This window comes from Notolepis coatsorum, assembly GCF_963971535.1.
Source record: "Notolepis coatsorum genome assembly, chromosome: 16".
NCBI lineage: Eukaryota > Metazoa > Chordata > Actinopteri > Aulopiformes > Paralepididae > Notolepis > Notolepis coatsorum.
The window spans coordinates 66,494,832-66,753,653 of record NC_140180.1 but is presented as its reverse complement, the minus strand read 5'-3'; the positions used below and the strand labels follow the sequence as shown (position 1 = coordinate 66,753,653).

Sequence of the window (258,822 nt, the reverse complement as noted above, 5' to 3'; positions counted from 1 at the left end):
ATACTAGATAGTGCAAGGCAGAAATGGGATGAGGTGCAATTTAGGTACAATTTACAGTAGGTGTACGAGTTGTAGTGCAAATCCTTTATCAATAAATATAAAGTGTGTTTGTGTGATCTAAAGTGTGGAGAGTGGGTGCTGCAGTGTGTTGTTTGTTTAAGTGAGTGTGTGCGTGTGGGTGTGTGTGCTGTGTGCATTTGATGGTTGTTGCATAGTGTTCGTTTAGCAGCCTGATGGCCTGGGGATAGAAGCTTCTTCTGAGTCTTTCTGTGCTCGCCTTAAGACTCCGGTATCGCTTGCCTGACCGCAGCAGTTCAAAGAGGCAGTTCTTCGGGTGGATCGAGTCCTTAATAATTCTCTTAGCCTTCCCCCTGCACCGCTTGTTGTAAATGTTCTGGAGGGTGGGAAGCCCCCCTCCAATTGTGCGTTCGGCTGAACGTGTCACTCTTTGTAGTCTGCTACGGTCTTGTGCAGTGCTATTCCCAAACCAGGAGGTGATGTTGCCAGTCAGGATGCTCTCTATTGTACATGAGTAGAAGTTCCTAAGGATCTTCTGACTGACTTGGAACTTCCTTAGGCGCCTGAGGAAGTAGAGGCGTTGTCGTGCCTTCTTCACAACAATGTCAATGTGTGTGGTCCATGTCAAGTCCTCGGATATGTGGGCTCCGAGGTACTTGAAACTGTTCACTCTCTCAACCGGTGCCCCGTCGATGCTGAGGGGGCTGTAGTCCTTGACCCCCGACCTCCTGAAGTCCACAATCATCTCTTTTGTTTTGCTGACGTTCAGGGAGAGGCAGTTCTCCTGATACCACTGTGACAGATTTCCTACCTCTTCCAGGTAGGCCCTCTCGTCGTTGGCAGAGATCAGGCCCACCACTACTGTGTCATCAGCAAATTTGACATGCTTCTATTAGAGAGATCTAACATGCTTCTATTCGAGAGATCTAACATGCTTCTATTAGAGAGATCTAGCATGCTTCTATTAGAGAGATCTAATCTAGAGATTAGAGTGTCAAGTCATGTTGCTTCGATTTCTGATATGTTATACATGGTTCTTGGTATCAGATTTTAGTATCTGGAAAATCCTCCCAAAATACCTGATACAGTCAGCACCCTAGTTGTGCCATGATGTTGCAGTTATGGGTACTGATCTACAGAACTCTACAGATGTATCCCTATGACCACAACACATCAGTGCCAGTCAGCACAACATACCAGTCCCTCTGGTAAGCTCTTGTTTAACCATGTTCCAGTCAGCACAACATGTCAATTTGTCAATGATTTTTCAATAAACCCAGTCAACAATGACATAATTGGAGATATCTGGGTTTGTTGTCCTGCCTTCAGACCATTCACTCATGTGCATGAATGAAAAACGACTTCCAGACTTCCCAGTTTTATCCTTACATTATTGTTCCTGAGTTGAGCCTTTTCATATCAGTGTGCGCATTCATCAGACAGTCAACACCCATGCTACAGTCAACCTGTGAATTCAACCATCCGTTATGAATATTTAGTAGACGTGGAGTCAACTTTGCTCATGTCCCTCATGTCCTAGTGTCCCTTAAATTTTAAATCTCACTATCTTGACCCTTAGTACTATGTACAGTACACTGGGTACAGGGTATACTGTATATTACGATAAATGTGGGAAAACATTTAGCAAATTTCCTGGAAAATGTGTACATTCACCAACTCCACCTGTATGTGCACATTAACCGGTTAATGTTCACATTCCCTGTTGGAATGTTTGTGGCCAATAATCTGTTAACAAGGCTTTAATACAATGAAGACTTTGTGGTTTATATCTTAATCTGACGTTTGTTCCTAAGCCTAACCCTGACTATAACCCGGTCCCTAATCATAACCTCATTGGAGACAGGTCGCACCTAACCCTGACTATAACCCGGTCCCTAACCATAACCTCACTGGAGACAGGTTGCACCTAACCCTGACTATAACCCGGTCCCTAACCATAACCTCACTGGAGACAGGTCGCACCTAACCCTGACTATAACCCGGTCCCTAACCATAACCTCACTGAAGACAGGTCACACCTAACCCTGACTATAACCCGGTCCATAACCATAACCTCACTGGAGACAGGTCACACCTAACCCTGACTATAACCCGGTCCCTAACCATAATTTCACTGGAGACAGGTCGCACCTAATCCTAACCTAAAATAGAGATTGCTCGCTGAAATCCAGGGAATATTTGGTGGTTGATATAGTATATCTGTTTTAATTATTCATCAAAGACTGAACGAGGACTCACCATGCCATAGATATGCCCATCATTGTCCAAAACATACAGATGGGGTTGGTGAACGTACACATTTCCCGGAAAATCTATGTAACAATACAACAATGACTTTGTCGATTAGTAGCATTGTGTATTTTTTATTATTATTATATTTTGTACATGTTTTGTATGTTCTTTGATTCTACTGCATGTTATCTGTTTTTATCAATGTAATATATGTGGGAGAAACCAAAGGTTGACAATAAGTAAAGTCTCCCACTCTCTCACACACACACACACACGCACACGCACACGCACGCGCGCACACACACACACACACACACACACACGCAATTGGTTAGCTGTTTACCTGGAGCAGGAGGTGGAGTCTGCGGCAGCTGCCCTCCTCTTGCGGTTTTTCTTGGCTGGGTTGTCCACTCTGTCACTGGGCAGCAGGGTGAGGATGAGATGGGGTGTCTTAGTGCTAAATTCACCCTGACCTTTAACCTGACCTGGCTTCTTATTTACCAGTCGAATCTGCTCACCATCAACACCTGGGAGAGGTAGAGAGAGAGGGGAAGAGACAGAGGGGCGGAGAGAGAGAGAGAGAGAGAGAGAGAGAGAGAGAGAGAGAGAGAGAGAGAGAGAGAGAGAGAGAGAGAGAGAGAGAGAGAGAGAGAGAGAGAGAGAGAGAGAGAGAGAGAGATTTATTTCAAATACGAATTCATATTATGTTATTGCTCTGCCCCAGGACAGTTATATAGAATATTTGTGAATGGATCAGAAATCAGAGAGAGAGAACCCTCAAATGTGTGATGTAGAATCTGGGGCTGCTCCATAGACAATGAATGGTACACTGACTCTGCGGTTTCTCACACCTAAATGAGTGTTATGGTATTGCCAATTAGTATGAACCAGAATTTAAACTTTTAGGTTTAAGAGCTCACACAAACATTTCATGGTCACACAAAGTCGGTACACTCGCTGTGGCCCCCAGCCCCCAGGTTTTACATTTAGGTGACATCGCAATTTTGAGGATCCTGCATCCTCAGAGTTACTGTTATATATCAGAGGCGATGTCAGGTTCTATTTTTGACCTTGTGTGATCACGTGACGTGAACACAGCACACATGGAGTTGTGAAAAATAGGGTTTTAGGCTTTTGTGGGATAAAAAGATAGAACAAACATTTGGCAGCCCTTCCTGAAAGTGTTTAGGACAGTGGTCACCAACCCGTCGATCTTGATCGACTGGTCGATCTTTGAGACTGTCCCTGTAGATCTTTCCATGAAAATTAAAAAAAGAAAAAAAAATAGATCTTACCCTGAGAGTCCACATTACAGTTCTACTTTTGTTTTGATGTGAAAAGTGATGCTGCACTTAGCACTGACTGAGAAAGTACACATTACAGTTCTACTTTATAAAATGCTAATTGTAAATATGTTTGTCAATGTTAATAATATGAGAAAGTCCACATTACAGTTCTACTTTTGTTCTGATGTGAAAAGTGATGCTGCACTTAGCACTGACTGAGAAAGTACACATTACAGTTCTACTTTATAAAATGCTAATTGTAAATATGTTTGTCAATGTTAATAATATGAGAAAGTCCACATTACAGTTCTACTTTTGTTTTGATGTGAAAAGTGATGCTGCATAAGATGACTGCACTTAGCACTGACTGAGAAAGTACATAATAGTTCTACTTTGACGTTTTAATGTTGGACCAAAGCATTGCATGTAATTAGAATACAGGCAAATAAAAGTAATTTAGTTTAAAGTACAATCTTGGCTGTCTTTTTCTCTCAACGCTTCAATAGGTAGATCTTGCCTTCACCAAAAAAAAAGTGATCTTGGGCTTAAAAAGGTTGGTGACCACTGGTTTAGGATATAAATGACATTAATATATTAACTGATATAATGATATATTAAGGCCAGTAGTAACTGATATATTAATATATTATGGTCAGTATTAACTGATATATTCATATATTATGGTCAGTATTAACTGATATATTCATATATTATGGTCAGTATAGATTTATATTGATATCAAAACTCACCTGGCCCTTGTCTCTTTACATATTAACCCATCATTGTCCAAAACATACAGATAACACACCCATAATCATGTTCCTGGGCCCATATTTATCACACGTCCAAGAATAGGAGTACTGATCTAGGAGCCTACTTTAAGAGGCCCAGGTGTCCAGAATGTCTGAAATCAATATCAAAAGGCATCGTTCCAACATTTTCAATTGTTGATCATTATAAAGAATAATGCTGTGCTGTATTAGAACTATCTAAGAGCTACAACACAGGATGTAATTTCCACTATGAACTGAATATCCATTTATCAAATGATTAGGCTAGTCTTTTTGTGGCAGAATGATGAGCCAATGCTCTCTTACTGTAGGATAATCTTTGCTAAGGCTCAAATAGAATCAAAGGTCCTCATTCTCGAACAGACATACGTAAAACTTACCAAGGATTCCCTTCGTAACTCGATTTACGTAATCGGCATTCTCGAACGGCTTCGTATTGTAAATTCTTTGTAGGATTTACGTACTCGAAAAGGCCGTCGGACAGACCGGTGTGCGCTCATGGTTTCAACAGCTTTCTCTGGGGCAAGTCATTGGGGATTGCCGATACTACAGACATCCGTGGAATTAAATCATTGAAAATTATCATTAATACCACAATATTTGTGTAATTAATTATTACATTTTGCTGACTCAATGAGGCATCGTGAGCATTACATACACACACTGCAAACTAAAGAATTAAGAACTAAACCAATTGCCGCGGATATAGCTACTGTACTGTATAGTGGAATATACTGTATTCATTCATTTATTTTTTATTTATTATTTATTGTTGGTTTGATATTCCTTCCATTGCTAAACAACAGTCACTGGCTGCTAAATGAACACGTGGTGCCACCGTGCGACACACACCCAGGCCTGATCAGCCTGTGGTGGGCCAACCTCGGCAGAGGGTGTATTGTGATGAATGGCCCAAACACCCAATGAGATCGGGGAACACAACTGAAGATGTGTCGTACTGGTGGCACCACGTGATCATTGCCAAATTCCACCCCACCCCACACACGTACTGTATATATATGTGAAACGTTCCAGCAGTAGGCCTCTATTATTCTAATGACATGTCTTATTAGGTATTATAGTAGTATGTCCTACTGTAGAACATGACATATTAGCATGACATCGCATTGTAATGTCAATACTGAAAGACTGCACGATTGGCTCTTGACAAGGTGTGTGTGTGTGGGGGGGGGGGGGGGGGGCTCTCGCGCTGTATGGTACTTGTGCTGTATGGTGACAATACATTTGAATATAATCTATTCTAATTTTGGGAGATTATATCAAATATTATTATTATCATCTGGAGTCGCAAATCGCTGTCGCGCTACGGAGCGCACGCACGTGTGTATGAGTGTGTGTGCAGGATACTGTATCAGCTACTGCATCGTTAATGAACTATAGATTTATATGGAATTCGTTAATCTATTCTTAGTCTATTTCACTATATCGCGCAATTTGGTTATGCGGCAGGTGAGCCAGACGGCTTAGTGAAGTATACTGTACATACGAGCGTGCGTGCACACGTGTGTGTATGCGTGTGTGTGTAATGCTCAGATTCCTCATTGAGTCATGACTATAAAATGCAAAACATAATTGTCGTATTTATTATCATTATAATTATTTAATTCCGATGATAGAAACAGTCGGTCTGTAGAATCGACTTGAAGCGATCAACCAACTATTTATCCCAAATTAAGCCTTTTATCACCTGTGCATTGTATGTTACTATTGATTCAAGATTCAAGATTGATCATTGTCATGTGCACAGTTAAACAGACAATTTGCCGTACTTAACTAAATACTTAACTAAATAAAGAACAATTTAAGTGCAATTTACTATTACATTTGCACTCTGGTTGGATGTTGTATTGTACTTGTGCTGTATGATGACAATACATTTTAATCAAATTGTGATCAGTCGCAAATCGGTTCTGCACTACCTAATACAAGGATCAACACAGCAGAGGTGCAATGCAGACCCTCTCACCTCCTTATAATGAGCTGGCAGGGCGTGTTTGTATGCAAATGAGGACAAATGTGAACGCGCCTGGAGTTGTGAATGAGTGACGTCAGTTCATTCAGCGGAGCACAGCTGCGAACGTGTTCCCCCACTTACAAAGACCGTTTCACGCGTTCGGATTTCTGTAAATCTATTGGTATGAAATTTTTACCAAGACACTTACCAAGGCATTTACGAACACGTTCGAGAATGAGGACCAATGACTCCAAACTGAAGTAGGACCATGTAGCCTAAATGTACAGGTATATAATGAGGAGACAGGACTTTAACCAGAGACAGTTTATATCAGGGGTCGCCAATTAGGTTTTGCCGCGGGCCAGATTTTCCCCAAGCCGTTGCTTGGCGGGCCAGGATCAAAAACAATGGCTAATTTAATATACTGATATTGAAAAAAGACAAACGTTTTTCTCTGGTCTGCATCCCCCCAACAACCGTGTGCACTGCGCCGCACTGCACTGCACCCACTCTGCAATCCGCCAAACAAAGTTCTCACTCATCCATTCATTCATGAACAGCTCTCAGCTGTTGCAGATCAGCTTAACAATTGTGTGTATTGCGCCGTACTGTATTGTACCCATTCTGCAATCTGTTAAATAAAGTTTTCATTCATTCATTCATGAACAGCAGATCAGCTGTTGCAGATCACCGCGGCGGGTGATGAACAGATCAGAAGACAGAATGCATGAAAACACGACTCACCATACCTTGTTTGTTGTTCAGTCCTCCAAAATCCCTGCTAATGTTTGAAACATGTCACATATCCACTCGCCGCCCTCCAATTCCAGATTGGCGTTGAATGCAGCTACTTTATCTGCCAACTTGAACACAGTTGTAATAACAACCATTTCCTCGTTGTTGTTGTCGCCACATATTATGCAGAGAGGACGTCGGCTCGGCACGCAAGAATCACCGACCTGTTGCAATAAACCCGTATTTTAAGTATGGCTCCTGTTTATTAAAAGAAGCGTTATATTTCCCTGTTGCATTTCCCTATCCAAAGATGTTTGTTTTGTTTTTTAACACATTTTGTTACTCGCTCCATCTCGAACGCGGAAGTGAAAGTTTGTTAGGGACTATTCCATTGGTTCTCCCAGTCCACGTGACCATTTCTAGCATTTCAATTGGCTATAGTGCTATTGATGACTACCGGTAGATAGATACAGCTTCACAATAAAAGACACCCTGGCGTCCCGAGTGAATATTTCCTGCGCGTAAAATAAATATCATATTCTCAAAATAATCTGACGGGCCAGAAATTATTGCTGGCGGGCCAATGTCGGCCCGCGGGCCGCCTATTGCCGATCCCTGCAGTCTATATAATGAGGAAGCACCGCTCTATCTATCCGATCTCATCTCTTGATACTCGCCCGCTCGTGCTCTGCGCTCACAAAATGCGGGGCTTCTATCGATTCCTAGGGTTAAAAAGAAATCCGCCGGCCACAGAGCCTTTGTCTACCGCGCTCCCTACCTGTGGAACAAATTACCTGCCGTCATCAGGGGCGCCTGCTCTGTCGAAGTTTTTAAATCCCTGCTTAAGACCCATCTTTTCTCTCTCTCCTTCAACCTACCCTGATCTCACATGGTCGGAGACTGACCCTTAGATTAATCTGTCTAGTTTAGTTAGGATGTCTATTTGCAGAAAAGCAGACATGGGACAACCTTTTGGCCTTTGTCTCTGTCTCAACCGGTCCCATGGAACAGCTTCATACCGCCTTCTGTCTGCCCTGCAGTGCTGAACCTTCTGAGCGGCTTCTCCTGCCCCCCGGGGCATACGGCCCTGAGCTATTGTCTTGTATCTTATCCTGTATCCATACGCTTGCAGTAGTTCTATCTATTACTCAATTTCACAATTTTCTTATATACTATGATTTCACTGTCACCATGTAGGCATATGCTCACTACATGTATTTATTGCTCCATCTCCGCCCGCTACAAACATGGGAACTCTCTAACCCTTGTCCCAACCCCCCCCCCCCCCCCCCCCCCCTCTCTGAGTCATTGTCTCGTAGTGCTGACCAAGGTGGTGGATGTCTCGGGGTGTTGCCCAAGATTGCAGTGACTGTTCTATGTGCACCATCGTTGCACATCGTTGCGGGCAAGACCACCCGCATTTCATTGTATACTTGTATGCCGTGACAAATAAAACTCTTGACTTGACTTGTCTTGACCACGAGGCCATGGATCAGCTTCTTACCGTCTTCTGTCCGTGGTCTGTCAACGTGGTTCAGACGTTCATTGCTGGGTTAAGTACTTCTATTCTATTCACATAATATGCTTACTACATATATCTATTCTATTCACATATATGCTTACCACTTGTATCTATTGCTATGTCCGCCCATCACAATCACGCAAACTGTCTAACGCCTGTCCCGTCTCCCTGTCTCCCTGTGAGTGGCTGTCTCGGAGTGATGACCGGAGTGTTGGATGTCCCGTGATGAAGACCGGGAGGATGCGACCCTATCTGCACCGCCCCTTCGCCTCAAATAGATCCGCTATCAGCGCTATCTTTAATCTTTCAAAAAAAATCAGTTGCTATCGCTATCAGCTCTATCTTTAATCTTAATCTTTCAAAATGTTCAGTTGCTATCGCTATCAGCTCTATCTTTAATCCTTCAAAATGTTCAGTTGGTATCACATGCACTTATCTGTGTTTCACTACACACATGAGTGCATGCCTACCAACTGTTCACCTGTTTTATTGCAACACTACTATCACCGACAACATCTAAGAAGTTAAAAAAACATTTGGACTTTATGGTGTTCTTGTTTTGTTCTTGACTTATTGTGATGTTTCTTCTTGACTAAGACGTGTCCGGCCCATGGGGACATTAACATGTGTTGTCGGGCCTTACAAATAAATTTGATTTGATTTTGATTTGAGACAGGGCACTGTGGTAGTTTAACCAGAGACAGTCTATATAATGAGACAGAGCACTGTGGTAGTTTAACCAGAGACAGTCTATATAATGAGGTGACAGAGCACTGTGGTAGTTTAACCAGAGACAGTCAATATAATGAGGAGACAGAGCACTGTGGTAGTTTAACCAGAGATAGTCTATATAATGAGACAGAGCACTGTGGTAGTTTAACCAGAGACAGTCTATATATAATGAGGAGACAGAGCACTGTAACCAGAGACATGCTATATAATGAGACACAGCACTGCAACAGTTTGAATGGAGAAATCCATAACACTAAAGATGGCAACAATGAAACTACTTGCTACAAAACAAACCTATTCAGATCAAATAATTAAATGTTATGTGATTTTATGTTGAGTAAAATTGTTATTTACTCCATTTTGAGGTGAAATATTAGTTTTAAAAAGGTTTTAAATGAATCACGATTTCTGCTAAAAGGCTGGTAATCGTGAGTGGTTGCCATGGTAACTAAGGACACTGCAGCAGAAACCACTGGACGGTGCATGTGTAGGAGTTGGTATAAGTGGAAAAAGGGCATTTTTCTATCACAAGATTTTCCTTTCTATTGATTTTTCTTTTTTTCCCCTCCATTTTTCCTCCGATTTTCTCCCAACCCAATGTTAGTCGTATGCCAATTCCCAATCCCCTTCCTGGTCGCTGCGCACTTACCCCCCACAGTCAGATCATCTGGGAGAGTGGAGGCTATCACGTGCTTCCTCCGACACACGTCCAGCCAATCAACCGCTTCTTTTCACCTGGCAGCGCGGATCCTCCCTGAGAGGGCATAGCGTGTGGAAGGATCACACTATCCCACTCAGGTCCTATCCGCGCTTAGCAGGCGCCCCGACCGAACTGTAGGAGTCGCTGTTTACAATGACCCGGACCCACCCCGCCAGCTTCTCCCACCCTCTAATACAGCCAATTGTATTAGTGTGAACGGCCAGCCAAGCTGGTGACAACCCCGGAGCTGTGAGCTGGATTCGAACAGGCGAATCCAGCTCACAGCTCCGGGGTTGGTGACGAACGCACAAGATTTTCCTTTCTGAACAAATTAACTATTTGTTTTTTTTATTTGAAGTAATTTACCAGTCATTTAAAAGTCAAGAGGAGGGAGGTTGTAACTCGAGATGTTTAATATATATATGGACTTGTCTTGTATTCGTTTGTTTAGTTTATATTGATTGTATATTAACTTGATTGACTGACTGATCGTTAAGTGATTTTGTTTCCAGATGATTTAGTAGGAAGACATTTGAACACTGTGTTTGAAGGTGTACTTGGTTATGTAACTAATGATGAAGTGATTGATATATCGAAAGATGAAAAGAAATTAAATGTGTTTTGACCTGTCTTTTGGACCTGATAAGCATCTTGCTTATCTGTTTTGTTAATTATTTTATCTTACTTTATTATTTTTCTTTCTTTTTCATTGTTACTTCTATAATTGTATTATACAGGACAGATTCTTAAATATGGATGACTCCCCATTCAAAGGGCTAGGGGTCAGGTCTTGTTAGTTATCAAGATGGAAACGACTTCTCTTCAGAGCAACTTTTCTTGTAGCACCCATACATTAACTCCTTCCTTCGGAAAATTATTGTATATTCATTCACTCTATATATAGGCCTACATATACACACATGCCTATAGTATGGCAAAGACGGAATGAAAGCAAAGCCAGTGGTGTAGTTGAGGAGGATGGAATATGGGTGTATTACTCAGTCCCAGTGTGACTCAATCCTCCTACAGGCACATATTTCAGTGGGAATTAGCCTGGTTAGCTGAGTACATAGTATACCCTCAAATGTCCAGAGAAGGCTGTGGGTGTAATCTGTGTGTCTATATTTTCTTAAAATGAAGGGAGTAATTTGGTTGCCCAACCCTAGCCTCCAGGTAAAAAAGAAAATACTAGAAAAGCATAAATTACTCCATAGCACACATAACCACTTGCGGTTTATTGACCACAGGTCAATTATTCAATTTAATCTGAAAACGAGCCATTAGTTGGTCAGGGTGAAAATTAGAACTATTATTTTTGGACCTAAATGGTCTGTAATCACCCTCATCAGGGCCTCTGACGTCCGTCCATTTACAAGTTGCTAGCGTATAGCAGCAAGAGAAGTATTGAGATGGTGCTGCGTTACACCTTTGTTTCTAAGCTAGCTTAAAGACGTAAACAAGATTTAAACTAGCTTAGAAACAAAGGTGTTTATAAGATAGTTTAAAGCTGGCTTATATCTTTGTTTCTAAGCTAGTTTAAAGCTTGCTTACATCTTAGTTTCTACTACTACTACTTATTGTTATTGTTATTGGACACATACACACCCTGCACCTTATCATGGACATACACTGCACGCAAGACACTTTCTGTAAATAATTTACTATTTTATATTGTATTTGATGTTACTACTACTACCTATTGTTACCATTCTTGTATTAATTGATGTTTCTTAATTGTGCACTGTTGAGTTTGAGCTCGAAACACAATAATTGAATTACCTGCAATGCCCCCTGTATTGTTGTGTATTTGACAAATAAAGAACTTGAACTTGAATTAAGCTAGTTTAAAGCTTGCTTAGCTTACACCTTTGTTTTTAAGCTAGTAGCTTACTTACAGCTTTGTGTCTAAGCTAGTTTAAAGCATACTTACACCTTTTTTTTCACTTTTTCTCCTCCTGTTTTTCTGTGTTTTTCTCCCATCCCAATTTTGGCCGTTATGCCAATTCCCCCCTCCCCTTCCTGGTCGTTGCTCGCATGTGCCCCCCACTGGTCGGTCTAGGGAGCCCTGAAGTCTATCAGATGCTTCCTCCGAGACATAGGAGACAGCCAGCAGCATCTTTTCACCTGCCAGCGCGGACTCTCATTGGTGAGATGTAACGTGTGGGAGGTCACACTACCCTCACCATCTCCCTCCCTCGCTGTGCAGGCGCCCTGACCGACCTGTAGGAGTCGCTGTTTACAACAACCAGAATACCACCCCACCGGCTTCCCTCCCGCTGACTCTGCCAATTGAGCAGTATGACAGCCGGCCAAGCCGGAGGCAACGCTGACAGCCGGATTCGATACCAGTGTCCCTCGCGTTGGTGACGAGTGCTTAGTCCACTGTGCCACCCAGCCGCACTTACACCTTTGTTTTTAAGCTTGTAGCTTGCTTACACCTTTGTGTTTAAGCTAGTTTAAAGCTTGCTTACACCTTTGTTTTAAGCTAGTTTAAAGCTTGCTTACACATTTGTTTCTAAGGTAATTTAAAGCTTGTGTACACCTTTGTATTTAAGTTAGTTTAAAACTTTGTCAACATCCCAGACATGTGAACCTTGATTTATAGAGGGAGAGTCCTCCCTGTCTATTTTTGTTTTGGACTGACTGAGGTGGTGCAGTATGTGAGCTGAACAAAAGTGTTTTTAAATTATAGGTTAAGGGATGCTCGATATTGGCCTTTTTACCGATACCGATATACCGATATTGTCCAACTCTTAATTTCCGATACCGATATCAACCGATACCGATATATGCAGGGTTTCCCCCGCAAAGAAACTGAATAATTTCAGGTAATTAACATTACATATCTCTTGTTGTGGAATTAACACAACATTATGCATACTTTTGACAATAAATAAAATCAGAATTTGTTCTTACTTGCTTGCCTGGGTAAATAAAGGTTATAGAAATGTAAAAAATAAAAATAAAAAAATATATATATATTTTTTTTTGAAAACCGATAACGATATTTTCCGATATCACATTTTAATGCCAATATCGGCCGATAATATCGGTAGGCCGATAATATCGGACATCCTTTTTCTCCCTCTTCTCTGTAGTGCAGATGTAATGAGGCGGAAACCACATAGTCATAGCCCCTCGGTGTAAACTCATTCCTAAAATGAAATAAGCCCAGCTTCGCTATCTGGAGTGCCCCTGCCCTCAACTATACTATCAATGAAAAATTTAAATAAATTCTCTACGACAACAAACCTGCGAAGAGCGCCTCCAGCTCCTCACTCTTGTTGGGAACAATGTTGTTGGTGGAGGGAACGAACGTGCAGCAGGGACAGTGCACCCCCAACTTGATACCTAGATTCTTCTCTGGTGAGGGAGGAGGGAGTGGGAAGGATGGATGAAAGAAAGAAAGAAAGAAAGAAAGAGAGAGAGAGAGAGAGAGAGAGAGAGAGAGAGAGAGAGAGAGAGAGAGAGAGAGAGAGAGAGAGAGAGAGAGAGAGAGAGAGAGAGAGAGAGAGGGGTGAATGTGCAAGAAGTGGCAATGGGTTACTTTGTTTGGCTGCCCAAAGCTAAATACTGGTAGAGGGCATATGGCAGGGCTATTCAACTGGCGGCCCGCGGGCCGGATGACCGGCCCGCAAAAGATTACATGATAATTAAAAAAAAGAAAAAAAAAATCTTTTCATGTCAACGTTCACACGCACAATTGAGCCAAAAGTCACTCAACTAATGACAGATTTCATTGATAAATTGAGGGAAAACTTTGCAAGTCGATTTGATGAATTTGACATGCCCAGAGAATTGATGCATTTTGTGAGCAACCCATTTGCCAATGTAGCTGCTATTTCCACAAAAGGACAAGAGTTGCTTGCATCACTTCACATTGATGAAGGTCTCCTGCAACTTGAAATAATTGACATGCAAGCATCATCTGCTCTGAGGCAGGCACTTGAGAATGAATCCACCATGAACATTTTGGATAAAGTGTATTCATGTCAACACATTCCCCAAAATAAAAACGCTGGCAATATCTGTGCTAACAATGTTTGGCTCAACATACACCTGTGAATCCAGTTTCTCTCACATGAATGCCATTAAAACAAGCAACGTGCCTCCTTGACAAATGAGCATTTGCATCACTGTTTGCGGGTAGCCCTCACTTCCTATGAACCCTCTTTCTCTGCCATTGCCCAGTCAAAGAAGTGCAATCTCTCTCATTAGATGTGTGTATGTAGGCTAGGCCTGTCTGCCCCCCACCCCCCCTGATGTTTGAGAGTTAAGAGTGGACAATAAGTGCTAATAAGATGCTGTGATTTGCTGTTGTTGCACAGACATGAAGCACTTTTTCATAAGCTCAGCTGCACTATAAATGTGTTTTTTTGTTCAAGTGTTGATGTTAGAATGTTCAGATGCACATCATGCACTTGTTTGTTTTTTATTTTATTTTTATATTGAAATGTTGAAGAGGAGATGTTGCAGTTGTTGCACAGTCATAAATGAAGCACTTTTTGGAGGAGATGTTGCAGATGTGGCACATAAATGAAGCACTTTTTTTGAAAAGTATACTACTTTTGCAATGTAGTTAAATAAAAGTTGTGAAAATGTGGTTGCGTGTTGTGTCAAGTGTACATATATTCATAGCACGGGGAGGCGCCGTGGCAGTCCGGCCCCTGGCCCCTTGGGTTTCTGACAATGTGGGCCCCCTGAACAATTTAGTTGAATAGCCCTGGCATATGGTTATCAGGAGACATGCGTAACATGTCACACACGCAACTTGATCTGAGATGGCAAATAAATGTGCTCTAGCACAATCATTATGTCCAATGATCTCAAAACCAATAGCCTACATCTATACAGTAAAAGCAACGGAATGGAACTATAATCTGTCTTGTTCAATACTTAATAATGTATGGACTCAGAATCTGTATCGGGAGTGAAACAGTGGTGCCAGTTATCACTACTAAAACAGGCGGCACATTAGTTACTTAGCAACCGGACTAGGGCAGGTCAGTGGAGCTAACATGGCTCCCAGTGAAAACTTCAACCAAACTCGGTCTGTTTATGGCTCTGGGGTTAGATTCACAAACCCCCCCCTAAACTACACCGCTAGCTAAATTGATCTGAACATGTGACACTGGCAGTCGTGCTGAAGTCATTTAAGCCGTGCCTGGTGCCTAGTAAACTAGAAGGTACAGGTGTCACCAGGACGACCACCATCTCTATTCATCCCCTGCGAAATACTGACTAAAACACACTGCTTATGTTATGTTTCAAGTCTAGTCTCAGGGTCAGGATAAACACCCCTTCCCCTCCTCCCGCAACGAAGAAGATTTTAAAGGTATCCAATGGAGTCTTTGACCACTAGTTGCCGAAATTGGCGCTGTAGTGCACAGTAGGAGGAAAAGGGCCCCTGAAAAAAAAACGTTTTTCCAGCATGTGCACGCCACAGGCACAGGGGTGCTTCAATTTGATTGGTGTATACGATCTCCCTAAAAATGTAACTGCCTGTCAATCAAAGGAGGTTGGACTCATTACAACTTCACCAAAAACCGAAAGTGAAACTTTCACAGATGGTATGTAAACATTACGAGAGCAAAGAAAGCGGCGGAAATGGACTTTGCAACGGTTATATGACGTAGGAAATGTGTTCAGCTTGTAGACTATAGAAAAACAACAGAAAACTCTGTCGGGGGGCGGTCAGGTGGTGTAGCGGAGATTGTGCTCGTCACCAATGCAAGAGGCTGCGGTCTCGACTCCCGGAGAGTCAGCATTGCCTTGGCTTGGGCTGATCGCTATACTAACTCGTTTGGCTGAGTTAGGGGGAGGGAAGCCGTGGGTGGGTCCTGGGCGTTGTGGACAGCGACCCCTACAGTTCGGTCGGGGCGCCTGCACAGCGAGGGTAGGATCTGGAGAGATGTAGTGCGACCTTCCACACGTTACACTCTCCCAGTGAGAATCTGCACTGCCAGGCTGGCTGCCGGCTGGCTGCACATGCGTCGGAGGAAAGCATGTGACAGTCTCCGGCCTCTCGGACCAACAGTAGGGGGGGGGGGTGCGCAACAACCAGGAAGGGGGTTGGGAATTGGCATAACGACCGAACCGTTAAGCAGTATCGATAAGAGTAGTAGTATCGATAAAATCCTAACGATACCCATCCCTATGTGCGCCCATGTTTTTAACAGCTTCATTTGGGAGAAATCCTTGGGGATTGTTTTCACTTTGATTCTACAGACATCCTCGGAATTAAATAATTATAATGATAATAAATACGACTATATCTGGATGTATTGGTGTGCGCCCAAGTTTTTAATGGCTTCATTTGGGAGAAATCCTTGGGGATTGTGTTCACTCACGGTATCGGTTGATATCGGTATCGGAAATTAAGAGTTGGACAATATCGGTATATCGGATATCGGTAAAAAAGCCAATATCGAACATCCCTAATTAATAGTCTATTCCACTATAGCTATCCGCGCGATTGGGTTTAGTTCTTATTTATCTATTTATTTATTTATTTTCTCAGAAATTAAGCCCAATACCGGGTTGAGATTTATTTCACGTCATAAATAGATCAATACAGTCTGTATTAATTAATGTTGCGTTTCTTTTTCAAATGTAGCCAAGAGTAAAGACCAAGATCAAAACAGCAGTCAAAGTGTATATTTTCAGCACTACGTTTGTTTACCAATTATTTTAAGTGTTATTAGCTAAATATGAGCTTATAAATATCTCTGTGCATTGCATCGGAAACTGGATGATTTAGACGTGAAGAAATTACGCCGTCATTGTAGTCCTAAGAAAGAGGAGAGCCTTGGCTTTCGATGGACGTCGAAATTGCATAAAACCTGCTTTCGCGCTAAGCTTGTAAGTCTTAAACTTTCTTCTATGATTTTTCCAAAGAAAGGAAAAGTAATAATAAATGTGATTCTTGAAAGCTCTCAAACCTCTCCTGGACAGTAAGTTGTATGACACTGATCTCTGTATTGAATAAGAAGGTTTGAACAGAGTCGAGCTGACTCATCACCTGACCTGCCTCTGTATTGAATAAGAAGGTTTGAACAGAGTCGAGCTGACTCATCACCTCACCTGCCTCTGTATTGAATAAGGTTTGAACAGCGTCAAGCTGACTCATCACCTCACCTGCCTCTGTATTGAATAAGGTTTGAACAGAGTCAAGCTGACTCATCACCTGACCTGCCTCTGTATTGAATAAGAAGGTTTGAACAGGGTCAAGCTGACTCATCACGTGACCTGCCTCTGTATTGAATAAGGTTTTAACAGAGTCGAGCTGACTCATCACCTGACCTGCCTCTGTATTGAATAAGAAGGTTTGAACAGGGTCAAGCTGACTCATCACGTGACCTGCCTCTGTATTGAATAAGAAGGTTTGAACAGGGTCAAGCTGACTCATCACGTGACCTGCCTCTGTATTGAATAAGAAGGTTTGAACAGGGTCAAGCTGACTCATCACGTGACTGCCTCTGTATTGAATAAGAAGGTTTGAACAGGGTCAAGCTGACTCATCACCTGACCTGCCTCTGTATTGAATAAGAAGGTTTGAACAGGGTCGAGCTGACTCATCACCTGACCTGCCTCTGTATTGAATAAGAAGGTTTGAACAGGGTCAAGCTGACTCATCACCTCACCTGTCTCGGACAACCAGTCCTTGACGGTGTCTGTGACCTCCACAGAGAGCCAGGCGCCCTTAGCGCGGGGTCGCACAGTCCGGGAATCAATGTAGCGCTGGGTGGAACTGCTGTCATCATCTGGCTTCAGCAACTGACAAGGTACACACACACACACATTAGAATGCTGTATTTAGATCCACCAATTAAATGATAGGCTATGTACATAACATTCAAATTAAAATAAGCTATTTAAGATGTTCACCATGATCTCAAAGACATTTTAGGCACAATGCCCAACACGCATGCATACGCTGACACACACACAGACAGGCACACACACACACACAACACACACAGGCATATGCACACACACAGACAGACAGACAGACAGACAGGCATATGCACACACGCACACACACATGCCTGCTCGAATCCCACATGTGATTACAGATAACACAGGCATGGATGGCACAGATCTCAGCATAGTGGCATCTTAAACAATGATGACATCCCGTAATAGTCATCCAGAGGATGGAAATATGATTGGCCTCTGAGGCTGCCAGAAATTACTCTTCAATCAAGGCTTTTGAAATTGAACCCTTCAGAGACACAGAACAATAGAGGTCTGTTTTGATTATTATTATTATTACATTTGTATATGATAAATCACCCAAAAGCACTCCGCCTCTTCCGTCTTTAATTATGAATGTACATAACACACTCCATCTCTCCATCTTTAGATAATTAGCTTTGAAATCACTCTCCATCTGAAAATGTAAAAACAGACGTTTATGGTTCTGCGTCTCAATGGCCAGTATTTTGATGGCTGGCTAATGGTATTGGCATCTACATCTCATGGGCTAGTGGCCAACAAATACATCAAAGGAAAGAAAAACTCCATAAAACAGAATCCACATGTTTGTTACTCTTGTGATCTTAGGACAGTCCAGTTTTGACCTGTGGATGTAAATAAAAGTCTCTCCTAAGCAAATACACGAGAGCCAACACTCGTTTGTGATGTCATTAAAGATGCACTACATAGTTTTTGGAAATAGATTTGAACCTTTTGACATGAAATAGAATCATTCTAAGAATTACTTGCATAGTAAATATTTTGTAAACTCTGTAGTCTGTAGGCACCTTTAAAGGGGAGCGCCGCCCAATAATTTAAATGTTATTTCTGTGGAACAAGGAAATATTTGTGAACATGAGCTATTCTCTCCCAAAACCAGAGAAGTCAGACTCAAGACTTGTGATGTCATCAGGTATCAAATCTGGAGCTGCTCCATAGACAATGAATGAGAGACTGATGTTGTGGACCCACAAAATGTTGGGGTTTTTAACTTTTTACCAAATGATCTTATATAATAGTATTCTACAGTATCCTCGGTTCTCATACAGAAAATAGACCTGTATTCACAGACCATTATAGCACTATAACATTATTATAGACTTTATACCTGAGGACATCACAAGATTAACTTTTAGTAGGCCTACTCTAGTTTTTGGATTTGCAAGAGTTCATCATGTTCACTAACATTTTGGACTGTCTTACCTGTATGAATTATTAAATTGGGTGATATTCCCCTTTAAAGGAACATGTCAACATTATGGGAAATGCGCTTACCATCTTCTCCAGTGTCAGACAAGAAGATACCAGTTTCCTCTCTGTGTGTTCAGTAGAAAGCTGGCTTAGCTGTTGGCCAAAAACACCTCTCCTGGAGTTTTAAGATAATCTAGTGGTCCGTATCCACTAGCTTGCAGCCAGACAGATTTCTACTGAACGCACAGAAATTCTACTGAAATAGGTATCTATCTTATTGTCGGACTCTGGAGAAGACGTGAGCGCATTTCCCATAATGTTGGTGTGTTCCCTTAAGAGACAAATCCTAGACCTGCTCCGTTGACAGTGAACTGAAGATCAACTTAGTGGACACAGCAACAACGACAAAGCTCTTTGGACGTTAAAATTCAAGAGAAATCCCATGAGTGCATAGTATGCCTCTTCAATTCATTGTCAGTGGAGCAGCTCTTGATGATATCACAACAGTGTTGGCGCTCTGATGTCTAGCTTTGGGAGGGAGTTTTGCTCATACTGATTGTACAGAGTAGGTTTATATTAGTAACATGTGATTATTTTTTTTACTATCCAGCTGTATTTTCACTTCAAAGGGTAAAGTGTATTTGGGAAAGATTGTCTTGGTGACAGCGAGAGCAGGGGGACTTCCTGGGTGATGAGGATCAGAACCGACACAAACACATAGTCTGTCTGACATCCAGAGCAGCTCCAGATGACATCACGTGTTACACAAAACTGCTTCTCCCATTTCTAGCTGAGGGAAAACGTTTTGCAGAACGATAAGTCTGAGATCATGGACCATATGGAGATTTTGGATAAATTTTACCGCCAAGGGAAAAAGCCACATCTCAAAGTGAACAAGATATCTCAAAAAGTAATGGCCGGTTTGCCATGAAACTGCTGTGCACATTCATGGCGCCAAATGCCCAAGAATTATAAACTTGTTAACTTTGGTGCCCCCATTAGGCCATAAAATGCTTGTGTGAGCTTTTACACACAAATTCATTTTTAATTATGGGTCTATCAATGCTAAAATATAAACTCATTTAGGTGTAAGAGCTCACAGAAACATGTTATGGCCTCATTTGGGTGTAAGAGCTCACACAAACACGTTATGGTCTCATTTGGGTGTAGAGCTCACAGAAAGACGTTATGGTCTCATTTGCGTGTAAGAGCTCACACAAACATGTTATGGTCTCATTTGGGTGTAAGAGCTCAAAGAAACACGTTATGGTCTCATTTGGGTGTAAGAGCTCATGGTCTCATTTGGGTGTAAGAGCTCACAGAAACACGTCCTCATAAAGTTAGAGCCCCATTCATTGTTTATGAAACAGCCCCAGATTTTACATCTCAGTGACATCACTGATTGGAGATTTCTCTCTCTCATTTCTAGCTTTAGGAGAGAAGGTGTGTGTTCACAAATGAATTGTCCTGGGGCACATGTGAATTCTTAAAGTCCCCTTTAACTTAACTTAATGGGATACTTGGACATTTTGCATTTGACATTATGTAGATAATTCGTCTTACTTGTCAATTGTCATGTTGTGGGCAAAAAGCTTCAGATACATTTTCATTCAGTTTTTGTTACATTGCATTCCACCTTGAAACCATGGGGGAACAGCTATAGCTCTGAACGCAACACTGACAATGCTGTTTTAGATCAACTGATGGACAAACACAGAAACCCTCTTCTCCAATGTGTACAAATAAATAAATAAAATAACTAAATAAGTGTCACAGAATGCTCCGCCACCTGAAACATCTCCACTCTCTGTTCTGTGGCCTTGGCTTGTGGGTTTGGGGCCCTGAAGATTCTGAACTCAGCTTTGACCAGCGTGCTGTTAGTCAGGTCCACTCCGCTGACATCAAAGTGGACCATTCTGTAGTAGGGGCTGAGGACCGCGGGACTCACTGCGTCTGGAGGAGAGAGTGTGGAGTAGGGATGAGTGTCTATAGTAACTCGATCTAAAATATACAGCGTGACACGGGTGGGTCGGGGAAGAGAAACAGAGAGGTGGGGCTATCCAACAATTACGATGTGTGTATGTATGATCAAAGTCATAACAGCATGATCCTAACGACACACTGACTGACGGGGAGAGGGTTACAGGGTAACATGTGTCATAGAAGTTTAAATGTTAGCTTAGTTGTAGGCCTAGTCTATACAGTCTTTGGCGAGATAGGCAAAGATATATCAGTATTGTTAAAAAACAAAAAAAAGGATGGGGAAGGTGCCTGGAGAGCTTTTACGCACGCGGCGAAGGTGGTTGGAGAGCTTTTACGCACGCGTAATAGGGCTCCAAGTATCACAGATTATATAACGTCGGCCATTAAATGTGTCATCACGACCAATCGCTGCCACCTCATAAATCGACAACAGATAGGGACTCACTGGTGTCCGTGCGCGGTGGGAGCATGTCAATGCGCTGCACCTCCTTTGCGTAATAATCCTCCTCGCTACTCTCCCGTTCGCATGCGGACTCTGCCTGGCGCGCGCGCTCCTTCAGCAGCTCCCGCGTGCTGTTGTAGAGCAGCATGACCTCGGGCGGCACCGGGTCACTCGGCTGGGTGTCGGTGGCGTACGGCGGGCTGCGAATGCGGAGCTTGCTGAGGATTTGGCCGCGGACAGCCTCGATGCGCTTCGATTTCTGCTCGTCCAGGTTCAAGTTATGGCACGTGTTGAGTCCCCCGACCGTCCCCACCAACCTGAGCAGCAGTAGAGCGAGGTGGGTGAGCCACATTGTCCGGTGAAGGAACTCGAGGAAGGCGATATTCCTTGGCCGTAGCTGAAGCTCCATACGAAGTCAGGAGAGCTCAGTTTGATGCTGGTGCGCTCGGAGCCGCGTGCTGTCCGTCCGTCACAACGTCGGTTCCAAATGTAAGGTTAGGCTACTTGACCGCAGGCTGTCCACTCATTCACACTTCTACCAATCACTATAGTTATCGTCGGTTATCTTCAGCTAATTCACAACATTCCGGCCAAAAAAAGTCAACAGAAGCGACTGAAGCGGGGAGTTCAGCCCATTTCGTGAGCCCTCTTCGAATAAAACCTGATCAAATTATCTGAAAACTGTATTTCAGTCCACTTGCTTCCAAAAGACCCATCACGAAGCCAGTTGGATAAAAGAAAACCTCTACATACCCGTTCCCAAACGGTTGTCCAAATTCGAGTCTATTGAGATCATGTCCCAAAATGAAATCTATTATAAGTCAATAAAAAAAGTGCTTTTAATGTAGAACTATGTTGATCTATGTCAGGGAAACCATAGTGGTTTTCTCAAATTCCCTCAACACCAAATACATGTACACGTTAAGCAACTTAAGCTACATACAAAAGCAGGTTAGGACGCAAAAATAAAATGGCTCCATGAAAGAAGTCCTTGTGCTCTTAGAATCCCTTGAGCAAAATCTTTCAATAAATCACATACAGATCCCAGGTTTTAATGTGCTCCGACCAAGTCCCATCTCTCTCGAGCCAGACGCGTCCCATGGGATCATCGAAGAAAACACTTTCTGGACGAAAAGACCTGACGCACCGTCATTCTACCGGTCATGAAGAAACTTACACAGCTCCAATAAAATGAGACAAGAGTGCAAAAGGGGAGAGAGACAGTGTGTGAGAGTGAGATAGAGACCGAATGTGTGAGAGGTGACGGGTGGGGTGCCACCGAAGTGATGGGAGTGTATGATTATGTGGAGGCTATAGGCATCTCCCTCATCAGAGCGCGCGCGCGCACATACCACACACGCATACCCGGCGCGCACTTACCGTTTCTTCTCCCCACAGAAATGTTTGCACCGCCCTCTCCCCCGCCCGCGCACAGCACAGGTACATATTTCATGAAGATGATGAATCAACCCTAACGCCGTATAATTGCACGAGAACGGAGGCGATGGGGAGGGGGTGTTGGTAGTCACCAACAAATAACCCCCATTAAGCTACAAAACGGACCATTGCCGATAACAATCATGTGAAAACAGCCCTGACCTAAGCATTTTCAACGTCTAAAGGAGTGTCCTCGATTAATTAAAACGACTCCACGCGTTGTCTCTCTTTTTCTTTCTTAATCTGTCTAACCTTAAAATATTTTCCGTTTTATTTTATTTCTGTTCTTCTTGGTCTCATTGTTAATTACAGTTCAGGGGTTTGGAGGACTGTTAATCTGTCACGGGAGATTTTTATTGCTGCTCCACTGCCATCCCATTATTATAGTCTAGGCTGCAGGCCTGTAATTGCCATACAGTAAGTAGAAGGGAAAGGTAGGAGAGAGACACACAGATATACAGAAAGACAGACAGAGAGAGAGAGAGACAGACAGACAGACGTCTACACAGAGAGAAAGGCTGCCTCCAGGCTTGTGGTCAGGGCATGTTTTTTTCCTCAGTCTCTACTGGCAAGGTTTCTAAAAATGATAACACCGCCTGGGAACACAGTATCCTGTTCCAACTTGACTCCTTATGGTACCACCTTAGACTTACAGACTGAACACAATCGAGATGTGAGCATACTCCTCTTTGCAACTGTCCCTTTCATAACTAACACAAATCAAACAGACAGACAGAGAGTGACGGCCGCCGGGCCAATTTGGATCAATGGGACTAAAATCCCAGTGGTTAGTTGCGGGTATTGCAATGTGAAGAAAAAAAACGTCCTCAAAAACAACTTTTCCCTCGTCTGGCTTTCCCCCCCCCCTGCCTCTTTCCTCAAAGCCAAATATAGTCAGACCACTGCCACGTCATCTGATCCTCACGCACTTCTCTCTGTTCCACACGGAGGGATAGGGCTCAAAGATCTCAGTCATAATAACCTGCTTTCATTCATGGAAACATTCACTCTCTCTCTTTCTCTCTCACATACACACCAGCTCACTTATACTGCGTACATTTCACATTTCTATAGTTACAGGATTTTTTTCCCATGAAAAGATTTTAAAGAAACTGCTTGGGTTATCTGACAAACAAGGATATGTATTTTTATTAAAAAGAAAAAAAAAAAAAACACACCCAAAACCTTTTACAAAAATAAATAAAAAATAAAAAATAAAATGTCTTTCTTCCCAGGGGTAACATTAGCTGCTGAAAATCCTCCAACTTCATCTTAACTACAAAAGAATAAAGAGTGTGGCACACATCTTCGCACGGTATGCTGTCAAACCAGAGCCCAGTGCAGAGGAATCCCACACACGATTCAGCTGTACGTCTGTACATCTAGACCTCGTCTTCGTTCAGAAGCATGTTGGGGACCCCCCTGGAGATTGGGAATTCACGCCCAGACTCGGGACACTGCAGACACCCCTCCATCACCTCCACCTACAACACACACACAGGAGAGTTGGACACAAGTTTTAAGTAGGGATGTACCAATATCGATCCTGTATCCAGCATCTGTATTAACCTCTTAAGCCCTAGCCACATATTCAGAAAATTTGCCTAAAAGTAGATACTAGGGCTGACCTTCGAATATTTTTTTGGAATTCGAAGGTTCGGGGCCGAGATTCGATTTTAATTTTAAAATGTATTACATTTTGCGTGAAATCACTGACTGCGCCCAGAGAGGAGTGGTTCGGCAAAAAATAGTTCAGAGTATATTTGCTTAGAAAACGTAATTGTCGAATTCAATTATTTTTTATTTCTCCACGTGGTAAATACACAGGTCACAACATGTTTACAGGAACGTTTGAGTTGTATTTGGAGTGTATTTCGTGACTGTAGGGAACTTCAGGGTAAAGGACTGCCCCACTTCCAGTGATGAAGCTAAGCTATGCTAACGGCACAGCTGTTCCCTAAGCCTACTGCACGCACAGAGAAGAAAAGGGTATGTATCTTCTTGTCTAACTCCAGGGAAGATGGCAAATAAGCTAATTTCCCAAAATGTTGGCGTTTTCCTTTAACAAAGAGAGGCAGAGTTGATTTTGCACAAAACAAAATAAAAAAATATCATATATATATATATATTTTTTTTAATAATCAAATTTTATTTTCATATTCGAATCCCATGCCCATTGCCCATCGAACGAAGCTTCGAAGTATTTAAGACAGCCCTAGTAGATACCCAAATAAATGGAAGATTGCTCCACTTCTACAAGGTCCATTTGCATGTTCTAGGGATATCCATGGACCTCATGGAATGTATTCCCAGTGTCAGAAATATTGTGTCTGTTACTATGCTTAAATTGTAATGAACCAAAGGAGAATATAAATTATTATTATTATATATATATTTTCCCCCATCTTTGATGGTAAATAACATTGACCAGACATGAAATGACTGATCTCATTCACCTTCTTGAGATCAAGTGTACAAAAAATCTAAGCAAATGAATAAAGGGCAGATGATTTACAGATTTTTTTGTAGAATGTAGAATTTTGCCATCCGGACACATGTAATTTAAAATATGAATATAAAATATAGAATATCAGGCCTATAAATTACCTTATTATGGCCAAGTCATACATCTATGATCGGGCTAAATCTCCTCTTTCCAATGGCAGAGTTAAATCTGGATTTAGTAGCACCAGTGCCCGTTACAGGGCAGAAAAGACAGTGAATGAAATCTACTGTAAGTAGTGATGCACGATATATCGACCGATATGGCCGTTTTTTTTACACATCGGTATCGGTCCAATATCAAGATTGGGCCGATACAATTTTTTTTTTAAATCTTTTTTTTGCTTTCTTTTTACATGTTTTGGCCTTAAATAGTTTCAAAATATCAGTCATTTCTGAAAATAAGTTACAAAAGTAAAAAAGATTATGCGTTTTGGAAAATAGCTCTTTATTTGATTATCATAAAAAAGTGTTTTCTATACAGAGATATCGACATCGGTAAATATCGGTATCGGCCAGAACAGCAATATTAATATCGGTTATCGGTATCGGCCACAAAAAAATTTCACGTTAGCCCCTCCAGCGTACAGGGGCTGGTGTGAGCTGGGTAGTGTAGTTCTATGGGTTTCGTCTTTCTTAGGACTACAAACATGAATGACGGTGTCTAATTCCTATATCATCCGGTTTCCGATGCAATGCACGGAGAATTCTATAAACTCATATTTAGCTAATAACACTTAAAATCATTGGTAAACAAACGTAGTGTTGAAAATATACACATTGACTGCTGTTTTGATAAGGTTAGGGTCTTTACTCTTGGCTACATTTGAAAAAGAAATGCAACATTAATTAATACGGACTGTATTGATCGATTTATGACGTGATATTAACACTTTAACTGCCGGGAAACGCTTTACAGCGTCATTCCCGGCCATGCTCAAGTTGCCGAAGGACGCTTTACAGCGTCTTTAATATCAATATTTCAAAAATCTGTGATCGGATTCATATTTCCCCTCCGCTGGCCTGAGATCCACCAGGAGGACCCACTGAGCTCTCTGGCGGTTCAGGAGCGCGATCTGGTGGCCGATCGGCGCAATCGCCAAACAGGAAGTGCTGTGGAGGTTGTGCTGGTCGGCCATATTACTTCCGGGCACTCGGTTTGGCTGCCGGCACTCTGGCTCGTCACAATATATAGCGATCCATTGCCAATAACTCGATAATCAACATGATTTGGACGTATATAGTATTATACAAGCTGGAAATGGTTCATCAGGATAAACATCCCATAATCGAAAACTGTCTACACCACGCTGATCGTCCAACGGCACGAGGAAGATCCGGTAAGATTCAGCGTTATTCTTGAACGTGTTCCATATAAACTGTTATGATGAACATATGACCCACACTAGATGAATGATATAACGCTGCCCACGGAATTATAAACGATCCCCCGCCCATCCGGTCATCATCAGATCATACGTAGATCATTCTAGAAGTACGTCCAATTGAAATTTTTTATATCGCCCCGATTGCCATCAAACTGTATTTCATCATCAATATAATGCATTTGGGGCTATAGATCACGTTCTGGAGAAAGCTGCAGAAAGAGATGAAAACATACTTATACATTAGACCATACTTTACTATGAATATGTGAATGAAAAAGTTTAACGTTGCTACACAATGAACAATACATATAGGACTTTGAATGGGCCCTAATAATGGCAATGTAGCAATAGAATTTAAAAAGTTATAGCCATGCAAAGAAGGGGTACTTATCCATAGACAAATAGAGCTGGCAACCCATGGTATATCATGAATTTAACCTCCGGCACCCATAGTGTTCTCGGCCCAGTACAGGGCCCGTCAGGCTTAAGCATTATTAACCCATTAAGCATTATTAACACATTCCATCTGTATTAAGCATTATTAAGACACTGTATTAGGCATTATTAACACACATTATTAACACACTGTATTAAGTATTAACACACTCCATCTGTACCAAGCATTAACACACTGTATTAGGCATTCACACTCCATCTGTATTAAGCATTATTAACACACATTATTAACACACTGTATTAAGTATTAACACACTCCATCTGTATTAAGCATTATTAACACACATTATTAACACACTGTATTAAGTATTAACACACTCCATCTGTATTAAGCATTATTAACACACATTATTAACACACTGTATTAAGTATTAACACACTCCATCTGTATCAAGCATTATTAAACACACTCCAAGTTGAAAGGACAAAAATAGTCTGCAAAAATATTGCACCAATTCCGATTGTGTTTTTAAAAGCCAAAATTGGATCCGCCATGCATCCCTTGTTATAAACAACCATCTTCCCTAACAGTGTCTGATCTCACCACTAGAGGTCCTCGTAAAGCAAGAAACTATTTTAAAAGGGCCATTTCAAGAATTGGCATTACCCAGTGAAACAGATAACTATGAAAAAGAAAGTCATGTCATTCTTGCCGTTTTGAATAACCCCCCTTTACAGCCTACAGACAGCCTACCAACAGCATGCGTCAGTCTTCGCCTCTACAGGAGACGTACCTCTAGCAGCACTCGATGGACTTTCTTCAGGAAGTCGTCATTGTTCTCATATTCTGGCGCCAGCTCAGCAGGTAGGTCCTGGAGATGACCCAGCTAGATGAGAGATTAATCAAATAAATAATCACAATAAGACAGTTAGTTCAGACAGTGAGACGCAGCAAGAGAGAAATTACTGATATCCTCAGTAAGATCAGAAAGGCAGAGACTAGAATAGAGGCCTTGCATGGAGTGCTTGTGTAGCAGGACTTGACGCTTACTTTTGACCCAAGGAACACATGCGCTCCTAAACGAAAAAGATGTAGGAGGAGCACACAATAAGTAATTTAGGAGCACAATGAAACATTTTCATACCGATACTTTTCTTTCAGTAGGGTTGGGTATCGTTTGGATCTAATCAATTCCAGTTCTGCTTATCGAATCCGGTTCTTATCAAATCTCTGTTCCAATTCTAATATTCCTGATGGGGGAGAAAATTAAATAACAAGAACCAGAACTATCTACCTTTATTACATGGCGTTTTCACATTCGCCGAAATGCTTGCTTGTGATTGGTCAATAGCCCCCCGACAGCGGTCATTATCAGACAATAATGACCGCTGTGGGACAATAATGACCGCTGTGCGCAATCAAGCCGACTGACAAACACTGTTTCAGTGCAGCCAATCAGACACACCTGCCGGGCTGCCCGCGATAATAATAATCACTTTATTTGGGCTGACAGAGCCACAGAACTGCGATTTGTCAAATGAATTAGGTATATTGTTAGTAAGTTAGCCATGTAATAAGCGGGATAATGTATAGCTTTACTCGGTCATCATCGCAAAATAATTGACCTTCACTGACGTTTAAAACACCTCGCCGAGGCGGCTCGGTATTTTAAACGACGTGTCGGTCAATTATTTTGCGACAATGACCTTGTAGCTATACATTATCCCTTACTTCATTCTTGGCAGATTTAGGCTCAGTCTAGTCAGTAGTGTGAACCATGACATGAAGGTGTCTTTTTCTCTTAACCTGCTGTAACTTAGCCTTTAGTCTTTGTCATCCGTTTCTGATGCATTATGACAGATTATACTGTATATCAAAGGAGGCTTATTAAATAAATTAATATTGCCGTGTGATAATGTATTTTGCTCATCTATTACTTAAGGAATGAGACAACTGTTGCCAAGGAATGTGAAAGTAATTTTCTTTAATAGGGGTGTCTGGGGGTGAACTGGACATGGTAGGGTGCTCTGTGAACTTGCATCTAGGACTACCTCCAATATAAAAAAGACAAATGTCAGCAGTCAATATATTTCTACACTAGAGTGTCTTGCACAGCAAGACCTCTCTCCACGTTCATGCTATTGTAACCGAGAGATTTGAACTTGTGTGCTCGTGCTCCGTAACAGCCGCGTCCACCAGTTGAGCTAAAGGGTCCGATACATTTGACAGTGTGATGTGATTTTTTTCTTTCTTGTTAGCAGCACCGCAACTCAACACAATCATCAAACTGACAAGAGAGGAACTACCGGCCTGGAACTAGCCTGGTCACCCGGGGGGACCGGGCCTTTGCGGCCCGGGCACCCATGCTCTAGAACACCTTGCCCTTGGATCTTAGGCTAGCAGTCAGTGTCCTCTTTTAAGTCGCTTTTAAAAACACATCTATATATTAAATGTTTTTCCTACAGTTATGTGTTTAGGTCAGCTCTGATTGCTTAAACTGTTTTATAAATCTGCCTACAAATCCTGTTTGAAATGTTTTTTTTTCTCTTTTTATCTTGTTTTATTTTCTATTTAATTTGTTCGCCTTTGCTGATGTTTGCTGTTTGCTGTTTTTAACATGTCTGTAAAGCACTTTGTAACTTTGTTTGGAAAAGCGCTATACAAATAAAATGCATCCATTCATTCATACCAGTATCAGTAACATTATATTATGAGCCTGTTGAATATTCCTACAAACTGACACACACCCCTTCAGCAGCCTGGACCAGAGCGCTCCATTCCAGCTTGGGGATCATGCGGCTCACAAACTGAGGGTTGAACTCCACCTCATTCACCTTCACCTCTGTGGCCTGCAGACAGCAATACAGAGAGAGTGACACAACAGATTTACTTCAAGCAGGGTCCAAACATTGTGTGCTGTCCCTGGAGACAATGTCGGGGGACAGTAAACTCAGTTTAGACACAGGCTGTGGATTGGACCAGTGTGCCTTGGACAAATTCTATCTTCTAGCACCATCATCATCTTCTGTTGTGGACACACAACGTAATAACCCGTTTAAACATGCTGTTATATACACTTGCTTTGTGGTGAGTACCGTTAGAATACAACGAAACATATTAGCCGTGGGCTCCTGGAACGAGTTAACGACTTAACGTTAGTGTTAACAGATGTTGACGTTAGCGTTAGCAGTTTACCTTGATGAGGAGTGGGTAGCCTTTGACTACTCCCTTCACGTGAGATGTCAACATGTTGTGCGTTAGTAGTTTCATTTTAAAGACGTTGAATATATATCTTAAGACCTGGAAGCTAACAGTAAATGTCCACTGGGCGAACAACTAACAATATTGGCAACTGTTTTGAGAATTACATGTGGACCGGAAGTGTTGCTGGTGCATCGCTATCATGTTCCCCGAAACATGTGCCACGCTGGGCGCGTTACAATCTGTACTGGGGACGGGTAGAAAAAAATATTTCCTCTTGAAAATGAAAATAATAAAATAAAGAATCAAGACAAAACAAACAATATTACTTTCCTCATGCTCAGATATATATTGTTGGAAGATGTACTGAAATACTGACCGCTATGAAAACCAGAGAAAAAAAATGCTGATTGATTGATTGATTGAAAACTTTATTATTGCAGAATGGGCACAGTACAGTACAGCTCAATACAATGATACAATTGTTAAGGGGATGCAGACCAGAGAAAGACTTTCGTCTTGTTTACATCAGGGTCCCCCATTTTCAATTCATCATGAATGAATGAATGAATGAAAACTTTATTTAACAGATTGCAGAATGGGTACAATACAGTACGGCTCAATACATACAATTGTTAAGGGGATGCAGACCTGAGAAAGACGTTAGTCTTGTTTCCATCAGGGTCCCCCATTTTCAATTCATATAGACATTTATGACATACACAACATACATGACATTTATGGCATAGGGACATATAGGTATTTAGTACTGATACATTTGTGACATAAACAGTATTCAAATATACAGTACTGTTACCCCTAGATCCTGACAGAGTATATACATATGATGGGGAGGGGACTGTACATTAGGAGGGGGTGGGTGGGTGGGAGAGAAATTGCAGCTTCGAATTGCAGCCTCCCGTAGGTGCTCTTTAAGAGCGGTTTTGAATGTGGGCAGGGATTCACATTCCTTTACAGCTTTGGGTAGGGCGTTCCACATTGTTGTGGCATAATTGCGAAACGTGTTTAGTCCCTTGTTTGAGCCGAATCTGGGTTTAACATGATTTGTTGAGCTTCCTCTGGTGTAGTGGTTGTGGTATTCACTGACCTTTGGGAAGTATTTTGACATGTACATGGGCACCCCGGTCGTATAGTGTATCTTGTAGACCAGGCCCATTGCAAGTTGCTGTACTCTGTCGTCTACTCTAAGCCATCCTAGGTTGTCAAAGTGGGCAGGGGTGAGGTGGGTTCTGGGGTTCAGGTCAAGTAGTAGTCTGACCAGTTTGTTTTGTGATGTTTCTAATTTTGTTTTAAGCGCCTTTGAGGTGCTTTGGTACCATGAGGTGCACGCATAGTCATAGTACCCTTGAATGAGTGCTCCTGCCAGAGTCTTCAGGGTATTCTTGTTTACCAGAGAGGAGATCCGGTACAAGAATCTAGTTCGTTGGTTGACTTTTTTTATTACATTGGATGCCATTTTGTCACAGGAAAGATTTGCCTCTAGGATGGAACCCAGGTAGGTAATTTCGTCTTTCCTTGTGACAATATTGTCACCCACTGTAACTGAGAAGCCGTCGGTCTTTGTTATTTGTTATTTGAACCGAAGAGAATGGACTCTGTTTTGCCCATGTGTAATGATAGTTTGTTATCAGCGAGCCATATGCAGATTTTGCCTAGTTCCGAGCTGAGGGTTTTTTCAACCTGCAACTTGTTCTTGTCAGAGACCAGCAGGGCTGAGTCGTCCGCAAACAGGAACAAGTTGCAGTCACAGGCTGACGACATGTAATTTGCATAAATTAGGAAGAGTAGAGGTCCTAGTATGCTTCCTTGTGGAACACCACAGCTCACTGTGAGGGGGGGGATAGAGTACCGTTTACCTCTACCATCTGTTCTCTCCCCTCCAGGTAGGATTGCATCCAGCTCACTGGGTGGGGTGGGGACTGTACATTGGAGGTGGGTGGGTGGGGGTCACTGTACAACTGTACAAGCAAAACTGTACATTGGAATATTGACGAAACCATACTTGGTCATTTACTGTACATTGGAGGGGGTTGGGTTAGGACATTTACAGGGGCCATTTTTCGAATTGCAGTCTCCCATAGCCATAGGTGTTCTTCGAGAGTGGTTTTGAAAGTGGGTAGTGATTCACATTCCTTTACAGCTTTGGGTAGGGCGTTCCACATTGATGTGGCATAATTGCAAAACGTGTTTAGTCCCTTGTTTGAGCCGAATCTGGGTTTAACATGATTTGTGGAGCTCCCTCTGGTGTTGTGATTGTGGTATTCACTGACCTTTGGGAAGTATTTTGACATGTACATGGGTAACTTGGTAGTGTATCTTGTAGACCAGGCCCATTGCAAGTTGCTGTACTCTGTCGTCTACTCTAAGCCATCCTAGGTTGTCAAAGTGGGCAGGGGTGAGGTGGGTACTAGGAGTAAGGGGTCCCCCATTTTCAATTCATCATAACATATATGACATACACAGCATACAGATAGACAGTACTGCTACATCTATACATTTATGACATACCAGATTTGCAAATACAGTACTGTTTGTGATACAAAAAGAGTCTAGAAAAGAGAGTATATACATTTGACGTAGAAACTGTACATTGGAGGAGGTTGGGTAGGTGGGGTGGGGGTTGGGTGGGGGGGGGCTGTACATTGGAGGTGGTTGGGTGGGTGGGGGGGGAAACTGTAAAACTGTACATAGCAAAACTGTACATTGGAATATTGACGAAACCATACTTGGTTCCAAGAGGAGGGTCTCGTGTATTCTTGGGTTAGGTCATTTACTGTACATTGGAGGGGGTTGGGTTAGGACCCCCTGTTTGAGCTTACCAAAAGCTCAAACAGTGAACTCCAAGCCCACGTGGTTGAGCTAAAAATTCAAAGAAACAGACTAAGAAATGACGTAAACACCCTGATCAAAACCGCAAAAAAAAGTCATCGACAAAACTGAGGAAAACAAAAACAAACCCTGCAAACTTTGGAAATTACTCAACAACCAACAGCTGCAGCAAAAAACAAAAAAAAACAGATTTACAAACATAAACAAAGATAAAGACAGAAAACACGCTCATCACAGACAAACTGGATGTGGCCAAATACCTAAACATATTCTTTACAAACATAGCCACAACACTGGTTAATAAACTACCCTCCCACTCAGGGCATTATGGGGTAGAACACATTTCATTGTATACTTGTATGCCGTGACAAATAAAACTCTTGACTTGACACATAGTAGCATACTATAAAAACCTAGGGGTCCGCAAAGACGACTTCAAACTGGAAATGGTAACAACAGATGAGGTACTCAAAAAAACTGAGCGCCCTCCAACCTAACAAGGCCACTGGCCATGACAACATCCCCTCCAAATTCCTCAGACTCAGCAGCCGCCATCACCCCAGTCATCACACACATAATAAACCTCTCCATAAAACAGGGACACGTCCCCAAGGACTTCAAAATTGCGAGAGTGACCCCCCTGCACAAAAAGGGCAGCAAATTAGACCCAGGCAACTACCGCCCTGTTTCTATTCTTACCTCCATCTCGAAAGTCATGGAAAAAATAGTCTACGAACAGGTCGAAAAGTACCTAGCGGAAAAAAAAGTCAACCAACGAACTAGATTCTTGTACCGGATCTCCTCTCTGGTAAATAAGAATACCCTGAAGACTCTGGCAGGAGCACTCATTCAAGGGTACTACGACTATGCTTGCACCTCATGGTACCAAAGCACCTCAAAGGCACTAAAAACAAGATTACAAACATCACAAAACAAACTGGTCAGACTACTACTTGACCTTACTCCTAGAACCCACCTCACCCCTGCCCACTTTGACTACCTAGGATGGCTTAGAGTAGAATAATAAATAGAGTAGACGACAGAGTACAGCAACTTGCAATGGGCCTGGTCTACAAGATACACTACACGACTAAGGTACCCATGTACATGTCAAAATATTTCCCAAAGGTCAGTGAATACCACGACCACAACACCAGAAGGAGCTCCACAAATCATGTTAAACGCATTCGGCTCAAACAAGGGACTAAACACGTTTCGCAATTATGCCACATCAATGTGGAACGCCCTACCCAAAGCTGTAAAGGAATGTGAATCACTACCCACTTTCAAAACCACTCTCAAAGAGCACTTACGGGAGACTGCAATTCGAAACTGGCCCCTATAAATGTCCTAACCCAACCCCCTCCAATGTACAGTAAATGTCCTAACCCAATAATACACGAGACCCTCTTCTTGGAACCAAGTAAGTAAGTAAGTAAGTAAGTATTTATAAAGCACCTTTCATACATGTCATGTAGCTCAAAGTGCTGTACACAATTATAGGCATATATAACGATAAAAGCAATAAAGTCATAGTGATCAGTTAAGATCAATGTTTAAAAAAAAAAAAAATAATAATAATAGTAACGTAAAAATGAAAATAACGTAAAAACAGTCATTTGCTTACCAGTTTGGGAGAACAGGTCCGCACAAACATTTCCGCTCAGTGGCAACCGGAAGTGCACTAAACCAATGCACTTGTATGGTAGGTAGCAATGTTTAGGTCTTATAATGCTAGTGTAGTTACGTTTTTATCAGTGGTCAAGTATGGTTTCGTCGATATTCCAATGTACAGTTTTGCTTGTACAGTTGTACAGTTTCCCCCACCCCGCCTAGCCAACCCACCCCCCTCCAATGTACAGCCCCCCCCCCCCCCCCCCCCCAAACTAAAGTTTTCAATTAATCAATCAATCAATGTAGGTAACATTATTGTAAATGTTGTACCTGTGCCGATTTGAGTAGTGCCAGAGACATTCAATCTAAGATAAGATGAGATAGGACAAGATATTCCTTTATTGATTCGGGCATAATAGCATCATGGGGGAGAGGAGGTACAGGGATGGGCAGGGTAATAGTAAAAAAAAAAAAAAAAACATAAATACAGACAATAAAATATATATATATATAGATCCGAATATAAAAACGAGAAAAAATAAAGTGTAAACAATATAATTACAGTAACTGCCTGGGTCACCACCCTCCTTTCCTCTTTTCAGTCCTCTGAATAAAATGAATAGCATATGTGTGGCAACTGGCAAGGGGATGGGTTTCTTCATTGAGTATCTTATGTACTCATGTTTTATGAGAAAATATGAGAAAAATAAATAGTATAAACAAGGTGAAGATTACAATAAATATAGGAAATAAAGAATTTGAATCTGAATATATAAAATGAGTAAAAGTAAACAGTAACGTTATACCCAAGGTGCAGTATACACAAGGTGCCCTAACTGGCAGGATATACGTAATATGTTGTAGTTCATGCAGTTTTTGGTGGGTAAGAGTCAGATACACTTAGTGGTCACACATTCCTAATAGTTCTCGGGTTCTGCAGCCCTTAGTTCTCCAGGTGCTGGCAGCAGTCCATGCCCGGAGCCTGATGGCTGCTGGCACGAAGGACTGGCTGAGGCGGTTAGTAGAGTGTCGGAGGGGCTGAGTCTGGCTGAATGTGCTCCTCATCTTGGCTAGCTCCTCATAGAGGGGGTGGGAGGGGTTCTCTAGGATAGCAGCCAGTTTTCACTAGGAATAGGCCTCTCTTATCTTTGGTAAGAGAAATGTGCCAGCCTAAGTATAGCATGCAGGGGCCTGCAGATCTGGAATGAGCTCGACGAGAGTCTGAAACAGTCAAAATCAATCTCCACCTTAAAAAAAGATCACTGAAAGAAATGTCTCAAATCATATCTCTAAAATAGTAACAAAACTTGGGAATATTATTTGTCTGTATTTATGTAAGTAGGTAGGTGTGTAAGCCTATGCATGTTGTATGTTTTGTTTGCCTCAGTTTGTGATCAGGCTCCCTCCAAAAGCTTTAAATAGCTTCTTGGGAGACCTAGCACACCGCACACGCACACAATTTTGATGATGTTATCACCATGATGATATGTATTGTATTGTGTGTGTGAGAATAAATTCAAATTCAATTCATAGCAGCCAGCTTTCCTCCTCTCTGCCACCACCTCTAGTTTGACCAGCTTGACTCCCACCACGCAGCTAGCCTTCCTCACCAACTTGTTCAGTTTGTTGGTGTCCCTTGAGTTGATGTTACAGTCCCCCCCAGCATACAACAGCAAAAAAGAGGACACTGGCTACTAGACTGGTAAAACGACTGCAGCAGTGGATTGCACACATTGAAGGATGAGTCTCCTCAGGAAGAACAGCCTGCTCCGTGTTGTCCGACCAGTCTACCCCTTAGGTAGTAGGGTAGTAAACAATTAGGGCGTAAATGGATCATACTCTGATGATTGTGATAAATGATAGACAAAACACTGTTAATTTTTTATATTCAAAATTTTATTCTTTTTTTTGTATTAAGTTATGTTTTGTTTTTTACACATTGTCTTTGTATTATACAGATCATTCGTACAGCTCATGATATAGTAAATTGTAATTACACACAAGCGGTGTAACAAATGTTACCAACCTGTCACCCTCACAAACATGCACCATGTGCATGTCTACACACACACACACACACACACACACACACACAAAGATGCACTCTCTCTCTCTCTCTCTCTCTCACACACACACTGGGATGAACATCCCTTAGACTTTTTCAACAAAAAGATAAAAATGTAAAACGTTTTTTATATATATATTTTTTTCAACCACAAAGTCCCCCGTTTCTTTTCCTCAATCACCAGAAATTCACATCCCGACGGCTATATTACTTTTGAAAATGAATATGAATGACAATTAACACTTTGAGTGCCACGGACGCGTTTTGTCGTTAGTTCATGCCGCCAGTTGAATGCCAGCAACGCTATATAGCGTTTGTTTGTCGTATTTTTTTTATTAGCGATTTTAATTCATATTTCATCGATCGAGCCTCACGCTAGTGTTGCAGACTCTCTGAGCTCCATTGGGAAAATACCGCCCCCTATAGTCTCTCCCTGTGTAACTGCACCCCATTAGATTAGACTGATGAGGGGGGGGGGGGGGGGGGCCAGTTTCCTCATTTTACTTTTCCGTCAAGCCAACTGAAGGATCCAAGTGATCGCCGAGCCGCAAAACAACGTGGAATACATATTTACAGTACCCAACGCTGAATCAATAAACGCGATTGATATTTGGAATGGCGATCAGGAATTGGAATCATCTTTTTGGAGAACATCTGATCTGAGGTAAGCAATTTATTTGACCAGTCTTGGGGTAATCGGATCTGTTTTGACCTATATATCAGCGTGTGCCCTATGTGTGTGTGCGTGCTGATCAGGAAATGAGAATATATTTTTCAGATTGCTTATATAGCGTGCATAAGTACACATATACTATCGATAATCTAGCGTTTATTTGAAAACTATTCATAAATAGGCAGAAAAATTACAATGTTTTTTGTGTATGCCAGAATATTCCAGTAAATGCCGTTTATCACGGAATCTATATATTTTCCTGAAAACTAGGGCTTTTCAAAATGCTATAAAACGGAAATGAACCGATTAAAAAACAATCCGTTTCGACAATGTTGACTGCGAACAAGTCATTGATAAACGACGGGCAGATTAGACACATAGCCATAATTTAAGACAGAGATTATGCGTTCACAACGGCATCATTGAAGTGGGTGCTGGCATCCAACCACGTTTTACCATGTTAACAAGTGGCAACCAAAGTGTTAATACTAATATTTGTTAAACATAAAAAATTTCAAATAAAATAAAAGATTGACGCAAGGCAACTAAAGAGGCAGATTAAGCAACGTAAGAGACACAGCAGATAATATGGATCATCCTGTTCCAACTCTGCACAGAAACAGGGTAGCGAGACAGAACATAATGAGCTGTGGAGCGTCGATGCCAAGCAGCAGACAGAGATTAACCGGTTACAGATAGTGTTCCTCTACATGCAGTTAGTATCCAACTTGGACAAGACCATAGTTTTTGATTTCATTATGTACCATATCAGTGTATACATTTGGTGGCCATTTTGCACAGATACATTGCTCACATAGGCTTCCAGTCTATCTGAAAATGTACTTTAGACACATTGAAGATGCTTAAAACTCACAACGTCTGATGAAAATAGCATGCTATGCTGTGGGTTGAGTCTGTAGACCTTTAAAGCTGCTTCATAGTTCCATAAAATGGTCTCTCAAGGAGAGACGCTTCTTCCTTATGTGGCACAATGGACCAATTTTAAAGCTGGAGATACAACCCAGCTACGAGATCTGGCAAGTTTTGAGCATCTACAAAGTGTTCCAGGGAACAAAACCACTACCAAATATCTTCATAATATCTTCATAATGGAAAAGCAACAACGAACAATGAACTCCTATCGAGGTGAAAATGACATAGAAACCCACATGTCAAAATGGTGGATAATATTTAGTTTTTGAGGCAATGGAGACGGGCAAGCTTGCCTTGAGCACAGGTAGGAGACTGACCAGGCAACATCAGTGTGGTATGCACCAAGGAACAGTATGGTATAAAAAAGAAATACTGTCAACCAAATCTACATGACATCAATATATCATCAATATGTCACCGGTATATCACAGCCTTTACAATGGCCACGACAGAATCCAACATGCAATAGTATTCAGAGATTCTTCATTTGATCCATTGTTACTTTTCATTCTGGGCAATACTTGTTACCAGTAAAAAGTCTATGAAAGTGACCAGATATGTACTGTAAGGAAGGCAGCGAAAACTAGTAAAAATAATTAAATAAAAAAATAAACGAACAAAAGGGGCTCCCAGCTTTATGGCACAAATAATAACATAAGGGAGGGAAGCGTTGGCAGGGCAGGATTGAACCAATTACAGAGTGTGGTAATTGTGCGGAGGACCGAACCAATCACAAAGTGTGTTATTGTTTTGGTCGGGGCGAGAAACAACTTGTCATCCCAAACCACTGGAGGGAGCTGGGCAAAAAAAGACACACAATGACATAAATTAGGACACGAAAAAGGCCCTTGTTTTAGTAAGGGATGTAAGTACAAACAAGTCGGAGGGGTCACAGATCAAGTGGGAGGGGTCACAGATCAAGTGGGATGAGTCACAGAACAGCCTGTTGACCCTGTCAAGTGAGTGAGTGAGTGGGGGCGACGGTGGATCAGGAGGTAGAGTGTCGTCTGGTAATAGGAAGATTCCCGGTTCGATTCCCGCTCCTCCCGGGCAGCAAGACACTTAACCCCTAATTGCTCCCGATGAGCAGGTTAGCACCTTGCATGGTTGCCTCCGCTGTCGGTGTGTGAATGTGTGAATGTGAGGAACAAAATTGTGAAGTGTTTTGGATAAAAGCGGTTATATAAATGCACCATTTACCATTTATACCCATATGCTCTCGTTTCTTTTTTTTTAACTATGAAACAAAGTTGGCCGAGTGGGGGGGTGATATGGTTGCACTGCTGCAAAGGTACTAAGGTAGTGATGAGAATCTGCATACTAGTGTGAACTGCGCAGGGAAGGGAGCGAGCGGAGCTCATGTTGGTTGCATCAGAAGGGAAAACCGAAAATAATAACAGGTCATCAGTAACTGCAGTAGTAGTTAGTCTCTTTCTTTTTTTCATTAAAACACACTCTCACGAATACACACACACATTCACATGATGCACTCCCAAGTCACTGTCAACACACACAAGCATATTCACTACCCCCCATTGCACCCCTCCGACCAACCCCTAAAGTGATCTGTCACTCTCCGTCCTCCGTGCGCCATTTTAAGAAGTCCTCCTTGCGGGCGTCTGGCTTGATCTGGTTGCGCATGCCGCCCAGCAGGTTGGAGGTGGCCTCGGACGCCACAATCAGTGGTCGGACCACGGTGGGCGGGATCTGTCGCAGGACGCCGCCCACGGCCCCCGTGATGCCCTTCTGTTCGTGCCCGCGGGACGCCACATCGCATAGGGTCTGGGCCGTGTCAATCACTCCCTGTGATGAGGGGGAGAGAGAAAACAGAGGGTATGAGAGAGGTTTGTGGGGGGGCATCTGACTCGACACCATTTCAGTCACATGATCTTCTACAACATCACCCATGACTCTATCAACTAGGTGGCAGTAATGCAGAAAATGCAGTGTTCCAATCACCACTGGATCTCACGTGAGGAAATAGCAGTGTCGTCAGTGTAGAAAACAGGTGGTAGCAGTGGAACGCTTTGGCCGTTTTGTGTAGATAGAAAGTACACACTCTAGCTTTAATCCGTCAGTATTGTAGGAGTTTCAACACCAGCGTATACTTGTACTGCTGCTACGGCTGTAAACATGAAGAATTAAAGAGATCCATGAGATGGAAAAAATTACTTCCCCACTGAGACAGAAAAATGTACTTTCCCACTGAGACAGAACAAATATTTTAATATCGCAATATGGACAAAATGGATAATATACTGGTTGGAGAAATACGAGGTGTGCCTGGTGGATTCCACCCTCATCCTCACTGATTCACCTGCCCTCCCTCCAATGTGCGAGTCGCCAATCACTCAAAGAAACCTACCTACAAACTAGAATGCTATATAAAGAACCCCTAAAGCCTTAATATATATTACTTTATTTCTTTACTTTTGTATCCAGATGTGGTGGATACCAGGATGTCTGGCAACAATGTTATTGTACTGTGATGTTGTTTATGGTCAAAAAGTGTTAAAAAAACAATAGTAACAGCCATTGGAACACATTCACGGCCATTGTAATGTGACTGGAATGTGGCTGGAATGCCAGCTTTCCATTACACACTTTCACTGTGCGTCACGTTGTTTGTAGAGCTAAATCTATATTTTATATTATAGCTATGGAATTATGGATACAATATCATGGTCATTTGACAGTAAGAACCTTCCGTTCAAGATGCAAAAAATAAATTTTTTCCCCATCCATACGTTCCCGCTTTATACCGTGGTGAATATGAGTGTTATTTCGGAATGATCTGGGCTAATTCCTGTGAGGCTATTTATAAGCCGCGACGTGTATTATAACAAATCCATTGGCGTTTTGTCCCTACACATGCTACAGTTAAAAAATCAAATGCATATGAATGATAGGTATTATGTTTCATCATGAATGCATGAAAGTGGGGGGGGGGGGGGGGGGGTCGTTTCTGATTAATTGATTGCCAATAACGGCATTCATTATTACCACAACATACGCTGATCAGGGGGATGGCTATGAAATCCTTGCACGATCAAGCTGAAATTGACGTTAAATTGTCCTTACCTGTGGCCAGTGGGATTCCAAAAAGAATATTCCAATTATTTGATTGCCATCTGGTAGATCATATGTCCATTTGGCCCACGATATAACCCACCACAGCATAATGAATCGGGGGTCCAGAAAACTATTGAATGCGATCGGGTGAAGCCATAGGTTCACGTTAGTAGAAAAGTCAGCCCGGAGCGTTTTCAGTGTGGCACCCGGTCTGGAACGCGTTTTTTTTTCTCCGTAGCCTCTGTGAGCGAAGACGCTCTTTGATTGCAGCGAAGAAGAAAAAGACGCTCTCCGATTGGCTATCCCTAACTCTAAGCATAACCACGTCGAAAGAGGGCCTAAGCATAACCACTTCAAAAGAATGCCTAAGCATAACCACTTCGAAAGAATGCCTAAGCATAACCACTTCGAAAGAATGCCTAAGCATAACCACTTCGAAGCAGAGAATATTATGTACAAGGCGGAAGAGACCCTTCGGAGCTAAACCAGTCAGAGAGGGTCTTTTCTTCTTCGCTGTATACGGCCTAGCCAATCAGAGAGCGTCTTCGCAAACAGAGGCTACGGAAAAAAAAATTGCGTCTGGAACAGGGGTTACTGCATTCTCGATACAGCGCCACTAGCAGGATCTGGCCGGTACTGCACCTTCGGAGTCCTAATATGCCTTTTCCAGGCAAAATACAGCTCCCTGACATTGAATAGGGTATTAAAATCGAATAAAAGAAAAAACGAGTCAGAAACGTATATATATGTTTTTGGCCGTCAACCGCTGGCTCCCAATAACGTATATATACGTGGTTGGCCAGGAATGTGTTAGATAGACTGCTAGCCTTGCTAGCTTTCCTATACTAGTACTTGCTGTGAGTCAAGTATGATTGTATTGACATTTGAACAATACTGAAGAGCTAATAGAAATACTAAACGATTGTTTAGTTTATATAGATTAATGGAAAAAATGCCTTACCTTGGCCTCAATTCGCTAGTTATCTACAAGCGGTGGACAAGAGTGTACCTGAATGTAGTGTGTTCTCCCCAAATTTTTTGTTTATATTGATGTATATGACTACTGAATTTAAATAAATATATACACTGTATATACTGCGTAGCTCCTTTATCTAAACAGTTAAGCCATCCATGGGGTTCTTGGGGTTGTGTGTGACGCACCTCTCGGACGGTGTCATAGGCCTTGGCGACACCCTCTCTCAGGTCCGCTGGCTGGGGGGCTCTGCGGGGCCGGTGGGGAGGGGCCCGTCCCTCTGTGATGGCGAAGCGTGTCAGAGGAGGGGTGGGAGACAGGATGTCATAAACCGTCTCTGCCGTGGCCTGCATGACCGAGAGAGACACACAGACTGTTGGAAGGGGCTTGTACACAGGCAGCAGTTAGCTCTACGCTCTGTGCCCTCCGCTTGATTCAGCACAAATCTGACTAGTCACAAGTCACAGAAGGGAGAGATAAGGTTTTCAAGAGAAGAGGTGAAGGATAGATAGTACCGTATTTGGTCAGAATATAAGACCACCCTGATTATAAGATGATCCCTCTTTTTCAAGAAAAATGGAAAAACACTTTTTTGAAGACTTTTTATTTGAAAATAATGATAATAAAACATTGTTTTCATAATTTCTATTCGTGTAAAATTTCACCAGTCTATTCCAACATGTAGGTCCCCTTTTTCAGATTTCTTTCTAGGGAAAAAAACACTGTCTTATATTCAGCACAATACGGTAAGCACTCATGTTTAAACACGCCTGGTATGCCCACTTGGTTGGAAATGGGGGATTCAGGGAATTCTGAAAAGTAGTTTCAAATGTATAAACTACAGTTTTAGAGTCATTTTCAGTTAGATATGTGGTCATGTAGTCATGCCTGTAGAGATCCATTACCTGTATGGCCTGGACCAGTCTGTTACTGAGCTCCAGAGCAGCGGAAGCTGTGGACATGCCGAACGACGCCGCCCCCCTCTGGAGGCCGCGGATAATGCGCCCATCCTTCCTGTACTGTTCTATAGGCATCCAGAACAGATCCCTCACTCCGTGGACTAGAGACACAGGGAGGGGAAAGGGGAGAGGCAAATTGAGAGATGAGACATTCATTGTGTTCTTGTTTGACACTTCTACCTGAAACAACATTTAAAGAGTCAGAACCTGCCTGGAAGAGTTCAGATATAAGACATAAGAAAGAAAGAACAAAATAACCCAATCTAGAAATATATTAATTCAGCCAGTGGTCTCAGTGAGTCACGGGTAGGATTTTCAGCTAAGACCGGACCCATGACTATATTGCACTTGTAGGTGATCCTGATAAAACGACCACGGAGGCAGAAGCTGCATCTAGTCCTGAGGTTACCTGCACGCTAGGTGGTAACATGGTGTGTGCAGGGTGTCCTGAGGTTACCTGCATGCTAGGTGGTAACAGGGTGTGTAAAAAGCGTGAACTCACACAGCTGGACTACAGAGTGCATGGGGCCTACACCTCCCAGAATGCCCGGCAGCTGATTCTTCCTGATGTCAGTCAGCCATTCGGTGACCGCGTACTGGATGACCTTGTCTACACCGAGAAGACTGGGTGAGCGAGAGGACAGGACAGGGTACAATTATTAGAGAGCAATTATCCTTTAGTGTTTCAATAGACGTCAGAGTGTGTCAGTATCAGAGGGTGTCAGTACCCGTGTCTACAGCACAGTCTCTTCAGCTTGAGCTCGGAGCAGTTCAACTGAGCCAGGCCAATCAGAATCCCCGCAAATGTTCCCTAGGAAACCACAAAAGGTCAGAAAGTTAAGGGGGTGTGGTGAAACAGGAAGTGGCTAGTGACATACAGGATGTTTTGCTCTCTGATCTTTTACCTGTTCAATGACCACATGTTTTCCTTGATAGTCCAACCAGATGGGCACTTCTGAGGTGAACCGAAACTCCCTGGGGAGAGATAGAGAGAGAGAGAGAGAGAGAATATGACCATTTTGTGAACATACTGTAGAATCAAACTCCCATAAAATGCTCACTTGGACAGATCAAAGTTTATGTACCGGAAGTAGATTGGCTGGTCAGTGGAAGAGGTGGAGCCAGCGGAGGAGGAGCTCTGCTCGCTATAGGTGGTTTCCACGGAAGCAGTGAGGTCAGGCCCAAGGCCACCGCCTGACTCCGCCTCCTCAGAGGCCATCTGGGAAGGATCTGCTTTCACTGAGAGGAAGGATGGATGAAACAAGAACATTATATATTAGATGTAGATGAATATATACTATACACGTGGAAACTTAAAACATGAAGAAACAAAGTGATATTTTACTGCTACCAAAAACAGTAATGTTCTCGTAAAAAGGTATTGTTGAAGAAGTAGCTAACAGCCTGGCTACTGCAGGTTTCCTACACTGACATGATGGAAAACTAGTGTCTACTAGTGTAACTGAGGGGTACAATTCCCTGACTGTATTGAGAGTATGGTATCATTAAACCACTACTTAGTTATGTACTTTAATTACTGGCCATACAGTACACGGTATATATGGTGAACACCCACACAATAATACGGCTTAACAAAGAAAGTCATATTTAGAAGTATTTATTAGCAGAGCAGCAATAGCAGGTTACAATATTGAGAATTATGAATTGCGCTTATATGGCGAAGAACACTTAAGTAGGTCAAGAGCGTAAGTCCATGAGCATATTAAGATGGGTATAATTAATACCACCTGTAGCATAAGAATTATATAAGGCACACTCGTAGTCAGCTGGAGATACTAAGGGGGTTCCCTCCGGTTGTAAGCCAGCAGGGGAGAGGAATTGTCGGGAGCAAAAGTCTGGATCAACGAGGAATAAAGAGACTCCAGATACAGGAGACGGTGCAATAATCCTTTGGTCCGTAGACAAAGCAACAGCTATACTCCGGTATGCATGGCAGCATGGATGAAAGCTAGCCAGCCTCTGTGGGTCCTAGAGGCGGGCTCGACGGTGCTCCTCACAGGGTAGATCCCACACAGCAGTGGGGTAGACGGTTCTCTGCTCCAGCAGCCACAGTACCAAAGCAATATAATCCAGCCGGAAAAGGCTCTGCATTCGTCGGTGTAGGTTCTCCGGTGTACATATCCACACGGTTCTCGTCTAGGACTCCTCGGATGGCGGCACGAGGTTAGGCCGCCCAGCCTGGATAAGTGCACTAGCTCGGTACGACGAACCGGTGGTAATGCTGGTCACTGTAGAACGGTAGCCGCACGATACACTATACATAATAGACTATTACTTTACAATAGAATAAGTCGGAGGCGGTTAGGTGGTCGAGCGGAGATTGCGTTCGTCACCAGCCCCGGAGCTGTGAGCTTGATTCGCCTGTTCGAATCCAGCTCACAGCTCCGGGGTTGTCACCAGCTTGGCTGGCCGTCTGCACTGATACAATTGGCTGTATCAGAGGGTGGGAGAAGCTGGCGGGGTGGGTCCGGGTCGTTGTAAACAGCGACTCCTACAGTTCGGTCGGGGCGCCTGCTAAGCGCGGATTGGACGTGAGGGGGATAGTGTGGTCCTCCCACACGCTACGCCCTCTCAATGAGAATCCGCGCTGCCAGGTGAAAAGAAGCGGTGATTGGCTGGACGTGTGTCGGAGGAAGCACGTGGTAGCCTCCACTCTCCCAAATGATCTGACTGTGGGGGGTAAAGCGCAGCGACCAGGAAGGGACTGGGAATTGGCATACGACTAACATTGGGATGGGAGAAAATCTGAGGAAAAATGGAGGGGGAAAAAGACCAATAAAAAAAAAAACAATAGAATAAGTCGAACTCGACGATACAGCGTTAAACTCTGACACTTTAGCTATCAATTCGCACGCGGTTCTCAAGGCTCTATTTAGGGGCAAAGGGGGCCCACTTCACGGCACGTTGTATCGTGGTGAAGGCTTCAACGTTTTGGTCTAAGTCACTTTTAGGCTAAGCGCTTCTGTATCCACCTGCGACGTATTTATACGTAGGGTGAATAATCTAGTGCCAACCTCAGTTCTGTCTCGTATTACTGCGCAAACCTGGGCATGTTGAGACATGTCTTAGCGGTAGCTTTGAACTCGACATTGGTGGTATGGTCGTTGGCGCCTAGGGGTCGCTGTCCAATAGGAGAACGAATATTATGGTCTGGCCTGTACCTAGGTAAAGGGATATTCCGTGTATATGTACAAAGAATATACAAGGGATATCAGACGATATACAAATATTATACAATATATCTCAAGTAATAAATATATATATTCGGTTTAATCTGACCCTTTGTAACAACTAGCATGTAAGACAGCAGTTAAGTACCCAAAAAACAAACTTCAATGTCAAATGTATCCCACACAAGTAACTTCAATGTAAAATGTATCCCACACAAGTAACTTCAATGTCAAATGTATCCCACACAAGTAACTTCAATGTAAAATGTATCCCACACAAGTAACTTCAATGTCAAATGTATCCCACACAAGTAACTTCAATGTCAAATGTATCCCACACAAGTAACTTCAATGTCTTAATGTATCCCACACAAGTAACTTCAATGTCTTAATGTATCCCACACAAGTAACTTCAATGTCTTAATGTATCCCACACAAGTAACTTCAATGTCAAATGTATCCCACACAAGTAACTTCAATGTCAAATGTATCCCACACACTTACCCTCAGCTGCAGGGTCCAAAGGCAGATACGGGTTAACCCCGGAAGCCAGATTACTGAAGAAATCCTTCAGAAAGAACATAGCGTCCTGGGGGGTGTATTACAAGTGTTGGTTTCAATGCAAGGAAAAGGCAAAAGCTGATCCATACTTTCAATTAATACAATATATAACAATAGCCATACAGCTCCTGAAAAATTATGTATGTAATTCACATTCTTGTAAGCCTTTTTTAATGAAATAATGAAGGATTAAGGGTAAAGGATGATGCCACCTACCTGGTCAATGTTGAGTCTCAGAGGCAGCAGGCTGATTCTTAGGCAACACTCCGGACCGCCAAGGCCTGAGTCAGGACACACCTGCAGGGCCTTCACTGTCAACTGAGACATGTCAAACACACAGGTTCAATACCTCCTAGGCCTGGGTCAAACACACCTGCAGGGCCTTCACTGTCAACTGAGACATGTCAAACACACAGGTTCAATACCTCCTAGGCCTGGGTCAAACACACCTGCAGGGCCTTCACTGTCAACTGAGACATGTCAAACACACAGGTTCAATACCTCCTAGGCCTGGGTCAAACACACCTGCAGGGCCTTCACTGTCAACTGAGACATGTCAAACACACAGGTTCAATACCTCCTAGGCCTGAGTCAGGACACACCTGCTGGGCCTTCACTGTCAACTGAGACAAGTCAAACACACAGGTTCAATACCTCCTAGGCCTGAGTCAGGACACACCTGCAGGGCCTTCACTGTCAACTGAGACATGTCAAACACACAGGTTCAATACCTCCTAGGCCTGAGTCAGGACACACCTGCTGGGCCTTCACTGTCAACTGAGACATGTCAAACACACAGGTTCAATACCTCCTAGGCCTGAGTCAGGACACACCTGCAGGGCCTTCACTATCAACTGAGACAAGTCAAACACACAGGTTCAATACCTCCTAGGCCTGGGTCAAACACACCTGCTGGGCCTTCACTGTCAAAGTCAAACACACAGGTTCAACACCACTGACCATATCCCGTCCATATTACATGCATTCAGAAAATGCTACCTCTTTTGATTTCTATTATGCTTTCTATCATTATCTTTATTTTATTAGATGTGTGTCTTGATTGTTGTTTTTAAATACTGTGTGTACAAATAATGGCAATATGATATTTTGTTGTCCATATGATTCAGGCCTATTCTCAACCTGACTCTTTTCATCTCAGTGTTTCTCAAACCAGTGTTGCTCTGAGGGTGGTAGTATTATTATCTCACCATGTTGGAGTGAGCTCTGAGGGTGGTAGTATTATTATCTCACCATGTTGGAGTGAGCTCTGAGGGTGGTAGTATTATTATCTCACCATGTTGGAGTGAGCTCTGAGGGTGGTAGTATTATTATCTCACCATGTTGGAGTGAGCTCTGAGGGTTGTAGTATTATTATCTCACCATGTTGGAGTGAGCTCTGCGGGGCATGCTCTCGCTGGTGTAGAGGTAGAGGAACTTGTTGATCTGGGAGGAAGCCAGCCGGTCCCGTATCTCCAGCTCCTGGACAATGAAGACCTGCCTGGAGAGAGGCTGCTCCCCCGCCGGGCCCCCCCCGACACCCACACCTACACCGGCAGCCAACCCCTCACCCTCCTGCCCCGGCGCGGCAACAGGGTAAGACTCGTGCTGGAAGGACACCTGCAGAGGACGTTTTATTTTTATTCTCTTTACTTCTCTTTCTTTTACACAAACTGTGGGATAATTTCAGTCAAATCTGTTAACGTACCTCAACCAGTGTTATGGTTTTGGAGACGTTGGAAAACACAATTATTAGCCTTTGTTAGCAATGCTGGTGGAAGTCAATGGGATATATATCTGCTTCTAGCAATCATGGCCTTTGTACATATTTATTCATTTAATAATTTTTGGCTAAAAGATGTTCCAATTTAAAAGATATTGAATATTGGCACAAAATATCAGCTATCAGCGACTTCAGTCCATAAATATCAGTATTGGACTTCAAAAACCAATATTGCTCTATCATCAGCTAATTATGTGACATTTTAAAAGTCCACTGATCCCAGCCCTGTAAAGACAATGTATGTCACTCCTTCTGGCTTACATGGTAAATGGTTGGTATATTGGGGGTATTGGTACTGTTCTAACTACAGCGACATTGGTATAGTTGTGTAGTTTAAACTTAAGCTTGATGTGTCATCACACACACACACACACCTTGGTGAGCTGGATCTCCATCAGCAGGCTGTGCTGTCGTCCACTGCCTCCGGCCCAGCGCCACGAGTTCTGGGGTCGGGAGGGGGCCACAGAGCGGGACGGGGAACCACGCACACCGGCCGAGGCACAGCGACCCCTGGGGGGGGGGGGGGGGGGGGGGGGGTGGTGGAGAGAGAGGAGGAGAGGGAGAGAATGAAAATAACACTGAGGAAAGAGCAGGGGTGCAGTCGTGCACACACGCGGTTACACGCCGTGTTATTAGATCACTGAGGCAGAACTAAGTACGCACGATCGCGCACGGATGTGTACTCGCGTGTACGCGCACACAAAAATGCGCTGTATCCATTCGTTGTGACTAAGTACCCGGCCGGCCGCCACCGTTTTACATAACAAAAAGCGCAGGTAGACTAGGTGTCTGGGTGTTGGCTATCTGAATGCATCTCCTCCTTCATTCTGTGTGACGGCAGTGGAGGTGAATACTAATGTGGCTCGGAATTCGTGATGGGGGTCTACCTGCTTATGATTGAATCAAGCGTCTGCCGTGCTGCGCGCCAGCTTTCCAATTGCTCTCGCGCGCGCACATTCACACAAATAGAGAGCAAGAGCGTGTATGATAGAAAGATTGCACTTGCGTATATGCGCTTGTGTGTGTGTGCGTGCGTGCGTGTGTGTGTATAACTGCGCGCGCGAGTGGGTGTGAGCGCACCACGAGGTTCATCACCAAACCTCCCTTGCTGTGCACTAGGAGTCATGCACACACAAACTTCAAGTAAACACAAGTTGTCTGATTATTTTAAGTTTGCTTTTGTGTTTGTGTGTAAAACAATTTATTTAATTGAATTAACTTAAACTAAAAGTAAATACAAACTAAATTAACAATGTAACTTACATTGTTAATTTAGTTTGTATTTACTTTTCTAGTTTAAGTTGATTCAATTAAAGAAATTGTAACTACTATTACATTTAAAACATTGTTTGTTTTTCAACCATTATCTGTTGACAATATAATTTCTTTATATATTGAAGACTACATCCTGCTACCTTTTTCAGCTTCTCTATTTCAAAAAATCTGTTCTGTACACATGCACGTGGCGTGGCGTGTTACCAGTTCCCATATTACGACTGCACCACTGGGAAAGAGGGATAAAAAAGGAAATCACATGTAGCACTTCCAAACAGCTTCAGTTTCATTAGCAGTTACATAAACCACTGTCCCCCTTCTTTAACACTTTGAGTGCCAACGACGAGATTTCTCGTTAGTTCATGCCAACCGTTGAGTGCCAGAGAGACGAGAGATCTCGTTTTTTTTTTTTTTTTTTTTATTAGCGATTTCCATTCATATTTCATCAATCTAGCCTCACGTTACCACTGGAACTCTCTCTGAGCTCCATTGGGAAAATACCGCCCCCTATCGTCTCTCCGGATGGTACTGCACCCCTTTGGATTGGATTGAATGAAACGCATGGAGAAAAAGTCCTGCTTCCTCATTTTACTTGTCAGACAAGTAACCCGAGACGATCGAAGTCATCGCAGAGCCCAAGAACAGCGGATAATGTGTGTTTCCAGTACCCAGCGTTGGATCAATAAACGCGATCGATATTTGGAATGGCGATCAAGAATTGGAGAACATCTGATCTGAGGTAAGGAAGCTATTTTACCAGTCTTGGGATAATCAGAGCTTTTTTCACAGATATAAAACGTGGGCCCTATGTTTGTATGTGTGTGTGTGTGTGCTGATCAGGAAATGGATAATCGATTTTTCAGCCCGCTTCTATAGCGTGCATAAGTACACATATACTATCGATAATCTAGCTTTTATTTGAAAACTATTCATAAATAGGCCGAAAAATTACAACGTTTTTGTGTATTCCAGTATATTCCAGTAAAGGGCGATTATCACAGAATCTTCTGAAATTTTCTGAAACTTTCAAGAAACGAGCGTTTTTCAAAATGGTATCAAACGGAAATGAACCGATTAAAAAACAATCCGTTTCAACAATGTTGACTGCAAACAAGTCATTGATAAGCGACGGCCATATTATACACATAGCCATAATTTAAGATATAGTTTATGCATTCGCAAATATGAGAGCTCTATCATTGAAGTGGGTGTTGGCACGCAACAGGGTTCCGGGGCACCGGACCCTTGGCATGGAAAGTGTTAATAATCACGACTATGTAGACATAAGAAAAACATATTGTTGTGTTTGGGCACTGCACCTGCTTTTGGCCACTGTGTGTGTGTGTTACCTGTTCCCAAGCTGGGCGTGCAAGGACAGAGGCTTGCCTCCAAAGTCCTTGCCCCCATAGAGGTGCCAGACCACGGACACCTCCCGCAACACCACCCTGCTCTGGGGCACGGGGAAGCGGCCGGGGGCCCTGAGGAGGTCCGAGCTGCCCCGTGGCCTGGAGAAATAACCGTCCTTCACCCGGATGGGCCCCTGGGCCAGCGCAGTCACCACAGGCTCTCCATCCCTGGACTAACAGGAGAGAAAGAGTGTTATGACCAGGGTGGGAAACCCTCTGCAGTGGCAGCTGAGAGCCTCACAGCTAGTTACACTCACAGGAATGCCCATGCCAGGAGCCTCCAGTATACAGAAGTCATCGTTGTCATTGGAACCCTCAGACCCATCCTCTGACATCATATCTGCCTGTACCTCAGTGGCCATGGCCACCAGTCTGTCATGATCAGACTCCTCCACCTCCACGGGAGAGGGGCGGACCTTCTGGGCCTCTCCGGGGAACAGGTAGACGGAGCCGGGCGAGCCCCGCGGCACTGTGGGAGAACCTAGAGAGATAGAGAGAGAGAGAGACACACACACACACACGCACACACACACACACACAATCCTCTGAAGAAGTCCTTCTGACTACATTAATTTGCAAAAAAGTAATAGTGTGGGAAAACTTTTACTTTTTTCTCAATTAAATAAACGATTGGCTAGCTAAGAATATCTGTTGTCAAGGATGGTCCTTGTAGAGATATAGTATGACACCTGATCAACAATCAATCATATTCAGACAAGCTGTGAGATAGACATGCTGTTAATATGAGCAGAGGACTATTATCTCCCAGGACTGTGGAATACACCATTTATTTTAGAATATAAATTTTAGCAACCCTGCAATACCTGAGTCCAAATCATCATCTCGTTGGCTCTTCTCTGTGTCAATCAAGGCATCGGCCAGATCATATTGGTTGATCTCAGCAGTCTCAGCTGGGGGGCAGGGCGGCAGGAAGGCGGGACTTTCTGACAGCTAAAAGCACAAACAAACAATAACTTTCATTCTTCTCGTTCTGTTATTGAGACATGAGTAACTTTCCTCATACCTATAAATCATCAGTTCTGATTGGTCTACTTTTCAGTGTGTCATGTCAGTGAAATCATCAGTTCTGATTTTACTCTAGCATTAGATTAGATTAATGCATTATATTTACTGCATATATATTTAGACACCCGTCTGTACATAGACACTATATCTATACATATCCCTTACCTACTCTTACTAGTTACACTGCTGGCCAGTATGACTACGACCATACTGTCTTTTATACCTGTATCACTGTACATATTGGTATTACAACTCTGTACATACATCTGATTAGCACTACACCCAGTAGTACTCATTTATATATGTTATACCCAGTTTAATCACATGTACATTGTATATTACTATTGCACTGGCTGGCTGGATATATACATACATATCTCAATCCCATAGTTTACTGCTGGGCAAGCTGCCCTGGCTGCTTTTTACTCTTTTACTAGTTTTAGTGTTCTTTTTACTCCTTACTAGTTTTAGTCTTGCTTATTTTATATATTTTTCTTCTCTTGCTAGCTTTTATGTTATTTTACACTGTAGCGCTTTGAGACTTGTTCAATAATTATAAAGCGCCTCTACAAATCAAATATATTATATTATTATTATTACTGGTTCCTAGTTTACTGCGGAGCATTCAAGAGCATCCATCAAAATATGTGTTTTTCAGGGCGGCTGAGTGGTACAGTGGGCAAAGCGCTCGTCACTAACGCAGGATATGCTGGTATCGAGCCCAGCTCTCTGCGTTGCTACCGGCTTGGCCGGCCGTCATACTAACACAATTGGCAGTGTTAGAGGGTGGGAAAGCCGGTGGGTGGGGATTGGACGTTGTGGACAGCGACTCCTACAGGTCGGTTGGGTGACGCCGGTGCGGCGGAAACAGGAAGTATCGGGGGCAGCGTGAGCCTCCCACGCGTTACTCCTCGCCACTGAGAGTTCGAGCTGCTGCGGTGAAAAGATGAGACAGGCTGCCTCCTCGTGTACCGGAGGGGACACGTGATGCAAGGCTTCTATCCTCACTACAGCTGACCAGTGGGAGGCATAGTCTAGCAATGTTCAAGACAGGGGATGGGAGAAAAATAGAAAATGGGGACAAAAAGTGGACAAAAAAAAAAGATATATACCGGTATGTGTTTTTCACACATTTGACTGGTAGTTTTCTCAACGTAGTTTAAATGATCAGTATTAATTAGAATTAAGTTTTAATTCTGGTTCAGACCAGGCAGAGACGAGAGGAGGTGAACCGAGGGTCGAAACCATGACGACCAACTCGACGCGGGATTTAAACATCTCGACGCCCGATAGCCGGCTAGCTAGCAGAGCTAACAACGGAAACATCCAGGAACGAGTCCTTTGTTGTTCCAGCACGGCGCGGGACCCGACCCCCCCCTCCCCCCTTCTTTGCTGTTCCAGCACGGAGCGGGCCCCGACCCCCCCCTCCCCCTTCCCACCCTCAACAACAAAGCCCCCCAGCCCCACACAGAGGAACAGATCACAAACGAACAATACTTCGAACCTGCCAACATCAATGAAATAACCAACGCCAATGGACTGAACATTTTTCACATTAACATTAACAGCTTAAAAAACAAATTGGATGAAATCAAACAATTATTCATAAATGGTAAGGCAAACATACTGTGCTTCTCAGAAACTAAGCTTGACGATTCTGTAAAAGATCCAGAGATAGAGATTGAGAACTACTCAATAATTAGGAATGATAGGAACAAACATGGAGGTGGTGTCTGTATGTACATACACAAGGACACCAAATTCATCAACAGAAATGACCTGAATCATAAATCAATTGAAACTGTATGGGTGGAAATCCTATTCGAAAGGGCGAAATCCCTACTGGTTGGCACAGTCTACAGGCCGCCAGATCATAGTGACTTTTTTGTATTTTATTTTTTTATTCTTTTTTAAAACAAACATATAAACAAACATGACAACACACGATAAGATATACAAGCATTAATTGTCAGGGCACATCCAATGAGATCACATTTTGGTTAGTTGTTTTATATAAGATATACCCATAATACCTGTTATCTAAAAAAAAACCCTACATACATATGCTCAGCTCGAAACCCCCCCTCCCGGACCCCACCTTGAGAAGTACCTCCACTATCCCTCGCACCTAACCAGACACTACCATTATAAGCTAGCTTTTATTCTCTCCACCACTTCTAACCACATTGACATTTTGGATTCATTGAGACCCAGAATTCTTGCTGTAGATATTTCATGGTAAATTACATCGAGATATGTAAGAAACCAAACTTTACGGCACATTTTTTCCGGTTGAAACCAGCGTGATGCGATCAGCTTTTTGGCTACTGTGATACCCGATAAAACCAATCTCTTTAGCTGTGGATTCACTGCAAACTCAAAAACATCATTCAACAGCAATACCGAGGGGTGTACAGGTATATTCCAAGATACGAGTTTTGATATTTGTTGGGTCACATCTTCCCAGAATGCCTTAACTGGTGAGCAGTCCCAATACATGTGCATAAATGTCCCTTCGTCCCCATTTGTACATTGGGTGCATTTGGAATCTTGTTTGAGCCCCATTCGGCACAGTCTTATAGGAGTCAAGTATGTCCTGTGAATATAGTTAAGATTGATTTGTTGATGATCCGGGTTCCTTGATGTAAGTCGGACATTTGCCCAGGCTCCTTGCCAATCAAAGTCATTTTCCAGGTCTGGTATATCCCTCCTCCAGACAGAGTCAAGTTGGAGGGTTTCATACGAGGACGTTAGTAATTGATGATAAAATTCTGAAACAAAACCTCTCGATGTCTCTCTTGAGTAGAAGAATTTGTGGTATCTGTGGTGTTCAATTGGTCTGTCTAATGGAACACCGTGAGACTTCAAACATAGCTCTAACTGTTTGTGAAAAAGCCATGTGGACTTGGTGAGATAAAATTTTTTGCGTATTTCTTTATCACTACAAAAACCCTGTTTGTTAAAAATATCCCCTAATGAGTGTATGCCTTGCTTTTCCCATATAGGGAATCTTATAGGTCGTTTTCCAATTAAGAGAGCATTGTTATTGAATAAGGGAGTATGGTTGTGCCATTCTTGTGGGTTAGGATTTTTTTTTTGTGATTCACGCCATATCCGGATCGCATGAGTAATTATGGGGCCAAATTTTCGTTCACAGTGCTTGATTGGTAGTTTAGTGTATGCTATGTCCTTCAGTCTATGTGGGGCTACTATGTTTTCTTCTATTTTCCTCCAAGATGCTAATGCTTGGGAGTCAAACCATGTTGTCAATGGACTTAATGAGTACGCCTTAAAATATAGGAAAAAATCTGGAAATGCCATGCCACCATCTGCTTTATTTCTCTGTGCGGTGGATCTTTTTATACGTGGTGGTTTGTTATTCCAAATAAATTTGTATGTGGAGGAGTGTAATCTTTTCCAGTAACCCTCTGGAGGGGGTAACGGTAGCATTGAACAGAAGAAGTTGATTTTAGGTAGTACATCCATCTTAACTATTGATATCCGTGCTTGTACTGTGTTCTTAAGTTTTGTCCATCTATCAAGGTCGTCTTTGATTTTGTTTTGGATTTTTGTGTAGTTGTGCTTCACCGTTTGTCTTATGGTAGGGAATATTTCCACTCCCAAGCATCTGAAATGTTTTACCATCGGTATCTGTCCTGGGAGGGTTGTATCTTTTTTTGCAGGGGTGTTAAGTGGAAGGAAAGCCGACTTCGGCCAATTTATCTTAAATCCCGATAAATCACCAAAGTCCTCAATCAACTTGAGCAGATGAGGCAATGTGGTGTTGGGGTTTTTCATGAACAATATTACATCGTCCGCATATAAACAAATTGTGACTTTTATGATACACTGGATGGGTGTTTAGCTGGAGTTGAGGATGTAGACAAAATTCTTATTGGAGACTGGAACACGGATATGCAACGAAAAGATGCACCCGTCTTCAAGTCATTCAGTAGGTTTTGTGATCTGCACGGCCTCAGCCAGCTAATCACCCAACCCACACGTGTATGTGAATCAACTCAGACTACCATTGACCTCATTCTGACCTCCGACAAGTCCAAGATCTCCAATAAAGGGGTTATAGCATGCGGGTTAAGTGATCATTATATGATATTCTGTACCCGCAAAAAACTAAAACAAAAGGCTGGCTGCCACAAAACAGTCACATCTAGAGACCTCAAAACCTACTCTAGCGAGGCCTTTAACCTTGAACTGGAGAGCCTGGACTGGTCAGATGAACTCAATGGTACACTGGTTGAAGAAACATGGCTTGGTTTCAAAACCAAATTCTCAACAATACTAAACGACATGGCCCCCCTAAGAACCACCAGGGTAAAAAATCGCGCTGAGCCGTGGATGCACTCCGAAATACTGGCCGCTATGAAAACCAGAGACAAAAAATGCTCTGAGTTTCGTAAAAGTCAGTCTAAGCTTACTAAAAGCACGAGCAGTGAACTCCAAGCCCACGTGACTGAACTCAAACTAGAAAGAAACAGACTAAGAAACGACGTAAACTCCATGATCAAAACTGCAAAAAAGAATTTCATCAATGACAAAACTGAGGAAAACAAAAAACAAACCACGTGAACTTTGGAAATTACTCAATAATCAACTAGGATGCAGTAAAAAACTTAAAACCAGATTCTCAAACATAAACATAAAAACGGACAACACGCTCATCACAGACAAGCTGGATGTAGCCAATTACTTAAACATTTTCTTCACAAACATAGCCACAACACTGGTAAACAAACTACCCTCCCACTCAGGGCTTTATGGGGTAGAACACATAGTAGCTTACTACAAAAACCTAGGGGTCCGCAAGGACGACTTCAAGCTAGAAATGGTAACAACAGATGAGGTACTCAATAAACTGAGCGCCCTCCAACCTAACAAGGCCACTGGCCATGACAACATCCCCTCCAAATTCCTCAGAGACTCAGCAGCCGCCATCACCCCAATCATCACACACATAATAAACCTCTCCATAAAACAGGGACACGTCCCCAAGGACTTCAAAATTGCGAGGGTGACCCCTCTGCACAAAAAGGGCAGCAAATTAGACCCAGGCAACTACCGCCCTGTTTCTATTCTCACCTCCATCTCGAAAGTCATGGAAAAAATAGTCTACGAACAGGTCGAAAAGTACCTAGCGGAAAAAAATCTAATCTACGAATTCCAATCTGGCTTCAGAACATCCCACTCCACTGACACATGCCTTCTCTATTTGAATGACCACATCAAACAAGAGGTGGACGCAGGCAAATACTGCGGCATGGTCATGCTGGACCTACAAAAGGCCTTTGACACGGTCAATCACTCCATTCTGATTGACAAGCTAAAAGCAATTAGTTTTGATAGTCTATCAGTGAGCTGGATGCAATCCTACCTTGAGGGCAGGGAACAGATGGTGGAGGTAAACGGTACCCTATCCCCCCCTCTCACAGTGAGCTGTGGTGTTCCACAAGGAAGCATACTAGGACCGCTACTGTTCCTAATTTATGCAAATGACATGTCGTCAGCTTGTGACTGCAACTTGTTCCTGTTTGCGGACGACTCAGCCCTGCTGGTCTCTGACAAGAACAAGTTACAGGTTGAAAAAACCCTCAGCTCTGAACTAGGCAGAATCTGCATATGGCTCGCTGATAACAAACTATCATTACACATGGGCAAAACAGAGTCCATTCTCTTCGGTTCAAATAACAAACTCAGCAAGACCGACGGCTTCTCAGTTACAGTGGGTGACAATATTGTCACAAGGAAAGATGAAATTACCTACCTGGGTTCCATCCTAGAGGCTAATCTCTCCTGTGACAAAATGGCATCCAATGTAATAAAAAAAGTCAACCAACGAACTCGATTCTTGTACCGGATCTCCTCTCTGGTAAACAAGAATACCCTGAAGACTCTGGCAGGAGCACTCATTCAGGGGTACTACGACTATGCTTGCACCTCATGGTACCAAAGCACCTCAAAGGCGCTAAAAACAAAATTACAAACATCTCAAAACAAACTGGTCAGACTACTGCTTGACCTTACTCCTAGAACCCACCTCACCCCTGCCCACTTTGACAACCTAGGATGGCTTAGAGTAGATGACAGAGTACAGCAACTTGCAATGGGCCTGGTCTACAAGATACACTACACGACCAAGGTACCCATGTACATGGCAAAATACTTCCCAAAGGTCAGTGAATACCACGATCACAACACCAGAGGGAGCTCCACAAATCATGTTAAACCCAGATTCGGCTCAAATAAGGGACTAAACACGTTTCGCAATTATGCCACATCAATGTGGAACGCCCTACCCAAAGCTGAAAAGGAATGTGGATCACTACCCACTTTCAAAACCTCTCTCAAGAGACACCTACGGGAGACTGCAATGCAACACTGGCCCCTGTAAATATCCTAACCCAACCCCCTCCAATGTACAGTCATTTACCTAGTATGGTCTTGTCAATAGTCCAATGTACAATTTTGTTTGTTTGTACAGAGTCCCCCCCCCCCCCCTCAATGTACAGTTTTGCTTGTTTATACAATGTGCCCCCCCCCCCCCCCCCCCACCCACCTCCAATGTAAATTACCCAGTATGGTTGTCAATATCCCAGTGTACCCAACCCCCCCCACCCAACCTCCTCCAATGTACAGTTTCTACGTCAAATGTATATACTCCCTTTTCTTGACTCCTTCTGTATCACAAACAGTACTGTATTTGCAAATCTGGTATGTCATAAATGTATAGATGTAGCAGTACTGACTATCTGTATGTCATGTATGTCATATATGTCCTGATGAATTGAAAATGGGGGACCCTGGTGTAAACAAGACGAAAGTCTTTCTCTGGTCTGCATCCCCTTAACAATTGTGTGTATTGAGCTGTACTGTATTGTACCCATTCTGCAATCTGTTAATAAAGTTTTCAATCAATCAATCAATCAACCTTCTAGTAATGCTTATCTGTCAGATTTCTAGCTTTATGAGAGATTGGCACATGTTCACAAATACTGACTGAACTGTCCTGGGGCACAGGAAGAACATACCTGTATCATGTCAACTCTTAAAATGGGTGGCATTCCTCATTGAATGTTCTTGACTTGGACTGGTCCAAAGCAGTCTACTTGAACACAGCCCTGCTACAAGTCCTGCTACAAGTCCTGCTACAACGACAAGACGACTTTGAACTGTTGAACAGTAATCCGGAACTATTTTATTGCACTGTAAAAAAAAACACAGCACTTTATGTGCTCATTTCATGTCTATTCTATTACTTATTGCACTGCACTATTGCACTATTTTACTCTGTTTATTCTATCTGACTCTTTCTATTATTGTCTATTTTTTAAACTGAATCAAACCATAAACAAGGTGGCCTGTTGGGATGTTAGATCCTAATGTGAAAAACTGTGATTTTCATATGTCTGCACTTTATGTGCTCATTTTATGTCTGTCTTTTTTCTGTTGTGAAGCACTTTGAGCTGCAGTTTCTGTATGAAAGGGGCTATACAAATATTCTCTCTAAGTTTTATTATTATTATTATTACAACTCTGTATCCTGAGCCTGTGTCTGGTCTCTGATATATAAAGTCTCCAGAGTGAACATCAAACATCTAGTCCCCCTCTTACCGGTAACTTCTGCCCGGCGATCTCGGTGGGTGAGGCGTGTCTCGGCGGGGGGTGGAGGTCGCCCTGGGACACCAGGTACTGCAGCAGGTTGACCAGGGCAGCGCACGAGTCCGCGCACGTGTGGAGGTGAACCACATTGTTGGAGCACCGCAGCTCAAACAGAGGCTGGCTCTGAGAGAGAGAGAGAGAGAGAGAGAGAGAGAGAGAGAGAGAGAGAGAGAGAGAGAGAGAGAGAGAGAGAGAGAGAGAGAGAGAGAAATAATATAGAGGATAGAGAAGAGAGGAGATAGAGGAGATAATATAGAAAAGAGAGGGGAGAGGAGAGAGAACATAGGAGATATAAGATAGAGGAGAGATGAGAGAGACAGAGCGAGTGAATTATGAAGAGTGATTGATATAGAACTGCAGAAGTATAATATTTGAAATAGACATGGAGTGGAAGTAGAATTTATGGCTCTTATTTATTTATGATTTCTGGAGCAGCCGCAGATCTGACATCACAGGTGACGTTACAAGTTCTGTATAAACCGACCCGACAGTGTGCACTCACCAGCTTGCCTGTGTTACTACCCTTCCATGTAGTGATGGCCAACTCCAACAGGTCAATGTCCAGCACACACACATAGTCTGTGAGAGGAGGAGAGTCCCACAGTCAGAATGATCTCACACACACACACATTTTAAATGTTTATTTATGTCCACATAAACAGAAGTACAAGGAAGCCTCATACAAAGGACATAAACAATGCGAGTGCAATCAGACAATTATGAAGAACAGTCAGGTACAAGGTGCATGGGCGGCAGAATCATGGGTAAAGGTAACAGCGCCTCCTCCAAATTGAGCGGCTTCCTATAATTGCTGATACTGAGCAGTACCTGGCTAACTGCTTGGCCTTCCTTTTGGGGAGACCGGCTATTTGTTTACATCTGTAGCCTAGCTGTGAGATGGTCTGCTGTAGCTGTTGGTATTTCAGCATTTTGGTTAGGAAGGCTTCTTCTAAGCTGTAATCAAAAGTACAGCCAACCTCAAGAATGGACACCTCCCTAAGGTGTTCATTTACCACAAATACATCGGGGGTGTTAGCTGTAATACTAGAGAACATGGAATCATTATTGCACAGGTTGAACATGCTTGGCTTCACAGTAGAATGCTTATACAGTGTGATGGAGGACCTAAAAATAAGAGAGATATCTTTCGCTATCAAATCTACTATTCTGTCATGCCTACTTATGTAGAGGCCCCTGTATACATGGCAACCATTTAAGATGTGGGACATGGTTTCAGCTATTTGGTTATTGTCATGATGAATACAGTGAGGAGCATGACTGCCTGGAAACCAGCTGGAGAGATTCAGTTTAGATGGTAAGACCTGTAATCTCGCTTTCAGAGTAAAGATAACAATGCACTCATCTATGGCAACATTTTTTAACACAGAGTGAGAGACAGAATGGTCCGCAGCAGGGAGACACGCGATCTTCCCCTGCAGTCTCAACTCAGTCCATTGTTCCCGCTGTCTTTGTTGTTGTGCCCACAGGAGGCGACCTCGGGCATTAGTCAGTGGAAGTTGGTGATCCATTCCACACACAGACATAGATGCTCTGACTGAGATACTGGGGTCAGATATAATATTCTCTGAGACAGCCACTGCCTCAGAGTTAGACCCCACCCACTCCAGGGTAACATCAGCCCAGCAACACATGTCATTAAGGTCCGGCCAGTCTGACCACACACCGAAGCCAGGAGAGCGACTGTCCAGCTTTCCATTCGACTTTCTCTTGAAGCCTAGGAAGTTAGGGTCCGAACCACGTGCCAGGGGGACCTTACGTCTTTTTAGGTCCAAGAAAAGAGAAGAACGGGCGAGCGTTCTCACATACTGGTCATCACTGTTCAGCATATTCAACAGATGGGAGAGCCGTGTAGCAATATATGCCCATTCAAAATTGGGAACACCCAGACCACCCTCACGTTTACTGTGAAATATAATGTTGAGTGTTGTGTGTGTGTTGAGGCCAGTCCATTGTCTCACTAGGTGTACGGTTTTATTAGTCAAATCATGTAGTGATTTTCGTGGAATATGTACATTGGAGAACAGGTGTTGTACTTTGGCCAATGCCATTACTCTGATTGCCTCAAGTTTCATGATGAGTGGAAGTGGTGATGCATGAATTAAATCAAGTCTGCTGGTGTATTCAGAGATGATTTCATCTACCTGTTCTTTCCACTCACCTGCCACATTAAACTTGTGACCCAGGTATGTGTATGTCTGATGACGTGAATAGACTGTAATGGGTTTATTGCCAATTGTGAATGCAGGTATTGTGTCTGTACTTGAGTGATACCAACGGTTTCCCCCACTCTGCCTTTCATAAAACACTGCACATTTTGAATCCTTAACCTCTAATCCAGACCACTCCAAAAAGGAGTCGGTTCTGGAGAGCATGGTGTTTATTTCAGCCGCATGATATGAGGCAACCTGTACATCGTCTGCATACCCCTGTGCGGGGTTAGGGGAAATTACATTAGCGGGGGCACACATACAGAGCCACTTCAACCACTGGTTTATTGCTATAACAAAGTTAACAGCACTCCACGGACAACCAGTCTTAACACCAACTTGGAGAGGGATGGGGTCTGTGAGCTGTTTACACACACACACACACACACACACACACACACACACACACACACACACACACACACACACACACACACACACACACACACACACACACACACACACACACACACACACACACACACACACACACACACACACACACACACACACACACACACACACACACACACACACACACACACACACACACACACACACACACACACACACACACACACACACACACACACACTAATAGAGGGACCGACCTTTCCTCAGGTCCACAGTGTCACTCTCACACTTGTCAGAGAGGTAGAGGGCAGAGTCATCCAGGATAAATCTAACAAGAAAACACAACCACACAATTGACAAAAACGACCAGACTCAATAACATTAAACCACACATTGACTAAAACTACATGGTGAAATATGTATGTTGATCACAGTGAGGTCTTCAGGAATACTGCTATGAATCTACACAAGGGAATGCACCCTTGTCAACAATATTTTATTTATTTATTTGCAAATGTTTAATCTGAATGCATCTAGTTCTCCATCAACAACAGAGGAATTATGGAATCATGTAATCGAACCCTGACTAACCTTACTGTCATGCACTTGTCCTAATAAACTAACCTACACTGTAACACGCAACACTTTGATAAACATTGTTACTCAGCTGATAGAGTTGTACCCTTCTTGCTGTCTTGTCGTACAGAACTTGTAAGTCGCTTTGGATAAAAGCATCAGCTAAATGACTAAATGTAAATGTAACATAGTCCATGACTTTCTTTGTACACAGAAAACTGTCTCAAGTTCCGCCCTCTCAAGGAAAGCAAAGCTTGTGATAGGAGGGTCCAAAAGAACAATATTTGTTTGTCAGAGGAAAGCAACATTTGTGATTGGAGGGTCAATAAAAGAGGGTGGAGCTTGAGATAGGTAAATTCCAACCAGTGATGCACATAATATACCTTCAATAATATAACCTAATTTACCTAACGAATAAGTTACATTACTTAATCACTCTAGAGCAGTGGTTCTCAACTGGTCTAGCCTCGGGACCCAACATTTTCCTTAGTCATTAAGTCGCGACCCAACATTTTTAACCACTATGATTTATGTAAAAAAAAGAAAATTGCAGTAATACGCAATCTTTCAAAACATGAAATAAACAGAAAAAAAATGCAAAAAAAGTGCAACTATTGCTAAAAACCCAAGGAAATAAAATAATAATAAATAATATATGCTTCTTAGCAGATTTCTTAGCTTAACATAACAGACCTAAGTTTGGGGGAACTAATGGGATAACTGGGGTTGCAACAAAAGTGCAATTAGGGCTAAAAACCCAATGAAATAAAATAATAATAAATAATATGCTTCTTAGCAGATTTCTTAGCTTAACATAACATACCTAAGTTTGGGGGAACTAATGGGATAACTGAGGTTGCAACAAAAGTGCAACTAGGGCTAAAAACCCAATGAAATTAAATAATAATAATAATAATAATAATAATAATAATAATAATAATAATAATAATAATAATAATAATAATAATAATAAATAATTATGCTTCTTAGCAGACTTCTTAGCTTAACATAACAGACCTACAGTACGTTTGTTGGAACTGATGGGATAACTGGGGTTGCAACAAAAGTGCAACTAAGGGCTAAAAACACAATGAAATAAAATAATAATAATAATAAATAATATATCCTTCTAACAGACTTCTTAGCTTAACATGCAGGGAACTAATGGGATAACTGGGGATGTTGTTTGCTCCTGACAAGAGTCTCAAAGTCTGGGGTGATGGTAGACAAAGCAACTCTGAGGTCATGATCAATGTCCAATCTGTTCCTCCGCTTTGTCTTCAGCTAGACCAGAGCTGAGACGCCACTTTCACAAAGATAGGTAGTGAGAAGAAAAAAAAAGTACAAAACAAAAAAGTTTCTTTTCTTTACTTTTAACTTTTTTTATTATTTCTTTTACACACACATCCGCGACCCACTCAAAATGGCTCCGCGACCCACTTTTGGGTCGCGTCCCACCAGTTGAGAAACACTGCTCTAGAGTGTAATAATATTACACAACTTGCTGACCCCACCCACAACACTGCTCATCTACACAGAGATATTTGTGATTCCGATATAAAGATGCATATTATAATAATAAACACTTCATCTAAGATGACAGCTAATATCGCTGTAAAGACCCCGTCCAGTAACCTACCTGAGGTGGAAGGTGGCAGTATCTACAATGATGTTACTGGACAAAGAGAAGGACTCTGCTGTGAAGACAACTCTCAGTGGGAGAAATAGCGGCCTGGGGGAGAGAAGGAGAGAAGGAGGAGAAGTGAGAGAGAGAAGGAGAGAGGACAGAGAGAGGAGAAGTGAGGGAGAGAAGGAGAGAGGACAGCGAGAGGAGAAGTGACAGAGGAGAGAAGGAGAGGACAGAGAGAGAAGTGAGAGAGGACAGTGAGAGGAGATAGAGAGAGAGAAGGAGAGAGAGGGGAGAAGTGAGAGAGAGAAGGAGAGGAAAGAGAGAGGAGAAGTGAGAGAGGAGAGGAAAGAGAGAGGAGAAGTGGGAGAGAGGGGAGAAGGAGAGAGAAGAGAGAGAGAGGGAAGAATGATGGAGGAATGAAAGCTCTGACACAGTAAATCATGTTCACAGTGCTCAGATATTAACACTTTGAGTGCCACGCCGGGTTTTCCTTTTTACCCCCTTGATGCCACCATCCACTTCAATGTTAACGTTAATATCGCCTAATCTATGTTTTAAATTATGGCTATGTGTATAATCTGCCCGTCGCTTATCAAAGACTATTTTCCAGTCAGTGCTGGCTGTCAAGGCAGATTGGTTTTTTATCGCGTCATTTCCGTTTCAGAGCATTTAGAAAAGCATCCGTTTTGAGATAAAAAAAACTGTTCTATGAAAATAGTCTTTTACTGGAATATTCCACAACGTTGATATTCGTCGGCCTATTTATGAATCGTTTTCAAATAAACGCTAGATGATCAATATTATACGTGCACGCAAGCACATTCGGGCCGCGCACGGATAATCGCCGCGTTGATTTCCTCTTGGACTTTTACAGTGAAATCGAAAGAGCCCATTTCACAAAACAGCTTATAACTAGGGATGTCCCGATCGCCTTTTTTTGCTCCCGATCCGATCCCGATCATGTGATTTTAAATATCTACCGATTCCGATCGTTCCCGATCCGATCTTTCACATCAGTAATCAATTTTGACGCATTTGTGTCAGAAACTGGCGGAGCAAGAAGCCCCTCTGTTGCCTATAGTCCGGGGTGCGAGCGCGGCGGCTCTTGTTATTACATTCATATGCAGTGATGCCACAGATTACTTGTAAAAGTAATCCGATTACTGATTACTGATTACTCCTTTAAAAAGTAATCCAAGTTACTTTACTGATTACTTGATTATCAGAGTAACTTAGTTACTTTGAAAGTAACTAGGTTACGAAGTCGTCGTCGTTCCCCCAACAGTTTTTTTAAAAACGCTTTATTGAAAGTGCATAAATAGTTTTTAACTTGTTTCTCTGCACATAACGTAAATTGTTAAACTAGTGCTTCAGCTTCTGTACCATCAAGTATGGTAAAGCAACAGTCTATGATGCTCACAGCATTAGAGCAGCCAGCCAGTGGTTTTACAAAACCAGTGTATCCATTCACATCTAACAAATGCAGGCTGAACTATTCAATTATATCAACTGTAACTATTAAATTGTTTTTATAAATGTCTCTCTATAAACATACAATCAGTCTCTCTTTAACATGTAAATTAACTGTAAATCTGGCAAATAAGAGCTTTTGCTCTGCCACCATCAAATATACATTAATCAATAGGGAAAGAAACAATCTCTCTCTTTTGCTGTTTGGCTGGCCTCCGAGTCCTCCTGTACCTAGTCGAAGCGTCGTAGTGTTGTGATTCCAGATGCTTTCAATGCAATTGGATGTGCTGTTTTTAGCGGTAGACAGTATTTACGTTTAGGTCGCTTTCACATATAGTTTTGGTGGACTCGGTGCGGTTCTGGGGGTGAAGTTGCAACATTGTTGCATTCTTCATTTGGTTCGCCTGCTTTCACACAGAGGCGGACCGAGACCTTCTGAACAATGTCACGCGGTCGAAAAGGGCGCTTGTCTATTGGACAGTGGAAATGTGTGTGTGGCTGCTGCGATCCCGTGTGTGCGCGCGCGCGTGTGTGTGTGTCTGTGTGTGTACTGCGGAGCCCTTCAGATCAGCGGAGCCGAGTTTTGACATGGCATTGATCCATTGTTCTATTGAAGCACATTACCACCATCCTCTCGCTAAACAACTTGTAGACCACAGTGTTTTTATGAGTGCCCACAAGTAGCTGTTTTAATAATATAATAAGCCGCGCGCCTCGGTAATAATAATAAGTCGCGTTTTTTCTTCCTGTAAGCGTTTTGGGGTGGAATTCTCAGACGAATGCAACGGAGCCCTGCTGTCACACGATTGGCGCATATGTCACATGACGTGCTGTGAAGACCCACCCTACTCTGCCTCTGATTCGCAGACTGTGGATGGGGAATGTGATTGGGCCAAAGCAGAGTCACTCACAGACAGAGAGTCCAGTCACGCCGCGGGACACATTCTTGTGTAACCCTTTCACTGCCACACCACGTCACTCCCAAATAAGAAAAACAGCTCAAAAATGTATTTTTGACTGTCGAAAACGAAATAAAATACTGCATTCCGCCTGCATTATGAATTTATGATGAGATAGTAACGAAATAGTAACGCACAGCCACTTGGACAAGTAACTGCAATCAGATTACTGGCTTTTAAAGATTAACGCGTTAGATTACTATTTTCGGGGAAAAGTAATCAGATTACAATAACGCGTTACTTAGTAACGCGTTACCGGCATCACTGTTCATATGTGCTTCATATGAGAAATATTAAAAGTTTCAATATATGTTTGCACATTAGTATACATTCAGTGTTCGACTTACGTAATGATTAGCTCCATTCTGGTCTGAAACGCCGACGATAATCCTCAGTCACACAGCAAATAATTGCCGTTATCTGAAAAGTTAGTCTGAAAACTCCGCCTCCTGCTGCTTCATGAGTTTTTCCTCCACGCGAAATGTCCTCCTTGCAAACATTGCAATTGCTGTTGGACTGGCTTGACTTTCTATTTTAAAATGCTTAGTTACAAACCTCTAGCAGCTGCTCAAGTCAGTGGATAACCATGTTTCGGGGAGCAACGTGTTGTTGTGATGTGAGCGTCTAAAATGAAAGGGAATGTGTTTGTTGCAACGGTGTAAATTAAAGGGGATGTGTTTGTTGTGGACAATTATTCGGCTCTGTGTGACAATAAATACATTAATGATATATTATATGTAATTTTAAACCAAAACTAAGGCCTCCGTATGAGTTTAAGACGTGAACATGGTCATGTTTGTTGATTTTTTTTTTTTTTTTTAAATCTTTTTTTGACTGCCGATTTTTATTAAAAAAAATTCCCGATCCCGATCCTCTGAAAAGCACGTGATCGGCGCCGATCCCGATCACGTGATCGGATCGGGACATCCCTACTTATAACTTCATCAAAATTAGTCTGATTATCCTAACACTGATAACATAGATTCCTTACCCGACATCAGATGGTATCCAACTGGTATATTCCAATTCCTGATCACCATTCGAAAAAATCGATAAGTGTATAGATCCACCGTGTGTACAGTGCAGTACATGATTCTGCGCGTCTCAGAGGCTCCAGAATGAACTGTGGTAACCCCGGCTGGATCAGTGGACTGGAAAATGTGGAGTACCGGATTTTTTCCCCCATCCATTTTCATTGAGTCCATTCCAAAATCCCTTATGTCATCTGGGAGACGATAGGGGGCGCTTTTTTCCACATATGATCGCCGGCGGTGCTCGGGAATACTCGGGTAGGCTCGTGTGATGCAATATGATTTCAGATCGCTTAAAAAAAAAAAAAAAAAAAAAAAAAAAAATCAGAGAAATCTCGTGAGTGGCTTTCAACCACATATTAATAAACCCGAGATATCTCGTGTGTGGCAGTTAAAGTGTTAAAGGAAAGCTCATCTGGTTTGACACAAAGTAGAAGCCCTTTCATTTCCCCCAAAACACACACACATATCTTGGAGTATTGGTATCACATTTCAGTATTGGGGAAATTGTCCAAAACTGATACCACAATTTAGCCTGATATCGGATATCTACCAGATACCAGTATTGTTGTCAGTGTAATAGATTAAGTGTGTGTGTGTGTTGTGTGTGTACCTGTAGTCCACAGTGCAGGTGTCGAGGTGTGTGTGTTGTGTGTGTACCTGTAGTCCACAGTGCCGGTGTCGAGGTGTGTGTGTTGTGTGTGTACCTGTAGTCCACAGTGCAGGTGTCGAGGTGTGTGTGTGTTGTGTGTGTACCTGTAGTCCACAGTGCAGGTGTCGAGGTGTGTGTGTTGTGTGTGTACCTGTAGTCCACAGTGCAGGTGTCGAGGTGTGTGTGTTGTGTGTGTACCTGTAGTCCACAGTGCAGGTGTCGAGGTGTGTGTGTTGTGTGTGTACCTGTAGTCCACAGTGCAGGTGTCGAGGTGTGTGTGTTGTGTGTACCTGTAGTCCACAGTGCAGGTGTCGAGGTGTGTGTGTTGTGTGTGTGCCTGTAGTCCACAGTGCAGGTGTCAAGGTGTGTGTGTGTACCTGTAGTCCACAGTGCAGATGTCAAGGTGTGTGTGTTGTGTGTGTACCTGTAGTCCACAGTGCAGGTGTCAAGGTGTGTGTGTGTGTACCTGTAGTCCACAGTGCAGGTGTCAAGGTGTGTGTGTGTGTGTGTGTGTGTACCTGTAGTCCACGGCACACGTAGAAAGGTGTGTGTGCAGGACAGTGATGACTGCAGGGGGGGTGTATCCCAGGATGGGGTCATCAACGACATCTAGGAAATCCACCAGCTGCATTGTAGAAACATCATATTCAAAATGACAGGTATTGGACTATAGCTGATGGTTTTGTTTGTATCAACTGCACTGATTCAGCCTACTGTACTGATTGGCCCCTCTATGTTCAATACATGGAAAAAATTTAACGTGGTTTCCTTATTTATTTGACTAATGAATTTAAAACATTTTTTTTAGCGGAGGAGAGGATCACAGAAGGCCTTCAGGCTACATTATGAGTGCGCACTGTGCTGCAAACTTTTTTTTTTTAACCAGTTGGACATTTACCAACACTCTTCTGTCTTTCTAACACACACATGCACAATCACATCACTCCCAGACACATCTATCTGCACCCCCCCTCTCTCCACACACACACTACCCCTCTCTCTCTCTCTACACACTACCCGCCCCTCTCTCTCCACACACACACACACTACCCCCCTCTCTTTTTCTACACACACATTAGGGCTGTCCCCGACTAAGGATTTGGATAGTCGACTTTGATTAAAAAATAAAGAATTTGAAAATATATATATATATATATTAACCCATTCTCTGTCGGAGCTTATATCCATCACTGTTTGATCTCTGCCAGCGCTATTTGTCTATGGAGATGTTCACCTTCTTTGCAGGGCTATAACTTTTTAAATTGTATTGCTAAATTGACATTACTATGGCCCATTCAACATCAATTATCTATCGTTCAGGATGTAGGAACGTTTTACTTTTTCATTCACACATTCATACAAAAATACCGTCTAGAGTATAAATATGTTTTTATCGTTTTCTGCAGTATTTCCTAGAACGTGAGATATAGACATAAATGCATATATTAGATTATCAAATGCCGTTTGACACCGACGTTATATTAAAAATTTCAACTGTACATGGTCCTAGACGTTATGACTCATCATCTGCGGGTGAATGGAGGGGGGGGGGGGGGGGGGGGGGGGGTCGTTTATAATTCAGTGGCCGACGTTAAATCATTTATGTAGTATGGGTGATATATTGATCAGAGCAGTTTGTATTAGGGCTGGGCGATAAAACGATAACTATCGCGATAAATTATTTCCTCGAAATAAACATGAAACGTGGTCGCAAAGTTTCGATATATCGATTTTCCAAGCTTGGATATGAGCACACGCACTAACAACCAATCAGTGAAGGAGATGGCCGATAGCGGAAGGAGACCCGGAAGGAGACGCGGAGGTAGGACTCTGTAAACAAGGCTGGCTAGGGCTAATTAGCTTGCACGGCGCTATTTTACAGTTTACCTGCCGAGTTGGTGTATGTTTTGAATTCTGAGGGTAACTGTCATAGTAGTGTGGGGTATACGGTGGACGTCGTTGCAATGAATTGGGCGGAACAGAGTATTTTAGGGTCATTTTTAGTACATTGTCATGAGATACTCCGCTCGGAAACGAGGCTGGCTAGGGCTAATTAGCTTGCACGGCGCTATTTTACAGGTTACCTGCCGAGTTGGTGTGTGTTTTGAATTCTGAGGGTAACTGTTATAGTAGTGTGGGGTATACGGTGGACGTCGTTGCAATGAATTGGGCGGAACAGAGTATTTTAGGGTCATTTTTAGTACATTCATCATGAGATACTCCGCTTGCTTTGGCTAACTGCTAACGTGCGCGGACTGATGACGACATCAACTCGACTCTCGAGACATTCACAGCAGCAAAACAAGTATTAATAGCCCGTCCATCGGCGCCGGGCATAATAAGTTAATTAAACTTGACAGACATTATATCGACGATAATTATCGATATCGAGTTATATGCATTTTTTTTTATAATTTTATTGCGATAACGTTTTTGGCCATATCGCCCAGCCCTAGTTTGTATGGATAATAATAAACAAACAGGCTGAAAGTAACGTCAGCCTCCTCTTACCGTTGGGCGATCACACTGGCGCAAACAGATCCCAGTTATGTGATGTTGATCGAGGTGATCCAGTTCCGGTTTGTATAATACTAATTAGAGGTGGGCATAGATTAATTTTTTTAATCTAGATTAATCTATCTGCAATCCTGGATTTAATCTAGATTAATCTAGATTAAAATGGCTAAAAAAAAAAAAAAAAAAACCTGCGGAAGGCATTCAAAATATGTGTGTTCTACCCAAATAATGACCAGAAGTAAGTCCTTACTTTTTCTTTCCTCCTTATGTTTCTCAGGCCAGGTGGCCCATTACACCATGAGCCCATCTCCCGTTTCCAAAATGCATTACAGACTGTTTGAAAAAGCTGTTTTGCTATGATAATTGGTAATGAAATATCAAAATAATGTTCAATAAGATGTACTTGTGTTTAATAAGTTGTTTTATACAGAAGTTAACACAAATAAATAATATTACCAGTACAGTACAGTATCTAGCACACTCTCAGGAGCAAAACAGAAAGAATCATTTCAAACTTGAACTATGTGACATGGCTTGAATCAACTGCTCCAGTGGAGTTGCTCAGTGGCCAATGGTGTCAACTGTGGTTGTACTGGGCAGCTCCCAGGTGTGAATGGAACTGTATGAATGTGAAGCAGGGCATTCCTGAAAAAGAGCATCTGTGCTCAGCGAACCTACCCTTGGTAAATAAAGGAATTTTTTTTATTTATTTTTTTTAGATTAATGCGTTAATTATATTATCGCGCGATACTAGTATAGCGTTAACGCAGCACGTTAACGCCGTTAACGGCCCAACTCTAATACTAATATACGTCCAAATCATGTTGTTTGAGTTATGGCAACGGATCGATATCCACGGTGTCTGGATTGAGTCCCGAAAGCGATAACAAGTGGCCGGACAGAATAGGGGACGGACCAAGCACTTCCGGCCACTTCCGGTTTGGCAACTCGTCGATCGGCCACAAGGTGGCGGTATAGAAGCGTTGCAGAGTTGAGCAGAGTCCTACAGCACCAGCCAAGACTCCGTGGGTGAAATGTGAATACCATGACGAAAATATGAAATATTGATCTCAAAGACGCCTTACGGCGTCATTGGCAGATTACGCATGGCGGAGAATGACGTGTTAACACGTCATCGGCGGAGAATGGGTTCATTAAATTATAATTTTTTTTGTATCATTCCATTTGGGCTGTGGGGGTGCTTAATGTCTGTAGGAGGCAACAGAAGGCTTCTTGTCCTCTGCAAAAGCATGCAATTGGTCCACTGATGGATACATCTTGATATTTGTCTAGTCTAGTGTGTTCATTAGATGGGTGAAATCCTCTTTCAGTGCCTCTGTGCCTGTTTTATTAGGCAGTTAGCCTCTGGTATGCGTGCCATTAGCGTTAGCCACGCTTCTAGGCCTCTTTTATTTTTAATTTTTTTTATCATTCTTTCCAAAAGAAAAGAGGCCTAGAAGCGTGGCTAACGCTAATGGCACGCATAATCGTGCTAATAGTCGACTAACGGCAAATTTTGGCCAATCATAGTCGACTATCCAAATCCTTAGTCGGGGACAGCCCATATATATATATATCAGGGTTCGAAATTAACGGGGGCTTGGGGCATAATGCCCTTGAAAATGGACAAAATGCCCTCGAAAATCAGTTAAGGGGGGCACTTAATGCCCCCGACAGTTTACTAATTATATATATATATTTATCCGGTAATGGCGCGTCTGTGTATCGTACGGTTCAGATGACGCGCAAATAAAAAAATTCATTTGGCGGAGCCGGTGTTCTGCACTGGCTGCAGGCAGCAGCAGCAGCAGCAGCACTGCAGCCCAATAGGGTTCAGCTGCAGCCAGGTGCTAGTCAGTTTGTGTAAAAATGGCACGCACAATATAAATCAATCTTCATTACGACTTTAAAAACATAGCCATTAACATTACATAGGCATACACACATCTTGCCATAGCGTTAGCAGTTTGTACAAAACAACGCACGTTTTAACTATGGTAGCCCGACGCAGCCCGCAAGCTAATACTGTACAGTCAATGAAATGTCACCGTAGCTACTACTAGCTACTGTAGCAGAGGAGGAAATGGGAGTCTGAGAGGCGGGGTGTTTAAAGACAATGATAGGCGTTTATTCAACATCCAAGAAGGCTAACATACAACTGTGTTTTACTAACTCCAACCGGGACTATTACCGCTGTCCCACTGCATGTTGATGAACTCCTCCTAACGTTACCATACCGGAGCTGAAGGTGCCACACGCTAAAATGTCCGTGGGGACCCGCGCCAACCCATAGATAGTTCCAACTCACCGAATTACGTAATCCACCACAGTTGCACTCAATATTTAAATAATGTTAGTCTAAATAAATGTAGACAGAAACATAATAATTTCAAGCAGAAAACGAATATTTCCATTAAGAACTGACAATCAGGGAAATTAAACATGGTTGACATTGTTTTTGTGTGTTTATATTAAAGAAAGGAAAGTCTAGTGCTGGCTGAGCATATTGTTTGTTTGCACTAAGTTAATACTTTGACAAATGTAGCCTATATTTTTCAGTCAGTTCGGTCTTTGTGTGCCAAACATTATTTAAGGCTGTAAACACTGTAAACCTTTTATTTTATTTTTAATAAATGAGAAGCATGTTTCGATTTGAGTGTTAATTTTTTTTTAATAAAAATTAACGTATATCGAACTGAAAACCGTGACCCCAAAATCGTGATACGAACCAAAACGTCCATTTTGTGAACCGTCCCACCCCTACCGTTTATCATAAAAATTCAGTGCCCCCGAAATACAAAAAAGCCCCCGAAAATCAATTAAGGGGGGCAAAAAAAGCCCTTGAAAAAAAATGTTAATTTCTAACCCTGATATATATATATATCTTTTATTTGCATTCGACTAAGAGGTTGGCAGTCGACTACGGCTCCTTTCGATCGATTAGTCGACTATTCGACTAATAAGGGTCAGCCCTAACACACATACAGTAATCTTCACACACACAGCTGTCTCATACATATATACGTCATTATCCAGCTATCTTGTAAATCACATCTATAATTCATATTATGTACATAAATCAAATCAAAGTTTTTTCTATTCTCCTGTATGAATACTTCATTCTACAGAGATCTAGGCTATAGAGGGCCATTGCTGTAACAAACATACAGGTCTCTCAGTCATAAAAAGACTCCGCCTCCGTGAATAATATTTGGTCAAATGATTTCACATCACCAGTTAACCGAAGATCTAATCAAATATTGATACACCTTCAAATGCCCATCCCTACTACAGAGACTTGAAGCTTCACTTTACATGTCATGTAACTATTGTTGTGTAACTACCTCTTTTGATGTGAAAGAGACCTAGCTACAGTTAATCCAAAACCAAAAGCCCATGAAAAGAAAATACAGCATAGCCTCAACTTCCTCCACTGTGTTGTGTTGTTGTTATTATTATTATAGAAGGTTATTTCAGGGACAACGTTTTACATCTCCAGTCCCTTGTACATACAATATTAAAACAATACAATAAAAACATAAACAATACAATAAAAACATACAATTGATTCTCGTCATGCAACCCCCCCTTAACACTTCCTGCGCCAAAAACGTCATACAACGGGTTTCAAGTTCATGCGAATTCTGCCAGATCACGGCGTACAACGTTATTTTGATCATATTTCATATTTTCGCCATGGTATTCATATTTCCCTCACGGAGCCTTGTCTGATGCTGTGGGACTCGGCACAACTCTGCAACGCTTCAATACTGCCACCTGGTGGATGATCGGCGAGTTGCCAAACCGGAAGTGGCCGGTTGGATATCGGTGAGTCTCCTAAATCCGTCCGGCCACTCGCATATCGTCGCGGGACTCAAGACACACACCGTGGATATGGATCGCTGCCATAACTCAATAATCGACATGATTTGGGCGTGTATTAGTATTATACAAACCGGAAAAATGGATCTACTCGATCCCCATCAAATAACTGGGATCTTTTTGCTCCAGTGTCATCGCCCAACGGTAAGAGGAGGCTGACGTTATTTTCAGCGTGAGTGTTTATTATTATCCATACAAACTGCTCTGATCTATATATCACCCATACTACATGAAGCATTTAACGACGATCACGGAATTATAAACCCCCCCCCGTTCACCCGCGCATGATCAGTCATAACGTTTAGGACCATGTACAGTTGGAATTTTTAATATAGCGTGGATCGGAACCAAACGGCATTTGATAATCTATATATGCATTTATGCCTATATCGCACGTTCTAGGAATTACTGCAGAAAACGATAAAAACATATTTATACTCTAGACGGTATTTTCGATGAATGTGTGAATGAAAAAGTAAAACGTTCCTACATCCTGAACGATAGATAATCGATGTTGAATGGGCCATAGTAATGTCAATTTAGCAATACAATATAGCCCTGCAAAGAAGGTGAACATCTCCATAGACTTAAGGCCTCTACATGCTACAGCAACTTCAAAGCAACTGCAACAAAACATCAGCACGATTTCAACGCGGTTGTTGCATAGGGTCTTGTAGACTGTGTTGCGAGGACGTTGCGCGCCTGTCTCCAAAATCTAATCTAAACACCCGTTGCGTTGGTATTGCGTAGCAGTGATTGGTTGGTTAGCGAATGGGGGCGGGGCTGTCATAGAATAATATTGGTCCCGCAGCGAGGAATACAATCCACCATTGTTGTAGCCAGCAAGCTATCAATATTAGCTAAATAATTAGCGTCATAGCTGGCCTTTTTCTGAAAACCCAAGCACATATTGTTCCATAGCATACGCCTTCAGTTGATCATGACAAATCCTCTCTTACCTTGACGATTAAAAAGCCTCCATAATTTAGTAAATAAAGCTGTAGCCAGCCAGCTAGCATTGATGCTATACAAAATGCTATCCACATTAGCTACATAGCTAACCAACTAAATACAATGGTATCCTGAGGTAACGTTAAATACAACGTTTGCTAGTCGAAATGACTGGACACACACAGGGACAAGTTAAACATCAATCAATAAATGTATTCCAACAGGTAGTTTGAGCTGCATGTGACTCGAGCCGAGGTCTTTCTCCTCTCCATTGGAAACAAATGACGTTACGTTAGCTCAAAAGTTAAGCTGCTAGCAACAGACACTATAATACTTCCGGTCGGGGGATTTCAAAATAAAAGAGCGACGTCTAAAAGCACCGGAAATACGTTTATTTTGTACATTATCTAATGTTAACACAAACGTTTAGGTTCGTGTAACGTTAGATATTGTAAAAAATAAACGTATTTACTGTGCTTTTAGACGTCTCTATTTTATTTTGAAACCCCCCGCCCGGAAGTAAAAATGACGCTTGTTTTTCTGCTTGTTATCAATGGGTTGGTTGAGAAGGGAAGTGTCATCTATCTGGGAACCTAGCTATATACGGGGTACAATGTTACATAGGCTGTGCGTCGATGTTGCAGAAGCATAAAGGCAGAGTGTTTGCAACACTGTTGCTTTGTCGATGTTGTGGTGCAGTTGCTTTGAAGTTGCTGTAGCATGTAGAGGCCTTTACAGTGCTGGCAGAGAATGGTATAAGATGATCAAACTCTGTGGCAGTTAATGTGTTAAGGGTACCCTACTAAAAGTGGGAACAGGATTGACTAGCTAGCAACGGTCCTTTCAGGTGAGCTTTGAAGGTGACAATTGAGCTGCAGCTCCTCATCTCTTCTGGCAGACTGTTCCACTGAGTTGTTGCTCTTACAGAAAAAGATGACTGTCGTCCACAGTGGAGGAGGTGCCAGTGCATTAATGATTTTGTAGACCACACATGAGTCTGCTAGTTGTCTAAGGTGATCAAAGCTCAGTAGCCTGTGTTTCTCGAGTATCTCACAATGGTGGAAGTGCAAAGTTTTTTTGTCTAAAATGTTCAGGGTTTGCTTATACAAGGAAGCAAGAGGTCTTAGACCTGATTCACTAGCTTGTCCCCAGCATGTGATACAGTATGCCATGTGGGAGAGAATCATAGCGTGCATAAATGTCTTAGCTGCATCTAAGGAGAGACTATTTCTGATGTGTCTAAAATTAACTAGGTTGTACTTTAATGTTTAAAAAGATTTTTTTTTACATGGCTCTTAAAGTTTAAGTTGGAGTCTAGTACCACACCAAGATATTTAAAATCAGAAACTACGTAACCTTGACACCTTTGATCAAGATGTCTGTTGGAGCCATCTTCCTGGGTTTCTTGTGGAAGAACATTTACATTTACATTGTCATTTAGCTGAGGCTTTTATCCAAAGCGACTTACAAGTTCTGTACGACAAGTCATCAGGAAGGGCACAACTCTATCAGCTGAGTAACAATGTTCATCTGAGTGTGGAGTGCTACAGTGTACAAGATACAAGAGTTTTATTTGTCACGGCATACAGGTATACAGTGAAATGCGGGGGGTCTCGCCTGCAACGATGTGTATAATACAAGTAATAATATAAGAGTCATAGTGCAATAAACAAGTAAACAAAGTAGGCATATCGGTATCTGTACATGAGCTATTTACAGAGCATGCCACAGGTCCTGTGGCAGTGCAGTACACTGTTAGCTACGGATGAGGCATTGGGTCTTTATGTACACTGCTATACAATGCTATATTATACGATCTCAAGCTATACTATTCTTAAAGTGATCTTTCCTTCTGTAAAGTGTCCATAGTGTGAGCGTGTGAAGCATGAGGTTAGTTTATTAGAACAAGTGCATGACAGTAAGGTTAGTTAGGGTTAGATTTTTTCAATTTCTAAAATTTATTTCAGATAATGGTTGAAGAAGTGCGTCTTTAGTCAACGGCGAAAGATTGGACGGGTTTCGGCTGTTCTAACTGGGGTGGGTATTTCATTCCACCATTGTGGGGCAGGGACTGAGAATAGAAGAACATAAGCTTTTGTCTTAGGCTGCGGTTACACTAATGGCCAGTTTTCGTTTCGTTGTCAGGGTCAGTTTCGCTTTTCAGAACGCAACGTAATGGCAGGCAAGTTAGACATGTTTTTGCCTCCTGAGCACAGTGATGTATATACATGTAGTACAATGCCAAAGCAGTAGGTGGCAGTAGGTGGCGATGTAGTTCAAACATGAAGGCAATTTTCAACCAATCAGAAAAGTTGAATGTGTTATCAGCCCGACCCCTGAATGCCCATCACGAGAATTCTCGTGATTTTTTTTTTATTAGCGATCTAAATTCATATTTCATCAACCGAGTCTACCGTTGGGAAACCAGCTCCACCAGGAACTCAGATGTGAAAAAAACGCCCCCTATCGTCTCCCAGATGGTAATGCACCCTTTTGGAATGGACTCAATGAAAATGGATGAGAAAAAAAAACTCCGGAATCCACATTTTACTTCTCACGCATGTAACCGGAGATGATCCCAGTCATTGTGGAGCCTCAGCACAGCGTGTAATATGTGTTTTACAGTATACGCGTTGGATCAATAAAATGATCGATTTTTGGAATGGCGATCAGGAATTGGAATAATCCATTTGGATACCATCTGATCTCAGGTAAGGAATCTATTTTACCAGTCTTAGGATAATCAGACCTGTTTTCACGGAGATATAAGCTTTTCCCCTATATGTGATATGGCTGTTTGACTGTGCGAGCGATCAGGAACTAAGAGAATCGATTTTCAGCTCACGGCACCAGCGTGCATACGTACACATATACTATCGATAATCTAGCGTTTATTTGAAAACGATTCATAAATAGGCCGAAAAATTACAACGTTCTAGAATATTATAGTACAGGGCGTTTATCACAGATTCTTTTTTCCCCCTTGAAAACGAGGGCTTTTCAAAATGCTATAAAACGGAAATCAACCGATAAAAAAACAACTCGCTTCGACAATGTTGACTGGAAAATGAGTCATTGATAAGCGACGGGCAGATTAGACACATAGCCATAATTTAAAACATAGATTAGGCGATATTAATGCTAACATTGAAGTGGATGGTGGGCATTCAAGCACTAAATGTGCGCCCCCTGCTGGGCACTGAAAGTGTTAAATGCCTCGCGTGAGCCATTTAGCCAACGTAGCATTTATTTTTCAGCAAAGAAAGTGCAATAAACTAAACGGATACATTCACTGTGTGTTCTGCCTCATTTGTTGATTAAACAAAACTAACATCAACACAATTGACCACCAAGAGCGGAGTTTAGTCTCACAAAAAGATTGTTGCTGATTTTGTTAGCTTACGTGCTAACGTGATTGGAATATGCCAGTATAACAGTATAGCATTGTGGCTAGCAGCAAATTTTGTTAGCTTACGTGCTAACGTGATTGGGATATGCCAGTATAACAGTATAGCATTACGGGCGGCTACGTGGCGTAGTGGGCAAGGCGCTCGCCACGAAATGCTGGAGACGCTGGGCTCGTCAGTTCGAGCCCAGAGCTCCACATTTGCTTTCAGTTTAGCTGGTCGTCCGTACTAATACACATTGGCCGTATTAGGGGGTGGGAAACTGATGGGTGGGGATCGGGCGTTGTGGACAGCGACTCCTACAGGTCGGTTGGTGCGCCTGCGCAGTAGAATCAGGAAGTGTCGGGGGCAGCGTGAGCCTCCCACGCGTTACTCCTCGCCACTGAGAGATCGAGCTGCGCAGGTGAAAAGATGCGACTGCTGTTACCTCAAGTACCGGAGGGGACTTGTGCTATGTATGACTTAGTCCACATTGCAGCCGGCTTGTGGGAGGCAAGAAACAGCGTCCGTGACAGGGGAGGGTTGAATTGGATGATACGAAATTGGGATGGGAGAAAATATAGAAAATGGGAGAAAAAGTGGATAAAAAAAAAAACAGTATAGCATTGTGGCTAGCAGCTTGGTAACGTTAATGCTAGCAGAATGAATGGATGTAAACTTTATTTAACAGATTGCAGAATGGGTACAATACAATACGGCTCAATACAAACAATTGTTAAGGGAATGCAGACTGTTGTAGCTTGGACTGAGCTCCTTATAATAACTTGACAACACATGGTAGCCGCAGCTCCTTGGGACAGCTCTGCTGTAAACACTGGAAATAACCGTGCAGGTCTCTACTGCGCATGGGAGTTGAGCAACACCGGCTCCGTATCCGGCTCACGCAGATTACATGGCACCATTGTCTGCGAGTTTTGGCGAGTATCCAAAACGGAAACACAATTTCAGCGTTGCCAGTAGGACAACGCGTTATCCTGCCAAAACGGCGTTTATTTTTAACTTGGACAGCAAACGTAATCATTCGGCAACAAAAACGTTGCTGTATTCACCAGTGTAACCATGGACTTAGATAAATTGAGACTTGAGGCCTGACTCTTCTAGCCATTTCGTGATGCTCTGCAACGCAGCTGTTAACTTAACAGCTGCTAGCGCGGCTGTTGCTGCATAAGTCCACACAAGAGTGTCGTCAGCATACATGTGAAGATGGATGTCTTGAGGACAGTGCTGTGGGAGATCATTTATATACATGCTAAATAATAGCTGCCCCAACACGGACCCTTGTGGGACACCCATTGTACAGTTCATGACACTAGACAGAGTATCACCCACTTTAACACATTGCCTCCTATTAGACAAGTATGAAGACATCCATGCCAGTGCTGTTAGAAGAATGAGACAATTTTGACAGCATGGTTCACTGTGTCGAAAGCTTTGCTCAGATCTAAAAACACAGTGCCAGCTACAGCTTCCTTATCAAGCCTGGATTGTGTCTCTGGTGAAACTCCAGCAAGTAGAGTAACTCTGAAAGAGGATTCCTCTATTGTCTCAGCTCCTCCTACACCTACAGCAACACAGGTGTGTTGTGTAATGGAAAAACAACACAGCAAGGTACAGCGTGGCAAGCCTACCAGTACAGTATGGTACTGTGCCTACTGGTCAGTGGAAAGGCCCCAATAGACTGGAGAAGCTCCCTGTACTTGGTCCTACCTGCTCGTGCCAACTGTGATTGGTCTGGGCCATGTGGTGTCTCATCGTGGCTCCTTGGAGTCGAAGGGCGACCAGGAACTCCTAGAGATGGTATCAGGAAAATAAATATTATATTTGACTTCAAAGTTCTCTTCAGTTAAATGGTGGAGGGGGACACACCTTAACACTTTCAGTGCCAGCCATTAGACGAAGCTGTCTAGATAGATAGGGATCAGTCACCTTGTTTGTAGAGCTATAACTATATTCTATATTATAGCTATGGATACAATACTATGGCCCATTTGACATCACCTATCTATCGTTCAATATGTGAAAAAGAATAAATGTTTCCATCCATACGTTCCCGTGTTATACCGTAAAACCATAGGTATAAGTATGGTTTTAGGGCGGTCTAGGGTAATTCATGAAGTGCTGAGTTATAGCCCTACACGTCAATTCCACTATAGACGTTGTAATTTTTTGCCTGTATATGCTATTATCCCGAAATCAAATCTATATCATAGGTATTATGTTCCATCATGAATGCATGAAAGGGGGGGGGGGTCGTTTCTGATTATTTGATTGTCAGTAACGGCATTCGTATTGAACACTAAAAACGGTTATCAGCCTGATCGGTATGAAAGCATTGCAGGATTAAGCTAAAATTGACGTCAGATCGGTCTTACCTGCGATCGGGAGTATTCCAAAAATAATATTCCAATTGTTTGATCGCCATCTGGTACATCCAATGTCCATTTGGCCCACAGCATAATCCACAACAACATATCGATAGGGGATATTTGACGCGCGCCAATGGAACCGGGACCACCGTTCGCCTCGGCCGACAAGGAAAAATGAAACCCGAGACCTTTGGCCGTCCCACAGGGGAAGATACAAGGTTAGAAAGGGTGCTCGATACCGCCGTCTAGCGGGATGCGGCCGGTATTGCACCTTGGGGACCTCAGACTCATTCCATATGGTAACAACAGGCTCCCTGGGTGGATAATGAATAGAAATATCGAAAAAAAAGGGGAAAAAAAACTACCCAGAAACAACTTAAAGGGGAACTATTTTACTATTTCTTTCACTATTTGGGCACTTTTACACAATTCCTGTGAGTCTATGGAACACCTCTGTAATATATATATTTTTTTTATTCATTGTTTTGTATTTCTAATCAAGTCCTCAAAAACAGCATTTTTCTACCTCAAGATCTTAAGCCGTTTTGAGCCTGGGCTCCAACCACAATGGTTGCACCTGGTTCGCCTGAACATTAACATGCAGCAGTGTCTCTCTGACATCACAAATCGCGCACATTTTCAAATGACTCAGTTCAGTGAGGGTAAATATTGTGAGAGGAGAATTGGAAGAATGCGCCAATATGAGAATTTTGAGACATAGATCATATTAATATAAGTTCACATAGCTAGGAAACAATGCTAAACACTCAAAAAGGCCATTTATAAGATAGTTCCCCTTTAAGTCGTTTTTGGCACTGAACGACTTAGGCCCAGAAACGACTTACCGGTAACTAGTTTTTGGCACCCAAAGTGTTAAAGGACTAGAGTCAGACAAGAAGATAGATGCCAATGTCCTCTCTGTGCGTTCAGTAGAAAGCTATCCAGCTGCAAGCTAGCCTAGCTTAGCACAAATGAAAGGAAGCAAATACGGACCAGCTAGCCTAGCTGTTGGCCAAAAACACTGCTCACGTTTTAAGCTAGGTCTGTATCTGTCCTTATCTGCTTCCATTAATTTGTGCTAAGCTAGGCTAGCTTGCAGACGGATAGCTTTCTACTGAACACACAGAGAGGAAACTGGTATCCATCTTCTTGTCCGACTCTGGAGAAGACGGTAAGTGCATTTCCCATAATGTTGCTGCATTCCTTTAACACATCCGGTGCCGTTAACGTAGAACTACGTTTCTGTCGCCCAACCGTTGATCTACGTTTTTCTCACGGTATTTCTTTTAATCGCTATTGCCATTCATAATTCAGCGGGGCACCTTGTGCATACTGTTCCGAGTGTGTCTGAGCTGGCAGACGGTCTTATACCGCCCTCTAACGCCTTCGGCCATTATTGCACTCTATTAGGAACGGGGTAGTTTCTTTTCTCTACCGAGCTGCGGCGTGGGGGCGGGTCCTAAACACTCCGGCAAAACACACGCTTGTAGGGATGGTTTGGACAACTGACCCCGCCCGCCCGTTATTGTGCAATGCCCAACAACGTCGGAGACAGGATCGCTGTGGATAACTGGAATGGCGATCAGATAATTGGATTATTTCTTTTGCATTACATCAGATACAAGGTAAGAACACTACGTATAAATGTGATCGTTGATCCGATATTTATTTCTACCCCGATCGACGCTGTCTCTGTGTGTGTGCGTGTGTGGCTGTGTGCCGTTGGGTGCAGGAGGGGGGGCGCGCCGGTCTAAACCACATTGCATGCTTGCACGAGGAAGGATAATAATGATGATCTAGCATTGATTTCAGGAAGATTCGATAATCAAGCGAAAAATGACAACGTGTTTATTGAATTACACAAAAACGCTGTTTTCGCATCTTTTTCCTGGAATTACTCAGAAGCACCCAAACTATATTCATATTCAAATGGTATAAAACGAAAATGTACGGATGAAAAAATAATCTGTTTTTTGCATGTTGACTGGAAACAACTCACTGACACTCGACGGCGTTATTAGACCCATAGCTATACTATAAATATATAAGTTTAGCTCTACAAACTACAACTACGTTTACATGGGGTTAATGGACGGCAAGGCCAGGTCACTTCCCGGAAGGGGCGTGGCACTCACTGTGTTAATGTTCCTCTTAGGTTCTATTGTGTTAAATGGTGGACGAGGACACACCTTAACGTTCCTCTTGGGGTCCAGGGTGACTTTGATGGCTGTGGACAACATCTGGGGCTCGCTCTCCCGGCCGCTCACGCAGCTCACACCCACCTCTGTGGGGTAGATGGTAGGGTCCAAGTGCCTTGGGGGAGTGAAGTCGGGCATCTCCAAACGCTCTGGAATGGGGGAGTCTTTCACTACCGCTGTAGGGAGTGGTAAAAGATTAAAAAGGTATGACTATGTATAAACTGAAATGTTTGGTTCATGTGTTAAATTTAATTGCCCATGAATTCAAAAACAGCTATGTCCTCTTGTTGCCTTGTGCCTGAATGCATGTACCTGGATGTAATATTGTTCAGCTATGTACCATACCATTTTTCATATTTATATCCAAGTTCCACTTTTCTCTATTCCTGCAAAATGACAAAATCCTAGACTTGGGGGTGTATGATATACAACTATATATCCAATAAAGAAATTATAATTGATATTAAAAGAATCCCACCTAGTCATTTAAAACTGTACTCTTATTGGTCCACAATGATGAAGTGAAAGCTAATATCAGTTTCCAGTCCTCTTTGTTTAACGTACAAATCAACTCCCTCCTGACATTAAGTCCGGCCCGACCAGCCTTCATTTAATTTGGGAAAGCATCAGAACTCACGGACGCGAAACCCCTTCTAAATACTACTTTTTATGGTCACTTAAAATCTTGTGTGAAAGGAAAAATAAGAATTCTGTTGAAATGAGCTGACTTTGTGAAGAGGTTCACATACAACCCAACCCAACCCCCACCTCACCTCAGTGTAGAAGAGGTTTACATACAACCCAACCCCCACCTCACCTCAGTGTAGAAGAGGTTCACATACAACCCAACCCCCACCTCACCTCAGTGTAGAAGAGGTTCACATACAACCCAACCCCCACCTCACCTCAGTGTAGAAGAGGTTCACATACAACCCAACCCCCACCTCACCTCAGTGTAGAAGAGGTTCACATACAACCCAACCCCCACCTCACCTCGATGGTGAAGAGGTTCACATACAATACAACCCAACCAGGCATGCAGTCGTGCACAAACGCGGTTAAACGCCGTTTAGGTAGGTCACTGAGGCAGAAGTGCGCGCAATGATGTGCACGCACGCACACAAAAATGTGTTCACAATTGTCACTGGACTCGTCGCGCCGTGCGATAAGTACCCGGCCGGCACTTATCACCTAGACTTTGCATAATAATAGGATACCGATAGCATAACAACGAGAAGTGCCAAACCAAAATACAAGCCCTGTAGGCTACCAATTGGTGGGGGGTTGCTTGATCTGTGGTCCTGACTGGAAGGATGAGACAAGTTGTGCTTCAGTCTGATTCTGAAAGAAACTGTCCTTCTGTAAACTAACTCTAAGTTACATTGTTAATTTAGTTTGTATTTACTTTTCTAGTTTAAGTTCATTCAATTAAAGAAATTGTAACTACAATTACATTTAAAACATTGTTATGCATAATAATCATCTGTTCTGTGCGCAGAACATGTATGCGAGTGGCGTTTGGGCAGTTCCCATATTACGACTGCATCACTGAACCCAACCCCCACCTCACCTTGATGGTGAAGAGGTTCACATACAACCCAACCCCCACCTCACCTCAGTGTAGAAGAGGTTCACATACAACCCAACCCCCACCTCACCTCAGTGTAGAAGAGGTTCACATACAACCCAACCCCCACCTCACCTTGATGGTGAAGAGGTTCACATACAACCCAACCCCCACCTCACCTTGATGGTGAAGAGGTTCACATACAACCCAACCCCCACCTCACCTTGATGGTGAAGAGGTTCACATACAACCCAACCCCCACCTCACCTCAGTGTAGAAGAGGTTCACATACAACCCAACCCCCACCTCACCTCAGTGTAGAAGAGGTTCACATACAACCCAACCCCCACCTCACCTTGATGGTGAAGAGGTTCACATACAACTCAACCCCCACCTCACCTTGATGGTGAAGAGGTTCACATACAACCCAACCCCCACCTCACCTCTGTGTAGAAGAGGTTCACATACAACCCAACCCCCACCTCACCTTGATGGTGAAGAGGTTCACATACAACCCAACCCCCCACCTCACCTTGATGGTGAAGAGGTTCACATACAACCCAACCCCCCACCTCACCTCTGTGGTGAAGCTCCACCCTCCTGCTCTCCACGCACAGGAAGTTGAGATGGGGGTTGTTCTGGTGCTGTGCCACACTGAATATCTTCCCCCCTTCCAGGTCCAGCACAATCTCCCCATGACTCTGGTCCTCCTGGAAACACAAGGAAGAGATGATGGTAAAAGTAGACAATTAAAATATATGGAGATTTGTGCAGGCGAGGCCCAGAAACATGGGCTTAAAAACCTTAAAGTGGAATTACACCCAATTTAAGTATTTAGACATGTGAAAAAGCCCTCAGCTCGGAACTCTGCAGAATCTGCACCTGGCTTGCAGACAACAAACTATTACATCTGGGTAAAAAAGAGTCCATTCTCTTCGGATCAAATAACAAACTCAGCAAGACAAACGACTTCTCTGTTACAGTGGGAGACAATATTGTCACAAGGAAAGATGAAATTACATACCTAGGGTCCATCCTAGAAGCAAATCTTTCCTGTGACAAAATGGCAAACAATGTAATCAAAAAAGTCAACCAACGAACAAAATTCTTGTACCGGATCTCCTCTCTGGTAAACAAGAATACCCTGAAGACTCTAGCAGGAGCACTCATTCAAGGGTACTACCTCTATGCTTGCACCTCATGGTACCAAAGCACCTCAAAGGCACTAAAAACAACATTACAATACAAACATCACAAAACAAACTGGTCAGACTAAGATAAGATATTCCTTTATTGATCCCCTTGGGGAAATTCAGGCATCATAGCAGCATGGGGGATGGGGGGTACAGGTAGTAAAAACAACACAAGCAGTGTAAACAAATACGTCAATATAATTTACTATCTAACTAACTGAAATATACAGTATTCACAGTATCACATAAGGTGCAGTATGCATGAGGTAGTGTTATAATTTACTGTCTAACTAACTGAAGTCACAGTATCACAGTATTCACATACGGTGCAGTATTCACATAAGGTGCACATAAGGGATAATGTATAGCTACGAGGTCATTGTCGCAAAATAATTGACAGATTAAAATACCGAGCCGCCTCGGCGAGGTGTCGGGGGGGTATGAATCTGTGGCTGAACGTGCTTCTGATCTTGACTAGCTCGTCGTAGAGGGGGTGGGAGGGATTCTCCAGGATAGCAGCCAGCTTCCTTCTCATCCCTCTCTCTGCCATCACCTCTAGTCTGACCAGTTCGACTCCCATCACGAAGCTAGCCTTCCTCACCAGCTTGTTCAGTTTGTTGGTGTCCCTCGAGTTGATGTAGCCCCCCCAGCATGCCACAGCATAGAAGAGGACGCTGGCCACTACAGACTGGTAAAATGACTGCAGCAGTCTATTGCACACGTTGAAGGACCTGAGTCTCCTCAGGAAGAACAGCCTGCTCTGTCCCTTCCTGTAGCGGACCTCCGTGTTGTCCGACCAGTTCAGTTTATTGTTCAGATGTACCCCAAGGAACTTATATGACTCCACCACCTCAACCTCCTCCCCTCGGATGGTGATGGGAATCGGGGGGGGGGCCTCTTCTTGCCCCTCTGGAAGTCCACCACCAGCTCCTTGGTCTTACTGGTGTTGCGTTGGAGGTGGTTGCTGTCGCTCCACCCCACAAAGCTCTCCACCAGGGCTCTATACTCCTCCTCATCATCGTCGGTGATGTAGCTTACGATGGAGGAGTCGTCAGAGAACTTCTGCAGGTGGCACCCGCTTGAGTTGCGGCAGAAGTCTGAGGTATAGAGGGTGAAGAGGAAGGGTGACAGCACAGTTCCTTGGGGGGCGCCGTTGTTGCTCACCAGTATGTCAGACTGACTGTCCTTTAGTCTGACGTACTGCGGTCTCTCAGTGAGGTAGTCCTTGATCCAGGCCACCAAGCCGTGCTCCAGCTGCATCACAGTGGCCGTCACAGCTAGCAGTGACGGCTGGATGGTGTTGGAGAAATCAAAGAACATAATCCTCACTGAGCTGCGAGGCTTCTCCAGGTGCGTGTACGCTCTGTGGATCATATAGATGATGGCGTCCGCCACCCCGATGTTTGCCTAGTATGCAAACTGCAGGGGGTCGAGGGAGTCTTTCACCAGGGGCTTGAGGTGTTGCAGGACCAGTCTCTCAAACGTCTACATGACGTGTGACGTCAGAGCAACTGGCCTGTAGTCGTTGAGGGTGCTGGGTCGTCCCTTCTTGGGCACCGGGACAATGCAGGAGGTCTTCCAGAGCTGGGGCACCCTCTCCAGCCTCATGGAGAGGTTGAAGAGATGTTGGAGCGGTGCTGCCAGCTGCTCCGCACATGCTTTTAGCACCCTGGGATTGGTGTTGTCCGGTCCTCTGGCCTTATTCACACTAATCTTGGAGAGCTGCCTCCTGACCTGGCTGTTAGTGATGTTACTGCTTGACCTTACTCCTAAAACCCACTTCACCCCTGCCCATTTTGACAACCTAGGATGGCTTAGAGTAGACGACAGAGTACAGCAACTTGCAATGGGCCTGGTCTACAAGATACACTACACCACTAAGGTACCCATGTATATGTCGAGGTACTTCCCAAAGGTCAGTGAATACCACGACCACACACCAGAGGGAGTTCCACAAATCATGTGCAACCCAGATTCAGCTCAAACAAGGGGCTAAACACGTTTCGCAATTATGCCACATCAATGTGGAACGCCCTACCCACAGCCGTAAAAAAAACGCTCTCAAAGAGCACCTACGGGAGGCTGCAATTCTAAACTGGCCCCCGTAAATGTCCGATCAATCAATCAATCAATCAATCAATCAATCAGGTACATTTTCTGTTTCAGAACTGAGACCACTAATATAGAATAAAGCACATTTTGTGGGTACACAAAATCAGTCTCCCATTCATTGTCTATGGAGAAGCTCCAGACTTCATACCTGATGACATCACAAGTTTAAGTCTTACTTCTCTGGTTTTTGACTAATGAGTCCAACACTGATCACAAGCAGCCATCTTGTGTGTGCGTAAATACAGGTGTAGATACAGGTGTTATTAATAACATTAATTATGGTCCCATTCCATTTAGGGATGTCACAGCTATGCCAGTGAGACAGCATGCACAATAACTGGCCCTGACACAGATAAATGGGAAAACAATTAATTACACCTGTATTTACCCTGCGATGACATGTCAAAATGGTCAATATGAAAATGGCCAATTAAAGCCCCAGTCCAGAATTATTTTGACCTCATACATGTCATGAAGTTATTCATATGCATCCTTCATGAGTTTAATTTATAGATGAAAACTTCGCTTTTTGGAACTTTCAATCTGTGCCATCCACGTATATATACACGTCTTTGCTCGCCATGTGTTGAACGCCAATCACGTATATATACGTTATTTGGTCCGTTTTCGATTTTAATATTCTATTCAGTGTCACGGACCTCTATGTTACCGTTAAAAGGCATACTGGGACCCAGAGAGTGCAGTACCGGCCAGATCCTGCTAGGTGGCAGTATCGCCCACCCTTTGAAACCCTGTTCCAGACCGCGTGTCACATCTAAACCCCTCTGGGCGGAGCATCTTTTACCAGACAAGTCTAGCGGTTAACCCGATCACATTGGAACGCGTCCATGGCCCCTCGATGCATGTGTTGTGCCGGATTATGTCGGGGACCCGATGGACACCAATACTGGAAATCGCGATCAGACAATCTTTTTGGAATACCCCCGATCAAAGGTAAGGACTATCTGACGTCAATTCCACCTTGATCCTACAATGATTTCATATCGATCCAGTCGATCAATATATGTAGTATTCAAAACGAATGCCGTTGATGACGATCCGAGCATCAAAAAATGACCCCCCCCCCCTTTGATGCATTCATGATGAAACATAATACCTATTATATACCTTTGATTTGGAAACTGTAGCATGTCCAGGCGAGCAGCACGAAGCCACGAACGCATTTAGCAAAAAGCACATAGCGCCCCATAGCGCCGTTTTCAGGAATTAGCCAGGATCACTCAAACTATACAATATTCACAACGGGATAACACACGAACGTATACACGAAAAAATGTATTCTCTTTCACATGTTGAACTGTCTGTTGTTACTGTCAAATGAGCCATAGTATTGTCTCCATAGCTATAATATAGAATATAGATACAGCCCTGCAAACACCGCGACGCACAGTGAAAATGCCTATATAAAAGCGTGGCGCATTTACTACAGGATGAGAATAATAGCTGGCAGAGAAAGAGTTAACCCATTGTAAAAACAATGGGAAATATGTGTTTACAAACAAATATTACATTTTTGTATTTGGTAAAATATTTACCAGCTGTCTTGCACTAGTGACTAGTCCTATCAAGAGCTCAAATCAATTAATCAATTAGAAAATCTAAAAATGTCCCCCATTCCTTTTTTTCCTATCTTGTTTTTTGGTGGTGGGACTACTCATTACGATTATGCATTGGGCCTTTCGCTCACCTTTCTGTCCGTCAAGGCTTGGAGGCGGCCCTTGGCAATGACGACTGTGAGGGAGAGGAGGCTGAGATTGTGATTGGGGTGGGGCTCAGACTTCCTCCTCGCAGCAGCAGGATCGCTGGCTGAGTAGAACTGTGAGTCATCCTCATCAGAATCTGAGTCTATGGGGGGAGGAGAAAGAGAGGAGAGAAAAAGGGAGAGGGGAGAGAAATGAAGAGGAAGAGGGAGTGGGAAGATGGAAATCAGATGTAAAGTTACATATACAGTACAATATATCGATTAGCATTACGACCGACACAACGTATCGTTACTTATGTGCCGTCTTTGCAGTGGAAATGGCAGATGTTCAAAGTCATAACATGTGCACAGTGGCGACTGGTTATTAACTCATTCTGCGCCATCGCTTAATGCGCCAGAGGGCGCTAGTACGCCATCGCGTTAATCAATGGGGAGACTGCGAGATTTGCGAGTGTTTAAAATATATCTTATATTATAGCTATGGGTCTAATACACCCGTCGATTGTCAGTGAGTTGCTTCCAGTCAACATTGTCAAAAGAGATTGTTTTTTCATCCGTACATTTCCGTTTTATACCGTTTTGAATATGAGTAGTTTTGGTGATTCTTAGGCGTCGGTTACACCTTTCGTATCATTTTCGTATCGTCGTCATATGCGTTTCGCTGCGACGTCGTGCGCCTCGAGTCACACTTTCGTTTTTTTTTCGTTTTTGTCACCCGAGCACACTGATGTAGTACACTGCCAAAGCAGTAGGTGGCAAACATGAAGGCAATTTCAACCAATCAGAACTTGAATGTGCCTGCAAAGCAAATGTCAACAAGGCGGCCACCATCTTTTGCCTAGTTACCCAATGCAGCAATTCTTTTTCAGCAAAGCCTAATAAAAGTGCAATAAACAAAACGGATACATTCACTGTGTGTTCTGCCTGTCATTTGTTGATGAAACAAAACTAACATCAACACAAGTGACCACCAAGAGCGGATAGTTTAGTCTAAAAAAAGATCGGTAGCATTGTTAGCTGCATGCTAACGTCAATGGAGTATGCCATTATAACAATATAGCATTGTGGCTAGAAGCTAACGTTAGCTCACGCTACTTAGCCAGCACCAAAACTGATGATATCGCGAGCTATCAGTAGTTAGATAACATTAGAGACAACGCTGTGTGTATTAAACAAAGGTGAATAGATGACTGGGCCATTTTGTTTAATGCTTGTTAAGTTGAAAGAGGAGCTCTGAGCTAACAGGGTCTGAATCCTGATAGCTCACGTTAGCCAGCTGCTCATGCAATCGGTAATGCTAGCAGAATGAATGGATGTAAACTTTATTTAACATATTGCATATGGGTACAATACAATACGGCTCAATACAAACAATTGTTAAGGGAATGCAGACTGTTGTAGCTTGGACTGGGGTCCTTATAACAATAACTTGACAACACATGGTAGCTGAAGCTATTTGGGACACGGAGCTATGTCCCAAACACACACACTGTTGTCACCGGAAGGGCACGCAGATGGTATCTACTGCGCATGGGCGTTTTCGCAACAACGGCTCCGTGCTGACTACACGCTGTTGTCGACGCGTTTTTTTTGCGTATCTCCAAACGCAAACACAAGGCTTGTTCGAGATGGGATAGGCGGACGCAGATCTGCGCAGGTTTCACTACTGCCTCGCCAAGCGCGTTGCATGACGGTTAGAATGTTGTCCGACTTGCTCTGAAAATCTGATGAGGCGAGGCGTGGAACTCCCGCGGGAGCGAGCCACAAGCAGCCTTCAGAGCGAGGCGCCACAGTACCTCTCACTCGGCTGCTCCCGGCTGGGAAGCGACTTGCTATGGTCGGGCAAAGCGCCTATTGGCTCAGAAAAGTTGTCAGTCACCAGCCACGTGACAGCCAGGGAGTTATGAGACGTTTGATTGATTGATTGATTGAAAACTTTATTATGTTATGCGTTATCAATCATCATATCATCATGATAAACTTCAAGCTGTCAGACACACACATACACACATGCGTCGTCTGTTTTGCCTCAATACTGTATATATAATTCTGTTTTGCCTCAATATACACAGTATACATATATATATTGATGCAAAACAGAATTATTCAGCAGTGTGTTGTGTGTGCGTGCGGCCAGGGAGCGCGCAACAAGATGGTATACATTATGGTATATGAATAGTATATTCCACTATAGCAGTATATGGTGTGCTGTACATTTTAATCTGATCTAATTTTGCACACGGCCATCGCATTATAATGAGCTGGACAGGTGTGTAATGTGTGTGTGGTGACGTGAAAGCGTATCTGCCATGCGAGACTAGGCGAGAGGCTCTCGTGAAATCGGCAGTGTCCGCCTTTTTAACTCCTCCCCCGGCTTCACTCGGCTACTCTCGTCTACTAGTCGAGGCGAACCGAAATCCATCTCGAACAAGCCTACAATTTAGCGTTTCAGCCGTATCCACAAAAAAACGCCAAAAAACGCATTTCTGTGTAATAGGGACATGAAACGTCGTCAAAAACGTATAAAAAAAACGCCAGGAATACACTAGTCTAACCATGGCCTTAGTAATCCCAGAAAAAGACGCGATAATAGCCCTTTAGTGGAATACACTAAACACGTTGTCATTTCGCCTGATTAACGAATCTTCCTGAAATCAATGCTAGATTATCATTATTATCCTTCCTCATGCATACATGAAATGGCCCTTGTAGCGTGGCACTCGCCCCGCCACCTCCTGCACTCAACGGTAAACAGCCACACACACACACACAGACAGCCACGATCGATCGCGGTAGAAAAAAATATCAGATCAATGTAAGATTTTATATATAGAGTCCTTACCTGGTATCTGATGTAATGCAAAAGAAATAATCCAATTATCTGATCGCCATTCCAAATACTGCTCGTGGAGGTCCGTCCCACATTGCCCGGCATTGCATATGAAGGGGGGAGGCGTAGGCGGCAGTATTTGCCCTTTTGCAAGCTCAGACCCATTCCCAATGATAACATCAGGCTGGATGGATGAAAAATGAATGGATATAGCTAATAAAATAAATAACGATTAAAACCCGACTTTTCTCGTGATTGGTGCTGAACGGTTGGCGAGTTAACTCGACTTTTTCCGTGATTGGCACAGAATGAGTTAAGGGCAGAGCCCCACCTAGTGTCACCAAAAGGAACTGCAGACAAATGGTATTCATTCTTAACACTTTGTCAGCCCGCCCCCTGAATGCCCATCACGAGAATTCTCGTTTTATTTTTTTTATTAGCAATCTGAATTCATATTTCATCAACCGAGTCTAAAGCGAAAAAAGCGCCCTGTATCGTCTCCCAGATGGTAATGCACCCTTTTGGATTGGACTCAATGAAAATGGATGAGAAAAAAAAACTCCGGAATCCACATTTCACTTCTCACGCATGTAACCGGAGCCGATCAGATTCATTCTGGACCCTCAGCACAGCGTGTAATATGTGTTTTACAGTATACGCGTTGGATCAATAAAATGATCGATTTTTGGAATGGCGATCAGGAATTGGAATAATCCATTTGGATACCATCTGATCTCAGGTAAGGAATCTATTTTACCAGTCTTAGGATAATCAGACCCGTTTTCACAGAGATATAAGCTTTTCTCCTATAATGTGATATGGCTGTTTGACTGTAAGAGCGATCAGGAACTGAGAGAATAGATTTTCAGCGCGCGGCACCAGCGTGCACACGTACACATATACTATCGATAATCTAGCGTTTATTTGAAAACGATTCATAAATAGGCCGAAAAATGACAACGTTCTAGAATATAGACCACCCGCATTTCATTGTATACTTGTATGCCGTGACAAATAAAACTCTTGACTTGACTTGACTTGACTACATTTACATTTACATTTAGTCATTTAGCTGACGCTTTTATCCAAAGCGACTTACAAGTTCTGTGCGACAAGACAGCAAGAAGGGTATAACTCTATCAGCTGAGTAACAATGTTCATCAAAGTGTTGCGTGTTACAGTGTAGGTTAGTTTATTAGGACAAGTGCATGACAGTAAGGTTAGTCGGGGTTAGATTTTTTTTTTTTTTTTTTTATATCATTTCAGATAATGGTTGAAGAAGTGAATCTTTAGTCGACAGCGAAAGATTGGACGGGATTCGGCTGTCCTAACTGGGATGGGTAGTTCATTCCACCATTGTGGGGCAAGGACTGAGAATAGGCGGCTTCTGACTATTACAGTACAGGGCGATTATCATGGAATCTTTTTTTTTTCGTGAAAACGAGGGCTTTTCAAAATGCTATAAACGGAAATGAACCGATAAAAAAACAATCCGCTTCGACAATGTTGACTGGAAATGAGTCATTGATAAGCGACGGGTAGATTAGACACATAGCCATAATTTAAAACATAGATTAAGCGATATTAATGCTAACATTGAAGTGGATGGTGGGCATTCAAGCACTAAATGTGCGCCCCCTGCTGGGCACTGAAAGTGTTAAAGATTTGCCTATTATTTGCTCAAATGTATTATGTATGGCTATAGCATCTTACTAAATTGCATATACATTTTATTAGTATTTTAGTTCATGTCATCTCTCTGCCTTGCTGTTTCAGACTGCGATCTTCTCCCGATCGTTAGGTCTAAAATAGCACGAGTGGGGCTAGCCCGTCTCTATCAATGCAGGGTGTACTGTACGTGGGAAAATCCAATCATTCACAGTAGACCACATACATTTTATGGCAAATGGGGCTCGAAGCCCCTAGCCCCAAGTGTACAACGTCATTTCGTATTTCAAAGTTGATTGGCTGGCACCAACATTACAGTCGGTAAAGAAGCCTTTCATTGCTAACGGCAGCTACTGTAAACTACCTAGCTAGTGACGTTACGTGAAAATGAACAAGGTGGATTATTTACTCTAGCACAGGTTTGAAATCCTGAATTTGGAGAACATATAAATCAAACATCTGGGTCCACACCAGCCACTGGATATCGTTATAACTCAAACGGCTTGCAAAGGTAACTGTGGGTTTAACGTTGAGTGGTTCTCGAAGAAGAAGTGGCTAACGGCTAGCATAGAAAATAACACACTCTTCTGTTTTCCCTGTCTGCTGTATGGTGGAGATGGCACCTGGTCCAAGACCGGTTACAAAGATTTAAAACATCTTTCTGAGACGGTAGTAAAACACGAGAGCAGTGGGAGTCATCTGGACAATGCTGTAAAATTAGGCTTACTTGGAATGGTAAACGTCACAGCCCAAATTGACACTGCATACAAGCGCTCCATCGAGCTGCATAACAAACAGGTGGAGGAAAACAGGTATGCGCTAGGTCGGATCATAACATGCATTAAACTGTGTGGAAAATGTGAAACAGCACTGCAGGACTCTCTGAATCCGGGAATATTCAGATGCATTTTCAAGATTATGTGCGAGGGCGATTCGAGGCTTCAAGCTCAGAGGCACTATGACGCTCAGTCCATATTCAAAAGGGACATCCAGTACTGTACAAGACATCATTTATCACCATACACGCAGACGAAACAACGATGTCTCTTGTAAATCACAAATGGTGATTGTGCTGCGCTACATGTTGTTACAGTGACAGAGGTTTTTTGGAGTTTGTTGAAGTGAAAGATAAAACTGGACGCGGCCTCTCCAATATTATCAAGGGTGTGCTGGAACCACTGAATCTGGGAGACAAGCTCAGACATATGATGGTGCGACTGTAATGAGTGGGAACGTCCGTGGGGTACAGACGCTAATGAAAGAGACGTACCCACATGCCCAGTTTGTTCACTGCCACGCCCATCAACTGAACGTGACCTTACAGCAACTGTTCTGCGAGAGTGAGCGTCCTGATATTTTTTTTGTGCAGATTTGACTGCTTTTGCAACATTTTTCTCTGGCGCTCCCCAAAACGTGTCACGGCTCTTTCAGAGGCAACACAGAAAGACATTCCAAGGCCACCAGCAACGTGATGGAACTTTAAAAGTAGAACTGTCAATGCCGTTTGGGAGTACCGTGCTGCACTGCTCCAGTGTATGGAGGCCATACGCACACAACCAGGGTGGGATGAGGCCACCATAAGTGAGGCGTACGGCCTGTCAAAGAAACTCCAGGACAGAGAATTTCTGCAGCTGCTGGAATTATTTCCCTTGCTTATGCCAGAGGTGGATGTTTTATACAACACTCTGGAAAAACAGAGCATAGATGCACCTGCTATTGGGAGTACGCTCAGCCATTTCACAGAGAATGTCCAGGATATGCGGCAGAAAACGGATGAATTGGCCGCCATCGTTCATGATGGAACAACAGACGAGCCAGGCCGACAAGTAACCAACACAGGACTGGTGATGAAGGAGGCATGTGACATCGTCATCTCTCAAGTGGAAGAGAGGTTTTCACAGAGTGACCACCTGATCGCTGCAAAGCTGGTTGACATCTCACTCTTCACACAATTTATCCTGTCATTCCCTACATCCGAGTTTGACTGTGCTGTGAAATGATGGCCTATAGAACACGAGGAAAAGTTGAAGTCTGAGCTACTCACTCTGTACCGCCACGCTGAGCTTCATACCAGTAAGATGGCCCTGTCTCTGTTAACATCCATCCATGAGAACAACCTAGAAGAGGCATTTACTGAGACTGTCAGTCTGCTGAAAATCCTCATAACAACTCCTATGATGACATCTGAGTCAGAGAGGACCTTTTCCACCTTAAAGAGGATTAAAAACGCGGCTGGGTGGCGCAGCGGAGATTGCGCTTGTCACCAATGCAAGAGACTCCGGTCTCGAATCCGGGTATCAGCATTGCCTCCAGCTTGGGCCAGCCGTCATACTAACTAGTTTGGCCGAGTTAGCGGGAGGGAAGTCGATGGGGTGGTAATCTGGCGTTGTGGACAGCGACTCCTACAGGTCAGGTCAGGGCGCCTGCACAGCAAAAGACACTGCCTAGGAAGTGGGTGAAGGCAGTGTGACCTCCCACGCGTTACACTTCACCAATGAGAGTCCGCGCTGTCAGGTGAAAAGAGAGCCGCTGGCTGTCTCTGCATGTGTCGGAGGAAGCATGTGGTAGACCTCAGGGCTCCCTTGACCGACCAGTAGGGGGCACATGCGCACAACGACCAGGTAGGGGAGGGGGGAATTGGCATAACGACTAAATTGGGATGGGAAGAAAAGCACAGAAAATCAGGCAGAGAAAAAAAGCATTATAAAGAAAATGTAAAATAAGTGGCGGTCAGGTGGCGTAGCGGAGATTGTGCTTGTCACCAATGCAAGAGGGTGCAGTCTCGACTCCCGGAGAGTCAGCATTGCCTTGGCTCGGGCTGATCGCTATACTAACTCGTTTGGCTGAGTTAGGGGGAGGGGAGCCGTGGGTGGGTCCTGGGCGTTGTGGACAGCGACCCCTACAGTTCGGTCGGGGCGCCTGCTCAGCGAAGGTAGGATCTGGTGAGAGGTAGTGCGGCCTCCCACACGTTACACTCTCCCAGTGAGAATCTGCGCGGCCAGGCTGGCTGCTGGCTGGCTGCACATGCGTCGGAGGAAAGCATGTGACAGTCTCCGGCCTCTCTGACCATCAGTAGGGGAAAGTGCGCAACAACCAGGAAGGGGGTTGGGAATTGGCATAACTACTAACAGTGGGATGGGAGAAAAATCGGAAAAAGATAATAATAAAAAAAAAAAAAAAAAAAGGTTTGCCACAGAAGCAAATCGCGCGTCTTGCGTTCCAGTTTATGTGGAGAACAAATAGTTTGTTTGTTTGTTTTGTTTGGGGTGGAAAAAGAAGCCTTATTTACGTTGCGGTTTTGAATCACCAAAAAGGTGATTGATTTTGTTTTGGAGAAGGAGAACGAAGCCCGCAGTTGACTGAAAGAGTTGCGGTTATATAATTTGTTGGTGTTTTATTTTTCTTTATTATTATTATTTCCATTGAATGACAGCCAGGACCAGTGGTGAGTCATATTTGAGAGTTATAATTGTTTCTCTGCATTGTTTACATGTGTAAGTTGAAGGCTTACTGACAGCGGGTTGTTCCCCACTATAGCCCGCCCTTCCAGCATCAGTGAGGGGCAGGTGTTAGAATGGAGTAGAAGGGAAAAAACGTCTCACCCAATCTGAAGGCCGACTTGCAAAGCTGGAACTCATCGTCATGGTGATTGCGGTGGGTGTGGTCTGAGGGGGGTGGAGGGGGAGGGGGCTCCCACATCAACAGGTCATTGTTGATCCTACGGGAGGGAAAATGGGAGAAAATCAAGTCACTTTGCTGTGGTTTCTGACATGTTACACACAGCTCTTTGCTGTGGTTTCTGACATGTTACACACAGCTCTTTGCTGTGGTTTCTGACATGTTATACACGGCTCTTTGCTGTGGTTTCTGACATGTTATACACGGCTCTTTGCTGTGGTTTCTGACATGTTACACATGGCTCCTTGCTGTGGTTTCTGACATGTTATACACGGCTCTTTGTGTGAGAGCTTTGTTTTGGGAGAATTTCAACCCGATACTGTTTTTACTGATGCCCTGTTTTAGCTAGTTACTACTGATCCTGATATTTTAAGTACCAGTGTTTGACTATCTCTAGGACAAGATTTAGCATGTTACCTGTTATATATGCTCTGGAAGGCCTGTTTACTAGGCAGCCGGATGTAAGCTAGAGGCATGCTGATGTCCACCACACACTGACACTGAGACACACACTGGGCCTGGAACTGCTGCATCTCTGCTGGGTCTGCTGGGATCACCATCTGGAGCAGGAGGAGAGGAGAGGAGAGGAGAGGAGAGGAGAGGAGAGGAGAGGAGAGGAGAGGAGAGGAGAGGAGAGGAGAGGAGAGGAGAGGAGAGGAGAGGAGAGGAGAGGAGAGGAGAGGAGAGGAGGGGAGGAGTTGGCATTGCATTACAGCCTGGACAACTTCATGAGGTGCTTTTGAGTCTCAAACACAGATATGCATGTCAAATGGAATAGGACTACTTCCTGGAAACTTTATTTCACAATTAAGAAACTGTTGTGGATAATCTTAGATTACCTGATACTGATGCCCTGAAGAGTCAAGATCAATAAATAACAAGTTAAAATTACTGTGTTTGTGTGTGTGTATATATATGGCGGTTGTCCTCTGTATGTCCTCATTAGCCGTCCGGTTGGCTGACTTTGCATTGCGTTTCACTGGGGAATGTAATTAATGAAGCTTAACAGCATCTGCTCTACACTTCCTGTTTAGAAAAGTAGAAACCCCCCAAAGTCAGCATGAGGACTGGCACAGATAGGAGGGACAGACTACCATGTCAACTACAAAACCCAGGTATGATGGAGTAAGATGTGCGCCCCTGTGTGTATGTGTGTGTGTCTCTGTGTGTGTGTGTGTGTGTGTGTGTGCGTGTGTGTCTGTGTCTGTGTCTGTGTGTGTGTGTGTGTGTGTACCTCCTCGGTCTCGAACATGGTGCGGTTGGAGGAGAAGGGGGAGCTGGTCTTGTCGCGGAGGTCACAGGGGCTCTCGAAGGACATGGTCGCCAGGTCCCGGGCCAGACCCAGTCCCAGCCCGCCCAGACTTTGGACCTCCCCTCCACTGACACGTACCACGATCCTGAGAGGAGCACCAGGGTGGGGGGGGGGGACAATCAGCTTGAGCTCTGCAGACTACAGGATAGCTAGATGAAGGTCACAATTCAGTGTTTCCCACACAGAGACGTTACTTGTGTGGCTCAGCCACATAAATGTTTACCCCACCAAATTAAACTCATACTGGCCAGTGTATTTACCATAGTGTATTTATACTTGTATCATTGAACATAATAATACTGTACATAAATCAGATTACTATATTTACTCAGTAGCTTTCTCAGATGTCGTCCAGAACCTGCGGCCCACAACATGTCCCTCAGAGAGCATTCCCTCCCGTCTTTTTCAAAGACGTTTTTAGTACCGTGGGCTCTATTGTTCTTTTACTGATAAATACCTGCCTCAGCTCAGGCTGTGTTCCAGCTGCTTTTAAACATGCTGTAGTGCAGCCTCTTATTAAAAAGAACAACCTGTACCCGTCTGTATATGTCTACCAAACCATCATCAACATCACAGTCATCATCACCATCACCACTCACCTGGGCAGGGAGTCATGGCTCTTCTTCACTCTGATACAGGGGAAAGAGCCTCCCTCCCAGCCCTCGTACGACCCTAGGGAGAGACACAAAACACCAGAGACATTATGGAGTGTACTGATATGCGTTTGTGTCTGGAGGTAGCTATATGTTGTCTTGGCCATGAGAGGATTTGACAAAACGGCAGCATCTTTCCATCTATTACCCAGAAGGTTTAGCGTATGTGTATGTGGACATCCCTCTCACCGTGCAGGTCTGTGAAGGAGGCCTCCAGCAGCTGTGTGAGGCAGGGGGCCGGGGGTTGTCCCGGGGCTGACGGGGCCAACGACTCTGCCAGGAGGTCCGGGGCCTCCTGGTGCTTCAGTTCCAGCTCCATCAGTTCCAGCACCAGGGTCTCCCCCCGGACCACCCGCTGGGCTGCGGGCCGGCGCTCTGGGAGGGGCCGCAGGTCCGGGACGGGGAAACGGAGCCTGAGGACGGCGTGGGGGGAGAGGAGGGAGAAGGAGGAGCGCAGCTCGCTGTTCTGGGTCTGGGAGGAGAGAGGGAGAGAGACGGAGGAGAAAGGAGATTAAAAAAGAAGCATGCGGGGACTGCCACCGTGGGCTATGCATGGCAACTTGTGGTCACTCACTCAGTCATGGACGATCTGGCAGGTAGTTTAGTAGGACATTTAATAGGATGTTTAGTGGAATGTTCAGTAGGATATTTAGTGGAATGTTTAGTGGGACGTTTAGTAGGATGTTTAGTGGAATGTTTAGTGGGACATTTAGTGGAATGTTTAGTGGGACATTTAGTGGAATGTTTAGTAGGACATTTAGAGGGACATTTAGTTGGACACAGGCTCAGATAATGTACATGCTTCTAGCAAATTCCACAACTGGCTGAGCCAGAGTTGTGCCGTAGGTCTGGACGGTTATTCAGCAACCTCTTGCTTCACAGTTATCTGGGAGATGCCCAGTACAACCACAGTCCGACACTGTTGGCCACTGAACACTGAACTCCACTGTAGCAGTTGTGTGTGTGTGCGTGTGTGTGTGTGTGTGTGTGTGTGTGTGTTGTGTGTGGTGTGTGTGGTGTGTGTGTGTGTGTGTGTGTGTGTAACCTACTTGTGTGTGTACAGGTCCTGCAGTCTGTGTAGGACAGTGGCTGAAGGCCTTGCTGAGGCTCTGTAGCCTACTGAGAATGTCCAAGTCCAGCTCAGCACTCAGCTCCGCCAGCTCCACCCGAACCACACTGTCCCTACACACCACCCTCTGTCTGCCCTGGAGAGAGAGAGAGACACACACACACTTTATTCATGTACACATTTTACACACAGGCAAGCAATGTAAATGCGTTGAGATATTCAGAGACATCTCAGTTTACATATGTGCTCTATTGACAATCAGGCAATGTTATAGGACTGATATGCACAGCCGCCATTTTGACTGGTCAAAGATAGAAAAAAAGATTTTTATGAATGTACATGATGTAGCCACTGTCTCGCTAGTGTGTGTGTGTGCGGGCGTGTATGTGTCTAAGGTTACCTTACGCAGGTGTTTCTCTGTGAGGTCATAGTGGAGCTGAGCACAGGGTCTGGCTGTGGCTCCTACTGTGAACATACCTGCTCTCTGAAACTGGAGCAACTAGAGAGAGAGAGAGCGAGAGAGAGAGAGAGAGAGAGAGAGAGAGAGAGAGAGAGAGAGAGAGAGAGAGAGAGAGAGAGAGAGAGAGAGAGAGAGAGATGGATGGAGAGAGATAGATGGAGAGAGAGGGGGGGGGCAGTGATGTTAGCTTGCAGCACTCTAATCTATTGGACCACTCATTATGGCGACAGATAGACAGTCAGTCAGACAGACAGACCTCGCTGTATTGTGGCGTGCTCCCCTCCCACAGACACTCCAGCAGCTCCAATCTGCTGAAGGAGAGGTCGGAGGTCACGGCCCGGCTGTGGCGACCCCCGCTACGCATCTCACAGGCCACCTGCACCGCTGCCGCCGTTAGCCTGGGAGAGAGAGATGGAGAGAGGGAACAATGGAGAGAGGAGGGAGGGATAGAGAGAGGGAGAAGAGGAAGGGAGTGGGAGAGAAGAGGAAAGGAGAGAGTGGAGAGAGAAGACTTTAAGTTGAGAGATACATTTCTAAATAGGACAGCAAATCTGTGTGTGTGTGCTGAGGTGTGGGCAGGCCTTATATATGTGTGTGTGTGTATACCTGAGGTGTGAGTGTGGGCAGCCCTTTGTGTGTGCGTGTGTGTGCGTGTGTGTGTGTGTGTGTGTGTGTGTGTATACCTGAGGTGTGAGTGGGCAGCCCTTTGTGTGTGTGTGACTTGTGTATACCTGAGGTGTGAGTGTGGGCAGGCCTCGTGTGTGTGTGTGTGTGTGTGTGTGTGTGTGTGTGTGTGTGTGTGTGTGTGTGTGTGTGTGTGTGTGTGTGCCTGAGGTGTGAGTATGTGGCATACCTGAGGTGTAAGTGTGGGCAGGCCTTGTATACAGTATGTGTGTGTTTATGTGTATACCTGAGGTGTGAGTGTGGGCAGGCCTTACACGTGTGTGTGTGTGTGTGTGTGTGTGTGTGTGTGTGTGTGTGTGTGTGTGTGTGTGTGTGTGTGTGTACCCGAGGTGTGAATGTGGGCAGGCCTTACACATGTATGCGTGTGTGTGTGTGTGTGTGTGTGTGTGTGTGTGTGTGTGTGTGCGTGTATACCTGAGGTGTGCGTGTGGGCAGGCCTGTGTGTGTGTGGGCAGGCCTGTGTGTGTGTGTGTGTGTGTTTGTGTACATCTGAGGTGTGTGTGTGTGTGTGTGTGTGTGTGTGTGTGTGTGTGTGTGTGTGTGTGTGTGTGTGTGTGTGTGTGTGTGTGTGTGTGTGTGTTTGTGTATACCTGAGGTGTGAGTGTGGGCAGGCCTTGGTGAAGCTCCCTCTCAGATGCTGGAAGTCTCTCTGGCTAAACATGCTGTCCTTGAAGAAGGCCAGCTCCCGGAAGAACAACTGGGACACCTGAGCCAATGAGGACTCTCCATCAGGCCCTGGGGGCGGGTCCTGCTGCAGCAGGGTTAGGGTGAGCCCGCCCAGCGACAGTCGCATCAACGCATCAGGTTTCAAGGGTTCTGATTGCCCGCTACGCCCTGGAGGGAAGTAGGACGAGAGTTTTTTCCTGTGATGTCACGTTGGGATATTTTCAAATGTGAGAAACATAAAAGATGAAAACGAATTAGCTAATAACTAACTAATAAAGAGACAAAGCACTGCCATAGTTTTGAAAGGAGAAATCTGTAATGCTAAAGATGATGGCAACAACTAAACTACTTGCTACAAAACAAATATTCATATTTTATATTTCCTATTTTAGGGATTTTGAGATATTGGAAGTAGTATGTTAGCATTAGTTTGCAATGGTAGTGGAGGTCAATGGGGGCATGAAGCACGTTTCTGAAAGATTCCATTATTAACAAGCCCATTGACTTCCACTGGCATTAACAAAATGCTAACGTTTTCTGCTACCAATCTCACTATCAAAAAACTAAAGAAAATAAGCAATTGTGTGAGTGCTTTTGAGATGGACTCAAAGACAGGTGGACCATCCCTTTAAAAAGGTAGGAAGGAAAACCATCATACAGACTGGGAGGTGACTTTAAAGGGTAGCCAACATGACCCCTGACCCCAACATGAGCCTTGAACTGAAACACTAGAGACATGCAGTGTTACCTCTGCTGAACTGAAGCACTAGAGAGACATGCAGTGTTACCTCTGCTGAACTGAAGCACTAGAGACATGCAGTGTTACCTCTGCTGAACTGAAGCACTAGAGACATGCAGTGTTACCTCTGCTGAACTGAAGCACTAGAGAGACATGCAGTGTTACCTCTGCTGAACTGAAGCACTAGAGACATGCAGTGTTACCTCTGCTGAACTGAAGCACTACAGAGACATGCAGTGTTACCTCTGCTGAACTGAAGCACTAGAGAGACATGCAGTGTTACCTCTGCTGAACTGAAGCACTAGAGAGACATGCAGTGTTACCTCTGCTGAACTGAAGCACTAGAGAGACATGCAGTGTTACCTCTGCTGAACTGAAGCACTAGAGAGACATGCAGTGTTACCTCTGCTGAACTGAAGCACTACAGAGACATGCAGTGTTACCTCTGCTGAACTGAAGCATTAGAGAGACATGCAGTGTTACCTCTGCTGAACTGAAGCACTAGACTAGAGACATGCAGTGTTACCTCTGCTGAACTGAAGCACTAGAGACATGCAGTGTTACCTCTGCTGAACTGAAGCACTAGAGAGACATGCAGTGTTACCTCTGCTGAACTGAAGCACTAGAGAGACATGCAGTGTTACCTCTGCTGAACTGAAGCACTAGAGAGACATGCAGTGTTACCTCTGCTGAACTGAAGCACTAGAGAGACATGCAGTGTTACCTCTGCTGAACTGAAGCACTAGAGAGACATGCAGTGTTACCTCTGCTGAACTGAAGCACTACAGAGACATGCAGTGTTACCTCTGCTGAACTGAAGCACTACAGAGACATGCAGTGTTACCTCTGCTGAACTGAAGCACTACAGAGACATGCAGTGTTACCTCTGCTGAACTGAAGCACTACAGAGACATGCAGTGTTACCTCTGCTGAAATGAAGCACTAGAGAGACATGCAGTGTTACCTCTGCTGAACTGAAGCACTAGAGAGACATGCAGTGTTACCTCTGCTGAACTGAAGCACTAGAGAGACATGCAGTATTACCTCTGCTGAACTGAAGCACTAGACTAGAGACATGCAGTGTTACCTCTGCTGAACTGAAGCACTAGACTAGAGACATGCAGTGTTACCTCTGCTGAACTGAAGCACTAGACTAGAGACATGCAGTGTTACCTCTGCTGAAATGAAGCATTAGAGAGACATGCAGTGTTACCTCTGCTGAAATGAAGCACTAGAGAGACATGCAGTGTTACCTCTGCGGCCGCTACTCTGGGGCAGACTGGACAGAGATCCTGCTACAGGATAACGCCTGGGACAGCCCACCATTCCCTGAGGATAAAAACACAACATATACTAGGGCTGGGCGATATAACGATAACGATAAATATCGCGATATATTTTAATAATCGATATCGAATATCGAAATTTAAAAAAAAATTGAAAAGTCGTTTTTCTTTTTTTTTTTTTTTTTTTTTTTAATAATACTTTTTTTTTTACCTGCAACAGGGCAGTTTTAAAACCAGAGACAGTGGACAGACTTGTCTTTCTTGCCTGCAACTTAAAGTAATGGCTTTGCTTGTCCAAATGACAATACTGACCAAATTCAGATTTCTTTTTCTCTTGTCCATTTATTTTGTTTGCTTTCTAATTTAAAATACATTTTGAAACCGTCTGTACACAGTAGGATAGGTGTGCTAGCAGAACTAGACTCCAGTCACGAGTCAGTGCACATGTGCGGTGGTTTGTCCACCAAAAAAGCGCCAAAAGATCGAAAATAAACTAGCAGAGCCAGAACTGTTCAACTCCTCTGGAGCCACAGCCAGCAGAGAAGCCGGTTTACTTTAGCTTTTAAACCAGCTGCAGCCTGAGAACTGGAGTGTGAGGGGATGTAACACTAAAGATGGCGGCAATGACAAAGAATTGCTGCAAAATAAACATACATCTGTTGTTAAAAAGAAAAAAAAAAAAATGTTTTTTTTTTTTTTTAATTTTTTTTATACTTATAGCAATTCGATAATTATCGATATCGAGAAATAAAATAAAATTATCATATCGTTATCGCGATATGATTTTTTTCCATATCGCCCAGCCCTAACATATACCATTATCATCAACCCTAACACAACATATTACCATTATTATCAACCCTAACACAACATATACCATTATTATCCACCCTAACTGTTAACACATTGGATGCCACGGACGCTATAAGTCGTTAGTTCATGCCGACCTTTGAGTGCCCCCGACGCTATATAGCGTCTGTTTGCAGTTTTTTTTTAAATTTATTGGCGATTTGAATTCATCAATCGAGCCTCGGGTTAGTCTCTCTGAGCTCAATTGGGAAGATACCGCCCCCTATCGTCTCTCCCTGTGTAACTGCATCCCATTACTTCAGACTGATGCAGGGGGAGTGGTCAGTTTCCTCATTTTATTTTTCCGTCAAGGCATCTGAAGAGACCAAGTGATCGCCGGCCCTCAGAACAGCGTGGATTATGTATTTACAGTACCAACGCTGTAATCAATAAGCGTGATCGATATTTGGAATGGCGATCAGGAATTGGAATAATCTTTTTGGATAACATCTGGTCTCAGGTAAGGAATCTATTTTACCAGTCTTAGGATAATCAGACCCGTTTTCACTGAGATATAAGCTTTTTCCCTATACGTGTGTGTGTGCGCTGTGATTCCTGATGAGGAAATGAGAGAATCGATTTTTCAGCCCGCCTCTATAGCGTGCATAAGTACACATATACTATCGATAATCTAGCGTTTATTTGAAAACTATTCATAAATAGGCCGAAAAATTACAACGTTTTTGTGTATTCTAGAATATTCCAGTAAATGCTGTTTATCACGGAATCTATATATTTTCCTTGAAAACGAGGGCTTTTCAAAATGCTATAAAACTAAAATGAACCGATAAAAAAACAATCCGTTTCGACAATGTTGACTGCAAACAAGTCATTGATAAACGACAAGCAGATTAGACACATAGCCATAATTTAGGAGAGAGAATATGCGTTCACAACGCTATCATTGAAGTGGGTGCTGACATCCAACGGGGTTTCCAATGTTAAATGGCTGGCACTCAAACTGTTAAGAGAGGCAATGAAAGATATGACTGGTTTCATTAGGATTATAACATGATAATTACGTAAAGTACGTAGGTAAATACCTTTTAATTCTGGCAAAGTGGTGTTTAGTCTTTTAGATTGAATCTGTATTAGACAGACATTTCACTCCATTTCTGTATGAGCCCAAGGCCTGTGCGAGATAGCCCCGCCTTGTCTCTCCTACGTTACTGCACTAAGAGCAGCCTTCACTTACCCAATTCCAGGAATATGATTTATAGATATAATTTATGCAGTTACTGGTAAAGGAGATAGTGAATGAAAAATATTAAAGATATTTCCACTACTCTAAATCAAGAAAAAAAAGGAATGCTGATGAGTATCTTTTGTCAGCGGACATGGTGGTCATGTCAGTTTAACGACACAAATAAGTTACTGACACACAACACTGTTATTGAAACCAGGGCAGTATTCGCTCCTCATTCATTCCTTATGCAAAACAGCCCACACATTTAGGCCATTTATCATTCTTATGTATGAATAATTCATTAGATGATAGACTTTAGAAATAAAATCTTGAACATGGGCCAATTTAAATTTTTTAGAAGAGACGTGAGCATTTTTTAAAGATTAGTTTCTGACGCTCATAAGTATTATGTTTAAATTGTTTCTGCTCTATAAAGCTGATTTTGTTTTCAGAACATCACACAAATATTAGATTAGATTACAGACAACTAAATCTTATGGGCAGCTTACATATTAGTCTACAGGCTTCATAAAAAGAACACACCTGATTTAGCAGGAGGGAGAATGTGGGGTGTGTGCAAAGGCCTCTACACTCTTAACAGAAAGGGTGCTAAATAGCACTAAAAATGGTTCCTCGGCTCATAATCATCTACAGGCTGCGTAGAAGGTGAACCAAAAATATTACTGTTATGAAATACTGTTGTAAATATTTTTAAAGGGGGGGGGGTCAACTTCAGACAGTTCATAAAACTTAGTTTAGTTAAAAATAAAAATAAAGAGAGAGAACATAAATACAAAGGACAAGTACCGTATGATAAATATATTATATTCATAATTAATTATGTCAATATTTAATCAATTTGATGCTTTGAAGGCACAACAATTGTATTTCCAATTAATATTAGGGTAGAAAATACATTTGCTGGATTTAACGTGACTTCCTTTAATCGAATATGTAAATTTGTTAATTTGATTACATCTGTTCCCATCTTGTATTGTACAAAAAAGAAAATCTCGAAATACAACAAACAAACAAAAAAGAAACTTCCGGTATAAACCATGCCCACTTCTAGTCTTCTATCCAAATACAGATACAGATCATTTTGTTGGTTGAACAGATACAAATACAAATAATGACATCTATTCACACCCCTAATACACACACACACATGCCACCAGCCACATGCTGTACCTACCAGTGAGGAGAGAGGTGTGGGCTGAGGAAGGCTGGCAAGGCTGTGTGTTGATGACTCCATGTCACTGTCTGACAGCTCACTGCCAGAGCGCCCAGATGCTACACTACTGCTCATTATACCTGGACCCATGGAGTAAAACATGTCTGTAGAGACAGACACACAGACACAGACACACGTTGCTTCTGATGTTCCATCCTCTCCACTTCATGTTTCAGTAAAATAATCTCATAATACACTTGTTTTTATCTCTAATAGGACAAGTAACTCAAATGCATTATGATTATACCAAAGATACTGATTATGATTAGAGCAAAGGCCTATTATTGTTAAATGCACGATTGGTATATCTGCATGTGGTTACGTTTCAAGTAATTGATTCCATTCTGAAATTCATGTTGATTTGTGAAAACAATTCTAATAATAATAATTAATGCAGACGCCTATGTCTCTTCCTAAAGCTATTGTGAGCTCTGTGGAAGATTCCACAACCCCACCCAAATACTTCATCACCTCTTGTCTCTACAGAAATACAAAACTCTAGCTAGCTAACATCAAGGGTTCCATCTTACTGATCTTAGCCAGACAGTTCTGGAGTCAGTGGCCCCTCCTTGGGTGTTCCGTATATATACCTCCGTTCTCCAGACCGGTGAGGTAGGGCTCCAGGTCGGCCTCCAGGTCCGGGTCGGTGTCCCAGTCTCTGTCCCGGGGGCTGGAACCCAGCTGCTTGCTCAGGTCGTCCTCGATAAGACGCAGGTCGTCCGAGTCCAGAGGTCGACTGTGGACCCCCACGCCCTTTGCTTCTGGCTCTGTGGTGAAAGGGAGGCCAGAACCGTGTTAGTCTCTCTACTCCCTCTCCACAGTGACACATGTGAATGAATGAAAACGTTTATTTAAAATGGACACCACAGCTACATTGGACCAGCCACAGTGGACAGAGATTGAAAACCTTTATTTATCCCAGAGGGGAGATTCAGATGTCCTTTACAGCATAACAGCATAAGAGCAATTTAAAAACAGCAATTTAAAAACAGCAATTTAAAAACAGTTAATACATAACATACACTTATTCGTTTGTGTTAAAAACAAGATGGACAAGTACACAGGGATAAAAATAGCTAAAATAGGACTAAAATAGAGCTAAAAGTGGTGAAAAGAAAAATAAACAAGTCCAATAATGATGTTAAATAATTAAATTAATTGGTTACAGTCCACAACCCAGCTCCTCCAGTCCATGGCAGTTGGCCCGTCCTGGCCCTGCCTGGTTGTGGAGCCTGATTGCCACCGGCACAAAGGACTGCCCAAAGCGCTTTGTGGTATGTCGGGGGGGGGATGAGTCTGTGGCTAAACATGGACCGCATTGCAGTCAGCTCATCATAGAGGGGGTGGCAGGGGTTCTCAAGGATAGCATACAGTTTCCTCCTCGTCCTCCCCTCTGCCACCACCTCCAGACTGTCCAGGTCCGCTCCCACCACAGAGCTTGCTTTTTTGACCAGTTTGTTTATTTTGTCTGTGTTGGTGTTGCCCCCCCAGCATACCACAGCGAAGAAGAGGGCACCAGCAACCACAGACTGGTAGAACATCTGCAGCAGTTTGCTGCAGACATTAAAAGACCTGAGCCCTCTCAGGAAGAACAGTCTGCTCTGTCCCTTCCTGTAGAGGGCCTCTGTGTTGTCTGTCCAGTCCAGTTTGTTGTTCATGAGAACACCCAGGAATTTATAGTTCTCCACCCTTTCCACCTCCACCCCCTGGATGATGATGGGAGTTGGGGGCTTCCTCCTGCTCCGCAGATGGTCCACCACCATCTCCTTCGTCTTGCTGATGTTGAGCTGTAGGTGGTTTTCCTTGCTCCACTCTGTGAAGCTCTCCACCACAGCTCTGTACTCCTCCTCGTTGTCGTTGGTGATGTATCCAACGATGGAGGAGTCATCAGAAAAAGTTTGGAGGCGGCAGTTTACGGAGCTGAAACGGAAGTCTGAGGTGTACAGGGTGAATAAAAAGGGTGCCAATACAGTTCCCTGGGGGGCTCCAGTGTTGCAGATCAGCACGTCGGAGTGGCACCCCTGCAGTTTGACAGACTGTGGTCTGCCAGTGAGGTAGTTGAAGATCCAGGCCACCAAGTCGTCCTCCACCCCCATCACTGACAGCTTCTCGGCTAGTAGTGGAGGCTGAATAGTGTTGAAGGCACTAGAAAAGTCAAAGAATGTTACCCTCACTGAGCTGCCCGGCTTCTCCAGATGTAGATAGGCCTTGTGGACCATGTAGATTATGGCATCCTCCACACCGATTCTTCATGTTCTGCTGATATGCAAACTGCAGGGAGTCCGTAAAGTCTCTCACCTGTGGTTTTAGGTGCTCCAGAACCAGCCTCTCAAAGACCTTCATGACCTGTGCCGTCAGAGCAACCGGCCTGTAGTCATTGAGAGTGGTGGGGCGTCCCTTCTTGGGCACAGGGACGATGAGGGATGTTTTCCACAGCCGGGGAACCTTCTTCAGTCTCAGTGAGAGGTTGAAGAGGTGTTGGAATGTGTCCGCCAGCTCCTCAGCGCACGCCTTCAGCACTCTGGTGTTGATGTTGTCTGGCCCTCTGGCTTTATTCACCTTGACCTTGGAGAACTGCCTTCTTACCCGATCCGTTGTGATGAAGGTGGGTGTTGGGTTGACTCCGGGTGTTTGGTCAGGGCTGGAGTTCTGGGGGAGTGCTAGTTTTGTAAATGAGAGCATCGCTGCAGCTGTGTAATAGGGGTGGGGGGGGATATAAAAATGTATATTTATGCATCACATTTTACTGCAATAAGAATTATTGGGAGTGAGGTGAACAGACTGAAAACATTATCTTATTAGGGATGCACCGAATGGGAAATTCTTGGCCGAAACCAAGGCCGAAAACCGAATGCCGAAAGGCCGAAAATGATTCATAGAATAGATTTTATTTTACCAATGTTGTTCAGCTACCTGATTATGGAAAAATATATGATTATGGCAAAACTTAACTTAAATAATAAATAATCACTATTATGGGTCCATAAAACATTTATTCAGCACTTCTGAATGCATACAGTACATTACAATACATTGTCTTTTTTGGCGATTTGAATTCATATTTCATCAATCGAGCCTCAGGTCAGTGTTGCAGAGGGGACATATACCACATATACCATTATCATCAACCCTAACACAACATATTACCATTATTATCAACCCTAACACAACATATACCATTATTATCCACCCTATAATAATGGGGGGGGGGGGGGGGGGCAGTTTCCTCATTTAACTTTTCCGTCCAGCCAACTGAATAATCCATTGTGAACACCGGCCCGGAAAACGCGTGGATTATGTATTTACAGTACCCAACGCTGAATCAATAAACGCAATCGATATTTGGAATGGCGATCAGGAATTGGAATAATCTTTTTGGATAACATCTGATCTGAGGTAAGGAATTTATTTGACCAGTCTTAGGATAATCAGAGCTATTTTCACCTATATATCAGCGTTTGCCCTATGCGTGTGTGTGTGTGTGGCTGTGATCGCTGATGAGGAAATGAGAGAATCGATTTTTCAGATCGCCTCTATAGCGTGCATAAGTACATATATACTATCGATAATCTAGCGTTTATTTGAAAACGATTCATAAATAGGCCGAAAAATTACAACATTTTTGTGTATGCCAGAATATTCCAGTAAATGCCGTTTATCACAGAATCTATATATTTTCCTTGAAAACTAGGGCTTTTCAAAATGCTATAAAACGGAAATGAAGCGATTAAAAAACAATCCGTTTAGACAATGTTGACTGCAAACAAGTCATTGATGAACGACGGGCAGATTAGACACATAATTTAAGACAGAGATTATGCGTTCACAACGCTATCATTGAAGTGGGTGGTGGCATTTAACCATGCTTTACCATGTTAACAAGTGGCACTGGAAGTGTTAATGAGCTCAACCTCTGCCTGCTCTCGCGATTACAATAGGATTCACGTGATTACACTGATCATGCTGTACGTTTCATGTTGAATACGCCAGACTCTACTGGGCTGCAGTATAGCGACATGCTCTGGCTCCACGTCATACAGGTACATTATTTCATTTGTTGTGAACTCCCAACACTCGTTTGTCATGCCTTAGGTCGCATACACACAGAACACGGGAGGCCGCAAACTGCACCCATACAGTAGGGGTGGGGGAAAAACCATACAGCGATATTTAGCGTGCCGATATTATATCGATACACTGACGCCAAATACATTTGTATTGCTTGACAATCCCATTTTGCTGCAATAAAATGATTGGAGTGAGTAGAACAGACTGAAAACGTTATCTTATTAGTAGGGCTGTCCATTTATCGCGTTAATTAGATTAATTAATTACACAACAAACATATATATATTTTTTTAATATTTTTTTATCTCATTCATTCCATAAGAACGTAGAATACACATTTACAGACTTTTTTTTTTAATATGGTCCATTTGCATGTTCTTGGTATCTGATTCTAGGGACATCTATGGATCTCGGAATGTATTCCCAGTGTCAGAAATACTGTGTCTGTTACTAGGCTTGAGTAAATTGTAATGAACTAAATGAGAATATCAATAACATTTATTTTTTATCTTTGACTGTGAATAACACCATGCTAAAATTGACCAGACCTAAAAAATCTAAGCAAATGAATAAATGGAAGATGATTAAACAGAAGGTTTTGTAGATACAGTACTGAATTCTGCCATCCGGACACATGCAATTTGAAATATGATTGTTACAAAGGGTCAGATTAAACCGAATATATATATTTATTGCTTGAGATCCCTTGTATAATATTTGTATATCGTTTGATATCCCTTGTATATTATTTGTATATATACACGGAATATCCCTTTACCTAGGTACAAACCAGACCATAATACTCGTTCTCCTATTGGACAGCGACCCCTAGGCGCCAACGGCCATACCCCCAATGGCAAGTTCAAAGCCACCGCCAAGGCATGTCTCAACATGTCCAGGTTTGCGCAGTAATACGAGACAGAACTGAGGTTGGCACTAGATAATTCACCTTACGTATAAATACGTCGCAGGTGGATACAGCAGTAGTCTTATCCCAAAGTTGAAGCCTTCACCACGAGTCAACGACCAAGTGAAGTGAGCAACTTTGCGTCTAAATAGAGCACTTATAACATGTGCGAATAGGATAGTAAAAGTGTCAGAGTTTAGTGAAATAACGTCAAGTTCGACCTAGTTAATGTGAAGTATAGTGCACAGGAGAATCTACACCGGCGAATGCAGAGCCTTTTCCGGCTGGATTATATTGCTTTGGTACTGTGGCTGCTGGACCAGAGAACCGTCTACCCCACTGCTGTGTGGGATCTACCCTGTGAGGAGCACCATCGAGCCCGCCTCTAGGACCACAGAGGCTGGCTGGCTTCCGTCCATGCTGTCGAGCATACTTGGATTATAGCTGCTGCTTTGTTTGCCGATCAAGGGGAGTACATGTACCGCCTCCCGTAGCTGGAGCTTCTTTATTCCTCGTTGATCCAGACTTTGCTCCCGAACATTCCTCTGCCCTGCCGGCTTACAACCGGAGGGAACCCCCCTAGTGTCTCCAGCTGACTACGAGTGTGCCTTATGTAATTATTATGCTACAGGTGGCGTCAGTTATACCCATCTTACTATGCTCATGGACTTACGCTCTTGACCTACTTAAGTGTTCTTCGCCTTACAAGCGCAAGTATAATTCTCATTCTGTAACCTACCGTTGCTGCTATAATAATAAATCCCTCCAAATAGAACTTTAGGTGTCATTGTCGTATTCTTGTGTGGGTGTTCACCAGATATATCATGTACTGTATGGCCAGTAATTAAAGTACATAACTAAGTAGTGGTTTAATAATACCATACTCTCAATACAGTCAGGGAATTGTACCCCTCAGTTACAATGATTATAGAATATAGAATATCAGGCCTAAAATGGTTATGCGATTAAAATGCTAATTAGATTAATTAATTACAAATCCTGTAATTAATTAGATACATTTCTTTAATCGCCTGACAGCACTACTTATTAGATGATGTATGTATATTTTTATTCTGAAGGTTTTCCATTGGAGACATCATTTGCAGTTGAAAGGTAGGTTAGTAGGTAGGTGTGTAAACCTACCCACGTTGTATTTTTTTGTTTTGTTTTTGTTTGTTTTTGTTTATTTGTTATTGTTTTGTTTGTTCATATTCTGTTTGTATCTGTGTTCAGGCTCCCTCCAAAAGCTTTAAATAGCTTCTTGGGAGACCTGGCACATGCACACAATTTGCGACATGTTATCACATGAGGATACTCGCATGTAAAATGTATCGTGTGTGTGTGTGAATAAAATTCATTCATTCATTCATTAATACATCGGAATATATCGCAATATTACAATATATTACAATATCATGACTCTAGTATGGTGATGATATCAGACTGTGGGGCCTCTGGTGATTCTGCCGAGAGCCAGGAGCGGCTCAGATGGGTGGGATCCATTCACAATAATAGGAGGTGGTTGGCGGTACCACGTTGTACCTGCCCTTAGAGAGCACCCCGCTACTAAGTGACTCAACATGCTCGTCCCAAACCGGCACAGACCCCTGTGGGAAAAGCAGTTGTGTGAATCATACCTGTATCTATGCAGAGGGCAGCCAACAGGTCTGTGAGGTGTGTTATCTGATCTGGGGTCAGCAGCAGATGGACACAGCCCACCTTCCCATCCAGCTCCAACTGACAAGACAGACAGAAGGAGAGGAGGGATAGAGAGAGAGAAAGAGAGAAAGGGAGGGAGAGAGAGAGAGAGAGAGAGAGAGAGAGAGAGAGAGAGAGAGAGAGAGAGAGAGAGAGAGAGAGGGGGGGGGGGCATGGAAAAGGGTAGCGACAGAGAAAGAAATCAAATAATGGAGGACAGTTGAGCATAACAATGCTCTGGTCAATGTAATGTATGTAAATTATGGATTAACACCCAGAGTATCAGTACTGGATATTGGGTTGATCCTAGGGTCACCAAGAGTATCAGTGTCAGATATTAGGCTGATACCAGGGTAACGCAGGGTATCAGTATCTGACAAATTCCTCAATACCAAAGTCTGACACCAAGAGTCACATAAAATTTGATTATTTCTCAAAAAAATGTGTCCACTAACCATAAAAAGTCTTCAGTCTATACTGTTCAGTAAAAGTAATGGATCAGATCTCTACTCTGTGTCAAGATGACACTTAACAGTTTAGGACTGGGAAGTGTACTGGCTGTGACCAAGTGCACCCCTGGTGGAAATGGGAGGTACCACACACGCACGCACCTTTGGTCCAGGGAGCATGTCGTTCTGTTTGATCTTGACGGTGGTCTCGATGAAACCAGAGCAGCTTCCTATAAGGACTGGCTGTTGAGAGGGGGGGGAGGGGGCCACCGGGGGGATTTCCTCATCTTCTTCTTCTTCTTCTTCTTCTTCATCCTCCTCCTCCTCCTCCTCCTCCTCCTCCTCCTCCTCTTCTTCCTCTTCCTCCTTCAAATCCTCCTCTCCTTCACTGGCCGCGGCAGAACTGTGGTGATCCTTGGCTAAAGGATCCTGAGGAACGAGGGTGTGGTGGTGGGGGGGGTCAAGTACACGAGTGACGAGCAGCATAGAAACCGAATTGGTACAATAAGAACAGTCGTTCCAATTAAATTCAACTTGCTAGCTTTTCATGCATAGAAACTGAATGGTTACAATGGCCATTCCAATTAAATACAATGATACGCGTTAGCTTCCAGTTAAATTCAAAGAGGCTAGATCGACAGTGGAAGTCGCTAATGTGGCAGAGCTATATGTCATAATGACGCATGGCTCCAACCTCACGCAATTTCTACCTACAGTGGGCGGGTAATTTTAATTGTATCTCTCAATCAGCTTCCCACTCTCTCTCTCTCTCCAGGTAGCCAGAAGTAAAAGCTCCTTGCATTTTGTTTAGTAGGAGTGACAACCTTTGACGGGCGTTGTCTGACACCCGCCCCCTTTTCACCTCAGTGTAGTCATTTATACAGCCAGAAGCTGGAGCATGCTCAGTAGTTTAGGGCTGTATCTCTGGCCTGGCGACATGTACAGAGCTGGCCGTCACGTGGGCGCATTTTACTCAAATGCAACTTTTCTACAAATACAAGAGACCCAGAGTGGAATTCCCCTTTAAGAAAGTTCCAGGCAGCTTATTTTCCATCTATATCCTCCAACTCCCTGAGAACATATGTGTATATACACCACATTCATATGGTCCAAAGATTCTGTATCAGGGCTTTAAAACTCCATTGTGTATTTCTTACTTAAGTCCCCCAGTGTGTTAGCCTCTGGTACAGACCCCACGGTTTACCTGCGTGGCTCCTGTGCTCTCGTAGAACATCTGTACAGAGCTCAGCTGCAGGATCTTGTGCAGGAAGGCGGGGGGCTGGTGGATGTCCACAGGCACGGCAGTCTGACTGGCTGGGTCCCGCACCGCCTCGTCACAGTACTCCAGTCTGCCAGCAGGGGGCAGCGCGTACACACAGACACACCAATAATTATTTCCACAATACAAAAGCACAAAGGATACATGATACAAGATACAAGATACTTTAATGCCACACAACGATGGTTGGTGGTAATTGTTTGCGGTACAGATTGTTAAGCACTGGTTACATCAACATGAAACATGAAACATCAAACGCCCCCCTCCCACCTCCCAATCCCCACAATAAATACATATATACATAAATACATACAGGACAGTCACGGTAACAGTGTCAGTCAGTGACAGATGCTTGCCCGGGGACGGACTGCTGTGGGGAAAAAACTGTTTGTGAAGCGTGTGTGTCTGGTTAGAATGGACCTGTAGCGACCTGAGGGCATGTGCTGGAATAAGTGGGGTGCTGGGTGAGAGGGACACAAAGGTAAAAATGGAGATGTAAAGGACTCAAGATGATGGAACTCACAGAAACACTCAAAACCACGAAAAACATAAAGAGAGTGGGATTTGCCGCAAACTAGGTGTTATCTCAGTCCACCGTGTTTGTGATGGCGGTAGCAGAAGGGGTTAAGGCAGGGCTGGCATACTCAATTACCAAGGAGGCCAAAATGAAGAAAAATACAGATGATTTTGCGGCCGGATACATAATTATACATAAAATACATTTTCCTGATGTCACTAGCTTAATTAGTCATTTTGTTTATCTATTTAATTTGTGCACACCAGCTCAATATGTTACTGTAAATGCACCTCTGTTCATTATCTGGTACCTCAATGAATACAAGGAAGGCTATATGTTTAAAAAGTGGGTAGAGGCGTCATATATATTAAACAAATAATAAATCACATTTTCCTTACCCCCCCCCCCCCCCAAAACAATACATATTTGAGAAACGAAGGAGAATACACACACATACATGCACACAAAACATCTCTCCTTGTAATTCCTGGTGTTAAACGGAATAATGGATGGATTGTCCAAAAGAGGGTCCTGAGGGGGGGGGGGGGGGGAGAGCAAGCAAGAGCATATGTATTGTATTGTATTGTATTTATTATGTGTATATCTTTTAATCTACATTTATTTAGATTTAAGTACTGGACTGTCATTATTGTTATTATTATGTCGGTCATAGTCCTGTGATTTATTGTGGATTTCTACTGTTAATGTATTGTGCGTCTAGTTTTATGTTAAAAAAGGGTAAATAAAAAAACATTTGTTCAAAAAAAAAAAAAACATCTCTCCTCAGCTTTCACTAGTCTGACACAAAACATCTCTCCTCAGCTTTCACTGGTCTGACACAAAACATTTGGCTTTGATTTTGAAGTAGGTGGAATTAATTACAATTATGGATTTGCAAGCTACATACAGTATTGGGTTTACATTCATTAATGACCCACCAGAGATTTGTAAGATTAGCAATTCTAGGTTAAACTGGTCCTGGACTTGGAGAACTAAGTGGAACACACATTCACTCTCACACACACACACCTCTTACCTCACCACCTCTTTCTATCATAGCTTTCACTTATCTTGCGCAAACACAATTATTGCCACGGTTTTGATTTCCGAGTAGGTATGATGAATTAGCAATAATTCCCTTGATAAAGTACAATTTGATGCAGTGAGTCGAGTGAAAAAGGATGACTGGTGAGCTTTTAGAAGCTAAATTAAATTAAAACATGAGGTACAATCGAAGGCTAAATACTGGGTCCTCATCCAGTGGCCCAAGAAAGCAGGGTTAGGCTATTGACTACAAACACGATACACGATGCAGGTGCAGATAACGCTCTGTAGGTTTGCTTGAAAAGGCGAGACATTTGTAATGCCACGCAGAGAGAGAGGTGCGTCTGATTTGTATCACAGGCCAGTTGAATTGCGGCTAGGAGAGGCAGTGGAAACAAAGTTAATTCAGTCTGGAGGCCAAATGAAAATGCCATACGGCCCTCAGGCCTTTAGTTTGACACGTATGAGTCAGTCAGCACCCCTTATTTATATCCATTAGCATGTTTAGCATGATGCTAACAAGTGCTCAAATGTTCTGCTTCCACCCTCTCAAACACCCTGGCTGGTGTGAGGTCCTTTTGTATTAAATGACTCCCAGTTTGTGACAAATCAAATAGGCTTCGTAAGGTCCCCCAATTGCTGTTTTTATCATAAATCGATCAATACACTGTATTAGATCCCCACGTGGGGTATCATTGGAAAGCCACACTCATTGGCTACAACCCTGTCCAAAGTTTTTCGAGATCGCCAAATGATTGACGGAGCTAGAGCCTTGGGAGTCGGGGGTGGTAATGTGTACTTTGGCGCACGCCTCACATATCGGCATGTAACTCAAGAACCGCTGAATGGATTTTGTCACCTGAAATGCACACCTGAGCCGCTAGAGGTCGGCAAAGTGGCACGTCACGAATCGTCCTCAAGAGGGCCCACATGTGAGGGCCCACATGTGAGGGCCCTTGGATGTTAACTCTGCCAACAATGATTTAATATGCGTTTGTTATTTGATCGTTATTTCTTTTATTCGCTATTTCCAATCGTTATCCATCCAGGGAGCCTGTGTAACCATAGGGAATGAGTCTGAGATCGCAAAAGTCCAATACCGCCACCTGGTGGTATGCGGCCGATGTTGCACCCCCTTTGAGACTCTGTGTATGTGGCTGTGTGTCGATGAAATTCATCCGGGCGGACTTTTCTAGTAGCCTGGACCGATGGCTTTACCCGATCGCATTGAATAGTTTTCGGGACCCCCGATTCATTATGCTGTGGTGGGTTATGTTGTGGCCCAAATGGACATACGATCTACCAGATGGCAATCAAATAATTGGAATATTCTTTTTGGAATCTCACCGGCCACAGGTAAGAGCAATTTAACGTCAATTTCAGCTTGATTGTGCCTTGTTTAGCCATCGCCCTGATCAGCATATGCTGTTGTACTAACGAATGCCGTTATTGACAATCAATTAACTCATTCAGAGCCACGCCCCTTTGACCATATTAGGGGTAGCGTGCCAATAAGGAAGTCAATGGGAGGACGGGGAAATTTGTGAATGCTTAAACTATATCTTAAATGATGGCTATGGGTCTAAAACACCCCTCGCTTATCAATGACTTGCTTGCAGTCAACATGTACGAAACGGATTGTTTTTTCATTGGTACATTTCCGTTTTATACCGTTTTGAATACGAGTAGTTTTGGAGATGTCTAGTAATTCCAGAGAAATTCCGCGATAATCGCCCTTTACTGGAATACATTCACCTACATAGATTATCGATAGTATATGTGTACTTATGCACGCTAGAGAAGTGGGGTGAAAAATCGATTATCCATGCCGTGGTCAGCGGTAACGTTACGCACACACACGCTGCGATGGCGGAGAAAAAAACATCCGATTAACCCAAGACTGGTAAAATAGAGTCCTTACCTCACATCAGATGTTCTGCAAAAAGATTAATCCAATTCCTGATCGCCATTCCAAATATTGATCGCGTTTATTGATCCAATGTTATAGCACCTAAACACATAATCGACGCTGCTCCGAGCCTCCCCAGTGAATGTGGTAACAGCTATTGCTTGCCCGAGAAGGGAAACCCATGGACCGGAATTTTTTTCTGATGCACAGTCCCACCCAATCCAATCCAATGATGTGCAATACCATCCGGGAGACGATAGGCGGCGGTATTTGCCCTTTTCGAGCTCAGACCCATTCCCAATGATAACGTCAGGCTGGATGGATGAAAAATGAATGGATATTGCTAATAAAAGAAATAACGATTAAAACCTGAGTTTTCTCGGGTTTTATCGGGTCTTGGCACTCAACGCATGGCAAGTTAGCCCTCCTAAATGTCAGATCACTGAATAATAAAACATTTTTAGTAAATGATCTGATTAAAGAAAATAACTTAGATTGCATCTGCCTAGTAGAGACATGGCTAAATAATGACACAGCTACATCAATAATGATAGAGGCTTGTCCACCAGACTATAATTTTCTTCAAATACCCAGAAAAAATAGAAGGGGGGAGGGGTTGCAGCAATTTTCTCCTCAAAACTCTTGTTTAGAATCACAGAACTAGGCGAGTTCATGTCGATGGAATATCTTGCCATTGAGCTCAAAACAGAATCAACCATTATAGTCACAATATACCGCCCGCCTAGACACTCACCAATATTTATACAAGAGCTCTCTGAACTGATTTCACCGGATTTCACCGTGTTACCGGATATGATAAGGTGATCCTAAATGGAGACTTGAACATCCATTTTAATAAGAAAACAGACTCCAAAACTATAGAACAAACAAATCTACTGGATAGCTTTGATCTAACACAGCATATAACAAATGCAACTCACAGGCTTGGGAATACATTGTATGCTAACGTGAAGGAGGCTTTCAGTGCGACTTCCCTGCCCCCCCTTGGCCAGTCAGACCACAACCTTGTGAGGCTGGTATCTACATACAGGCCTCTCATTAAGAGACAGCCACCGACCACCATGTCTGTCCCACAGTGGTCTGACGACGTCGAGGAGGAGCTACAGGAGTGTTTCAGGTCGACAGACTGGGACATGTTTACATTTAGTAATTTTTTTGTTTGAGAGGGTCCATGGAGACAACATTGATGGACTATCCCACTGCATCACAGACTACATCAGGTTCTGTGAGGAGAGCATCGTACCCACAAAGAAGGTATGCTGCTTTTCAAACAATAAACCCTGGATTAGCAAGGACATTAAACACCTGCTAAACAGGAAAAAGAGGGCCTTCATGGCAGGGGACACTGAGCAGGCCAGGGCTGTCCAAAGGGAGCTCAAAAAATAGCTAAGGGCAGCCAAGGACAGCTACAAGGACAGACTGGAGGGCCTGTTTTCAAACAGCAGGGCACACCTGTTGAGGGCCCCCCAGAGCGTGCAAACGAGTTCAACACGTTCTTCAACCGCTTTGACCAGAGTGGCCTCCCCACACCCCTCCCCCCACCCATCGACACCAGCACCAGATCACACCTACAAAGCACCCCCCCCCCCCCACCCACCCACACCCATCAGCACCGGCACCCCACCCCCAACAGCAGCAGACTGCCTACCACCCCCAACCCTGACGATCACTAACAGTCAGGTCAGTAGGCAGCTCTCCAGGATTAGTGTAAACAAGGCCAGAGGACCGGACAACACCAATCCCAGGGTGCTCAAAGTATGTGCGGAGCAGCTGGCAGCACCACTCCAACATCTTTTCAACCTCTCCCTGAGGCTGGAGAGGGTGCCCCAGCTCTGGAAGACCTACTGCATTGTCCCGGTGCCCAAGAAGGGACGACCCAGCACCCTCAACGACTACAGGCCAGTCGCTCTGACGTCACACGTCATGAAGACGTTTGAGAGACTGGTCCTGCAACACCTCAAGCCCCTGGTGCGTGACTCCCTCGACCCCCTACAGTTTGCATACCAGGCAAACATCGGGGTGGAGGATGCCATCATCTACATGCTCCACAGAGCGTACACGCACCTGGAGAAGCCGCGCAACTCAGTGAGGATTATGTTCTTTGATTTCTCCAGCGCCTTCAACACCATCCAGCCGTCACTGCTAGCGGAGAAGCAGCTGGAGCACGGCTTGGTGGCCTGGATCAAGGACTACCTCACTGAGAGGCCGCAGTACGTCAGACTAAAGGACAGTCAGTCTGACGTACTGGTGAGCAACACTGGCGCCCCCCAAGGAACTGTGCTGTCACCCTTCCTCTTCACCCTCTACACCTCAGACTTCTGCCGCAACTCAAGCGGGTGCCACCTGCAGAAGTTCTCAGACGACTCCTCCATCGTAAGCTACATCACCGACGACGATGAGGAGGAGTACAGAGCCCTGGTGGAGAGCTTCGTGGGGTGGAGCGACAGCAACCACCTCCAACTCAACACCAGTAAGACCAAGGAGCTGGTGGTGGACTTCCGGAGGGGCAAGAAGAGGCCCCCCCCCCCCCGATTCCCATCACCATCCGAGGGGTGGATGTGGAGGTGGTGGACTCATAAGTTCCTTGGGGTACACCTGAACAATAAACTGGACTGGTCGGATAACACAGAGGCCCTCTACAGGAAGGGACAGAGCAGGCTGTTCTTCCTGAGGAGACTCCGGTCCTTCAATGTGTGCAACAGACTGCTGCAGTCATTTTACCAGTCTGTAGTGGCCAGCATCCTCTTCTATGCTGTGGCATGCTGGGGAGGCTACATCAACTCAAGGGACACCAACAAGCTCAACAAGCTGGTGAGGAAGGCTAGCTCCGTGGTGGGAGTCGAGCTACCTAGACTTGAGGTGATGGCAGAGAGGGGGATAATAAGGAAGCTGGCTGCCATCATGGAGAACCCCTACCACCCCCTCTACGACGAGCTAGTCAAGATGAGAAGCTCGTTCAGCCACAGACTCATTCCCCCCCCGACACTAAACTAACCGCCTCGGACAGTCCTTCATACCAGCGGCCATCAGGCTCCACAACAGTGGGCAGCAACTAGCAGCCTCCAGGCTCCACAACAGGGGGCAGCGACTGCTACCAGACATTGACCTGGGACTTATAGGAACCCAAGGAGGACAACCTACACTACCTTAGGCATACTGCACCTTATGTGGATACTGTGATACTGTGAATAATGTATACTCAGTAGATAGTAAATTATAACACTACCTTATGCATACTGCACCTTATGTGACACTGTGAATAATGTGAATTTTTTTTTTCAGCTAGTTAGATAGTAAATTATATTGACCAAATTGACCTAATTGTTTACACTGCCTGTGTTGTTGTCAGGGTTTCCGTTAGAAAAAATTGTTGCCGGTCTCCGTGACCTGCAAGATTTCAATCTACCGGACAAATGAGATTAATTCCGGTCATAGTTTAGTGAGCTTTAAAACAATTGATAGGCAGGCTATATAAAGAATGTCATCCTCAAGGCATGTAGATTTATAATATTATTACTTAAAACTAGGCTACTTTTGCGTATACAGTCATTAATTAATATATTCCAAATAAAATAAGTCCCTCGATACTCCGTGCTGCTGCTGACTTGAAATAAAATAGACCGCGTATGTGGGCAGTCGGTCCGACACTAAACAGCAGTCTGTTATAATCACATTTTTATGAGCTAACGAATTCCGTTATATTGGACATTTGTATTAATTATATCAAGCGAAGAACTGAGAAAGCAGAGAGACGGCAACATTATCGTGGTTTGCGTGACGACTCTCTCCACCTCGCAACGACTTATTTGCAAAGAGTATGGCGCTGCAGAGAAGCTGATTTAGCTGTTATTGGCTCTTTTCTGGGAACCGCACAGCAGCGCCCCCCACCCAACATTGGCTGAAAATGGCTGAATTGGAGTACTGCTGGAATACTGCATTGTGCTGTTGCCTCTCTGGCTCTGCAGCTTCACAAAAGTTTGCACACCCAGCACTAAGCTCTCGCCGACAACGTCGTTGTCATTATTAGAAGCAACGAGGAAACAAATGTAATGATCGTTTCGTTCATCGCATAGGCTATTTAATTTTAGCCTATTTTAATACAATTCAAATAATCAAATTGTGCTTAGACTCAGGGAATTATTTTCACCGGACATTAAGACCGGAGATATTAAATATGTCGGACTTCAACAGATTTTGCCGGTCAAATACCGGTAATTACCGGCTAACGGAAACGCTGGTTGTTGTTACTACCTGTACCACCCCCCCCCCATTCCCCCATGCTGCTATGATGCCTGAATTTCCCCAAGGGGATCAATAAAGGAATATCTTATCTTAGACTTAGTTATAACAACAACTGGGCTAAGCATAAAACATTTCTCAATAACTGAATTACCTCTCTCCGACCATCACTGTATATTTTTTGATACTCAAATAACCCTTACTAAAACTAAAAAATAAATCATAGTTCAAAAGAGGCTTCTAAACGACAAGGCTGAATCAAAGTTCATTGATCTTATCAGACTACATGAACCACACAATCATGACAGCTCTCTAAATGAAATGGTAGAAAATCTCAATGATGCACTGTCATCTGTATTAAATTCTGTCGCCCCACTAAAAACGAAAAAGAAGAGCCAGAGCCTCGCCCTGGTTGAACTATAATACGGTCAACAAAGAAAAAAGGAAATGTCGTGCAGTGGAGCGAAAATGGAGAAAAACAAAAACCACCATATGCTGTGATATATACAAAGATGCTTTAACTGCTTATAATAAAACCATCCGCTTAGCAAGGAAAGACTACTTCTCTAAAATCATTACAGAAAACGCTGGAAACTCCAGAATCCTTTTTTCCACTATTAATGTACTACTCAACACTGCCCCTACACCTCCTCAGTCATCAATGGTTAAGTGTGAAGAACTTGCACTATTCTTTAACAACAAAATAACCTTGATCAGGGCCAGCATTACTCATGATGGAAATAAAGCTGATTGCAGCAAACCGCGCAATGTAACCATGAGAAGATTCACATGCATCACATTAGATGTACTCTGCAAAACTGTCTCAGAATGTAACTCCTCCACCTCAGACCAGGGTTTCCGTTAGAATTTTTTTTTGCAGGTCTGAGTGTCCGGTAGATTTCAATCTACCGGACAAATGGGATAAATTCCGGTCAGAGTTTATTGAGCTTAAAAACAATTGATATGCCTATATAAAGAATGACATCATCAAGGCATTTATAATATTTTAACTTAAAACTAGGCTACTTTTGCGTATATACAGTCATTAATATATTCCAAATAAAATAAGTCCCTCGAGACTTCGTGCTGCTGCCGACTTGAGGTGTCGGTGGGCAGTCTGCCCGACCTTAATAAACAGCAGTCTGTTATAATCACATTTTTATGAGCTAACGAATTCCGTTATATTGGACATTTATATTAATTATATCAAGCGAAGAACTGAGAAATTTGGCAGAGAGAGACGGCAACATTATCGTGGGTTTGCGTGATTTATATCTCCACCTCCCAACGACTTGGTGCTGGTCATAATGTCCTGTGAAAATAATTCACTCTAAACACAATTTGATTATTTGAATTGTATTAAAATAGGCTAAAATTAAATAGCCTATGCAATGAACGAAACAATCATTTGTTTCATCGTTGCTTCACCAAGCAGCCGGTCTAATAATGACATTCTGTTGTCAGCGCGAGCTGGCTGCTGATATATTTACGTGAAGCATGGAGCAGCAGTGTTTTTAGGTCCGGTCTGGAAACCGCTCAGCAGCGCCCCCACCCAACAGCTGAATTGCCAATGGCTGAATTGGAGTACTGCACCCTGCCGGCCGGCAGATGGATGCTTCTCGCAAATATATCAGCAGCCAGCTCGCGCTGACAAGACAGTGTCATTATTAGACCGGCTGCTTAATGATTGTTTGTTTCGTTCATCGCATAGGCTATTTAATTTTAGCCTATTTTAATACAATTCAAATAATCTAATTGTGTTTAGAGGGAATTATTTTCACCGGACATTATGACCGGAGAGATTAAATATGTCGGACTTCAACAGATTTTGCCAGTCAAATACCGGTAATTACCGGCTAACGGAAACGCTGCCTCAGACATTGACCCTATACCTACAGCTTTCTTCGAACGGGTGTTTAATAGTGTTTCAAGCCCTGTGCTAGATATCATAAACACTTCCCTTAGAACTGGTATTTTCCCAGATGCCTTTAAAACAGCAGTTGTAAAGCCATTACTAAATAAACCTAACTTGGATAGTAATGTAATGGCAAATTATCGTCCAATATCCAACCTACCATTCATTAGTAAAGTACTTGAAAAGATAGTTTCAGTTCAAATAAATTCCTTTCTTGAAGAAAACAACATCTTAGAAGAATTTCAGTCAGGATTCAGAAAATATCATAGCACTGAAACTACCCTCACCAAAATAATCAGTGACCTCAGGCTAAACTCTGACGAGAATAAGATCTCCATCCTTATCCTGCTAGATCTCAGTGCAGCATTTGATACAATCGATCACGATATTCTAATCGATCGTCTTGAAAACCATGTCGGTTTCTCAGAACATGTGCTAGGCTGGTTTAAAACATACATCAGAGGGAGGAAATTCTATGTTAACACTTTAATCGCCGAAGACGCTGTGCAGCGTCTTTCCCCGCCATGCTTATTCTGCCGAAGACGCTGGACAGCGTCTTTGATATCAATATTTCAAAAATCTGTGATCGAAATCATATTTCTCCCCCGGAGACATTATATGTACTGGTGAGCCCCTCTCAACTCTCCAACGGTTCAAGAGCGCCATCTGGTGGCCGATCGGCCGATCGCCCAAACAGGAAGTGATGCGGATGAAGTGGTGCTCACCCATATTTTGTCCGGGCACTCGCTATCGTTAGCAGGACTCCATCTTGACACACTGGATGTCGATCGGTTGCAAATAACTCGATAAACAACATGATTTGGACGTATATACTATTATACAGCTTGGAAATGGATCGGGTATTTCTACATCCCATAATAGGAATATTTCAGTTCCACGCTCATCGTCCAACGGCGCGAGGAAGATACGGTAAGATCCAGCATTATTTTTCAACGTGTTCTTTACTAACTGCTCTAATGATCATATCACCCACACTAGATGAATGATATAACGTTGCCCACGGAATTATAAACGACCCCCCGCCCATCCGGTCAACATCAGATCATACTTAGTAACTCCTAGAAGCACGTCCAGTTGACATTTTTTATCTCGCACAGATTCCTATCAAACTGTATTTGATCATCAATATAATGCATTTGGGGCTATAAATCAAGTTCTGGAGAAAGCTGCAGAAAACGATAAAAACATACTTATACTTTAGACCGTATTTTAGTATGAATATGTGAATGAAAAAGTATAACGTTGCTACACCCTGAACAATAGATATAGGACGTTGAATGGGCCATAGTAATGTAAATTTAGCAATACAATTAAAAACGTTATAGCCCTGCAAAGAAGGGGAATTTCTCCATGTTAAATAGGGCTGGCGAGGGATGGTAAATTATGAATTTAACCCCGGCGATCAAAGTGTTAAACTAGGAGATCACATGTCTGATATATACGACAACAACTATGGAGTTGCACGGGCGGTCAGGTGGGGTAGCGGAGATTGTGCTCGTCACCAATGCCTGCGGTCTCGACTCTCGGAGTCAGCATTGCCTTGGCTTGGGCTGATTGCTATACTAACTCGTTTGGCTGAGTTAGGGGGAGGGAAGCCGTGGGTGGGTCCTGGGCGTTGTGGACAGTAGGGATGGGTATCGTTAGGATTTTATCGATACTACTACTCTTATCGATACTGCTTAACGGTTCGGTACTTTATCGATACTCTTATCGGTTCTTTTTGCTTATTTTTTTGCAAGAAAAAAAGACAATTAATTAACACTTTAATCGCCATGGGTTAAATTCATAATTTACCATCCCTCGCCAGCTCTATTTGTCTATGGAGAAGTTCCCCTTCTTTGCAGGGCTATAACTTTTTAAATTCTATTGCTACATTGCCATTATTATGGCCCATTCAATGTCCTATATGTATTGTTCAGGGTGTAGCAACGTTAAACTTTTTCATTCACATATTCATACTAAAATATGGTCTAAAGTATAAGTATGTTTTTATCGTTTTCTGCAGCTTTCTTCAGAACGTGATTTATAGCCCTAAATGCATTATATTGATGATCAAATACAGTTTGGTAGGAATCTGTGCGAGATAAAAAGTTTCAACTGGACGTGGTTCTAGAAGTTTCTACGCATCATCTGATGATGACCGGATGGGCGGGGGATCGTTTATAATTCCGTGGGCAGCGTTAGATGATTCATCCAGAGTGGGTCATATGTTCATCAGATCAGTTAGTATAGAATACGTTAGAAAATAACGCTGAATCTTACCGTGGCTTCCTCGCGCCGCTGGCAGATGAGCGTGGAACAGATTCTTTTCTATTATGGGATGTAGAAATGCCCGATCCATTTCCAGGTTGTATAATAGTATATACGTCCAAATAACGTTGTTTATTGAGTTAGGGCGAGCAATCTATTATCCAGTGTTTCAAGATGGAGTCGCGGGAGCTATAGCGAGTGGCCGGACCACATTTGGATGAGTACTACCGGTTCAAAGGTTAATATACGGTTGGCGATCTGCCGATCGGCCACCAGATGGCGCTCTTGAACCGCTAGAGAGTTGAGGAGATCAGCAGTGTGTCTCAGGGCTCCGGAAAGGAAATATGATTTCGATGACAGATTTTTGAAATATTGACATCAAAGACTAGTTACGGCGTCTTCGGCAGAATGAGCATGGCTCGGAATGACGTGAAAACTCGTTCCCGGCGATCATAGTGTTAAGAACAGAATCGACATTGCTTTATTATTTATACAACTTTATAAATAAGTATTATAAATAAATATCATTTCTTCAGCAACAGCAGCAGCAATGTTCTTTTATATAACTTTATAAATAAATATAATAAATTAATATAATTTCTTCAGCAACAGCAGCAACAATGTTTTAAATGTGTCTGACTCTGAATTATAGTCAGTGTGTTACTGAGGACATTCCTGCAGGGAGGGGTATATTTGCAGTTGAGAGCATTGGTCATCTCCCTACAGTAAATATTAGAAATGATTGAATTATTGTAAATTTGTGTGGAGTGGTGGGAATAGCTGCTTCAATAATAACTTATAACAACAACAACAAACAAGTTAGACAACTATGTATACAAAAAAAACGATATACACTGAATGATTAGTTGTTACCTAAACTCCTTGGACTCCACTGTAGAGAACGGGTGCAGGCCTTTGACAACAAACTTTGTCACAGCCCTGTGACACTCGTTCACCCTATCCTCTGTCATTCTTACTCTAGCTGCTAGGGAGAAAGGACTTTGGGTGGTGGAGGTAGAGGGAGGATGTGTGGTGGCCCTGGGCTCACTGGGCTGGGACATGGTGGCTGATGCCTCAGCTTGACGATCTATAAAACGTTTTTAGATTGTAGTATTTGTAGTAGGGATGTCCCGATCACGTTTTTTTGCTCTTGATCCGATCCCGATCATGTGATTTTGAGTATCTACCGATACCGATCTTTCCCGATCCGATCAAAAAATTTATTAAAAAAAAGTAATTTATTATTATTTTCTTTTTTTTTATTTATTTTTTTTATTCAACAAACATGACCATGTGCACGTCTTAAACTCATACTGAGGCCTTAGTTTTGGGTTTAAATTGCATATCATCATTCATTTATTTATTGTCACACAGAGCAGAAGAATTTTGCCAAAACAAACCAATAGTATCCAGCTGCAGAACGGCAGACCAGCCACACTCTCAGACCCAAACGCATTTCCTTTGATTTAATTCTACATCAAATGATTTATGTCAAGGATTGCAATGCCTCGCTTGAATGAAGTTAACTTTTCACCTGGATAACGTCAACATTCAGGATGAATGTAATGTGAGAAATTGGGATTAAAAAATAAAAATAAAATAGTTTTATTTGGGTCTGAGAGTGTGGCTGGTCTGCCGTTCTGCAGCTGGAAACTATTGGTTTGTTTTGGCAAAATTCTTCTGCTCTGTGTGACAATAAATAAATGAATGATGATATGCAATTCAAAACTAAGGCCTCAGTATGAGTTTAAGACGTGCACATGGTCATGTTTGTTGAATAAAAAAAAAAAAGTAAAAAAAAAAAAAATTAAATCCCGATTTCTTTTTGTTTTGTTTTGTCGATCCCGATCTTCGGAAAATCACGTGATCGGCCCCGATCCCGATCACATGATCGGATCGGGACATCCCTAATTTGTAGCTAAACAATTATTTTGTTTATTAGCCTATTTGTAATAATTCGTTATTAGCCTAGGCAACTCCGTATCTTGGCTTACTGGCTGCAGTGGACGTGGATGCAGATGGAACACTGCGCGCAAGGCAGTCGAATACGGCGCATTTCTGCACACTAATATCATGTTTTGCCAACAGATGTTTGCTTACTGGCAAATGTTTTGTTGCACTTGTGGCAACGTGCGTTGTCGGCATCGACTCTTGTAAAGTATATCCATACTTTCGACCGCTTCGCTCTATCCGCCATCACGACTCAGTGCATGCAGAGGCAGAGCTGTCTGTGTCAGCACGAAGTACCCGTATGTGTAGGACTATCGCGACTCGCGAGGAGTGTGTGTAATAATAATGGCTCGCTGCGGCTCGCTTCTCGTGCAGAGACAGAGAGAGGAGAGATCGGTCGCAACTTTTAAATAATAATAATAATAATAATAATAATAATAATAATAATAATAATAATAATAATAATAATAATAATAATAATAATAATAATAATAATAATTTCTCTAGAGTATCGATAGCAGTACCGATGATGTCGGAGCTTATAAATACTCCAGTCTTTTCTTTTTATTTTTTAAGATTTTTTTTTGGCGTTTTATCGCTTTATTGCTACTGGGCAGTCCAGTAGAGAGATACAGAGGAGGAATGGGAGACAGAGTGGGGGGAAGACATTCGGCAAATAACGACGGGTTCGCGGCTGAGCGCGCTATGTGGTTCGCCACTGGGGCACCCAGATCATTTTTAAACTGAATCATTTTAAACTATTTTTATTATTTGTATTACTGAATGAAACTGTAAACAGAGAGCCTATTGGGATGCTAGATCCTAATGTGAAACACTGTGATTTACCATACCTTGCTATCTGTCTATCTTTTTATGCTCGTTATTATTATTATTATTATTATTATTATTATTATTATTATTATTATTATTATTATTATTATCCTACCTACTTGATATGATGTTAGAGCGATGCTCTGTTGTTGTGAGCGACACACTGCTCTGTTGTTCTATAAGGTAACTTAGAACTGTACTTTGTAAAGAAACTCAAAGTGTTAAGACTGCTCTGTTGTATGTTAGAGCGATGAACTGCTCTGTTGTATGTTAGAGCGACGGACTGCTCTGTTGTATGTATGTTAGAGCGATACTCTGTTGCATGTTAGAACTTTGTAAAGAAACTCAAAGTACTAAGAGCGATACACTGCTCTGTTATATATTTTTTATTGAACAATCTTATCACACTTTTTTACTGTCCGTTTCTATCTTATTATTTTTAGCCTATTTTAAACCGAATCAAACCGCACTTTTTAACTCTATCTAATCTATTCTATTTTATTATTTGTATTGCTGAAGAACTGTGATTTGCCTAACCTTGCTACCTCTCTATCTCTTTGTATTTAAAAAAAAATTGATGCTCGCTTATGCCTGTATTTTTTACTGTTGTGAAGCACTTTGAACTGCAACCTCTGTATGAAAAGTGCTATACAAATAAAGTTATTATTATTATTATAATCTCGTGGTTGGCACTGAATGGGTTAATCAGAAACTACCCCTTTCATCCATTCATGATGGAACATAATATACCGATCATATGCATTTAAATTTTTAATTGTAGCGTGTATAAGGACGAAATGCCAATGAATTAAGTATAATATGCGTCGTGGCCTATTACTAGCCTCCGAGGAATTACCCTAAACAGCTCTAAAACCATACTTATATTCACCACAGTATAAAACGGAATGTATGGATGGAAAAATTATTTCTTTTTCACATCTTGAACGATAGATACTCGATGCCAAATGGGCCATAGTATTGCATCTATAGCTATAATATATATATATATATATATATATAATTATAGCCCTGCAAACAAGGTGAGCGACTCCATAGACACATAGCGTGGCAGCACATAGTCATATGCCGTTCCCAGCGTGGCAATCAATGAGTTAAGAGGTTAATGTTGAGTTTCTTTTTTAAATGTAGCCAAGAGTAAAGACCTTAACCCTATCAAAAGAGCAGTCAAAGTTTATATTTTCATTTTTACCGATGTTTTTAAGATTTACCGAAAATAAGAATGTATCGGAAATTATATCTTTTATCGTAAAACTGCGAGGAAATGACTACATCCAGATTTAACACTGCCATTGGAAAGAAGAGCATTTTCCCTATCCATAGATGTATGATTTGGCCATAATAAGGTCAAAGTCAAGTTCAAGGTCAAATATGAATTTATAATTAAAATTTATTATAATTTATTACTGTATCTACAAATCCTTCTGTTTAATCATCTTCCCTTTATTAATTTGCTTAGATAAGCTCACTGAGCAGCCATCAGGCTGCTAAACGAACAATAAACACTATGCAACAACCATCAAATGCACACAGCACACACACCCACACGCACACACTCACTCAAACAAACAACACACTGCAGCACCCAATCTCCACACTTTAGATCACACAAACACACTTTACACTTTATATTTATTGATAAAGGAGTTGCACTACAACTCGTACACCTACTGTGAATTGTACCTAAATTGCACCTCGTCCCATTTCTGCCTTGCACTATATAGTATTGTATATTAGTACACTGCACAGTATTGTATATTGTATGGTAACTCAGTTACGTATATTCTGCATCGAACATTGTACATATGTCTAAACTGAACACTGTGACCTCATTTTTTTACTTCTAATTTTACTATGTTATTTTATTTCATACTTATCTTGTCTTGCACAGTCTCTGGAGCGTAACAGTAAGAAGCATTTTGTATAAAAGTATTCTGTACTTCTGTATGACAACTATTAAAGAAACAAGAAACTTGAGCGAGCTCGATTCCAGCACAATTGTAACATGGTGTTATTCACCGGCACAGATGCAAAAGAAAATCATAATTTATATTCTCCCTTTCTTCATTACAATTTACTCAAGCCTAGTAACAGACACAATATTTCTGACACTGGGAAATACATACCCCCAGGTCCCTAGATGTTCCTAGATACCAAGAACATGCAAATTGACCTTGTAGAAGTGGAGCAATTTTCCATTTACTGAGGAATGTACGACATTTCTGAAAATAGGGCCCGAGTAGAATACCACATACCTATATTTAAATAACCGGAATTATAGGTACTTCTCCTAGTCATATGGATGGATACCTGTAACATTGTCAGGGCTTTCCCTAAACAATGGTATAGGGGTGCAGAAGCTCCACTATGGCAACGCACCAGCACCACCACGTGTAAAATATATATATATATATATATATATATATATATACACACATTTAAAAATGTTTCATAGAATTCCAACTAAAGATCCAGACCGGATGAAGCTATGGCTACTTGCTCTGAACATAGATCCCAACACACAACAGAAATAATCTCTCCACGTGGTAAATACACAGGTCACAACATGTTTACAGGAACATTTTGGAGTTGTATTTGGAGTGTATTTCGTGACTGTTGGGAACTAGGCTACATGGAGGAACCTACTTCCAGTGAATGCCGCTTAGCTAGGCTAAACGTGCGGGTGTTCCCTACGCCTAATGCATGCACAGAGAAGAAAAAGGTATGCATCTGCTTGTCTAACTCCAGGGTAGATGGCAAATAAGCTAATTTCCCCAAAAGTTGGCATGTTCCTTTATTAAATTGCAGGAAATTACAGCATATGGCTTTCTTTATTGCACATTTTTTTGCCTCCCGGACAGGGGGCACAGCCCCCCTCTGGACCACTTCATAGTTGTAACCATCTTGTTTGAAAATCCTGGGGAGAGCCCTGATTATAATATTCAGTGTTCATTTGGAAAACATTATCCAAAACATATCTATGCCGAATTATTCCTTACAGATGTCTGGCAAAGTTCCGTTTGTTGAGATGCAGTCCAGGGACAGAATCAGATGGGACACTTAAAGGGGAACTATCTTATAAAGTTTCAAGTTCAAGTTCAAGTTTCTTTATTAGTTGTCATATAGAACAGTACAGAATACTTTTATACAAAATGCTTCTCTGTTACGCTCCAGAGACTGTGCTAGACAAAAATAGATAAGTATAAAATAAGTATAGCAAGTATAAAATAGAAGTCAAGTACGTAGACACAAGTGTTCAGTATGTACATATATACAATGTTCAATGCAGAGTAGAAGTAACTGAGTTACCATACAATATACTATACAATAATAATATACAATATACTATACAGTGCAAAGCAGAAATGGGATGAGGTACAATTTACAGTAAGGTGTAATGAGGTATGGGTTGTAGTGCAAATTCTTGGTCTTTTCCAGTGTTTAGCATTGTTTTCTAGCAATGTGGGGTTGTATGTGGGGTTGTATCAACAATGTCTGTGTCTCAGATTCTCATTTTGGCGGATTGCTCCAGTTCAGATGAGACAATATCCTCCCCCACTGAACCAAGCCATTCTGATTTTACTCGCTATCCTACGTAGCAAGGAGCTGATCTACATACCTCAGCTCCTTCTGTGGTTGAAGCTAGGGCTGGTCGATATGACCAAAAACGTTATCGCGATAAAATTATAAAATTATTTTCATATAATTCAATATCGATAATTATCGTCGATATAATGTCTGTCAAGTTTAATTAACTTCTAATATGCTGCTGCGAATGTCTCAAGTCGAGTTGATGTCGTCATCAGTCCTCGCACGTTAGCAGTTAGCCGACAAGCGGAGTATCTCATGACAATAAATGACACTAAAATACTCTCTTCCGCCACAATATATTGAAACGACGTCCACTCCCACACTACTATAAACGTGGCCTCAGAATTCAAAACACACACATACTCGGCACGTAAATATATAAAACAGTGCCGTGCAAGCTAGTTAACCTAGCCAGCCTGTTGCTTCTACGCGGTGTAATCCATGACAATGTGCTAAATATCACACTAAAATACTCTCTTCCGCCACAATATATTGAAACGACTACCACTGTATACCCCCACTACTATAAACGTGGCCTCAGAATTCACCACACACACATACTCGGCACGTAAATATATAAAACAACGCCGTGCAAGCTAATTAGCCTAGCAAGCCTTGTTGTTGAGTGAGTCCTACCGCTCTGGGTCTCCTTCCGGGTCTCCGTCGATCTCGGCCATCTCCTTCACTGATTGGTTGTTAGCTGTTGTGCGTAGCACGTCATCACGTAAGGTTGGTTGTTGTTAGTGAGTGTGCTGAGCCGAGGCTGAACGGAGCCAAGCTTGGAAAATCGATATATCGAAACTTTGCGACCACGTTTCATGTTTATTTCGAGGAAATAATTTATCGCGATAGTTATCGTTATCGTTTTATCGCCCAGCCCTAGTTGAAGCCACCGCCCACAATCAACAATTCGCTCAACAACGGAGCAGTGGGAATAATGCGGAAGCGCTGTCCCTGTCACTGACACTTCCTCTAAAGCAGTGCTTCTCAAACTTTTTCTGTCAGGCCCCCCTTTGGCGGACCAAAATATTTTGCCCCCCCCCCCCCAACAAAATAGTCATGAAATGGGCCATGTTTAAATTTATTGAAATAACACCAATATCGTGACCTTTCAAATTGACAACACCTTCCCTCGCGAGAGCCACCTTGCCTCGCTGTGAAACAGCACTGCAGAATGGTCAGCTCCCATCTCCTCACACAGCGCAGAGAACAGGCGCACTTTCAGGGATCGGGTTTTGATGAAATTTACCACGTTTATAACTTCTGTCAAAACCTCATTCAGCTCAGGGCTAAGCTGTCTTGACGCTGGCGCCTCTCTGTGAATTTACAGTGCGTCCATTGCGCGTTTGGCGAGACCCCCTTGATGAGCGCCTGTAGCCCCCTCCTTTTCCCTGCCATGTTCTGTCAGGTAACTGTCAATCATTTTGAAAAGCTCATCAGCTGTCGCTCTGTTTTTGACATATTTGCAAAACAGCAGATCTTCACTCAGTGACTGGGAATTTACAAAGCAAACATAGGAAATAAGCAAACAGTCTTTATTGCTGTCAGTCTTTGACAAGGCAACACACATGTCATCCTCAAGGCTCAACTTGGCCCTATATTTTGTTTTCAGAGCTGTCATGGATGAAAAGCCAGCTTCACACAGATATGTGGTGCTGAATGGTATCAACACCTTAACTGCTGCATCATGAGATACTTGGTACTCAGCACCACACTCTGAAACTAGCTCTCCAGGTGGTATCAGATGAGATTTCAATGAGTTCTTCCAAGAGTTTGGATGGAGATGTGTCAGGAAGCTTTGTCTCAATGTTGTAATGTTGTCTGTAAAGTTTTTTTTTATCCAGAGTAACTTGGTGATCCTTTTCTGTGTTTTATTAACACTATGGTCGCCAAAAACGCCGTAGCACGTCTTTCCCCGCCATGCTCATTCTGCCAAAGACGCCGTACCACGTCTTTGATATCAATATTTCAAAAATCTGTGATCTAAATCATATTTCTCCCCCGGACACTTGAGATCTACTGTTGATCCCCTCTCAACTCTCCAACGGTTCAAGAGCGCCATCTGGTGGCCGATCGGCGGATCGCCCAGAGCGGAAACAGGAAATGGAAGCTGGTGCTCATTTCAATTCGGTCCGATCACTCTGTAATAATCCCAGGACTCGAGCTAGACACAACGGATAGCAATCCGTTACCAATAACTCGATAAACAACATGATTTGGACGTATATACTATTATACAACCTGGAAATGGATCGCATATTTCTACATCCCATAATAGGAATATTTCTGTTCCACGCTCATCGCCCAACGCTATGAGGAAGCTACGGTAAGATTCAGCGTTATTTTTTAACGTGTTCGATACTAACTGCTCTAATGATCATATCACCCACACTAGATGAATCATCTAACGTTGGCCACGGAATTATAAACGACCCCCCCCCCCATCCGGTCAACATCAGATGATCAGTAGTAACTTCTAGAAGCACGTCCATTTGAAAATGTTTATCTCGCGCAGATTCCTATCAAACTGTATTTGATCATCAATATAATGCATTTGGGGCTATAAATCACATTCTGGAGAAAGCTGCAGAAAACGATAAAAACATACTTATACTTTAGAGTTTAGACCGTATTTTAGTATGAATATGTGAATGAAAAAGTATAATGTTGCTACACCCTGAACAATAGATACTTGACGTTGAATGGGCCATAGTAATGTCAATTTAGCAATACAATTTAAAAAGTTATAGCCCTGCAAAGAAGGTAAACATCCCCATAGACAAATAGAGCTGGCGGAGGATGGTATATTAAGAATATAAGCCTGGCGACCAAAGTGTTAAATAATGATTTTCAGATTTTGAGAAATGGTCAAACTTTAATATCCAAATATGGCAACAGATAGCACTTTAGTGATAATTTTCTGTAATCCAAAAAAAAAAAAAAAAAAAAATGTTTTTTAAATCTCAAGGCCCCCCTGTCATGCCTCTGCGATGAGAAACACTGCTCTAAAGAGAGAGAGAGAGGGAAAGAGAGGCTCTCATACGGAGAGGCTCTCTGAGGCTCTCTGTCTCCCCCTGCATTTACACGAGTCGAGCCACTCACACACGCGCGCTCACGGAGCGATCTCTCCCTCTCTCTATCTCTCCACCTGCATTTACCCACAATCGCGAGTCGAGCCGCTCACACACGTGCACACACACATGGGCGGTCACAGAGCAATCTCTCCTCTCTCTCTCACTCGTTCTCTCTCTCGCTCTCTCTCGTATCTCGTATGTATCACGCTATGTGGGTGACTGTCACTCAAAGCGCATTGCTAGTATGGGCGGAGCCCAGCCAAAAACAGCTTGGAATCTTGAATGCAGAAAATGCTGTTCGAAAGTACTTGATTAGAAATATAAAAAATATAAAAAGTTGGTCACAAAAAAAAGAAATATAAAACAATGCATTTAAAAAAAAAATTAAATAACTTACAGATGTGTTCCATACTCACAGAATTGTGTAAAATTGCCCAAATAGTGAAAGGAATAACAAAATAGGGGACCTTTAAACATCCTCATCCTCCTAGATGAAGTGGGATGAGGGACCATATCCACCATACCTACGACACAATGTTTGAGATGAGTTAAAAGGGAAATTCCAGATACAGACCCACCCAGTAAGATGAATTGGGGGGGGGGGGGGGTTGTTGAATGGTGCTCTAGCGGGGAGATATTCATCATAAATACTTTCTCAACCAAATTGAATTTGGCCTTCTGAGTCATGGCTTTGAGGGCGGGGAGTGGTTCAAACTAATTTAGGACGTGTTCCAGGGGAAGAGGCTGACGTCAAACTGACGTCACATAGATACTCGAAACACGTAGTGGCGGTGAACCACCACTTTTAATTCTAGAGGTGTGCAAACACTGTTATTTTGCCATGTCTGGGAGTCACACTCATGCAAAGTCTGGGAGTCACGCATGAGGCCACTACAGGCCAGGCTTAAGAACCATCAATACTATAAAACATGTCTGATTCTGAGGCTCAAAGAAAATAATGAGATTTAGCCTTTTGCCAGCTGCGGTGGAGTCTGAGACCATCTCACACAAAGGGGTAGAAGTGGCCTAAAGGTCAGAGAAACGGCCTTGTGAACGGAAGCCATCATCATACATCATTTCATATTAATTATTTACATTAAAGATATTATCAATTAACTATTATTAAAACATGTATATATATATACTATATACACACAGTATTATCTAAAATATATCTCTTTTATATAATATTACAAATATTATAATAATAATAAATATATATTAATATTATATAATATCATTACATTATATCCTTGTCAAGCAGGGAACTTAACCCCTAGCTGCTCAGTGGCCAACAGTGTCAGGGGGCTTTCTCACTCACCATTTGGGGGGTCGAATCAGAGCCTGATCGCACCCAAAAAGGGTGTGTCCGTTCTACTGAGAACGCTCCCCCCCGTCCCCGGGGACGCTGATTCGCTCCAAACCTGGACCGCTGAAATAGGTGGTTCCGGGTGCGCACCAGTGGGAGTGGGGGGCGTGGTGTACAAGCTTGTACCAAAACACGGGAGAGGCTTCTGTATCAACTTGCTGACAAGACTTTTTTTTTTTTTTTTTTTTCTTATTTTGGAGATCGATGTCATACTGTGACACTGAAATGAAAAAATATTTCATCAACTAAGATATTTAGTCAACAAAAGGCTTACCTGTATGCCTGATATGTGGTGCGAAATTTGCAAACAATGAAAAATTTACTTTTTATTTTATAGATTTTCCACAAATAAGGGAAGGACTCTAATAGAGCTGCATATAGTTCAGGGTTTTATTTCAAAGTAGGTCTACAGATGCCAGTGTTTTTTCTCCTTTTCTGTGTTTTATTTCAAAGTAGGTCTACACATGGTATTCTTTTTTCAAAGTGGACTACTTTCTATTTTATAAATGTTCCACAAATAAGGGAAGGACTCAAATATACCTGAATAGTTCAGGGTTTTATTTCAAAGTCGGTCTACAGACACCAGTGTTTTGTCTCCTCTTCTGTGTTTTATTAAAAAATAGGTCTACACAGCCAGTATTTTTTCTCCTCTTCATAATAGTTTGAGGTTTTCCTTTGGTAAAAACAGGTAAAAACAGCAATTCAAAAGTCAAATTTTTTCTTTTTGTTGCTTTATAATCCCATTAATGCAACAAACTGTGTGCTATAAGTATAAAGTATAATAAATCACAAATTACTTTGGGTATGCAATTGTCAGGCGTTTTATGCTAAATGTGGGGTATGCTTGGGGATATATAAAACGTGTTATCTTCATTTTAAGGGTAAATAGGTTGTGCGGCTCCCTGAGCATTTTATTTTGTGGGACGGGGGAAAAGTGGCTCTTGATAGTAAAGGTTGCTGACCCCTGCACTAGACGAATAGACAAATATCAAGCTGTAGCCATCAGTGGACCAATTGCATGCTTTTGCAGAGAACAAGAAGCCTTCCGTCGACTCCTTCAGACATTAAGCACCCCCACAGCCCAAATGGAATGATAATAATTATACTTTTTTTTTTTTTTTTCATAGTCGACTAATAGTCGACTATCTGCTAATTTCGGCCAATCAAAGTCGACTATCCAAATCCTTAGTACCAGTACCTACCCATGGCCTTAACTGACAACCAACAGGAACCAAACTATTTATTTTGTTAGGCCTAATCTACTCTGGGTAATGTAAATAAAAGGTACAAAACATTTTTTACTTCCTCCTATATTGAAAATGTGTCTTCGACAGCAAAATCACATTAAACATCAAGTTAGTGCACATCCAGTCTTTATCTATTGGAATGAGGCCATGTACACAAGTAAGCCTTCTAGTTACTGAATCCTGTTCAGTTTCTACTCTGAAAAGCTCTGTCAATATGCTGGGAAAACAAGGAAGGGTCAGACTGAGTCTCTTTACACTTTCAAATGTAAACAGGTTTGTGAGCCTTGAGCCACTATGCTCAAGTCAAAAATGTCTAAATAGATATGTTGCTTGTTTGTTCACAAGCTAGCTGACATCCAGCACTGAATGATGACATGTTACACTTAGATGTTAGACCAGGAGATGCCTTCTGCAGGAAATACTAAAGTATCGTTAGGGACGTGGGGTTCTCCCTGGCAGTGCTGGGGGGCAGTGAGGCACTGTCAACACTATCAAATAATAGGGTTTGGCTGATGTAATCATTTTTAACACTGACTCGTCGGTAAGTTCTTAAAACAGTTGTAAGACGGGAAAGCTCTCAAGGCGGTGCTGGATAGTAACAAGGTGGTGCGAGGCAACGCTTACACTGCTTGGGCAGAAGGTATTGTGAAAGCAGAAGGACTACTTGGGGTGAAGGTATCGTGAAAGCAGAAGGACTACTTGGGGGGAAGGTATCGTGAAAGTAGAAGGCCATGGAGATAGAATATTCACACGGCAACCATTTTGTTCTTATGTCATGCTTTTTTGGTTTTCCCAAATCCCAACCTGAGCATGACATAAAAGCAAAATGGCTACTGTGTGAATATGGTCCATGGAGTATTTCTGCTGTTAATGGTAGCCCATTCTCCTTGTACACACTGATGCTGTAGGAATCCTGGCAGCCATCTTGCTTTTCTCCTACAACTTGTTATCATATCACTTGCTATTTATACCTTTTGAGACAGTAGGAGCAGGACTGGTGTAGCGTACCGTTTGATGTGCACCTCTAAGGCAACACCTGTCTCCAGGTCCAGTGGCTGGTGCTCGATGCGGACTATAGTGTCCAGGAAGGTGACTTTGATGCGACGCAGGACTGCAGGAAACACACAGGGATGAGAGACATTGTTGGTGAGGTTCATTCACACGCATTCTACAAAATCCCTCCCATTATTGATCTGTACTACACACACACATATGTACGCCAAGGAAACTATAAAAGAAGGAAGGGTCATCACGTCACTGTGTGGCGCGTGAACGCACATGGGTGCTCTCTGGTAAAGAAGAATACCCTGAAGACTCTGGCAGGAGCACTCATTCAAGGGTACTACGACTATGCTTGCACCTCATGGTACCAAAGCACCTCAAAGGCGCTAAAAACAAGACTACAAACATCACAAAACATCAGACTACTACTTGACCTTACTCCTAGAACCCACCTCACCCCTGCCCACTTTGACTACCTAGGATGGCTTAGAGTAGACGACAGAGTACAGCAACTTGCAATGGGCCTGGTCTACAAGATACACTATACGACTAAGGTACCCATCTACATGTCAAAATACTTCCCAAAGGTCAGTGAATACCACGACACCAGAGGGAGCTCAACAAATCATGTTAAACCCAGATTCGGCTCAAACAAGGGACTAAACATGTTTAGCAATTATGCCACATCAATGTGGAACGCCCTACCCAAAGCTGTAAAGGAATGTGAATCCCTACCCCCATTAAAAACCGCTCTTAAAGAGCACCTATGGGAGGCTGCAATTCGAAACTGGCCACCATAAATGTTCAAACCCCCCCACCCCCTCCTAATAGACAGTCTCCTCCCCACCGTATGTATATATTCTCTCCCCACCATATGTATATTTCTCTCCCACCTACCCACCCCATCCTAATGTACAGCCTCCTCCCCACCGTATGTATATATTTTCTCCCCACCGTATGTATATTTCTCTCTCTCCCACCCACCGCGTCCTAATGTACAGTCTCCTCCCCATCATATGTATATATTCTCTGTTAGGATCTATGGGTAACAGTACTGTATATTTGCATATCAATGTAACAGCACTATATACCTGTATGTCATGTATGTCCCTATGCCATAAATGTCATGATGTCATGTATGTTGTGTATGTCATAAATGTCACTATGAATTGAAAATGGGGGACCCTGATGTAAACAAGACAAACGTCTTTCTCTGGTCTGCATCCCCTTAACAATTGTGTGTATTGAGCCGTACTGTATTGTACCCATTCTGCAATCTGTTAAATAAAGTTTTCATTCATTCATGCCAAGTGTGGAAACTTTCAGTTTAGGCCAACATTTGGGCCATCTCCTTGTTTATGACCTTGTTTATGTAATTTAAACAGGTTATTACCTCGGCTGTCAGAATCATCTGCAATTTGTTGCATTGTTAACTAGCTAACTTGCTACGGGTATTGCACTACCATCCCTGCAGGACTTATATAACAGGAGGTGCAAATCCAGAGCCTGCAGAATTATGAAAGACCCTCACCACCCCAACAACGGCCTGTTTAAGCTGCTGCTGTCAGGCAAGCGCCTACGGTCGGTCACACGCTGCAAGAACAGAGAGACTCCGGCTCAGCTTCTTCCCCCAGGCCATCAAAACACTGAACACTGAACTCTCCACTCACAAATACACATGACATGAGCACACACAGACACACACACACACCACTCATGCGGAAACCGCTAAAACAATCACTTTAAACAAAATGTCACTTTAGAAAAATTGAATCTTTAGAAACACTTTAAAAGAAGGAGGTACTGTATAGTTTAGATACATTAAGAGTTAACATTGTAAATTGTATATTGCATAGTAGTGTATATAAGAACCAGTTTCTCAGGAACCTAGCATGTTTTTTTTTACCATGCATATCTTGTGTCTTATCTATTTTATTTTTTCTATGCCTATTTTATTCTATTTTATTATTGTATTTTGCACAATCAATGCGGGCATGACCACCCGCATTTCACTGTATGCCCTGGTATGTATGTGACAAATAAACCTCTTGGTTCTTGATTCTAATGTTTGATATATTGGTTGACATATTTCTTCAGATAGCTTGTATATTTAGAATTTGAATACAGGTTTCAATAGAATTGGCACCAAGCAGAGCATAGAACGCTTGACGTAAGCAAGCATACACAGGGCTCTGACCCACCCGTCTCGATGGTTTGTGCAAACATCTCGAGTCCCTCCAGTGGTGCGGGCGGCTCCTCGGACGCCTCAGGGGGGTCCTTCAGGCACTCCTGGGCCAGTTGCATGCTGGATGTCATGCATGAGGACCATCCTTGGGAGTCCCAGCCCCCGTCTGAAAGGAACCAAACACAAACTCTTGTGAGTTGAGGGAGGGAGGGGGGATTCACAACTAACGGATGATGAGTCGTCATGATTGAGACCCTCTTGTTCCCTTGTTCTGTTTTTTTGCTGTGCCCAGTCACTCTGTCTGTCCCAAACGTTTAAAAACAAACTTTGTTTCACATCAAAAGAGAAAAGTAAAATAAGTAAATGTATTTGCAATATTTGCATCAGTCAAGAATGGACAAGGCAATGGTGACACATTACAACTTCCATAATCACAAATGAAAGGGGTAGTTCAACTCAAATCAACATTCCACCAATAATCAATGTAGTAGGAACAGACAAAAAACTATTAAGGACATTAATAGAATCACCTGCAAGGTGGTTATGGACTTTGTAATGTATCACCACTGCCTTTGTCCATTCTTGACTGATGACGATGCAGTAGTACTAGCATTGAAACGTTTGTGTATAATTTATGAAATGTTAAAGTCAATATTACATGCTGTCGAGTTGGTGTTAGGGATGGATAGACTAAGCATTTGATACTAGGCTAAAATAGGATGTCCATAATATCAGGGTGACAAAGCAAAAATCAAAAGCACAGCCAGTTGACTTGTCTACAATTTTCATGCACAGAAATATGTTACATCTCCTTATTGGAGAGAAATAGATTATATATATTTTTATTTTTATTTTCTGACCCAATAACCCCAGGCTAAGACTAAGTCGATATTTGTCAGTACAAGTCATGCACTGGGTCATTGTACCATAATGGATCAGTGCTATAGTACTGGTACAGTAGATACATAAAAACATTAGTAGTTGGACAAAAAGTGGCACTGGTGGTGAATCACTAACACTACAGTCTGAAGCCAAGTGAGTCTCCTCACTACTAACAGTGTAGCTGGCTGAAGCCAAGTGAGTCTCCTCACTAGTAACTGTGTAGCTGGCTGAATCCAAGTGAGTCTCCTCACTAGTAACAGTGTAGCTGGCTGAATCCAAGTGAGTCTCCTCACTAGTAACAGTGTAGCTGGCTGAAGCCAAGTGAGTCTCATCACTAGTAACAGTGTAGCTGCCTGAAGCAAAGTGAGGTCAGACCTACAACACATCTGGTTTCCATTGTGTCAGTGGTATAGAATATATAGGAGACATTAACTAGTTCAGAAAGTATATAATGTTCAATAAAACACTGTCAGGGCAAGCAGTGAAAAACAGAAAACAATAGTACCCTGAGCACAAGGAAGGCAACATGATTAGAGCTGCCGCGATTACCGCATTACCGCGGTATCGCTGTTACATCACGGCCACCGCAGAGTAGGCTGAATACCGCGTCACCGCTGTTTTTTATAATAATAATAATAAATTACCCTCCTCTCGTTGGGCTTGCGGCTCTGCAGATATACCCTACTCCTCTCTCGAGGTTCCAAGCGACCCTATTGGGTACCAGAAAAGTCACGTGAAACATTGCAGACCACTGATTGGTCAGAAGAGAGACGCGTCACACGTTTTTTACGTCCTGAATGTCAGCTCATCACAACACGGCTAATAACGTTAGCTTTAACTCTCCGCCGGAGTGGACTACCATCGCTCTTCAGGAGTACTAAACGAGACATAATGATTTTACTGTCTGCAATGAATGTTATAATAAAAGCCCTTCGTTCTATACACTTGTCTGATTGAAAACTTTATTAACAGACCGCAGAATGGGACAACTCAGCACGCTCTGAGCAAAGAAAGGAACTGAGATATGAAGTATTGCTTGCTATGGTCCGGTAAATACGCTGATGTTATTGAACGTATAACTATATAATGTTAATGCCACAAAACGAATGCCTTTATTATAAAGTAGTAACTTTATAGTAATAATAATAAGAAAGGGTCGGGGGGGTTAGGGGTAACCACCCCTGCCCGCGACACTGAGTGAACTGCGCACGACCAGAGGGAAAACTTCGAATCCGTGTTTCACTTTCAATAACTAATGCGTGCTTGCCGAATCCCAAACAATATTCATGCTGCAAAGTCATCCTCTAAAGATAGACATTTAGACTAGAGGCAGGCTATATGCTATAAAGAGTAGACTACTACTAAAAAAAAAATGCATTCAAATTATAATAACCGCGGCGGTAGGAAATATTTTGCAAATGTGTGCGGTAAGGAAAACATCAATACCGCGGCAGCTCTAAACATGATGCAACAATCTCAAACATTTAACAAATTACAGTTCATGTAAGGAAGTCAGTCGATTGAAACACATTCATTAAGAGCTAATCTTTGGTGTGTGTACAAGACTAGAGATACTAATACTGTAGGCATTTGATGGAAAGTGTCCTGCCGACAGTTAGGGTGTCATTCTGCACATGTGGTCCCTGGGGTGCTCTGCCACTGTCTGGAGGGGGGGGGGGGTATCCTGCAAATGGCAGGACACCCCAGGACAACAGGACAACACCCATGGTTTGTCACAGTATTTCAATTGACCATTTCCTTATAACTGTTGACAAAAATCTTTGAAAGCGCTGCATGTATAATCTTTTTCAGAGACATGATGGGACACCGGGGCATGCAGTCGCAAAACAAGACTGTCACCTGGCTTTTAGCCGACTAGTACACGCTTGGTTCGTCACCCTGGGCCATTCAGGATCGAATGCGACCCGTAGCCTTTTTCCAACTGCTTTTCACTGCAACAAAGGTAGGATATTCAAGGGACTTACTGGTTCGATATTTGGGCCGGCATGTTATCTGAAGTCCAGAAACTTCTAAGGTGCAGTGGTCAGTCACCAGAGCTTGCCAGGGGATGGTCACTGCAATGCTGCTCACAAACCCATCCACAATCTCCAGAGGTGCCCCTAGGGACTCCAACAGCTCATTGACCGCCTGGGGGAGGAAGAGGAAGCGGCCAGTTATAAAAATGCAAAAGGAAGATAGAGATGAGAATGAAAGCGTTGATTGATTGATTGATAACTTTATTAACAGATTGCAGAATGGGTACAAACAATACAGTATGGCTCAATACACACAATTGTTAAGGGGATGCAGACCAGAGAAAGACTTTCATCTTGTTTACATCAGGGTCCCACATTTTCAATTCATAATGACATTAATGACATACGCAACATACAGATATATATCTTGACATTTCTACAGGTATACAGTACTGTTACATTTGTGACATACAAGATATGCAAATATACAGTACTGTTATCCTAACAGAAAATCCTAACAGAAAATATGTACATGAGGGGGAGGAAACTGTACATTAGGAGAGGGAGGGGGGAGGGGGTTGTACATTTACGGGGGCCATACAGATATACATCATAACATTTATGACAATACATGACATACAGGTATATAAGTATATATGTTTGCAGTTATAACCATCCTGGGTGTGTGGACTGTGAGATGATGGAGGACCACTGAACTAAGCAACAAGGTTATTATGGTGGGGGGGGGTATCTGGACATGTACAGTTCTGACAGTGATGCATGGTCCAGCAACTGGGGCGGGGGTGGAGGGCAGGGGTATTATAAACAAGTCTAAAATATAAGACGTGTGATTTGCTTACAGTAACCGATCTGTTCCTCGAATCCGTGTTCCAAGATAGACGAAGCAGGCTAGGGATATGACGTTAGGCTTGTTGTTGAACTCGAGTACAGTTGCGAAATAATCGAGGATGCACCATGCGCCCATACGAAAACATGAGCACTGCGTGCCGACTGGCCCAGTTTGACAGACCCACTTTGTACTCAAACTTACCCAAACATCGAGGTGGATCTCTTTGATGACACCGCTGCCGTTGTACAGGTCCAAACTCAGCTGTTCCAAACTCAGTCGTTCCTGCAAGAAGTGGCCGAGGTAGTGCTGTAGGAGGTACCGACAGGCCCGCTTCTTGATGGAGCCCGACCAGGGGAAAAGCCAGCGAGACATAGGGCCAGGGCGAGCGGGGAGAGGGAGCGACGAGGTGGCGGAGCAGAACACAGTCGAATACAGTCCTCTGTCAACTGCATAACAGACAAAAACAAAGTGTGCAGACAAGGAATGAGCTACACAGCTAGCTGAAGGGGGGGCTAAGGAAGGGGGTAAACCGTAACTCTTGCTCTCCTTTGACACAAAAACTCGAAAATCCTTTGTGTCAACCGATGACAAAACAGCGATATTTTACATTAGTATTCTTGCTATCTTCGGTTGTTTCAGATAATATTGTCGCTACATTTATATCGAAAACGAGCGACAGGTCCTAACGCATATATCTTGTTCCAGGGTTGTTTATTGTTATCGTACGCGAACTGATGGTATGGCGAGTACGACTGCGTCATGACGTCGGTGTGGCAGGAAAAAAACTAAACAGGAAATGGGATTATAAAGTCGCCATGTTTGTAAGGTCAATGGTTTACGCTTGATTGATTGATTGAAAATGTTATTAACAGATTGCAGAATGGGTACAATACAGTACAGCTCAATACACACAATTGTTAAGGAAGGGGATGCAGACCAGAGAAAGACTTTCGTCTTGTTTACATCAGGGTCCCCCATTTTCAATTCATCATAACATATGACATAGTCATGGATCTCCTCTCTGGTAAACAAGAATACCCTGAAGACTCTGGCAGGAGCACTCATTCAAGGGTACTACGACTATGCTTGCACCTCATGGTACCAAAGCACCTCAAAGGCGCTAAAAACAAGATGACAAACATCACAAAACAAACTGGTCAGACTACTACTTGACCTTACTCCTAGAACCCACCTCACCCCTGCCCACTTTGACTACCTAGGATGGCTTAGAGTAGACGACAGAGTACAGCAACTTGCAATGGGCCTGGTCTACAAGATACACTATACGACTAAGGTACCCATGTACATGTCAAAATACTTCCCAAAGGTCAGTGAATACCACGACCACAACACCAGAGGAAGCTCAACAAATCATGTTAAACTCAGATTCGGCTCAAACAAGGGACTAAACACATTTAGCAATTATGCCACATCAATGTGGAACGCCCTACCCAAAGCTGTAAAGGAATGTGAATCCCTACCCACATTCAAAACCGCTCTAAATTCGAAACTGGCCACCGTAAATGTCCAAACCCCCCCACCCCCTCCTAATAGACAGTCTCCTCCCCACCGCATGTATATATTCTCTCCCTGCCGTATGTATATTTCTCTCCCACCCACCCACCCCCTCCAAATGTACAGTCTCCTCCCGAGTCCCCACCAAGTTCAAGTTCAAGTTCTTTAATAGTTGTCATACAGAAGTACAGAATACTTTCATACAAAATGCTTCTTACTGTTACGCTCCAGAGACTGTGCTAGACAAGATAGTATCAAATAACATAATAACATAATATAGCATGAATTTAGAAGAAGAAAATGAGGTCACAGTGTTCGGTATAGACATATGTACAATGTTCTGAGTTACCATATAATATACAATACACAATACTATGCAGTGTACTAATGTACAGTACTATCTAGTGCAGGGGTGGCCAACCCGCGGCTCGCGAGCCGCATGCGGCTCTTTGCCCGTCAATGTGCGGCTCTTCCATCCATAAAAAAAAATTAAAAATTTTTTTTTTTTTTTTTTTTTTTTTTTTTTTTACTTTTTTTTTTTTTTTTACTTTTTTTTTTTTTATGTCACTCATTCCATAAGGACGTAGAATAAACATTTACAATTTTTTTTTAAATGGTCCATTTGCATGTTCTTGGTATCTGAATCTAGGGACATATATGGATCAGTGTCAGAAATAGTGTGTCTGTTACTAGGCTTGAGTAAATTGTAATGAACCAAAGGAGAATATCAATTCTATTTAATTTTTTTTTTATCTTTGACTGTAAATAACACCATGCTAAAATTGACCAGACCTGAAAAATCTAAGCAAATGAATAAAGGGAAGATGATTAAACAGAAGGTTTTGTAGATACAGTACTGAATTCTGCCATCTTTTTTATAATGTAAATTTCTCCACCATTTTCATCATATTGCAACACCGTTTTTTGCAAGACGTTCACAGAAAGGTAGAGAAACTAACTGCGTTCTGTTTTATGACAATAACGTTCAGGTTTGTGGGAGATAATCCCAAAAAGTAAGAGAAATTAAAAAGTTAATCCAGAAGTCAGATGATTGACAGGGGCTGGTGTGAGCTGGGTAGGGTAGTTTTTCAAAATTTGAAAGCCCTGCGTCTCTTCCTTCAAAAGACTACACTCACTTCTGGCTGTGCCACTTCCTCCTGTCAATATGCGCCGGTTTCCGACTCAATGCCCTGAGATTTCTATAATCTTATATTTCACTAATAACAGTTAAAATAATTGGTAAACAAACATAATGCTGAAAATATACACTTTTACTGTATATCTCGGGCTTAAGAGGTTAACCCTGTGAGGCCCAAATTAAAAAGAAATTAGCAACTTCAGAGGCCAGAGGGTGGGACATATAAACACATTTACTATCAAATAGCATTGTGAGGCTGAACAACAGGACCAATTGACTATACATGTGCTTAAAGGGGAACTATCTTATAAATGGCTTTTTTCAGTGTTTACCATTGTTTCTTAGCTATGTGGACTTATATTAATAGGATATATGTCTCTAATTCTCATATTGGCGAATTCTTCCAATTCTCCTCTCACAATATTCACCCTCACTGAACTGAGTCATCTGAAAATGTGCATATCTGTGATGTCAGAGATTTCTCAGCTGCATAATAATGTGGCAGTTGATGTGGCAGTTGGCACCAGGCCACACAGTGGTTGGAGCCCAGCCTCAAAACGGCTTAAGATCTTGAGGTAGAAAAATGCGGTTTTTAGTACTTGATTAGAAATACAAAACAATGCATTTAAAAAAAAAAAAAACCTAGGTGTTCCATAGACTCACAGGAATTGTGTAAAAGTGCCCAAATAGTGAAAGAAATAGTAAAATAGTTCCCCTTTAAATTTTTTTAAATAAACATTATTTTTTTAAATGGCTAAAAGTGATTTTGTAATTTTGCAACCGTGGGTCTCACAGGGTACTTTTAACCCTGTGAGGCCCAAATAAAAAAGACATTAGCAACTTCAGAGGCCAGAGGGTGAGACCTATAAACACATGAAGGGTGCCGTGACTGAAAAAAAAGGTTGAGAAACGCTGGTATATGGTGTGGCTCTTTGTGGTACCACAGTAATTTTTTTGTGGCTCTTAGTCTCTGACTGGTTGGCCACCCCTGATCTAGTGCAAAGCAGATATGGGATGAGGTACAATTTTAGGTACAATTTACAGTAAGGTGTACGAGTTGTAGTGCAATCCTTCATCCATAAATATAAAGTGTGGGGAGTGGGTGCTACAGTGTGTTTGTTTAAAGTGGGTGTGTGCTATAAAGTGTGTGGAGTGGGTGCTACAGTGTGTTTGTTTAAAGTGAGTGTGTGCGTGTGGATGTGTGTGCTATGTGCGTTTGGTGGTTGTTGTTGTGTAGTGTTCATTCATTGTTCGTTTAGCAGCCTGATGGCCTGGGGATAGAAGCTACTTCTGAGTCTTTCTGTGCTCGCCTTGAGACTCCTGTATCGCTTGCCTGACCGCAGCAGTTCGAAGAGGCAGTTGTTCGGGTGACTGGAGTCTTTAATGATTCTCTTAGCCTTGCCCTTGCAACGCTTGTAGTAAATGTTCTGGAGGGTGGGGAGCCCCCCTCCAATTGTGCGTTCGGCTGAACGTGTCACTCTTTGTAGTCTGCTTCGGTCTTTTGCAGTGCTATTCCCAAACCAGGAGGTGATGTTGCCGGTCAAGATGCTCTCTATTGTACATGAGTAGAAGTTCTTAAGGATCTTCTGGCTGACTTGGAACTTCCTTAGGCGCCTGAGGAAGTAGAGGCGTTGTCGTGCCTTCTTCACCACACTGTTAATGTGTGTGGTCCATGTCAAGTCCTCGGATATGTAGGCTCCGAGGTACTTGAAGCTGTTGACTCTCTCAACCGGTGCCCCGTCGATGCTGAGGGGGCTGTAGTCCTTGACCCCCGACCTCCTGAAGTCCACAATCATCTCCTTTGTTTTGCTGACGTTCAGGGAGAGGCTGTTTTCCTGGCACCATCCCGCCAGGACCTTGACCTCTTCCAGGTAGGCCCTCTCGTCGTTGGCAGAGATCAGGCCCACCACCACTGTGTCGTCAGCAAATTTGACGATTGTATTGCTACTCCGCTGAGCCACACAGTCGTGTGTGTACAGGGAGTAGAGGAGGGGACTCAGAACACAGCCCTGGGGGGCCCCTATGTTGAGGGTGATGGATGAGGAGGTGCAGTTGCCTGCTCTCACCACCTGGGGTCTGCCAGTCAGGAAGTCCAAGACCCACTGGCAGAGGTCATAGCCCAAGCCCAGGTCCCTGAGCTTGGCTATGAGTATGGAGGGGACTATGGTATTGAATGCCGAGCTGTAGTCGATGAATAGCATTCTCACATAGTTCCCCTGCCTCTTGTCCAGGTGTGATGCTGCTGTGTGCAGCACATGGGATATGGCGTCCTCCGTGGACCTGTTGGGGCGGTATGCAAATTGCAGGGGGTCCATGTTGATGGGGAGGGAGGAGCAGATGTAGCCCTTTACTAGCTTCTCAAAGCACTTCATGGCTATGGAGGTGAGAGCTACAGGGCGGTAGTCGTTGAGGCAAGCAGGCTTGGATTTTTTGGGTACAGGGATAATAGTGGACTTCTTCAGGCAGGTGGGGATGACAGCCTGTTCTAAGGACAGGTTAAATATGTCAGTGAATACTGGGGCCAGTTGGTCGGCACAGACTTTTAGGACGCGGCCGGGGATGCCGTCCGGACCTGCTGCCTTCCTGATATTCACTTTTTTAAAGGTCCGCCTCACCTCATGCTCTGTTACCCTGAACACTGCGCCTCCATCAGCAGCCGACCCCCCCCCCCCCATTGCCGAGGCTTGTGAGCTGGTGTTGTTATTACCAGCATCAAACCTCGCATAGAAGGTATTGAGGTCGTTTGCTAAGGAGATGTCACTGTTCAGTTTGAGGGAGGCGCCTTTGTAGTCTGTCATCGTTTTGAGCCCCTGCCACATAGCTCTAGAGTCAGCTTGTTCAAACTGGAGTTCAATTTTATCCCTGTAGCGCCGTTTGGCCTCTGACACTGTCCTCCTTACGTTGTGTCGCGCCACCTTGTGGTCATTCATGTTGCCTGCCACTAGGCCGTCATTGTATGCTTTGGTGCGCTCTCTCAGAGCTTCACGGACGGATTTGTCTACCCAGGGTTTTTGGTTTGGGTAAACTTTCATTTTGGTAGTGGGGATTGTTTCTTTCACCCTAGTACAAACATAGTCCAGCACTGTCTCCGTGTAGGCATTAATGTTATCTGTGTCGCGGAACACAATCCAGTCTGTGTGGTGAAACACTGACCGGATCGTCTCTTCTGACCGTAATAAACCTCTCCATAAAACAGGGACACGTACCCAAAGACTTCAAAATTGCGAGAGTAACCCCTCTGCACAAAAAGGGCAGCAAATCAGACCCAGGCAACTACTGCCCTGTTTCTATTCTTACCTCCATCTCGAAAGTCATGGAAAAAATAGTATACGAACAGGTCGAAAAGTACCTCGCGGAAAAAAATCTAATCTTCGAATTCCAATCTGGCTTCAGAACATCCCACTCCACTGACACATGCCTTCTCTATTTGAACGACCACATCAAACAAGAGGTGGACGCGGGCAAATACTGCTGCATGGTCATGCTGGACCTACAAAAGGCCTTCGACACTGTCAATCACTCCATTCTGATTGACAAGCTGTATGTATGTATATATTTCTCTCCCACCCACCCACCCCCTCCTAATGTACAGTCCCCTCCCCATCATATGTATATACTCTGTCAAGGATCTATGGGTAACAGTACTGTATATTTGAATATCGTATATGTCACAAATGTAACAGTACTAAATACCTGTATGTCCCTATGCCATAAATGTCATGTATTTGAGTATGTCATAAATGTCAATATTAATTGAAAATGGGGGACCCTGATGTAAACAAGACAAACGTCTTTCTCTGGTCTGCATCCCCTTAACAATTGTGTGTATATTGAGCCGTACTGTATTGTACCCATTCTGCAATCTGTTAAATAAAGTTTTCATTCATTCATTCATTCATTCATTCATTCATTCATTCATTCATTCACTCACCTTAGTCGTGTAGTGTATCTTGTAGACCAGGCCCATTGCAAGTTGCTGTACTCTGTCGTCTACTCTAAGCCATCCTAGGTTGTCAAAGTGGGCAGGGGTGAGGTGGGTTCTAGGAGTAAGGTCAAGCAGTAGTCTGACCAGTTTGTTTTGTGATGTTTGTAATTTTGTTTTTAGCGCCTTTGAGGTGCTTTGGTACCATGAGGTGCAAGCATAGTCATAGTACCCTTGAATGAGTGCTCCTGCCAGTCTTCAGGGTATTCTTGTTTACCAGAGAGGAGATCCGGTACAAGAATCTAGTTCGTTGGTAGACTTTTTTTATTACATTGGATGCCATTTTGTCACAGGAAAGATTAGCCTCTAGGATGGAACCTAGGTATGTAATTTCATCTTTCCTTGTGACAATATTGTCCCCCACTGTAACTGAGAAGCCATCGGCCTTGCTGAGTTTGTTATTTGAACCGAAGAGAATTAACTATGTTTTACCCAGGTGTAATGATAGTTTGTTGTCAGCAAGCCAGGTGCAGATTTTGACTATAGTTCCGAGCTGAGGGTTTTTTCAACCTGTAACTTGTTCTTGTCAGAAACCAGCAGGGCTGAGTCATCCGTGAACAGGAACAAGTTGCAGTCACAAGCTGATGACATGTCATTTGCATAAATTAGGAACAGTAGTGGTCCTAGTATGCTTCCTTGTGGAACACCACAGCTCACTGGGAGGGGGGGGGGGGGTACCGTTTACCTCCACCATCTGTTCTCTCCCCTCCAGGTAGGATTGCATCCAGCTCACTGATTGACAAGCTAAAAGCAATTGGTTTTAGCTTGTCAATCAGAATGGAGTGATTGACAGTGTCGAAGGCCTTTTGTAGGTCCAGCATGACCATGCAGCAGTATTTGCCCGCGTCCACCTCTTGTTTGATGTGGTCGTTCAAATAGAGAAGGCATGTGTCAGTGGAGTGGGATGTTCTGAAGCCAGATTGGAATTCGAAGATTAGATTTTTTTCCGCGAGGTACTTTTCGACCTGTTCGTATACTATTTTTTCCATGACTTTCGAGATGGAGGTAAGAATAGAAACAGGGCAGTAGTTGCCTGGGTCTGATTTGCTGCCCTTTTTGTGCAGAGGGGTTACTCTCGCAATTTTGAAGTCTTTGGGTACGTGTCCCTGTTTTATGGAGAGGTTTATTATGTGTGTGATGACTGGGGTGATGGCGGCTGCTGATTCTCTGAGGAATTTGGAGGGGAATGGCCAGTGGCCTGACAATATCTGACAACGCTTGTCAGATAAGACACCTGGATAGATATATTTTGTTATTTTAATCATCCAGAGAAGAATTGTTCATTTCATTTCAGTGATTTGATTAAATACAGACAGGAATATGATTCATATTTCATAATTAACACCATTAGATTATATTAAATGTATTGGCATTGCACAAGTACAGAGTACAACGAAATTAAGTTGGCATCTACCAGAGTGCAAAGTAGCAGTAAAGTGATTGCAGTATACAATATAACATGTGGAGTATACAACGAAGCTACAGAGTAAATATGCTAAGATAATGTATGTACAGTATTATTATATACAGTGGTACAAGTACAGTATGAATAAATATGGTAATATATATATATACAAATATACATAAATGTATAGTGTGGATATATATATAGATAAATGTACAGTATATAGGCCTACAGTATAACTGTACACCACCATATCCTCCCTCTCTCTGCTGAGAACTTTGCCACCCACCTTGCCACCTGAAAAAATGGTAGAGAACATCCGCAGCCGCTTCTTCCAGTCACACCACTCATTAAAAAAAAAACTTGAACCCCACCTTCATAGATAACTATCTCTCTTCTCTCTAAATCACTTGAACATGCTGTATCCAACCAGCTCACTGATGATCTATTACTGAACAACCTCCTCGACCCAAATCAGTCAGGCTTTAAGGCGGTCACTTAGCAGTCAGAGGCTCTTCACTTAGCAAGAGAGAAAGGCCTCTCCTCTGTCCCGATTCTCCTGGAACCGTCAGCAGCCTTCGACAGTCAACCATCAGATCTTACCCGCATCTCTTGCAGGGATGAGAGTTGTAGGTTCTGCGCTAGCAGGGCGGTCATCCTACCTCGATGACCACTCCTAAGTATCTTGGTGAGGCACCCCACTCCCTACAGATGGGTGTCCCCCAGGGCTCGGTCCATAGATCCCTCTTCTCTCTACACCAAATATCTTGGAAACATCAGCTATGCCAATGACACTCAACTTCCTCTCCTTTCCTCTCTCAAGATACCCAAGTCTCGCAACAGATCTCGGCCCGTCTGTCCAACATTTCCGTCTGGGTGACGTCAAACCTGGCTGAGAGAGACCCAGTTCCGTTGTGATGTCACAGTATGATGTCATAATAGAACATTCTAGAACATTTGTGATGTCACAGTATGATGTCATAATAGAACATTCTAGAACATTTGTGTATCTATTCAACAATTCTCTCAGAAGATCTCATTGTGCATCTTGGAACAGTACTGAACAGATAGACTAAACAACATAGATTGAAGCCTGCATTTCTCAACCAAGGTGCCTTGCCTACCGTTTTGCTGTGGAAAGGTGAGTGTCCACGACGGCTAGCTAGCTGTTCTACTTGAATACTGAATGTTAATATTGAATCAGACAATATTCAATACTGAATGTTAATTCAGGTTGACAGTTGACATCATTTGACAGTTGACAGGGGGCTGGAAAGTTGATTTAATAAAAGAAAAACGACGAATTTAGTCAGATTAATCACTATTCAAATTGAGGATTTAGTTTGAGGATAAAAAAAATATATATAAAAACAAAAGCCATGTTGGAGAAAATGTGGGCAAGAAGTAGCGAACCACACACATATTCTGGGAATGTCAGAAAATAAGAAACTATTAGGAGGAGATAGGAGGGATAATAAATGAAATAGTAGGATATGAAATACCCCAGACAGGTCAAGTACTATAGGGAACTTGTCACAGAAAGAAATTCAGGGAGAAGACAAATATTTGATTAAGATACTATTAGTAGCAGCCAAGAAAGCATTGACTGTGGTTTTGAATTGATTGATTGATTGATTGATTGAATTTGATTGATTGATATGTTGGTACAGGGTAGAAGCACCGACGAAGGAACAATGGACAGAGATAATAGGGGATACAGGAAATGGAGAGAATCACACATTATGCTGAGGCTGCAAGAGGAGAAATTTGAGTCAAAATGGGAAAAGTGGGAGGAATATAGGAAGAAAAGGAACGACATCACAGAAGAATGAAAAGGAAACAAGAAAATAAATTGAAATGTAAATAAACAATGTAAAAATAGAATGGACCGAAGGACCCATGTCACCCTTTTTTCTTTTCTCATTTTTGTCAATCTTCTATTTGTTTTATTTTTATTTTTTTTATTTTTGATATTATGTCTTTATAGTTGTGTATGTCGAAATGTATTGTCTATGTTGTTTACAAATCAAAACTGAAAATAAAAATGTAAGTTTAAAAAATATATATATATATATTGTGGTGTCACATTGAGGGAGTCTCTCACTCCAAAGTTGAAGGGTCACGGGGGAGGAGATAGGAGAGTGGTAGGTGTGTGTACAGCGGTGATTTTGTCAATGAATAAAGTAGGAAGTAACCTGAAGGACCTGTCACGCTCGTTATTGCATCGCCTCTTCCTTCGACTTCTACATTGGTGACCCTGATCGTTGGATTATTATTATTCCAAATGAGTAATAACGACGAAAACGCTGTTCGCCCCGCTGCGGTGGCAGCTGCAGTGTCTGTCAAGCTGCCAGAGTTTTGGCAGCACGACCCGGACCCATGGTTCCAACATGTCGAGGCTCAATTCCATCTGCGCGGTGTCACAGTGGATGACACAAAATACTATCATGTCGTCGCTGCATTGGATGCACAAACCACCCGTCGCGTCATGGGATTTTTACGAGACCCACCAGCCATGGGGAAATACGCCGCTCTCAAACAACAGCTGTTACGGCTGTTTCAGCTGTCAGATACGGAGCGGGCGGAGTGCCTGTTGTCACTGAACGGCTTAGGTGACAGAGCTAATGGAGAACATGTTAGCGTTGCTCGGCTCGGGTGATGCATCATTTTTATTTCTGCAGTTATTTCTGCGTCAGCTCCCACCTCCAGTACGCACTGCCTTGGCCAGCTCGTCGCTCGTGAGAGCCAAAGATTATCGGGGGATGGCGGAAGAAGCTGACAGAATATTGCTGGCAACCCGCCACTATAGCGGTAACGTTAATGCTGCGCTGCTGGCGGGGGAGATGACGGGAGCTGCGGTATCGGATCGCCGGAGGGAGAATGAACTGTGTTTTTTTCATCTGCGTTATGGTGCCAAAGCCAGACGTTGTGAGCAGCCTTGCTCTTTTGCCGGCCAGGGAAATGCCAGAGCCGGCGCTCATTAGCGGCTGTGAGTGCTGGCGACACAACGAGGCTGCTGTTCATTGAGGACACGTTGTCCAGTAGGCACTTGCTGGTGGATTCGGGAGCCCAGCGGCTCGCCCTCGCCAACATCCTCGCCACAGGGGACGTGTACCAGCGGCTTCTCGCTGATTTCCCCGCTCTGACTGTGCCCACGTTTTCTGCTATGGTCGCAAAACATGGGGTGGAGCATTATATTCACACTGCCAGTCCGCCAGTTTTCGCGCGTGCACGCCACCTTGACGCCGCTAAACTGGCCATCGCTAAAGGGGAGTTCAACACAATGGAGCAGCTCGGCATTGTGCGGCGCTCCGACAGCCCGTGGTCCTCGCCTTTGCATATGGTTCCGAAAGCTGATGGGAAGTGGCGCCCGTGTGGAGATTTCCGGTGCCTCAATAGTGCCACGGCTCATGACCGCTACCCTGTCCCGCACAGCCAGGACTTTTCTGTTCACCTGGCCGGGACCACCATTTTCTCCAAGGTGGATTTGGTGCGGGGCTACCACCAGGTGCCAGTCCATCCCAGAGACGTGCCCAAGACCGACGTTATTACCCCGTTTGGACTTTTCGAGTTTTTAAGGATGCCTTTCGGACTCAAGGGGGGGGGGTTAATGGACTCTGTGCTGCAAGGTTTGTCATTTTTATTTGTGTATTTAGACGACATCCTGGTGGCCAGCACATCTGCTAAAGAGCATTGTTTGCACTTCCGACAGCTGTTTCAGCGGCTGAATGAACATGGGCTGATTGTGAACCCGGCCAAGTGTCAGTTCGGCCGGCCAGACATAGACTTCCTGGGCCATCACATCTCTTCACAGGGAGCTGTGCCTCTGCTTACCAAGGTGGAGGCGATCACTGCCTTCCCACGTCCTCGCACCATCAAGCCCCTACAGGAGTTCCTCGGTATGGTACATTTTTATAACCGATTCATACCAGGAGCGGCTTTCTTGATGCACCCCTGTACGAGGCACTAAGGGGCAAGAAGGACAATCAGGAGGTGGACTGGTCCCCTGAGAGGGTCCATGCATTTGATAGTGCTAAGGCTGCTCTCGCTAACACTACTATGCTGGCACACCCATACCCGGCCGCTCCAATAGCCCTCACGACCGATGTCTCGGACTATGCTGTGGGGGAAGTGTGTGAACAGTGGGTGGCCGGCGCCTGGCAGCCTCTGGCCTTTTTCAGCAGGACACTTCGGGACAACGAGAGGAAATACAGCACGTTTGACAGGGAGCTGCTGGCCCTTTTCCTCCCCACGCGTCATTTCAGGTTCCTGTTGGAGGGCCGGGAGTTCACCGCTTTTGTGGACCACAAGCCTCTGACCTTTGCCATGGCCAAGACCACGGAACCATGGTCGGCACGGCAGCAGCGCCAACTGTCCGCCATTTCGGAATTCACCACGGACCTGCAGCATGTGGCGGGCAAGGACAACCTGGTGGCTGACTGCCTCCAGTGCGGGTCAACACTGTGCACCTGGGTGTGGACTACGTAGCCATGGCAGTTGACCAGTGCACGGACATGGACATCCAGGCATTCAGGATGGCCACGACAGGACTGAGACTGGAGGATGTGGTGTTCCACGACAGTAAGGCCACGCTCCTCTGCGATGTCTCCACCGGCCGACCTCGCCCGATGGTCCCCGCTGGCTGGCGCCGCCGCATTTACGATGCTATACATGCCTTATCGCACCCGGGGGCGAAGGCATCGGTTAGGCTGGTGGGGGCTAGGTTCGTCTGGCCGGGCCTCAGGGAGGACGTCAAGGGGTGGGCAGCCTCTTGTGTAGCGTGCCAGCGCGCCAAGGTGCATCGGCACACTAAGGCCCCGCTGGGGCCATTTCTCATCCCGGAGAGACGTTTTGATCACGTCAACGTGGACCTGGTGGGTCCGCTGCCCCCCTCCCAGGGGTTCACTCACCTACTAACCATGGTGGACAGGACCACCAGGTGGCCGGAGGCTGTGCCCCTGTCATCCACTACATCGGCGGACGTGGCTCGGGCGTTCATCTCCACCTGGGTGGCCCGTTTCGGTACCCCCGCGGATCTAACTTCGGACAGAGGGCCCCAGTTCATGTCAGAGCTGTGGAGCGCCGTGGCGGAGAGTTTGGGGGTGAAACTCCACCGCACCGTGGCATACAACCCGCAGGCAAATGGTCTCTGTGAGCGTTTCCACCACACCATGAAGGCTGCTCTCCGGGCGGCTCTTACGGACCCTAACCCTAACCCTAACCCTAAACTCCCTACAAACCGTTCACACTCCTGGTAACACACGGTTCAACGGACATGACGCTGGGACAGTTCAAGGCTAAGTTAAGGAACTTCGAGGCCTCAGAAGATACCCACCCAGCCGCCGCGGAGGCGGGAGAGAGGGTGCTAAAGGCCCGAGCAACGCCAAGGGAGAGGACCAGGACCACGACGGAACTGGCGTGTTGGCGATGCAGAGAGAAAGGCCATCGGAGAAGCGACTGCACAAAGACTGTCTGGTGTAGCTTCTGCAAATCCACGGGGCACACAGACAGAGCGTGCATGACGAAACACGACCAGAGCGTGCGATACGCGCATGGGCAAGATGACGGCCATGGACAAGACGGCGGCCATGGACGAGACAGAGGCCACAGACAAAATGGCAGCTACGGACAAAATGGCGGCTACGGACAAGATGGCGGCTACGGACAAGAAGACGGCTGTGGACAGGATGATGGCAGCGGACACGATGGCAGCGACGGTTGACGTGAGATGGATCGAGACGACGCCCGGAGAATAACGGGACAAGAAGACTGCGCTTTCGGGGCGCGGACGGCGTGCATCGCCGGACCAGCCCAGCTGCAGCAAGCCCAGAGAAGGGAACTGATCATGGACACAGGTGCGTCGTCCCATGTCATCAACGACAGGAGTCGGTTCAAGAACTTTGACGACACTTTCCACCCGGAGAGGCACAGCATGGAGCTGGCAGACGGGAGACGCACCTACGGATTGGCGCAAGAGAGAGGAGACGCACACACCGCACAGGTATGCCTCACGGACAGTAAGGGGCGCCGGCGTACGGTGACGTTAAAGAACGCTCTCTACGTACCATTGTTTTCACAAGGACTATTCTCTGTAATAGCTGCTACTGCAAGCGGTGCCAAGGTATTCTTCGATAAAGGTAAACATTTTCTTGTAGAACCTGACGGTACACGGTTTGACATAAAGATGTACCAGAGAATATATTATCTGCAAACGGAGTGTAATGACAACGACAAGTGTAATGATAACGACAAGTGTAATGTTAACACTTTAATCGCCGGAAACGCCGAAACTCGTCATTGCCCGCCATGCTCATTCTGCCGAAGACGCCGTAACATGTCTTTGATATCAATATTTCAAAAATCTGTGATCGACATCATATTTCTCTCCCGGGGACCTGAGATATACTGCTGAGCTCCACTCAACTCTCTAACGGTTCAAGAGCGCCATCTGGTGGCCGCTCGGAAGATCACCCAACAGGAAGTCATGTGGATGAAGTGGTGCTCACCCATATTTCGTCCGGGCACTCGCTATCATTAGCAGGACTCCATCTTGACCCAGTGAACACCGATCAGTGCACATAACTCGATAAACAACATGATTTGGATGTATATACTATTATACAACCTGGAAATGGATCGGATATTTCGACATCCCATAATAGAAAAAATTCTATTCCACGCTCATCCCCCAACGGCGCGAGGAAGATACGGTGAGTTTCAGCGTTATTTTCTAACGTCTGCTATACTAACTGCTCTGATGATCATATGACCCACACTAGATGAATGATATAACGTTGCTGTGACGTACGTGGGTTGGTCATTATCATTATTACTGTATTTGGAAGACCATGTGAACATCAGATTAGTATCGTTTGTATGTGTGTGTGTGTGTGAACATGAGAGCTAATGATATCTCTTCTTCTCTTCCTGTCAGGTGCTGCCCGTCCCTATACTGAAGGGTGCTGATTGTCTAATGAGGGACAGCTGATGGCAATCACATCAAGAGGGACGGGTGCACAAGTAGCTGACAGCACACACACGTCGGGGCGACTCACGGTGTCATTTTGCCAGTGACCAAGTGGAGTGAGGTTGCCTCTGGTTGCCACTGTTTGTGTAGTGATTATTATTTTGCTGGTTTATGCCAATTGCCACGGTGTGTGGACTTTTGATTATGTGCTGCCTGCGTGGACCAAACCCTGTGGGGGGTAGGTATATTGTTGGCCATATTAGATTCGTCCTACACTGTGAACTGCATGGTTAGAGTGGTGTTCCTTCGGTCCCAGATTGCCAACCACGTGGCATGTGGTTGTGTGGTTAGGGTTTGCCTTGCTTATTATTGTTCTTCACCTTGTTTGTTCTCCCCTTACCCTTTTCCTTTGTGTGTGTTGTGGGTTGAAATCCCCACTGACAACATCCATTTTCCCTTTGGGAAAAGGCTGTGGGTTGGAAGCCCCACATTACAATAAACATAATTTACCATTTGAAAAACGTCTTTGTTTACTATCTGCCTACCCGGGACTGTTTTGAGAAGCATTTTTCTACTGAGGGGGTTGTTTCTGCTCATGTACCACCTGCCCAGTTACTATCCTGTATGGTCGTTAGACCTCTGTACATGACAGTTGCCCACGGAATTATAAACGACCCCCCACCCATCCGGTCAACATCAGATCATACGTAGTAACTTCTAGAAGTACCTCCAGTTGACATTTTTTATCTGGCACCGATCGCTACCAAACTGTATTTGATCATCAATATAATGCATTTGGGGCTATAAATCAAGTTCTGGAGAAAGCTGCAGAAAACGATAAAAACATACTTATACTTTAGACCGTATTTTAGTATGAATATGTGAATGAAAAAGTATAACGTTGCTACACCCTGAACAATAGATATAGGACATTGAATGGGCCATAATAATGTCAATTTAGCAATACAATTTAAAAAGTTATAGCCCTGCAAAGAAGGGGAACTTCTCCATAGACAAATAGAGCTGGCTAGGGATGGTAAATTATGAATTTAACCATGGCGATCAAAGTGTTAATAATGATATGTGTAGCGTGACGGCCAATTACGAGGATTGACTGAAACTGCAAGTAGTGACAGAAGGCATGCACATTGAAGGAGAAAAGCGTAGACCTGACAAAAATGGTGCAGTGTGCAAAACGGGGAAGTTTACTCAACCGAGATACAGAAATCCCACAGGAAGAGTAAGGGTATACCACTTGTGTTACAAAGGGTCAGATTAAACCGAATATATATATTTATTACTTGAGATATATTGTATAGTATTTGTATATCGTCTGATATTCCTTGTATATTCTTTGTACATATACACGGAATATCCCTTTACCTGGTACAGGCCAGACCATAATATTCGTTCTCCTATTGGACAGCGACCCCCTAGGCGCCACGGCCATACCCCCAATGTCTAGTTCAAAGTCACCGCTAAGACATGTCTCAACATGCCCAGGTTTGCGCAGTAATACGAGACAGAAGTAAGGCTGGCACTAGATTATTCACCTTACGTATAAATACGTTGCAGGTGGATACAGCAGTGTGTTACCCCAACAAGTTGAAGCCTTCACCACGATACAACGTGCTGTGAAGTGGGCCCGTTTTGCCCCGAAATAGAGCCTTGAGACCGCGTGCGAATTGATAGCTAAAGTGTCAGAGTTTAACGCTGTATCGTCGAGTTCGACTTATTCTATTATCAAGTAATAGTCTATTATGTATAGTGTATCGTGCGGCTACCGTTCTACAGTGACCAGCATTACCAACGTTTCATCGTACCGAGCTAGTGTGCTTATCCAGGCTGGGCGGCCTAACCTTGTGCCGCCATCCGAGGAGCCCTAGACGAGAACCGTGTGGATATGTACACTGGATAACCTACACCGACGAATGCAGAGCCCTTTTCGGCTGGATTATATTGCTTTGGTCCTGTGGCTGCTGGAGCAGAGAACCGTCTACCCCCACTACCGTGTGGGATTTACCCTGTGAGGAGCCCCGTCGAGCCCGCCTCTAGGACTCAGAGGCTGGCTAGCTTTCATCCATGCTGCAGTGCATACCGGAGTATAGCTGTTGCTTTGTCTAAGGATCAAGGGATTATTGCACCGTCTCCTGTACCTGGAGTCTCTTTATTCCTCGTTGATCCAGACTTTTGCTCCCGACAATTCCTCTCCCCTGCTGGCTTACAACCGGAGGGAACCCCCCTAGTATCTCCAGCTGACCTACGAGTGTACCTTATATAATTCTTATGCTACAGGTGGTATTAATTATCCCCATCGTAATATGCTCATGGACTTACGCTCTTGACCTATTCATGCACATTCTTCGCCTTACAAGCGCGACTCTAATTCTCAATACTGTAAGATAATATTGATGCTCTTCTAATAAATATTCCAAACAGGACTTTCTTTGTTAAGCCGTGTTATTGTGTGGGTGTTCATCACATATACCTGTGTACTGTATGGCCAGTAGTAAAGTACATAACTCAGTAGTGGTTTAATGATACCATACTTATTCAATACAGTCAGGGAATTGTACCCCTCAGTTACAACTTGCATTAGTTGACACGGACCTAGCCGGCCCAGTAAGCAAAGCGTCCATAGGAGGCTTTAGATATGTACAGTCTTTTACAGATGTGTGCACAGGGGCAGTGTTTGTTTACTTTCTCAAAGCAAAGAGTGACACACTCCAGGCCACGGAGAAATTCCTGGCAGACGTAGCCCCTTATGGTAACGTAGGATGCTTGAGGTCCGACAACGAAACCGAGTTCACAAACAGAGAGTTCCAATCACTGTTGAGAAGGTATAAGATTCAAGATTCAAGATTCAAGATTCAAGAGTTTTAATTGTCACGGCATACAGGTATACAATGAAATGCGGCTGGTCTTGCCCGCGACGATGTGCAATACAGTGGTACAACATATAATAGAATCCAATAAAATACAGTGGTACAACATATTAATAGAATCCAATAAAACAGTGCAATAAACAGGCACATGGTGTGCCATCTCGGTATCTGTACATTAGTATTTACAGAGCATATAGGACATGCTAGTTAGCTTTAGTAGTGCAATACACTGTTCCTGATGTTATACTACTTTAAGTGGCCTTTCCTCTGGCCATAAGTGTGCGTGTGTGCGGCATGAGTGTTAAAGTGGCTGCTAGTGTGTGAGCGTGCTCAGCGTGCGTGTCGTGTATGTACTTGTGTGTGGATAGTTCAGTTTCTGTGTCTCTCAATGTTCATATATATCTATATAAGATAAGACACGAGACGTCACGTCCATATCCCCCACACCAGAACGGGGTGGCAGAGAGGGAATGGCAGTGGCGGCCGCCACTGGGGGGCGCTAGGGCGCCGCCCCCCCTTCAGGCCCTGCCTGGTTATATGAGAGTAGAACAAGAAAAGGTATCTTTTTGTTTTTTGTTTTATAGCAGCGGCCCGCCTGATATCAAACCTACCGAAGTCGGCCCATGTCACCCCACTTCTTAGGGACCTGCACTGGCTCCCCATTGCTGCACGTATCCGCTTCAAGGCCCTCGACCTAGCATACCGTGCAGCAAAGGGAACCGCTCCCGCCTACCTCCGGTCAATGGTCTCTAACTACACACCCTCAAGACCCCTACGCTCTGCATCTTCTGGCCGCCTCAGACCTACTCCTATCCAAGCTCCCGGAGGGTCATCAAAGAGAAGCCGCCTATTCTCAGTCCTTGCCCCACAATGGTGGAATGAACTACCCATCCCAGTTAGGACAGCCGAATCCCGTCCAATCTTTCGCCGTCGACTAAAGACTCACTTCTTCAACCATTATCTGAAATGATAAAAAAAAAAAAAAAAAATCTAACCCTGACTAACCTTACTGTCATGCACTTGTCCTAATAAACTAACCTACACTGTAACACGCAACACTTGATGAACATTGTTACTCAGCTGATAGAGTTGTACCCTTCTTGCTGTCTTGTCGTACAGAACTTGTAAGTCGCTTTGGATAAAAGCGTCAGCTAAATGACTAAATGTAAATGTAAATGTAGCCCTATAAATAATATAAACATGTTTAAAATGAATAATATTTACTCATTTTAAGTATGTTTGTATTTCCAATGCACAATATAACGTTATTATCGCAATTAAAAAACACTCGTTTTCCAGAGCAGGAAGTGACATCACGTTTTTTTTTTTTTTTTTTTATTTCTCGGCCCGGGCTATACGCGATAGCGCTCTGAGTGCGCGTCACAGTTTGATCGCTGTATCCGTCACAGCCAATCAGTGCATAACGCGTTGTGCGTTGAAATATGACTATTATGTTGGAATCCGGGCGCGATTTGAAGCGGTCTAGCCAGTAGCGTCAAGAATATCTGTAGCCGCATTTCGCGGAGACGCTCTCTGATTGGCCGACGCCAGTATTTTTTTCCGTAGCAGAATTTCACAGAGACGATCTCTGATTGGCCGAATCCAATTTCTAATGTTCCAATTCTAGGTTATTCCGGCTAGGTTGGTTCCTAGGTTGGTCGGTGGAGATAGTTGTGTTGTTGTGAGAATGATGCAGGCAGCTGTTTGTCTTAGACGAGCGTGCCGTGACTGCAAGTTCTTTAGACTGTTAAGCTTAGGCACTCTTTCAAAGTTGGTTAAGGTTAGAGTTTGTCTTAGAGCATGGCGATAGAACGCCAGGTAGTTTGCAGTCTGTTCGAGCGGAAATGGACAAAGGAATGTACTTGTGTTGTGCTAACGAGCTAACACTTGGCTAACAAGCTATATGGCGGATGTAGTCTGGAGACAGACTACAGTGGACAGTGGTCTGGAATACATCATCAGTGGATTATACACGTTTATCAAGCTCTCCTGCCCTGGACGTTTCAACTAAACAGTGAGTCTCTCTCTCTCTCTCTCTCTCTCTCTCTCTCTCTCTCTCTCTCTCTCTCTCTCTCTCTCTCTCTCTCTCTCTCTCTCTGTGGTTAACGTTAACGTTTGTAAATATTTTTTTTTAGGAGCAGTACTGTTAGGCTACTGCTGGCCATTCATGAAGCGAGACATTGCTGATTGTTTATTTATTTTATAACACAAGACTATGACTACCAACTGCCTAGCCAGCCGTGTATCAATCTTGGATGCAATAATAACGTTACGTCGTTACCACACTGACTATGTCGATGGCTCATTGATTTAACTACTGCAGCTCTCTCGGATTGAAAATACGTGGATTATGGCTTGTTCAATATCGTCTATGTTTGAATGAATGAATGAATGAGAACTTTATTAACAGATTGCAGAATGGGTACAATACAGTACGGCTCAATACACACAATTGTTAAGGGGATGCAGACCAGAGAAAGACGTTTGTCTTGTTTACATCAGGGTCACAGATTTTCGATTCATATCGATAGTTTAATAGCTAGCCTTGGCTCGTTTAACAATATGCAAAATATGTGTACAGCCCTGTACTCATACTGAAGTTATTCTTGGTATATAATAGGTCTGATTGTGTAACGAATCGATTCCACGTCGCGCTGTGTGTGAGAGAGAGAAGGAGAGAGGGAGAGATCTGCCTGTGTTTGGAGACGGGCGAGTTTTGTTTCTAACTTTTCTATTTATATATTGTGTTTCAAGTTGTGAATTAGAGTCTAGACTATACTTTATTTGACTGGTTGTGTGTTGTTGTAGTAACAGCTGAGCGACTCGTTCATAAGAGCCGATTCATTGCCGTGAGCGTGAGTCGAATCGCTCACGTCTTGCCATGAGTCTGTTGCGTGGTACTGTACTGTACATGTTTGCAAAATATTTGGTATAGCGCCCCTAGTGGCGAAGTACCCACCGGCCGCCACTGGGGAATGGCACACCCTTTTCGAAATAGCTAGGTGTAAGCTAGCAGATAGTAACTTACCTAAGATCCTATGGCATTATGCGGTGCAAGAAGCCGCTTACACCAGAAACAGGTGCTTTAATAAGCACTCGGGCACCACCCCGTATACAGCACTGACAGGAAAGAAGTGTAATCTAGCCAGAATGCACCGATTTGGATCAGCGTGTTATGCCATGCATACCTGCAGGACAGGGGAAAGCCCGAGTCCAGAGGTGTAAAAGGATTTTTCGTAGGACACGACAAGGGAAGCCCCGCTTTCCTAGTTTATCATCCCGGTAACGGGAGAGTGCAGAAACACATGCTAGTCAAGTTTGTCACAAAGGAAACATGTGAGAGCGAGACACAGACAGAGGAGCCAGAGCTGGACTCCAGAGTAAGGTGTGTAGAAACAGAGACACACCAGCCCAGTGTACTTAGTACGGTCATGCAGGCAGACAGCCAGCAACCCCCAGAGGGCGATGACGAGGAGCACCCGAGGGTGACGTCAAGTGCCCCAAGCAGTGGGAGGTATCCCTCAAGCGAACACAAACCCCCAAAGTATCTGACAGACTATGCCCGAAAAGGGAGGGATGAGGAGGACAGTACACCTATCCCTGTTGATTACTACTACAGGGTAGTCAGTGGGGTAACCCCAACCTTTAAAGCGGTCACATTGTCCCCCGAAGAGGGCAGACAGACAGTGGGAGGGAAATGGGTGTATTCAACCAAGTTACCAGAGGGCAGACAGACAGTGGGAGGTGTAGTATTATTTGATAAACCATAAATCCTAAAATGAATTCAAATGTTCCTAAAAGAAAAGGTTTAAGCACAGAAGGTCAGAAGACAGCTGTCCTCTGCAAGTCATAAAAGATCACTAGGTTGCAAAAACCCTCAAAGCTACATTCTGCCTGAAACTTGTGTTCAAATAGATAAGAGAAAAGGATGTCTGTTACCTTGGGTTAAGGAATTCAGTAACTAATCATTATCATGTGTTTAGTCTTATAGAAACAGTCAAAGTGTAACAGTTGGAGATCAAATATACTGGTAAAAACTAGAGTGACTTAGTTCATAGATTGTGTGTGTTTACAGAGACATTGTGCTCACCACAAAGGTGGATTTACATACAAGTGCTGTGAGCAGTTGGGAACGGCCAAAGAACAGGTTTCCCTCAAGCAGCTGTAACTAGGAGATCTAGTTACAGGATGGACAACACAGCTACTGTTTACAATGGGTGTGGGCCAACAGCTGAAACAAAAGATGACCACATCACAGGTAGCCGTTATCTCCTGGGAACAGGAGGCCAGGCCAACTGGTCTGATTAGTATGGAGTCTCAAATAGGAATTATTGTTAAATAACTTAAAGGTGTTTTTACTGATTTAGGATGCTGACCATCAAGGTGAAATACCTGTAAATACTACTGTTGTGTTGGACTAATTATGCTGAACAGAATGATATGAAAAATGCTATGGTTATGATAAAGAATCACGAGTTTTGAAATTAAGCCACTTCTAAAAACTAAATTGGAAAATACTCAAAATGCTGAATACTAACTGTATAAAATACTCAAAGTGATTTAAGTTAAAAGAATATGATTAGGAAACTATATAAGTGGAATTAATGATAAAATACTGTGATTCTGGTCAAGTATAAAGCAGTTTTGAGTTTAAAATGGTAGCTATGTGTTCATCTGGTTATCCCTGATTCAAAAATATACATCTTGAATTGTAAAACAAAACTATAAAGTAAATTTAGACAGTAAAGCTATTCTTTGATTGGAAACAAAGGAGAACAGCTATTGGGCTCCAAAGGACAGCCCTTAGTTCAAATTCAAACTTAGAGAGCCCGTGATTGGAGGAAAACATCTTCTTGACGTCACTCCTGTGACATCACGCAGACACTCCAGGCTCATTGATAAAAAGGGGGGTGCTGTGACTGTGAGAGGGACACATACGAAAAACGGAACGGACACAAGAACACACCCACCTTCACACAGAGGACGGCGCGAGCAGAGGAGAACACGGAGAAGGAGAAGAAGCTTTTGGAACGAGAACAGAATCCTTTGTTGTCAGCCAGACAACACAGACAACCAACAACTCAACAATTCGTTATTCTTTTTAACTGCTTTCTTAGACTAATATTGAGGGCAAGCGGCATAGTGCTTTCGGTACCTTAATATTATAGCACATCTCAGTTGATTGAAACAGATAATTTTTGTATAACTTTGTGGATTTTAATAAACCACTACTTTTGAAATAACTACACTCTCCTTTTCTTATTTCTGTTCCTCCGCCGTCGAGCAAGGCCAGTTTCCTGGTCTTTGTAAGTACAAGGGAAGTAGGACGGACAAATCACAACGCAGAGGGACTTAGCTGGTTCTGTATAACAACCATTCACCCTTGTAACTTCAGAGGAAAATGGGTGTATTCAATCCAGGAGGGTATTGAAGGCCACGACAAATACAAAGTATGGTTTGTAGAAAATTGCTTAAATGCTGAAGGAAGGTACTCCATATTTAAATACTGAAGGAGGGTGGCTACACTGCTTAAAGGCAGGGGGAGGATACTCTAGGTTTAAATACAGGAGGAGTAGAATCCAGGTTTAAATACCTGATTAGAGTCCATGTAAATACTGAAATGGCTCCTATGGTTAATTCCATGTTTAAGTACAGAGGTGGATGCCATGTTTAAATACAAAAATGGATCCCATGTTTAAATACAAAGGTGGATGACTTACCATGTTCTCAATGATGTAACTATGTGGGAAAGACCTTGAAACGTTTAGACATGTAAGAATGTAGATCAAGGGAAACACCATGTGATCAAAGACTAGTCTATGAGGAGGATGCTCAGAAACTGACAAATGTAAAAAATGTACAGAGAAGCTGTGGGTAGCCTCATTTATTTAACAATGTGTACCCGCCCTGACCAATGGTTTGTAGAGAGTAGATGGTCACAGCATTTTGCTGACCCCACAGAGGAGCATGTGGATTACAGCCAAACATGTTTTTTTTGTTATCTTAAAGGTACAGGATATTGTGTGAGTTTGAATACAGACAGCTCACTGGTTTCGTGGGAAAACAAAGAAGCAACCCACAATGGTACTATCAACTAGTGAAGCCGAATATACAGCTCTAGCTATGACCATTGTTCTGAAGGTCCAGATTAACACTGAAAGTCTGCGTTTATTATTTTGTATAACTTGTATATTGTTTATATATATAAGATATATATCTTTACGCCATCTGTTTGCATAACAGTATTCTTTGCTCGCCTTATTGGGTCCCATCCTTGACGTTGTAGGCGCCAGAGACGCGCCCCCTAGACATGGCTTCTAGACATGTTCAGACACGTTCAGACAAGCCCAGAGCAAGCGCATTGATTCTGTACAGGTGAATAGGCTGAGCCCCATAGGGATCAGTTGAGTATATATTGTAGACGGTGCAAGTAGCAGCAGCGGCAGTAACATAACAGGAGAACTAGCAAACGAAGCTAGCTAGCTACCATCTATGCCAACAGGCTTTTGGATTAATAGCTATTAACCCTGCCATCGGGCGCTAGGATTACAAGGACCGGTTCCGTACGAGACCCCTTCTTCCAGCGGCGACAGGATTATCCGACCAGTCTACAGTTCCTCCGGAGCAGGAGCTCTAGAGGGAAACCATCGTCTCCAGCCACCATTTGCTTTTCCCTGTATCGCCTCGTTTCGTCTCACTCCCTTCAGAGCTCCGGTCGAGTATCCGTAATCTAGGAACTATTCATTACCGCTGACTTTGATACACTGACATTCTATTATTAAAGGAGGACCGTGATAACTAATATGTATGTTGCTATGACTATTAAAATACTGTTAACTTGGTATCCCTGTCCCCGCGCAGTCAATTGAGTGTCCGCCATTTTGTCTAACTGTACTGTCTGGCTATCAATATTCTTTAGTAGTGGTTTAATCTAAACAATCTTTAATACAGTCAGGGTTGTGTAGCCCCTTAGCTACAATTGGTCCTTCGAGCCGGAGGGTATCAGTAATAATAATAATATTAGTGATAATATGGCCAGCGGCGGACACTCTCCAATCGGCTCTCCCCCATTAGAGCGCCCTAGGCGCCAGCGTCAGCCCCCTCCCCACTTGGGGAACTACGCTGTAGAGTTACCCCCTAGCTTATCTACGAGGACGTTAAGCAAGGATAACATTAGTAGCTCAAGTATGCCCAACCTTATCGACCTGTCAACCCCACCGGTAGAGACCCAAGCTAGTTTAAGTGAAACTGACTTAGCTCAAGGGGGGGGACAAGCGGGACATGACTTGACTATGCCCATAGAACACCACGCCCCCAAGATGGACCTCGGAGCGCAAGAAGGTAAAGAACGCGCCCCCGAGATGGACCTCGGAGCGCAAGAAGGTAAATAATGCGCCCCCGAGATGGACCTCGGAGCGCACCAGAGTAAAGAGCACCGCGCCCCCGAGATGGACCTCGGAGCGCGGGAGAAGACAAAGTACAGCGCCCCCGAGATGGACCTCGGAGCGCGTAAGGAGACCAGGTCACCGCCAAGCCCTGCCAACTCCAAATCACCATCATCAGCGTCATCCCCAAGCAAGGCCGACCAGAGGCTAGCGCAAGTACTGATCGCCACAATAACCGCTTCGGCGGAAAGGGATCGCCTCCAGGGTGAGCGTGACCGCCTCCAGGCGCAACAAGAGAGTGAGCGTAACCGCATCCAGAGTGAGCGCGAACATCTCAGACTGGAAGAGAGGCGCCTCCAGGCTCAAGAAACCATGGAGCGAGACCGCGCCAATGCGCAGCGCGAGGCGGAGCGAGACCGCCTACAAGCACAAATGATGGAGCAAGCGCTCCAGAGGGTGACTCCCCACTCTTCCACCCGGAGCTCCCGGAGATCATCACGACACGGGTCGAGGGCACCTTCCCCTCCCCGACAAAGCTACACGGGACCCCGCCTAAGGGAAGAACCTGCTTACGCTGCAGAGCAGCTAGCCGAGCGACTATAAAGCCTAACGGAGGACGAGGGAGGACAGAAAGCCCACCCGCACGACCCCATCTCAGACCAGGAGGATCAGTGCAGCCCCGGTCTCAGTCCCGACACGCTGCGTTATGAACCCCCAACACGTCCCAGTGGGGAGTTCGAGCAACAGACGGCACCGAGGAATAGGACCGACTCCATCTTGCTATTTCCGGCATATCAGCAAAGATCACGTGACGCCGTCGTGTCACGTGAGACAAAGAAGTGGACCGACGAATCAGAGGCCACGCTCCAGGACGTGTTTACAGATACGGATTGGGATATGTTCAAAGGAAGCGCCAGTGACATCAGCGAGCTCGCAGACACAGTGGTGAGCTACATAATAACAATAGCTGATGGTATTGTCCCCAGGAAAACGGTGCGGTTTTTCCCAAACCAGAAACCGTGGGTGGACAGCACTATTAGAGCAGCTCTGAACTCTCGCACCACCGCCTACAACCTGGGTAGAGAGTCAGGAAACATGGAGGAGTATAAGGCTTCAGTCTATACTCTACGCAAGGCTGTTAAACTTGCTAAGTTTAAGTTTAAGTTTAAGTTTATTTGGATCCCCATTAGCCACAGCAGTGCTGGGGCTATTCTTCCTGGGGTCCATAACACATAAAATACAGTTACAGACGTATACACTCACAACATTTACATGTCATACAGACAATTAAAACAACAATAAAAACCCTTATACACTCATAACATTTACATGACATACAGACCATTAAAACAACAATAAAAACCCTTCTACACTCACAACATTTACATGTCATACAGACAATTAAAACAACAATAAAAACCCTAATCAAATTCATAATACAATATAAAAATACAAAATTATACAATATTTTAACAATATATCCCTATCAGACACATGCCTTTTCATCCATATATACTGTAACTGAGGGGTACAATTCCCTGACTGTATTGATAAGTATGGTATCATTAAACCACTACCGCTTTATGTACTTTAACTACTGGCCATACAGTACACGATATCTAAATATGATGAACACTTTCCACAATGAAATCGGTTCCAGTCAAAGGTAATAATCAAATATTTAATGGAGCAAAAGGTACATAGAATATTTATCTTACATTTATCATTTGAATGCACTTGTAAGGCAAATGAGTACTCGTAGGCAAATCAACACTGAATGTCCAATCTCTGGTTACGCAGGAAGCAAGTATACAACCTGGCTCTTAGGGAATTACATCTATGGTACACTTAATGATATAGCGGGATATTCTGGAAGGGGTCCTCCCGGTTGTAAGCCGGTAGGGGGGGTAGGAGAGCCGTCGGTAGTAGACCGTCTGGTCAACGATATCTATGGAGACTTCAAGTACAGAAGACAGTGCAATAGACTCTTGATCCGCAGATGAATACACCTTGGTTCTCTTGTAGGCTGTAGCTCCACAATGAAGAAGAAGCTAGGCGACCTCAGTCTCTCTGAGCGCCGACTCAACTTGACTCCTCTCGGGGGTAAATCCAACACTCACAGGCGTCGGCGATTATCCGCTCCACAAATCACAGTACCAAAGCAAATATATATTCCAGCCGCATAGGGCTCAGCAGTCGTCGGGTAGGTAATCCAGTGTACATGTCCCTCGGTCCTCGCCTAGATCTCCTCGGATGAAAGCGCCATGTGGTCGGCCCAACCTGGATAAGACTCCAGATAACACGAGGAAGCGTTGGAGATGCTGGTCACTTTAGAACTCTAACCGCACGATGCACCATACACGATAGACTATTATTACTTGATAGAAATACGTCGCACTCGACGGTACAGTGCCAAACTCTGACAATTCAGTTATTAATTCGCACAAGGTCTCAATGCTATTCTAAGGCCAAACAGGCCATACTTCACCGCACGTCGTATCGTGGGTGAGGCTTCACGTTCTGTTACTAAGTTGGGAAGAAGGGTAAGGGACTTCTACATTTACTTGCGCCATATTTATATGCACGGTGAACAAATAGTGCCACTCTCATTTCGGTAGCCGTATCCCTGAGCGGAGCCGGGGCTAGTACGGACATGTCTCGTCGGTACCTTTGAACTTGACGCCAGGGGCTGGTCCCCTGGCGCCTGGTCCTTTGTCCAATAAGAGAATGAACTATTATGGGCTATAGTAGGCTAAAGGGATATTCCGTGTATATGTACAAGGAATATACAAGGGATATCAAACGACATACAAATACTATTCAATATATATCCATAAATAAATATATATATTCGGTTTAATCTGATCCTTCGTAACATATACCTATCTATTTATCAGACACATACATTTTAATTTACGTACACACTATCTATTAGGGAATGTCAATTTCTTTGGTTGAAAATGTTGTTTTACCAAGATTTTGAAACGGCATTTACTATTCTCCTGCTTAACATGTCTGGGAAGAGAGTTCCATTCCTGCATACCACGGAACATGACAGTTCGCTTCATTGCATTCGACCTCACTTTTGGAAGTGTAAAACCTCGTGCAGAAGCATGTCTGGTGGAATGGTTGTGTCTGTCAAGACTTATTGATAAATTGTTATATAAAATTGAGGGGATCTTTGTAACAAAAATATTCCTAGTGAATACAAGGAGTGAGCAGAGTAATTTATGTTTGACAAGTAACCAAGTTAAACAACTGTGCATCGCTGCAACATTAGTTCTGTACTCACAGCGAAGCGCTATACGTGCTGCTTTGTTTTGTACCATTTGTAATTTTTTCAGTTTACTCGTCGTTACATTCGACCATACTGCAGGACAATAGTCAAGATTTGACAAAACCAGAGCTTGAATGACCTGTTTGATAGAATTTAGTGGTAACAAATGAGCACATCTTTTAACAACAGAAATCCCTCTTCCCATTTTCACTACTATATTGTTTATATGGTGTGACCATGACAATTTACTGTCTAATGTTACCCCTAGGAGTTTAGTCTCCTGGACTTGATTAATTACCACATCACTTATCAAAAGTTTCAAGACTGGGTTCGTTCTTAGAGTATGGTTTGAACCGAAAATGATGCTACTTGTCTTTGATATGTTTAGAACTAGTTTGTTATTCTTTATCCATTCCATCACTGATTGCAACTCTGCCTTTGGGACCGTATTTAATTCATTGGCTGTTGAGGCTGATGTGTAAATCGTTGAATCATCCGCATACATAGAAATATAGGACTTATTTAGGACAAGAGGCATGTCATTTGTAAATATGGTGTAGAGCAAAGGCCCAAGGCAACTTCCTTGGGGTACTCCACACCTTACCGTTTTAACTTCTGAGTAACTCCCATTAAAAAAACTATTTGTTTCCGGTTTGCTAAATAAGTTTGCATCCAAGATAGTGCAGATGAGGAGAAACCGTAACATTCAAGTTTTTTAAGTAAGAATTTGTGATCTATGATGTCGAATGCTGCAGTAAAATCAAGCAAGACAGCTCCAACCATTTTCTTTTTATCTATCTCTTTCAGCCAATCATCCGTCATTTGGGTTAAAGCAGTCGCTGTTGAATATCCTTCACGATATGCATGTTGAAAATCAGTGGTCAATGTGTTAAAAGAAAAGTAGCTTTTAATCTGTTCACTTACTATTCTTTCCATCAGTTTACTCAAAACTGGCAGTAAACTTATGGGACGACTATTAGATCCTGAGAATGGCAATTTCAAATTTTTTGGCAGTGGTATTACTTTGGCAGTTTTCCACAGTTGCGGATACAAACATTCACTAAAGGATTGATTTATAATATGACAGATAGCAGGGGCAATTAAATCAGGGACCAATTTCAGAAGTTTCCCGTCAAGACCGTCAACACCTGGTGGTTTGTTTTTAGTGGTACTTAACATATGTTCTACATTACTTATAGTCACGCTATCAAAATTAAATTGACAATTTTTATCTTTCATTATTTTATTCTTTATTAATAAATAAGATTTTTCATTATCTATTGTTTGCATATTATTCCTTAAATTATCTACTTTTCCAATAAAATAATTGTTAATATGATTAGCAATCTCAACTGGTTTGGTGAGGAATTTTCCTTCTGTTTCTAGAAAGGATGGTGTAGGTTTCTTATTCCTGCCCATTATTTCATTTAGAGTATTCCATAATAATTTACTGTCATTTTTTATATAATTAAACCTATTTTCATAATACAATCTCTTCTTCTTTTTATTACATTTTGTAACAACATTTCTTAAGTTACAATATACCTCCCAGTCTGATTTAAACTGGGAGGTATATTGTAAATTAAGAAATGTTGTTACAAAATGTAAGCTAAGAGGACATATGCTGACAAACTGGAGACACAAATGGCACAAAACGACACAAGAGGATTATGGCAGGGACTGAAGACAATAACTGACTATAAAGTCAGCGCCCCCTCAATGGGGAGCGACGACGCCTCCCTCGCGGACAAGCTCAACACCTTCTACGCTCGGTTTGGTGTAGACAGTGGCGCTGCTGGCTCTCCGGCTAGTGACGTCACTGGTGCGCCGGCTGTTGTGGAGGGGGGGGGGGGCAACCGCGGGGGGGCGGGGACGCTCTCTTGTTGTCGGAACACAGTGTGAGAAGAGCATTTATGCAGGTGAACACCAGGAAGGCTGCTGGCCCAGATGGCATAACAGGACGCATACTCAAGTCCTGTGCCAGCCAGCTGGCCCCAGTGTTCACCGCCATATTTAATCAATCCCTGGCGGAGTCAGTGGTGCCTGCCTGCTTCAAGATGTCTACCATCATCCCTGTACCGAAGAAACCCTCCCCAACATGTCCAAATGACTACAGACCGGTGGCACTCACCTCTGTGGTCATGAAATGTTTCGAGAGGCTGGTCAAGGACCACATTTGTGCCTCCCTCCCCAGTGATATGGACCCTATGCAATTTGCATACAGGACAAACAGGTCCACCGACGACGCGGTCTCCCAGGTACTGCACAGCACCCTCTCGCACCTTGACCGTCAGAAGGGGGGCTATGTGAGACTGTTGTTCATTGACTACAGCTCAGCGTTCAACACCATAGTCCCCACCAGACTGGTGGACAAGCTGATCGAGCTAGGTCTGAGCTCCGCCCTGAGCACCTGGGTACTGGACTTTCTGAGCGAAAGACCCCAGGCGGTCAGGGTGGGGGGTCAGACCTCCAACACCATCACCCTGAGCATCGGGTCCCCCCAGGGCTGTGTTCTGAGCCCCCTGCTGTACTCACTATACACACACGATTGTGTGGCCAAGTTCAGCTCCAACTCCATAGTGAAGTTCGCAGACGACACGGTGGTGGTGGGGCTGATCTCGGACAACGACGAGAAGGCCTACCGGGAGGAGGTTGAGGTACTGGAACGCTGGTGCCAGGACAACAGCCTGCTCCTGAACATTGGTAAAACCAAGGAGCTGATCGTGGATTATAGGAGAGGACAGCAGGAGACGCACACACCACTGATGATTAACGGGGCTACCGTGGACAGGGTGAGCAGCTTTAAGTACCTGGGGGTCCACATCTCAGAGGACCTGACATGGTCAACACACATAGACACAGTAGTAAAGAAGGCGAAACAGCGCCTCTACCACCTGAGACAGTTAAGGAAGTTCAGAGTATCGGGGAAGATACTCCAGTCCTTCTACTCAGGAGCTGTAGAGAGCATCCTGACCGGAAACATCACTGCCTGGTATGGAAACAGCACGGCACAGGACAAGAAGGCCCTACAGAGAGTGGTGCGCTCAGCCGAGCGTACCACGGGTATTGCACTACCCCCCCTGCAGGTTCTATACAACAAGAGGTGCAAATCCAGAGCCTGCAGGATAATGAAAGACCCTCACCACCCCAATAACAGCCTGTTCCAGCTGCTGAGGTCAGGCAGACGCCTGCGAACCCCAGCTACTAGGACAGAGCGCCTTAGGCTCAGCTTCTTCCCCCAGGCCATCAGAGCCCTGAACAATGAACATTGAGTGCTCAGAACATTGAACTATCCACACACAAGCACACATGAACACACACACGACACGCACGCTGTGCACGCTCACACACGAGCAGCCACTTAACACTTTAACATGAGCGGGCACACACTCATGTCGCACACACGCACACTTATGGCCAAAAGGAAAGGACACTTTAAATTAGAATAACAGGAACAGTGTATTGCACTACCAAAGCTAACTAGCATGTCCCATATGCTCTGCAAATAACTATGTACAGATACCGAGATGTCACTCCATGTTACCTGTTACCTGTTCACTGCACAATGTTGTTTTTTTATTTTTTGATTCTATTATATGTTGTACCACTGTATTGCACATCGTTGCGGGCGAGACCACCCGCATTTCATTGTATACCTGTATGCCGTGACAATTAAAACTCTTGACTTGACTTGACTTGCCTGGAAACCCAGCCCCTGGTTCCCGCCCAGCACGAACCAACGACCCAACGTACAGGGAGACTCGCCACGGATGCCTCTCCCCCCACGTGCGTCAGTGTCGCAGCCATCCATGGCACACTACATTGGGACACCCACATTCCCAGACTTCACAAGAGAAGACCGAGCGCAGTATACCGAGCTGCGTATGTGCCTAGAGACAATTATGTCCGGAGTACAGGACGAGTCATACAAGTATGCCATTCTCCTTAAGCACCTCAAGGTAACTAGAGCGCACAACATAGCGCTGGCATACTCCAATTCACAAACTCCCTATTCTGACGCCCTGGTTGCCCTTGACGCACGTTACGGACGTACATGGGACTATGTCATTCAGGAGATACGTGAGATTGAACGTCTCCCCCCGGCTAGAGACAACCGAGCCCTGGACGACCTATCCGTCAAGGTACAGTCCCTAGTAGGGATGCTCGGGTCCCAACGAGACCAGGGGATGTACGAGTTGTACGCCAACTCCAACGTGGAGCGCATATTGGAGAAGCTCCCCCCATTCCGCCAAGAACGCTTTCGGAGGCAACGAAGCTACCGTGACCCGAATGGCCCAGAACAGTCACTGCTGGATCTCGTTGACTTCCTAGCCAGGGAGGTTAGCAGCCTAAGAATTGACACCTTCGCATGGGGTGGCTCGAACATTAAAGAGGGACAGAGGAGGTTTAAAGACCAAAGCAGGCCCATCACAGTGATGCACCAGGCCGAGTCGGTGTCACGGCAGACGAGTCACAACTCCCCCGCCAAGGAGAAATGGAAGATTGCCTGTCAATACTGCGACAGTGAACACTGGCTGTCACAGTGCGACGCATTCAAGAGACTGACCACCGCCGAAGTAAGTCAGTGGATTAAAGATAACCGCCGCTGCTTCCGCTGCGCGCGCGGCCACATGGCAGCAGAATGCCGCCTTAAGAAGAAGTGTGGCAAGTGTGACGGCGCTCACCTCGAAGCACTGCACGAGAGCAACAAGCGCCCACCACAAGACCAAAGTAGGCCCATCACAGTGATGTACCAGGCCGAGTCGGTGTCACAACAGAAGAGTCACAACCCCCCCCCGCCAAAGAGGAATGGAAAATGGAGGTTCCAGAATTCAAGATCACATGTAGTTACTGCCACAGCGGACACTGGCGGTCGCGGTGCGGCGCATACAAGAAACTGACCCCCGCCGAAATGAATCAGTGGGGTGAGGCTAACAAGCAGGACGCCGCTTACTGCGAATCACTGCGCGAGGCCCACAAGCGAAGATTAGCTCTACAAAGCAACTCGGGAACAGAAGTGCTCCACATCGACCCCGCGAATCGTGGGAGCCCCAGAGTGCTCCTCAAGGTAGTACGAGTACTCCTCAGCCACGGGGACAAGGTACTCGACACCTACGCCGTCCTAGACGACGGGTCGGAGAAGACACTCCTCCTCACCTCCGCCGCGACCCAGTTGGACCTGCGGGGACCAGAGGAGACCATGACCCTCCGTACCATTCGTCAAGATTTACAGACAATCAAAGGTGAAAACGTCTCGTTCACCATTGCAGCGATCGACCAGCCTGAGAAGCGGTACAGCATCAGCAAGGCGCTCATGAGCTACGACATAGGTTTGTCACGCTACGATTACCCCATCCCACAGCTGAGGGAAAAGTACGACCACCTACGCCAACTGCCCATACCGCTCATCAGCGGAGATACACCGACCCTACTCATTGGCTCCGACCACGCGGACCTCATTGTCCCAACCAAGGCGGCCCACATCGGACCCAAAGGATGCCCAGCCGCGGTTAAGACCCAACTGGGGTGGACGCTCCAGGGCCCCCTCTACGGACCTGCCAGCCAACCAACGTCCACACGCTGCCTTTACACCCAGGTGAGCGACACAGACAACACTCTCCTACAGCACGTTGAGAGGCTATGGACACTAGACACGCTGCCATTCAAGACCGAACGCAAGATGGTTCAGTCCAAAGAGGACAAGTATGCCATCGCTCTACTAGATCAGAAGACTACGAGAGTCGAGGTCGACGGAGTGTTCAGATACGCAACCCCACTCTTGAGGCGGGACGGGATGCCCACTCGGCATGTGTCTAAGGGAGCGACGCACCACTGCCTACAGAGCGTATCCACGCCAGAAGAAGCAAAGAGCATCCTAATGAAGCTACGGGCTTCGTTAGCCAACGGTGGATTCAACCTCCGACAGTGGGCCAATAGCGACCCTCAAGTTCTCCGGCACCTCCCTCCAGAGACCAAGGCCGCGAGCAGCGAGACCTGGATGGCGCACACCCCAGGCGAAGCGCAAGAGATGACCCTGGGCCTCGTCTGGCGCTTCAAGACGGACTCGCTTCACTACCGACACACACCTCGGAGGACGGATCAAGAGACGTCCACGACTAGACTGACCACTCGGCGGCGTGTGTGCCGAACACTCGCCAGCCAGTACGACCCAATGGGGTGTATCCTCCCCTACACCACCCGGGCGAAGATGCTGGTGAGAGAACTGTGGGCCAAGGAGCAGGGCTGGGAAGACCCCATACCCGAGCACCTAGCTACCACATGGAGAGAGTGGGAGGATGAACTTGTCTTACTCCGCGAGGTGGCCATCCCGCGGAGTCACTTCCCCCCTACGGATCAGTGGCCTACCTGAGGGCTCAAGAAGAGGGAGTTCTGAACTCCAAGCCCCTCAGCTACGCTCCAAGCGATGTAGCTGACATCGAACCCATCACCCCAAACCGCCTCTTGATGGGGCGGCCGGACCCTGCCCTTTCTCAGACGGTGTACAGACAGGACGGAATGAACGGACGGAGAATGTGGAGACACAGCCAAGTACTGGCCGACCAGTCTTGGGCCCGCTTCCTCCTACGCTACCTACCCTCCCTTCCAGCCCGTCAGAAATGGGTGAAAGACAGGGACAACCTGACCGTGGGGACCGTCGTGATGATAATAGACCAGTCACTACCCCGAGCTACGTGGCCAGCCGGCCGTGTGAGCAGAGTGATTAATGGTTCAGATGGGAAGGTCAGAGCGGCAGAAGTCATCGTCCAAGGGCGGACTTATAACAGACCAGTAGCTAAGTTGATAGAGCTTCCTGCGTTCCCTGACCCCCCTGACGACGACGATAACCCACTGACCTTATAGATTATTTCCAACTCCCCATAGCACATTATTGAGAAGTTGACTTGACCCTTAATATTAATCTGTGCCCCACATTTATTTACTAATTAGGTTCGGACTAATTAGGGGGCGGCTGTTCTGAAGGTCCAGATTAACACTGAAAGTCTGCGTTTATTATTTTGTATAACTTGTATATTGTTTATATATATAAGATATATATCTTTATGCCATCTGTTTGCATAACAGTATTCTTCGCTCGCCTTATTGGGTCCCATCCTTGACGTTGTAGGCGCCAGAGACGCGCCCCCTAGACATGGCTTCTAGACATGTTCAGACACGTTCAGACAAGCCCAGAGCAAGCGCATTGATTCTGTACAGGTGAATAGGCTGAGCCCCATAGGGATCAGTTGAGTATATATTGTAGACGGTGCAAGTAGCAGCAGCGGCAGTAACATAACAGGAGAACTAGCAGAGCGAGAGTGTGAGACGTCCGGTACAGTTGTACACAGACCGATAGCAGTGTATCGTTATAGAGAGCTAATGGCTACTTAGATACAACTATAATATTGTAGAGCCATTATTGGCACAGTACAGTGACTCGTGTAAGCGAAGTAACGTGGAGAGACTTAAAGTTAAACCCAGCGCCGTTTGGATATAACTACTCATTGGAGACCGTCTGCGGGTTAGCTTCAAGTACAAACGAAGCTAGCTAGCTACCATCTATGCCAACGGGCTTTTGGATTAATAGCTATTAACCCTGCCATCGGGCGCTAGGATTACAAGGACCGGTTCCGTACGAGACCCCTTCTTCCAGCGGCGACAGGATTATCCGACCAGTCTACAGTTCCTCCGGAGCAGGAGCTCTAGAGGGAAACCATCGTCTCCAGCCACCATTTGCTTTTCCCTGTATCGCCTCGTTTCGTCTCACTCCCTTCAGAGCTCCGGTCGAGTATCCGTAATCTAGGAACTATTCATTACCGCTGACTTTGATACACTGACATTCTATTATTAAAGGAGAACCGTGATAACTAATATGTATGTTGCTATGACTATTAAAATACTGTTAACGTATCCCTGTCCCCGCGCAGTCAATTGAGTGTCCGCCATTTTGTCTAACTGTACTGTCTGGCTATCAATATTCTTTAGTAGTGGTTTAATCTAAACAATCTTTAATACAGTCAGGGTTGTGTAGCCCCTTAGCTACAACCATACATGAGTGTATTTATCCAGAACAACTGGTAGAAGTGATGGAGATAAGATTATGAGTATATTGCTTAATATGTAATAGGTAATTGGAATGTATCCTTTATACCACAGAAGGTGGTTTTTGAAAATGATGGACACTGTGTATATATGAAGGCTGTTGTTTATGAGGGCAACCAGGTAACCATTGTGATTGCTAGGAACCCATTGTGTCAACATAGATGTAAACATGCTGTAGTAGTTTTTCATAAGCAAACTTTAAATAAACTGTACACGGGAGCAGAATGGCAACCTGGCAGAGGTGGTAACGCACGCATCATACATTCTGACTCATAGCGACCGCCACCTGACGCTTGGAGAGGGGGAAGGTGGACGAGAGGAAGGAATTGAGATGTGGTTAAAAGTACACTAGGTGGCGCCAGAGTCTGACCAGGAATTGTCCTGCCTGCTGACGTGGGCTGGGGGATCCTCGGGAAGTCTCGCGATGCGCGGCCATTTTGGGTGGAGCGATGTGGTCGCCATTTTAGATGGGGCAATAGGGACCATTGTAAGGGAATTATATTGCCAAAAGCAATGTGGGTGGAACTGCGATAGGGGGCGATAGAGGCATGAATTTGGACTCTCGTCCTGAGCAGAAATAGGAAGCATTTGAGCGGGTGCAATGTATGACGTACGTTGGCTTCATGTATGATGAGATTTACGGTTAGGAACGGGTCCCTGTTTCGGGACCACACTCCCTCTCTCTCTCCTCTCTCTCTCTCCCTCTCTCTCCTTTTTCCCTCTCTCTCTCCTCTCTCTCTCTCCCTCTCTCTCTGCTTTCTCCCTCCCTTTCTCCCTCTCTCTCTCCTTTCTTTCTCTCCCTCTCTCTTTTTCCCTCCTCCATCTTTCCCTCTACCCCCCCCCTCCACTCCCTGACCCAATCTCCCTGAAACCCCCCCCCCCTCCATTTCTTAACCCACTCCCTGAACTCTTCCTCTCTCTCTCCCTCTCTCTCTTTCTCTCTCTCTCCATCTCTGCCCTCTCTCTCTCTCCCTTCTCTCTCTTTCCCCCCCCCTCCATTTCTTCTGAACTCTTCCTCTCTCTCTCCCTCTCGCTTTTTCTCTCTCTCCATCTCTGCCCTCTCTCTCTCTCCCTTCTCTCTCTTCCCCCCCCCCTCCATTTCTTCTGAAATCTTCCTCTCTCTCTCCCTCTCGCTCTTTCTCTCTCTCCATCTCTAACCCTCTCTCTCTCTCCCTCTCTCTCCCTCCCCCTCACGCCCCACATCTCTACCTAATTCTCTCTCCCCCCCCCCCCTCAATCTCTCTCCCACTCTCTCTTTCTCTCTATGGGACAGTTGATGCTCCCGTCCTGGTTGGAAGATCGTTCTTTAAGAGTGGGGTCATTTGACGAGTGGGGTGGCAGTTTATGTGGCACAGGCTATATTGTAATGAGGTGTTATATGGATGAGGAATCTCTCTTAAAGTTATCCCTCCTCCACCTCTCTTCCATTTTCTCTTCCCCCCCTCGGCCCCCCAAAACGATCTCTCTTTCTCTCCAAGTTTTGGACTTGTATATTGTGTAGTGTTATTCTCTGTAGGTTTCAAATGCATATTGTTATTTTTTGGGGGTTTCTAGTGCTGGTAGTGGTATTGGCCGGCGTCAGGGCGATGTTGTAGCAACCAGCGGTGGAACCGTACTCTCTGGCTCTCACCAGGTCTCCGTGCCAGTGGTTTGGATGTTGCGTTCATGATGGTGGGCCGTAAGTCGGAGCATGCTTTGAGGACAGGTTAGGGACTCTCCACGCAGATGGACCTGCGTGTGAGGGGTCACTCTGCTCGGCTGCACCTGCGATGGCGGTGTTGGTAGACAGATCGCCGTGGCTCGCTGTCTGCCTCCGCGCATTGACGGGGATGCGCTATGTGTGCACTCGTCGAAGCTCGCTGCCACACTGCACGCGTTTTCATTTTAACAGGGGTACGGGGACTGCTAGACGGCGTGGCGTGGGTGGTAGACAGATCGTCGTGGCTCGCTGTCTGCCTCCGCGCGTCAATGGGGATGCGCTAAGCGTGCACTCGTCAAAGCTCGCTGCCACGCTGTGCGCATTGAGTCATATTATGTGTGGATATTTAGGTGAAGGTGGTTACGGTGGTTAATTTGAGTCGGGGGTGCTGTGTGTGAGCAGCAGTGGTTGAGAATGGTATGGACTTTGGATATCCTTGAGTGGAAGCCCGGGGTTTCGCGTTCCAGGTTTGCAAACTGGGGGGGACACTGTGGGCTACAAGTCGGCGGACCAGTGAGATGTCATTGGTCTGCAGGGATTTCAAAGTAGGGGTGGTGTCTGCGCCTGTGGTTTAATAAACAGGTTGTGCGACACTATTCCGAGGCACGAGGATTCGGTGACATGAGTCACTGAAAATTAATTTCTTTTCTTGTGAGAAGTGGGTCTAACACCTAGAGGTTAGGTGTTCCGGGGGAATGTGTAGAAATTGTGTGCAAAATTATGTGTGAAATATGGGTATTACTGATATGTAAAATGTGAAGCGAGGGATACATTTTTAGGCTTTCTCAGATAGAAGTAAATAAAGTTACACATAGAAGGAAAGGTTAGAATTAAAGATACACATAGTCATTTGCAGAGAAATAAGAGTTAAAGTGCTTTTATTCACCTAAATTATAAGAGTTGAGTGATTTTATTCACCTAAATTACCATATCCAGTACAAATGTTTAGAAATGATAGGCTGTGAATAACACATTTCTGATTGATCAACAGAAGGAAAAGACTGATGCGAAATAGGGTTCCCCAGAGTTGTGTGAAGAAGGAGCATGACAACGGGATTGGGAGATCCAGTTTTCCGATGGAGACAACAGAAAACAATTAAGGCAGTGTCGTTGAAGATTCAAAAGAAAATTGCACAAACGCTCTCTAAAGTGATATTAGTATAGAAGATGCCCGACATTCCATGCTTAAAGATAAATGATGGATTGTGAAAGGGAAATGCCACTGATTCTTAAGTGTGTGTTTTTTCTTTCTCTCTTCACAGCTGCTCCAGGACAGAGGCAGTGCTGACAATTCCAAACTCCGAACGGGGGATCAAATTGACTTTGAAAGTCTGGGTATAGTATCACGAAGCGTGTTGTCAATTCATGTTTGCACCAATAACTCTGCCAGTGTGAGTGAGATTAACTCAAGTTTGTAAAAGTAGTTTAAATACAGAGAAACTTGCTTTCCAAACGGTGATATTGCGAGTGTTTGAAAGAGGTGAGAATGGCAAATACACAGATAGGAGCAACTGGAGGGTTAGATGCAATAACCATAGAGAGGGTAGACAATCTGTCTATTTCAACGACTGGAAATGTCACGATAAAAGTGAAGAAACAATGGCCAAAGATATTCAGGCCTTTACAAAACCTTGTTTTTAAATATAAGAAAGGAGGCCGGTATAGAATGCGTACCCAAATAAAAAAACAGAAAAAGAGATTACAAAAGGCGATGAAAAGAAATAATGCCGGTAGTGGGGTAATGCCGATAACCTCTGCAGACGTTTCATTGACCGAATTGAACAGTGACGTTAACCTGATTGACTTGAATGTGACCGACTCCCCTCTTGAGACCGGTGTGACGGGGGGACTGGAATTAATATCTTTAACTCCACCACAGGGGGTCGTTGATGCGAGCGACCCAGAGACAACTGTATTACCCGAGCCGATCCACGCTGAAGTGTCCGTTGCAGGTGACTGCCAGTTAACCAAGAGACAAAGAAAGCAACTGAGGAGAGCGATGTTGTTACAGCAGTCCCAGGGAGTTGACTCTGGCCGTACGGCTGGAATAGAGACCGACAGCAGGTATGAGATAATACATGAACAGTTTCTACAGCCCACCTGTGTCCCGTGCCTAGGTTTCCCCCACCCCCACCATCAGTACCAAACTGGGAGACGTGGCCCAATGACTAGGAGCCAGTCAGCCAGGGCCAGGGTGGAGGAAGAGCGGAGGACGTGCCTCCATCGAGAACAACAGCCAACCGAGGCAGGACAGGTAGTGGAATACCTCCAAGGCCTAATCCAGTCCGCACAGCCAAGAGGGGAGACGGGCTCCAACGGAGAACCAAATGGCCAGAGACGGGCCCAGTTGGGGCCACAGGGGTGTCCTGCCCCAGAACAACAACAAAAGCCAATGGGGAAACCTGGGCAGTCACGGGGACGAGGTGGAAACAAAAGAGGGAGTGCGAATGGATCCAGAGCACAGTCAATTGTGTGTTGGAGGTGCGGGAATCTCGACCATATTTCTAGAGACTGTGAGCGGGACTGTCTATCCACAACAGGAGGCCCTCAATGGGGGAACAGAGGAGGTGGGCGTGGGCAAAACCAAGGTCGGTATCAAGTGCAGTGTCCACGGCCCGCAAGCTCCCCCTGTGCAGGACCCCCTCAGCACCAGAGCCAAGATGAGAGGCGGGGCCCAGCGATGGGAAGTCAGACCGCCAGCGCTGAGATGGGGGAAGAGGCGTCGTCCTATAGACAACAGAGAGCGTTTATAGCAGCGTTCGAACGACACGAGGCAGTTCATCGAGATCTGATGAAGACACAGCTGGAGATCGGTCAAGCCGCACACGAGACGCAGAGACTGGAGCAAGAATGGGCGAGAAAGTATGTACTGCTAGATTGTACAGCGATTGGGGTCAGGCTTCGGGCGTCGGAAGTAGCCGCACACGAGACTCAGAGACTGGACAAGCAATGCCGTGTGCCCCGTTGCCCGGACAGATAGCGGGCCCCTCCCAACAACAGGCTCAAAGAACTGTGACTGAACCAAATAGGTACGTGGCTTTCTCCCCAGAACAGGCTCAAGGGAACCATGGCGGTGATGGCAGACAGCAAGGACAGGCTCTGGGACCGATGACCCCAGGGCCATCCGATTACAGGCGGCCGGCCCACAGGGTCCCACAACCGAGGGAACGAGGACAGGTTTGCTGGATCTGTGGACTGATAGGTCATTTTCAAAGGTCATGTCTGCAGAGGCCGCCGGCAGAATAAAAAATATATGCTACTAATTAGAATAAAAATAGAATAAAAAATAAATAGAGGGGTTAGGTGATTAGGTTATGGAAGTTACTAAAATGGATGTGTGATTAACTGACGGATGCATGAACTAATCAGACTAACAAGAACATCAAATCAATTGGTAAACAGTTAATATTAGGTATTCAATATTAGACAGTGAGATGATGTGACACTGCGGCTAGTGGTCAGTAGATTATCCATGCTTGATCAACATTCAGATTGGTCAAAGGGTGGACTGCATGATTAAGAAATTTAAAAGACCCATAGTTGTTCCTAGGTTTTTATGATATTGATAGATGGATATCAACAATCATGAGTAATAGATATAGGTGTTTATTTTTATTTCTGCATATTTTTTCTTTCCTAGTGTGTTACGAGCAATTCCTGACTTAGGCCGGAAGCTTTCATTTTGTTTATTCGTTTGATTTTTCCATTTTTTGTTTCTTAGTATATACGGGGTGAATACGCCCCTAGATAATAGGTTAATTTTGTTTCTAAGAGTGAGTTGAAAAAAAGAGATGCTCACAAGTTTGGTTTATTGTTTTCAATTATTGTTTTAGGCATGTTTTTTCTTTGTTTTTTGTTTTTTTTCTATATTTTTTCTTAGGGTACCTGACAGGCTGGGAGTGGTCTCGACACATCAGGACTGGGTAGTATATGTCTATATAATGGACTGAGAACAAAGTGAATGGACATGAGCTGGTTCATGGGTTTTTGTTCTCTGCCCATTAAAAATCCGGATCTAGGATCTGGAGGTGTGTCGTGATTGGTGAAAGTGTTGGGAAACATGATTCTCTGTACATTGATAAGCTCAGTAGGTTTTGGTCGACATTGGCCAAATAGTCTTTGTGTAGGGTGTGGACATGTGCAATTGATAATTGGCTTGTGGGGGACTCTGACGGCTTAGTAGAGGCTGGCAGAGCATGTGGAAGATGTGTGTTTAAGGTGACTGTGATTTGTTGCCATACATGTAGGACTGCTGGGAGAGAGGGTGTGTCGGTACTGGCTGTCCGGCCCCGGAGGCAGCTGTCCAGTAGACGAAGGTATGGTGTTTGAATTTTATTCCACAGTAAAGGGTGGTGTGGGTTATACTGTTTTGACAGTATAATATAAAGAGAGCCATGTGAATTTTTCTGAATTTTGAATATTAACGATCTAGAAGCCATGGAATATATAGATAAATGATTTGGAAAAGAAGGGTGTCAAAACTCAGACCAGTAAAGAGTGTCTGAGGGAGGAAAAATATGGATTTGCAATCAAATGCTGTGGTAGAAGTAACCTGCACTGTCCACCGAAGCAATATATATTCACTGCAGGATAAGAAAGGGGGATTGGGGAACCAGCAGTCAGCCGAGTGTGGATGTGTATGCAAGTTTGTTTTTCCCATAATAGGTACGTGAGTGATGACTGTATTATGTGGAGCTGTGTACCCAGAGTTCGGTGTTGGGTCCGGTCGGCTGTGCATGGCCGTCCGGCAGGGCACTGGATTCTGTGGATGTTAGCTTGAATGACAGGATAAGATGCTTGGATGCTGACTGCTTTGTACCTGTGGTGGGGTGTGTTCAAACAGCTGTGGAGGGTCTATTATGGACTCTTCAGAAAACAGGGGTTGACACCTCACGGCGTGCGTGGCGCGGTGTCCGATGCATTCTTTAGATTATCTCTGGGGGACACGAGTCTGGGTGACAAGTGTCCCCTGGGGGGAGTGGTACTGAATAATGGAAAGTGTATGAAAGAATGTATGTAATAATACTAATAAATGAAACCGGGGCGGCGCAACCGCTAAACGAAGGCGAAGCGGCGGACGATGAAACCGGGGTGGCGCAACCCCCAAACGAAGGGGAAGATGCGAATGATTATGGGGAGCCAGACAGAGGGGACCACGATTGGCCACCAGTAAGAGATGAGGGATTTTTACAGGAGCCAGACAGAGGAGAGGATTATGAATTGGAACATAATAATTTCTCCTCTGTGGACTTGGATGGCGTACCAGAAGGACCGGATGGACCAGTGCTTAGCACAAGCCCGGAAAGAGATACTCGACCACAACGAGTCATTAAGAAACCTCAAAGGTACACATAGGCAAAAGGAGGGACAGTGTAAATGATAGGCCATGGAGAGAGTGTGTATATATTTTTTGATTTTTGATTAGTGAGCTCTCTCCTTTTTTAGAAATGTTTAAAAAATGAATGCAATGTAATAATCTTTTCTTTCAGAGTTGTTCGCACAAAATAGACATGTTTGGTTAAAAAACACATAAGTATAGTCTCAACCTGGTAATTGGTACGATGCCCTTTTTGTATAAAGGGATGGACCTAGACGGAAGTGAACTTGGAATAACTGATACATTGTGTAAAATCTTCAAATAACTGGAAATTGTTAAACGGTGTGAGTGAATTTAGAACTGTGTAAACGTCAACTGACTAATAGTCGTTAATTGTGTGAGGGAGCTAATGTGGGTGTTGAAAGCAATTGATACTAACAAATATGAACTATGAGCTAGAAGGATTCTGGAAATATTTGGTTCTTAGGTGATTTGGCTAAACAGTAAAAAGGTTAAGGTATTTTTAACAGTTTGATTGAGAAAATACTAACAAGTATATTGGGGATCATTAATCCCCAAACCGGGGAAACTGTAGTAGTTTTTCATAAGCAAACTGTTTAAATAAACTGTACACGGGAGCAGAATGGCAACCTGGCAGAGGTGGTAACGCACGCATCATACATTCTGACTCATAGCGACCGTCACCTGACGCTTGGAGAGGGGGAAGGTGGAGGTAGAGGCTGAGTTAAGCACCATAGGTTGAATCCCCCATCTCTACATTCTTACTAGTTTACTTCCTCAGGCCAAACTCAGATACAATAGTGGTGTTGACCATAAAACAAAGAACACACTATACTTCTGGCTCAAACCCCCCAAGCTGCACCTTAAAGATAGTGAGATCAATAGACTTCTTGAAGCCGAGATTTAGATATAATAGTGGCGTGTTGATCATAAACAAAGACACGCCAGACTTTTGTCTCAAACTCCCCTAGTTACAATAGATCAAAAGGGATCTTGAGGTTGTAGGGCTGGCCGAGACAATGAAGTGTTGACACCTAGCCCTAAAACACAGGAGATAGTACTCAGCTCAACAGGAACCGGCCAAGATGTATCTGATTACATTGCTCCCCTTTTAAGAAACGGTTATGCAGCTGTTAAACCCCCAAATAGAAACTGCTAGGAACACCCTTATAAGGCATTTCCGGAAAAGATCTACAAATAGTGTCAGTTACCTAGGTCATATAGTATCAGCGAATCAGACATGGGAGTAGACTACAAACGGTTACGCTCACTGGTAATCCAATCATAAGCTTTCTGGCTCCCAGAACGACCCGCCCCCATGACGTAAAGTTTGGAGGAGGAGGCAGAGTCTTTAAAATACTTGGTTCTGAGAGCGATAGGCAGAACCCACACGAACAACGAAGAGAAAGCAACATCCACTCTACATACCTCCCCCCACCCACTGGACCGGAAGTCAGCGGCGACGCCCCGGAGCAGACGATACATACCAACGGAGAAGCGAGGCAGGAGCCGAGCTCGTTAGATATTGAATATTTAGACTGAATTCTACGAACCTCCGGCATAGCGGCTGCTTCTCGTAGGTTCATTGCATTTATTCTTCAAATCGTTGATTTGTAAATTGTTGGAATCCTTTTGATTAAAACTCGGATTCTTCCAAAATCAATCTGCCCGGAACTGTTTTTCTTCAAAACCGTCGTCTCTCTGAGCGTCAGCCGTATACAAACCATTTCCTGGTTTGTTGTTTGAAGTACTCTAGGCTTTTAAGGTTTTGAACACAACGCAGAAGATTAGGTTCTGATTAGATCAGAACAATTAGCCCAGAAAAGTACAACAATGCCAATATAGAAAATATCATCTCATCAGATCTGTCATCAGAGAAGAAAGAATGACACTGGTTTACTGTCCAACGGACGACAGGGTAGCATACACTGTGAGGAAACCTGTTCCAAATTCAAATTGAAGGGATTTGCAAGGGTCATGTTTAATGTGTAAATATTGACTGTCATATCCTGTTGATGTTTTGGATTATATTAGTTCTGGTAGGATTGTTAGTAACTGTCTAACTGCATATATAACTGTTTCCACTAGTAACTGTCTAACTGCATATATAACTGTTTCCACTAGAGGGCGCTCTAGGCGGAGACACTCAGGAACACCACCAGGTGACGAGTATAAATAGAGATGTCTACATGTATGCCTCCCATTCTTTCTCTTCCCCCCAGCCTCTCAGTGAGAGGAGACCTGTAGAACTGCTGCTCTGCCATGTGAATAAATAAACCACGCCAGTTAAGGCTCAAGATAGAAACCATGCCTCTTGACCACATTATTGTCGCCCTATAGCCGAATTCTGTCAACACACTCAATATCTGCATTATTACCACACATATAGATGTTGTTCAATCAGCTAATGTGTCTGTATCTTTCCCAATACAAATACACCATATTACTATACTTTTTCAGGAGTACAGTCACACTGATCATCATTCTAAAATGAATTCTAACATTCTCGTAGAACCAGGTTAACTGTGTCCTGGCTGTTAGTAGAACCAGGTTAACTGTGTCCTGGCTGTAGCATTGTAGAACCAGGTTAACTGTGTCCTGGCTGTAGTAGAACCAGGTTAACTGTGTCCTGGCTGTTGTAGAACCAGGTTAACTGTGTCCTGGCTGTAGTAGAACCAGGTTAACTGTGTCCTGGCTGTTAGTAGAACCAGGTTAACTGTGTCCTGGCTGTAGCTTATGGCAGATCAATCAGCATGGATTGTCTGTAAACTTTAATACATGGCAGTTTGGTTTGTTAGAACAGACTGTAATCTTATGCTTATGGCAGATCAATCAGCATGGATTGTCTGTAAACTTTAATACATGGCAGTTTGGTTTGTTAGAACAGACTGATCTGCCATAAGCAAGTGAAGATTACAATCAGCATGGATTGTCTGTGGACTTTCACTTGCTTATGGCAGATCAATCAGCATGGATTGTCTGTAAACTTTATGCATTGTTGTCACTTGCCATATCTTGCTATGCTCGCTCATGCCTGTATTTTTTATGTCCGTTCTATTTTATAATTTTTATTTTATTTAATTTTTATTTTACTATTTTTAAACTGAATCATTTTAAACTATTTTTACTATTTGTGTTACTGAAAACTGTAAGCGGAGAGCCTATTGGGATGCTAGATCCTAATGTGAAACACTGTGATTCTACCTGTCTATCTTTTTATGCTCGCTTATGCCTGTATTTTTTACTGTTGTGAAGCACTTTGAACTGCAACCTCTGTATGAAAAGTGCTATACAAATAAAGTTATTATTATTATTATTCTAATTAATTATATAATAACGGGTTATACATGCAAAATGGACAATAGAACAGCTGTAACTGGAAATCTTTAAAAAATCTTCAATCGCAGGCGGTTAGGTGGCGTAGCAGAGATTGCGTTCGTCACCAACCCCGGAGCTGAACAGGCGAATCCAGCTCACAGCTCCGGGGTTGTCACCAGCTTGGCTGGCCGTTCACACTGGGAGAAGCTGGCGGGGTGGGTCCAGGTTGTTGTAAACAGCGACTCCTACAGTTCGGTCGGGCGCCTGCTAAGCGCGGATAGGACCTGAGTGGGATAGTGTGATCCTTCCACACGCTACGCCCTCTCAGGGAGGATCTGCGCTGCCAGGTGAAAAGAAGCGGTTGATTGGCTGGACGTGTGTCGGAGGAAGCACGTGATAGCCTCCACTCTCCCAGATGATCTGACTGTGGGGGGTAAGTGCGCAGCGACCAGGAAGGGGATTGGGAATTGGCATACGACTAACATTGGGATGAGAGAAAATCGGAGGAAAATGGAGGGGGGAAAAAGATCAATAAAAAAAAAAAAATCTTCAATCGCGGACTGACTTCGCATATAGACTGGCATTTACAGCTGTTCCAATGTAAATGTGCCTTCCTCCGTGCGCTTCCGTGCGCTCTGAAGTCAGACTCGGTGTGCCAGGCCACGCGCACGATCTCGCACGGAACCCGCAAGCAGTGGCGAATCCTTATGGAAGCCAACGGAAGCCAGGCCTCCCTATTAAAATATGAATTAATATCAAATATGAAATATGTCTCCCTCTTCTCCTTCTCACTCCCTCTAACACACTGTCAGACTCACTATGCTCACTGCAGCTAGAGGAGAGGCAGGGGGTAGGTCTCTTTCTCCTCCAGCCTCAACCATGTGATTCATGTATCTAGAGTCCAAAACCGATCCTAGCCAATCAGATTCGAGCTGACTGCCACACCCTAAAAGTTTAAAACGGGGCTGTGAGAAGAATCCTGAGTGTGGCCTCCCCTCTGCACACCTCCCCTCTGCACTCTGAACATTGTATTAACCCGTGACTGCTCCCACGGGCCGAATATTGCCCCGATCCTCGCGAGATTAAATCCACTGGTACCTCTCGGCGTGCCGAAGCTTTTCCTAAATCACTTCCATCATCGAAAACGAGGGGAAAAGGTCGGCTCGCGACCCTGAAAATGTCGCGTGATTTTAAAAACGCTGTATTAAGTGAGCCTATTATGGGATCCACGCGAGCTTTCTATCGTGGAAACATCTGGGCGTCCCGCAACTTTTACTCATTCACATGTAGCCCCGAAAATGCTTAGAAAAGGAAAGCCGCAAGCGTGGAATAAACTCGCCGAAACGGAAAAGTGTCCCACGGGCGCGCCGTGATTCCGATTCGCGTGAAAATATTCACGACCATAGAGGAGACCGTGGGACACCTTTTTGCAACCGAATATGTGTCTCGAATTTGCTCCCACGCGGCGCGCAAAATCGTGCAAGGAAAAATCGGACCAAAAACGAACCAATGCTCCAGCAGTATTAATGACCCTGATGTAAACAAGACAAACGTCTTTCTCTGGTCTGCATCCCCTTATACAATTGTGTGTATTGAGCCGTACTGTATTGTACCCATTCTGCAATCTGTTAAATAAATAAAAATAAAGTTTGACTGGCCGCCGAGCCATACTGTAGTGTACATGGTGACTGCTTGACTTAAAAAAAAAAAAAAATATTAATAAAAATATTTAATAATTCTTTTTTTTAATAATAATTTTTTTTGGCTTCCCCTGTTATTTTACCCACGCGACGCCACTGCCCGCGAGTGTTTGCGTGCACGGCTGGTCTGCCTGCGCCGTGACTCAGTGTGCCCAGCCACGCGCGATATTCTCGCACGGACCTCGCGAGTACCTACATGTGCGACTCGTGTGTTTGCGCTGTGAGGCGTATTCTTCGTATGGCTGCGCGTACCCGCACCGTGACGGCCGTACCGTAAATTTGCGGGACGAATACACGTACCGTTACACCCCTACCGTCTTTACTATCTACTGACTATAGCCAGTGGTTCCCAAAGTCGGGGTCAAAGGTGGGCCGCGAGCAGCCACGGGTGGGCCGCGAGATGATTAAAAAAAAAATAATAATAATAATCTCAGGCCACTGAACTTAGAAGCAGGCCAGGACAGTGTTTCTAGTTGTATTCTAAAATTCTATTCTATTGTATTCTAAAATGTGACTATATGGTTTTATATTAACTTAATAAATAAACAAAATGAAAAATCTACTTATTTCAACAAACATTTCAAACTAAATAACAGATTATGCACATAAAACGCTGAAAACAACCGAAGCAACAATAGTATTTTAATGAGGCTATTATTATTATCATTATTATTTTGCAACAAGTTAGCCCTCTCATAAATAGCACATATAAATGAATAACTAACTTGAACTAACTTAATAGGATTGAAGTGATATTTGGCTTAAAAAATCGGTCGCCTGGCAAAAAAAAAAAAAAAAAAAGCCTGACGATGTGCATTGGGCCGCGGCTCTCTGACGCCTTATTTTCTGGGTCCTGGCCTGAAAAGTTTGGGAACCCCTGGACTATACTACTTACTATGTCTATACTATTATGTACTCGAACTATGCACTGCTAGTCGAACAATACCACTTACCCGAAGTGTACCCCTCCTCTTCTTTTTCTTTCGGCTTTTCCCGTCAGGGGTCGCCACAGCGGATCATCCGTTTCCATCTGTTTCTGTCATCTGCGTCGTCCTCCGTCACTCCCGCTGCCCGCATGTCCTCCTTCACTGTCCATAAACCTCCTCTTGGGCCTTCCCCTCCTCCTCTTTCCTGGCAGCTCCATCTCCAGCATCCTCCTCCCGATGTACCCCACCTCCCTCCTCCGCACATGTCCAAACCATCTCAGTCTTGCTTCTCTCACTTTCTGCCCGAACTGCTCAACATGGGCCGTTCCTCTGATGTAGACATTTTCGATTTTGTCCAACCTTGTTACTCCCAGAGAGCTCCGCCACCTGCTTGTTGGTAAGTGCCACTGTTTCTAGACCATACAGCATAGCTGGTCTCACTACCGTGCTGTAGACCTTTCCCTTTACTCTTGGTGGTACCCTTCTATCGCAGATCAATTTGTAAGTCACTGCAGCAGCTAAATTAATAAATGTAAATATGGATAGACTATAGATTGGATAGCGTTGAAGACAATTGTAGGCAGTAGATACTGTAAGTATGAGTCAGAGTTCATAAGGTATAGGTTGAGTATAGAAGTCTTTAATTGTCATGCAGATTAACACACACATGCAAGATGGGCGACACAGGAACACACACATTCACGAGTCGCAGATGAAATGTCTCTGCACTTGACCCATTCCGTCGTCCTTCCCCCCAAGGGAGCAGACATGGGCTACGGCGTGGGCTCTTGTCTGTCTTCGTCAGGGACGCGACAGTGTTAGCGATCTGTTCTGCATGTTTTTCCATTGGGTGTATCTTATTGGGAGGGGAAACCCTTTTCGAGCACGGGGAGAACATGCAAACTCCACACAGAAAGGCTTGGGAGATACCCCACCTGGGTACCTGGCAACGCGGCAAACTGGTCCCCAAGTGGGAATCGAACCCAGGACCTTCTGGCTGTGAGGTGACACCACCGTGCTGCCTGAGTGGCAATAGAGTTCAGAGTTTATACAGTATGGAGAGTGTGTGCATGTAAGAGAAAGAGAAAGTCTGGGGGCTGGGGGTTCAGCGGGATGACACCTAAGGAGAAGAAGTTGTTCCTGAGCCTGATGGTCCTGGAACTGAATGCGTATAGCGCCTTCCAGACAGTCTAATGGGGATGAGAGGCGTACCCGACAATGCCTTCCTCAGACACCGTTTGAGCTGGACAGTGTCAATTGCAGGGAATGGTGTACCGGTGATGTGTTGGGTGGTTTTCACCACCCTTCGCAGTGCTTTCCGGTCTGAGGCAGAGCTCTTGCCATAGCAAACTGTGATGCAAGTTAGTGAGTATGCTTTCTATGGCACACAAGTAGAAGTTCACCAGAATCTGAGGAGACGGATGGGTTTGTGCTTGGCCCACTTGACGCCATTTTTCAGGTTAGCCCTGACTGAGCAGTAGGCCCTCGCATCACCACATCTAAAAGTGACATCATTAACTCATTGACCGCCAGGGATCAGTCGGGCCCCATTCTAGCACTGCCACGCTTTAAAATATAGGAGTACGCAGGGGTGCAGTGGTAATTTCAGAAGTGCCTGTACTCTGTTTATAATGACATCACGTGCACGCGCGCTCCCGCGTATGCGCGTGCATGCGCATACATGTTCCCTCGCGTGCGCACATAACAGATGATTATTATGCATAAATAGTAGGAAACATGTTTGTATAGGAAATTACTAGTTTTAGTAAATATTGCCTTGAAATAGAAAAGCTGAAAAAGGTAGCAGGATGTAGCATTCAATATATAAAGAAATTATATTGTCAACAGATATGGTTGAAAAACAAACAATGTTTTAAATGTAATTGTAGATACAATATTGTAGTTACAATTTCTTTAATTGAATTAACTTAAACTAGAAAAGTAAATACAAACTAAATTAACAATGTAACTTACAGTTTACAGAAGGACAGTTTCCTTCTGAAGCACAACTTAAGAAATGTCTCATCCTTCCAGTCGGGACCATTTGAGTGAGAGCTCCACAGGTCAAGCAAACCCCCGCAGGGCTTGTATTTTGGTTTGGCTCTTCTCGTTCTTTGTTATGCTATTGTTATGCAAAGACAAGTAGTTAGATAAGTACCGGTACTTGGCGCACGGCACGACGAGTCGAGTGAAAGTTGTGAACGAATTTTTGTGTGCACGCGCGTGCATGTGTGTGCTTCTGCTCAGAAAAGTGGCGGAATGGCGTGGTACCGCGTGGCATGAGCACTGCACCTCTGGGAGTACGTCACCTTGTTTGTAGAGCTATAACTATATTATAGCTATGGATACAATACTATGGCCCATTTGACATCACCTATCTATCGTTCAATACATGAAAAATAATGAATTTCTTCATCCATACGTTCCCGTGTTATACCGTGGTGAATATAAGTGGTTATCGTGGTCTGTGGTAATTCCCGATGGGCTGAGTAATAGCTTTATAGTACGTTAATTCTACTATAAACATTGCAGTTTTTTGCCTGTACACGCTATTATTCCCAAATCAAATCTATATCATAGGTATTGCTTCATCATGAATGCATGAAAAGGGGGGGGGGGGGTCGTTTCTGATTATTTGATTGCCAGTAACGGCATTCGTATTGAACACTAAAAACACTTATCAGCCCGATCGGTATAAAAGCATTGCACGATAGGCTCCCGGATGGGACGGCATTCCACCGGAACTCTATCTCGCATTCTGGGATGTGCTCGGTCCCTTATTACTCTCAATGATTTTACACTCAATCAAAGAGGGCAATTTTTCCAGAGACGTCAATATGGCGCTTATATCTGTTTTACTCAAGAAGGATAAGGATAAGGACCCCACCGAATGTGGCAGCTACAGGCCCCTAAGTCTCCTCGGAGCCGACCTAAAGCTGTATGCCAAGGTTCTAGCCCAGTGGCGTTGTTAGCCCTGGGCTTTCGGCGGCTTTAGCCCCGGATGTTTTCCTATAGCCAGGGAGCTTAATATATATATATATTTTTTTAAGATGGCAGCATCCCTATTGCTGAATGTTTGTTAGTGTTCAGTATTTTTTGTTGGTTTTTAGTACTTTTAAACATCCATTTTTTGTAAGTTTTCATTTGATCCTATAATTGTTTCATTCACCAATTTGTAGACTTTTTTTTTAGTGTCCTGAAAGGGGCCTTATAAATCAAATGCATTATTATTATTATTATCATCCAGGAGGGAAAAGACACTTTGGATAGTATAGGGACTGCATCTCTGCCTGTCCTGGCCAGGAAACACTTTGCAACTGTGATCTCCTCTGGCAGTAGTTGGATATTGTAATGTGGGGCGAGGGGTTGCAGCAATTCCACTGAGAGAAACTGGTCTGAGGCTGGATAACATGCCTGTATGCCTCTCATAAGTTGTTCTCCAACTCATTAGAACCTGCTCTCAAGCTCTTGCAGCATTCTGTCGAGGACTAGATAGAACAGTCTCTGTCTCAGCTGATCTCCTGAGCTGAGGTCTGAGCTTGTGCCCAGGGGTGTAGCTCCAGATTCTGGGCCCCATGAAAGAATGTATTTGTAGGCCCCCAGTGAATGCGAGCGTGCGTAAGCGCGCGAGCAAAAAAAAAATTGGCAATTTTTTTTTTTTTGGGCCTCCCCAGTGCTGGGCCCTTGGAATCATCCTAAGCTACCCCCCCCCCAGCTACGCCCCTGCTTGTGCCACAAGATGACTCAACTACATACTCGTCCATCCTTCTCTGCTTCCTCCTTTGGCTGGTAGTATGTTCCTCAATCCCAAGGCATCCCATTACATATGGCCTTTGTCCTGTCATACATGTCCACTGCCATCTCTGAGGTGCGATAACCTTTGAGTGTGTCCTGCACTGTGCTTTTAAATAGTACAGATAGGCAGTGGCGGCCGGCGTGACGTTACTTTGGAGGGGCGCTTATGCGCATGTGCGATTTTTTTGTATCTTCTGCTGTGCAGCGCTGCCTGCTCACCAATGTGCAATAATTACTGCAATACCACATATTCCCAGGAGGTGGCGCCATTGCTCCATGTAAATGACAGAACATGATGGAGATGAAGTGGAGAGACCTGGGAGGCTGGGACTGTGTACTGCTGTGCTGTCTGCTGGTCTGGAGACTCAGACTTGTCGACAGTTAATAATACAATGTGGAGGTGCGGTGGGGGAGACTCGTCCTGCTCACCTCCTCCTGATCAATGAGGACACTTGGTAAACAACAGGTATTCTATTGTAGGTATTGTGTCTACTAGTATATTGTAATTTATACAACACTCGTTTATTTCCTGTCGTTAACTTAAGAACAGAGCCTGGCCCTGAGGGGGGGGGGGGGGGCTGCCATCTGTTGATCTCATTCCTGTGAAGGCCTGGAAAGGTGTGAGGGGGGGGGCTGGCTTTGGCCTTTGGATAAAAGACCTATATAAATGCAGCCATTTACCAATATCAATATACAGTCAAGAAGCATTTTGTATGAAAGTATTCTGTACTTCTGTATGACAACTATTAAAGAAACTTGATATAAACCTCAGTAATTACTCTGTATATTGACTGAACATTCCTTTACTTACTCCTTTTTTTTTTTAACTGCATGTAGCACAATCTCAGGGGCTCATACAGAAACAAGCATTTCATCATCAAGTATTCTGTATTTTGTTGTGACAAATAAACAAACTTGAACGGTTTAAGGTGAAAGAACATTTATTATGGTGCTTCAATGACCAATTATGAACATATACCTAGTAAATAAAGATATAAAGTAATAAAGATAAAAATATGGTCGTATGAGAAGGACTACCCAGTGTGCAAATTGTGCAAAATAGACAGTACAAGTCAAGTCCTGAGATAAAATGCAATACAAATGCTACTACTACTATATGTACATACAAGAAGAACCACAACAAGTGACCTTTTTCACCTTCCTGTGACATTTTCTTATGTGTTTAAAGTGACCTGTGGAGAGATTAGTGTTCAATGTTCTTCTGGGGAAGAGGCTGAGAAGCACAATATGTCTTACAAAAATCTTAGATTAGAAATAACCAGTGCCATCAAATAAAAATAAACTCAAAGTTAAGTGGCTCAGTCACAGCCATGCCACCTTGTGGCTTTACTATTTGTACATGAATTTGGCTCTTCTCTCTTTGAGAGATGCAAATCTCTCAATGACTTTATTGTTAAAGTCAGGGATGTCTTTTATCAGTTTCTTCTCCATGGAGAGCATGGCCAGTGCATTGAGACGATCCTGTGACATGGTGTTCCTGAGGAAGGTCTTGATTCTCTTCAGCGTTGAGAAGCACCTCTCTGCTTCAGCTGTGGTCATCGGCGTTGTAATCATGATCTTCAGCAGAGTCACAGTCTCTGAGAATGTGTCATGGAGATTGTTCTCCATGAAGAGCTGGTATAGAGTTACAGCCCCAGATAGGTATTGAAGATGTGCACTTTAACGCAGCAGCACCTGGAGCCATCCATACCCATGTCCAGTGTCCACTGACAAAGACATGCTCATGATACTGTGATAAACTATAATAAGATTTAATCGAACCCTGGTTAATTTCCTCGGATAGTCCGTTGGTTTGGGGTGGTGTGAAAGCTCATTCACTCTTGCAAGTGAACCCTGCTGCTGTTCATTTGAGATGTGAATGCAAAGCGGACCAAAGGCAGGAAAAGACCCAAAAATCGAATATTTTTTTTATGAGAAGACTGAGACATATGTATAATAATGAAACACACAATACAGTTTTTTCCCCCGATTGCTTAAGCACGACTTTTGAAACAGGGGCCGGTGTTTCAAAACACTACACACAATTAGCACAACCACCTTTGCTAAATTAAACACTTGTCAAAACTATACACTAATTTATAAAAACTACATTTTGTTACCATATGAAACACATGTTTCATATGACTTAATTCAGTTTGAACCAGTTACACACTGCTGTGCTTAACCTAAAACACATTTAGCTATTCTACTTCTCAGTGATTAGAGTACTGTAAGTGAAGTACACAGAGAATGTGCAAATATACAATACATTCACCAAACACTACACAATACCAATGCTGTAGACTGATGAAAATATAAATCTTCTCTCCATATAACCAAATCAGTCAACATTTCAACATGGAGAATCACAACAAAACAAATGTCCCAGTTTTCATGCTACTACAGTGTGCATAACACTGTAAGCTCAGCAAATATCAGACAAACATAAAATACTGTATCCAGTATAGGTTAAAATTACAGTCAAACAAAAACAAAAATAGAAAACATTTAAATAGAGTACAGAAAATACTAGACATTATCTCTTTGCCTAGCTGGATCTGGCAAGATAATTTTTTGTTGTGATTCTCCATGTTGACATGTTGACTGATTTGGATATATGGAGAGAACATTTATATTTTCATCAGTCTGCATCATTGGTTGTCTTGTGTAGTGTTTGGTGAATGTATTGTATATGTCCACATTCTCTGTGTACAGTACTTCACTCTCCTTCCATTTTGGTTGAAGACAGGTGAACTCACCTGCTGCATTTTTATAGTGCTGATTGATTGATTGAAAACTTTATTAACAGATTGCAGAATGGGTACAGTACAGTACAGCTCAATACATACAATTGTTAAGGGGATGCAGACCAGAGAAAGACTTTCGTCTTGTTTACATCAGGGTCCCCCATTTTCAATTCTTAAACCTCATTGGTGTATCTACAATTAAGCAATGGTGTGTTTGTGCATCTGATGGCTGTGTTTAACCAATTGGCTCATATGTGTGGTAATTTGACCACACTGTGTTTAGTGTTTTGCAAATCACTGTGTATTGTTTTGCAAAAAGTGTGAGGCTGACATTGTGCTTATAGGGGTGCAAATCTGGGCCTATGTTTTGCTCCTTGAGTGTAAGGTTTTGATAATTGTGTAATACTTTTGATTTGAGTGTTTATGCAATCGAAGCAAACTGTAAAGACTAGAGATTAACTGTTTATTTCTTTTGTAGGCTGTGCATATGGTTGTTTGTTTGTTTATTTGCTTATGTATATGATTCTTTTTTTTTATCCACTTTTTCTCCCATTTCTATTTTTCTCCCATCCCAATTTTCATATCATCCAATTCAACCCTCCCCTGTCTTCGAACGTTGTTTCTTGCCTCCCACAAGCCGGCTGCAATGTGGACTAAGTCATACATAGCACAAGTCCCCTCCGATACTCGAGGTAACAGCCGTCGCATCTTTTCACCTGCGCAGCTCGATCTTTCAGCGTCGGGGGTCTGGGCGTCGCGTCTTGATTCTACTGCGCAGGCGCACCAACCGACCTGTAGGAGTCCACAACGCCCGATCCCCACCCTTCAGTTTCCCTCCCCGTAATACGGCCAATGTGTATTACTGTGGACGACCAGCTAAACTGAAAGCAATGTGGAGAGCGGGGCTCGAACCCAGTCTCCAGCATTCGTTGCGAGCGCCTTGCCCACTGCGCCACGTAGCCACCCGCTTATGTATATGATTCTTAACTGTGTTTTTATTTTGTTATTGGTGTGTATGTATGTATATATATATATATATATATGCATATTTGTACTCCTGTTGGGGCCTATTGGACCAGATCAATGTTTTATCTGGCTAAATAAAGGTTAAATAAACAAATAAGAAACTGATGATTTGGTCCTGTTAACTTTGAATTTTCTATGGGGACTGCCCAGATCCCTCTCAACTCCCCCTCCACCCCCTGGGCTGAAGCCCCCAATGTTTTCTAACCCTAAAAACGCCCGTTCTAGCCACCACTTCAAAAGCATATGACATCTCTAGTTCACCCTGATCAGACCGGCTTCATAAGGGGCCGCCTGGTTACTGACAACATCAGACTGTTACTGCACGTGATTGATGCCAGCAAGGATGTTGCAGTCCCTACAGCGGTCATGTCCTTGGACGCAATGAAGGCATTTGACAGATTGGAGTGGTCTTACTTGTGGGCAGTTCTTAGAAGGATGGGGTTGGGTGAGGGTTTCATTCATACGATCAAAGTTCTCTACACAGGGCCTTCGGCCATGAACTTAACAGGGAAGTTCTGTTCGCCACTCTTCTCTGTCTCGCACTCTTCTAGACAGGGTTGTCCTATGCCTCTTTTCCATTGCATAGTACCTACTCGACTCAACCCTACTCTACTCTACTCGCTTTAGGTATCTGGTACTTCGTTCCTTTTCCACTGCAGGTAGTACTCAGTTTGTCTCCGTGTGGGGAGGCGGGCTGCTGGTGTACAGCATGAGCTCTGTGAGCATAGCAAGCCAGAGTAAAACACAGTTTTCAATCAATCAATAACATTAACCAGACTCTTGTTGTTTCTATTCTGCTAACGCTAACGTTACCTCTCATTGTGTCTATTTTACAAGCTTTAACGTTACCTCTCGCGTCTATCTGCTAACGTTAGCATTAGGTAATAACCGGTTTAAAATGGATGGTGATTACCTCACGTTGTGTCTATTCTACTAGCATTAACGTTACTAGTACAAACAATCAATAGCGAGTTATATTGATCACGCTATGTACGCTAGCCATGCTAAAACGCAAGCACATTAGTGTAACGGGGAAGCCCGTGAGTCTATCCACAGTCACAGAAACAGGGGTGTTGACAAGTGACTGTGGTATTACGGGCTGGTAAGTTAAACTCACTTCCTCATAACAGGGTTAACAGACGCATAGGTACGGTACATAGCAGTGAATTCACTTCTTAGTGCAGCGGCCTGTGTCGTCGCCCGCGGCGCAGGAGCTCCCCTGTTTGACTCCCCCTCGGGACATTAACATTTAACAACAACACAACGCAGACCAATATGATCCGTCACAGTGGTGCCCAGTGACCCAGATGTCCTGAGGGGCGTGAGTTTAGGGAGGTGAGTGTAACGGGGAAGCCCGTGAGTCTATCCACAGTCACAGAAACAGGGGTGTTGACAAGTGACTGTGGCATTACGGGCTGGTAAGTTAAACTCACTTCCTCATAACAGGGTTAACAGACGCATAGGTACGGTACATAGCAGTGAATTCACTTCTTAGTGCAGCGGCCTGTGTCGTCGCCCGCGGCGCGGGAGCTCCCCTGTTCGACTCCCCCTCGGGACATTAACATTTAACAACAACGCAACGCAGACCAATATGATCCGTCACATTAGCACCTAAGCTAACAACAAGCTTAACAAATCAGCAATCTTTTTGTGAGACTAAACTCTCCGCTCGGTGGCAAATTGTGTTGATGTCGGTTTTGTTTCATCAATAAATGAGGCAGAATACACAGTGAATATATCCTTTTTTGTTTATTGCACTTGTTCCTGCTGCAAACAAATAATGAATCCTAAGCGAGGCATTAAAGATGGCGGCTTTCTGTTTTTGTGCAGACGCTCCAACGTGACGTTTCGCTCTTCTGACCAATCAGTGGTCTGCAGTGTTTCACGTCACTTTTCTGGTACCACTTGTACTCGCTTGGAACCTTGACAGAGCAGGGACTAAAAAAATACCCAAAAAGTACCATGGTAATGGAAAACCGAAAATGCCGAGTAGAGTAGAGTCAAGTAGGTACCATGCAGTGGAAAAGGGGCATTAGTCCCGGACTTTTCGCCTTATCCCTCGAACCTCTAGCTCAATACATAAGACAATCCCAAATTATATCTCCCGTTTCAATTCAGGGCACACATCACCATATCAGCTTATACGCAGATGATGTACTCCTGTTTATGCAGAATCCCTCAGTCTCTCTGCCTCATCTGCTCAGAGTGATAGATGAATTTGGCAGCCTGTCCGGCTTTAAGATCAACTGGCCAAAATCTGCTTTTCTTCCACTTAACGAGCCTGCGAAGGCGACCATCCTACCTGCAAACATACTTATGGTGGAGCACTTTAAATGTCTCGGTTTTGAAAAATTCCCCACTATTAGCCAGACGGTAAGGTATAATTACTCCAGCTTGGGTGACAGGATTACGAATGACTTCAACAGATGGTCCAAATAAAAAAATGCATTACAGGCCTGTGCGTCAATAATTAAAATGAATATTTGACCCAGAATTAACTTGATCAGCTCCATGCTCCCGTTACCTCCTCCTGTTGGTTACTGGCAGAAATTGCACTCTGCCTCATATAAATTCGTTTGGAACAATAAACGTCCGCGCTTGAAGAGATCAACTGCCCAAAGGAGTAAACTCGATGGGGGCTTAGCATTTCCAGACTTTAAGTATTATTTTCAAGCTTTCTCTCCGAGACCTCTGATCACTTGGTTTGACACTCAAGCAGCCGTGTCTTGGCGACCATTGGAGGAGAAGATGGTGTCCCCATAGACTTCAGGATATTGTGTACACCAACATATCAATTAAGCAATGCAAATTACGATTTGGCCCCCTTATCACACATGTGATCCAGACTTGGCGTGACACCCAGAAAGTGTGTACTAACCGCCATCAATGGCACACGCATTCCCCTCTATTTAATAACAATTTACTCCTTATTGGACAACAACCTATTAGGTACCCTAGATGGGAAAAGAAAGGCATCCACACGTTGGGGATATCTTCGATAACTCTGGTCTCTGCTCTTTCCAGGATCTATCCAACGGATATGATCTCCCCGGAACCTCCTTTTTCTTTTATTTACAAATAAGAGCAGCTCTGAAGGCTCATGGCGTTCCATGTTCCACTAGTGACTAGTGCATCACCTTTTTCACAAATTCTTTTATGACAAAGAGACACCGAGAGGCTTCGTTTCTGACTTTTATCGCCATTTACTTATGTCCTCGTATAAAGACCTCCCCCTGGATATGATTTGGAGAAAGGATGTCCCGGAGTTGGATGTAGATTTTGATTGGGATGCAGTCTGGGGAAATGTTCGGCTATCCTCACGCAACCCAGATCACCAACAGATTCATCTAAATTTTGTTCACAGGACTTATTTGACCCCTAGACGATTGAATCTAATGGGTCTCAAACCTGACTCTCGATGTACCTTGTGTCCAAACAGTACCACTGGAACATTTATGCATATGTACTGGGAATGTCCTCCTGTTGAGCTCTTTTGGGAAAATGTTACCTCAGCTCAGATATTTTCTCTCTGACCATACCCTTTCTTCCTTCTGTATTGTTATTGAATGATGTCTCTCAATTACTGACCTCTACACATATGAAGACTCATTTTAGCCGGCCTCACGGCCGCCAAAAAGCTGATTGCCTCACATTGGATTCACCCAGACAAACTCTGCCCAAAGGTATGGATTCTCACCTATCTTGATGTGATATATCTGGAGATATCCACTGCACATGTTTTAGGTGTTAATGAATCCAATATTGCAATTTGGTTGGCGGCGGTGGCAAAGTTAAAAGAACGCATATACATTTGGAAATTTTGATTACTGAATAATATATTATGTATGTAACTCACGTTGAGGTCCTGGGGTGAGAACGAGCGAGAGTCCATGTATCCGTTTTTCTTTTATAATTATCTCTTATTTTAAAGGTGACATGCATTATAAATGTCATTTTTCAGTCTCTAGCATTGTATTATAGTAATAGGAGTTAGTATCAATGTGTTTTAGTGTCTAAATACCATATTGGCGGATTGCTCCGATTCAGCTCAGACCATTTCCTGCTCCAGTAAATTAGGCCATCCTGATTTGAACGCGCGGCACACCCCCGAACGGGAGAGGGAGAGAGTGAAAGAAAGAAAAAAGAAAGGAAGAGATCTCTCCCTCTCTCTGTGGACTGACTGTCACTCAAAGTGCTTATGGGCGGAGCCAGGCCAGAACAGCCTGAAATCCTGATGAAAAATGATGGTTGAGTACTTGATTAGAAATATAAAACAATGAATTTAAAAAAAAAACGTACAGATGTCTTCAATAGACTCACAGGAATTGTCTAAAGTTGCCCATATAGTGCTAGGAATAGCAATGCATGTCCCCTTTAAGTCTGTTGGAAATGTTTTATTTTCATGTTATGTCTTGTTATTATTATTATTATTATTATTGTTGATGTCATGTGATTTGTGTTGTCATAAAAAAGAAATTGAAAAAAAAAAAAAAAGCACGATCAAGCTAAAATTGACACCAGATAGTCCTTACCTGTGATCGGGAGTAGCCTATTCCAAAAATAATATTCCAATTGTTTGATCGCCATCTGGTACATCCGATGTCCATTTGGTCCACGACATAACCCACCACAACATATGGATCGGGGATATTTGACGCGCTTCAATGCAACTGGGAGAACCGCTAGACTGGCCCGACAAAAGAAAAGTGAGCCCAGTGGTGCAGTGGTGATTTTCATAAGGGGTTGCACTGTGTTTTAATGATGTCACGTGCATGCGGACTCCCGCGCGCATGCACAAATGTTCCCTCGCCTGTGCACAGAACAGCTCTGACCAGCATTAGGATTATTATGTGCATAAATAGTAGGAAACATGTTTGTATAGGAAATTACTAGTTTTAGTTTAGTTTTTGTAAATATTGCCTTGAAATAGAGAAGCTGAAAAAGGTAGCGGGATGTAGCCTTCAATATATAAAGAAATGATATGGTCAACAGATATGGTGGACAGATATGGCGGAAAAACAATGTTTTAAATGTAATTGTAGTTACATTGTAGTTACAATTTCTTTAATTGAATTAACTTAAACTAGAAAAGTAAATACAAACTAAATGAACAATGTAACTTGTCATTTGTTTCACAAGAGTGGTTTCAAAACAGTCAAGCAAGCCCCGACCAATGGGTACAGTAAGACCTGCTTTATCAAAGCTATTCAATCTATTTAATAAATATTTGCCTTTGTTGAAAATGTTAGCCCTCTGTACAACACCCTTATCTTCCAGAGGAGGACAGTTTCCTTCTGAAGCACAACTTAAGAAATGTCTCATCCTTCCAGTCAGGACCATTTGTCACATAGTGAGAGGTTCCACAGCTCAAGCAAACCCTCACCAATTGGTACAGGGCTTGTATTTTGGTTTTGCTCTTCTCGTTCTTTGTTATGCTATTGTTATGCAAAGACAAGTAGCCAGGTACTTGGCGCACGGCATGAGAGTCGAGTGAAAGTTGTGAAACGCATTTTTGTGTGCATGTGCGTGCTTCTGCTCAGAAAGGAGGTGGAACGGCGTGCTACCGCGTCCCATGAGCACTGCACCACCGCCGGTGACATTTGACCGTTGCACAGGACAAGATACAAGGTTTCAAAGGGTGCTCGATACCGCCGTCTAGCTGGATGCGGCTGGTATTGCACTTTGGCGATCTCAACTCATTCCCTATGGTAACACCAAGGTCCCTGGATGAATAATGAATACAAATATCGGAAAAAAGGATCAAATAACGAGTATACTTGTTGTTGGCGTTCAAGCGTCGGCTCCCAATAACGAGTAAACTTGTTGTTGGCGGGGAAAGAGTTAATTAATAAGTGTAAACAATTTATAAAAATAGAATAGCGAAATTGGAGAATGTCAATGTCATGTTCAATATTTCAACATCATGAGACACTAAATCAAGTTGAACACAAGTTTATTTATTTATCATAATAAAATTAACTGTAAAACAAGGTAGATTAATAAAAATATTACAAAATGTATCACAAAAAAAAGTTAAACAAAGGCAGAGAAAAAAAGGCGTTCAAACAAAACAATACAACTAGAGTCCTGAAGTCCTATGACTAATATCCACAGAATAGATCATTCAAATCTTCACTTTATGAAAGCAATGTCAGGGATCTGTCCATCCGTCTGAGAAGAGAAGAGACATTTAATTTAGTTTCTATAATTCTTGTCTTTGTGGGTTATACTAAAAGTAATCATGGTACTAAAAGTAATCATGGTACTAGTGTTGTCACAATGACCAAAAGTCCAACAACTTTTTTGTTTAGTTTTTGTTGTTGTAGTGCGTTTGTAACTTGACAAGTTAAACTTTTGCCAGTGTAATGTGTTAGTGCCACTTTGCATACAACTGCTATCTGCTACAGGATGAGGGTAGAGGTGCCTTCAAAAAGTAATTTTCTTTGCAAATGTTTCCTTAATACAATAACTGCCACGCAATATCAGCATCTTATAGCTCTACCGCCGCGCTGTAACCGATGGGAGTCGCTCACCTTGTTTGCAGGGCTATAACTATTTAAATATTATAGCTATATCTGATAAACTATGGCCCATTCGACATCGATTATCTATCATTCAAGATGTGGGAAAGTAATACTTTTTCCATTCATACATTGTCGTTTTATACCGTGGTGAATATAAGTATAGTTTTAGAGCGGTCTGGGGTATTTTCCTAGAGCGCTAGTTATAGGCCCCGATTATACTTAATCCATTGGCATTTCGTCCCTACACGCTACAATAAAAAAAATTAGGGGGCGGCCGGGTAGCGCAGCGGACTAAGCGTCTGTCTACCACCGCAGAGACAGTGGGATTGAATCCAGCTGCCGCGGTACCTCCGGCTTGGTCGGCCGTCCATACTGACACAATTGGCAGTGTCAGCGGGTGGGAAAGCCGGTGGGGTGGATCCTGGTCGTTGTAAACAGCGACTCCTACAGTTCGGTCGGGGCGCCTGCACAGCGAGGGAAGGATCTGAGGGAGGTAGTGTGATCCTTCCACACGTTACACTCCCCCAGTGAGAGTCCGCGCTGCCATGTGAAAATAAGCGGTGGGCTGGCTACACATGTGTCGGAGGAAGCATGTGATAGTCTCCGCCCCTCCCAGTCCGACTGGTGTGCAACGACCAGGAAGGGGATTGGGAATTGCATGAAGGAAATGGGGGGGGGGGTCAAAACCAGGTGGCAGTATCGGGCCGTTGCAATCGCAGACAGAGTGCCAGAGTTTCCCAGAGCCTTGGTGGATGAATTATGAATATATTATGAAATAGCGAATAAAAGAAATAACGATCACAATAACGAGTTGACTCGTTGTTGGCGTTATTCGATTGGACGGCAATAACGAGTATACTCGTTTTTGGCGCAGAACCAGTTATAAAGGAACACGCCAATATTATGGGACATGTGCTTACCATCTTCTCCAGAGTCGGACAAGAAGACGGATACCAATTCTCACAGACTTCAATAGAACAGACACAAAAGTCTGGCACCAAGCAGAACATAGAATGCTGGTATTGTGACGCGATGACATTTCCTATTTTTGTTCCCTTCTATGTACGGTGCCTGCTGGACTGAGCAGAATTGCTTTTATTCATTTATTCCATGTTATAAACAGTTAATTTCACACCAATAACACGATTGTCAGTGAGAATTAGAAGATGCCAGATTGTCAGATCGGCATTGATTTGCAGGCATGCCGGGCATTCATTGGTTAATCCAAAAGTGATGTTTGCCATATTCTTTACTATTTTCTATGCTTTCAAGCTTTCAACATTAACTTACTGATAAGAGTAACACACAAACTAATACTTGAAATCTATCATACAAAATATTTAGTAATTAAATATAAATTATAATGAATTAAGATGCATGATTTTGATGTGTGGCATTTATTTTATTGGTATTTCTTTGGTATAGAGAACTGCAATATTAAACTTGTATTGATGTAAAAATTCTAGTATTGTGACAACACTACATGGCACCATATGAAATATAGTCCGTTGATGTTACCTTCAGCTTAGTGAACCTCTCTCCAGCTCTGTTGAAATCCCACGCATTATCCTGCAGACACCTGGAAGACAGGGCCAAGGTTTGAATCCCGCTAGAACCATTTCTGTGTTTGACCTATTCTGTCTAGCTTCCTACTATCTCAAAGAAAAAACATTAAGGGGAGTTTCAGTTAGGTATGTTTTTGGTACAATGGGGGAAAATAGCAGTGCCAATTCCAAAAAGCATTTGCATTATTTGAAAATGAATAAAATGCTGCCAATATGCCATAACTTTTTGCAACATTCACGTACACTTGACAATTCTGATGAGCACACATACACACGCACTTAAGACACTGTCACACAGACACTTACTTCTCGGACCACTCCAGGTTCATCCCAGACGTCTGTGAGAAGTGCGTGAGCATCTCCTGCTGCGTGAGGGTGGGCACGGGGCTGGAGGAGGGGGTGGGTGCCGGGGCCACAAAGGCTTTACGGATCTCCTCCGTGGTGGCCATCCGGATGAAATTCTGGTCGTTCACTATGCACAGACTGGAACACAGGCACAGGGCCAGTTAGGACAGAGCTGGCTTCATTGTTCAGAGTTAAATAGGTGTATATATACACACACACTTATTTTTAACCACATGAAGAGGGGAGCACAAAATAAATACAAAGGTGGAAAGCAGGAAGACTAGAAAGTGTCATTACATTGAGAAAATGCTATGAAATGCTAAAGAAACTAAACAAAACCCAAAGTCCTGATGACTGGATTAGGGAGCAGCCAGACAAAAGCCATGTGTCATCATGCAGAGGATACAGGGAAAGAGAAAAAGACGAAGAAATAAAAAGATTTACCAGGAGAGGTTTTAATGTAAAATGTATTTTCTTCATAATAAAAAAAAAAGCACAACTCCTGCAGCTAACACAACAAAGAAAAAGCGGCATTTGCCATTGGATAACAAGGGCTACAGGGAACTCGATATAAACCAAACCGGAGCTTGTTAAGACATTACCCAGAGTTTGCGGCAGGGACCGTGATGAAGACTCTGGAGAAGGCCATGGTAGAGTCACGCGATTTAACGTCCACTGCAGGAGAAAAACAGACAACACAAATCAGTATCACAACTAAGGAAAGGAATTTCCACACATTCCTTTGATTAATTCATCTTAAATTAAGGAAACTAAAAGCAGACTAGCCAAAAAATTTTTTTAGAGAAAAGGCAGAGACAGGATTTAAAGTGCTTTTATAGTTTTCTGTACAACTCAGATAACTGATGTTCCTGACAAAGATTCTATCTGGGATCGAAACGCTGTCTAATGTCTAAATAAAAGTATTTTGGGTGTGGCACCAGCGGAGGAGATGTCCCTGAGAATCACTGTTGAAAAACCACAGTCTCTGCACTCACCTTCTTTGAAAACACCGCTGACTGTGAAAGACAGTAACGTATTCTGCAGAGAAAAAAAAGCAAACGTATACAGAATTAAGATTTTGCAAGACAGAAATGGTCCATGGGGAATGGTTTTTTGAGGGTAAAATAAATACTGGTCGTCTTAAAATCATTTGTGGACAAACCGTGTAGGTGTTCACGTCGACGTTGAAGGAGGCAGTGTCGTGCTGCGTTTTGGGAAGCTCGTTGAGAAAAGCCACCACGTTTAGTCGCGTGTGCTTCAGTAGGCGAAACCGCATCGCTGGAAGAGAATGCATGGGGAAATATAAGACGTGCACAACACAGGAGCAACACAACACAGGCACAACACAACACAGGAGCAACACAACACAGGCACAACACAACACAGGAGCAACACAACACAGGAGCAACACAACACAGGAGCAACACAACACAGGCGACGCGCAACACAGGAGCAACACAACACAGGAGCAACACCACACAGGAGGCACAACACAGGAGGCCCCCAACACAACACAGGAGCAACACAACACAGGAGCAACACAACACAGGCATAACACAATACCACAATTAGTTTGATCCTAACCCTAACCCAGCCCAGAGCTGGTCAGACACACACTGATTTGATTATGTCTCGCTCCACGGACGTAACAATGCACAACAATATACCCGATGCTTAACACAATATCTGCCACGCAATTTGAGCATCTTATAGCTCTACTGCCAGCGCTGTAAGCCTATGGAGTCGCTCACCTTCTTTGCAGGGCTATAACTTTTTAAATATTATAGATATATCGACATTACTATGGCCCATTCAACATCGGGTATCTATCGTTCCGGATGTGGGAACGTTATATTTTTCCATTCATACATTGTCGTTTAATACCGTTGTGAATATAAGTATGTTTTTAGAGTGGTCTGCAGTAATTCCTAGAATGCGAGTTATAGGCCCGATGCATATTATACATAATCGATTGGCGTTTCGTCCCTATACACGCTACATTAAAAAATTCAAATGCATATGATCGGTATACATTATGCTCCATCATGCGTGAAGGAAAGGGGGGGGGGGGGGGGGCGGGGGGCGTTTATGATTCCTTGATTGTCAGTAACGGCTTTCTTTAGTACGACATCATACGTTGATCAGATGGATTGCAATGAAATAAATGGACATTCGAGCTGGAATGAACGTTAGATTACTCTTACCTGTGCCCGATGAGTCTGGAGAAAAAATATTCCAATTATTTGATTTCCATCTGCTAGATCCATTTTCCGTTTGTACGACGCAATAAACGCCGAAAGCATATTGATTCTTGCGTCTCGAAAGCGATCCAATGCACTAGAGTGTTGTCTGGATCCACATAACAAGAGAGCTCTGCCAGGAACATATTCACCGATGCACAGAACGCACCATCCTGTTTAGAGTGAGTGCAACATTGCCCGAAATCCACCAGGCGGCGGTATTGCGCCGTTGCAATATCAGACAGAGTCCAGAGTCTCCCAGAGCCATGCTGGATGAATTATGAAAGGCAATAGCAAATAAAGGAAATAACAATCCTAAAAACGAGTTTACTCGTTATTGGCGTTATTCGATTGGCGGGCAATAACGAGATAACTCGTTCTTGGCGCAGAAGCAGTTAATGCATATTGCCAGTCAAAACAGTCAGTTACCATCTGTAATATTTACATTACGTCCACTCTGTCTGCAGCAGGTCTCTGCTCATGGAGTGGCATGACCGTATAATAGTCTATGAATGCTACGCAAAGTGGGAGTATTGTTGTTCGTACAATTTGGAATTGCAAACACGAACCGCTGCTTTTATCTTTTAGATGATGCTAAGCCAGCTGTAGGTAACGTTAGCAAAGAGGCTGGATAGAAGACGTTAGCTCTTCATGCTCCACAGCATTTCAGAGAGATGCGGCCACATGTGGACCCGGGCATGTTTTTCAGAGCACTCAGCTTCAGGCACCTCAAGCTGGAAACATCTCAACTGTTGAGAGGCGCCGCTCACATTAAAGCAACAATGTATTTTTTTGTATGAAGTCCTGGAGCATGTCTGCCTCAACACACCACTCACAACCGCTGCTACAGCCTTCAAGTGGTCTGGAGCGACCAGCTAGACGTATGCCTGGAACAAACCAGACGCCATCGTTTCTTTGCGCACAGAACGCAGGATATTTTTTGCAAAAATGGAACACAAATATGCAACCACCTCAACCGCCAAGAAACCAAGAATTAGCTCTTCAGAAAGTCTGTGCAAAAAAAAAAAAAAAAAAAAAAAAAAGGACAGCACACAGAAGTAACCTCGCAAAGATGCTCATGGGAAATGTATTGAAAAACACAGTACAGCTTGCGACCAGCAAGTACCACAAATCCTTTCTGCACACAAGCCATATTATTGCAGATTCAGCTAGATTAGGAAACTCACCTGATTCTTTGATCCGTTTCAGGTTTCGACTGACTTTGTGGTATTCTGCCAGACTGCTCCTGTAGAGAAAACATATGTTTTAGCGTTTTCTCATGTTGCATGTTATTTTAATTAGACATAAAACGTGTAGCCTATTATTATTATTATTATGTGGTCAGCCTTTGTTCTATTCATGCGACAACTGAGTTAGACCAAGCAATATTCCCACAGCTTGGTAGTTTTAGCGTTTTCTCACGTTGCATGTTATGTTAATTAGACATAAAACATGTAGCCTAGGGGTGGACGGTATGGTCTAAAATTTATATCACGGTATAATTTGAAGCATAGACGGTAACGGTATATATCACGGTATCAGTGTTTCCGTTAGAATTATTTTTTTTGCCTGATAGGCAGGCTATATAAATAATGACATCCTCAAGGCATGTAGATTTATAATATTTTAACTTAAAACTAGGCTACTTTTGCTACAGTCATTATATTCCAAATAAAATAAGTCCCGAGACTCCGTGCTGCTGCCGACTTTAAATAAATCAAATGGGTGTCTGTGGGCAGTCGCCCGACATTAATAAACAGCAGTCTGTTATAATCACATTTTTATGAGCTAACGAATTCCGTTATATTGGACATTTGTATTAATTATATCAAGCGAAGAACTGAGAAATTTGGCAGAGAGACGGCAACATTATCGTGGGTTTGCGTGATGACTCTCTCCACCTCGCAACGACTTATTTGCAAAGAGAATGTCGCTGCAGAGCAGCAGATTCAGCTGTTTCAACAGCGCCCCCCACCCAACAGCTGAATTGCCAATGGCTGAATTGGAATACTGCACGGTGCCGGTACAGATGGGTGGGTTATGGTGGATTCTGCGGCTCTGCAGCTGCATATGCTTCTCGCAAAATCCAACATCCAGCTTGCGCTGCCCAGACGTCAGAACACTACACATCATAATGTTCACAGCAAACTGTAGTTGATCACCAGGTATGTTTTATTAACGTAGAATAATTCATATAAGAAAAACGATAGGTAAGATCTCTTACCTTTCTCCACTGGTTAAAAATGCCAGGAACTGAAATTGAAACTTGCTGTGCGCCGCGGTGATATGCGTTTATTATGAAATGACAATTGCGTGTTGACACGCCCACTGCGCGAAGCCTCCTAAATAACTTTTTCCAGTTTGCACATATCTATTATCTATGACTAATTCTATCTATTTTTAGGGGCAAATGAGAGTGAAATAGTCGCGCTGTGGTTACATGACGTCATTGCTATTTTAGAGCTGCTCTACCGGTTACAAGGTATAGTCAAAATCCATACCGTAGAACAAATTCATACCGTTTATACCGTCCACCCCTAATGTAGCCTATAATAATTATTATTATATCATGTGCTCGGGTTGGTGGTGCGCCCTATCCTACAATGCCGAGATGTCCCTTACACACAGAAGCCGGAACAAAACTTAACTATACCCAAAGATGACAAAATGCTGCATCAAATCTGCATCAAAAATTCCTCCTTCATTCCTTTCACACAGAACGCCATGAAGGGATAATGGGGTTCAAATTCTTGGCAGTGTGAACAGGGCTTGTGATACAGGAGTGTTTTCTTTAGTCATCTTATGAGAATGTGATGCTGTAACCTGTGATACTTGAGTGTTTTTAGTATGAGTTCTTTCCTCACCTGGAGGCGTCTTGGATGTAGGGCGTAGTGAGGGACAAGGTGGCTCCATCGTGGTAGGCATCCAGAAGTGGTTGTCTGTCCCCAGAGTCGTAAATACTGTAATACCTGAAACAGATTTTAACATGACTTAATATCAGGCTTACTGTGTATTTATGAATCAAGGTGGACCAAGTCTCTCCATGATCCCTTCAATACTCGCACCTTTCTGTGGATTTTCATGCATATTCAGGCTCATTGGTCATGAAATTGACTGTTTATGCCTCGACTTGAAGGATAACTTATAATTAATAATACCCATCAGTAATAGACAGGAATCATAAGATGGAAAAGGCAGGCACTCACTGTTGCAGGAAGAGAAGGATGACACCCTTGATGTCATCAGAACCAAAACAGCTGCCCTGTATCAGTGAAAGAGAAAAACATTTCAAGCAAGAAACTTGCATCAGAACCTGAATATCTGCAATGAATCAGTAAAAGAAAAAAATATTTTAGACCATGAAAGTCGGGTCCAAGTGCAGCATGTACACCATCAACTGTGCCCAGTATTAATGTTTAACTGTTTCTGCGCCAAAAACGAGTTAACTCGTTATAGTCCGCCAATCGAATTATGCCAACGAGTATACTCGTTATTGGATCCATTTTTATTTTATTCGCTATTTCCATTCATAATTAATCCTGCTGTGCTGTAGGACTGGGTGACACTGTCTGAGACCGCAGCGGTCCGATACCGCCGCCTAACGCCTTGCAGCCGCTATTGCACCCCATTTGAAACAATGTGGTTTCTTTTCTCGGCCGAGCTGAGCCGTGCAGGCGGGGTCTATACACTCCGGCAAGACTCCGGGCTTATATCGATGCATCGACTAGACTAAGGACTATATGTTATCGATCTTGCGTTGATCCGATAATTCTTTCCCTGCGATCGAAGCGTGTCGGGGTGGTGCGTGTGTGTTGGTAGCGATCAAAAGCACGGAGTGGCCCCGCGTCCCCATCTCCCTTTCATGCGTGCATGATGAAAGATAATACAGATAATCTAGCGTTGATTTCAGATTGATTGTTGATCCAAGCGAGGAATGGCAGGCAACGTGTTTTGTGAATTTCACTAAAACGCTGTTTTCGCGTCTTTTCCTGGGATTACTCAGAATCACTCAAACTATACTCATATTCACCACGGTATAAAACGGAAATGTACGGATGAAAAAATTATGTTTTTTGCATGTTGACCGGAAGAAACTCACTGACAATCGACAATGTTATTAGATCCATAGCTATAATATTTAATATAGTTTTAGCAGTTGCAAACACCGGCATTATCCCATTGAACAAAGCGCTGGCACAAACGGCCATACGCCACAGCGCCATCTGGCGATCATTGTGTTAAAGGAACATGCAAACATTATGGGAAATGTGACTACCATCTTCTCCAGAGTCAGACAAGAAGATGGATACCAATTTCCTCTCTGTGTGTTCAGTAGCAAGCAATACGGCTGCAAATTAATGGAAGCGGATACGGACCACTAGCCTAGCTTAAAACTGCAGGAGAGGTGTTTTTGGCCAACAGCTAGGCTAGTGGTCTGTATCTGCTTCCATTAAATTGTGCTAAGCTAGGCTAACTTGCAGCCGGATAGCTTACAACTGAACAGAGGGAATTAGTATCCATCTTCTTTTAATTTCCCATGTTGGTGTGTTCCTTTAACATCTTTTTGATTTCAACTACATTTCCATTGATAATATTAGATACGATTATAAAGGAGACATATTTTAGTCCTTTTCAACAAGTTAATATAAGTCTTTGAGGTCCCCTAAACATGTCTTAATTTTTTTGCTGAAGAGAAACAACTCAGATTATGCATTCTAGCAGCCTCTATACGCCTCTGTTTCAGTCCTGTTCTCATTCTAGCAGCCTCTATACCCCTCTGTTTCAGTCCTGTTCTCATTCTAGCAGCCTCTATACGCCTGTTTCAGTCCTGTTCTCATTCTAGCAGCCTCTATACCCCTCTGTTTCAGTCCTGTTCTCATTCTAGCAGCCTCTATACCCCTCTGTTTCAGTCCTGTTCGCATTCTAACAGCCTCTATACGCCTGTTTCAGTCCTGTTCTCATTCTAGCAGCCTCTATAACTTTCTGTTTCAGTCCTGTTCTCATTCTAGCAGCCTCTATACCTCTCTGTATACCTCACCCATGGGACCTTTTCCGCAATGAATAGAGTATTAAATTATTAAATGACATGCCTGATGCACATCTTAATATAAAATCAATATAAACCAATACTGTCCAATGAGCAAAAATCAGAAAGCCATTTATTTTACCTTGCAGGGGGGGATGACAGTGGGCGTGTCTACATCAAAACCTATGGTCGGGGGAAGGTCATGGCCATCCTAAAAAATAAAAAGAATAGGCAATAAATATAGTAGAGTAGACAACTTTATTGGAAATATTTTTGGATTAAAATTTTCAAACCAATAAAACAGACAACATTCAACACATGCACCTACATAAAACATTAAAAACATCAGTGCACTAATTAGGGATGCAAAAAGATAAATATTTCTGTCTTTAGGAGAGTTGTCAGGACTGCCCGCAGAATAATGTTCAGCCTGGCTGGGGCTAGCCATGGTCTAGCATGGTACGGGTATGATTGGGATTATGTCTCCATTGCATTGCTTGTAAACTCTCTGGTATCTAGGCAACCTTTCAAAATGCACACCACCAACTTTGGTACACAAGCTAAACCATGATAATACAACAATCCCAGCCAGGGTTTGTCCAGGTTCTAAAGACAATGGAGATTCGCACTGTGTGCCAGACAGGCCACAGCATAGCTAGACCCAGGCTAGTGGAGACAATGCATTAGTGAAGGAGGAAGAGGAGATGGCATGGGGGGGGGGGGGGGGGGGGGGGGATGCGGGACGGACGGACGGACGTACTGTTCTTACCAGTTTGAGAAGCCGGGGGAACCTCTGCTGCACCGCACTGGTACAGAAAGAAAAAGCCCAAGAGCAGTAAAGTTAGCATTGCAGACCAACAAACATACTATGGCACCTCGTACGCTCACCTACACAGAAAACAGGCTCTCCCAGTCAAACCTACTGAACTTAAAGTCAGGGTAAAGTGATTGTGGGGGCGTGGTCAGATCACACTTGATTGACAGCTCCCCCTCAGCTCAAGTGCCATTTTAATTTTTCCATTCAATCACTAGTACGTTTTGCTATGAACTACCAAATCTATCAAATGGATCCTACTTGGTTAGAAAGCTTTATTGACTAACTAGGTTAGACCACCCAAATCTGTGTTTTTATTTAACTATACCTCCCAGAGTATGGCGCTAATATTGTTAGTAGTTTCCATTCACATACATGAAACGGTTAGCATTAGCTTTGCTATGCTACACTTTTGAGCTACTATCAACTCTGGGAGAACCATGCTAATGCACTCTAATTTCTAATTTTATATTAGTATTAGAGGAGGATCGTGAACACAAAAATGGTGAAAAAACTGTCTAACTTCACAATTCAGTACTACATAGTCTTTTTACATGTTTTCAGCTATTCTTTATTCTTTAAGCTAGCCATTAACACTGACGAAGGAACACCTGTTCCGAAACATGTTTGTATCTCGTTGAAACCTGAGAGTGCTGGTCCGGCTTCCTGCTTTCTTCTACTTTCAGCTATTCTTTTCTAATATGTATAATGTGTTCAGAAACAAATCTCTGAATTTGCTTTACCCGGACTTTAAGCTTCAGTATGTTCTCTATAGACTGTGTCTTTGTGTGATATTCCCCTGCTTCCCCAAAATACCTTCAATTTAACATACAAATACAATTGCTGCTGATAATGATAATTGTGTTTTCATTTAAAGCTTGAAATGAGGAAATATCTCTTCCACCTATCTCTAGGTTCGCTTATTTGTAGTCAACAACACGCTAGGCTGCAGACTTCTGTGATCTATTCAGTCTAATGCTTAACTGTGCCATGTATCTGATCGCTCTGCTCTTCTGTGTTTATCACCGTCTGTACTATCACCTGTCACCTATGTTTAGTGTCTTTACTGAGCCATTGTCTAAGGCCCATGGAAATGTGATGTCTTAAAACTACCATTTACCACTTAAAACGGTTCGGATGAAACAGTCTTCGTCATGCATTTACACATCGTCAGCAGAGAGTACTGCTGAAATCCACATCACTATACTTTTCATACATACATTTTCTCACTGTAATACGTGAAACACACGCAAACAAAAAAATGGACTAACACACGAGATGGTAAACCTATCTCCCCAAAGTGTACTTACAGGTTTACTCACCTTCTCTCCCCCCACATACGGAGACATTAACAGGCCTCTGACAAGGGAACCAACACACACATACAGCATTTCCTTTTACCCCACACTAACTTGTACATAGAACCACATCTAGAAGCTTGGGACAGGAAGCACGTCTTGATTTGACCAAAAACATAAAAAGAGGTGACGCTATTGCCAGGAGAGAGAGAGAGAGAGAGAGAGGGGTTACCGCTAGTCTCGCTTTACCATCCCTCGAAATCTGGCAAGACGTTGGGAGAAAGGCAGAGTCTATGTCACCATAAACCAAAACAGGGTCTGGGTTTAAATGATTTATTAAATAAAAAAAACATTCACACACACAAACATACATCGCACTATCACAGCTGGTGAAAGGATTCAGAGGTGGCAGCAAATCCACTATGTGTGATCTGAAGGAGAAAGGGGAGTCGGTGTTTGTGGGTGATTCATCCAAGGTGGCTATCAGGAAAGAGATAGCTCCGCTCATAGAAGGAGAGAGAGAGGAGAGAGAGAGAGAGAGAGAGAGAGAGATTTCTCACTATCACAGTTGGTGAAAGCATTCAGAGGTGGCAGCAAATCCACTATGTGTGATCTGAAGGAGAAAGGGGAGTCAGTGTCTGTAGGTGATTCATCCCAGGTGGCTATCAGGAAAGAGATAGCTCCGCTCATAGAGGGAGAGAGAGATAGCTCCGCTCATAGAGGGAGAGAGAGAGAGAGAGAGAGAGAGAGAGAGAGAGAGAGAGCAGAGGAAAGGGACAGTTGGCTCAGTATGAGTTGGGGCCAGAACTTCCTCTGCTGATCCCCATAGGCTTCCCTTTCTGCAGAAGCTTAACGTGAAGCTGCTATCACCACCACCATCTTTTCCTCTACAGCCGAAACACTCTGTTCTACACTAACTGTACTAATCTACTGCAAATTTGGACCCAAGCATCTGGCCACAGAGGGAGCGAGGGGTAACGTGAGGCATTCGCCACAAAAAATTATTAAACCCTATTCTATTCTATTCCAACTAAGCTGGTGTGTAACAATGGTTCTCAAACGTCAGTTTCCGTTCTGTTCACAGCACATGTTCAGAACGGGTGAGTCCGTTGTTTGTTTCGTATTTCTGCTCATTTGAAATCTTTTCCAGAAGAATAGAGTCTGAAGGACATCCAGTGGAGAACACATTTTTCAGAGTAAGGGTGTTTGCTGCATACACACACACACGCTCCTGCATTAACAGAGAGCAGCGGAAGGCCTCCATTTTGAGGCTAAGGACCAAAGGACAGACAGACATGCTCTTTCGTTTTCTGGGCTTCATCATTCGGTTTTGATAATGCCAATTCCCCCTCCGCCTCTCAACGCCAATGGCTTCTCCTGTGTTGTCCCGTCTCCTTCTCCACTCCACTCGTGGTCACCCTCCAGTGAGACTGTGCTCACGGTGACTTTAAGGCTGAGTAATCGTGACTGTGCCTGCCTTAGGTTGTCCCGTGGTTTCTCTCCAGGTGGGATCTTACCCGTCATGGGCTAACCAGCCTTCCATACCCGCCTGTTGCAGGATGCCGATTGGACGAAGATGCTGTTGAGGGGAGGGGAGGCATAATTATCGGCTGCCACCATTGATCAATGGTTTGTTTTGTTTTTGGTCCGAGCTGAGAAATGGGTGAAGGAGGCTTCTCTCAACATTCTCTACTATTCTACAGAAATGCAATGCGCTTGAGGCCATTCCAGATTAGGGCTAGATTAGCTACTAGGCTTTGATGAGAGTTCCAAGATTGGCATTCTGCATGCCTGCTAAACCTTGAAAAACATCTGTTATCAGGACTGTGAATCACCTCAGTTTTCTTGTTTGTTTTGAAGATACTGCAGTTTTATGGGAAGACTAGGGGCGTCAGCAGGGAGAGTTGCTGGGAACAACATCACTGAGAACTTCAGCCCACTACGATTCCAAAAAGAAGCTTAAAAAAAAAGAAACAAGAGGTAAAAAGGGTGTAGTTAATCACCATCGTGCTCCGTTGTTCCCTTAAGAGTCAGTGAAAGGAAGCAATGTTTAGTGTCCAGCGTGAACGGAAATCCTGAAAATGTGGAGAAAGGCCTAAATGTGACCACACCATGTTCCAGGGAGAGAGAACATTATTGAAGGTAGGTTCATAATAAAGGTAGGTTCGTGTGGAACCTGCGAGATCCCCCTAAAATCTATCCTCTACTCCCGGGGACTTCCACCCATACCTACTGAATGGGCAAATCCAGATCACCATGTGAACACTGCTCCTTCTGGAGCATATTGGTTCCCACACATCAGAGGCTAGATAATAAAATACAATCAAATCCAACGCACCCGCACACACACACACACCCCGCACAATAGGGATGCCCTGATCATATTATTTTGACACCGATACCGATCACCGATCGTCTATGAGCCATATCGGCGATAAACTGCCGATACAGATAGTTTTTGGTTTTGTTATAGCAGCTGGCAGTATTATACTGTAGGTCTAACACAGGCATTCTCAAAGTCCGGACTCCGGTCCAGACCGAACCACAACTGTCTCTGGACTCTGAGCAAATTATACTTTTCATATTATGCATTATCTGTATTATGTGCGAGACAGTGCCAACAAGTCGAAATTATCCGCTATATCCACTACAAGCAGCGCCTGCGCATGTCCGACTGCTCCACTGTCTGTGTGTGTGTGTGTCCGTCTACTCTGCTTTGGTCCAATCACATTCCCCCACCCACAGTCTGCAAATCAGAGGCAGAGTAGGGCGGGTCTTCACGGCATGCTCGTTGTCTCTTTCAGCGACCGGCTGGGAGTGTATAGCGGAGCCGAGAGTACTCGTCTTGACTACACTTAAAGCCCTATGAATTCCATGACTTTTCTTGTGATCGCCTTAGCCTTCTGACTATCACGGTTATACGCACGGGTGCTCTCTAAAGTGGTTTGCGTTAGCGGCCGTTTTGGTTCTTTGTACTCTCCGCGGTAAGCTTAACGAACTCTCCATGCTTCTCTGGGTGATGAGACTTCAAGTGTCTTATCAAATTTGTTGTGTTGAAACTTTTTACATTGCTTCCCCCACGAGGTATTTTATCCTGACATACATTGCAGATGGCATTTGTTGCATCTATCTCAGACACTTTGTAATAGTTCCACACCGCCGACATGTTTTAGGTTAGTTAACATGTGACAATGACACCAACTCCGCTGAGAATCTGCTCATGTTTTTCGCGTCACCGATCGGTTTTCGCAATCGGTGACTAGAAAGCATTATAGGAATTCCCCAATCTCATATTTATACGGAATATCGCCCGATACCGATCGCTGGCCGATCGATCGGGGCATCCCTACCGCACACAAACAATCCCCCTCCCCCCAGTCTCTGACTGACCTGATGTAGGCGGCCTGGTCCTTGAAGAGGTCACACAGAGGGTTCCTGTCCAACAACAGCTCCACCAGCTTTAGGCCCTTTACTTTTTCCAGGTCACGGTCTGTCTTCAGCTGGGAGAGTGGGAAGAGGAGGCAGGGAGGAAGTGGATAAAGGGAAGAGCGATGGGTGGTGGTACATATCTTTATACACACTCCTTTGTCTTAACACTTTCAGAGCCCAAGCTTAATCTTGATTTACCACTTGAATGCCCACCATCCACTTCAATGTTAGCGTTAATAACGCCTAATCTATGTTTTAAATTATGGCTATGTGTCTAATCTGCCCGTCGCTTATCAATGACTCGTTTTCCAGTCAACATTGTCGAAGCGGATTGTTTTTTTATCGGTTCATTTTCGTTTTATAGCATTTTGAAAAGCCCTAGTTTTCAAGGAAAATATAAATATTCCATGATAGGGGGCGGTTTTTTCACATCTGAGCTCCTACAGGGGCTGCATACCAACGGGAGACTCGGTTGATGAAATATGAATTCAGATTGCTAATAAAAAAATAAAACGATAATTGTCGTCGTGGGCATTCAGGCATTGGGCTGATAGGGCATTGAAAGTGTTAAAGGTCCCCTATTGTAAAAATGGCATTTTCCAGGGTTTTGCATTGTTTTCAAGCAATGTGGGGTTGTACCAACACTGACAAAATGGGAAATCTGTACCAAGTCCCGTTTCTGCAGTTCAGCTGAGACAAGAACGCCCCCCACTGAAACAAGCCATTCTGAATTGACTCGCTCCGTGACGTGAAGAGGCGCTGATCTGCATACCTCAGCCACTACTAACCACCGCCCACAATCAACTGTGATTCGAGTAAGATAGCGTAACGTTGAAATTAAGCCAAGCAGTAAATACGTCCTTGCACTCGTTTCCTAATGATATCGTGCTCCACAAGCAATGGGCCATGTTCATTTTTGGATTATTGCAAAGATAACATTGAGAATCAAGGACTTTATAATGCTGCAGTGATTTCCTGGCTGTTGCTAAAGAAGGGAGCTAGCCTGTACCAAGTCTTCGGGACCGAAAGAAAGTATCGAATCAGTAAGTAGTGTACATAAGTTGTAATTAGTTAATTAGCAGTAGGACCTCGTTCATCTGTTTGTGTCAATAGTGTATTAACGTTAGCGTTTGGGAGTTGAAGCTGAGCCATTGACCCACATCCTTCACTGTCAGAGTTATATTTATTATAGACAGAAGTTGTCAAATCATTACTCGGCAACTGTCAACTGTCTGCACATGTGTCAATAGTGTATTAACGTTACTATTTTACTGTAGCGTTTCTGCATTTGCAGTGTTCCTCCGTGCTAGCGTATCTGCCATCTCTTAGCTAGGCTATAGTGCAGGTGGGTGACTATCATTGAGCCAAAAACAGCTTGTGCTTTGGAAGGGCAGAAAGTGGTGCACCAAAGTACTTGATTAAAAATACAAAACAATGAATTTTATTGAAAAAAACCTTACAGATGTGTTCCACAGGAATTGTGCAAAATTGCCCAAAAAGTTAACAATTGTGGACCTTTAATATTGATTAGCATTCAGACGGCTGGCTGAGGGTTCCCTAACTAGAGTCCGGCTGTCTCCACAAGGAGACCAGGTGACTCCTGAATTGTTAGGACAGCTTGTTCTGCTAATCTTCAAGAAAAAGGCCTCAACACATAGTGGTGCCTGCCAGTGTTGTAGTCGATGGGGATGGGCATTTTAAAGAAAAATCCAGATCGATTGATCGCATGCTATACTCGAGTGATCGTATTACTCGAAAAGGGAAAAATATATAAAATAAAAAATAAAAGAGTTGAAATATATATATACCGGTATATATATATATATTATTTTTTTTTTTACTTATTTGTTCATTCACGTATATATGTTTAAGGAAACCAACAAACAGTTATAATCTTACACATACATGTGAAACAAATATGTAAAAAACTAAAAAATATTTAATCTTTATTTTTTCATATAAATGTATTATTTCGATTAATCGATTACTCATGCCCATCCCTAGTAGTCGAGTCACTAAATCTCGAGTCCGAGTAGAGTCTTGAGTCCCCAGTGTTCGAGTCCAAGTCTGAGTCACCAAAGAAGAGCCCGAGTTTAGTCAAGTCCCTATTACCCTAGTCAGAGTCCAAGTCATCAAGGTTGAGTCCACTCCACTCTGGCAGTCAAAGAGCTGACATACAAATTAAAAAAGGTCTACATTAATCATAAATGACACAGCGGTCACCATTTCAAAAGGGAGTTTATTTACTTTGTGACACAATAGCCAAACAAATGCACTAGCCATCAATATCTTTTTTTTTTATCCACTTTTTCTCCCATCCCAATTTCGTATCATCCAATTCAACCCTCCCCTGTCTCGAACGCCGTTTCATGCCTCCCACAAGCCGGCTGCAATGTGGACGAAGCCATACAGTACATAGCACGAGTCCCCTCCGATACTCGAGGTAACAGCAGTCGCATCTTTTCACCTGCGCAGCGCGATCTTTCAGCGTCAGGGGTCTGCGCTTTGGAGGGGCACCGCCCCCATCGCTTCCTGATTCTACTGTGCAGGCGCACCAACCGACCTGTAGGAGTCACTGTCCACAACGCCCGATCCCCACCCATCAGTTTCCCACCCCCTAATACTGCCAATGTGTATTAGTACGGACGACCAGCTAAACTGAAAGCAATGTGGAGCGCTGGGCTCGAACAGGCGAACCCAGCGTCTCCAGTATTCGTGGTGAGCGCCTTGCCCACTGCACCACGTAGCCGCGCTAGCCATCAATATTTTATGCCAAATGATTAGGACCCATTAAAAAAATAAAAAATAAAAATGTATTTATCAATTAACAAGTCAGAGTCCTTGTCTGCACCTTCAGAGTCCGAATGCAGTCAATGCTCAAGTCATCAGTGCTCAAGTCCAAGTCGAGTCACGAGTCCTGAAAATCAGTCCACCACTCAGACCGACCACACTGGACTCTTAAGACTACGTACAGCAGTTTCTCTCCTATGAGCTCATCATAAATATTTAGAACCAGTGGCAGGACTGGACTTCTGATTCAAGCCTTTTACTTCTTCAACACATCATCGTCATGGTGGCACTTAACTGTAGGGCTGCACCATTTGGTGAAGGAGTGCGATTATTGTAGACAATATTGCGATTGCAATATAACAAGTAATGGTGTCATCTACTTGTTTGGTTATCAAGGAAAATGCAGAAATTACTGATCGTTTTTAAATGTGTATTGCGCAACTCAAACATAAACTTAACCACATGCGATTTCTATATTTATAATAATAGGGTTGTCAATATTAACAAATTCTCATTCATTTTTTTAAATCGTACAATTCATCACATTGCCCTTTTTGACCCCAACAGCCTCCCATAGTTTGATTTCTTACCGGGTGGCTGTTGACATGTTTGTTTACATTCCTGAATCACATGCGCCACAGGCGATTAGATTAATTGTGCAACACCTTTGTGTTTCTTTGTGTTCCCCCACACGGTGTAAAGCCGGTCACATGGTCTCACCTCGTTGTGAGACAGGTTGAGGGTCTTCAGGTTGGGGGCCTTGCTGACCAGATCGGCCAGATCGTCCAGCTTGTGAATGCGGTTGTTGCTTAGGTTCAGACACACCAGCTGTAGCACAGAATAGGAAGAGGAGACCAATGGAATTGTCACATAGTACAATCGTGGTCCTCGTCTCAACGAGAAAGTCCTCAAGGCACACTTGTATCATTAGTAAAATAATATTCAATTGAAATAGCAGTTTTTTCTAGAGTTGCCACTTTGTGAATCTTTTGACAATAATGTTGATATTTTCAGCTACTAATAAGATGTTTATTAGATTAGTAGATGACGATTTTCACGTGGCATTAGTTACTCCTGGCTTCAGGCTGCAGACGGTGTAGACTACCCTACTGTGTCTGCGGAGGGTGTAGACTACCATTATGCCTCCTTCCATTCATGTGGAGTCGCCAGCCACTTCTTTTCACCTGACAGCGAGGAGTTTCACTGGGAGAGTGTGCAGAGGTTCACACTATCTCCCCCAGATCCCCTCCCAACTGATCAGTAGAAGTCGCTGTTGCAACGACCAAGACTCATACCCCACCGGCTTCCCTCCCACGACTGCTGCCAATTGTGTTTGTAGGGACGACTGACTGAGCCGGAAGTACCGCTGGCCAGAAAGTGAAGGAGGGTTTGGTGTACAGGTGGTACCTCTGGAATGTTCTCTTCAATGATCTTCAGCACAGCTTGCATGGACACCTTTCTGCTCAGGATCACTTCAATGTTCTGAGACACCAGATCTGGGATGCAAAACAAGATCCAAGAGCAGGTCTGAATCAACAACTACTCGCTGAGTAAGTGCTAAAATAAATTAACTGCAATGGACCCATATACAGTGTGCAGACTTCATGTAGTTGAGCTTTTATGGAAGCCAAAACTATCAAGACACTTGTCAAATATAATGAATAGGTATTGTATATCGGTAGACATTGGTGTAAAGGCAAACGTCTTTTATCAGCAGGAAGTGGCACCAAACTGAGGAATTAAAGAGTGTTTGATTACCTGGGTCTGTTCGGATGTTGCTCAGGTCAAGTGCTTGTTGAGAACCGTCAAAACGCTTTGCCATGCATTGCTGTGAAAGGCAGTTAAAAAGATTACCATTAAAAGTAATAGAAGATATTCTGCTACAACTCCGTGAGCAACGGGTCCAATACGTCTAACATGCTTTGCATCCTCCCACGTCACGGTAAAAACCTAAACTAACGTTAGCTGCTAACGCTAACTAAGATAAGCTAAGACAACGCTGCTCACAGGCAGAGAAAACAGCCAATAGTGAGGGAAGAGAGAGGGGGGGGGGGCACTGAGCCATGATCATTCAACATAAATAAAATAAATGTTGTAGGAACGGTTGTGTGTTGTGAATTTCGTTTTTATAGAGAGAGTAAAGTACAGAAATGTACCGGCAATGTTCCCTAAAAAAGTTTTCCGGTCTGAGCAAACACTCAAACCTCCTGAGCAGACATCAGCAACTGCTGAGCAACATATGTGCACCTGCCGATTAACCGGTTAGTTGATAAGCGGCGGTTTGAAAAAAAATCTGAGAATCTTTTTTTTTTTTTATCATCTTTTCCCCCTCCTTTTTCCGTTTTTCTCCCATCCCAATGTTAGTCATTATGCCAATTCCCAATCCCCTTCCTGGTTGTTGCGCACTCTACCCCCTACCGTCGGTCTGGGAGGGCGGAGACTATTGCATGCTTCCTCCGACACATGTGTAGCCAGCCCACCGCTTATTTTCACCTGGCAGCGTGGACTCTCACTGGGGGGCGTTATTTTTTTTCCTAGACGCATTTCTGGCAAGACGCTCTCTGATTGGCCGACGCCTGTTTCTACACTGGTTAAGCTTAGGCACTCTTTCGAAGTTGGTTATGGTTAGTTTGTCTTAGAGCGTGACGGCAAGTTCTTTCGACAGTTAAGCTTAGGCACTCTTTCGAAGTTGGTTAAGGTTAGAGTTTGTCTTAGAGCATGGCGATAGAACGGCAGGTAGTTTGCAGGCTGTTCAACACGGAAATGGGTAAAGACACAGCTCGTCACGCGATTGGGCAAACATGTCAGTGGCCAATCAGAGAGCGTCAGTCAGTGGCCAATCAGAGAGCGGTTGCCAGAAATGAGTCTAGGAAAAAAAATAACGGCACTGGGGGAGTGTAACGTGTGGAAGGGTCACACTACCTCCCTCAGATCCTTCCCTTGCTGTGCAGGCTCCCCGACCGAACTGTAGGAATCGCTGTTTACAACGACCAGGACCCACCCCACCGGCTTTCCCACATGCCGACACTGCCAATTGTGTCAGTATGGACGGCTGACCAAGCCGGAGGTACCGCAGCTGGATTCGATCCCACTCTCTGCGGTGGTAGACAGACGCTTAGTCCGCTGCGCTACACGGCCGCCCAAATTCTGAGAATCTTAATTCCCCTCAATGTCTAACATAAAAATCTATACATTTAGCTGATACACAGAAATAATACAAAAAGGCATATTATATTCCTTAATCAAATATTTATTTGACCATTGATTGATGATACAGAGCAAAGTCCTTACTTTGGCTGGGTTGGCGGCGGCGGTGTGAGTCGTGTCACTAACTTTTGTCATTTTAGGAGGCTGACACGTCATTATTTTATTAAGCGAATTATCATGCGACTTCAAGGGTCACCATATTGTGAAAAGAGGACACTGCCTTCAGCCTCAAGATACTTAATGATACTCGAAGTTTACTCAAAGATGACTTATCATTTTAATATATTTAAAGTATGCCTCCTCTGTATGGATATAAAATTATTGTTTACCGGTATATTATTTTATATAACAAAATAATATATCTCTATAACCATGCTGTATTATGCCTAAAGTAATCTGACAAATCTCAAGAAAATAACTAAAATCAACCTATGACAAAATAATACATATTTTCAAGTCTTACTGGACAAAATAAATAAGAGAAATATGAAGTAATGTTCTAAATAATACCTCTTCTGTATTAGAAAATCCAGCTTTAAAAAGATATATCTCTTTGAATCTTTTCAATGTAATGTAAATTATAAAACAGTAATCTCAAAGATACTAATTTGAAAGTGCACTATGCAGTTTCAGATTTGTTGCAATTAGTGTACAAAACTAATTTATTACACACATAATTCTTAGAATGATTGTATCATAAGCATCTTATCAAACCAAAACATAATTTTGAGGCATCAAAATAGTTTAAAATTATTTTCTCTCTCTCTGTATAGCTGCATGCTTCAATCAATTCGGTCAACTTTGCCATCAAACTCTCGCCTCTCACTGCTTTATTTGTAATGTTTTTCTGTGTCGACGTGAGCTTTGAGATCGCCAGCACCTTTATTAGACACAGAAACATATGGTCAAGCTTTGCACATGTTGCACTCTGCTTCCAATTAGTCTCGACCGGGACGATAAATTGGGAATCTTCTCTGCAGTTCATCTGTAATGTACATTTTCGCTTTGGCATTGTGAGCAGAATCAATGCTGGTCGGATCTGTCCGCGCGCTTCCTCCTCTGTTGTGTGTGTCTGTGTGAGCACAGTAGCGACGTCCACAAGGCACTGAAAGCGGGCTTCTCTGGGTAACGTCACACGCAACAGGGTACGTAGTATTCGGTGCAACGCGCCAGTCAATTTAACTACATGCATATTTTACACAATCTGTGCGCGACAGATTTCAGATGTGCGCGGGAGCGTTTTGCCATGTGCGCGCGCACGGACACACGTTAGAGGGAACATTGGGTACCGGTATACAATTCCCAGGTAAAAAGACAAATGTCCAGGCTCCGTGTCCCAAGCAGACCCACCGCGGAGGCCAGATGAAGCCACATTTTACAATAAAACTCCGCTGGGCTTTAAAAAAATATATATATATATTAGTGCTGTCAATCGATTAAAATATTTAATCGCATGATTGTCCATAGATAACTCGATTAATCGCAAATTAATCTCATTCTTTTTTTTATCTACCTTAAACGGATCTTTTTCAAGTTCCAAGTTTTAATACTCTTATCAACATGAGTCAACAAATGCTTGCTTTATGCAGCCATTTAACACCCTCATGCATTGCAAATTTGCATCAAATTCAAAACAGAGTGATGCACAAAATAACTTAAGAAAATAATAATTTAAAACAATGAATAAAGTGTGCATGAAATAATAGGGGAAAGAGCTGAATCGTGTGACGCCTGTTTCTGCGCCGATTTCCACCTCGAACAGCCTGCAAACTACCTAACGCCTAGTTTATCACTGGTTAAGCTTAGACGACTCTGGTTAAGGTTAGAGTTTGGAATCAGGGCTGGTGTTCTATCGCCCTGCTCTAAGACAAACTCTAACCTTAACCAACTTCGAAAGAGTGCCTAAGCTTAACCGGTGATAGAAACAGGCGTCACACGATTGGCACACATGTCACATGACCAGAAACGTCAGTGGCCAATCAGATCGCGCAAACCGAACGCGGAAGTGCAACCCCATTAGGGAAAATATTCACGCATCCCGGTCTGTAGTTCTGTCTAACCTTTAAGTGCTCCATGTCCTCCGGCTTCAGCTCAGACTGGGCGAAATTAGGAGGTGCACTGGGGTTCATGTGCACTTCCACCTGACAGGAACAAATGGAGGGTGGGGTGAGAGGGTGAGAGAGAGCGAGAGAGAGAGAGAGAGAGAGAGAGAGACAAGTAAAGCAGCCATAGTGTACAGTATATGTAGAGTAAAGTATGTAGAGTAGTGTACAGTATGTAGAGTAGTTCTAGTTTACAGAGGCAGCCTGTTCTGTTCTCACGAGGAACATGTGGTGCTAAAACACTGTTGAACAGACCCAGACTAGTAACCGCTGCTTATTTGTTTTAGGTTTAAAAAGGAACACTCCCAACATTTTGGGAATCTTCCCCAGAGTCAAACAAGAAGATTGTCATCAGTTTTATCTCTGCGAGTCCCCGTAGCCCCAAAGAGAGGCCCATGAGCATGCTAGCCTAGCACAGCACAAGGACTGGATGTGGTAGGGAACAGCTACCTCCATCTTACAACTCCAAACGGATGCAGAGATGAAATTGAGGTCTGTGAATTTCCTAAAATGTTGGAAGTATCCATTAAATAGTTTGTAGAGTTAATATTGGTGGACCACATGAGGGATCAACAGATTCCTTTCAGAAATGTGTTTGAGGGCTTGCCCCTGCACAACTTAAATCCACACTCCCAACAATATACTGATTTATTGAGTTGTTATAAAAAATAAAAAATAAACATTATATGAGGTATTATGCACATTAGCAGCCTCAGCGCCAAGGACACCCCCGTCCTCACATAACAGACCTGCGAGCAAGCGGGCGACCTACTGTACCTTATAGCCCTCCGTGTCCGTGATCTTGTGGGTACATTTGGCCAGAGCTTGGGCCGCAGCGAGATCGTCCACGTAGAAATGGGCCCTGCTACTATCTACATAGAACTGGAGAGATTGGGAAGGATGGATGCAGAGAAGGGAGAGAGGGAGAGAGAGAATGTGCATGTTTATCACCCACGTTGGCAGGTAATTGGCAACCACAGAATTGAATGGATAGAAATAAAACACTGAAACTGATCTATTTCCAGGTAATCATCCATCTTGTTAGTGATGCACGATATATCGGCCGCCGATATAATATCGGCCGATATGGCTGTTTTTTTTACACATCGGTATCGGTCCGATAACAAGATAGGGCCGATATGGGCAGATATTAAAATATATATAAATCTTTTTTTTTCTTTTTACATGTTTTGGCCTTAAGTTTCAAAATATCAGTAATTTCTGAAAATAAGTTACAAAAGTAAAAAAAATATGCGTTTTGGAAAATAGCTCTTTATTTGATTATCATAAAAAAGTGTTTTCTATACAGAGATATCGACATCGGTAAATATCGGTATCGGCCAGAACAGCAATATTAATATCGGTTATCGGTATCGGCCACAATTTTCACATTGTTGCATCACTACATCTTGTCCATATATATTACAGATGACAAGCTGTATTCAGCTGATTGTCTGTCCCCCAAAAAGTAGACCAAACAGACAAGACACCGTTACAGACGCTATAAAAAAGAAAATAGTCTTTCCATCAATTCAAGTTCCATGCACCAGCCAAACAACCATTAAAAAATAAGAGTGAAATGGGAATGAATGGTCCATCTCTTTAAGTTCTATATTAACAACCATCATTGCCAGATGCAACAAATCACAGAAGTGAAATGTCTCAAGATCACAAATCAACTGCACAATCTTAGTGTGTCACACACACAAACACACACACACACACTACCAACCAACTGACTTTATTCAAGGGCCTACATACAGTACACTTACCTGTACTGGTGTGTACAGACAGCCCTGACTCACCTGTACGGTACAGACAGCCCTGACTCACCTGTACGGTACAGACAGCCCTGACTCACCTGTACTGGTGTGTACAGACAGCCCTGACTCACCTGTACGGTACAGACAGCCCTGACTCACCTGTACGGTACAGACAGCCAGACCTGACTCACCTGCATGGTACAGACAGCCAGACAGCCCTGACTCACCTGTACTGGTGTGTAGGGTACGGAGCAGATGTTCTGCAGAGCCGTCAGTAACCATTTCTTGTCGTATCTTTTCCCGTGAGGTATCTGTGGAGACAAGGCGGCCAAGAGCAACGTCACAAACCGATGTACAGTCGTTTCATTTCAAGGGGGACTAGTGGGGATTGAGTGTAGCTGGCTTGAAGTTTCTCTACATGGCCGTATAAGCTCCGACATATTTCTAGGCTCCGCTTGACTCGTCTGTACAATTACAGTTTTGATCACCTATGAGAGAAATGTCACTTACTAAAAATTAGTTTGAAGAAAAATAAACTAGGGCTGTCCTTGACTAAAGAAATTCTTAATAATCATAGAATCTGTCCATTAATCAACAAATCTGAAAAAGCGAGTCTTCCACATGCAATCGTTTTTTTTGGTTTTTTTTGTCACCAGAGATGTACTTAGATGTTTCAACAGGGTTCCCACTCTTTTTGAGAAATCATTTCCCAGGAGTTTGTTGACAATCCAGGACAGCACTGTTCACAAACGGTAATATAGTTTACTGGTAGGCCTAGTACAAGGGTGGCCAACCCGCGGCTATTTGCCCGTCAATGTGTGGCTCTTCCATCCATAAAAAAAAAAAATTGTTACTCATTGCATAAGGACGTAGAATAAACATTTACAATTTATTTTTTTAAATGGTCCATTTGCATGTTCTTGGTATCTGAATCTAGGGACATATATGGATCAGTGTCAGAAATAGTGTGTCTGTTACTAGGCTTGAGTAAATTGTAATGAACCAAAGGAGAATATCAATTCTATTTAAAAAAAATATATATATATTTGACTGTGAATAACACCATGCAAAAATTTACCAGACCTGAAAAATCTAAGCAAATGAATAAAGGGAAGATGATTAAACAGAACGTTTTGTAGATACAGTACTGAATTCTGCCATCTTTTTTATAATGTAAATTTCTCCACCATTTTTCATCGTATTGCAACACCGTTTTTTGCAAGACGTTCACAGAAAGGTAGAGAAACTAACTGCATTCTGTTTTATGGCAATAACGTTCAGGTTTGTGGGAGATAATCCCAAAAAATAAGAGAAATAAAAAAGTAAATCCAGAAGTCAGATGATTGACAGGGGCTGGCGTGAGCTGGGTAGGGTAGTTTTTCGAAATTCGAAAGCCCCGAGTCTCTTCCTTCAAAAGACTACACTTACTTTTGGCTGCTCCACTTCCTCCTGTCAATATGCGCCGGTTTCCGACTCAATGCCCTGAGATTTCTATAATCTTATATTTCACTCATAATTAAAATCATTGGTAAACAAATGTAATGCTGAAAATATACACTTTTACTGTATATCTCGGGCTTAAGAGGTTAACCCTGTGAGGCCCAAATTAAAAAGACATTAGCAACTTCAGAGGCCAGAGGTTGGGACATATAAACACATTTACTATCCAATAGCATTGTGAGGCTGAACAACAGGACCAATTGACTATACATGTGCTTAATTTTTTTTAAATAAACATCCTTTTTTAAATGGCTAAAAGTGATTTTGTAATTTTGCAACCGTGGGTCTCACATAGTACTTTTAACCCTGTGAGGCCCAAATAAAAAAGACATTAGCAACTTCAGAGGCCAGAGGGTGAGACCTATAAACACATGAAGGGTGCCGTGACTGAAAAAAAGGTTGAGAAACGCTGGTATATGGTGTGGCTCTTTGTGGTACCACAGTAATTTTTGTGGCTCTTAGTGGTTGGCCACCCCTGGCCTAGTATCAAGACATTTATTCCTCCTTTTTTAACAATGCAGGTTCATGAAGAATGCTACACCACCCATCACTGCTAACTGTACAATAAGGTAATCTGACCTCTTGTAGTTAGAAGCAACTCCTGTGTGCCAATCTGTGTGCCAATCTGTGTTCAGCAGATTATGTACTTTTTAGCTGCACAAAATAGGTTATACACACACCTAGGTTTACAGAGGCAATCTGAGGGCTAAAATGATCAAATAAAGAATTTCCAGCACAATATAGATTTTTAAGGATATTTGGTCATTTTAGTCAATTATACAGCTTTTCCATGACTGGAAATCTAGTCTCTGAATTTGCGGGTTTTCCAGGACGAGTGGGAACCACGTTGAAGATATAACTCATTCAGCATGGTAAAAAGCATAGGAATCCACTAATAAAGTCTTGGTCGACTAAGATCAAATCAACCGGTTGATCGACTATGAGGGGGCAGCCCTAGTCAAAACTAACCATAATACCAAAATACCCTAATATACCAACCGTTATTTTGTGCCAGCCTGACTGGTTCTTCCCTCCTCCTCCACCTCCTCTCCCTCTATCTCCTCCTCCTCTGTGGCCGCCGCCACCACCACCTCTTCCTCCTCCTCCTCGCCGATCTCTGTCAAACCGTCCGTCCCCTCTCCGGTAAGGCCGTCCTCCGTAAGGGTTACTGAATAAGAAAAGAAGGGGGAATTAAGATAAACAGAACAGTATGACCAGGCCTCGACAGTGATTGCTTGCTCATGCAGTAGCTGGGGCGCACAGATATACGATGGTGTGAGTTCACTCAAATTCACACAAACTTGTAACATGTCATCACACACACAACCACACCTGCTTGTCCGTTGTAGTATTACCTATAGTATGGTATGATCTGCTAACAAAAAAGACATCCAAACTTTATTTAAAAACAAAATTTGTTTCCCAGTCCCATTTGTAGGCAAAACCTATTATTTTACAGTCCTATTTGTAGTCAAAACCTTTACAGTCCTATTTGAGAGAGAGACGGGCTCAGACCCCCCCCCCCCCCCCCTTTCCTTACTATTGGAACTCTGTGAAAACTAAACTGATTTCTCGCTGTGCATTTTTGACGTCAACTTCAGCTGCAACAGTGAGGAATGATGGGAGGGGCTGAGCCCGATACACTTTTCAGCCTTTAACTACAGGAATAGATAATTGTATGTAATGATAAATAATGTCATAGTAACGGGCTGGTATATTATTTTGAAGATAATAAAGTAGCTATAATGAGTGACAGTCAATAGATAAAAAGCAGTAATGGCATGTAGGTTACTCACCCTACTTAGGCATCCAAACTACAGAGAATTTACAGACATACATAAATGTCATGGCTCATCTCCTACTCTGGGTATTCAGTAGTAGGGTTGGGTACCGTTCACATTTGAATCAATACCGGTACCAGACGGTACCTTTTTTCTGTACTTTACTCTGTAATAAAATTTTTATTTCAGTTGTAAAACTAAACTAGTCTAAACTTCTCAATTTCAACATTGTTATCACGCAAACTAAAAACGCTCCCTACCACCTCCCTCTCCCAAACCGTTCCTACAACCATTTATTAATGTTGCATGACCATGTATACATTTATTATTATTTTTTAAGTTTAAATATCAACATTATCTGGCCATCCTCTGTATCAAACTCCTCTGACCTCATCTGGTCTTTCCAAGCACACAGATAGAAAGGGAGATTGGCTTATAGTAGACTTAATGATTTTTGAAGTTTATTATCATAAACTATCCAGTTAGTTTTTATAGTGTAACGTTTGGTTACTTAAAATCATCAAGTAGAGAGCTAGAGAGACGGGCTCGGGCTCGCTCGCCCTCGCCCCCCCCCCCCCCCCCCCTTTCCTCACTAATGGAACTCAGCAAAAACTAAACTGATTTCTCACTGTGCCTGTGAGGGTTTCCAGCTTAGCTAATGTTAGCAGCTAACGTAGGTACCGAAATGTGGCACAAGTTGATCTAACGTGAATCGGTACTCGGTAGTACCGACGTAATTCGGTCGGTACCCTTAAAAGTAAAAGTAGAGTTCGGTACCCAACCCTAGGTGGTGTCAAAGAAAGAAATAAGGGTCTTACTCTCATATTATCCTTTGGATCCTTGTTGTGTGTTTTTAATCCATCAATAAAATAAAATCAAAGAGGCAACTACCCATGTGACCTAAGGATAGTAAGTACCTGAAGAATATGTCACTACATTTTGAAATGTTCAATTGCAAATAGAATCAATTGTTGTTTTTTCAGGTAAATTAATTGTTTAGATTAATCTATCAAAATAATCGTTAGTTGCGGCCCTAGTTTAGAGACAGTGAAATTACGACGGACTGGAGGGGTTTAACCGTTCAGGACTCTTATGCTGCAACTGTAGGGATTTGTTTTCCTACCTCACTGCTCTCTCCCTGAGCAATATTACAGAGCAGGGCAGGAATTCTTCCTGGTTGAGCCTATATAACATGACCACTAAACACGTCCTCAACCATATTACCGGTATCTAATTCTATTATAGTCCAGAATATCTTTATTTATTCTCTAGTTTACGTTTATTTGTGATGAACTGGATATTTAGAAAATTACCAGAGGCTTTTGTTTGTTCTAGAAAAGATCATGACGCACAGCTATTGTCATGATGAAATTAGAAGCTGCAGTTTGAATGACAGGAGGGAATGGTGACATGAAGAAAAACTCTTCAGACTAGTACTTTTCATTTGACTGACTGTGCAGGGCAGGCAGACTACTGGTGCAGGAGTCACAATAGCTGAGGGAAATATAATCAATTTGACATGAATAAGTCATGATGATGAGTTAAGACACGTTCATAGGCTTTTGAAACTTTAACGATAGTTAAAGAGATGAAATGTGAAATTTCTGGTTTAGTGAAATCACAAGCAGGGAGTCGATTAAAAGGGGGGAATATCTCCGAAGAACTGCCATCCAGTTTTGATGGTCACAGTGTTTCCCCTGCCCTTGGATATGTCTGTCGGATACTAATCTCATGTAGGCTCCAACTTAACAGTCGTTAAATGTTATGTCACGTAACCTACATTTCCATGTCCCAAAAATAGCTTTATCCCGAAGTAGATGATGCAGTGATGCCGTTTTGCCTTGAGGTTGGTGTATCGAGTTGGTCAGTCACGGCTCTGTGCATCCAGGGCAGCCAGTTGATTATGTACCATGAGCTTTTTACCAAAACTCAAGTTTACTAGGGATGCCCCGATCATGTTTTTTGCCACCGATACCGATCACCGATCGTCGTGAGCCATATCGGCCGATACCGATCCGATAGTTTGATTAAAAAAAATTAAAAATTATTTTATATAATTCTTTTTTTTATAAAATATATATATTATATAATTAGACTTGTACTTGTATTATCTGCAAGACATCGCCACCACGCAACAAGCTCCACTGTCTGTGTGTACTCTAGTAGCCTCCAGCTACGGCCAGGATTCTCCGGAGCTGCAGCTGGACCCTATACTCGAGTAGCCTGCAGCTACGGCCAGGATTCTCCGGAGCTGCAGCTAGTCCCTATTGATCATATTCAACAACATGCCCTCAGCTCGAATACGCATCGAATGAGTGTTATAAAACATTGATATCAGGAGCTATCTGTGGCTACTGCTGGCCGGCTATATAACGTTGATACAGCGCCTCGGTGAACTATTTAGTTCAGTGGGACATTTCGTTTTGAACAGTGAGCTGGCGTCAGCTAACATGAGCTAGCTGAGGTATCATACACGTCTCTACTAGACTTGCTGGAGCGTTTGTTGATGTCAGGAGCTATCGGTAGCTGGCCGGCTAGATACCGTTCGGTTAGACAATGCCTCATCATGTATTGGACTGGAAGTGAATGGTTGACTGGGTCATTTTGTAACGGTAGCTAACGTTAGCTAAGGGAGACGCCGTCCTCCTGTCCCACTAGACTAGACCCGGGTTTACATGCGCGCGGGAGGGGCTGGAGGGAGGAGCAGACGCCGCACAGCTCGAGATGCTTCCAGCTCCCGGTGTCTGAGACAGAACTCAGCGAGACGAGCGAGTGAGATCGGTTTTGACGATCGGCAAAAATAAAGCATTATCACCGATCACCGATCGCATATTTATACTGATTATCGGCCGATAACGATCGGTGGCCGATCGATCGGGGCATCCCTAAAGTTTACATCTTCTCACATGTTCTTTTATTTAGACGTAAAAAATGTAGCTTATTATTGCTATTATCATATGATGTGGTCAGCCTTTGTTCCATCCCACCTTTCATGAGACAACTGATATCTGGATGGAAAAATATTCCCACAGGTTAGTGGTGCGGGAATTGTGGTATGGGGCAGCGATCCACTCATGAAAATAGTTGTGGTTGCAAGCTAACATTAACGCCTATAACGCAGACAGAATTATTAACCACATCATCAAAACATCACACCTCTGTGACAGCAGTCCCTTTTACAGACACTGAGACTCCCATCCTGACAACGTGACTACCTCTGCTGGTGGCGTAATGCCGGGAACAATGCCCCCCATTCAGTGTTCTTTATACAGAGCGGCGACTCCGGCGAGGACGAATAATGTGACTGTGTAAAAGTGACGAGGGATTCATCTTCTCTACTGATAGTTAGCTTTGTTGATAGCACCCATGCTAACAAATACTACACATCCATCGTCTGAGAAGCAAACCATTATAAAATACTCAAGTTACGTTCTTTAAAGAGTCTGATTCACAGTAAGGACATTGTTTGTAGGCTATATTGCGCCTAAAATATTACCTATACTGAGTAATATGGACCAGTGTTCAAACTTCAAATTACAGTGATTGACATCTTTTCAATATATTTTTTCCTTTTTGTAATATAATCAGTGCTTTTCCATTCTGTAATACTTTTCTTTTCTAGATTCACTGAGAAGATACATCTTGTCATTTTACAACAGTGAACTATTGATGACATAAAACCCTAACTTCTGCCATTTATTTACCTATTTTGATCAACAAAAAAACAACAACTTTATGGGAGGGGGGTGCTAATAATATGACCATATACGATCACAAGCTCAGTCAGCCAGTCACACACACTAAATCTGCGCTGAGAGCTGCTTGTCCTGAGAGCTACCGCATAAGCTCAGTAAAGCGTACTTTATACTCAAACATCAAAGTGGTGCCGATGCTTCCCCGAGGGTAGCGCTGGAAGCCACGGCAACACCTATGTGCAGCTGGCCAAACATGTACCAATAATGTGTAGGTATGATGGTTGGAGAAAGGCAACAGTCAACGCAGAAGTATATCTTGGCTTTAAGCCAGTCACACTTAAAATCTGCACCGATTGCTGGCGTCCTGAGAGCTATCATACAAGCTCAGTAAGCCAGTCACACTTACAATCTGCGCTGATTGCTGGCATCCTGAGAGCTAGTAGTATCGCTCATAGCGACATCCCCATCCGTGTCATCCAGCCTGGACCGGGCCCCAGGGCCCCCGAAGGCTCCATCGTTGCCCCCTCGATGCCTGTCTCTCCGGGGACCGTTACTGTAGCTCCGTCCTCTGTGGGACCCACGGGCTCTACGGCTGCGGAACTGTGGGCCAGTTCTGTCATCATGCTCTGGGTGGGTGGGGGAGATCAATCATGCCTTTATTACAAATACTCATATGAGGCTCACATGAGGAAGCCTCAGTTCATCAGATAACTCTTAAGAATTATTATGAAATTAATTCTCAAGTGATCATGAGTTGGTATTAAGGCTGCAAAAAACATTCATAGGATTTGAAACAATGTTTACGTCATAATGAACACATTATTTTACACCTCAATTGGCCATCTGGCTAACTAACGTTATTGGATACCTACTGAAACAGTCTCTTTTGTCTGTAACTTGCAGTAAAGAATAATAGATAACACTGTTTTCAACGTGACCATATATATTCACAGGAATAACAATAATCGATTTTCGAAATTCCCCAAAATCCAAACTCCACATGTCCAGATCCCAGGTTTCCTGTATGATGGATGGAGGATTAAAAATAAATAAGACAAACCTCGAGGGAACGCGAAATATAACCATACCTCTTGGACAGCTGTTTCTGACATATCTCTCCACATTTAAAGTATCCACCATCTAAGGAAAAACGGAATAGATCTGCAATCAGTACATAACATATTGTGGACGAGGGTAACCTACCATAGTAGTCCGCCATGTTCCTGGATTAAATACACTGGTTTATATTATCCGTGTAATGATACACGATGCCGAACGGATATCAGATAGTCATATATCCATATTATCTTTGTAAAATGCGATGGAGCGTGAATGGAATATCCATAGAATTACAAAGAAGAAGGGAGTAACGCAGTCCTCTCAACAACTCTGCTTATGTAGCCTTTCTAGCTAGCTGCGTGCTGCGCAAACGGAAATGCTATTCTATAACCATCCGTTTCCGGAGCATTGCTGTTTGACCTGTTTCCCCCAATAGGGGGTATCTGCAGAGCCGCAGAGCCAGGCTGGACGGGTTGGAGGCGGGGCTTCGTGGTCTGGACAAGTATTAGGGCGCGTTCACACCTACTCTGTTTGGTCCACTTTAAGTGGACCATGGTCCCTTTAAGTGGACCATGGTCCCTTTAGATCGATAGTCCGTTTGGTTTGTACAGGTGTGAACGCAAACCGAACTATAATGAGGACCAAACAACCGAACCATGGTCCTCTTGAAAAGTTGGGACTCGGTTCGTTTCAATCGAACTATAGTACCTAATCCAGGAAGCAAAGTAGCCTCCAGTCCTGAGTCTCTCTAGACTGGCGCCGCACGCGGACAGTCTCTCTCTTCCTCCCTCTCTCTCTCCTCTCTAGACGCAGTCTCTCTCTTCCTCTCTCTCTCTACTCTAGACTCGCGCCGCGCGCGGACCCCCCAACTTTCTCCTGCGTGAGGACTCGGAGGACATTCGCGGACATTCAGATAAAGAAAAAAAAAGCTTAAAAAAAAAGCTTTGGGTAATTTCATAATAGCAGCGTGGAGCAGCTCTGTAACAACAACGCATCTCGAGCTGCTTCTATGCAGCTGTCTAGTAGTTGACAGCTTACGCAGGAAGGAAATCTCTCTCTCTCTCTCTCTCTCTCGCTCTCTCTCTCTCTCTCTCGCTATCTCTCTCTCTCTCTCTCTCTCGCTCTCTCTCTCTCTCTCTCTCTCTCTCGCTCTCTCTCTCTCTCGCTATACACAGCTGTCTCCGCGAAATGCGGTTACGGAAAAAAGTATTGACTGTGCTTGCTGAGACGATAATTAATAGGCTAGCGATTCAAAACGCGCTGCTGTGTTGTGAACTATAATAACGTTAATTTAGCTGCTGCTGATGCATAATGAATGAATGGTGAGTTGTTTAAAATGACAACATACATGTGTTAATTATTTGATTTGATTGATCCGAGAGACAGAGAGAGATTGCTCCATAATAACTGCGCTGCCGGCAACTGATTACGTTTGTGTCCAATAGATGCGACAGCATGTCCTTTGTTTACAAATTAGATCCGCACCAAACAGGGTAGTGTGAACACAGACCAAAATTAAACAATGTATCATTTTCACATTTGGTCCACCAGAAAGTCCGGACTTTCCACGGAAAGTCCGGACTTTCCCCGGACTTTCAGATGTGAACACACCCTTAGTGGTCTGGACAAGTATTGCGGATGAGGGGGGGGGGGGGGGGAGTAGGGTCGAGCTGCAGACTCGGAGCCTCGAGGTCCAGATTGGTACTTCCGGCCTGCCACAGGACTAATGCGGAAGTATCTCGAAGTACGTCTGACGTAATAGTCCTGTGGCAGGACTATGCGGAAGTATCTCGAAGTACGTCTGACGTATCTCGAATTACGTCTGACGTTTCTCTACGTTAGCTAAGCGAACATTAAACGTTGTATTCATAAAATAATATAAAATCAGCAGCATGGGGAGGGCCGGGGGGAGGGGAGGTACAGGTAGTAGAAGACATAGAGGTACAGGTCACATAATTATAGTACAGTGGAGAAGTAAAAATGGAATAAAAAGGCAGTGTAAACAATATACAATATTATTAACTCTAATAATAACACGCCTCGCGGGCTCATTATAATACGAGAGCCGTGGGTCTGCATTGTATAGAGCGGATCCCCCGGCCGTATTCAAGCGCTGGAGCGCTTTGCGATGGATCAAACTGTATTAATATAGTAGTAATAATAGTAGTTGGCTAGTTGCGCGCTTCTGGCCACCTCCCGCAGTGCGCGCATACACACATACTGTCTGTCACATGGTACCAAAGCACCTCAAAGGCACTAAAAAACAAATTACAAACATCTCAAAACAAGCTAGTCAGACTACTACTTGACCTGACTCCTAGAACCCACCTCACCCCTGCCCACTTTGACAACCTAGGATGGCTTAGAGTAGACGACAGAGTACAGCAACTTGCAATGGGCCTGGTCTACAAGATACACTACGCGACCAAGGTACCCATGTACATGTCAAAATACTTCCCAAAGGTCAGTGAATACCACGATCACAACACCAGAGGGAGCTCCACAAATCATGTAAAACCCAGATTCGGCTCAAACAAGGGACTAAACACGTTTCGCAATTATGCCACATCAATGTGGAACGCCCTGCCTAAAGCTGTAAAGGAATGTGAATCACTACCCACCTTCAAAAACACTCTCAAAAAACACCTACGTGAGACTGCAATTCGAAACTGGCCCCTACAAATGTCCTAACCTAGTTGTACAGTAAATGACCAAGTAAGGCTTTGTCAATATTCCAATGTACAGTGTAAAATGTGTGTGTGTCCCCTACCCAACCCCCCCCCCCCCCCACCTCCAATGTACAGCCCTCACCCAACCCACCCAACCCCACCCCACCCAACCAACCTCCTCCAATGTACAGTTTCTATGCCAAATGTATATACACTCCTTTTCTGGACACTTTTGTATCACAAACAGTACTGTATTTGCAAATCTGATATGTCATAAATGTATAGATGTAGCAGTACTGTCTATCTGTATGTCATGTATGTCATATATGTTATGATGAATTGAAAATGGGGGACCCTGATGTAAACAAGACGAAAGTCTTTCTCTGGTCTGCATCCCCTTAACAATTGTATGTATTGAGCTGTACTGTACTGTACCCATTCTGCAATCTGTTAATAAACTTTTCAATCAATCAATCAATCAACAGGAGCAGAGTATAAACAACAGTACAGGAATGAGAAACAGTACTGTACTGTTGTTTATACTCTGCTCCTGTGTTGTAACCCAACCCCCTCCAATGTACAGTAAATGACCAAGTATGGTTTTGTCAATATTCCAATGTACAGTTTTGCTTGTACAGTTGTACAGTGTCCCCCACCCCTCCTACCCGACCCCCCCCCCAAGGCGAAAGTCTTTCTCTGGTCTGCATCCCCTTAACAATTGTGTGTATTGAGCTGTACTGTACTGTACCCATTCTGCAATCTGTTAATAAAATGTTCAATCAAGAATGGAGTGATTGACAGTGTCAAAGGCCTTTTGTAGGTCCAGCATGATCTGTTAATACAATTTTCAATCAATCAATCAATCAATCAATCAATCAATCAAGACCCTCGTCGCGGGCACTGCATTCCGTTCTCAGAATGGATTTGACTCGAGAGAGAGAGAGATCATCAGCAGGCTATATATGATATTCAGACTCTAGATCTATTTGCAGAGCCAGATGAGATGAGGCAACCTGTGCGATTGGCTCTTGACAATTAATTTTGCACGTACTGTATAGCTACATTGATTGATTGATTGAAAAGTTTATTAACAGATTGCAGAATGGGTACAGTACAGTACAGCTCAATACATACAATTGTTAAGGGGATGCAGACCAGAGAAAGACTTTCGTCTTGTTTACATCAGGGTCCCCCATTTTCAATTCATCATAACATATATGACATACATGACATACAGATAGACAGTACTGCTACATCTATACATTTATGACATATCAGATTTGCAAATACAGTACTGTTTGTGATACAAAAGTGTCCAGAAAAGGAGTGTATATACATTTGGCATAGAAACTGTACATTGGAGGAGGTTGGTTGGGTGGGGTGGGGTTGGGTGAGGGCTGTACATTGGAGGTGGGGGGGGGGGGGGGGGGGGGGGGGTTGGGTAGGGGACACACACACATTTTACAGTGTACATTGGAATATTGACAAAGCCTTACTTGGTCATTTACTGTACAACTAGGTTAGGACATTTGTAGGGGCCAGTTTCGAATTGCAGTCTCACGTAGGTGTTTTTTGAGAGTGTTTTTGAAGGTGGGTAGTGATTCACATTCCTTTACAGCTTTAGGCAGGGCGTTCCACATTGATGTGGCATAATTGCGAAACGTGTTTAGTCCCTTGTTTGAGCCGAATCTGGGTTTTACATGATTTGTGGAGCTCCCTCTGGTGTTGTGATCGTGGTATTCACTGACCTTTGGGAAGTATTTTGACATGTACATGGGTACCTTGGTCGCGTAGTGTATCTTGTAGACCAGGCCCATTGCAAGTTGCTGTACTCTGTCGTCTACTCTAAGCCATCCTAGGTTGTCAAAGTGGGCAGGGGTGAGGTGGGTTCTAGGAGTCAGGTCAAGTAGTAGTCTGACTAGCTTGTTTTGAGATGTTTGTAATTTGTTTTTTAGTGCCTTTGAGGTGCTTTGGTACCATGTGACAGACAGTATGTGTGTATGCGCGCACTGCGGGAGGTGGCCAGAAGCGCGCAACTAGCCAACTACTATTATTACTACTATATTAATACAGTTTGATCCATCGCAAAGCGCTCCAGCGCTTGAATACGGGCGGGGGATCCGCTCTATACAATGCAGACCCACGGCTCTCGTATTATAATGAGCCCGCGAGGCGTGTTATTATTAGAGTTAATAATATTGTATATTGTTTACACTGCCTTTTTATTCCATTTTTACTTCTCCACTGTACTATAATTATGTGACCTGTACCTCTATGTCTTCTACTACCTGTACCTCCCCTCCCCCCGGCCCTCCCCATGCTGCTGATTTTATATTATTTTATGAATACAACGTTTAATGTTCGCTTAGCTAACGTAGAGAAACGTCAGACGTAATTCGAGATACGTCAGACGTACTTCGAGATACTTCCGCATAGTCCTGCCACAGGACTATTACGTCAGACGTGCTTCGAGATACTTCCGCATTAGTCCTGTGGCAGGCCGGAAGTACCAATCTGGACCTCGAGGCTCCGAGTCTGCAGCTGGACCCTATTGGGGGGGGGGGCTCTCTCGCTATGTGTTGGAGTGCGCAATGTGTATGCGCATGCGTGTGGACTGGAGCACGTGAGAGTATAAAGAGTCCATTTTTTCCTAACTCTTTCTCACATCACAAGAAGAAGAAGAACTAAAGCTAATACAGTCATTACTATTATCCCCATGATTTCTGCCATCATTGTTATGTTGTAAGATAACATATGTATAAAGCCCCCATTTTCCTTTCTTCATGGGCATTAATAACTTATTTCATTTCTAGCACATGTTCATTCCAAGACAAACAAATGGAATTGACAGTGGGATTTTTATGCTTATGGTAAGATTGTTTCATATTGGTATACATTGGTTTTACCCTTGAATATATATATATATATTAAGTCTATTGAAGACGCAGAACATTACATATAACTGCTGCTGGATGCACCACGTTTTAGTGGAGTTAGGAAATTAAAAGCGATCTTCCCCCTCCCCTTTTTTCAGTACACCCTTTGCATTGTCGCCAACACCCGGTTCCAGTTCACAGAGGTCTGTATTTCCAACCAAAGTAAAGGGCCTATGTAACACATATGGCACAACTTGCAAGCAGAGATACTTGTGATTGCAATTACTTAAAAATACCACTTCATATCATTCTCATGACATCATGCCATTGCCTACCAATATAGCTCAATTGTACAACTCGTTGGCCATTAATGATAATCCCATGTTATTGTTTGTCATGTCTGTGATTTTTAGTTGGACATGAACTCAATTCGTGAGTGGTGGTGTACTCTACTAATGGAGCGCTTCCAAACTGAGGGGTACGTTACAGTATCTTGGAGTATAATTAGTCAACATGTGTTGAAGCAATAATAACTTATAATTGTTTTTCATAATTTGAAAGGCACGGCAAGAGGTTTGCCCACAGGACCAGGGAGTCGAGGTGTCTGCTCCAAGGACTGCTACAACCTGTTTACAGGGTGCCTCGGACTTCAAGGATTACTACCAGTATCCCACAACACCTCCAGGTTGCCATGGACCGCAGTGCTGAACAAAAAAAGCTGGTGGACTTCATCATCACAGCACATCGGACTAAAGAACACCTAAAGGTACAGTATGTTGGCACCTGTTGCCAAATCTGTGTTTACCAAGCCCATCTGACTGTCTACAATGATTTGATCCTGGACGATTCTCTCTCCTTGCTTTTCTGTACTCTCAGGCCGTCGTAAGTGGCAGAGAACCGTCAAACTGGTTGCAGAAGTACATCCAGAGGTCACCAAGCAAGAAGCGGTCATGGTCAACGTGTGCCCCAGTCTATTTTCAGGACGACGGGCATCAAAACGCAGTGTTTGACTTCTTGTCAAACATCCTGGCCACAGTGGCGGCCGCCACTGGGGGGCGCTAGGGCGCCGCCCCCCCTTCAGGCCCTGCCTGGTTATATGAGAGTAGAACAAGAATAAGTATCTTTTTGTTTTTTGTTTTATAGCCCTATAAATAATATAAACATGTTTAAAATGAATAATATTTACTCATTTAAGTATGTTTGTATTTCCAATGCACAATATAACGTTATTATCGCAATTAAAAAACACTCGTTTTCCAGAGCAGGAAGTGACATCACGTTTTTTTTATTTATTTATTTTTTTTCGTATTTCTCGGCCCGGGCTATACGCGATAGCGCTCTGAGTGCGCGTCACAGTTTGATCGCTGTATCCGTCACAGCCAATCAGTGCATAACGCGTTGTGCGTTGAAATATGACTATTATGTTGGAATCTGGGCGCGATTTGAAGCGGTCTAGCCAGTAGCGTCAAGAATATCTGTAGCCGCATTTCGCGGAGACGCTCTCTGATTGGCCGACGCCAGTATTTTTTTCCGTAGCAGAATTTCACAGAGACGATCTCTGATTGGCCGAATCCAATTTCTAATGTTCCAATTCTAGGTTATTCCGGCTAGGTTGGTTCCTAGGTTGGTCGGTGGAGATAGTTGTGTTGTTGTGAGAATGATGCAGGCAGCTGTTTGTCTTAGACGAGCGTGCCGTGACTGCAAGTTCTTTAGACTGTTAAGCTTAGGCACTCTTTCAAAGGTGGTTAAGGTTAGAGTTTGTCTTAGAGCATGGCGATAGAACGCCAGGTAGTTTGCAGTCTGTTCGAGCGGAAATGGACAAAGGAATGTACTTGTGTTGTGCTAACGAGCTAACACTTGGCTAACAAGCTATATGGCGGATGTAGTCTGGAGACAGACTACAGTGGACAGTGGTCTGGATTGGAATACATCATCAGTGGATTATACACGTTTATCAAGCTCTCCTGCCCTGGACGTTTCAACTAAACAGTGAGTCTCTCTCTCTCTCTCTCTCTCTCTCTCTCTCTCTCTCTCTCTCTCTCTCTCTCTCTCTCTCTCTCTCTCTCTCTCTCACGTTAACGTTTGTAAATAGTTTTTTTTAGGAGCAGTACTGTTAGGCTACTGCTGGCCATTCATGAAGCGAGACATTGCTGATTGTTTATTTATTTTATAACACAAGACTATGACTACCAACTGCCTAGACAGCCGTGTATCAATCTTGGATGCAATAATAACGTTACGTCGTTACCACACTGACTATGTCGATGGCTCATTGATTTAACTACTGCAGCTCTCTCGGATTGAAAATACGTGGATTATGGCTTGTTCAATATCGTCTATGTTTGAATGAATGAATGAATGAGAACTTTATTAACAGATTGCAGAATGGGTACAATACAGTACGGCTCAATACACACAATTGTTAAGGGGATGCAGACCAGAGAAAGACGTTTGTCTTGTTTACATCAGGGTCCCAGATTTTCGATTCATATCCATAGTTTAATAGCTAGCCTTGGCTCGTTTAACAATATGCAAAATATGTGTACAGCCCTGTACTCATACTGAAGTTATTCTTGGTATATAATAGGTCTGATTGTGTAACGAATCGATTCCACGTCGCGCTGTGTGTGAGAGAGGGAGAGATGTTTGGTATAGCGCCCCTAGTGGCGAAGTACCCACCGGCCGCCACTGCCTGGCCAGCACAGTCTCATCTGTACCCATCCTGGATAATGTAGCCTATATCCCTTGAGGTCTTGCTGCCTGAGGTGAATTTGTATGATATTTTTAACTTTTCACTATGTATGAAACAAGCCTTTGTTGAGAGATTTCAATTCTAATGTGTGCAGTTATTGAAAAATAATGCATGATCCAGGGGCTAATTTACTTTTGTCTCATGGGGTAAACTGTAATCTTCTCTCCATGACAGGCCACTATAAGCGCTATTGCAGCAGTCAATGAGGTCACCAGTAAGAGGGCTGAAGAAATCTTCTGGACCCCAGATGTCGACAAAAGGCATGCCAACATTAGCCTAATCATCAGATTCGTTTTTATTATCTGAAACATTTTCTCGTTTAAATGTCTTGTTTTGAATTTATTGTCACAGTATGTGTTGTCCTGGTCATATCGCTATTAGACATAACTATGTATAGTGGTACAGTGTAGAATTACCAGAATATTGCATTGTCAAACTTTTTTACATTTTCTATATGTTATGCTTTTTCATATTAGTGAGTGGGAGGCATTCGATGACAAAATCGACCGTGAAAGGAAGAAGCAGCGGCTGCAGCGCTGAACTCGGCTGCAAGGGTCCTCACGCACACCAAACCCTGGCAGCACATCACCCCCACCCTGCAAAAACTCCACCGGCTCCCCATCAACTACCGAATCCCCTACAAGAGCCTCCTCCTCCGCAATCATTGGAGTTTTTTTTTTTATTATCTTTTCCCCCCTCCTTTTTCCGATTTTTGTTTTTTGACAGTCTGCCGTGAACATGGGAAATAATTGCGACAGCTCTGCTGTAAACACTGGGAATAACCTTGGTTGCTATGCCCACACAAAACCGCAAAACTTCACCCTGGACTCCGGTTTTCAAAGACCGGGGTTGCAGTGTAGCAAATCCCCGGTTGTGTGTGGCCGAACAGTGCAACTGCGCACATACAATCATGGTTATATTAAATCCAGCGCTCGTGTGGACTGGGCCTAACTTGCCTGCCATTACGTTGCGTTCTGAAAAGCGAAACTGACCCTGAAAACGAAACGAAAATGGCCCTGTGTGTAACTGCAGCCGTCTCTGTGCTAACAGTCACGTTTTCAGTACGAGAAGACAAGACAAAACTTCTTTCTCTGGTCTGCATCCCCTTAACAATTGTGTGTATTGAGCCGTACTGTATTGTACCCATTCTGCAATCTTGTTGAAATAAAGTTTTCATTCACACTCAAAATCTGTGTTCATTTTTTATTTTGCATACTAATGTTCTGTGTCTTGAGTCGTACTTACTTGTATTGAAAAACTGATTTTATATGTCTGAGGAGAAGACCGGTACTCATCATCTTCGTCTCCACAAAAAGAAAAATGACATGTGAAGTATGTTGTGTGCCAGGTTCAAACAGTGCTGTATATGTACAGTTTATTCCTACTCCTATCCAAGCTCCGGGAGGGTCATCAAAGAGAAGTCGGGTCATCAAAGAGAAGTCGCCTATTCTTAGTCCTTGCCCCACAATGGTGGAATGAACTACCCACCCCAGTTAGGACAGCCGAAACCCGTCCAATCTTTCGCCGTCGACTAAAGACTCACTACTTCAACCATTATCTAAATAAAAAAAATCTAACCCTAACTAACCTTACTGTCATGCACTTGTCCTAATAAACTAACCTACACTGTAGCACTCAACACTTTATGAACATTGTTACTGAGACAAAAGTTAAGTTTACTCTATTATTACTAGATCTGGTATGTCATAAATGTCTAGATGTAACATTACTGTCTATGTACAAGTTTACTCTATTATTACTAGATCTGGTGTGTTATAAATGTCTAGATGTAACATTACTGTCTATGTACCTATGTAAACGAGACAAAAGTTAAGTTGAAAATGGGGGAAGGTAAGTTGAAAATGGGGGATCTATGTAAACGAGACTAAAGTGAAGTTGAAAATGGTGCACAGTAGTGCAAATACTTGTCCAGACCACTAATACTTGTCCAGACCACGAAGCCCCGCCTACAACCCGTCCAGCCTGGCTCTGCGGCTCTGCAGATACCCCCTACTCGTTTCCCAGGAAGAAGAAGGAATGGTCAAGGGTCAAGGGTCACAGTACCAGCGTTCTATGTTTTGATTGATTGATTGAAAATTGTATTAACAGATTGGAAAATGGGTACAATACAGTACAGCTCAATACACACAATTGTTAAGGGGATGGAGACCAGAGAACGACTTTCGTCTTGTTGAGAAATGCAGGTTTCAGTCTATGTGTTGTAGGATAGACAGTCTATCTATCCTGTCTCAAGATGCACAATGAGATCTTGAGAGAATTGTTGAATAGACCACAAATGTTCTAGAATGTTCTATTATGACATCATACTGTGACATCACAAATGTTCTAGAATGTTCTATTATGACATCATACTGTGACATCACAACAGAACATGTTTGAGTGTCATTTGAATAATATAAATAAATGTATGTATGGCTGTCCCCGAAGCCTGTTTTTGGGATTCAAACTTCATCAGGGTTCTTCGAACGGATGTTCGAACTTTCGTTTTTAATAAAAAAATAAAAGAAAAAAATAATAATAATTTAATAATTTTTATATATATCCTCAAACTAAATCCTCAATTTGAATAAAGTTATTAAAACTTCGTCGAACCTTTGTAAAAAAATGTATTCTCATATTTTTTTTATAAATTCTTATTTTTTTTATTTTTTTTATATCCTCAAACTAAATCCTCAATTTGAATAAAGTGATTCATCTGATTAAATGAGTATTTTTTCTTTTATTGAATCAACTTTCCAGCCCCCTCTAAACTCAAATGATGTCAACTGTCAACCTGAATTAACATTCAGTATTCAATATTGTCTGATTCAATATTAACATTCAGTATTCAAGTAGAACAGTTAGCTAGCCATTGTGGACACTCACCTTTCCACAGCAAAACGGTAGGCACCTTGGTTGAGAAATGCAGGCTTCAATCTATGTTGTTTAGTCTATCTGTTCAGTACTGTTGAGTACTGTACAGTACTGTTCCTAGATGCACAATGAGATCTTCTGAGAGAATTGTTGAATATAGATACACAAATGTTCTATTATGACATCATACTGTGACATCACAAATGTTCTCGAATGTTCTATTATGACATCATACTGTGACATCACAACAGAATGTTGAGGTCCATTTGAATAATATAAATAATATGTTTGGTAAGGCTGTCCCCGAAGCCTGTTTTTGGGATTCAAACTTTGTCAGGGTTCTTCAAACGGACGTTCGTTCGAACCTTCGTTTTTAAATTTTAAAATTAAAAGAATAATTATAATTTTCTTTAATCTTTTAATTTTAATTTTTTATATATCCTCAAACTAAATCCTCAATTTGAATAAAGTGATTAATCTGATTAAATTAGTATTTTTTCTTTTATTATTTTGTTAGTGATGTAATAAAAAATAACACTTGGAACAAAGAAATCCAGATAATATACGATTGGTAAACACTGATTAACCAAAACACTTGGAAAACTGGATGAATTATTATAATAATATGTGTTGGCACTTCTTTATCGCTGCTATTGTAGATAACTGTGGCAATTCTAGAGTTAATACATGTAAAAAATGTTATTCATTGATAACCCAAAAAAAAACATACTTGAGGAGAGAATGTGTATCTGTGTTTTAACTTTGTGTACACACTTACCGCCCATAATGGGAGTAGGTATGCGTTACTCATAAATTGTTTCTGCTTGGGGAGAAGTCTTGGTTTTGGGGAGAGTAATACTTAGGGTTTCCAACCTGCTCTATATTTCTAGAAACAAAACAATGAACAAAATGTGTATTTTAGCAGCTTTAGGGGCTACAGGCGTGTAGTTTGATAAGAATCTATTATTTGGGAAACAGAAAATACTCTGTTACACTATAACCACTTGTAGGGCTGGGCGATATGGCCAAAAGTGATATCACGATAATGATATCGATAACAATATCATATCACGCGATATCCATAATTATCGATATTGTTATAAGTATTTTTTTTTAAACAACAGATGTATGTTTATTTTGCAGCAATTCTTTGTCGTTGCCGCCATCTTTAGTGTTACAGCCCCTCACACTCCAGTTCTCAAGCTGCAGCTGGTTTGAAAGCGAAAGTAAACAGGCTTTTCTGCTGGCTGTGGCACCAGGGGAGTTGAACAGTTCTGGCTCTGCTAGTTCTTTTCTATCTTTTGGCGCTTTTTTGGTGGACAAACCACCGCACATGTGCACCGTGACTCGTGACTGGAGACTAGCTCTGCTAGTGTCGGGTCTGGAACCTTTTGAGAACCCGATCGGTAATAAGATTTAAAAAGAAGTAAAGAATGAAACACTTTTGAGGTAGTTTTATTATATAAAAATGAATGAACAAGGTATAAAAGTAGATAAGATATAAAAAGTGGAATAAACAATAATACTAGTAGTTTGAACACAAAGTATTGACCGGCCGGCCACAGTGTGTTCCTCTCAAGAAAAAAGAAGAAGTGTCCTGGCTTCCTCCCCCGATCCCTTTTTCACCCCTCTTCATGGCACGTCATATAATTGGTGTGTGTGTGCCTGCGTGTGTGTTGGTGTGTGTGTGTGTGCATGCTGGTGTGTGTGTTGGTGTGTGTGTGTGCATGCTGGTGTGTGTGTGTGTGCTATTGTGTGTTGGTGTGTGTGTGTCTGCATGCTGGTGTGTGTGTGTGTGTGCTATTGTGTGTTGGTGTGTGTGTGTGTGTGTGTATGCTGTGTGTGTGTGTGTGCTATTGTGTGTTGGTGTGTGTGTGTGTATGCTGGTGTGTGTATGCTATGTGTGTGTGTGTGTGTGTGTGTGTGTTGGTGTGTGTGTGTGCATGCTGGTGTGTGTGTGTGTGCATGCTGGTGTGTGTGTGTGTGTGCTATTGTGTGTTGGTGTGTGTGTGTCTGCATGCTGGTGTGTGTGTGTGCTATTGTGTGTTGGTGTGTGTGTGTGTGTGTATGCTGGTGTGTGTGTGTGTGCATGCTGGTGTGTGTGTGTGTGCTATTGTGTGTTGGTGTGTGTGTGTATGCTGTGTGTGTGTGTGTGCTATTGTGTGTTGGTGTGTGTGTGTGTGTATGCTGGTGTGTGTATGCTATGTGTGTGTGTGTGTGTGTGTGTGTGTTGGTGTGTGTGTTGGAAAGGGAGGGAAAAAGATTTATTGATATGTGTCTTATCGTTTAGTACTTAAACTCTACTT

At 43.5% G+C, this 258,822-nt stretch overlaps 4 protein-coding genes across 4 annotated transcripts in view; all 4 read right to left on the bottom strand.

Annotated features, from left to right (window-relative positions):
- tgfb5 (transforming growth factor, beta 5) overlaps window positions 1–22,874 on the bottom strand; it is a 77,577-nt gene extending 54,703 nt beyond the window's left edge. The window contains exons 1-5 of the mRNA XM_084332387.1: window positions 21,609–22,874; window positions 20,970–21,133; window positions 17,656–17,788; window positions 13,265–13,375; window positions 2,615–2,798 (exon numbers count right to left, since the gene is read on the bottom strand). Of these exons, the coding sequence (XP_084188513.1) occupies window positions 2,615–2,798; window positions 13,265–13,375; window positions 17,656–17,788; window positions 20,970–21,133; window positions 21,609–22,014 (998 nt within the window). The 5' untranslated portion in view covers window positions 22,015–22,874. The remainder of the gene's footprint in view (window positions 1–2,614; window positions 2,799–13,264; window positions 13,376–17,655; window positions 17,789–20,969; window positions 21,134–21,608) is intronic.
- Window positions 22,875–24,163: 1,289 nt separating this feature from the next.
- trmt112 (tRNA methyltransferase activator subunit 11-2) lies at window positions 24,164–30,721 on the bottom strand. The gene is made up of 4 exons (XM_084332250.1): window positions 30,525–30,721; window positions 30,077–30,178; window positions 28,123–28,215; window positions 24,164–24,526 (listed from the first exon to the last, which is right to left on the bottom strand). Exons 1-4 carry the CDS (start codon window positions 30,597–30,599, stop codon window positions 24,425–24,427), a joined length of 372 nt encoding a protein of 123 aa, XP_084188376.1. The 5' UTR covers window positions 30,600–30,721; the 3' UTR covers window positions 24,164–24,424.
- Window positions 30,722–36,889: 6,168 nt separating this feature from the next.
- On the bottom strand, window positions 36,890–149,712 carry atg2a (autophagy related 2A). Its single transcript, XM_084332542.1, has 42 exons — window positions 149,206–149,712; window positions 148,164–148,326; window positions 145,313–145,462; window positions 143,118–143,220; window positions 118,039–118,183; window positions 116,997–117,263; window positions 116,325–116,424; window positions 110,303–110,479; window positions 109,674–109,816; window positions 106,411–106,486; window positions 104,343–104,586; window positions 103,325–103,466; window positions 103,009–103,107; window positions 102,589–102,744; window positions 101,729–102,011; window positions 101,486–101,558; window positions 100,809–100,971; window positions 99,992–100,134; window positions 99,499–99,614; window positions 91,384–91,541; window positions 86,948–87,080; window positions 84,795–84,979; window positions 81,947–82,027; window positions 70,001–70,107; window positions 65,380–65,472; window positions 63,422–63,492; window positions 61,085–61,161; window positions 60,535–60,705; window positions 52,707–52,833; window positions 52,140–52,363; window positions 51,826–52,055; window positions 49,576–49,711; window positions 48,802–49,038; window positions 47,638–47,739; window positions 47,365–47,449; window positions 44,755–44,908; window positions 44,575–44,644; window positions 44,398–44,480; window positions 44,172–44,293; window positions 43,616–43,770; window positions 42,899–43,057; window positions 36,890–40,468 (listed from the first exon to the last, which is right to left on the bottom strand). Exons 1-42 carry the CDS (start codon window positions 149,374–149,376, stop codon window positions 40,235–40,237), a joined length of 6,108 nt encoding a protein of 2,035 aa, XP_084188668.1. The 5' UTR covers window positions 149,377–149,712; the 3' UTR covers window positions 36,890–40,234.
- A 62,431-nt stretch (window positions 149,713–212,143) lies between these two features.
- On the bottom strand, window positions 212,144–245,705 carry nxf1a (nuclear RNA export factor 1a). Its single transcript, XM_084331551.1, has 21 exons — window positions 245,490–245,705; window positions 244,693–244,912; window positions 239,810–239,978; window positions 237,538–237,621; window positions 236,325–236,429; window positions 235,506–235,586; window positions 231,997–232,066; window positions 231,646–231,734; window positions 230,959–231,066; window positions 227,410–227,519; window positions 222,677–222,713; window positions 222,050–222,118; window positions 220,088–220,143; window positions 219,746–219,850; window positions 218,069–218,127; window positions 215,804–215,919; window positions 215,637–215,679; window positions 215,244–215,316; window positions 214,603–214,779; window positions 214,250–214,310; window positions 212,144–212,378 (listed from the first exon to the last, which is right to left on the bottom strand). Exons 1-21 carry the CDS (start codon window positions 245,503–245,505, stop codon window positions 212,340–212,342), a joined length of 1,887 nt encoding a protein of 628 aa, XP_084187677.1. The 5' UTR covers window positions 245,506–245,705; the 3' UTR covers window positions 212,144–212,339.
- Window positions 245,706–258,822: the final 13,117 nt, after the last annotated feature.

Bases quoted from the DNA above. Each gene is read 5' to 3' on its own strand.
- atg2a (XM_084332542.1), bottom strand. From the start codon at position 149,376: ATGTCTCGCTGGCTTTTCCCCTGGTCGGGCTCCATCAAGAAGCGGGCC. The intron at 91,542-99,498 runs GTGAGACGTTTT...CTCCCCCCATAG, and splicing joins CAAGTCGGCCTTCAGATTGG to ACTCAGATTCTGATGAGGAT. The intron at 70,108-81,946 runs GTAGGACCAAGT...TCTACAATGCAG, and splicing joins ATCACAGTTGGCACGAGCAG to CTGGTGGATTTCCTAGATGT.
- nxf1a (XM_084331551.1), bottom strand. The intron at 239,979-244,692 runs GTAAGTGTGACT...TTTCTTATTCAG, and splicing joins GCCAGCAATCAGCGCAGATT to TAACCCTTACGGAGGACGGC. The intron at 215,920-218,068 runs GTGAGTTTCCTA...ATTCTCTTCCAG, and splicing joins GAAACGGATCAAAGAATCAG to CGATGCGGTTTCGCCTACTG.
- trmt112 (XM_084332250.1), bottom strand. From the start codon at position 30,599: ATGAAACTACTAACGCACAACATGTTGACATCTCACGTGAAGGGAGTA. The intron at 30,179-30,524 runs GTAAACTGCTAA...TGCTGTCTGCAG, and splicing joins GCTACCCACTCCTCATCAAG to GCCACAGAGGTGAAGGTGAA. The intron at 28,216-30,076 runs GTGTGTGTCAGT...TCTCTCATCTAG, and splicing joins TGGTCCAGGCTGCTGAAGGG to CTGGGTCATCTCCAGGACCT.